The sequence below is a fragment of the Schistocerca serialis genome, chromosome 3 (assembly GCF_023864345.2).
Source record: "Schistocerca serialis cubense isolate TAMUIC-IGC-003099 chromosome 3, iqSchSeri2.2, whole genome shotgun sequence".
NCBI lineage: Eukaryota > Metazoa > Arthropoda > Insecta > Orthoptera > Acrididae > Schistocerca > Schistocerca serialis.
Window position 1 is genome coordinate 17,619,454 of NC_064640.1, and position 288,358 is coordinate 17,907,811.

The following is a 288,358-nucleotide window of genomic DNA, read 5'->3' on the forward strand; positions in this document are numbered from 1 at the left end:
GCATGTGGGCAGCATTTGGTTTACTGACGAAGCTTATTTTTACCTGGACAGCTTCGTCAATAAACAGAACTGGCGCATATGGGGAACCGAAAAGCCCCATGTTGCAGTCCCATCGTCCCTGCATCCTCAAAAAGTACTGGTCTGGGCCGCCATTTCTTCTAAAGGAATCATTGGCCCATTTTTCAGATCCCAAAAGATTACTGCATCACGCTATCTGGACATTATTCGTGAATTTGTGGCGGTACAAACTGCCTTAGACGACACTGCGAACACCTCGTGGTTTATGCAAGATGGTGCCCGGCCACATCGCACGGCCGACGGGTTAATTTCCTGAATGAATATTTCGATGATCGTGTGATTGCTTTGGGCTATCCGAAACATACAGGAGGCGGCGTGAATTGGCCTCCCTATTCGCCAGACATGAACCCCTGTGACTTCTTTCTGTGGGGACACTTGAAAGACCAGGTGTACCGCCAGAATCCAGAAACAATTGAACAGCTGAAGCAGTACATCTCATCTGCATGTGAAGCCATTCCGCCAGACACGTTGTCAAAGGTTTCTGGTAATTTCATTCAGAGACTACGCCATATTATTGCTATGCATAGTGGATATGTGGAAAATATTGTCCTATAGAGTGTTCCAGACCGCAGCGCCATCTGTTGTTGAAAATTGTAACTACTGTAATTTCTAAAGTTTGTCCGCCTGAAAATGTACTGTTGTCCCAAGCATATTGCAACAAACAGTGTATTTCTATCGCTGCTCGTTTAGTTTTTATTGCCGTTTCAAATATACCAGTCATTTTTGAAACACCCTGTAGTAGTAGTGGGGGGAGGTGGGGGGCGTGATATGTTCACATTTGAGCATCAGGCTTATAATGTATGTGTCTGTGTTCCGACATGTGTCGAGGAAATGACCACGTCCAGTCGTAAGGACGGTACAGATATTTCCATTTCCAGAGCCACAGCCTTCAGCAGGGTGTATGTTCGATGCTTCGCTCATAGTCGAATGCCGTTCAATTGAGACCACGATCGTGACAATTAGTTGTAAGTACAGTGATAGAATATATGTGACCGATTTCTTAGGAGGATTGATTCAACCTGCGCGTGCTCGGCCTGGAGCGTCAGTGACCTGTGCGGGAATGATTCCGGTTTCCTGTTAACGGCAGCAGCCGCTTGAATGCAGAGACCCGTTGGAGTGTAGGAATGTATCTGAGTTAACTTTACCATCCTCTAGAGGACCGAATAGCGAACTAATACTTAGTACGTGTTGAGCGGATTTCGTGATCAAGTGGAAATTTGAGAAGACTGTTTAAGGAGGTGCGTTTGCACTGGACCGTTATTCCCTCCTATGTAAATTGGTCGGTCGACTGCTTCTGAACATTTCGCGCCTTTATTTAGTTGAGAGAGGATCGATTTTGGGAAGTGCTCTAGCATGTGGAAGACACGTTTGCCGATTTTCTAGACATGAGAAACACCTTAGTTGACCATGCAAATTATAGGGATGATTTCGAATCTGGTACATCACTGAGATAAGTATTCACGGGTGGAAATATCATTTTTCGTCTGTTTGTTTCCAGTTACTCAGCAGTCTAGAGCACGCTCCATCTAGATAAAGTTTCGGGTTGGTACGGAAACAATTCCCAGTACGCATCTTCGGAATGATGCTGCATGGGCGATCGGTAGGATACTGCTGTCTGCAAACCGTGTGGAGCAGTCTTTGGACAACAGTTCTGAGAGTGACTTCGATCCACTGACGGCTTTCTGGTGTTAAACGGATGATTTTTTGTGGCGGAGGATATGAACTGTACGTTTACTACATTGACATGGTACGCGGAGATATAGTGGTGGGTTGGAGCATTGTAACTGAGTAACAGTCTTTCCGTATTTGACGATATGTATGGTTTAGTTGTTGGTGCAATATGGCGATCAGTGTAAAATAGATTTTTTGCCCCTGGAAGTCACGTCTGTAGAAAGAATGAAAAGGCGAATGGTGCTTCCCCAGGACCAAGGATAATCGTGACATATAGCCAGTGTGAGTGTAGGCATACCATAGTTTTTCGGGTCCTGTACAGATATAAAAGATAATTGCACTGTTTGTGGAAAATGTGTATATATCGTATTGTAAAGTTACTGTGTCTAATAATGTGTATCTATTACATTGTAAAGTTACTGTGGTTTATGTTGTGGCATGACAAGGAAAGATAAATGCGTGTGCTATTGTGAGGGACGTATAGTCAGCACATCAATAACCGCGAGTTTATGAGAGAGATTTTTTATGTGGAAAATTATGTGCGCTACAGAGAGTGAGATTCGTTCCACATGCACAGCCGTCGAGGAGGCATTACTTGTACATCGATCAGTGTCAGACTGTAGCAGCAACTTGTAGTTACAATGGGAAATATGTTCCTGGCTTCCAATATTCTTGTGAGTCTTATATGTATTTGATGATCCATAGACAAATTTGCGGGTTTAACTGTAAATGCAATTTAGCTATCTGTGCAAAATAATTTTACCGCTGAAAGTCTCGACTCCAGAAAGAAAGAAAGGTGGATGGTGCTTCGATACTAGCGGCATCAGTAATTCAGCAGGTAAATTCGATAAGAGCCAATCATAATTCTTGATTCATTCACATCCTTTGTGCTAGGATATAGGAGCCTCTACATAGCGAAGGGAATGTTTGTGTGTGTTGAAAGCATGAAGGGTAACACGTGATGTGCGGGCTGCGTGAGCACGCCTTGGAAATCTGTGACATCAGTATAACACGAGGAAGATTTCATTCTATGTTATTCTTCGTTATTTTCGTAAACAGGTTCTGTTAGGGTAAGAATTTTCGTGCATACAAGCTGAGACATCAAGAAAGTGAGCGTTAACTATTTCTGGAACACTATACAATTTCCATGAGGTCGACTCGGTTCTTATATTGTACATAGTCACATGACGTGAGTATAAGACTGAGAACGTTGTTAGATGTGTTTGCGAAGGTTTGTAGCTATTCTGTAATCAACGGTAAAGACAAGTGCTGCATGGAGGCGTTTCGCATATGGGGGCTACGTGAGCACGCCTTGGAAATCTGTGACATCAGTATAACAGTGACTGTATACTAGAAAATAGAGGCCACTTTCAGCTGCACCCGATGGCAGCTCGCGGCTGTGACTGTGCGCACATCCGGTCATGTCACTTTACAGGGAGTCCCATTAACCTCCTGTGCGGTCTAGTGGACAGGGGGTGGCGGAGGGTGCTCCTGTGTGTCTGTTGGATTATTTTGCGAGCAGGTCTGTAGGCTGTGCAATGCTTTATTTGGACAGTTAAGATTTCGTGTCTGCACAGCAGTATACTGAATTATTGAGGAGCGATGGAACAGTTTTTGTGTAGCACGATCTGTGACGTCCGCATGTGCGTCATAGGCGCACACACACACACACACACACACACACACACACGTCACGAGCGGTGGAACAGCGCGATCTGTGACGTCGGTATCTGCACGTCAGAGGTGTCCCGTTAGAATGACGATAGAGAGAAGGCGGTCGAGCTCTGGTGGTGGTGCTGTGCACTAGGTCAGTTGGGCTCCGGACCTCGTGGCGAACACACCAGATGGTGGTAGTGGCTCAAATTGTTTAAATAAAGACTGGTGCATGATTTCGACAGTTGGTGATTAGAAACCACGTTTGCAGAGTCTTTTAGTGGTTCGCATGTCTGTAGGCTGTGCGACGTGACCCCAAGCATGTCAGAGCGTGTGTTTTGTATCAGCGTAATAAATATAGTCCATCCCTAAGTATATTGTTCCAAAATAAATAAAGTAAACTCCTTCCTCTTTCCCCCAGCCCAGTGCAGGCTGAGTACTTCTCTCACGAATCCCAAGGGTGACTTAGGTTAGTGGAGGTAGTCCAAGTGTCCTTTCTTTCACACCATTTTCTTAGGGTAGCAGAGGTAGCCAAATTGATCCATCTTCTGCCAAAATTCAAACCTCTAGCCAGAGGTGTGTGGCACTTGCGTCATCAAGAGACGTCACAGCCACGATCTTGGATGACCTCATGTGCTGTGCACGTTAGTACACGTTAGTGCACGTTAGATGCGTTAGTGCACGTTAGTACACGTTAGCCCGACAACATGGGTTGGTAAGGGGACATGGCGGTTGGTTGAGGATTGTGGTGGAGACTTTAACTATATCCTTCTAAGTCCAGGTGGGCATTGCACTTGTGAAAATTCATTCCAAGTCCATGGTATCATTCTCTGGTGGTGTCAATATGTACTAGGCCTCGTGGTGAACACACTGTTTGCCACCATCTTGGATAATGGTACTTGTGTCATCACCCAACGTCATGGCCGCCATCTTGGACGACAGCGTCCTCTGGTGGTGGCGATGTGTACTAGGTCAGTTTGAGTCCGGACCTCATGGTGAACAGTGTTTCCCGCCATCTTGTATTACATCACAGATGAGAGTGCCCTCTGGTGGTGGTGCTGTGTACTAAGTCAGTTTGATTCCGGACCTCATGGTGAACACATTGGATGGCCATACTGCATGAAAGTGTTTAAATAAAGACTTATGTCCAAGTCCTTTTCCCACCAATCCTTAGGAGGAGGTAGAGGTCGGATGACTGATGTTAGTCCTAGTGTCCTTTCTTTGGTGCCATTTTCTCGCTTAGTAGAGATATGTGAATTGACCTTTCTTTACAGCCAAAATTCAAACTTGGCGCCAGTTCCTACGAAGAGGTGGCAGTCGGGTGACTTAGGTTAGTGGAGGTAGCCCAAGCGACCTATCTTCACGCGATTTTCTTAGGTTAGTATAGATAACTGTGGTGTGATGCATTATCCTGTTGGAATTTGAACTTCCCGCCATTTTTCTGGGGGAGGGGAGGGGAGGGGGATTAGGTAAGTAGAGGTAGCCCAGTTGATCTTCTTCCCACCAAAATTCAAACTTGCTGTCAAAATCCAACATTTTGAATGCCGTAATGGCCGACATCTTGGATTGTCATGCATTGTTGCCAAGTGTACACCCCGCCATCTTGGATGATGTCATCACCGCCATTATCGGTACATCGGGCAACAATCAGAGTGGCCCAGAACGAACTATGTTCCAATACTCCTATTAGCTTCGGTATTACGGGTCTGTACTTATGCCTTTGCATTTAGCCTACGGACTCTATTAGAGAATGCTTCCACAGACTCGCTGTGTTGCATTGACAACGTACTTAATCCTTAGAGTGCTGCAGACATGAAATCTCACTGCATTCCACCTTTCCGCCGCTGCAGAGGTGCTGCAGACAGCATTCACCCTCAGGGCCTGGGCTGTACCTGAGCCCTAATGGCGGCTTTTAGCGTCAGCCGGGTCCGTTGCCTGTGGTCCTGCCGAGGTCTACAACCACTAAGCGGTATTTTCGTCGGATTTCACAATTGCTGTTCGACAGTGATGCTAGCTGGTTCGTGTGATCATCTGCATTCTGCTTGTGTGATGTGGTTTAGCTTTCTGCCCATTCATCAGGATTTTTAGAGTGCTACCAGTTTGTAGTTCCACAAACAAATGGCACATCGGCGTGGTTGCACTGACGAAGGCATACAGGAGATAGACACAAGGAGTGAGTGACAGTGAGTGTGACATCTTCAATTACTGTAATGATAATGATGATTCTTCATAAAGTAATGAAGCCGCAATGTGTTGTCGACTACAATGCAAGTATGGGCGCAGTAGACCACTCTGACATGTTGTTAAGCTCAGTTGAATCTTTGGAAATTCTGTTAAATGGTACAACAAGTTTTTTTTCATGTTGTGGACCTTTGTGTTTTAAATGCTCACACTTTTCACAGATCGGTCACAGGGAGAAAAACATCAACAGGGGGTTTTCATTTATGTGTGATACGAGAACTTGTGGAAAAATTTGCTACATAACGGAGAAGAGATAGGAAAGGGAGACGCTCTGATGACGCGAATCCTCTGCACTTTACTGAAAGGCACTTTCCAAATGTCATTCCAAGTGACCAGTCGAAGAAACGCGGACAATGGCGTAGATGTGCAGCCTGCTCGATACATTATGTGTGCCGAGAAACGAAATATGAATGCAAAACATGCAACGTATCCTTGTGTGTTATGCCATATTTTGAAACATACCACACAAGGAAGAACTTTTTGCCAAGCTGCTACATCTGTAAGATGAAATTAAGCCCTTACTTCTGGAAAAATTATTTAGAAATTTAAAAAAAACGAAAAAATGAAAAATAAATACAAAAATTAAAAAAATTAACTTCGGCATTGCCGGACAAAAGCCAGGATGAGAAGACAGATGGGAAATATAACAGTGCAAAAAAAAAAAAAAAAATAATAATAAACCAAAGTAAAGGTAAATAAATAAAAACACAGAATTATCTGAGCTTGAAGAGCCTCTTCAGATGAATTATTTTGCAGAAAAACACCTTATGTATGAACATGTGAAACATCCAGTCTGTGCTGACAAACACAGACTGGATGCTTCAGTTCCAAGACCAAAATAAACAAAACAAAAAATACTTACTCATATCAATCGTTTCAACAGTGAATAATGAAAATAGTGAAACATCCCACTGAAAATAGTTCTTTTAGTACTTCCAGAATTTTCCAATTTTCTAGGCAACTTTTCCAAACCTTTCTTCCATACAGACTTTGTCATAACAATTCGGAATGCAACAAAAAAATAGTCATCCAAATCAGTTAAGCCATTTTTGAGACTAACGCACAGCAGCATATTTTTATATATAGAGATTTTACGTACAATATACTCCGAAGAGCCAAAGAAACTTGTTCACCTGCCTAATATCGTGTAGGGCCCACGCAAGCGCGCAGAAGTGCCGCAACACGACTTGGCTTGGACTCGACTAATGTCTGAAGTAGTGCTGGAGGGAATTTACACCATGAATCCTGCAGGGCTGTCAAGAAATCCGTAAGAGTACGAGGGGGTGAACATCTCTTCTGAACCACTTTTCAAAGCATCCCCTCAATAAGCTGATGTCTGGTGAGTTTGGTGGCCAGTAGAAGTGTTTGAACTCAGAAGAGTGTTTCTGGAGCCATTCTGTAGCAATTATGGATGTGTGGGGTGTCACATTGTGCTGTTGGAATTGCCCAAGTCCGTCGGAATACACAATAGACATGAATGGATACACGTGATCAGACAAGATGCTTACGTAGTGTCGCCTATCAGAGTTGCACCTAGACGTATCAGGGTCCCAGATCACTCCAACTGCACACGACCCACACCATTACAGAGCCTCCACCAGTTTGAACAGTCCCCTGCTGACATGCGGGGTCTATAGATTCATGAGGTACACGTTCATCCGCTCGATATAATTTTAAACGAGGCTCGTCCGACAACGCAACATGTTTCCCGTCATCAACAGTCCAACGTCGGTGTTGGTGGGCCAAGGTGAGGCGGAAAGCTTTGTGCCGTGCAGTCCTCAAGGATACACGAGCGGGCCTTCGGCTCCGAAAGCCCATATCGATGATGTTTCGTTGAATGGTTCGCACGCTGACACTTGTTGATGGCCCAGCATTGAAATCTGCAGCAATTTGGGGAAGGGTTGCACTTCTGTCACGTTGGACGATTCTCTTCAGTCGTCGTTGGTCCTGTTCTTGCAGGATATTTTTCCGGCCGCAGCGATATTGGAAGTTTGTTTTACCGGATTCCTGATATTCACGGTACACTCGTGAAAGGGTCGTACGGGAAAATTCCCACTTTATCTCTAGCTCGGAGATACTGTGTCCCATCGCTCGTGAGCCGAGTATATCACCACCCTCAAACTCACTTAAATCGTGATAATCTGCCACTGTAGCAGCAGCAACCGATCTAACAGCTGCGCCAGACACTTATTGTCCTATATAGGCGACGCCGACCGCAGTTCCGTATTCTCCCTTTTTACATATCTCTGTATTTGAACACGCATGCCTATACCAGTTTCTTTGGCATTACGTTCAATAAAATGAAGGTTAACTTCATTAGACGATGGTCAGTTGCACACATTCGCCCGTTTCTGTGGCACAAAAGGTCATTCTACATCTACATTTATACTCAGCAAGCCACCCAACTGTGTGTGGCGGAGGGCACTTTACGTGCCACTGTCATTACCTCCCTCTCCTATTCCAGTCGCGTATGGTTTGCGGGAAGAACGACTGCCGGAAAGCCTCCGTGCGCTCCCGAATCCCTCTAATTTTACATTCGTGATCTCCTCGGGAGGTATACGTAGGGGGAAGCAATATATTCGATACCTCATCCAGAAACGCAACCTCTCGAAACCTGAACAGCAAGCTACACTGCGATGCGGATCGCCTCTCTTGCAGAGTATGCCACTTGAGTTTGCTAAACATCTCCGTAACGCAATCACGCTTACCAACTAATCCTGTGACGAAACGCACCGCTCGTCTTTGAATCTTCAAATGGCTCTGAGCACTATGGGACTTAACATCTATGGTTATCAGCCCCCTAGAACTTAGAACTACTTAAACCTAACTAACCTAAGGACATCACACAACACCCAGCCATCACGAGGCAGAGAAAATCCCTGACCCCGCCGGGAATCAAACCCGGGAACCCGGGCGTGGGAAGCGAGAACGCTACCGCACGACCACGAGATGCGGGCTTTGGATCTTCTATATCTCCTCTGTCGACCCGACCTGGTACGGATCCCACACTGATGAGCGGTACTCAAGTATGGGTCGAACGAGTGTTTTGTAAGCATACTCCTTTGTTGATGGACTACATTTTCTAAGGACTCTCCCAATGAATCTCAACCTGGCACCTGCCTTACCAACAATTAATTTTATATGATCATTCCACTTCAAATCGTTCCGTACGCATACTCCCAGATATTTTACAGACGTAACTACTACCAGTGTTTGTTCCGTTATCATATAATCATACAATAAAGGATCCTTCTTTCTATGTATTCGCAATACATTACATTTGTCTACGTTAAGGGTCAGTTGCCACTCCCTGCACCAAATGCCTATCTGCTGCAGATCTTCCTGCATTTCGCAGCAGTTTTCTAATGCTGCAACTTCTCTGTATACTGCAGCATCACCCGCGAAAAGCCGCATGACCTCGCAAGTTGTTTGCTAGCTTATCGTGCTAGCACAGACGAACGTTACTTTTGATCGTTACGGATTCTCCAGAGTTTAAATCGTAAGTTACGTACAAAAACCTGACAATTAAATATCAGTATTTCAAATAAAATTCAGATATATACAGAGACCTTATGATGATTTGTAAGAACTAATTGCAAATGAAAGAAAGCTTTGATGAGGAGTTACATGTTAGGAGCATAAGCAGTTTCAGTGTACATTATGTCCGTCGAGCAATTCATCTTCAGTTTCAAAGCTATGGAGTAAGTATGCAGATACAGTGTGTTTATTTGTAACGTCGGTGATCACACTCAGACTGCCAGAGAATCGCAACCCCTCTGGCTCCAGAAATACTCAGCACAGGGCGAGGTCGGCCGAGCGAAAGCTCAGGTACAGACAGCAGCCCGCGGAGATGGCTATTAGCGCAGGTCAACTGCTTAAGCGACCTCCACGGCGCGCTCTACACTGCCAGCATTGCTCGCAGCAGCTGCAGCCGAAGGGTTAATTTCTCCCGAAAAAATCTCGCACTATTCTGCTTTTGGCACCTCTAGTGCAACCAGCGGTTCACTCCTGGAACATAAGTGCTTTACTCAATGTCTCGTAGTAGAAAACACATGCTTTGGTGTCCCCCACCAAACGCATATTAGCAAAATACAGGGTTACTTCATCTGACCACCCATGTGCTTCCACCGCTTCCCTAACGACCTTAACGAAAATTGTCACGTTCTCCGTTGCCTTGCTGGATATTTGTGACTAGACAGAGGGTTTCTTGGTAGGGCGGACGCAGCTTTTTATCTTTGGAAATTGGAGGATTCGTGGTAAGGTCCTATGGGGCCAAACTGCTAAGGTCACCAGGTCCCTAGGCTTACACACTACTTAATCTAACTTTAACTAACATAGGCTAAGGACAACACACACACCCATGCCCGAGGGAGGACTCGAAACTCCGACGGGAGTAGCCGCGCGAATTACGAAAGTAACTTCAAACGGGGCCCAGGGAAATGTGTTGAGACTCTTGATTTTCATGTTGTATACTAATGGCCTCGCGGACAGTTTTAACTGTAACCTCAGATTTTTCGCAGATGACACAGTTATCTATAAAGAAGTACTGTCTGGTTAAAGTTGCACAAATATTCACTCTAATCTTGATAGGATTTCAAAGTGATGCAAAGACTGGCCACTTCATCTAAATGTTCAGAAATGAAAAATTTTGCACTTCACAAGTCGAAAACATGTAGTATCCTACGTCTACAATATCAACGAGTCAGAACTGCAATCGATCACCAACTCACACAAATACCTGGATTTAGCAATACGTAGGGATAAGAAATCAAGCTATCACATAGGCTCAGTCGAAGGTAAGACAGGTGGTAAACTTCGTTTCACTGATACAGTATTACGGAAATTCAGTCAGTCTGAAAAAGAGACTACTCAAGCGACCGATCTGCTCAAGAGTGTGAGATATATAGAAAACAATACTGATGTGGGATATTGAATATGTGCAAAGAAGGTCAGCACCAATTATCACCGGTTTGTTTGATACTTGATAGTCATAGGATGCTGAACAAACTGAACTGACAGATCCCTGAAGATAGACGCAAACTATACGGATAATTTCTACACAAGTTTCTAGGACCATCTTTGAGTCAATAATCTACAAATATACTACAGTCCCCAACGCATCACTATTGTAGGGATCATGAGGATAAGATTACGTTAATTACTGTGGGCGCAGAGGGGTTTAAGCGATCAATCATCGAACAGACTGTTGGTTTCAACGCCAAAGGCGAGCATATATAGTGTCCTATAACATGGCATTAGTTATAAAGAAGACTATTACGAGTGCAATAAGTTTTCTGGTTTCAATTACGATGCTTTCACGTTATGTGGTCGCTTCCAGATCGGTTATATCCGCCGTTTAATAGCGGGATAATTGTACTACACTTCGACACCTACTGTACTTCAAAATGGCCTGTAAGTCCGAAACCGGCTAATCGTGGAAGAACAGCCGAGGTGAGAAACTTCAAAATGACCTTTAACAAATATGTGGCCTTGATATTCCACACGAAGAACACACAATTATTGTATTATTAATTATTATTTTGCAGATGAAAACATATATTCTTAATACTTGTGGGTACTATGAATGTTAATTTGATCTTTTACTAATTTGCTCCATATGTGACGCAGAATAAAAGTTAGTAGCTATTTTTTTTCGACACACAATTCATCACACAGGAAGCATGCAGTTTCATTGGTAAGAATGTTTAGATCACGCCGAAAAAATACTGAAGATGTGGCTTGTATGAGAACATTTAATGGAGTTTCTTTCATTTTTTGAGATTTCTTGTTTTTGCATTATGGATGCATGACAGAGGTTACAACTATTGCACATTAAAATAAACTCTTAGCCAGATATATGGAAACTTATTGTAAGTAATTTATATTTTGGATACCCTGATATTTCACAAATAACATAACAGTAACCATGAGCAATATTAAAAAGCAACTGACGAATTTAACAGAAACGAGCGTTAATGGTAATATTTGAAAACACACGCACACGCACACACACACACACACACACACACACACACACACACACACACACACACACATGCACGCACGCGCGCATACGTATGTATGAATGGACGCACATGACTTTAGAGTACCACAGACATACGGCCCTTCGCCACTGTAAAAAAGTGAATGCCAGTGCTTTAGAGTGTTTGAACGTCTTGTTTTAAACGAAACATATTTAGGGGCGTTCGCCAATGTGCATACGAGAATGCCGTTTCAAAGAGCCGCTCAGTGCGAACGTCTTCTCGCATACGCCACAAATGTAGGGTCTTTCTCCAGTGTGCACCCGCAAATGTTGTTTCAGGTGACTATTTAGCTTGAAAGTCTTTTTGCAAACACAACAGATGTAGGGGCGTTCGCCAGTGTGTAACAGTGAATGCCGCTTCAGGTTACTTTTCGTTCGGAATCTCTTGTTACAGAGGTCACATATGTACGGATATTCCTCAGTGTGCCACAGTGAATGCTCCTTCAGGTTTTTCTTGCATGCAAACGTTTTGTTGCAAATGAGACAGATGTACGGGCAGTCGCCAGTGTGCAACTGCGAATGCTGCTTCAGGTTAACGCTTTGCACGAACGTCTTGCTACAAACACCACAGGTGTATGGGCGTTCATTAGTGTGCAGGCGAAAGTGGTTCTTCAAACATGGACCACCTGTGACTGTTTTGTGACACACACTGAATGTGTGAGTGAATTCACATCCGTCCTTGTGCATGTGCTCCTTCAGGTCCTGCAACTGGGCAAACATTTCCTTGCAGAAGCCGCATCTGTGCCCCAGAATCCTTGTACCTATTTCATTCCCACAGGATGCTTCCCGCTTGGCGGTGCATTGCATCCTGTTGCTTGATCCTGCAGCCAGTCGGACGCTGGTCACAGAAGAGCCGCTGTCATCGTCTCTCTTGTCGTCTTCCATGCGAACAGGAATAGTACTGCAGAAAAATGAAGAAAACTGCGTCAGAAAGAATTATCGTATAATTCCAGCAAACAAAATGAAAAATTATAGTAACAATGGTTTCATTGCCAAATGTCTCGTAAGGTCCTCCAAACTAGATTATAAATTAGGGGCACACTCCCTCGAATTTACACAACTGTTGGACCACTTTCGAGGAGTAACAGAGAGAGCTGAGCTCAATTTGGAGATGACTTCTGGATCCAAAAGGTGTCAGAGGATATTTCACAGAAGTTAAATGTATGTGTGTGTGTGTGTGTGTGATATCTTATGGGACTTAACTACCAAGGTCATCAGCCCCTAAGCTTACACACTACTTAACCTAAATTATCCTAAGGACAAACACACACATCCATGCCCGAGGGAGGACTCGAACCTCCGCCGGGACCAGCCGCACAGTCCATGACTGCAGCGCCTTAGACCGCTCGGCTAATCCTGCGCGGCAGTTAAATGTAGGCGGCTTCACTGATGTGGGGTTATTGCAAAGCGAAATATCAGGTTAGCACGAAGCACAATCATTACCTCAGCACATGTAAGAAATTAACTGTTACGGTCCATAAAAGTGTAATACTGATTACGTGAACATCTAAATCAACATCTATACTCCGTAAGTCACGTATGTTGTGTGGCAGACACTTACGTTTAGCTCAGTCATATGTTGGAAATGTTATCGTCTATTTTCGTAGCTATCGTACCACCCAGAATCACTGATCACAAAAACGAATGGGCGACTTCACTTAGACTATCACAAACAATAGCATCTTAGACGTATTAAAGTGGATAAAAGCGTTTACAGAGCCATAGACCATGGGACAGAAGTAGCACTAAGAAAAGCCAGTGTAAGCGTTGTGGATTCCTGGGAAAATTTATTGTAATTATAACTGGTTCAAATGTGTTTGAATTCCTAAGGCACCAAACTGATAAGGTCATCGGTTCCTAGACTTACACACTAATTAAACTAACTTATGCTAACAACAACACACACACGCATGCACGAGAGAGGACTCGAACATACGATGGGAGGGAATTACAACTGGTGGTTAGCACAAGTACAATCTAAAGCTTCATTAAAATTCGCACAAGTATCAGTCTTCAAAAGAAAATTGACAGGCACAGTAGTCTTAGACTCAACACTCGACAGGTTATTACAAAATGGAGTCTTTTTTCGTTGAGTACAACTTAATTACAACTTATTGTTCGTCAGTACCTAATTGTAAATTAGGCATTACTACCACTATAAAACCGAGCGAGGTGTCGCAGTGGTTAGACACTGGACTCGCATTCGGGAGGACGGCGGTTCAATCCCGCGTCCGGCTATCCTGATTTAGTTTTTCCGTGATTTCCCTAAATCGCTCCAGGCAAATGCCGGGATGGTTCCTTTCAAAGGGCACGGCCGACTTCCTTCCCCGTCCTTCCCTAATCCGATGAGACCGATGACCTCGCTGTCTGGTCTCCTTCCCCAAACCAACCAACCAACCAACCAACCACTATAAAGTTCTAATTGTAGCATTAGAAGTACTGTCTCATCAATTTAAATGTAAGATGTTTACCAGAGTTTCCTATAGCCACGTAAACACATATAACATCGGTCACCACTCTGTTCAAAGGAAAAGAGCTTTGTTTCTCATGTTACTGCATTCTATGAAAACTAAATGAACTAATCTAAAATACATATCTTAATCAACAATTTAAAATAAGCATCTATCTGTCAATCACTACCAAATAGTTAACACAATGTAAGTTACATTGATTGTCAGACACTAATTTGCAATGTACCTGGCATAATATGTGGTTCTAATATGCGAGATTGGCATGTACACGATAGCCTCTTTGAACCTATTATTTTTTAAATTGTCCTGATATATATATATATATATATATATATATATATATATATATATATATATATATATATATAACGAGCGTATGAGGATTGTGATAGGGAAGGCGAATGGTCGACTTAGGTTTATTGGGAGAATTTTAGGGAAGTGTGGTTCTTCTGTAAAGTAGATCGCATATAGAATGCTAATGCAAGCTATTCTTGAGTACTGCTCGAGTGCTTGGGATTCACATCAGATAAGATTAAAGGGAGACATCGAAGCAGTTCCGCGGCAGGCTGCTAGATTTGTCACCGGTATGTTCGAATAAGCAAGTATTACACAGATACTTCAGGAACTCAAATGTGAATCCCTGGTGGGAATGCGACATTCTTTTCGAGAAACACTACTGAGAACATTTAGAGAACTGGCATTTGAAGCCGTCAACATACATTTCGAGTAAGGATCACGAAGATAACATACGAGAAATTAGGGCTCAGTCGTTTTTTGCTTGCTCTGTTTGCGAGTGGAACAGGTAAGGAAATGACTAGTAGCGGTATAGGGTACCCTCTACTATGCAACACTGAATTCGTGTTCAGGAGGAGGAAGGTTCAAACCCGCGTCTGGCCCACCTGATTTAGGTTTTCCTTGATTTTGTAGGCCGGCCGAAGTGGCCGTGCGGTTAAAGGCGTTGCAGTCTGAAACCGCAAGACCGCTACGGTCGCAGGTTCGAATCCTGCCTCGGACATGGATGTTTGTGATGTCCTTAGGTTAGTTAGGTTTAACTAGTTCTAAGTTCTAGGGGACTAATGACCTCAGCAGTTGAGTCCCATAGTGCTCAGAGCCATTTGAACCATTTTGAACCTTGATTTTGTAGCGGGCTGGGGTTTAGTGACACTAGATATTGAGCGTCAGTGTCAGAGGGGAGCAAAGGTCACAATTTTGTCAGGGATGGCGGGAAGGAAGCGACACTTTGTGGGCGGTGGAGTGGGCTCTTTCCTTGGCTCAGTGGGTGTGAGTGAAACATTGGTGGACCCACTAACAGTCATTTATTGAGACCTAATACTCTTTAAACAAACTAATACATTGTCTCTTAACTCGCTCAATTCCTCGCGGCTGCGGAGAGGCGGAGTCGTAGCGCGCAGATTCCGGTGACAGCTGGTGCAGCGGCGGCTCGTGTTGCAGCAGAGCGCCGACACCGTATTCTTCCCTCAGTACCGTGCCCGTCACACTCAGAGGCGGCGGCCCGGCCTGCTCCTTGTGAGTTCGCTCGTTGCGTATTAACAAGCGGCTACGGCGTGACGCTGAGTGCTCTGTCCCGGAATCGAACCAGCGACCCTCAGGTTCGGCATCTTTTGGCGGTGTTCATCAGCCTCTAAGTTCACAGGCTACCCATTTGGTGTGGCCGCAGTCCCTTCGTCCTCACCAGCAACCTGGATAAGTAACACATGAACTTCTTTCTGCTAACATCTGGGATGGCATCTTCTGCGTCGACCTATTGGCGCCGTACCGACAGCTTCTTCTGTCGAGCAGCAGAGTGGCTAAGTCATTGTAGCGAAGTGTGACGTCCACTGACTAACCATCTGCCCGTCCGTTCAGGCGACATTTCTTCGTGTCTCCCCTCGAAGAACCGTCCTAAGGACCAACTCAAAGGACAATCTCACGCCCGTCTGTCGGAAGTATTTATTCGGTATTTTTGCCAATGTCGCTAAGTTTCTAGGGCGGTGACTGACCCTTCGTTCGTTGATCTGTGCATCTCAAGTTGGGCTGAAACGCGACCAGTGTCGACACACGTGCCGGCTTTCCACTGTTTTGCCTCTAAGCTGGTGTGGTCGGCCATTGCGCTGTCAACCTCTTGTACACTGAGTGCCTCTCGGCCACTGATGTCCGAACTGCACTGGTCGTTGTTGTCCTTGCAAGCATTGCCCGTCTGCTCGGCCTTTGACCTGTTGACGTGCTGAATGCTGCTGGGCAAACTCCGCTGGTCATCGACCTTCTCACGTTGGGCAGAAACGTCACCAATGTCACACACGTGCCGGCCTTCCTTGTTCGACTGCTGCCGCTTCTGAATATTGTGGCTTGACGTGTCAAAGTCTCTAAAATGTTCACATAGCCTATAATAAGTCTTTACGTATATTTCTACTTTGCACAAGCATAAATGCACATAATTATTACACATAATTCTTATACACTCTACAATTTCGATTCAGGCAAATAGTGGGATGGTCCCTTTGAAAGGTCACAATCGATTTCCCTCCCCATCCTTCTCTAATCCGAGCTTGTGCTCTGTCTCTGATGACCTCGTTGTCGACGGGATGTTAAACACTAATATCCTCCTCCTCCTCCTCTGCTATGCGCCTTATGGTGGTTTGCGGAGTGTGTATGTAGGTTTAGATGTAGATGCATCACTATTTCACAGAATTCACAAAAAAACGCAAAAACATATTTATTTTGTTAAAAAATTTCCGCCATTTGACTGTTAATTGTTCATTTATTGTACACAATCATGATTTCGGCTTTGTAGCCATTCTCAAGTGCATGCTGAACTGCAAAATTAATAAAACATACATATCGTACAGTGGAGGGAATAGAAACAAGCTCTTGTTACATATTTGCAAATATTACTTACTTGTAAAATACCTCTGACCTGTCAGTGACATGTCATCATCGAAATTTTTTTTCCCTTATTGTAATCTCATTTCCCTGCCCCATATGGGCAGGGGAGGGCTGGCAGTGGCACAGTCCACCACTCTTCAGCCAAATGACTTTAACAGAAATACAAGGGAACTCTTACATAAAAACAGGGGAAAAAAGGGGACATTAAAATACAGTAAATGCAGATAATCGGAATTAAAATATACACTAATATGGGGACATTGGGGGACAATTAAAAAGTCGACATAAAGTTAAAAGAACACAGCTAGCAATTCTTTGCGCACTTAAAATCACTGGAGTCAAACACAAGTTAAAAGTCGGCCACAGTATAAAAACCACACAGAGCGAGACATTTAAAAAACAAAACCACTGGAAACTATGGAACACTCACACAGAATAAAAACCACTGGTAGGGACCTGCCGAAGGACTGGAGTTCGGAAAGGAGGAAGAAAGAGAGGAGGGGGATGGGGAGTGGGAGGAAGAGGAAAAGGGGCTACAGGGGGCGCACCAAGAGGCAGGGGACGGCCAGAGTGGAAGATGAAGAGGGAAGACAAGGCAGGAGGGAGTGCAGAGACACTGAAGGGGAGAACAGGAGAGGGACGGGGTATGGGAGGACGGGGGAAGCCACTCAGGAGAAGGGAGAGGGAGCCCTGAGGAGGAGGCAGGAGGAAGTTGGGGTTAGAGTTGGTAGGAAGGGTAGATGACAGGGCAAAGCTCATCATCTGGGAGGGGTAGATGCTGGAAGTTGTGGTGGGAAAGGAGGAGGAGGGTGTGGAGATGGAGAGAGGTTGGGACACAATGGTAAAGGTGCAGCAACAGATTGTGGGTGGAGAAGAAGACAGACACCAGGGGGTGAGGGGGATCAAGTCGGCGAACAATATATAGGGTGTGGATGTATTCAGGGAAAAGGAGAAGGTGGGGAAAGGGGATGAGGTCGTAGAGGATGCATGTGGCGGACAGGAGGCGCATGCGGAAGGCAAGGCGGAGAGCATGGGATCTGAGGATTTGGAGGTCTTTATAGGACCTAGGAGGGGGGGAAATCCAAGCAACACTGGCATAACAAAGGATGGGATGGATCAAGGATTTGTAGGTGTGAAGGATGGTGGAAGGATGCAGTCCCCATGTCCGGCCAGACAGGAGTTTCAGGAGGCGGAGTCTGTTGTGAGCTTTGTGCTGGATTGTAAGGAGAGGGGAGTCCAGGTGAGATGGCGGTTGAGGGTGAGGCCTAGGTATTTGAGGGTGGGAGTGAGGTGGATAGGACAGCCATAAATGGTGAGGTAGAAATCATGGAGACGGAAGGAGCGGATGGTGTGGCCTATGATGATCGTCTGTGGCTTGGAGGGGTTGATACGGAAGAACCACTGGCTGCACCAAGTGGTGAACTGGTCAAGGTGGGTTTGGAGTGTACATTGGGACCGTTGAAGGGTAGGATAAAGGACAAGGAAGATAGTGTCATCAGCAAATTGGAGAAGATGAACAGGCAGAGGAGGTTTGGCCATATCAGCAGTGTACAGGAGACAGAGGAGAGGTGAAAGGACGGAGCCTTGGGGCACGCCAGCAGAGGGATAGAAGGCACAGGAGTTGGAATTGTGGATAGTGACATAGGAGGGATGACGGAAGTGGAAGGAAGCAACGAGACGGACGAAATTGATAGGGAGATCATAGGTCTGGAGTTTGAAGAGGAGCTGGGGATGCCAGACATGGTCTTAGGCGTTCTGGAGGTCAAGTGAAACAAAGATATTTGAGCGACCGGAGTTAAGTTGGAGGGAAAGAAGATTGGTAAGGTTAAGAAGCTAGTCGTTGGCTGAGAAGGAAGAACAGAGCCACACTGGGTAAGGGGAAGGAGGTGAATGCAATGGGAGAGGATGGTCTTGAAGACCTTACTGAATATGGAGGTGAGGCAGATGGGACGATAGGAAGAGGTATCAGAGGGGGCTTGTTGGGTTTAGGAAACAGCAGGACATGGGAAGTCTTCCACAGGTCAGGGTAAAAGCCCATGGAAAGGAGGACATTGTACAGGGTAGCAAGGACAGCCAGGAAGGACGGGGGGGGGGGGGGGGGGGATTCCTTGAGGTGGCGGTAGGTGACACCATCATGACCAGGGGCAGTGTTGCGTTTGGAGCGGAGGACGAGTGTGATGTCGTGTGTGGTGATGGGAGTGTTGATGTCTGAGGGGGGGGGGGAGGGGGGGGGGGGACTGACCCAAGTACTGGAACTTGGGGCAAGTGGTGGGACAGAGGTATCAGTTCAGTCAAGGACGGTAGGGAACAGGGAGTAATCAAAATGGGGATCATCAGGAATGGAGAAGACCTCGGAGAGGTGGGGTCGAAAATAAATAATTCTGGTCATAAGAGACAAATTGTCATATTACAAGATAAGAGGACATATCAGAGATACAAAATAAAGTTGACATTGTGAACAATGAGAAACCATTAACATACAGTGCGGCGCATTTAGCAGCTAATATATTCCTGTGACCTGCATTCATCACTTCTTTTTATCAACTGACGTTGACATATGTCAAAACAGTGGCAGAGATCGTAAAAAGTGGCACCACTGTGTGAGACACATGATCTTTGCATTATCAGAGTTATTATCACGAAAGGGAGATGGATATTTATTTAGCTAAACGGTTAACATGTCCTAGTAATACTCGTTAATAGCAGCTTCTTACAGGTATATCTTCCAATAATTCAACTCAGTGTGTAAATGCAATTATTTCAGATGACAACAAAATTTTGATCTCCTAACCATCACATTGCTCTAATATTATAAAATCATACTTCACTTGTTGCTGGAGACTCACATAAAAGACGTCACACCTGTGCAACAACTTGCACGAACCACGTAAAGTGGCGGGACTGTCACAAAACTCAGAAATGAAAAATCCTATGACAGAAAGTCCCCACAATAGAACACGAATGTTGGGTAGAGGGAGAACGAAACGGGGGCGGGGGAGAGTGGCAAGGGGAGGGGCTGGTGAAAGAGTCTCAAAGTTGTGTGGCGAAGGAGGAAGAAGAGTACAGCTGAGAGCGAGCGGGAGGTGTGGGCGTAAGATCGAAATTTTTTGTGCATCTAAAATAATTATATTTACACTCTGAGTTGGGTTATTAGAAGGTATACCTGTAAGAAGCTGTTACGAACGTGTAGTACAAAGATATGTTCAGCATTTAGCTATTAAATATCCACTTCTCTTTGCTGGTAATACCTCTGGTAAAGAAAAGATCGTGTATCTCAAACAGTGGTGCCGCTTTGTTACGATCACTGCCACTGTTTCGACATATATCAACGTCTGTCGATGAATAGAAGTGATGAATGCAGATCACAGGAATATATTAGCTGCTAAATACGCCACACTGTATGTTAATAGTTTCCCATGGTGAATAATGTCAACTATAGTTTGTATCTTGGATATGTACTTGTATGTTATACCACGACATCTGGTCTATAAGACGAGAGATATGAATTTGCGACGATGACATGTCACAGACAGGTCAGACATAATTTACATGCAAGTAATATTTCAAATACGTAATAACTGCTTGTCTCTATTCCTTATATTGCATGATATGAACGCTTTATTAACTTCCAGTGCATGCGCTACAGAATACCTACAAGGCTGAAATCATGATTGTGTAAAATAAATGAACAATTAACAGTGAAATAGCGGAAATCTCTTTCTAAAAAATCTATATGACTGTGGCCCCCGCGAAGGAAAAATCATTAAAAATATCACCGTCCAGTGATGCAAAAACTTACGATCCCTGACGTGAAATTTGTGATAGATAACTGCATCACACTTCTTTATAGTATGCCTGTAGTTACTTCTGCAAATGCTGAAGGCTCTCCATTCAAAAAAAAAAAATTTGTTGCGTCCTTCCTACTATGAAATCCACAATCCGCTACAAGTTTCTGGTTAATATCCTGTAAACTCTGTTTACCCCGACTGCTTTGATACATGGGTTTCATGAACTTATGTGATAGTTGGGTTTCACATGATCAGCAATATTTACATCTACACTTAACATACATAATCCGCAAGCCACCATACGGTGCATGGCGGACAGTACCCTGTACCACCACCAGTCATTTCCTTTCCTGTTTCAGTCATAAATAGAGCAAGCGAAAAACGACTATCTATATGCCTCCATACGATCCCTTATTTCTCGTAACTTACCTTCATGGTCCTTACCCGCAGTATATGTTTACGGCAGTACAATCGCTCTGCATGCAGCTCCAAATGCTGGTTCTTTAAATTTTCTCGATAGTGTCCCTCGGAAAGAACTACGCTTTCCCTCCAGGGATTCCCATTTGAGTTCCCGAAGCATCTCCATAACACTTGCGCATTGTTCAAACCTACGGGTAGCAATTCTAGCAGCCCACCTCTGAATTGCTTCGCTGTCCTCCTTTAATACGACCTGGAACGGATCCCAAACACTCGTGTAGTACTCAAGAATGGGTCGCATTAGCGTCCTACATGCTGCATCCTTTACAGATGGACTACATTTCCCCAAAAATTCTCGATCATTCGCCATTCCTACCACAATCCTCACATGCTCATTTCATTTCATATCGCTTTGCGATGCTAAGCCCACATATTTAAACGACGTGACTTTGCGAAGCAGGACACCAATAATGCCATATCTGAACGTAACGGTTTTCTATCCCCTACTCATCCACATTAACTTACATTTTTCTACATTAAGAGCTAGCTGCCATTCATAACAACAACTAGAAATTTTGTGTAAGTCATCTTGTATCCTCCTACAGTCACTCAACGACAACACATTCCCATGCATCACAGCATCATCAGCAAACAACAGCAGATTGCTGCCTATTCTGTCCACCAGATCATTTATGTATATAGAAAAGGAAGCGGTCCCAGCACACTTCCCTGGGGCATCCCTGACCATATCCCTGTTTTCGAATCCTTGCTGGTTGACATGCAGAAATCCATTCTGTTCAAGATTTCACATTATGTTTGAGCTCAGAAGGTGTTCTACGATTTTACATCAGATATATGAAGGAAAAAGATACTGGACAGTAATTGTGTGGATCACTTCTGCTACCCTTTTTGTTGTTGGGCGAGACCCATACCGTCTTCCAACACATCTTACTATTCCACGAATCTGTGGGTTATTATGGTTTAATTATGGTCTACCTAACACACAAATTCTATATACAATCTGACAAGAAATGCATACGGCACTGAGACCGTGTTCAATTTTCGCCATTTCAGTCGTTCCTAAACACTGATGACACTAATATTTTTATCACTCATATGTGCAGTAATACGAGAATTAAAGTAACACAACACTTGTGGAATTTCCCTTGTAAATGAACATGTGAAAACGAAGTTTATCACTTCTGCTGCGTACTGCTAACTCAAAAGGGAACATTCCCAAGTGTCAATCACAGTCATTATGAAACTTGGTGGGTGTGTAGAGAGGGCAAAACAGTATAACAAGTATTTTCTTGTTTGGGCCCAATTTCACTTTTAAGGGGTAAGACGCACGCCGAAAGGTAATTTGGTATTTTAGGTTTCGAGGGAACATTTTAGAAACGATAGTGCATAAAAAATGTTTTGATATAAAAGTTTATATGTAATTAATGTTCTTGAAATGTGTATAATCAACTTTTGTAATAATGTGAAGTGTTTAAAATACCTCACTATAATTAATTAATTTTGGAAAATGAAAACTTTTGTTACAACGTAAATTAAAGAGGCTTTCAAGCCACATGCATCCCTGTGTAATAAATCTGTTTTCTGAAATACCATTTTTGAAAAATTAGCTGTACACAATGTGCTCCTGAATATTTTTAACATACTTAATTAAAATATCTAAACATGCATTACTCTTCTAATTATGTACTTTACTTATATTTGTTTTATGTTTTAAATTGTTATTTTAAGTTTTACATTTATGTTTATTTCGTTTTTTAGTTAACCATTTACATACATGTTTTTGTGAATTAAAAATAATATGTATCTCATTATAATGACAGAAAATAATTTACAATAATGATAATCTGTAAAGAAATGCTAAAAACGCAACCTTTTTTTTACGCCATGCACATATAATGAAGGAAATTTATTCACGTAATGTACACAATGGTGAAGACAATATAAAACAAAATTTAGCAGGATTTCACTTTGTCATGTTGATCCTCTAAACATTCTGATCAGTGTCAGGCATATTTCAGTACAATGGTAAACCTTGGTGATGAGAACTGATTATGTACTTATGGCTGCAGCTTGATTATATTGTTTTTCAAGCGCAGATTGACATAATCATTTAACAGAATTAGATCTCAGAGCCTTCTGACAAGGTTCTTCCAACATAGATAGCTACGTACACACCACTGCTGTACCTGGCCATCAAGCCTCTTTTGGATCACCAGATGAACAATTTCTTGTTCTCAGGTGCCATGCTCTAAACAGTTATTTCATACTGGCATCTGCAAGAATCTAACAATAATACAGATATTTCTCCCTCATTGGGACAGAAAACATCATTTAAATATCTTTTGACATAGTCAGACGTTTGTTTATCAGATTTCTATGCTGTCACAAGGACATTTGGGCTTCAAAAAGACATTCTCGAATTCCTGGTCTAAACTCACAGTAATTTGCTTTTACAACTATGAAAAGGCGGGTGGTCAGTGTGAAAAAAAGCCGTTTTGAGCGTCATAACAGAGGACAAGAAGTATCTGGCGAGCCCAAAGGGCCGATGGCACAGCTACAGCTGTGGAATGTATACAGCTTTAAGATATTGGAAGAACTTCGAGAGAAAATTTTCAGATCTACTTCTATTGAATGATTATGATGTCAATTTCCACTTGAGAAACAATAAAATCAAGCTGCAGTCACTAGTACATAATAAATTCTCTTCTTCAAGGCTTACCAATGTATTGAAATGTGCATGAAACAAATCAAAATACTTAGAGGAGCACCAGCGACAATTTGAAACCCAGCTGAATACTGATTTTATATTGTCTTCTCCGTTGTGTATATTACATTAAGAAATTTCGTTCATTTTATGTGCATCATGTAAAAAACGTTATGTTTAAGCATTTCCTTGCAAATTACCATTATTGTAATTATTTTCTATCATAATAAGAGTGAATGAAATAAAATGATCGTATGGCATTGATGGCAGGGATACCAGACCTGGGAAAGCTCGACTGCACAGTTGCAAGTCTTTCCAGGTGACGAGACATGCAAGTTGATGATGATGACATGGTGATGAGGACAACTCAATATCCACTCCCTGAGCAGAGAAAATCTCCGAGCGGCTGAGAATCGAACCTGGACTTGTTGCATAGCAGTGAGACGCGCTTACCAGTCAGCGAAGGCAGCTGACATCGTAATGAGTTCCTTCTTATTTTCAACTAACAGAAAACACGTTTGTGAAATGGCAAACTAAAAACCAAAAAACACCATGAATGTAAAATAACAATTTCAAACATAAAAATAATATAAGTAAAATAGATAGTTAGAATAGTAATGAATGTTTCGATATTTTAATTAGATATGTTGAAAATACTCCGACAGCACACTGCGTACAGCCATTTTCCAAAAATGGTATTTCAAAAACCAGCTTTATTACACATGGAGGTGTATGACTTCAAAGCTTCTTTAATTTAGGAGGGCTGTTCGGCAAGTAAGAAATGATCGGCCGCGAAATGGAAACCACAGTAAAAATCAAATGAACCTTTGCACGGATGTGTTGGGCAGTGTCTCTAGTATGCCTTTAGATGTCATCACATCGCTCTTATCAGATTTCAGTGCACAGTGAGCTCGCAAAGATGCCTAAAAAATAGTATCTCCCGTCATGTATAGGTACCTGCCGAAAGATTTCGCCTGATTTCATGCAACTCTACATAACATAACTGCATGCATTTCGTTCTTCATGGCAGTTCTCAGCCGCACAATGCAGGGGCAACGAGGATGCTACCGCAGCTTTTCGATGGGAACTGTTTATCAACCACCGAACAGCCTAGCACTGGCTCCCTCTGATTTTCATCTCTGCTCAGATGAGCCACTAGCTATGAAGACAACATTTTTGCATAGACAACGAACTGCAATACAGCGTAGAAAATTGGCGGAAAGCATGGGAGGTTGCCTTCTACGACGAGGACGCTGTAAAGTTGGTACAACGTTACGATAGTTATCGAAGATGGAGTGGCGACTATGTAGAAAAGTAGCTGGAAGCTAATTTCCAAAAATTTTAGAAAATATTATATACAGTCGTCTTCTAAACCATCTGACCACAAATAAAATATTATCCTAGTCACCATTCGTATTTCTGAAGTGTTCTGATGATGAGAAGGCTATCTACACATATAGTGAGAATGTATTAAATTCATTAGACAATAAATTGCCGGTCACTGGTATATTTCTTGAGCTGTCAGAGGCATCTGACTGTGTAAATCACAACATCCTTTTAAGAAAATTAGAATATTTCTGTGTAACAGGAAATGCTGCAAAATGGTTCAAATCCTACATGTCTTGACAGAAAACAAAGGGTGTAAATAGGAAAGAAATGTCTATCATCCAACTGGGAACCAATAACATGAGGTACCCCTAAGGTTCCATCTTAGGGCTCTCACTTTCTCTTGTCTATATCAATGATCTTTCATCACTAACATTACGAGAACAAAGTTTGTTTTGTTTGCAGATAACACAAACATTGGCATAAATAGTAAACCAAGTATAGCCTTAGAAAGGTCGGCCAGTTCTCTGTCACTCAACCTTGAAAAAATATACTAAATGCAGTTCAGAACTTGTAAAATGTTTCCTGCCAGTATATGCCTAAAAGACGACGACAAGCAGACAGAAGAAGATGACAGTGTTAAATTCTTGGGATTACAGCTTGATAATAAATTTAACTGATAGGAGCATACACAGAATTTTCTGAAGCGCCTAAACAAATCTCTATTTGGTATGCAAATGTTGTCAGAGATAGGTGATATAAAAACAAAAAAGCTAGCGTACTACGCTTACTTTCGTTCCACAATATTGTAGGGGATTATTTTCTGGGGTAACTCATCAAGCCAAGCTAAAGTTTTCCACGCTCAAAAACGTGCAATATGAATTATTTGTGGTGTGAAATCAGGAACGTCCTGCGGGGGGCTGTTTAAGGAATGGGGGATACTAACTACAGCTTCCCAATACACTTATTCCTTAATGAAATCTGTCATTAAAATACATCTTTCTTTCAAATCAACAGCTCAGTTCATGGAATCAATACTAGAAATAAAAATAATTTTCACAAAGATTTAAAATCACTTACTTTGGTTCAGAAAGGTGCCCACTATTCCGCAATACTCATTTCCAATAAGATGTCAGCAGCCATACAAGGTCTCACAAATAATGAAGTTCAGTTTAAGAAGGGTCTAAAGGATTTATTGGGGACCAACTCCTCACACTCCATTGATGAATTTCTTAGCAGAATCGATTGATGTGCGTATGTTATTAATAATATCATATAATGTGAATATTGTTTACAATCTGGCTTCTGTACAAATTTTATGCTGTAATGTGATCTCCGTAAATAAGTGCTGTAAAATATTTTTTTATTTTACTTGATTTGATTACGTGTGGTTAGAATATCTTAAGAATTATCATATGCACCTAACTGTATTTATCATTTAATGTTTGGTGACAAGTTTTCTACTCTTAAAAATGAAAAATATGCTTAAGAGTTTTTGAGTCATTCCACATCCAAAAAGGGAATTTCATTTGGGATCAGTGGAATGTACATTAGCATAACTGTTCTTATTTTGTACATACTGATTGTGTACTCGCATTTCCTGACATGTTCCACAACCCAGAGGATTTCCTCGCTATGGATCAGTTGGAACGAAAAGTACATGTAATCTAATCAAGAGAAAATATCTTTCCGTCCTAGGAATGAGGAGTTGGGATGAGAAAACGAAGAGAGTAAGAGAACTTGTGGAGAAGAAACTGTTAGAGTGGAAGAAACGAAATGATGATAAAATAAAAGCTGTTGATATTAAGGTGCGGATCTTATATTAATGGAGATGTACAAGAAATCGACAGAAATAAATAACGAAATACCAAAGCTTATCTGATGTGTACAAAGATCCATTTGAAATAGCCAGTTTATATCACCTAAAGGCATTCTTTCTGGTTTAGCCTTGAGCCACGTGTGGCTCGCGTTCATGCCGTTTTTTCTTTGGCATTTTGTCACATCGAGTGGCGTCTTGTTTCTTCCTTATTTAGTGGTGTAACGAAGTTGCTGGCTTGCCTCCTTGAGTGGCAGCAGCAACGCTTATCGATACTAGTACTGTCGTACTGTCTTTGATGTGACCACTAGTATTTCCGGGTGGTGGTGTTGTGTGTGGTGGTCAGTCGGTTGGGACGGAGCAGCGAGCAAGTCTCTGCGGCGCGCGGGACCGCTGGCACTGTGCACGCGCTGTCGGATCGTGAGGTGCTAGCTGTGAGGGTGACAAAGTTCGTTGCCCACCAAACCTGGACGCTCAAGTTGAGTTGTCAGTTAACCTGTTACGAAATCTCTAGCAGCAATGTATGTTGTGTTGGAGTCAGCGAAATCTTGCAGCCGTCTTCCTATATTGTGATTAATTATTAAAGTGACTGTTACTTGCCAGGGAAGTGCACCAGCGGTATTTTCTGCGCTGTGGCCGTTAACACCCCATTTACCTGCCCTGGTCGTTAGCGTAGTTTTCCGGCAGTGTGCCTTTTCTCGTCGTGTTGATGCTGTCTGGCACAGCATGTAGTTCAACAGCTTTTAAGTTGTCTGGTTCATATTTTGCTTAGAGTGGTTATTGTTCCCTTGACTGTTTTTAGACGCCAATTTCTGAAGACGTAGTGCTGTCCGTATCCTCTAAATTGTTGGTCAGTCCTTGGGCCATCCATAGTTTGGGTTGCCATCCAATTATTTAACTTCAACTCTTAGCTGTCTGTCTCACCTCACCTTACGTTTGAGCTACCTTCTCAGGCCGACCCTTAGAACACTTCTAAGCACCACTTGTTCTGTTTGTTTTAGGTTGTGATTTTCATTTCAGTTTGAAGTATTGTGCGAGACCTTCGGCCATGTATTAATTCAGTTCTTTTTATATTTTACATTAAGGCCTTCAGCCGTGTTAAATTAAAATTTTGAAGATTGATTTTATTTGAAAAAATATTTTTTTCTGAAAATTTGTTCTGTCTGAAATCGTTTGTAATCCAGACCCTAAGCCGTTAGTTGTTCGATGTGTTATGCATGGCCTTCAGCCGAGGATTTACATGAACCCCTTTTAATAAGGCCTTCAGCCATGTGTATTCTTTAAAGGCAAATTTTGTATAGGAAGCAAGGGGTTTATTTTAAATTTTTTGTCTGACTTGTTGTTCAGGCCTTCAGCTATTGTTTCAAATTTGTTTGTGGCCTTCAGCTGTGCAATAAGTTAATATTTCTATAATTAGGCTTTCGGCTGTTCTGTTGTAAGTTTAAAAAGAAATTCCTTGGTTAGAAAAATTGTTTATTAATGTGTTGTTGCCCTTCAGACGTGCAGTGTAGGTCTTCAGCCACTAATTGTTTTCAATTGCATGTTTTTTTTTAATTTACCCTCTATTTTTAATTGCTTTTTATTTATAAGCCAGGCCTTCTGCCGTTCTTGTTTTTGGTGTGGTTTTGGGCCTTCAGCCTAGAAAGCATCTCAAGTTTTCTTTAACTAGGCCTTCAGCCGTATTTTCTAATTCTGATCTTTTAAAGTAATGTGTAAATAAGTGGTTCCTAGGAAAATAAAGTTGTGTGTTTGATTGTACAGCTCACAGTAACTGTTTACTGTCCCATCCACATTCGTAACCTTATCCTGTGCGCTCTCTGAGTACCTACCAACCAGGTACCAGTTCCAAAACAGAGAAGAAATCTGCTGTTAAGGATGTGGTAGATTTGAAGCCGTACAAAGCAAGAATAGCACTAGAGAAAATTTTGAATGTTATGAGTGGAATGAATTTTCATTGTGGAATCTGGGATCCAGGAGGGATGGTGGAGAAGTGATCAGCTATGACATAGTAATCGTCAGGGGATTCACTATTCTTTAGTGACTGTGTGTGGTAGCGTGCATACAGACCCATGCTGTGGCAGTGCTGTTTCTTTCTTTAGTTTTCAGCAATGCTTCCTACTCTTCTGCTATCTTTTGTATCTGTCAAAACAACTCTTCAACTACCCAACTATCCAGATTAAGGATCAAGAAGATATAACCTGAAATCCCAGATCTGACAGAATGCTTAATGACGACGAAACGCTAAGTTAGTGATAGATGATTGGTTTGGCAAATAACAACACTATGATAATTATTTGTGAACAGCTTTATGTAGGAAAATTGAGAGTACTGAGAAAAGCAAGATTGGTATGGTAGTGTGACAATATAAGAACAGGTAAATTTGGTTTGGACTGTGTAACTTTAACAGAAATGACGAATTTGAGAATTTGGTTGCTGTGTAGGTATAATTACTGAATATATGAAGGAATTAAAGATGCATAATAGATGTATGGAGGAGAATAAGAAGTGAGATTTATTTGGTGTGTGTGTGTGTGTGTGTGTGTGTGTGTGTGTGTGTGTGTGTGAGAGAGAGAGAGAGAGAGAGAGAGAGAGAGAGAGAGAGAGAGAGTAAAAAGTGATTTAGTGATTGCTCAATGAAGTCAAATATTCTGATGGGCAATGGTAAGGACAAGTATTACATAATAAGTGATATGAAGAAAGGGTAGGCGAAAGAAAGAGTTAATGATGAAACAGAAAAAGTAAGCTGATAAATGTTGGCAGCAGGAGTGTAGGATAGAGAGAAATAGAGAAGAGAAAAAGATCATAAGTAGGAGTTGTTAGGGGCCTTGCCATAATGTAGTCAAGAGGGCTCAGTGGAATTCAGGATAGAAAAATGAAAGGAATATGAAATATGTTTTGTAGGATCAGTAAACAATCTGGAAAGTGATGCTTAATGTTGTATCGTGCAGTATGGGAAACTGAAGGACGGTTGGTTAAAACGAACATAAAAGTATGCACAACAATAATAAAATGTGATATAATAAAAACTTGAGAATCTAAATAAGCTGGGACTTTTTAGTTTTGCCCATAAATAGATTTATTTGCCCACTAATTGTCTCCAGAAGGAATGAGTTGAAGTAGAGTGTATAATTTTGCCTTTTACAGACAAAGAATATGAATCTGATATGAGGGTAGTTGTGGAATATAGTACTTTATTCCAGGTAGTGGATCCATTTCCAGTACTGACACTGGTCACTTAACTGAAGGAGATATTTAAGTATGAATATTCGTATATAGGATTTTGTAGCATAGTGGATTCACATATTGATTTTGTAACGAGTACGCTGGCACATAGTGTGAGATGATTGGTAACATGATGAGACATTTAATTAGTATAGGCCTACATGAAATGTATACACAGTTGCGAATAGGGACAACCATCAGCTGTGTAATGGAATAACGAAAATGAAAATTTTTGATGGACTGAGACTCGAACACATATTTCCCGCTTCTCACGAGTGGTCGCCTTACCATTACTATCTGGGCACAATTCACAGCCAGACCCAAAGTATTTTATGTTGTTAACCATGTGCCAACCATGTGTTGAGCATGCAGGCATGTCAAAAGGAACATTGCATCATTATTTGTAATAACACAGGCACTGCAAATGGATCAAATGGTTCAAATGGCTTTGAGCACTATGGGACTTAATATCTGAGGTCATCAGTCCCCTAGGACTTAGAACTACTCAAACCTAACTAACAAAAGGAGATCACATACATCCATGCCCGAGGCAGGATTCGAACCTGTGACCGTAGCGGCCGCGCGGTTCCAGACTGAAGTGCCTAGAACCGCTCGGCCACACAGGCCGGCACAGGCACTGCAATATCGCATTTAATTAGTTGCTTTGGTAATCAGGTTTGAGCAACTATTACAGCAGCCGGCCGTTGTGACCGAGCGGTTCAAGGCGCTCGGCCACATCGGCCGGCACAGGCACTGCAATATCGTATTTAATTAGTTGCTTTGGTAATCAGGTTTGAGTAACTGTTACAGCAGCCGGCCACTGTGACCGAGCGGTTCTATGCGCTTCAGTCCGGAACCACGCTGCTGCTACGGTCGCAGGTTCGAATCCTGCCTCGGGAAAGGATGTCTGTGATGTCCTTAGGTTAGTTAGGTTTAAGTAGTTCCAAGTCTAGGGGACTGATGACCTCAGATGTTAAGTCCCATAGTGCTTAGAGCCATTTGAACCATTCTGTTACAGCATACTAATGAGCAGTAATTTCCAGGCGATACTAAATAAAATAGGGAAGAAACATGCAGTGACAAACTGTAAGGGAATTTCTTGTTTTGGTGCATTAAAGTACAAAATAACTAAGACCAGAACTTAATAATTATAGAGCTATAAATGGGCAAGTTATACAGACGTGTGTGTGTGTGTGTGTGTGTGTGTGTGTGTGTGTGTGTGTGTGTGTGTGTGTGATGTTTACTTTAGGTGAGAAACAAATTAGATATGTCTTCACTGTTATGGTATAATTTACTGTAATTATCTGTTTTGCCTGATTTTCTAAATTGCAACAGATCAACATTTATTGCTAATTTTCAGAATATAAAATATGATTGCTTGCTTTATTAGCTGATTCTTGATAGCATTACTCTGTAAGATACCGTTATTTTATTATGTAAATTTTTGATAACTTATCTAGGGATGTAAAATGTCTGGCAGATATCAAAGTAAAATATGAAAATAAACTAAAAAAGTTTCTCCTTGACAGTTCCTTATATTCTGTAGAAGAAATTCTGTTATTGTAATGCATGAAAGATAGTGGGTACGAATTACTAACTCACATCTGCAGATACTGTAAAATAAATAACTTATACAGATGTTCAGCATATAACCATACTTAAAAATTAAAATATTAGATTGTGATGTGTATGTAAAGCAATTCGTTCCACATCATTACAATTTATCGTGAAAATGATCCATGGAAAATGAAACTAACTAACTAGCATATTAATCATGATATATTTGATGACTGATGTTTGTTGTTATGAATCCAGTTTTCAAAGTTTATAACTTTATAAAGTTAAAAACGTTTTATGTGGTCAGATGTCTCAAATGAGGAAGAAACATTTTATCTTGAGAGGTTATTGGGAACGTCTCAAGATAAAGTGGTAAGGGGGGGGGGCACATGTGAGCATACTGCTAATTATGAAAGATAATTTTTTTTCTCCTTGACCTTATTTAGCTTGCTTTTACTCTACACATAAATCTTTGATAGTTTAGAATAATGTTTGTTTCATTCAATAATATTAGATGTAACTGTTGTTGATTCATTTGTTTTAGTATAGAATCTCTTTTACTGAAGTATGCAAAGTTTCAACTTAAGTTTTGTTTTATTTGTAACGATCACTGTGTGAAACTAAATGCATAGCTGTTAAACTAACTGTGATGAGAGAGTGGTATCGACTGTGGTAATAAAACAGTGACTGACAGTTGTGTACACTGGCATGGCATGTTCGCATTTATGTTGTGTATTGCTGACGAGGATCACACGAAAATTTATGGCCGTGTCCATATGTTTCAGACACGGTAATACGAATGTTACAAAAGAAAATATTGGACTGTTTGAATATTGCGAGCTTCATGGAGTACTATAAACAGCAATAACAATGTACACGCAAATGGACAATGATTGTCATTGTCATACCTGGACTATATTGCATATAACTGAATTGCATAAACTAATATACTTTAAACTGATCATTTATTGGGAACTTAATGAGCTGCCGCACACTTTACTATATTAAGTGTCGCCGTGGAGCCTTGTACACTGTTTACTACGTGTGATACAGTTACCAACGGTACTGTGAATTTGCGATCGTGATACTCATGCTAAAAGCGGATGGACTGCAGTTTCGCGGTCGGCGTGTCAAAGTGAATCTCATACTGTTTTAAAACTGTGTACTGCGGATTGACAATGGAATCGTATGTGTAAGATACGTTGTCACCGCACAGATACGAAGTTGGATTTGTACAGCAATGATTACGCCTGACAGGCCTGTGACAAAAGGAATGTAACGAACACTAAAATAATCGCCTGGAGAATCATACCAAGTAAGAGATATTTGCTGTAATTACACGAGTGATGGAACCACTGCAATCACGCTGCCAACACGGACGAGCCGCCGTCGACGCCACAACGCACCGACTACAGACAGATCATATGACAAACAAACTATTTGTGCTATCAGCTGTACAATTGTCAGTTTATTCTCTACCGATTTCGATTGTTACAGTCATCTTCACACGAGAAAAACAGTGGATATCAATGGATGCAATACATATTTTAGTCATGTATGAGCCAACCAAATACAGAAAATATGTAATTGCCATAACAGTCTCTCTTAACCCAGACCACATAAAGGGGCATGTCCGAAAGAACAGACACCATATCCATATAAGTATATAGTTCTGGAAATACCGGCCATGACCTTCTTCTTCCGCGCGGATGCACACATATTACGCAAACTCTTACGGCACTTGGTAAGAATGTCTTCCACGAGTAATGAGTGTGTTGGGTAGGGACACTACGAATGTAGTGTGTGAACATATAAGGTGAGAATGTGGGTCTCGCGGGAGGCGTGCGTGAGATAGTCCCTGCAGTCGCACTGTCCTCTGTGTCCTCGGTGGCTCAGATGGATAGAGCGTCTGCCATGTAAGCAGGAGATCCCGGGTTCGAGTCCCGGTAGGGGCTGATATATATCAACGCCCGTCAGCAGCTGAAGGTATTAATATATAATTCTAATTTCGTTCTAGATAACTGCAGGTCATCAATGGTGTCTGTTCTTTCGGAGATGTCCAAAAGAGCAGACACCATATCCATATAAGTATATAATTCTTTCACGTTCTTCTTCAGGGTAATGAGATCCGAAGACTAGGTGGCCATGCAACTGGACCATCTTCTCTGCTCTAATGACTGGGGCATATATCGAGGTTAGAACGTTACACAGCTGTAGCTTGCGACACACAGTTTATTACAAAATACACACACCAAAAAAAGTTTTGCATCACCTTGGTTCCGAGAGTTCTAGAACCTGTACAGAAAACTGGAATAGAGATCAACATAAACATCATTTCCGCCATTTTTATTGCTCATGAAAACCACACATTGCATGTTTTACCATCATACAGCGAGACCTTCAGAGGTGGGGGTCCAGATTGCTGTACACGCCGATACCTCTAATACCCAGTAGCACGTCCTCTTGCATTGATGCATGCTGTATTCGTCGTGGCATACCGTCCACAAGTTCATCAAGGCACTGTTGGTCCAGATTGTCCCACCCCTCAACGGCGATTCGATGTAGATCCCTCAGAGTGGTTGGTGGGTCACGTCGTCCATAAACAGCCCTTTTCAATATATTCTAGGCATGAAACTTTCTGGCAGATTAAAACTGTGTGCCGGACCGAGACTCGGTCCGGCACACAGTTTTAATCGGCCAGAAAGTTTCATATCAGCGCACACTCCGCTGCAGAGTGAAAATCTCATTCTGAAAATATCCTAGGCATGTTCGATAGGGTTCTTGTCTGGAGAACATGCTGGCCACTCTAGTCGAACGATGTCGTTTTCCTGAAGGAAGTTATTCACAAGATGTGCACGATTGGGGCGCGAACTGTCTTCCATGAAGAAGAATGCATCGCCAATATGCTGCCGATATGGTTGCATTATTGGTCATAGGATGGCATTCACGTATCGTACAGCCATTACGGCGCCTTGTATGACCACCAGTGGCATATGTCGGCATCACATAATGCCAACCCCAAAACAGCAGGGAACCTCCACCTTGCTGCAGTCGCTGGACAGTGTGTCTAAGGCGTTCAGCCTGACCAGGCCGCCTCCAAACACGTCTCTGGCGAATGTCTGATTGAAGGCATATGCGACACTCATCGGTTAAGAGAACATGATGCCAGTACTGAGCGGTCCATTCGGCATGTTGTTGGCCTCATCTGTAGCGCGCTGCATGGTGTTGTGGTTGCAAAAATGGACCTCGCCATGGACGTCAGAAGTGAAGTTGCGCATCATGCAGCCTACTGAGCACAGTTCGAGTCGTAACACGACGTCCTGTAGCTGCACGAAAGGCATTATTCAAGATGGTGGGTTGCCGGCCGCGGTGGCCGTGCGGTTCTGGCGCTGCAGTTCGGAACCGCGGGACTGCTACGGTCGCAGGTTCGAATCCTGCCTCGGGCATGGGTGTGTGTGATGTCCTTAGGTTAGTTAGGTTTAAGTAGTTCTAAGTTCTAGGGACTTATGACCTAAGATGTTGAGTCCCATAGTGCTCAGAGCATGGTGGATTGTTGTCAGAGTTCCTCCGAGCCATCCACTGCCGTAGTAGCACTTGCGCGGCCTGAGCGAGGCATGTCATCAACAGTTCCTGTCTCTCTGTATCTCCTCCATGTCCGAACAACATAGCTTTGGTTCAGTCCGAGACGCCTGGACACTTCCCTTGTTGAGAGCCCTTCTAGCTCAAAGTAACAATGCGGAAGCGATCGAATAGCGGTAGTGACCGTCTAGGCATGGTTTAACTACAGACAAAACCAGCCATGTACCTCCTTCCTGGTGGAATGCCTGGAACTGATCGGCTGTCGGACCCTCTCCGTCTAATAGGCACGGCTCATGCATGGTTGTTTACATCTTTGGACAAGTTTAGTGACATCTCTGAAGAGTCACAGGGACTGTGTCTGTGATAGAACATCCACAGTCAACTTCTATCTCCAGGAGTTCTGGGAACCGGGGTGATGCAAAACCTTTATGATGTGTGTACGTTGTACATGAAACGCTAGTAAGCATCAGATAATATTCATCGAATGAGGTAGAAACACACTTCAACTAGGAAGAATGACGGTCTAAATGAAGATACTACTGCCAAAATTTATTTAAATGCAAAATTGAGCCGGCCGGGGTGGCCGGGCGGTTCTAGACTCTACTGTCTGGAACCGCGCGACCGCTACGGTCGCAGTTTCGAATCCTGCCTCGGGCATGGATGTGTGTGATGTCCTTAGGTTAGTTAGGTTTAAGTAGTTCTAAGTTCTAGGGGACTGATGACCTCAGAAGTTAAGTCCCATAGTGCTCAGAGCCATCTGAACCATCTGCAAAATTGACAATACATATTACAATACAGAAAGAATTATGTTTTCCGTAGCACCTCTCAGGTTAGAAAAATTCTCAAAAGAACACAATATGTCAGATACAAATTATGACGAAAATTGTGAAAATGTCTGAAGAAATGATACAAAATACACATGCAGTACAAGAATGTATAACTTCAAAGTAAATTCCTCTGAGACACATAGTGTCGTTTGCAGACAAAGTGAAATTGGTGCAACACTTTCGCATGAATCCTTCCATTTCAGGCACTTAGAAACGCAATTATTTAATTATTCTTTGGCTAATTATTATTTCACAATTCATTTGCTAATTATTATTTCACACGTGAAAGCACCTCTCTCTACACAACAGAAGACATAAGAAATTAATAGACAGGTACCATAAAACTGTAATGCACGCTACGTGGACATCTACCTCAACGTGTATACGTTGCTAGCCGACTATTGTATCTGACAGATACTAAACTTTAGATGTTCCTTTTGCTGTAGTTCACTGATATTTTGGGACAAGTGAAGACTTATGTCATAGCCATTCTACCATTCAGAGGTCACTGTTCTCAAGAATGATGATTGACTTGGCTTAGACTACTACTATAAACAATGCCAACTTGGTCTGGAAACAGTGGGTAGAAACTTTTACAGAGCAATGTACCACAGAACAGATGTTTCACTAAGAGAAGCTGTGTGAACCTTGTGGATGCCTGCATCTACATGGCAGTTGGTTAATCGAAACAGGTCAATCTAAGATTTTGTTTAAAACCGCATAGAATCGATAGCTACACTTGGCTTCTGGCCGTCACATCACTGCTTATAAAAAATTATAGGTTTCTTGTGTTGCATACATCCTAATTACTATTTTCAAATGCTGATGGACTGATAGATTTATTCATACATTATCGTCAGTTAATTTGAATAAAACGTGATTATTAGTTCTGCCAATTCCGAAAGCCAATTGGACACATATAACAATGGTTATCAATCTGTCCACAGGAAATATTTTCCTATTTGATGCTATTAACTTCTACGAAATCTAATCTCAACTGAAACAAATCTTAATATGTAACTTGAGTAAATCATCTAGCAAATGAATCACTACCAAATAATTAATAACTTTACAAAGTAAATTATAAGCAAAGGATGATTAAAGGCCACCTTAAGGCTTTAATCTCCACTCCAGGATGTCGAACACTATTTTATAGATGGTCTAATCTGTCCTTCGAATATCCGAGATTCATGCGTACAGGATAGTCACTTTGAACATATTACATTTTTAAGTAATGCTCATAATTGGTCCAGAAACTCCATTTTGCCTCATTTCTGCAGTATACCCAACACATTTCAGGTTTGTACTGCTGGCCTACACTCTGAGGCAAGTTGATTTACATAAAGAAATCAAATTGCTTTAAATCAGAAGTTTCTTCTGGTATCCACATTCAATGGCACACATAAACCTCTTCCCACTCTAACAAATGTAGGACCCATGACTAATAAGAAAGGATTACTCCCTTTGTAGGCTGGAAGATGGCTGTTTACCATATTGCTGTAACATTCGCTGACAAATGAAATGTGAATGAATTATGAAGGTCTTGACACTGCATTATATATGTCATTCCACATTTTATTTAGTATTTGTTGACCTAGCACAAATCTCACATATTCAGAAACATTCTGCTTTCAACAGTAACTTCTTTTTAATTATTAAGTTTACAACCTGTAGTCCCCTGTTAGATAAACTGGAACTGGAATAAACCCCAACATGTGGTAACACCCTAAGTTAGCCCTGCCATAGACTTCATAGTGGTTTGCAGAATACATGTGTAGATGTAGAAGTGGTGTTTCTCTGCATTGTCTTGATAGCAAATACAGGTCTCACAAAATTGAGTCTGGGATCCTGCACACTAGAGTTACAGCTGACTCACTGTGCAAGCAGACTTGTCTTGGTGATAGATGTAAATGTGTCTGGCCAATATTTAATCATTTATTAAATATTAATGTAGCTCTTCCACTTGATTTCTGAACATGGGATGCAAAAAGCATAGTGTAGGCTCATATTAATGTTTGCGGATGGGTTCATGTCTACTACCCTATTTATGATACAACTAATAGTCTTTTTATATGTGCGAGTACACAGCTCTTGTTACTTTCTTTTGGAAAGTCTTTTCCTGAGCAGGCTGTGTTATTTTCAGATAACAACTTCAGGCCATAATTTAACAATAAGCTAATCCTTCTCAATGGGAACATCCTAGATATTTGTAATGAATACAGTGCAAAAAGTTACAGGTGCCTCAAAAAGAAACAAGAAGTAAAATCAAAAATATAAATATAAAAATGCTTACATGACTCTCTTACTTACATCACAGTGAAAATTGTAATATATATAGCATGAAATATGTGACACATTCGTGTGGCAGAAGCAACAAGATATAGTGTCCCTACGCTTAATAAGGGTTTTGCTCAACCACATTCGTTATGGTCACAACCTGTATATACTTCATTATTTAACATAACTCGTGCTAAAATTGGAAATTACGAACTTTCTACGTTCTCTTCAGATGACTGTAACAACTTACTATTACAGATGTGAAATTCATTGTAGGTATTTGCATCATCTGCAATGTTCTGAGATTGCTATTAGTAGGTAGATAAGGAGAGAATGAATGCAAAATGTGTCACTGATGGCATCATCAATGAGTCAGGGGATTTCCACCCTTCCTCATCTGACAAAGGCCAACTGCCCTAGCCATAAAAAGGCGGGAAAATCTAATTTGGGATATTCCCGTACTAGTATGGAAGTAGGAGTGTTTTCCTAGGTATAAATCAGTGAGAAACCCAAAAATCCAAGGTGGCGATCTGATTGGGGGTTACCTGGGCATATGTGCACAGGTCTATGGTGTCATAATCCAAGACTGATCCAACATGGCGACCAAGGCATATGGGTTTAGCTCTATGATGTCACGGGTAACCTATTTCAGGCTGAGAAGAGAAGTAATTAGCCTGTAGAGACTTGCAAGGCAATTAAAATCAGTCAGTCCACCTACAGAATTCCTGAAAACTGTTTCTTAAGTTTCGACCTTTCCACTTTAACACCACACTGGGAGGGAATGTTCGTTCTGGACACAACACCATGCCATCACCTCCAACTTAGTCCCCTAAGTTAAAGTCCAAACTGTATGTTGTGTAGTGGGAACAATTATTTAAACAAATAACTTGCCAGGGAGAGCTCCTTTTCCATGGTCATAAAGTTCATGATCGCAAGACTGGATGAGAAGTCTGTTTCCACCTCATCCATGGTAGCTGTTAAGAACCTCATCACCTCACACCACTGTCACTTCATGCAAGTTGCCTAGGGCTGCCAGTTGCCAGGATCACAGTGCTGTGTGAGACATGAGTCAGCCCACTGTCAGTCGGTGACAGCTCTGTACACAGAGATGTATACTACCAATCCGATAACCTAACGTAGAGTACGGAAGTTATGATTCCCAATGCTAGCATGTTGTAGTGACAGCACTGCAGCTGCAGCCAAAGACCACATGACCTGCTTTAAAATGACATGAAACATGAAAACTGCAGGAAACACTTTTGTACTTAACACAAATGACAATGATCCAAAATTCAAATAACCTGTAACCCACAGATAAGTTCTGCATATAAGCTGAAAATCAAGTGATCCTTATTTATCTTTCTGATTCAGGATACTTGCACTGTGACTCTGAAACAAAAATAGGTTGAGATACTATTCATGTAGAAGTTCACAACAAAAATTTGTATGTCTGTAATGGACAGTGGCTGTTTCATTGGCAGTGACATAACCAACCATCGTAGATCCATCAAACTTGCGAACTTATACATACCAGGCATGAAGCAACAACATTTGAGAATGGACAGTGGCTGTTTCATTGGCAGTGACATAACCAACCATCATAGATCCATCAAACATGCGAACTTATACATACCAGGCATGTAGCAACAACATTTGAGAATGGAACAGACTTATACTTATTCACAAGTCGAATTACAGCTATAAAAATGCGGCAAATACATATGATGGGAAAGTGTGGTATTCTCTATGAGAATAGTGATTAATACCATACTTGTACACACAATTAAAGACCAAAAACTGATCTGCAATCACCATCAGAACTCTTCACCATGTGTCGGACGTAATATACAATCTAGAACCAGAAGCACTCTGTCTCAGTACGATGGAAAGTGGCACACCTCCAAAAATACACTACACTTATATGATTGACACAGCCTGATGGAGCTGTACCTGGAGCACTGTCAGCTCTCCAACGCTCACAGTGGAACCTTAACTGAGTCTGTCAGAAAGCAGTGATATATGATATTCTCAATGTGTACTCCATAAGGTGTTACAGAGTACAAATAGTCGCTTTTCTAAGGCTTGTAGGTTAGCAGAAGCAGTGTGAAAGTCTGTAGCTTGGATGAACATGATAATGTCATGTGTTCCTTCCTTTACAGGACTCATCTCATCCATAAACACATCTAGGAATGCAGCAGTCACCGCTCATCGCTCTCACAGGACGTGGCCACATGCCAACCGCAGGTGGCTTGCTTTCAGTCATATACATGATTGTATGCACCCTCCCCTAAGATGCCCAGACATCCTACATTAGTCATCTAGAATGCAATACTGTTAATATTCCAATGTGAAAAACATACTTCCAGCACCTGACATACATCCAGATAGCAAGTTCCACACACTATGGCCACAAACTTTAGACAGGTATCAGAACGATTCACATCTGCCATAAGAACCTCGGAGATTAGAGAAATCATGACTGGTATAGAGACATACATCCGTTTTCCCATTGCAAAGTATCGTTACTTGATGGTCTGATGTGTTTTTATTCAAAGTGTGGTGACCGACAATTATGTTAAACACTGACTATACTAACAGGAGGCACAAGACCTAAGATCATCTGTCTGTCTGTTGTAGGGCAAAAAAGAGCAGGCACATTAATTTAACTAAACACACAATGCATGTAAATATCGCTGCACCATCCACACCACCCACTGTAAAGCCCCAGATCACAGCTGAAGTTGCTGTACATGTGTGTCATACAAGTGGGTTAGGAACATTTATTTATACATATTTAAACAGCTGCAGGGGCGTCAGCAGTCTGCAACATTAATGATATGCAGACATAAGATTGCTATGATCACATGCTGAAGGCTTGTGATCACAGCAGAGCTCTCTTGGAGTACTTGCTGCTACCGGCTACACAACCCTCTGCTAGTGCACGAGACAAAGGCATGCGTCAAGAGTTGCATCAGATATTTCTGCACCAATGCAATCATCTTTGACAGAAGCAGACATCTCCAGGAGAGTGGCGTCTGTTGTCTGACCTTAAACAGTGTGCTGCGGTAAGAACAGAACAGAAGCGAACCCTAAGTAATCACAGTCTCTCTCTCTCTCTCTCTCTCTCTCTCTCTCTCTCTCTCTCTCTCTCTCTCTCTCTCTCTGTCTCTGTCTCTCTCTCTCTCTTTCACACACACACACACACACACACACACACACACACATGGAACAACCTCATCAAAACTATTAAGTGTTTTACATTGTACATAGGGCATCAAACATATGCAATGGATTTCTCATGGGAGTGTCTTCCAGGTGCGAGTGTGCTGATGATTTAACACCACCCAACAGTCGTTAGGTCCATATGTTAAAGCAAAAGCAATAGAGCAATACTGCATTGGTCTATAGGACACACAAGATTCCAGTCATCCCTCTTATATATCTGTCTGATATAGTTTTGCGTAGTAGAACATTCTGTGCAAGCAAACTGTGGCTGCATCACAATAGACATGCAGCGCTGACATGCTGATCACACATATATGGGACTATTATTAATATCCCCCGGCCACAGCAGTATAGGCAACTCCGTATTTCAACCCACACCAATCGTCAGGTTTTATATCTGTCACTTACCATGTCTTACAACTCTGCTGACGTTCCTTTGCCTAGAGCGATGGTAGTTAAACTGACCCCATTAGTTGGCATGCCAGCTTTCATGGTGGGCACTAGGCAGTAAGGGTTTTAAATACATTGTCATTAGATTTGCATACATTTTTGAGATAAAAGTATTTGGTAAATAATTATTATTATATGCTTTAACTTGTTGCAGCTCTACTCCATAAATTTTATAAAGTAACGTTACTCTCCTACTTAATAAATCACCATTACTGTGGAACTAGTTGGCAGTTAGAAAATTTAACTAATAACACAGGTACAAAAGTGGGCAGTAGGTAAAAGAGTTAGACTACCCCTGAAGTAGAGGAAAGCACTGCAGTATAAATTGTACTGTAATTCCACTTTTTCTTTAGGCAAGCACTTCATAACTTTGATAAATTGGTTATAGAGTCATAAATAGTGTTGTAGTCTGTGCAATTAAGTTCCATTTAGTCTACATGGAAGTCGACCACAATAGCAAACTAATTGTTGTTAAATCAAGTTATTCTACCACTTTTAAAACCTTGACAAACTGCTTCCAGCTTCTAGATGCACAATGTGGTCTTCTTATAGTCTAGTGGAGATGGTGCAGAACACTGCTAACACAGTTTACATCACACAGAAGCATGGTGCTTTATAAATTAATCTAATACAAACTGTGACGCCTAGACTGAAATAAGGCCACAATACAGATGTGGGACTGGATAGTGCTCCATTGTGCTGGAAAAAATATGATGTAACTGTTGTGAGAGCTGTTTCCAGCAATACACCTCTGACTAATACTATTTATAGTCCACAAACATTCCATTACCATGATGTCTGACCTACTTTCACATTTGGAATGCTACCTGGTATTAATTCTAACAACCCTTGCCATACATGTCAGTGAAGCAGAATCTCGCCGGATAAACATTACATAAGGCTGAGAAATCTTATGGTGTGGTCTGAAACACCCAAATGCTAATTTTCTATGGTGTGGAGCATATGAAAGGAGGGTCAGGCATTCAAAAACTATCCTATTTGAAACATTTTACATCTTTAGTCCAGGGATATTTTAATAGTAGAACACAGTGTGTTATACTGGTTGGCGAATTCACAAATCTCAGAATATATACACGAGATAGCAGACAATACTAATAGCACTAAAAGATTGCTTATGACATTGCTGCTGTGTAGAGGGAAGTGTAATCGTAGGAATATCGTAAGGAATTCCCGAAAATCAAGAATAAATTGTACTATAATCGTTCTAACATGACCCCACATGGAAGTGTGAGATACATGTTTGGGGGTTTTAAATGGAATTCCATGGAGGAACGACCATGTATCTCTCACAAAACCTTGCTGGGTAAAGGTATATGAATGTCAGAGTGGAATAAAGACACCACCAATACGAATTACTCCAACCATCCAAAACTAAAACCGAGCGAGGTGGTGCAGTGGTTAGCACACTGGACTCGGATTCGGGAGGACGACGGTTCAAACCCGCGTCCGGCTATCCTGATTTAGGTTTTCCGTGATTTCCCTAAATCGCTTCAGGCAAATGCTGGGGTGGTTCCTTTGAAAGGTCATAGCCGACTTCCTTCCCAGTCCCTCCCTAACCTGATGGGACCGATGACCTCACTATTTGGTCCCATCCTCAAATCAACCAACCAACCAAAACTAAACGTCTGTACGCAGTATAGTACATACAGTGAATTTTAAGATATTTTATTGTGTTTCACCTGTAATTGCAGTGGTATGAGTGTCAGGAGATGTGATGTGAAACGACCATGGATGTGCACTTGGAGAAATTCGTCAACACTGTGCAAGTGTACAGGATGTGATAGAGAAACATTGTAGTTCAGGCACCCCCATTCATTACTTCGTTTGGCAGATTCTAACTTCAAACAGGGACTAAAATCTGATTTTTCAATTTCATGTTGAAAATCAAGAAATTTATCGCTGAAAAAAGTTTTCTAGCTGTTTGCTTCAGCTGGGATACAATCACAGTCCAAATATTCGCTTTTCTGATGTCACCGTTTGTATCTTAGCAGAAGAAACGTGGAAGTCTCATAATTATATGATACAAATAGTTCTAGACGTGACAGGCAATTCTTTTTGAGATAAGTGTCATAAGTTTGTCATCGAAGAACTGGGCATATAACTGGAATTATATGTTCCGGACAGAATGGAATTAAAGTATGAGCAGGTGAATCACACTAGGTGTTTGTGGCAGGGAGCGAGACTATCAAGACGCACTCGAAACATTTACCTATGGGCAGGAGCATTTAGAAGAACTGTTAACTCTAGTTTAAGCAAATAGTTGTGCATACCAAATGTGTATGGGATGTGGCTACTGGAAATTAAGTATACACAGTGTAATGATACAGGGGAATGTAGGCTGCAAATAGCATGCTTCGTCAAAGCAAAGTCTGCAAGCAATTCTATGTGCCCTGTTACATTGTTTCGAATAGGATAATTTAGAATGTCTCAAACTCTTTCCACGTGCTGCACAAAAGCATTTGGGTATTGTAGATGGTACCCAAAGATGTCTTTGAGCCTCATGTATGATTTACACGGTTAAGATTTAACTCGACTGGCGTGTATGAGAACCGTTCTCGCGTCCAAAATACAGCTACGCCTTCCAGAGATAGAAGACATCTTCAACAGATTTTACCAGTATGGGTTGACTTTGCCATCTTACATCCTGCATCACTGCTTTTTATGGTCTCTTCTCGAGAAATATACATCTCTGTTGGTATGTGCTTCCAATCTGTATGCCTTCACCGATGACATACCTTCGACACATATCTCTATTCATCTAGTATGCAGCACAACATGAATTTCATCAATAAAATAAGACTCCTCTCTCATGTCTACAGCTGCTTGCAAAGCGTAAGTACGAGACCTTCATGGTCTTTCTACTAAGCAACAAATGGTGACCTTAGAAAGAGTACATGGACGGTGATTGTATCCCACCTAAAGCAAACAACTGGAAAACTTTTCTCAACGCTACATTCCTTCTTTCAACATGAAATAGAAAAGTCAAATCGTGCTCCCTATATGAAGTTAGAGCCTGCCAAGCAAAGAAACGAATGTGGGTGTGTGAACTATACTGTTTCTCTATTACCTCTGGTATACTTGCACAGTTTTGAGGAAATTCTCCAAGTCCATATGCGCGATCGTTTCACATCACGTCTCCTGACAAAAAAAAAAAAAATGGCTCTGAGCACTATGGGACTTAACTTCTGAGGCCATCAATCCCCTAGAACTTAGAACTACTTAAACCTAACTAACCTAATGACATTACACACATCCATGCCCGCGGCAGGATTCGAACCTGCGACCGTAGAGGTCGCGCGGTTCCAGACTGTAGCGCCTAGAACCGCTCGGCCACTCCGGCCGGCCGTCTCCTGACATTCATACCACTGTAATTTCATATGAAACACTATACAATGTCGTAAAATTCACTGTAAGTACTACACCGTGTACGGTAGTTTGGTTTTGGATGGATGGGGTGATTCTTAACGGCGATGTCTTTATTCCACCCTGACATTCATATCCCCTTACCCAACATGGTTCTGAGAGAACTGCATCACCGTTCCTCCATGGAATTCCATTTAAGTTCCCCAAGCGTATCTCTCACACCTCCTTTTGCATTATGAGATAACCATTAACAAAAAATTTATCCTTGGTTTACTGCAATTCATTACGGTATTCCTTCGATTACACTTCCCTCTACACAACAGCATTATCACTGAACAATCTTTTACTGCCATTGGTCCTATCTGCTATCTCGTGTATGTCTATTTAGATGTGTGACACTCACCATCTAGTATAATGCCTGTGTTCTATTTGCTACATATCCCTAGACTAAAAGACGTCAAATGTTTGAGATATGATGGTTTTAGAATGCCTCAGACTCCTTCAACATGCATCACACCAAAGGACATTTGCATTTAGGTATTTCAGAGCATACCATTTTTTTCAGCCTGATGTAATGTTTATCCGGTAAAGTTCTGTTTTACTGACATGTACAGCATGGGTTCTTAGTATTAACAACAAGTTGCGTTCTAAATGTGAAAGTAGGTCAGACAGTCATGGAAATGGAAAGTTCATGACCTATAATTAGTGTCAGTCAGATAGTAGTAGCACAAAGTAGGATCTGCACCACTTTATATCAAATTAATTAAATAATTGACCAATTCATTACTCCCTCCCCCTGATGACATCATGGGTTTTCCCAACTGGCACGTGGCCCCTCTGACCCTCCCCACACCCCCACCGATCCCACACCACTTTTTCAATTTCGTGCATTTTTGAATGAGAGTTCTGAACCACTTTCCTTTGTCATCCTCCCCTTTACGAAATCCTCACCTCTGCCCCTCCTCCTCCATTTAACCTATTGTTCAGGTCTATGCCACTTTCCCCATTCTCCCCACTCTATCAAATTGACTGACCGAGCGACGTGGCACAGTAGTTAGCACACTGTACTCACATTAGGGAGTACGACAGTTCACACCCGCATCCAACTGTCCTGATTTAGAGTTTTCGAGATTTTTCTAAAAGTTTATCGCACTATCGACTGTAATGTTTATTATAGTACACCAGTGCATATTGGTGATCGCTTTCTAACCCTTCCATCTGTGGGATCGCTGCTGATTGTCGCATAGTGCCGGACGCCTGTGCTCTGCAACACTTGTCTGAGAGTCTTTCGCTGGATGCAGCACTTTCGGAACTGCAGATTGAAAATACCTGCAGTCTATTGTCGAATTTGATTAGCTGGAATCTGATTAGCAGGAACACTTAAATATCAAACAATTTTCTAGAGCTGAGGAGAATAGAGACACCTAGCCAGTGTGAGAGTGGACATACCATAATTTCTTTGGACACTATACACATATAAATGACAATTGCACTGCAAGTCTGAAATGTGTATGTATTGGAGTGTAAAGTTACGGTGGTCAGTGTTCCAATACGTGTAAAGACGATTACTATGTCTGGTCGTAGAAGAGGTATCCTGTAAGGAGAATGAAATATATTATGTGGAAATAAGGATATACAGGATGCAGCACTTCAATCAGCACAAATTTCAATTTGAATTTCCTGCCATATCGTAACTCCACCGGACGTCGCGATCGGTGTTTCTGAAAGCCATAGGCATGTGTTAAACAGTCAAAATCTCAAAATGGCACAGATGTCACGGATAAGTGCAGAGTACAACCGATGACCCGCGATTATCGAAAGTCTTCGCTCTGGGCGTTCGCCCACTGAAATAGTTCGATTCTTCGGGTACCCAAGATCAACTGCTTACGATATTGTGGCCAAGTATAACGATTGGGAGAACTATGGGGATCACGTAGCAGGTGTTGTGTCCACATGATGGTGAGGGTGATATCGGGCCGCCGTATTTCTTTGAAAACGGCAAAAGTCACAAAAGAAGTTTAATTGCAAGTTTTGACGGATGTCGTGAAACCTTGGATGGTAACTGTGGCCTTGGGGAGACAATATGTCTTCCAAACCCAGCTCTCAGATAGTGCTGACACGTTGTGGTCAAAGGAATTCTGGCCCCCAAACAGCTCCAATTTGAACCCCCTCCACCAATATGTTTAGAGGGTAGTCAAAAGAGTTACCAATAAGAAAAGGCACCCTAATGTCGCATCTCTACCCACCGCTAAGGAGCATTTTCGAATATGAACAGCGCTGTTTTAAAGAGTGCGTGCGATTGCTTCAGGACAAGATTGGAGGCGGTCATTGTGGCTGAGGGGGGGTTACATCCAGTAATGTTACTCTTCAAAGATATCACTGTTTGTGTGAAAGGATTTTTATTTTCATTTGTATTTTGTTTTAATACACTCCTGGAAATTGAAATAAGAACACCGTGAATTCATTGTCCCAGGAAGGGGAAACTTTGTTGACACATTCCTGGGGTCAGATACATCACATGATCACACTGACAGAACCACAGGCACATAGACACAGGCAACAGAGCATGCACAATGTCGGCACTAGTACAGTGTATATCCACCTTTCGCAGCAATGCAGGCTGCTATTCTCCCATGGAGACGATCGTAGAGATGCTGGATGTAGTCCTGTGGAACGGCTTGCCATGCCATTTCCACCTGGCGCCTCAGTTGGACCAGCGTTCGTGCTGGACGTGCAGACCGCGTGAGACGACGCTTCATCCAGTCCCAAACATGCTCAATGGGGGACAGATCCGGAGATCTTGCTGACCAGGGTAGTTGACTTACACCTTCTAGAGCACGTTGGGTGGCACGGGATACATGCGGACGTGCATTGTCCTGTTGGAACAGCAAGTTCCCTTGCCGGTCTAGGAATGGTAGAACGATGGGTTCGATGACGGTTTGGATGTACTGTGCACTATTCAGTGTCCCCTCGACGATCACCAGTGGTGTACGGCCAGTGTAGGAGATCGCTCCCCACACCATGATGTCGGGTGTTGGCCGTGTGTGCCTCGGTCATATGCAGTCCTGATTGTGGCGCTCACCTGCACGGCGCCAAACACGCATACGACCATCATTGGCACCAAGGCAGAAGCGACTCTCATCGCTGAAGACGACACGTCTCCATTCGTCCCTCCATTCACGCCTGTCGCGACACCACTGGAGGCGGGCTGCACGATGTTGGGGCGTGAGCGGAAGACGGCCTAACGGTGTGCGGGACCGTGGCCCAGCTTCATGGAGACGGTTGCGAATGGTCCTCGCCGATACCCCAGGAGCAACAGTGTCCCTAATTCGCTGGGAAGTGGCGGTGCGGTCCCCTACGGCACTGTGTAGGATCCTACGGTCTTGGCGTGCATCTGTGCGTCGCTGCGGTCCGGTCCCAGGTCGACGGGCACGTGCACCTTCCGCCGACCACTGGCGACAACATCGATGTACTGTGGAGACCTCACGCCCCACGTGTTGAGCAATTCGGCGGTACGTCCACCCGGCCTCCCGCATGCCCACTATACGCCCTCGCTCAAAGTCCGTCAACTGCACATACGGTTCACGTCCACGCTGTCGCGGATTGCTACCAGTGTTAAAGACTGCGATGGAGCTCCGTATGCCACGGCAAACTGGCCGACACTGACGGCGGCGGTGCACAAATGCTGCGCAGCTAGCGCCATTCGACGGCCAACACCGCGGTTCCTGGTGTGTCCGCTGTGCCGTGCGTGTGATCATTGCTTGTACAGCCCTCTCGCAGTGTCCGGAGCAAGTATGGTGGGTCTGACACACCGGTGTCAATGTGTTCTTTTTTCCATTTCCAGGAGTGTAAATTTGCTTTTTAAAAAATATTCATTCTGTAGATTTAAGCGCCGCACCCTGTATATTTACATGGAAAGTGATATTTTCAAAGCCAAAGTCATCAGGAGGAGGCATTACCAATACTTTGCTCATTGTCAAATGTCACCAGATTGGCGCTATGATCGTTATGCTTCACTATATCTACATTGATAAATATATGTCTGGCTTTTATAGGGCAGCTCCACCTGGCTTGTGGGCGATTGGCAGAGGTAGCTAGTGACTGGAACGAAAGGACATTTCCGGCTTAAGGTGCAAGCCACCTCTGATCATGCCGAGCAATTTTGGTGGGGTACGGTAACGCATTTGACCTCAATGTGTCGCCATATGGGCCGGTGAATAGTATCCACCAATGAGAAGCAAGGAAAAACTGTCTCTCAAAGAGGGTATCGATGTAGTCAATCAATTTGATAGAATGAGTGTAGCGTGAATTGACTACATCTGCAGCTGGAGATTTACCGGGTAGCCACTACTCTGTCCAGGACAAAAGTGGGGTTAGTGCAGAACACTACAGACACTCACTGGGCAGTTAGTAGCTGCTTGTGAGAGGGGAGGGGAGGGGAGGGGAGGGGAGGGGAGGGGAGGGGAGGGGAGAGAGAGAGAGAGAGAGAGAGAGAGAGAGCGCATGTGTTTCGACAGGAATTTCCCACATATCAATAGCAGAGTATTGCTGGCACCTGTAAGAGTTGGCGCTACCTGATGCTTTTTCCGACAGGAAGCAACCCTACGGGTGAGGCGGAGTGGAGGAGGGGAGAAGGGGATTGGAGGGAGGAGGGGTGGGGAGGCTGCTTCTTCCAGTGTCCTCTGTTGGTGTGTATTATGAAGTAATTCAGTATCTGCACAGCTGGGCAAGCACATAGAGTAGTTGCTTTCACTGACCTGGTGTGGAAGGTGTGTGTTTGGGAGCGGATTATGCAGGTGCTGCAACACTTGAATGGGGTTGGTGCATGTGTGGACCTCCAGTCCTGCCCTGGCTGGCAGCAGTGGTGCATCGTGCAGTCATAGCAAAGCAGCCGGCACACAGGCACGTGAAGACGCAATGCTCCGGTCAGCGTAGCTCATAGCAACTTTGCCAGTTATTGGTGCGAAGACACGAACAGAAGATTTTTAACAGCATGATTATTTGCGATGAGTTATGCTGACGGCACTTTCATGACAGTATTCATTGCGCGATCGGAAGAAAGCGTACCAACTTGTGTATATATTCAACACACAGCCTTGTCACCCACAAATTGTTTAAATAAATAGTATTCAACACACTGAAATCAGTTTCCCGACGTATTCTTTAAATAAATAAATAAACTATGTTTTGTACACTGCTTGTAGCCCATAAATTGTTTAAATAAACAATATTCCACACATTGCCTTGTCTCCTAGAAATTGTTTAAATAATATTCCATACACTGCAATCTGTTTCCTGCAAAATAGCCAATCAATCAATCAATATTTACAGAATGGGTGAGCAGTATCCATCAATAGCATACAAGGAAACTGCCCCACACAAAAAGATATAGATTTAATTAATTAGTCAATCTATTTGATAGAGTGGACGGACGTGGGGGAAAGTGGCGTAGAACTGAGCAAGAGGTTAATGGGGCAGGGAAGTGGATGGGTGGAGATTTTGCAGAAGGGAGGGTGGCAAAGAAAATTGGCTCAGAACTCACATTCAGAAGTGTAAGAAATTCAAAAAGTGGCATAGAACCAGTGGGGGAAGGGGGAGGGGCGAGGTGCCAGCTGGCGAAAACCCATGAAAACATAAGGTGGATAGGGGTAATTAATTGATTAATTAATTAACATGATATCAATTTGATACAAAGTGACATAGAACCTGCTTTGCCCTATTACTTCAGAGGTGTATTGTTGGAAATAACTCCCATAACAGTTACATAGTATTCCTTCGAGCACAAAGGTGCGCTATCCAGTTCTGCATCTGTATTGTTATCTGACTTCAGTCTAGGCGTCATGGCCTACAGATGAATTTATAAAGTACCATGACTAAAGGAACGTATTATTAAGCTGCTATGTGCTGCTCCACGACGCTGCTAACCAGTAGTTACAATGTGTCCTTATGTCACCACAAACGTAGTAACAGTGTTCTACGAACTGTCCACTGGATTACAAGGACACCACATTGTGCACCTAGAAGCTGCGAAGCAGTTTGCCGACGTTTTAAAACTGGTGGAATAACCGTAGTTCACAACAATTCGTTTGCTACAGTGGTTAACTTACACGTGGACTATGTGGAACTCTATTACACACACTCCAACACTACTTATAACTCTATAGCCAACTTATCTAATTGATGAAGTGTCTGACTAAACGAGGAGATGGCATTAGTGTACGATTTATAACTGCAGTATTTTCCTCTACACAGACAAGGTTATAAGAAATGGTATGTGACAGATACATAGCCTATGAGTGACTGACCGGGGATCAAATACCGAGACTTTCCAGTCCACAGAGTGGCACTTTTTAATACAGTTGTCTGCACTGCTGTGGTCAAAGGAGGTATTAACAGTCCCATATCTGTGTGACCGGCATGTCAGTGTCATGGGTCTATTGCGATGTGACTGTGGTCTGCTAGCAGGGAATTCTCTACTGTGAAAGGCTACATCAAATGCCTATATATGAGGGATGACTGCAGTTTTGTGTGTCATGCAGACCAATGCAGTATTGCTCCATTTATTTTACTTTAGCATATGGGCCTAACGACTGTTGGATAATGTTAAATAACCATCAGCAAACTTTCACTTGGAGTACAGTCCCACAAGAAATCTGTTGTATGTGTCGGATGCCCTACATACAATGTCAAACATTTATTTTGGTGTGGTTGTGCCAGCTCTACATGTACGCTTCTCTAACTAATACCTTGAAAGTTATTTTGTGTGTGTGTGTGTGTGTGTGTGTGTGTGTGTGTAAGAGAGAGAGAGAGAGAGAGAGAGAGAGAGAGAGAGAGAGAGAGAGAGAGAGAGAGAGAGAGAGAGGAGGGGGGAGGGGGGAGGGGGGTGGGCAGCATACTGTTTAAGTTTGAATGCCAAACATCGCTGTCCTGCACACATCTATCTATCAAGGAATTCGCTTCAACTCCCTTGGTGTATAAGTACCTGATGCAATGACTGATGCCTGCCTGTGTTTTGTGCACTAGCGGAGAAGTCTAGCTGGCAGTGGCAATCACTCCAAGGCAGTTCGGGCGTGACCGCAAGCGTTCAGCACAAGATCGTGAGACATTGCATCTGCACATTTTGGGTGTTGTGGTGCGCCAACACCCCTACAGCTGTTTAAATGTGTATAAATAAATGTTCCTTCCTATCACACTAACATGACGAAACAACTTCACCTGTGATGCGGGGCTTAGCGGCGGTCGATATCGATGGTGTAGCAATCTCGACCCACAGTGTTTATCCAGATAAATAAATGTTCCTAACCTATGGTATCCTACAAGATGCAGACCTATGGTCTTACGTCTCATGCCTCCTTGTTAGTTACGTCTAACGTCTTTGTGCCATTACACTATGCGTATGAACATATCAGACCAATAGATAACGAAAATTTAGCGATGGGAAAAACGATGTATGTCTCTGTACGAATCATGACTTCTACTATCTTTGAGGTTCTTATGTCAGATGTGAACTGTTCTGATGCCTGTCTAAAGTTTGCGACCATAGAGAGTGAAACTTGCTAGTTGAATGTATTTCAGGTGCTAGAATGAAATTTCCTACATTGGAATGTTATGAGTATTGCATTCTAGATAACTAGTGTGGACATCTGGGATGCTTACGGAAGGGCGCATACGATCGTGTATATGACCGAGTGACATCCACCTGCAGTTGGCGGGCTGCACGGCCATGCGAGAGCTGTGAGCGACGACTGCTTCATACTCGGGACCTTTGCCTTTCGCGGGCAAGTGCTCTACCATCTGAGTTTGGAAAGTAGCAGACGAGATACTGGCAGAACTAAGGCTGTGAGGACGGGGCGTGAGTCGTGCTTGGGTAGCTCAGATGGTAGAGCACTTGCCCGCGAAAGGCAAAGGTCCCAAGTTCGAGTCTCGGTCCGGCACACAGCGCACACTCCGCTGCAGAGCGAAAATCTCATTCTGGAGACTGCTACATACCTGGAAGTGTTCACAAATGGGGTGGGTTCTGTAAAGAAAGGAACACGTGACATTATCGAGTTATTCCCAGCTACAAACTTTCATGCTGCTTCTGCTACGCTACAATACTTACAAAAGTGTCTATGTATAGTCTGAAAGCCTTTATGGAGCAAATACAGAGTATATCATATACCGCTGGTAGTTGGCAGACCTATTTAAGGTTCCACTGTCAGCTGTGGCGAACTGAAAAAGTGTGCGTCAAGCTGCGTGAATCATATAACTGCAGTGTATTTATGGAAATGCGCCATTTTCCCTCGTGCTGAGACAGTGTGATGTGGGCTCTAGACTGCAAATTACGTCCAACAGACGGCGAAAAATTCTAATGACGATGACAGTTCAGTTTTTCGTCCTGAAATGTGGTGTACAAGTATGGTATTGACCAAAGTTCTCCTAGAGAATAGCATAATTTGCCGTTATATCTATTTCTCGTTTTTGATGGCTACACTACGAGTATAAGCGTGTTTCATTCTCAAATGTTGTTGTTTCATGCCAGGTACATATAGGTTCGTGTGTTTGACAGCTCTGTGACCCTCCCCCTCCCAGATGACGAACTTCGCCGTGACATATACCCTTCCTTTCAACTATAACCCGGCCTTGTTCCCCCCCCCCCCCCCCTCCCCAGGGCCCCCTTCTCCTCTTTCCTCCTTCTCCCAGAGCGGATTTTCCTCCATCCCCCCCTCCCCTGAGACCCTGCACCCCATACTTGCCTCTCTCCTTCCCACATCCCTCCCTACCTGGCCCTCTTCCGAGCGCCCCCCATTCCCCTCCCCCATCTCTTCCCCTCCCTCCCTTCTTCAGGTCTCCCTCATCTCCTTGAACCTGGCAGATCCTCTGTATTGATCATCATCAGTGTGCCACGTCAGTGTTGTGTTTCGTGCTGTTTCTCGTGTGCGTCCAGAGGTGTGATTTTACTTGTGTACTGCCTTGAGGTTCGCCGTCAGTGTTACGTTGTGTGCTATGCCATCCGTCAACATCTTTATGCTCCAGTCATACTGTGCCTTGTGTTCTTTTAATCGTCGCAGTGTGTGGCTTTTTGTGTGTGCTGCTTTTAAACAGTTTTTTTTATCTCCATTTTACAGTCACCCCGTTTTTTGTATATTGCCTTCCATGATGTTCTCCCTTTTTTATATCTATGTTCGCCTTCTTCTCTCCTTTGCTGTTTTTAAATGTCTTCTATTGTTTTGTTCTATGTCTTTCGGCTGAAGAGCAGCGCATTTGCTGCTGCCAGCCCGCCCTGATGGGGAATTGAAATACAATAAAGGAAAAAAAAAAAAAAAAAAAAAAAAAAACAGCTCTGTGAGATCTCCGGCGGTACACCGAAAGGTTGCCGCCCTTCGATAGTGCAATTCCAGCGCTTATCGAAGTGCTAGGTGTTCCAGGTGCCAGCCAGCCAGCCAGCCAGCCCAGCAGAGCCGCCGCGATCCAGCAGCAGCAGCAGCAGCAGCAGCAGCAGCCGCCGCAGCGGTGGTCCCGTACCCGGTTCCGGCCTGCAGCAGCGGTCCCACCGGCAGCCAGCCAGCCAGCCAGCCAGCCAGCCAGCCAGCCAGCCTCCTGTGGCAGCAGCAGCAGCAGCAGCCGCAGCAGCAGCGGTCCAGCCAGCAGCAGCAGCAGCAGCAGCAGCCCCGGCCCCGTCCGCGGCAGCAGCAGCTGCGGCGTTCCTGCCGCCCGCCGTCGCCGTCGCCGTCGCCGTCGCCGTCCGACCCTGGTCTTCGTTCGTCTGCGTCTTCGTCTTCGTCTGTGTCTGCGTCTTCGTCTTCGTCTGTTCCCAGTTTGTGTCCTTTCCTTTTCGTGCTGTGCGTTTTTTCTCCCTGTCGTCATGTCCGCCCCCACCACCACCGCCACCACTACCACCACCGCCATCGTCTATACCTTCCACCACCCCCACTACTATAACTTGGTGGGCCCAGTCACACCCCCCTCCTTCCATCCCTTCTCTCCTCACTCTCCCTTCGCCCTCGCTGTTTGTCGCCCCCTCTCCCCCTTCTTCCTCTCGCTCCTCTCGTTCTGACCCTTTCCCCCCACTCCCCCAGCCTGTCACTGCAGCTCCGGCTAGGGTGGTGGCCCGTCGGGCCACTGTCCACGCCCAGCTCTCCCCGTCGCCTTCGCCATCACCGCCACCACCGTCATCATCGTCGCCGTCACCGTCACCGTCACCTTCGCCCTCGCCTTCACCGTCACCGACACCATCACCAACTCCGGCGCCGAGTGCTGCGTCCACGCCGGGACCTGTCCCTTCCCACCACCTCCCCATCGCTCCCGTCCCTCATGTCACCACCCGCCCTTCTGCCGCCGTCAAACGCCCTAGTGGCACCCCCACCTCCTCCGCTTCCAAAAAGGCCCCGCCCCGACCTCCATCCCCCCCCCCCAAGGGTGCCATGGATGTCTCCCCGCCTGGCCCTGCTCCCACCTCCTCCTCCTCCTCCTCCTCCCCCCCCCAGTTTATACAAGTATCTCCTGTCCCATCCCGATCCTTCCTTTCTCGAGGCCCGGAACCTCTCCCTCCTCCTCCGCCAACATTTCCCTGGTGCCCCCATCTCTCTTCTTACTCCCAGACAGGATTCGGTTCTCATTTCCTCCCCCAGCCCAACCCTCCATACTGACATCCTCTCCCGTTTCCCCATCACCCGTTTTGGTCCCAACGCCTCCCTTACCCCTGCTCCTTCTCCATCTCCTACCCGCCAACCCCAACTCCCGCGTCGCCCGCCGACCCTCACCGCCGTGATCACGCGGCTCAGTCCGTCGATCACGGAGGAGGAGGTGTTGGTGGAGCTCAAGACCCATCCCACGCTGGAGGTGCGGGCGGTCCGCCGCATTTTCAACTCGGCCGGCCCCACCCGCCTCATGTGGGTTTTCTCTGAGGACGCCCCCTCCATTGACCGTCTCCTGAAGGAGGGTGCCCTCCTCTTCCACCAGCGGTACAAGGTCGACCCCTCCCGTTCCCCTCCTCAATCCCTGCGCTGCCAGAGGTGTCTGCGCTATAATGCGCACCCCACAGCGGAGTGCCACGAGGCCCCCACCTGCCCGCATTGTCGGCAAGTGCACTTCCTCCGGCAGTGCCCTAACCTCCAATCCCCTCCCTCCTGTAATACCTGCAATCTCCCCCATCCCACCTACTCCCAAAAGTGTAAAGCCCGACCCCCTCCAACCACTCCTGAACTCACCGTACCTGCCCGTCCTCTGGACGCCCCCACCCCTCCTGGCAATTCCCTTCGTCCCCCCCCAACCGCTGAGGACATCATCAGGTTCCTCACCATCGTCCTCCAGAATGTTCATCCCTTTCAGCGCCCCCACACCCTCCAACAGATCTCCCTCGCCGCCCGTTCCATTTTTCACCTTAAAATGTACGCCACCTATTCCAACAACCAGGCCCATTTCACCTTCTCCCGTCTTGACACCCTCGTCTAAATCCCTGTCATGGCGCGACAGCACCGTATCCTTTTCAACAACATCCGCTCCCTTCCCGTCAAAAAGAACCTCTTCCTGCACACCCTTGCTACCCACCATGTGGATGCCTTCCTCCTCAATGAAACCTTCCTCCAACCCCACCACTCCATCCACACCTCCCCCTATCTCCTCCACCGCTCCGATAATCCCCTCCCAGTTGCGCGTGGCGGAGTTGCCATTGGTCACCACCGCCAGATCCCCATTCGGCTCCAACCTCTCCTTCCCGACCCCACTGAACACCTGATCCTTAGTCTCTTCTTCCCCGGCCTTACCATTACCTGTGCCACCATCTATGTCCGCCCCAACGCCCCTCTTCCTTTCGACTTCCTCTCCCACATCGATCGTACCTTCTCCTCCTACGTGATCGCCGCCAACCTCAACATCCATAGTCGCTCCGCTGCCCAGTTACGGTGGTGGCATCGGTTCCTCTCCTCCCTTCATGGCGACCTCATCCCCATCCCCCAGCACACCCGTCCCGAATCCAATTCCACTCCCGATGTTCTTCTCTCCTCCCCCAACCTCCTTGGTCGCATTACGGTGGATGTCCTGGAGCCTCTTGGTAGAGACCATCTCCCTGTCCTCCTCACCGTTTCAGACGGTCGTCGCCCCCGCCCTGACCCTCGTAATGACCCTCCCCCTAAGTACGTCCATGACTATTCCCGTGCCAACTGGAATGCCTACCGGGATACCCTCTCCACCCAGGTTGATAGCCACCCTCTCACCTCTCACCTATCGCCTTCCCGATGATGTCACCCATGCCGCCTCCTTTCTCCAGCAGACCTTGTCTGGGGCCGTGGAGGCCCACATCCCTACTGTTGCCATCCACCCCCACCGTCCTACCTTACCCCCACAGGCCGTCCTCTTCCTCCGTGGATCCCGTCGTCTCTACCGTGCCTTCCTCCGCACGCGTGACCCGGACATACTACGACGCCACCAGCAACTCCAGCGACACGTTCGTAATTTGCTCGCGGCTAAGAAACGCCGGGACTGGCGACAGACATGCACCCGTTTAAATGCTACCCTCCCTATACACTCGTCCAAGTTCTGGTCCGCCTTCCGTCGCCTTACCGGAACTAAGCCCTCCCCCTACTATCCTCTTCTTCATGATGATCACCCCTTCCCTGACGCCCTTAGTAAGGCTAACCACTTTGCCTCCTACCTGTCCGATGTGTTTTCCATCCCCGATGATCCCCAGTTCGACTACTCCCTCTTCCCGGATATCCGCGATCGAACTGACACCTCTGTCCCTCCCCTCACTCCTGGTTTCCAGTACTTGGACAACATTGCACACACGGACCTCAATACTCCAATCACTACACAGGATCTCATTGCTACACTCCGCACAAAACGCAACACCGCTCCTGGTCACGATCGTGTCACCTACCGTCACCTTCGTGAAGCTCCTGTCTCTTTTCTCTCCGCCCTGGCCAGGCTCTACAATGTAGTCCTGTCCACTGGTTACTCCCCTGACCTGTGGAAAACCTCCCGTATCCTCATGTTCCTTAAACCCGGCAAACCACCGTCCGCCGTCTCCTCCTACCGTCCCATCAGCCTTACATCGGTCTTCAGCAAGGTCCTGGAATCCATCCTCACCCAACGCATCCACCAGCATCTCCGCCAGCACCGCCTCCTTCCCGTTACCCAGTGTGGCTTTCGGCCGTCCTTCTCTTCCGACGATCTTCTCCTTCACCTCACTCATCTCCTTTCCGAACAGCTCAATTCCCGTCGCTCCGCAATCTTCCTCTCTCTTGACCTCGAACGCGCTTATGACCGCGTATGGCATTCCGGTCTCCTCTTCAAGCTCCAAACCTTCGCCCTTCCCATTAACTATGTCCGTCTGATCGGTTCCTTTCTCTCCCGCCGTCCTTCCTATGTCACCATCCATAACACAGATTCCTACACCTTTTTCCCCTCTGCCGGTGTGCCCAAAGGCTCCGTCCTCTCCCCCCTTCTGTACCTATTGTACATGGCGGACATGCCACCGCCGTCACCCCCAGTCCACCTTCTCCAGTTTGCCGATGACACGGCCTTCCTTGCCCTTGCCCCCACCCTGCAACGCTCCCAACGCCTTCTCCAATCCCATCTTGACCAGTTCACCGCTTGGTGCAACCAGTGGTTGCTCAAGGTCAATCCTTCCAAAACCCAGGCGATCATTGTAGGCAAAACCACCCCTTCCTTCCGCCTCCTTGATTTCTATCTCACCGTCTATGGCCGTCCCATCGCCCTCACTCCCACCCTTAAGTACCTTGGCGTCACCCTCGACCGTCGCCTCTCCTGGACTCCCCATCTCCAGACAATCCAAGCCAAGGCACGTTCCCACCTCCGTCTCCTCAAGCTCCTTTCCGGCCGCACGTGGGGTCTGGACCCCTCCACCATCCTCCACACCTATAAATCCCTCATACGCCCTATCCTTTGTTATGCCCATCCAGCATGGATCTCCGCTCCCCCTGCCTTTTATAAATCCCTCAAAATCCTGGAACGCCACGCTCTCCGCCTCGCCTATCGCAACCGTCTCCCCTCCCCCACACGGATCCTGTCTGATCTCATCCCCTTCCCCCACCTCCTCCTTTTCCTTGAAAGGATACGGATCCTGTACACCTCCCGTAAACTTGATCCTCCTCACCCACTCGTCTCCCCGATCCTCTCCCACCCCCGCCCGCTGCCGCGCCTGTTTTCCCACGTCCCGCCCGGTCTCCATCTCTCCACCCTCCTTACCCTCTCCCAAGGTGGCTTCCGCCAGCTCCCTCTCCCTGATGCTGCCCTCCTCCCCTCCATCTACCCCTCCTACCAACTTTGATCCTCCCGCCCTCCTCCTGTGCTTACTCCTCTGGGCACCCTCCCTCCCTTTCCCCTCCCTCCTCCTTTTCTCCCCCCTCGTCCCCCGGGCCTCCCCTCCCCTGTCCCTCACCTCCTGTCCCCGCCTCCTAAGCCATGGCATCCTCTTTTCCTCCCCTCTCCCCCACCTCACCCCTGTTCCCCTCTTGGCAGGTCCCCGGACTCGCACACGCTCAGTGGACATTCGCGCGCCGGAGATCACCGCCATCAGTGTATCGTGTGTGCCGTCATGTTTAGTGTTCAGTTTCGCCGTCACGCTCCATTGTTCACCAGTGCCATCGTCTTCTTGAGTGTTTGTGCGTCAGGTCTACAGTTCGTAGTGTGGATTGTCATCAAGTGTGAACGGCTTCTTGTGCTTTTATGTTCTTGTGTCTCCTGTTTTTACCCGCCGTTTTTCTAAGTGATGTCTCTTCTTTGTTTATCTCCTTGTACTCTCTTCGGCTGAAGAGCGGCGTATTGTGCTGCTGCCAGCCTACCTGATTGTTCAGGTGTCAAAATAACAATAAAGTAAAAAAAAAAAAAAACAGCTCTGTGACGGTTGGTTATGTTTCTGCTGATGAAATAGCTACTGCCCATTCCATACATACGAATCTTTATGGTGAACTGTTACAGGCATAGTACCTGAAACGTTTTTGTTCAGAGCTACCTGCAAGCGTCCATAATCAGCATGACAAATGTGCATCTCTTGGTTTTCAGTTTCCATGGAGAATGTGTCTGTGGGTTATAGGTCAGGTGAATTATAATAATTCTCATTTGGGTTAAAATACAAGTTTGCTTCCTGTAACTTTCATGTTTCATGTCATTTAAACTCAGGTCATGAGGCATTTGGCTATGGATGCAATGTCATCACTACACAATACTAGCATTCACAATCAAAACTTCTGTACTTCACATTAGATTATAGAATCCATGGTATATATGTCTCTTTGTGCAGAAATTCTGTACTACACATCAAGTTATTGAATCACAAGCGCAGAGCTTTCACCAGTGGACATGGCCTGACTCCCAGTGACTGGACTCTTTATGTGTTCCGCAGGCATGGCAACCCCCGTGGCTGAAAGTCCAGCCCAACCTTCCAGAGGTGGCAATGGTGCAAGGTGACTTCTCGACCTGTCAGGCAATCATGAACATTGTGACTGTGGAAAGGGAGCTCTCCCTGGCAACGTATCTGATTAAATAACGATGCAACTGTTCCTACAGCACAGTATACAGTTTGGAATTTAATTTAAGAGTCAGGGGTTGCAGCGTAGGCCTGTCCATAAGGCCCTTTCCCTCCCGGTGTCGTAAGTTCCAAACTTAGAGGACAAGTAGTATGCAGGGGGTCTGTACGTGTCCTGGCAGTTAAAAATAGCCCTACAGGTTACTACAGGTATGTTACTTCCCTTCTCAGCCTAAAGTATATCACCTATAATGTCATATAACTGTACCCATGTCGCCAAGCTGGATCGCTATCTTGTATTCTGGCGTCATTCAAAGGCTGCTCCAGTATCCCAGATCCAACATCTCGGATTCTTCGTAGTGACCATGTTGGATCACCATCTCGATTTTTTAAAATTTCCTGCTAATTTATACTTAGTACAACGGCTATACTTCCATGGGAACGGGGGAAAATCCCCGCCAAAATTCGAATTTCCTCGCCATATTATACATATACTGGCTGCCAGATCATTAATATGCAATACAAGACTTCCAGGGTCCTAACGCACACTTCCAAGGAGCACACCTCACGTTAAATGTACATCTGTTGTCAAGACTCCATTGAAGATAACACGTGGCTTCTTCCCTACTACAGAATCCTTAAGAGACTTCTCTATAGGACGTCTGCAGTTACTTCTACACTTTTTAGTAGCTCTCCATTCAAAAACAACATGCTGCATCTTACGTACCAAGAAATCTGTAACCCTCTACTATTTTCGGTTGATATCCCATATGATCGTACTTTCGTTACTAAACGTTGTTATTGTACTGAGCAAGTGTTTCTTGGGACATACCGCATTTACCTGATTGACTTGACCCGCGAGTTTCAGTAAGTCATTTGAGAGCTGGGTTTCACATGAGCAATGTTTAGAAATTCATGCTGGTTGACATGGAAGAAATAATTCTCTTCGATAATCCACAGTATTTTAAGCTCAGAGTGTCCTCTACACTTTTAAAACAGATGGATGAAAAAAAAAACATGGGGTCAGGTATATGATGGTGGCAGCGTAATAATCGCAGAGACATCTTTGAATACATGTTCTCTAAATTTACCCAACAGGCTTTCGGTAGAAATATGTCTTTCTTCCAAGGACTCCCACATAAATTGCCAGAGCATCGGTGTTACACTTTCGTATGGTCTTCGCCAATCTGTTATGACTGTAGGATCACATGTCTGAAGTCATTCAATGCCTTGTTAGGTCCTCTTGCTGGGGTGTATCAATGTAGTGTCTGTCCTTTCAGATGTCGCCAAAAGAACAGATACCACACACACTTGTGGACACGCACACGCGCGCGCACACACACACACACACACACACATATTTATATATATATATATATATATATATATATATATATATATATATATATATAAGGTGATGACGACCAAGAATCCATTCTTTCAGTGCGGATGCACGCCAAGCCCAGTCCCTTGTGCACATCCAAAATGACGAGTAATGGGTTTATGGGTAGGTGACGCTACAATAGTAGTGTGAAACAGGCTGGGAATTTGGGTCAAATGGGAAGTGTGCTTGGATGGCCGAGACAGTTAAAGCACTACTCCCATTAAGCGGGAGATCTGGGTTCAAGTCCCAGTCAGGCACAAATTTTCCTGTTACCACTGATTCATTTCAATGCCCTAGTGTGGCTAATGTCACTGAAAACCTTTACATAATTACTTGATAAGGTCTCCAAACACTGAAACAGTAGAACTGGTTACACTAGCGCCTTCTATCGATTTATTTCGGAGATGCATTGCACTTTCCCAGAACCCTTCCAACAAATCTAAGCCTTCCATTTGCTTGCCTAATACTGATTTTATGTGATCGTCCCATTTCACACCACTTATTAGTATTATCCTGGAAACCTTATACAATGGGATGTATTCAAGATGTACGCCTATGAGCCAAAAAATTATGAGCACATTTTTAATAGCGTGTTGTTCCACTTTTCAAACACAGCACACCAGAGATTCTGCTTGGCATGCACTTTACAAGTCCTTGACAGGCTTTCAGAAGTATATGGCACCAGATGTCTATGTACAGTTCACTCAATTCCCACCACCAATTACGGGATGGTGGTTTATGGGCATGCTGTGTTCCAACAGGTACAGATGAGGCACATTTGCTGGCCAAGACATCAATGTGACTTCACTATAATTCCCCTCAAACCAATGTAGTACGATTCTGACCTTGCAACACAGACAGTTATCCTGCTGAACGATGTCATCGCTATAGGAGGAGACTTCAAATGTTAAGCGATGCAAGTGGTCCGCAATAAATTTCACGTAGTTCACTGCTGTCACGATGCCTTCGATTACCACCACAGATCCCATGGAAGCCCAACTCAATCTACCCCATAGCATAATTCTCCTCTCATTGGCCTGCATCTGTGGCATGGTGCATGATTCGTGCAGCCATTTGCCTGGATGACGGTGTTGAAGGATCCAACCATCGACCTGGTGTAACAAGAAAAGGGATTTTTTCGACAGGCCACATGTTTTTATTGTCCCATGGTGAAACCTCTGTGATTAGTGATGCGCCCACTGCAATCATGACTGACAATGTTGTTGAGTCGACACAGGAACACGTAGGGGTTATGTGATGTGGAACTCCATGTCCAACAACGGCCTTTGAACAGTGTGTTCTGAAACACTTGTGCCTGCACTAGCATTGTACTCTGTCGTCAGATCTGCCACAGGTGGCTACTTATCCTGGACTACACAGTGGGACAGCCTACGTTTTGTGATGAGGCGTGGTTGTCCAGTATCATACAGCCTATTCGTCATTTCACCATCCTTCAACCACTTTACATAGGTGCTCACGACAGTAGTACCCCGACAGACGACAAGCTTCGCCATTTCAGAGATTCTCGTTTCCAGCCGCAGTGCCACAACAATGTGCGCTATGTGAAAACCGCTTATATCACCGGATTTCCACATTTGAGGCCCGTATCTTAGCTATAATGACTGCCCATTCGTCTCTCTTCTGCTTACATTCCTTCCTTATAGAGTCATGTACCTGCAAGACCACCAGGAGGCATTCATCTTCGCAGTGGCTAGTGGTCATAATGTTTTGGCTGATCAGTTTATGCCACTAATTTTGTAATCCGATACTATCGCACCTTTCCCTCCTTGTTGTAAGCATTATCTTACATTTTTTCATACTTAAACAGAGCTGCCACATATCACACACAAAGTGAAAATTTTGTCAAAGCCTATCTGCAGTTCCTTACGATCGTTCCACAACGATAATTTTTCCTGTACACAACGGCATCACTAGAGAACAATCTTGTAGTGCTGCTTATCCTGTCTGATAAATCGTTTATATACAGTGAAAATACAGTAAACGTCCTATTAAGCTTCCTTGGGGCAGTCCAGGTGCTACTTTTATTTCTGTGGAACATTCACCGTCTAGTCGCTGTAATTTTATTAGGGCATAAAAACGAGCTCTCGACACTGAGAAGAGACAGAAATATTCTGATTTATTTACAGTCTTATACGAGCGCTGGCACACCAGTACAGACAAGGACACAGTCTCTGGCAATCTGATGTAATGAGTGCATTTTCGAATACTATCTTCGATTTCATTACGATGCATACATGTTTTTTTTTTTTTTTAGTTTGTACTGCGTACCTTCACTTCAGCTGGAGAGCTGTTTTTACAATACTTGATTCTTTTTCCTGACAAATACCTGTAGTTACAGTTCTTCTTGTATCTGAAACTGTATATGGAAGTCTCCACTTGAGCCGTACAGCTTAAGTGAATTTTCCTATACTAGCCAGGATTTATCTAAGATAACAACAATAATATGAAAAGGATAGATCGCTACTCACCATATAGTAGAGATGATGAGTCGCAGACAGGCACAACAGGAAAACTTCTAAACACGTTAGCTTTCAGTCAACAAGCCTTCTTGTGAATTAGACAACGTACACCCACATTCAAATAAAAATAACTCACAGCACATAACAACTTTCTCTGGCTGCCGAGGCCAAGCTGATAGTAACAGGGCATGATGGGGGAAGCAATCTTGGTGGTGGGGGTTAGGAGGAGGCTGGGCCAGGGCGGGGGAGGGTTAGCAGGTTAGAGGACAGTAAAGTGCTGCTTGTGGGAGCATACAGGATGAGGTAGGGAGAGAGTGGGGAGCTAGGTGCAGTCACGAAGTTAGGTAGAGGGTGCAGGGGGGGGGGGGGGGGGAGGGGGAGGGGGTGGAAAAGGAGAGAAGCAAAAAGACAGAGTGTGTTGGTAGAACAGAAGTCTGTGTAGTGCTGGAGTGCGAACAGGGAAGGGGATGGTGGGTGAAGGACAGTGACTGACGAAGTTTGAAGCCAGGGGGATATATTGCAGCGAGAGTTCCCACTTCTGCATTTCAGAAACGCTGGTCACAAGCAGAACTTGACCATCCGGTACCCTGCTATTCCTCCTCCACCTCACCTCTGCCTCCTCCTAACCCCCACCACCCAGATTGCTTCTCACATCGTACGCTGTTGCTCAGAGTCTGGTCTTGGCAGCCAGAGACAGTGGTCATATGTGTGAGAGTTGTGTGTGTGAATGTGCATGTGTATGTTGCCTAATTCAGATGAAGGCCTTTTGACCGAAAGCTTATTTGTTCAGCAGTTTTTCTATTGTGCCTGTCTGCGACTCAGTATCTCCACTATATGGTGAGTAGCAATCTATTCTTTTCATAATATTGTCATTATTTCATCCTGTATTCTCTATTGCTTGATTTTATCTTTTTTTGCTGCTTTCAAATCATTCACGGTTTGTGAGTAATCACATTATTAACATTTCTGGTAAGTACACACTTTAGTAAATTTTTTACATTAGCTATAACACATTTTACATACCTAAAACGTCTGCGAAGTATATTTTCGACTATACTTTGCTCGAGCAACATTTCTCGAGCGTCCACTAGTACTCTGACAACGTATTTGAAGCCCATTTTCCTTGGTAACATTTTTCCCATTCAGTGATATCCTGGCTCAAATGCTCTGCATGTTCGTCGCTCACAGTGCCAAGATTCTCAGGGACGAAATCAAGCTGGGAGTTCAACATCAGTATTTTCAAAGACATACTACATCCCATGATTTTACAGGTCTCAATCAACTCACTGACTAGTTCTTTGTGCCGGCCGGTGTGGCCGAGCGATTCTAGGCGCTTCAGTCTGGAACCGCGCGACCCCTACGGTCGCAGGTGCGAATCCTGCCTCGGGCTTGGATGTGTGTGATGTTCTTAGGTTAGTTAGGTTTAAGTAGTTCTGAGTTCTAGAGAGTGATGACCTCAGATGTTAAGACCCATAGTGCTCAGAGCCATTTGAACCATTTTGAACTAGTTCTTTGTAATGTTCAGACCAGTGGCTTCCTTGAAAGTGCATGTCAATGTTTTTGTATGAGAACCATGCAGCTGATTCTCGGATACTTAACAAGCTTCGAAACTGCCAGTCTTCCATAAGTTCCCAAATTTAAGGGCAAAAAAATATTTCCTCTCTTAGTTTCACTTCACTGATCTGTGGGAACTTGGTTTTTACGAAGAGAAGTGCACTCCTGTCCCGATCAATTGATGTCACGCAATTCTTTATCAAACCTACCTTGATATGTAATGCAGGCAATATCATTTGTATCAGCGGTTTATGAACATTTGCCTGTCCTAGATAGAATGACTCTCTCTTTGATCAGCCTTTCATAATATAATGATTGCTTCTATCTCTGCTATCCCATATGCACAAGCAGCTGCCAAATTTTGTATACACAAGTTGTAATGCAAGTAGAATAGTTATCACTTTAAAATCTGCACTTACCTGCCACGAATAATCATCATATCAGATACTGGATAGCTAGAGATGCATATTCATGTAACTTTCCTTCATAACAACTGTGTAAGGTACAGGAATGGATGGAAGCTTATTTCCATTATGTATTTTCGAAGAGTCCATAAACAGACGCCGATCTTCATGTTTCTGTTCAATACCCAGCGACTCCATCAAAGAAGCGACATTATTACGGAAAACTACGTCCTCCTGCTTAGAAAATAACTACTCGAATTGCTGTTGGCTTTGACAGAAGCAACTTACTTCGGTGCCATCCTGCAGGAGGTGCCACCCTTTCAATTTTGAAGAAGGTAACCCTGCTTTACTTTCAGGTAGCCTGGATCACAAATCAAGTCATTTACATACTCCTATGTTAGAAACTGAGATTCAGTTGTAATATTTTCTTCCACAAAATCTGGGTCACTCTGATGTTGTAATTCACTAATGACGTAAACACTTCATATCTAGGAACTGTAAAAGGCATTTGACGGAACCCTTTCAACCATCCAGTTAATAATGTTACACATTTAACACAACAGAGTTATGGAGCCCACTGTCAAAGCGAAACTGGTACGCTCTTTTAATTCGAGAGTTGAATTTCGCATCTGCACTTTTAAAGTGAAGGCGTCAAAAACTTAACAAAAGCTGCTTTATTATTTAGACATTTGCAAGACATGTTCCTCCTCCTAACAGAAAATGCTTAAGAAAACAAAGTATTAGCTTCTATTATACTGGTCGGTTCACAGCTAAGAAACGGACAGGATTGGCTTCTTTCATTAAATAAAGCTTCTACTCCTCGGCAGCTAAGCAGGACACTTTCTATCTCTAGCAGATCTTCTTCCTTATCTGTTGTTGGAGCAAACTTTGGCCTGGGCGGGAATGCCACTGTTGTGAGAAAAAGTTCATTGCTGAACAATGCTGTCATTCCTGACGTCACAGACAACGATCACCTAGAGCAAATATCTCAGTTGTTGACCCAATTAAATAAAATGACATTATTTTAATCACCGTGTTTGTGACCCTGCACGAATAAACATAAAACAGTTATTTTTTAATTTTACAAAAAATCGGAGGGTGATTGAACATTTTTGATTTAATTTTTCGATTTGGCAGTTGCAAACACATGCGAATCAGCTCAAATTATTTATTTTACATTTTCACTATTGACCACTGTAACTCTTCAGTTTGCACTGTGATTATGCTGCCCACTACAGCTGAACAACTAGTTTTTACGATACTTACTTTTCTTTCCAAGAAATGTTCATCTTATTTATGTGTGACTGATCACAAAAGTTGGAATTTGAACTACTTTGTTGATGTAGTACATTCCTATCATCAAAAATATGTCGTTTATATCTCAAGATATTGTCACTGACATGATGCTATGGTTGCAATGTTGTTTATTTGGTTTGTTGCACTAGTGATGTTGACGATCCGCAGCTGTACGAAATACTTACAAACTTAGTCAACAAGTCGAATTCCTTGACATCGGCTGTATTATATATAGATTTATCACCCAGCAGTGACATATGAAAACTTGTGCCGGACTGGGACTTATCGCGAGCAGTCGCCTTAACCACTCTGACTATCCATGCGCGCTCTCCGGACCCTCCCAAACTTCCACATGTCACACTGTCTTCATTCTTATACCATAGTCCAACCTAACCTAACCTAATGCTCACAACTTTACTTGTATTCCCACATTAGGGAGAACGAGACAACGAGGAATCGAGATCGAAGTTGCTGTCGTTTTGTGTCCGCTTAGGTTGGTTGGTTGGTTGGTTGGTTGGTTGTTTTGGGAAAGGAGACCAGACAGCGAGGTCATCGGTCACATCGGATTAGGGAAGGACGGGGAAGGAAGTCGGCCGTGCTCTTTGAAAGGAACCATCCCGGCATTTTGCTAACTGCAAAATGCTTGGCAAATTTTTGCGTGAAGACAACAATACTAGGAAAACCTAAATCAGGATGGCCGGATGCGGGATTGAACCGTCGTCCTCCCCACTTTGGCTTGTAGTACTTATGTTGATGTCTGAAAGAACAGACACTGTTGGAAATCCTCAGTTGCATGAAATACTTTGAAACTTATTCGCTAACTGCAAAATGCTTGACAAATTTTTGCGTGAAGACAACAATACTAGGAAAACCTAAATCAGGATGGCCGGATGCGGGATTGAACCGTCGTCCTCCCCGCTTTGGCTTGTAGTACTTATGTTGATGTCTGAAAGAACAGACACTGTTGGAAATCCTCAGTTGCATGAAATACTTTGAAACTTATTCGCTAACTGCAAAATGCTTGACAAATTTTTGCGTGAAGACAACAATACTAGGAAAACCTAAATCAGGATGGCCGGATGCGGGATTGAACCGTCGTCCTCCCCGCTTAGGCTTGAAGTACTTATGTTTATGTCTGAAAGAACAGACACTGTTGGAAATCCTCAGTTGCATGAAATACTTTGAAACTTATTCGCTAACTGCAAAATGCTTGACAAATTTTTGCGTGAAGACAACAATACTAGGAAAACCTAAATCAGGATGGCCGGATGCGGGATTGAACCGTCGTCCTCCCCGCTTAGGCTTGAAGTACTTATGTTGATGTCTGAAAGAACAGACACTGTTGGAAATCCTCAGTTGCATGAAATACTTTGAAACTTATTCGCTAACTGCAAAATGCTTGACAAATTTTTGCGTGAAGACAACAATACTAGGAAAACCTAAATCAGGATGGCCGGATGCGGGATTGAACCGTCGTCCTCCCCGCTTTGGCTTGTAGTACTTATGTTGATGTCTGAAAGAACAGACACTGTTGGAAATCCTCAGTTGCATGAAATACTTTGAAACTTATTCGCTAACTGCAAAATGCTTGACAAATTTTTGCGTGAAGACAACAATACTAGGAATAAGGATGACGAAGTATTCCTGAACTTTGTGAATTTTAGGACTTCAATTCGTACAGGGAATGAAAGGTTGTTTGCAATTTGTACAGAAACCAGACTGCACTTGTAAGAATCAAAGGACATGAAAGGGAAGCAGTAGTTGAGAAGGGAGTGAGACAGGGTTGTAGCCTAACCCTGTTGTTATTCAATCTGTAAACTGAGCAAGCAGTGGAAGAAACATAGGAGAAAATGAACGATCAGGGACAAGAAATTAAAACTGCGAGGTCTGGCACAGACACGGCAAGTTTCTCTCAGAAAAGAAAGAATCCAGAATGAACACATGGTTTTGGGTTTAACTGGGCCAGTGATTACAGTGTGTATAACGAGGTTGTGAACGGCTTGGACAGACTTTCCAAGCCACATAAATAGTTGCTAGGCAACTCGTGAGTGTAGGTCTCCACCAAGTAACACTGAATAGAAAGCACTTAAAGAGTAAAATTTTAAGCAGTGTGCTTGCAAACCAGCTCAGAAAACCTTTGCGACGGTTCCTTATTACAGGACACGAAATTCCTGTATGTACATGGACCGAGGTATTTCCAGTTCGGAAAGCTGAAAGCGGTGCTATTGTACCATGCACACGCTGGTATGCCATTAGGACTGGTCACTATGCTTAACGGCTGGAGCAGGTATGGGGCTTAAGTAGAAGGCAGCAGTGCGTATAAGCACTGAACTCGAACTCACGTTGAAGGTTTCAGTTCAAGCATACAAACATTTGATCCACACACCATAACATGCAAAAGGTTGTTTTCTAGACTTTAGTATCAGTACTTAACATTAAAAAATTTGCACATTATTTATATCTTACGTTATAAACAAAATATTCATGTTAAACTATTTTATGAGTAGATATTAATTTTAATATCATTTTGATCAGCATTTAGCGTTATTTATTAGCTATCTCCAATTGATTCGAAATTTGTATAAAATTGTTATATAATGCATGTCACTAACGTGGAGTGGTGTGGTAGACAAGAGACTATAGCGGGAGCCAGTAGGAAGCAAGATAAAAAAAAGGTGTGGGCAAGGCGTAGTCAGCTGAAACTTGATTTTTTGTGTCGAAAGAGAGAGGAGCTCTGTCTCCAGGACACAAGTTTTGTTAAAGTTTGTGTGATGGTCTTTTGGGTGGCAAGTGGCCACCCAGTGAAAGTGTTGGAACTCGGATTTCTTCACGAATCAGTTCACATCGTGACTTAGAATTTTCCTTGGAGAGAGATCATAGAGCAACTTTTTCATTTTTTCATTAATTACGAGGAACACTTTGAGTCTGCTTTTTGTGCATTTGACTGCCAACTAGAGTTTATTGATATAGTCAGTACCACTACAACAGTTAGGTTTTACTCAACAGATTGTTGACTTTCAATTGAAATGTATGAAATCTTATGGGACTTAACTGCTAAGGTCATCTGTCCCTAAGCTTACACACTACTTAATCTAAATTATCCTAAGGAAAAACACACACATCCATGCCCGAAGGAGTACTCGAACCTCCGCCGGGATCAGCCGCACAGTCCATGACTGCAGCGCCCTTGACCGCGCGGCCAATGTTGACTTTCAAAGGCATTTTGTGTGTCACCTAGCTGAGATTATATAATCAGCTTCAGTTACATTCATTTAATTATGTAGTATTCTCTCTAGTGAGACTTGCTAAAGTGAGACACACACTTTGCATTAACTGTTCATTACAGGATCCGAACTAAATACAACTCCTGAGAATAATATCTACACAACTTGAGAACAGCAAAGTCTTGAGGAGCAGGGAAGAGGTTGGGGACTCGTATGCTGTCTCCTGGTGGTCAAAAAATGCTGAGACGCACGGTCCTATGAGGCTGGGGCTCGTACGCAGTCTACTGGTGAGAAGCGAGGTGCCATAACGACACGATTCCATGAGGCGATGGGTTCGTGGGCAGTGACTATGAATACTGTGAAGTAATATCCTTAGAGCAGCTGGCAATGGCGCAATATCGGACGTGGCTCAGGACTAGGGTTGAAAAGCATCCCGCTGTTGGTGGGATTGTCCCGAAGTTCCAGTTGAATACCCGACTCCCGATTAAACCTTGTTGGGATGGTAAAGATCCCAGTCACGCAAAAATGTACAATGTTTCGTAAAACATTACGGTCTCCACTTTACGTTGTTCATTATGAGTTTAAAACTGAGGCGCAATCTTATAAAAGTAACTCAAATTTAAAATTCTGCTTTTAGTTTTGGTCAGAGAGTTAAGCTGGCAAACTGACTCACCAGCAGTTGTTTTTGAGTAGCGAGTCAGAAGTCTATCATAACAGTACTTAGTCGTCCTCTGTGAGAACAAGCAAGTATTGTTGTGCAGTTTCCTGCGCGAAACATTTTTATAAATATGGACTCGTCTTCAGACGACGGAACTAAAGAAGTGTCAGCGCAGAGAAAGAAAAGTCGAAAACTAAGTTCAGTAGTTAATGCTATAAAGTTCATGGCTTCGAAAAGGCAAAGATGATCATAAGGCTCACTGTAGTGTGTGCTGCTCATATTTCAGTGTTTCTCATGGAGGCGAATATGACGTTTATAAACACGCAAACAATGTATCACACAGAATTTCTAACAGTCGGCCTCAAGAATGCAGATGAAAGCAAGTTCTGTTTTACTTCTTATGGAAGTGCAGAGCAAGAAAAAGTTATAGCTGCGGAATCATCCTTTGTATTTCACTCATTTAAACTAAGCCACAGTTACGTTTCTGTGGACTGCTCCAGCATTTTTTGCCGCAGTTGTTAATAGATTCAAATATATCGGAGAAATATTCATGAACACACACGAAGGCAACGAAACTGAATTCGTCTGTACTGGGTCCGTATTCAAAATAGCGAACAATTACATAGCTGGACAACTTTGTTTACTATTCTGTTTCTTCAGATGCACCCAACAAAGGACGCATTAAACATTAAAACCTTTCCATTGGTAGTACATTATTTTTCTCTTGAAGGTGTATCAACGAAACTTCTCTCATTTGATAGCAGTAATAGCGAAACATCTGATTCGGTTGCAGCAGGACTCAAAATTGAGCTTGCCAAAGCATTTTTACCGCTGAAGAATATCAGCAGTTTTCTGCTGACAACGCCTCTGTTAACTTCAGAAAGAATAAAAGTGTATGCGTCGAGCTACGCAAAGAAAATCCAGACTTCGCTGCGGTGGTATGTAACTGTCATCTTTTGAATAACGCTGAAAAGCCAGAAGGAAATGCACTTCAAGTTGATTTAGAAGGCACTATTACTGAGATATCTAATACGTTACATCGGTCTACATCTCGTACTGAAAAATTAAGGGAACTAAAGGATTTTTTCCTTGGATGGACATTAAATGGCAGGAAATTTTAAAACACGTACCAACACGCTGGCTCGCTCTCACTCCTGCCGTAGAGTTAATGGCGAAAAACTTTGAACCAATGAAATCGTCCTACCTCTCACAGGAGTACGCACCAAAGATGCTCAGAGACATTTTCGAAAATAAACTATCATTGGCATATCTGGTCTTTATAATGAACATTGATAGTTATTTTGCACCATTAAATGCAAAACTTCAATCTGATGATGCGCTTATAACAAATTTATTTGACATACTGAGCCATTTTAGAATCTCTCTGAAACAAAGAAAGGGAGATCAGCGTTATGGCTCTGTGGCATCCTCTTTTAGTCAGTAAATAATGATCGTGTCATAACACTCAAAAGAGTAGCGGCCGATTACATGCAGCATGGCATGGATTATCTTCACAAACGATGGGACTCGCAAAAGAGTGTGTACAAAGCTTTCAAACCATTTTCATTAACGAGGAAACACTGATCAGTATCAGAATTCATCGAAGTGTCTTCTCGCTGTGAACTTCGAATAATGCGTGCAATGAAACACGTTTCTCAAGGAAGGTAGCTCAAGCCTGATGATAGGTGGATGACATTTTTTCGTCGTTATGAAAACTGTGAAAACCTATTCAAAGCCGTTTTGCGTTTTCTATATTTCATTTCGATGCTGCTCAGGAAAGAATTTTCAGCTCCATCAGGAACACTTGGTGAGCTGACAGAAACCGTCTGTCAGTGACTACATTAGAAGCTGAATTACTGGTGAAGATGAATTACTCATTTATATGCCTGTAGTTTTGTCGTTTTCTCGAAGGGGAAGAAAGGAAGATCCTACAAAGGACATTGAAAACTGAGCAGAAATATCAATAAGGTAAAATGCAGCGCTTTGTTAGACTGTATTCTGAATTTTACGACTATGTGTGTTTTGCCGAGATTTCATAAAAAATATCGATTTTGTTCAGAAAAAACCCGGCAACTTGCTCAGGAAGAGAGCGGCACGGCAGCGAGCAGCAGGCGGAGTCTGTAGCGGTGACTTAAGGCGGCTGTTGGTGCTCGCAACGTAACTGGACCTCTCTGGACAGTGCGCTGACCCATGTAGATTCCTGCGGAACGATTCAGTGCGCAGTATCACTTGAACAACTGACTGCGCGGACGTAAATTAATTCTCATGACTGCAGTACTGTGTGCTGGGACCTACACCCCACGTAATGGCGAGTGATGTGGCAAATGATGGCGGCTTGATTGCACACAGTACCTTGCCTCTCCCGTGTACAAAGAACCTCCGTGGTGGGGCAGGGACCTAACCTGGCTTGCTAAACGTAGACATAAGTGTGTGGCCGAAATATTCAGGGACCACACCTGCATACATCGCAGTCACAAAGACGGTAAAGAACTAAACCTCTAATTTTATTAATAGCAACTGTTTTGCACCAGTGAGCGATCGGGTCTCTAGACTACAATAGAAGGGCCAAAATAAAGCGTTCTCGCTTCCCACGCCCGGGTTCCCGGGTTCGATTCCCGGCGGGGTCAGGGATTTTCTCTGCCTCGTGATGGCTGGGTGTTGTGTGATGTCCTTAGGTTAGTTAGGTTTAAGTAGTTCTAAGTTCTAGGGGACTGATGACCATAGATGTTAAGTCCCATAGTGCTCAGAGCCATTTGAACCATTTTTTTGTAAAAGCCTTGGAAGAGCAGTTAACCAAAATGGATAGGGTTCTGAAAAGATGTTACAAGTGGTTATCAACAAAAGTAAAACAAGGATAATGGAACGTTGTTGAATTAAATCAAGCAATGTTGAGAGAATTAGTTTAGGAAATGGGAGACGACAGACGGCAGATTCATTCTACTATTTGGGCAGCAAAATATCTTATGAAGGCCGAAGTAGAGATGATATAAAATTCGGAGTGGCAATAGCAAGAAAAACCTTTTCTGTCAACTCTGAATATCCATGAATCTGGAAGCGTTTTCTGAAGGCATTTGTACGGAGTTTAGTCTTAACAAATGTGAAATGTGGGTAATTACCAATTCAGCCAAGAAGAGAACAGAAGGCTTTGAAATGTTGCGCTGCTGGAGAATGCTGGAGAGTAAATTGACAGATCGAATAACGTCTGAGAAGGAACTGGAGATTAAGAAATTTATTTGACTAAAAGAAGGGATCAGGTGATACGACACAATCTGACTCATCAAAGACTCATCAGTTTGGTAATGGAGGGAAATACAGGCAGTAAAAACTGCAGAGGGAGAGCACAGTTTCAAATAAGTGTAGGTTTCGGAAGCTATGCAGAAATTAAGAGGCTAGCATAGAACAGACGAGTGTGGAGGGGCTGGATGAAACTTGTCTTCAGGTTGAAGACCACAACAAGAACATCAACTTCAACAATAACAATAACGACAATAACACACTGATTCGGAAAGGAGTTCCTAAAACATCAATAGGGAACAAAATGAGGTTGTAGACAGTCTTACAGTCTTAACTGATCTCATGAGCATGTTATCTGAGAACGAAGAAATACTTCGAAAAGATTTAGGAACGAAATGTATAGTTGGACGAGCCTATAAAAATAAAATCAATCATAGCGATAATTGTATGCAAGCTGCCAGTACAGAAGCAAGAAAAGTGGCTAGTGTAGAGAGCAGCTACGAAGGCGGGTGAGGGACGCGGCGTTCTGCGCAGAGAGAGTGAGAGAGGGGGGGGGGGGGGGGGGAGGGAAGATACGATTCGACGCTGCCAATTTCCTTCCGTCAGTTCGCGCACTGTGACAGCTGACGGCGCGAAAGCATAAACATCGTTCCACAGTGAACTTTAAAAACTGCATTCTTAGTAACGAGAATCCTTACTCGCATGCACACACACACAACCTTTCACATAGAATTAATTAGTATTGAACTCAATCACAACACTCCAAATCGTATAAAATATCGAAATAAATTATTTCTCTATATTACGTTCTGTATGGCTGAAGACGACGGACTCTGAAAGTAAAACAGCTGTAAAGAAAAACATAAAAAAAACAGGAAAACCACTGCATGTGGTAACAAGGTATACATGCAAAACTTCATGGTGTTTTCAGATTTGTAAGAACTTTCTTAAAAACTCTAATTTATATATATGTTAGTAATAACGAATATTTTTCCTACTGTATAATAGAGAGCAAAAGAAAGCCCAGCGATGATGCTGAAACCTCAACGAAACGTCTCTGGGTGATAGCACAAAAAAATTGAGTTTTGCCCAAGGCGGATCCCTTCGAAAAGTACAGTTTATTTGTAAAGCAAACACAGACGTAAGAGCTTCAATCTTTAAGGCGATGCACACACTATTTTGTCAGTAATCATGGTGTAGCTTAATTCTTTCTGCATTGGCTACATTAGGCAACCACTGTAATCGAATACGTTTAAAGCATTTTCAAGTTTTAATAATTTGTGACCATAAGGATATCAGAAGCAGATCGTTTAAAGTTTTAATAAAAGCTAATTTTCTTTCATTGTGCAACCTGCTACGGTGTTATAGTATGTGTACTTAATTGAACGAAATATGTTTTACGCAGAAAACGGTATCGTTACGAGGTCAAAGATGAAACTTGATCTACTAACAATTTTTTATGCTGCTGCAGGCACTGTCACACAAAGTCATAAGTAACAGTAATTGGTACTTACGTACTTCACAGCAATAAATCCACTCCATCGTCTTCGCTGTCCGACCTAGATGAATCAGATTCGGCAAGATTTATAACGAATGGTTCCATAACCATATCCCTGCCAATTTCCCTGTTGTAATCTTCATCTTTCGGTTTTTCTGCGTGTTTGACGCAAGGTGGCCATGCAGATGTTGAGATGCTGTCTATTGCCTCATGTGTAAGTCTATCAACGTCTGCAATTTTGAATGTATTGTTCTTTTCCGCAATATATGCTTTCATCTGAGCCCATACCACCTCGTCTGGGTTGTAATGGCAATGGTATGGTGGTAATCTAACGATACGGTGTCCATACTGCTTTGCAATTTCGTCTATCTCATAAAATCAGTATGTAGGCTTGTGCTGATTGACAAGAACCAGCAATTCTGCTTTGGTATGCAAAGAGCTATGAGGTATTCCTTTATATGAAAGCCATGCAATAATGTATACCTTGGAGTTCGTATTTGGAACTTTCTTCACTTGCACTGAGTGGATGCTCGCATTGTCCATAACTGAAGGCACAGGAATATGTGGCAATAATTGTTGCGTAAACCACCTTTTGAAGACGCTGTACGTCATTTCAGAGTGGCAATCTTCAGAATTCTCAGCTTTAGACGCCTTAAAAATCAGCTTACCCTGGAGGATAAAACCACTATCTGCTGATCCGACATGAAGCACTATAATTCTGTTACCCTTACCAATAGAAACTTTTAATCCACTGTACCCATTGCTCATTTTCCAGTACACAGCCCTTGCGTGGTTCTGATTAATGAAAGTTTCATCTGAGTAATAAATTCGAGATGTGCCAACTTCTCTGATCTCCTGCATTGTTCTCAAAAAACACAGTCGTTGCAGCTACAATACCACTTCGTTCCATTAATAATTTCCTACCATTGTTCGTTTTCTGATACCTGAACCCCACGTCTTTCAGTATCCTCAACATGGTCCATTTGCTTCCGTTAAAATTTTTAGCTTCTTTCATACGCGAAACTAGTTTCTGTGCTGTTGGATACTTGCCTTGAGCATACATGCTGAACACTATGCGCCGCAAAAAGTTTTTCGCAAAATCGTCTATCTCACCCACTTCTTTTCTGTGGTTGTGTTGCTTCCCTGGTGATTTGAAAAAAGCTGAGCCGCAGTCTTGGATACAGACGTCTTAGCTTCGCTGGTTCGCTGGATATTTTCTGAACGGTCCTCAAACCAGCACGACAAGCTTCAGCTGTCTGCTCCTGGCGTTTGGCAATGGCGCGACCCGCGCCTCGTGCCAGCGTGGATTCAGCGGTAGATTGTCTCTTAAAGTATTGTTATACACGGAACACCATTCCTCTTGCCTGTTTGTGAAGCACTTGGCGTGATTGCTTACCATCACTCATAATGAACACTATGAATGCAGTTAGCACTCAGCACGGAACACTATGACTCAAATAAGCAGTTAGAACTTCCGTACACAGCACGACCCACACAGAACGAAGACAAGGATGTCACCGGCGCCCGATTGGCTGTGAGTCACGTGGTACACTTCCGCATGCTTCTGCGCATCCCACCCTCACCCGCTTTCGTAGCTGCTCTCCACTCCAGCAATACCCAAGGGCCGCGTGGGATTAGCCGAGCGGTCGGAGGCGCTGCAGTCGTGGACTGTGCGGCTGGTCCTGGCGGAGGTTCGAGTCCTCCCTCGGGCATGGGTGTGTATGTTTGTCCTTAGGATAATTTAGGTTAAGTAGTGTGTAAGCTTAGGGACTGATGACCTTAGCAGTTAAGTCCCATAAGATTTCGCACACATTTTTGAATACCCAAGGACAATGTGCAGGCCATAATATCGATGTATCGGTGTTAGGGCAACTGTACATACTGAATGAACATTGTGGAAACAATAGAAAACACACATCAAACAAAGTTTTGAAACACCTTGGTTCTGAGAGTTCCGGAACCTGTAAAGAAAATTGGAATAGAGATCAATGTAAACATCATTTCCGACCTTCTTATTGCTCATGGAAACCACACATTGTATATTGTACCACCATACAGCGAGACCGTCAGAGGTGGTGGTCCAAAGTGCTGTACACACAGGTACCTCAAATACCCAGTAGCACGTCTTTTTGCACTGATGCATGCCTGTATTCGTCGTGGCATACTAGCCACAAGTTCATCAAGGCACTGTTAGTCCAGATGTCCCACTCCTCAACAGCGATTCGGCCTGGATCCCTCAGAAAGGTTGGTGGGTCACATCGTTCATAAACAGCCCTTATAAATCTATCCCAGGCATGTTCGATAGGGTTCATGTGTGGAGAACATGCTGGCCTCTCTAGTCGAGCGATATCATTATCCTGAAGTTATTCACACGATGTGCACATTGGGGGCGCGGATTGTCGTCCATGAAGACGAAAGCCTCGCCAATATGCTGCCAACATGGTTGCACTATCGGTTGGGGGATGGCATTCAAGTATCGTACAGTCGTTATGGCGCCTTCCATGGCCACCAGCAGTGCATGTCAGCCCCACATGATGCCACTCTAAAACAGCAGGGAACCTCCACCTTACCGAGCGAGGTGGCGCGGTGGTTAGACACTGTACTCGCATTCGGAAGGACGATGGTTCAATCCCGCGTCCGGCCATCCTGATTTAGGTTTTCCGTGATTTCCCTAAATCAATCCAGGCAAATGCCGGGATGGTTCCTCTGAAAGGGCACGGCCGACTTCCTTCCCCATCCTTCCCTAATCCGATGAGACCGATGACCACGCTGTCTGGTCTCCTTCCCCAAATCAACCAACCAACCAACCTCCACCTTGCTGCACTCGCTGGACAGTGTGTCTAAGGCGTTCAGCCTGACTGGGTTGTCTCCAAACACATCTCCAATGATTGTCTGGTTGAAGAGAACATGATTCCAATCCTCAGCGGTCCATTCAGCATATTGTTGGGCCCATGTGTACCACGCTGCATGATTAGTGAAACAAGTTGGGCATCACCCCAATGTACCGTTATCCAAGATGAGTGGCAATGACGTCATCCAAGATGGTGGCCTGTAGGCTTGGCAACAGTGCATGACATCATCCACGATGGCGGTCGTGGCGTCAGCTGATGTTGCAAGGTACTGTTATCCAAGATGGCGTCTGTTGGCGTGAAAGTGCCATGGCCCCTGCCACGCCCACCTGGTGGGTTGTTCAAATTCCATCAGGACAATGCAACACACAACAGCTACCTCCACTAAAATAAGAAAATGGCGGGAAAAAGGGCACTTTGGCTACCTCCACTAACCTAAGCCACCCTGCCACCACCTCTTCCTAGGAACTAGTGGGAAAGGGACTCGGCCTGTGCTGGTCATGTCTTTATTTTCAGTCTTTATTTAAACCATTAGAGGCAGTACCACCATCGAGTGTGTTCGCCATGGGGTCCAGAGTCCAACTTATCTACTACACAGTACTGCCACCAGAGGGTGCTGTCGTCCATTCCATGACATAATCCAAGATAGTGGTCTAGGGTGGAGGCAAATGGTGGGAAAGGGACTCAGCCTGTGCTGGACATATGGCTTCATTTAAACAATTTGAGGCAATACCTCCATCCAGTGTGTTCACCAAGGGGTCTGGATTCCAACTGACCTAGTACACAGGACTGCCACCACAGGTCACAGTCATCCCTCCCATGACGTAATCCAAGATGGCCGGATGGGGTGGGGGAAAATGGTGGCAAATGGATTAAACCTGTGCTGCACAAAAGAACTTAGTTTGCATGCATTCTTTATTTAAACAATTAGAGGCAGTACCACCAACAAGTGTGTTTGCCAGGAGTGCCAGATCCAACTGACCTAGTACACAGTACTGCCACCAGAGGGCGCTGTCATCCCTTCTGTGGCGTAATTCAAGATGGCGGGCTAGAGGGGGAAAATGACATGAAAATGGCTCAACCAGTGCTGGGCTGCTGGAGAGGGGAAGGAGTGTACTTGAATTATTTTTGGAACAATTTATTTAGCGACACATATCGCGTAGTTTATTTAGTACACAGATACAAAATACATGCTCTGAAATGCTTGGGGTCGCAGTCCACAGCCTACAGACCCGCAAATTACTCGTAAATTACCGAAATAACGCATGTTAAACGCTCTGCAGACATGCTCACTAATTCTAAACTGTCCAAATAATGCACCACACAGCACACTGACGTGCAAACTACTTGTAAATTATCAAAATAATGCACTACACTGAACTACAGACACGAAATCAACTCGTAAATTACCGAAAGAACGCATATATAATGCTCTGCCAATACGCTCACAACGCTTAAAAAGCCGAAAATAGTGCACTGCGAAGACACTCAGTGAACATAAAAAACGCTTTCTAACTATAGTTAATCGCCACATAGCACAGACTCCAACACTCGCTCATCTCGATGCCACCGCGAGTCACCGCCACTGCTGAGCCATGCACAGGTGTCTATTCGGGTTCCGCAAGCATGAGGCGACATCCCTTTCATACTTGACACGTGAGAAATTCCTGTCGAAAATACATGGTGTTGTGGTTGCAAAGATGGACCTCGCCATCGACATCGGGAAGCGACGTTACGAGTCATGCAGCCTACTCCGCACAATTTGAGTCTTAACACGACGTCCTGTGGCTGTACGAAAGTCATTATTCAACATGGTGGCGTTGCTATCAGGGTTCCTCCGAGCCATAATCCATAGGTAGCGGTCATCCACTGCATTAGTAGCCCTTGGGTGGCCTGAGCGAGGCATGTCATCGACAGTTCCTGTCTCTCTGTATCTCCTCCATATCCGAACAACATCACTTTGGTTTACTCCAAGACACCAGGACACTTCCCTTGTTGAGAGTCCTTCCTGGCACAAAGTAACAATGCGGACGCAATCGAACCGTAGTATTGACCATCTAGGCATGGTTGAACTAAAGACAACACAATCTGTGTACCTCCTTCCTGGTTGAATGACTGGAACTGATCGCCTGTTGGACACCCTCTGTCTAATAGGCGCTGCTCATGCATGGTTGTTTACATGTATGAGCAGTTTTAGTGACATCTCTCAACAGTCAAAGGAACTGTGTCTGTGATACAATATCCACAGTCAACATGTATCTTCAGAAGTTCTGGAAACCGTGGTGAAGCAGAACTGTGTGTTCGTAGTACCACAGTTTTCATCCACACTCAGATGGACTAGTCACAGACTGAAATTGACGACAACAAAGCAAATGGTGAACTCCATTATCAAATGTTACTTTACAAAGGAAAATCCAGGGCTATTGTCCCAGTTTAATTCTCGTAAAACCGCAGAGATGGGTGATATAGAGATTAGTGTCACTGGCGCTGAGAAACTGCTGAAATCCCTAAAACTGAATATAGTTCCACGCCTGGTGGAATCCCAGTCAGATTCTATACAGAGTTTATGGCTGAGTAAACACCTCTTTTAACTATAATATAACATAGATACCGTGAAGAAAAAAAACGTGCAAACAGTTGCTATACAGCATGTCTATTTGAATAGTAGCAAAAAATTATCCATAAAACTACCATCCAGTATCTGGGTCATCCATCTGTTGTAGAATTTTAAAACACATTCTGAGCTCAAATGTAATGAAGTATCTTGAACAGAATGACCTGCTTCATGCCAGCCAGCACAGCTTTTAAAACACTAATGATATGAAAGCTAACTCGCACATTTGCCATATGACAAATATAAATCAAATGATCGAGGCAGTAAAAAGATGCAGTACTTCACTACTTATGAAAAGGATTTGTGTTGCATCCGCCGTGTAGCCAATTCCACACACCAGGCAGGCTGTGTGGGCAGCCGCACAGCCAGGACTACGTGGCTCTCATCAGCACCGAGATATTTTCCTCGTATGGCCTGGGCTGTTTGCCATGGAATTATACATCACCTCCACAGTGTCTGGAGGCACCAACTTTGCTGACAGGCAGCGTGCATATCACAGCAGAGAGCGTTGTCGGCTGGGCAGTATTTTGCTACGCCAGGCCATGTGCCCTCGCAGTGGCCGCAGATATCAATCCGCGACCGATTATTTAGGCAAAAAAGAAAAAAATCAATTGCGACGAGGCTGTGTTCAGGTGTGCTGTAGTTGATTTCTCTCTCCTCGTCCGCCTTATAGTGCAGAGGTGACGAGAGAAAAGGTCTTCCTGTAGTAAGCTGTTAGTATGGGTTATGGGCTCGCTGTGTGTTGATTTGTTTGTCAGAGCAGCGTCCTGCTTTTCTCACTGGTTGAGAGGCTTTGCGGCGAAATTGTTTCCGCTTTTGTATGTTCATTTGTTTTGATGATACAGTGTATTTATGTTTTTAGTGTTGCCACAATCCGTGTTAGTTGCATTCTGCGAATCTTCCGACAGTATCTGTGAGTCAGTTTGTCCTCTTCCATTCATAGTCGCTGCTGTTTGGCTGTGTTGTTTTCAGTGGTTAGTAGGTCCCTTTTTTCGCATTTACTTGACAATTAGAGTCCCAAGGCTGCGGTATGTGATGGCTGACGTACTGCTGGTGAAGACAACGATGAACCGGGCTGGGTCTGCCGGCACGGAGCGCTGAGACGAAACTGTTGGTACTGAGAACTTGTAGTGCTAAGACTGAGCTGCTGATGCGGCCGGATGGAGCTGCTGCTACTGCCGACTAGAGGTGCAGGGCGTAACTCTTAGCACGGTCTGGCGGTGGCCTAAATAGGCGGGAGCAGATGGACATACACTTGGGAGAAAAATAGTGCACTGCAAATATCGATTTCTGCTGTGACACGCACGCTGCCTGTCGGCGAGATTGGCGCCCCCAGACGCTGTGGTGGCGACACGTAACTCCATGATAAATAGCCCAGGTCTAACAGGGAAAGTATCTCGGTTGTTGGGAGCAGTTTACGCACGTCCTCCTGGCGGAGCGGTTGCCTGCACGACCTGCCTGCTGTGCGGAGGAATTGACTACCAGGCGGATCGAACAATTTGACTCAGTACTACGCTCAAAATTGGAAGTACGATCGTAAGGGATATCACGTGAAATTTGCGACTGGAATGAGAATTTCTTAGTAGCAAGGATCCAGAATGTTGTCACGAATGGAGTGTCATCAGCAGAAGTATGAATAGCTTCTTTTGTGTCTAGTGGAACTTGTACATTAATAACCTCACAGACAATGTTGATAGTAACCTATGACTTTTCACAGATGTTATGGTTATCTGTAATGAAGCACCGACTGAAAAAAAGCTTCACAAATATTAAGTCGGACCTTGATATGATTTCTTACTGGTACATAGATTGGCAACTTGCTTTAAATACTCATAAATGTAAAATTGTGTACTTCACCAGACAAAGAAGTACTATCTTTTGACTACAGTATCAATTATTCGCTATTATAATTGGGCAACTCATACAAACATATTGATTTAACAGTATGTAGGGATATGAAATGGAACGATCAGATAGGCTCAGTCATAGGTAAAGCAGGTGGCAGACTTTGGTTCATTGGTAGAACGCTACATAAATGCAATCAATCTGCAAAGGATATTACTAATAAATCACTCGTGAAACCCATCCTAGAATATCACTCAAGTTTACGAGATCCTTACGAAAAAAAGCGTAAAGGGGATATTAATGGTTAAGGTAAAGGACAGCACGAATAGTCACTGCATTGTTTGAGCCATGGGACGGTGTGGTCGAAATGATGAGGATACTGAACCGGCAGACGTTTGATGGGAGAGACACGCTAACCCAAGACATTTGCAGAGTTTCAAGAACCAGCTTTAAGTGATGAAGCTGGGAATATACTACAATCCACGATGTATTGCTCCCGCAGGATTCACGGGGAGAAGCTTAGACTAATTACGTGGCGCACAGAGGCATTTAAGTAATCATTATTGCCGCTCTCTGTATAGGAATGGAACGGGAAGAAGCCGTAGTAACTAGTAGAATGGTATGCACTTCACACTGGTTTTGAGAGTATGTGTGTAGACGTAAATCTTTGACTGACAGTTTCGAAATATGAGCAGCTTAAATGACCTGCATCGAGTCCACAAATAATGACATTAGATTTCAGAGGAATCCTCGTAGTCACCGTGGTGGATGCTGTGGGCAGCATGTCGACTATACCAGCCACCAAGTGGAACAGACAACAACAATGCAGGAAGAGGAGCTGGTTGGAGGGCGACAAAATACAACAACCATGGCGTACTGTGACGCGACGCTAGTGAGGAAAACTAAACAGTGTTCCTGACGACGTTTGATAGGAGACTAACAGTACAGGTGTAATGGTGATGTCGACAGAAAGAGTGGACATAACTAAAAAGTCACTGAACGACCTGTTATGAGAAAATGAAGAATATTCTAGAGAGACAGTGACTGGTTGTGCAATTTCTTACGATTTTTGTGGCTTTTTTTTTTATCTTCATGGATGTGCATGAAGAGCTACAGTACAGTGGTGGTAGTTTTACAGGTATTTCTGCAACGAAAATCTGTCTATCTATGAAGCAGAAGTTGGATTGTTTGATAGTTTTTATGTGTACTTTAAAAAAAGTATTAATATGTTCACAGCAAAAAATCAAAAAAGCTAATCGCTGCACGCTGGCTGTTGTGTACATGGCATTTACGGGTGATTAGCAGATCCATTCCTGAGGCATGCAGCCAACTGTCATGGCACATGAAATGCAGCAAAGGGATGAGAGCTGTGCCACAGAAGCCACGATACATCTAGCCACTTCTGAACAAGAAAGGAAAAGCGACTATAATAAACCATTTTCAGTTAATACTGTACAGGAGTGAGATCGCTTTTGGTTTGTCAGGAGTTCACGACGAGACTTGGCATAAATCTGCCACTTTGACATGGATGACAGACTGCCATCGATTCATTTGTTTGAAAGTTGAGTTCAGAGATTGCAATTTTAACTAAAAATGAAATTGGTTGCTTGTTTAGGAAAGGTAGGCACTGAATTTAAAGTTAAGTGATTATTTCTGTTTACGTAGGATTCAGTTTACATAAAGCTAACATGAGAAGTAAGAAATAGGATTTTATTAAATTTAACTACAGACTACTGAATTTGCACTTTAAAAGTCTATCCTTTTTACCTCCAACAACTACAAAATCAAAAAGCGTAGAGCCTAATCCAGTTGCGAAAAAAATTAAGTTCAGCTAATCTTGTACTGTGGTCAGACAACAATAACTGTTGTGCTATAGAAAATAACCGAAGCAGAGTTTTTTATACTGAGAAGATGTCAAACAAACTTTCTTGTGGTTCAGATCACCACACAAGGATGAATCACCACAGAAATTATTTAGCTGTGAGACAGTAGCAGTCAAACAATATGTTTCAAAAGTCAGCATAACCTACACAACTGTGAGTCTACATCGATACTCCGCAGTCCACCTTATGGCAGGTGGCTGAGGGTAGCCCATACCACTACCAGTCATTTCCTTTACTGTTTCACTCGCAAACAGAACGAGGGAAAAACGACTGTCAGTCTGCCTCCGAATGAGACCTAATTTCTCGAACCTTATCTTCGCGGTCCTTACGCGAAGTGTATGTTGCAGGCAACAGAATCGTTCTACAGTCACCTTCTAATGCCTTTTTTCTAAATCTTCTCAAAAGTGTTCCTCGAACAGAATGTCACCTTCCCTCCTGGGATTCACATTTAAGTTTCCGAAGCATCTCCGTAACAATTGTGTGTCGTTCTAACCTCCCAGTAACAAATCTAGCAGCCCGCCTCTGAATTGCTTCGATGTTTTCCTTTAATCTGGCATCGTACTGATCCCAAACACTCGAGCAGCACTCAAGAATAGGTCGCACTAGCGTTCTACACGCGGTCTCCTTTAAGATGAACAACACTTCTCAAGAATTCTCCTAATAAACCGAAGTCGACCATCCCCTTGTCCTGCCACAACCCTAACATGCTCGTTCCATTTCATATCTATCTGCAACGTTACGTCCAGATATTTAAACGATGTGATTGTGTCAAGCAGGACACTACTAATGCTGAATCCATACATCAAGGGTTTTCTTTTCCTGGTTGGTTGGTTGTTTCGGGGAAGGAGACCAGACAGCGAGGTCATCGGTCTCATCGGATTAGGGAAGCACGGGGAAGGAAGTCGGCCGTGCCCTTTGAAAGGAACCATCCCGGCATTTGCCTGGAGCGATTTAGGGAAATCACGGAAAACCTAAATCAGGATGGCCGGACGCGGGATTGAACCGTCGTCCTCCCGAATGCGAGTCCAGTGTCTAACCACTGCGCCACCTCGCTCGGTTTTCTTTTCCTACTCATCCGCATTAACTTACATTTTTCTTCATTCAGAGCTAGCTGCAATTCTTCACACCAACTAGAAATTTTATCTAAGTCATCTTGTACCCTCCTAAAGTCATTCAATTTCGGCGCCTTGCCGTACACCATAGTATCATCAGCAAACAACCGCAGACTGCTGCCCACCCTGTCCGCCAAATCATTTATGTATATACAGAGTAATTGCGGTCTTATCACACTTTCCTGTGGCACTCCTGAAGTTACCCCAGTCTCCGAAGAACACACCATCGGCGACAACATACTGGGTCCCATTACTTAAGAAGTCTGCGAGCTTTAACATACCTGGGAGCCTATTCCTTACGCACGTACCTTCATTAACGGTCTGCAGCGGGGTACAGTGTCGAATGCTTTTCGAAAATCTAGAAATATGGAATCTGCCTGTTGTTCTTCACCGTAGATTGCGGTATATCATGTGAGAAAAGGACAAGCTGAACTTCGCACGAGTGATGTTTTCTAGAATCATGTTGATTCGTGGACATTAGCTTCTTGGTTTCAACAAAATTCATTATATTCTAACTGAGAATATGGTCAAGGATTCTGCAGCAAACCGATGTTAGAAATATTGGTCTGTAATTTTGCGGGCCCGTTCTTTTGGCCTTCTTACACGGAAGAGTCACCTGCGCGTTTCCCCAGTAGCTTGGGCGAGAGATTTGCGACAAATGCAAGCTCAGTAAGGGGGTAATGCCGTAGAGTACTCTTTGAAAAACCGAATTTGGATTCTATCTGGGCCTGGTGACTTATTTGCTTTCAACTACTTCAGTTGTTTCTCTACGCCAGGGCTGCTTATTACTACGTCGTCCCCACGGGAGTCTGTTAGATGGTCAAACAACGGTATGGGTGTACGATTCTACTGCGTGAACGTTTTCTTGAACTTGAAATTTAAAACTTCGGCTTTCGTTTTTCTATTTTCAACTGACACACTACACTGGTCAACAAGTGGCTGGATGGAAGCCTTAGACCCATTTAACGATTTTACATAGGACCAGAATTTTCTCGGGTTCTCTGCCAGACCTTTTGCTGCGGTATGACAGTGGTGGTAGTTATATGCTTCGCGCATAGATCTTTTCAGAGACAGACGGGTCTCTACCAACCTTTGCTTGTCGTCATTTGCGCTCTCTTTCGAACCGAGAATGCAACAGCCTCTGCTTCCTCAGCAGTTTCCGAGTGTCGTTATTAAATCATGATGGGTCTTTTTCGCCTTTAATCCACTTATTAGGCACGTAATTCTCCGGACCACGATTTACAATCAGCTAAAACTTTGCCAATAGTTTTTCCACGTCCATCTTCCTGGACCTACTAGAAGTCAGTTCACTGTCTAAGTGAGATGATAACTGCTTATATTCTCTTTCTAGCAGAAACACTCAACTACCCTTCTTAACTGATGTACTAACTTTCGTAAACACAGTTGCTACAATGACATCACGATCTCTGACGCCGTTTCTGTACTGGCGTTGTCGATAATGTCCGGCCTATTTGTAGCTACAAGATCTAAGATATTTCCATTGCGTGTGGGCTGTCAAACCAGCTGCTCAAGATAGTTTTCAGAAAACGTATTAAAAAGAACTTCACAATACTGTCCGTCTGTACCCCATGCAAACAATCCATAGACATCCCAGTCTAAATTCGGTAGTTTAAAGTCGCCTCCAAGTAGTAATGCATGATCTCGGCATTTACGCGCTACTGACCATAGTAATTGAATGAATCTAGAGCAGTCACAGCAGAATCGAGAGGCCGGTAAAAATACCCAACAATTAACTTGTTTTTACCTAGACCTGTTATACGCGACCAGATAACTTCACTGTCACACTCAACTTCGACCTCACTAGAGACAATATTTTTGTCAACTGCAATGAACACTCCCCCTCCTATAGCCTCTAATCTGTATTCCCGATATACACTCCATGACTCGCTAAATACCTCAGAGCTTTGCATTTCGGATTTCATCCAGCTCTCGGTCCCGAAAATAATTTGAGCGAGAAAACTTTCCTGGAGGGTAATAAATTCGAGAAATTTTTTACGAACACTTCGACAATTCACTGATAAAATTTTGACGTCCAAGTGTGTTTACTCTCAACGCGTTCTGATTTCTCTTGCTGTGTATCGACCGGCGAATGCTCATCAGAGAACCACAAACTACCGTCTAGCCTAAAAAAAAAACCTCACGTGCACTCCATAAGTACTCTGCTACCCGAGTAGCTGCTTCCTTTGTGTAGCGCACCCCTGGCCTATCGAGGAGAGTCCTACAAATCCCCAGTCGATAACGCAGGTTTAGGAATCTGCAGCCAAGATCATCACATAGTCCACAAACCCTTTGGTTGGGGCCCTCCACTCGGGTCCAAACGCTGGGAACGATGATGCGAATTGCAAGCTCTGGTTGCAACCCATGCATGAGGCCAGTAGCTTTCATCACTTCCGCCAGCTACCTGTATGAACTCAGGTTGGGCTCAGGACTCATGCGGAAGACGTCGTTGGTGCCGACGTGAGTCACAGCTTGTAGACGACTGCACGCTGCATGCTCGATAGCCGCAGGCAAGGCCACCTCTACACCTCGGATGAGCCCCCCCCCCCCCCCCCCGGCAGACATACCGACTGCACATTAGCTTTCTTTCCAGCCCTGAACGCTCTCTGCCTACAACGCGCCTTACGTTGGAACTCCCGATAAATAGTTAACCCCTTCCCCATGTGCCTCCTTGGACCCTCTACTGTGTGAGTGGCCATCTATCTACTCACCAGATGAATGGGCAGGGCCAGACAACCTACCTCTACACTGGCCGTCCGCCTCGAATGGCGCGAATGCATTACCACCTGCCACTCACTCTGCTGTGAGGGTGGATCCATTGTGTCAGGTAGACTAGCAGGTGCCTCGGTAGAAGAGCGCGTGAGAAAAGCAAACAAAACCTGAGGTGTCCCATGCAACGCGCCAGATTCTCCGCCAGTGTTACATCCCGAGGCAGCAGCCAGAAGGAGACTGAACATAGCCAAAAATAGATTTCGCTTTTCACAAACTGCGGCCAATTCCTCCTGTGTCCACACGGAGCATGCACACATGCTACCCATCCTAGCTGGACTAACTCAAGAAGTAAACTATAAAAGTAGACAAAACCTAGGTATGCAACTTGCTACCCTCCTGATGTGTTACCAATGGACGCTGATGCCCCAATGAGCTATGTAGCAGGCTGTTCAGAAGAAATGGAAATTGCGCTACAATGGTTCAAATGGCTCTGAGCACTATGTGACTTAACTTCTGAGGTCATCAGTCGCCTAGAACTTAGAACTACATAAACCTAACTAACCTAAGGACATCACACACATCCATGCCCGAGGCAGGATTCGAACCTGCGACCGTAGCGGTCGCTCGGTTCCAGACTGTAGCGCCTAGAACCGCACGGCCACGCCAGCCGGCTAAAATTGCGCTACAGACTACCAGAATTTGCACTTACAAAATGCGAACTTACACCTCTACAAGTATACTACGAGGAAATGACAGCGAACGTTGAACACTTAATTTGCCACTTTGTAGACTTCTGTAAAGTTTGGAAGGTAGGAGACGAGGTACTGGCAGAAGTAAAGCTGTGAGTACCGGGCGTGAGTCGTGCTTCGGTAGCTCAGATGGTAGAGCACTTGCCCGCGAAAGGCAAAGGTCCCGAGTTCGAGTCTCGGTCGGGCACACAGTTTTAATCTGCCAGGAAGTTTCATATCAGCGCACACTCCGCTGCAGAGTGAAAATCTCATTCTGGAAACATGAAACCTATCTAAGTAAGTGGACTGCTTGTTTAATGGATAGTGTGAGACCAACCCGCCCCGCCGCAATTTGTAGTTCAATTAATGCAATTCTGCATTATGTAACAAATGGATGGAATGTCGCATGGACATATCAACCTTTCTAGTAAATGGCATTCGTATTTTGGGTGTTGTAGGTGCTGCAAGAAGCTAAATCATCACGGAGCAGACCTTAGAAGTAGTGAGGAAGAATGGGGAGGACAAAAATATCTCAGCACTAGTGGTAGCAGGTCTAATGCGCCCTTGTCAGGGCCATGTTTCGAGCAGGCTATCTAGGCTGCAGCGTAGGAAAAAGTATTTCTTTTAATATTGTGCTGCAGACCTCAGAATCGCAAAAGATAGAGAAATAATTACACTGGTGCACACAACCTAAGGACGAAAGTCACCTTCGCTTGATGTGTCACTTCCAAGTAACATAGCTCGATAAAACTTGGACTGTACACAGAAAGAACTGCTACTTTAAATACAAAAGGTAACTGAAAGAAATACGCAATGAGATGAACAGAAATTACACGTTTGTCCAATGACAATAATTACACTAAAGTCACCGCAATTTATGATGGTCCCCCGCCCCCTGGACAATACGAAAGGTGGGCCACGGTTCTTAATAGGCTGTGTGACACCACGGATGGTAAGGCACACTCGGCAACATTCTCCATGGTGGTCACAAGGTTGGTATGGAGTTCTTGTGGTAGAGCATTCTGTTCCTCCACCAGAGTGCTTCACAACTGCTGGATGGTCGTTGGTATATGTGGACACGCTACAATGTGTCTCCCCAATGCATCTTACAGTGATCAATGCGATTTAAGTCGGAGGAATGGGCAGACCAGTCCGTTCCCTCAATATCTTCTCAGTCCAAGAGCTGCTACTGTTTGATGCAGCTGTACACTGTTATCCACAAAAATGAAGTCACGGTTGAATGCAGCCCTGAAAAGATATAAATGGAGAAGGAGTACTACAGATTTGGAGGTCCGTATACCCAACAATATAACACCCTGACCACCAAAACAAACCAAGTTAGGTGGCGCAGTGGTTAGCACACTGGACTCAGATTCGGCAAGACGGCGGTTCAATCCCGCATCCGGCCATCCTGATTTAGGTTTTCTGTGAGTTCCCTAAATCGCTCCAGGTAAATGTCGGGATGGCTCCTTTGAAAGGGCACAGCCGACTTCCTTCCCCATGCTTCCGTAATCCGCTGAGACTGATGACCTCGCTCTTTGGTCTCCTCCCCCAAACAACCCGAACCAACCAAGACAACCATGTTCGACAATGTTATTGAGGGCATAACATGTTCCCACCTTTCGCTGTATGGGGGTACATTCAGAATCTCTACTCAGATGACTGAATCAGCTCTCATCCCAGAAGAGCACATGACACCATTGCTCGATGGTCCAGTCACTACACTCTTGGCACTATCGCAAACAGTGTGGCTGAACTGCAGGTGTCAACTGAACACAGTGTACTGGCCAATGGGCGAAGAGGCCACCCCCATTCACTCACTGTGCCACTGTGAAGCTTGAGACTAGGTACCTTAAAGTCTAGTTAAAAATGGTTGCAATTGCACCCACTATTTAATGTGCGTCCCATCTTGCCTATTGCACAATGTAGTGGTCATCTGCTGCTGTAGTTGACTATGGCTGATCACCTCCATTCCTTCAGACAGCAGTACCTGTGGTTTGCAAGGTTCCTTGCACATATGAAAGTATGCTGTCAGCAATACCAAACTCTTGGGCTACACTCGTCACACTTCTTCCAGTTTCCCAATGATTCTTCCCCATTTGATACCAACCAAATGTTTTTCTTGGGGCATATTGTAATGAAAAACACCACCATAGTGCACTGTAACTGCCCATTGATTGATACACACCATCTTTTTCCTGTTCCTTCAACTGCCTCAGGTTGGCGCTATAGTCATGCTGACATCATGGCATATGATTTCCAGCTTTCTGTGCACAACTGGAAGACCTCTGGCAACATGCTCTCGCACTATCGTTCGTTTCCACCAAATAGTAAATATGTTATGGTACTATCACGTCCTTAAGTTTTTCAGAGCAGTGTATTTTGTATGGGCTTATTCGACTGACTTCTTCATGTTATTAATTAAGTCAGCAGTCACCTCTCAAACTTGTGCTCCATCACATCAGTAACCAATGGTGGCCTGTTACAATCAAGGCACTTTGGTTGGAAAAATTTTGAATACTTTTAAAAGAATGTTTAATGGAATTGTGGCAGTTTTAAATGAGTTTGGTATTGTGGGAAGCCTATTTCTCCCAACCGAGACCAACAAAAATTTGTAATTGCTTTCACCAGATGCGGGTCCTGGAGCTCTTGAAACTGGGGAAAACTATTTTCTGTTACCGAAACATTATTCATTAATAAAACATTCTTGAAATGTACAAGGTGTCTTAAGATCCATAGCATTTGACAGATAACTTACTGATTTGTGACATCATAGCAAGGTCATGCAACCGCCGTATTTTAGAAGGAAATTAGGCAGTCAGAGAAATTTTCTTTTCTTTTAATATGAATGTGTATTTATAAAACATATTTGTACTACTAGCAATAGGAACCAACATCAAAGCATTTTCTACGTCCCCTATTAAAGCACTATGACTGTTCACCGCTACTGCAATACCCACATTTGCATGAGAGCTGTACCCATCATAGTACGTGACTAACAATGTAGCAGCATAGTAAAGATACCACTGTAAAAGTCTTGGTTTATAGTTTTAGAGTTTTTATGGGCTGCCATAAACTGCAAACCACTGTCATAAACTCGCACAACGACGAATTTCAAAGCACATGTATCAAATTGAAAATAGCAGAAGAAAACAATAAGAAGAATGAAGGAGTTAAAGCTATCTAAAGTCATCTTCAGAGCTTTGGAGACAGCAAAGTGGTAAGTTCTACATCTACATGATTACTCTGCAATTCACACGTAAGTGCCTGGCAGAGGGTTCATCGAACCATTTTCATACTTCATCTCTACCATTCCACTCTCCAATGGCGCGTGGGAAAAAGGAACACCTATATCTTTCCGTTCTCTTATTTTATTATGATGAGCATTTCTCCCTATGTAGGTGGGTATCAACAAAATATTTTCGCATTCGGAAGAGAAAGTTGGCGACTGATATTTTGTAAATAGATCTCGCCGCAAAGAAAACCGCCTTTGTTTCAGTGACTGCCACCCCAACTCGTATCATGTCAGAGACACTCTCACCCCTATTGCGCGATAACATGGAGCGAGCTGCCCTTCTTTGCGCTCTCTCTATGTCCTCCGTCAATACTACCTGGTAAGGAGCCCATACCGTGCAGCAATATTCCAGCAGAGGACGGGCAAGTGTAATGTAGAATGAAATTTTCACTCTACAGCGGAGTGTGCGCTGATATGAAACTTCCTAGCAGATCAAAACTTGCCTTTCGCGGGCAAGTGCTCTACCGACTGAGCTACCCAAGCACGACTCACGCCCCGTCTTCACAGCTTTAATTCCGCCAGTACCTCGTCTCCTACCTTCCAAACTTCCTAGAGCACTTGCCCGCGAAAGGCAAAGGTCCCGAGTTCGAGTCTCGGCCCGGCACACAGTTTTGATCTGCCAGGAAGTTTCAGGTGTAATGTAGGCTGTCTCTTCAGTGGGTTTGTCGCATTTTCTAAGTGTTCTGTCAACAAAGCGCAGTCTTTGTTTCGCCTTCCCCACAATATTATGTATGTGGTCTTTCCAATTTAAGTTGCTCGTAATTGTAATTCCTAGGTATTTAGTCGAATTGACAGCCCTTACATTTGTGTGATTTATCGTATACCCAAAATTTATCGGATTTCTTTTAGTACCCATGTGGATGACCTCGCACTTTCCTTTGTTTAGTGCCAATTGCCACTTTTCGTACCATACAGAAATCCTCTCTAGATCATTTTGTAACTAGAATTGATCGTCTGATGATTTTACTAGGCGGTAAATTACACCGTCATCTGCAAACGATCTAAGAAGACTGCTCAGATTACCATCTAGATCATTTATGTAAATCAGGAACAGCAGAGGGCCTATGAAACTACCTTGCGGAACGCCAGATATCACTTCTACTCGATGATTTACCGCCTATCACTCCGAACTGTGACCCCTCTGAGAGGAAATCATGAATCCAGTCACACAACTGAGATGATACTCCATATGCATGCAATTTGATTAATAGTCGCTTGTGAGGAACGGCATCAAAAGCCTTCTGGAAATCTATGGAATCGATCTGAGATCCCTTGTCGACAGCACTCATTACTTCATGGGAATAAAGAGATAGCTGTGTTGCACAAGAACGATATTTTCTGAATCCGTGTTTGTTATGTATCTACACATAAACTGATGAGCCAAAACAGTATGACCACTGCACTGCCTCACCGAAGCAGGCTGGTGGCGGAAATATTAAGCTATGGGGGAACATTCACCTGGGCTGTCATCCGATATCTGGTGGTAATTGAAGGTATTGCGACAGCTGTCAACTATGTGAACATTATTGTGGATCACATGCATCCCTTCTAGCTCATTGTCTTCAGTTTTGATAAACAAGGTACTTAACTGTGAACTGTAGTCGTGCACATTTAAATGTAGATACAAAGTCTTGTGGATCTTCCATGGCAGATATACATTATCTTCAAAAACTTTTATGAGGTGTTTGAGTTCTTCCTGTAGACAATTCTCATTAGCAATCATATGTGCCTCATGAACAAGTATACTGGGAAACAACTGGTCTACACAGGATGATGACAGCTATTTGCTTGCAGGTAAAGATCTCTAACCATCATCTTGTGGGAAGACACTGTATCCCAGAAAGCTGTCAGTTCTATAGCGAACCGCAACATTGAAGGAAGAGAGGCATCTGCCCATTTTGAGCCTCATTGTAAATTTTATGTTCTCACAAATGGAGTTCAGATGGTCCATGAATTGATGAAGTTACTCCTTGCCAACGAGCCACTCTCTATGGAGATTCACTATTTTACCCCAGATTCATATGAGAAATTTCAAAGCATGCATGTTCCCCTACCTTAAAAATAATAATTAACTACAGGAATGCTTGCTGTTCCTGGAATAGGAGTATACAGCTGGCTGTGTTGCAGTAGATCAATTGTGTAAATGGTACAGGCACCACGCAGCAGCATTCAGTATTCTGTGTATACATGTGTATAGTCTTGTTTTCTACTGTATGAAGCTGCAGAACCACCCATGCACAAAATGAAAATGAAGAGATACAAAAAGACCGTACAGTACCTTTCTGGTTCACTGGCACTGCTTGCAAACACCAATTCTTGTGTGAGCACCTGAAACAGTGGTTAACAGCATGTAATAATAATAATAATAATAATAATAATAATAATATGAAGAAGAAGAAGAAGAAGAAGGAGAAGAACTGATCTAGCACTACTGTAAGGTGCTGAAACTTGGTCCATTTGCAAAGCTATTGAGAACAGTGTTCCTACAGCTGAAAGAAGATTTCTACTGAATATCAAAGGATGTCGTCTCTTACTTTATTCCTAGATAACAACATATGGAAATAACTAAATGCAAAGCCAGTGGCATGAGATGTCTCATTTGATTAGTCAGAATGGCTTCATTGTGTAAAATAGTGGTTGAAAGAAGATTGGTAATGTGAAAATATACAAGTCGTGTGGGAAAAGCCATGTACATTGACTTTGAAAGTGTGGAGTGACTCATAAAAAATGAACATGCTTCAGGCTTGATCGTGAATAGATGATAATCATTAATCATAATAAAATTACAGTTCGAACTGAAAAAAGGAACACTTTTTCACAGGCACCTTCTGATGGGTTTGATGCACCCTGTTGCAGTTTCCTCTTCTCTGTCAACCTCTTCATCTCAGAACAGCACCTACACCCAACCTCCACAACTGTTGCTCTGTATGCCTCCCTCTGGTATCATGGAAGTTATTCCTTGCTGTCTTAATGTATATGCTGCAATTCTATCACTTCCTACAGTAATCGTTTTTCATTCATTCCTGTCCTCAACAATCCTGCAGAGAATTTCGCCATTTCTTATCAGTCCACAAAATTTTCAGCAGCCTTATATACACCACATTTCAGGCACTTTGTTTTGTGTCATCTCTTCTTTTCTGATTTTTTAGTCCATGATTCAATAAATACAGTGATGTACTCAAGACACACAATCTGTAAAATTTCTTCCTGAAATTAAGCCAGTTGACACTAGTAGGATTCTTTTGGTGAGTAATACCCTCTTTTTCTGTGCTAGACTGCTTGTTACATCTTTCTTGATTCCTTAAGCATGTGTTACTTTGCTTCCTAAGTAGCAGGATTCAGTCACACTGTCTACCAGGCAGTCATCAGTTTTGGTACCAAGTGCATCACTAATCTCATTTCTGTCACTCCTCAATATTCAAATAACTGTAACTGATGCCCAAACAACAGGGTTTTACGTGCACTGACAACAGAAAATAGTGCATTGAGAAATGCTTGCTACTAGCCGAAATCTGGATTTGCATAATAAAATCTAAAAAAGGATGACTGATTGCTGCACTCTATTATTTATAAGTCACATAACAGTTGCTGAGTGCTCCCAGTTTCCGAATGGAAGCTAACCTGATCCTCAGTATTTTTTTTTTCTTCTTCTATGGTTTGCCTTCAGTCCATATCCTGTACTCAGTATACTCTACATCCCAGTTGACAGGTCCTGTTATTCCTCCTCACTTCCACTGAGGACAGCACTGTCCTCAATAAATCCCATCATTAATAGCCTTTCAGTCTTGATTTTGATCCCACCTCTGAATCTTCCACATTCTTCAATGCTGCTTTGATATACAGGCTTGAAATGTTAAAAGGTTGAATTAGCACACTTTAATACTTAAGTAGGTTTCTGTCATTGTATAAAGTGTGGTGTAACTCGGTTAATTTTACAGCTCCTTCTTTAAAAATATTCCTTGTGATTCTTTTCTTTACAATGTCAGGCAATTTTTGATATAGCAACTAAGAAATGATTTATGCACAGTAGACAAATTAACCTTAATGCATAAATTACAATTTTATATCATTATGTAACACAGTCTTGAAACAATAAAATCTGTTAAAACATTGCCTCTCCCACGGCTACCACCACTGGTGCTTCTATAAAGTTACAAAAATGAAATTCATTCAAATATATGATTTGCTAGGTTGTTACAAATTACAGTTATAGTTTTACAATTGTGGATAGTTGAATAGTAAATGTAGATGCATTTTTGTATGAACTTGTGTGAATGTACAGGGAGGTGACATCAATAGTGACGAGTAGGGCACCATGTGGTACAGGGACAGGAACTGCGGAGAGTCGGTCGAGGAAATGGTTGGTATCTTTTATATGGGAGGATAGGTTCCAGGTAATAGGTTAAAGGTGTTGGTCTACGAGAGCAGAGATTCTCTCAGTGGGGACACAGTAACCGGCCACAATGGGGCATCCTGGGTAGTTGGGTTTATGGACTTTAGGAAGCATGCAGAAGGAGGGAGTACGGGGAGTGGTAGGGGTAAGTAGAGAGATGGACTCTGGCGAGAGGTTCTGGGATGGGCCTAAGGATTTGAGTAGTGACTCGAGATCCTGTTGGATTACTGGAATGGGATCACTGTGGAATGGTTTGTAGGTGGAAGTACCTGACAGCTGACGGAATCCTTCTGCCACATAATCCTTGCGGTTAAAAACAACGGTGGTGGAGCCTTTGTCTGCAGGTAGGACTATAAGGTTGGGATCAGTTTTTAGATGGTGGACTGCGGTTCTTTCTGCGGATGTAAGGTTAGTTTGCATGTTGAGGGATTTGGGGAATGATGGTGAGGCAAGGTTCGAGGTTAAGAAATTCTGGAAAGTTAACAGGGGGTGGTTTGGAGACAGTGGGGGTGGATCGCAGTTGGACAGAGGAGTGAACTGAGTTAGGCAAGGTTCAATATTGGTCTTTGGTTCAGTCTGATTGGTCAGGCTGGTGGCGAAAAGTGTTTCCACTGTTCCTGTCCCTTTACCACACGGTGCCCTGCTCGTCACTATTGATGCCACCTCCCTGTACACTAACATTCCTAATGCCCATGGCCTTACTGCTATCAAAAACTACCTTTCCAGATGCCCTATGGATTCCTGACCAACAACCTCCTTCCTAGTCTCCATGACCAACTATATCCTCACCCACAATTGCTTCTCGTTTGAAGGCATTACCTACAAACAAATCTGTGGTATGGCTATGGGCACCCGCATGGCACCATCCTATGCTAACCTGTTCATAGGCCATCTAGAGGAATCCTTCCCAAAAACCCCGAATCCTAAACCCCTCACCTGGTCCATATTCATTGATGACAACTTTGCTATCTGGATAGAAGTTGAGGACACCTTATTCACATTCCTCCAGAACCTCAACAACTTCTTCCCCACTTGCTTCACCTGGTCCAACTCAACCCAACAAGTCACCTTCCTAGATGTTGACCTCCACCTCAGAGATGTCTACATCAGTACCTCTGTCCACATCAAACCTACTAACCACCAGCAATACCTCCACTTCGACAGCTGCCACCCATTCCATACCAAGAAGTCCCTTCCATACAGCCTAGCTACCCGTGGTTGTCGCATCTGCAGTGACGAGCAGTCCCTCTCAAAATATACCGAGGGCCTCACTGAAGCCTTCACTGACCCTAGTTACCCTCCCATCCTTGTACAAAAACAAATCCCCCATGTCTTATCTTTCCAGTTCCCACCACTTTCCAAAATCCTACATTCTGGCCACAGAGGAGCATTCCCCTCGTAACTCAGTATCATCCGGGACTGGAGCAACTGAATTACATTCTCCGTCAGGGTTTTGATTACCTCTCGTCATGCCCTGAAATGAGAAATTTCCTGTCCACTATCCTTCCCACCCCTCCTACAGTGGTTTTCTGCCATCCACCGAACCTACACAATATACTCGTCCGTCCTTACACAACCCCTGCTCCCAATCCCTTACCTCATGGCTCATACCCCTGTAATACATCCTCCTACCACCATCTACTCCAGGCCGGTCACTAACATCACCTATCCCATCAAAGGCAGGGCTACCTGTGGAACCAGTCACATGATTTACAAGCTAAGCTGCAACCACTGTGCTGCATTCTATGTACGCATGACAACCAACAAGCTGTTTGTCCATGTGAATGGCCACCGACAAACTGTGGCCAAAAAACAAGAGGACCACCCTGTTGCGGAACACGCTGCCAAACATGATATTCCACATCTCAATGACTGCTTCACAGCCTGTGCCATATGGATCCTTCCCACCAACACCAGCTTTTCTGAATTGCGCAGGTGGGAACTTTCCCTGCAATACATCCTACATTCCTGTAACCCTCTTGGCCTCAACCTTCATTAGTTACTGTCCTCACCCATCCAGCCCCCTCTCTGTTCCCATTCCAGCACTACACAGCTGTCATTTTACTGCCACACCCAGTCTTTTAATTTCTTTTTATTTCTCTCCTTTCCGCTACTTGCCCCCACCCCCCTCCACACATTCTCTCCTGCCCTCCGTCTAAACTGCAACACTTCACTGTCCCCTACTCCCACCATACTATCCCTCCACCTCTCCGCCCCAGCCTCCTCCTTACACCCACCCAGTCGCCACTCCCATCGTGCACTGGTGCTGCTACTTGCAGTGTGGTTTCAGCTCTCTGAGAGTGCAGACGTGTGTGCAAGTTGTGTGTGTGTGTGTGTGTGTGTGTGTGTGTGTGTGTGTGTGTGTGTGTGTGTGTGTGTGTGTCTACTGCTGACAAAGGCCTTTATGACCAAAAGCTACAATTGTGTGAATCTTTTTGTTGTGCCTATTGCGACTCACCATCTCTGCTATATGGTGAGTAGCAACTTCCCTTCTCTGGTATTGTCACATTTCATCCTGGATTTTCCATTGTTTGAAGGCTATAGTATGCTTGATTCTTTGTTTTCATGAACTTGAAATACATAATTATGTCCAACAATGTTTTAACACATTTGTAAGGGTTGTGGACAATGCATCAAAAACAAAATGCATCAGTGTTGTGCAGTGATCGAAAATGAAGCTCGAGAAGGGATGTCGCATGCCAAGGTACACGAGCTGTCGGCAGAAGGGTGATCTGGAGGAAGACACTACCTGAGCGGCCAACTGATGAGCAGCACAATACCAGATGAATTCCGCGAGCAGTCACTGTGACATAATCCCTGTCCCCAAAAACTTTCACTCTCAGTGAGAAGGCATGGTGGACAGGTGCAAAAGACCGCTCACAGATACAGGTCACACCAGACACGACAGTGCCACGGGCCACCATGGAAGGCTGGCACATGCCAGCGCTATGAGACAACTGTTCTCCCCAGGAAAGGCAGACAAGAAGGGTCGACATGACATGTGACACACCCAATTGTAAGCCTGCTGTAGCAGCTGATGTGCCTCACCCATCCATTGACACACTGGTATGGGGACAGGGTGCACAGCACAACCCATGCACCTGCTGGCATCTGGCTCATGGACGAGGACTGAATTGAAGCAACGAACACCCACACAGCAGAGCCAACCAAGGTATACCTCACTACTGAATTCATGCTCAAGGCTAATACCACGCCACAGGGAGAATGAACACATCATCATGTAGCGCAGATGACAACAGTCAACACAGTAGTCAGCCACCTGTTCTGCAGTGTCTTGCTGTCAGCACTCCAGAATGCTATCCAGTTCGAGTTACATTCGACGGCATGCCATCTCCAATTTCCTCACCATCTCCCGCCATGCCCTCGACTTGACCCTGCCCACCTTTTACCCGTACAAACCATGTTACAGTCAGGACATTGTGTGTGACAAATGTTGTGTGTTGAGATAGGTGTGTGGAACTTTCTTTACGTTACAGTCATTGTGGTAGGCTTTTGACTGGTGTGATGGCTAAAACACAACCCAATTCCAACTCATACAGGGTGTCCAGAAAAGGGCTCCCTGATTTCAAAATTAAATATCTCGAAAACAAAGATCGATAGAGGAATGCAGTAAACGGTATGTTTATTGTGAAAGCTGTAAGAAGTTTATACAGCAGTTTGAAATAATAGTTACAAAAGCTGCTAACAGATGGCGCTGTACACTGTACAGTTCGTATCAGCATATATAAGTGAAATAATCGTATGAAAACAATCTTTGCAAACAATCACATCACAATGTTTTCAAAATGTTCACCATTGGCACTACAGAGGTGGCGCAAACGAAGAATGAAATTTGCCATCACATTTCGTAGTGTCTCAATCGAAATGGATTCACATGCCACAAAGATCGCCGATTCAAGCTCGTCCAGCGTGGCGGTATGCTTCGTGTAGACCATGTCTTTCACTGTGCCCCACAAAAAAAAGTCACAGGGAGTCAAATCCGGCGAATATGGAGGCCAATCCATGCCTGCACCAGTAAATTTGGGATATTCCAAAGCAATGACTCGATTCCCTAAGTATTCCTCAAGAAAGCGAAACACTTGTTCGGCCCGATGTGGTCGGGCTCCATCTTGCATAAACCATTCAGTACCTGGTCGATCCTCTAACGCTTGCTGTGTGGTGACAAATTGTTCCAAAATTGCAACGTAACGTGCACCAGTGACAGTTTCTCGAGTGTAAAAAGGGCCAGTAATGCCTCTGCTGCATACTGCATCCCACACAGTAACTTTAGGAGAATACGGGGGTTTCACCTCACACCAACATGGCTTTTCGGAACCCCAAAATCGTCAGTTCTGCTTATTCACGTATCCATTCAGGTGGAAGTGTGCTTCATCTGTAAACCAGATGCAGCCAACATCAAATCCTTCACTATCAATCATTATGAGCATCTGATTAGCAAAGGCAACCCTTTGTTGCACAGCTTATACGGGTATGGCCTGGTGCGTTTGAATTTTGAATGGAAACATGTGTAGGCTCTTTCTCAGTATTTTCTGCATGCTGGAACGTTTCAAACCAGTCTCAGATGCAATTCTACGGATGGACGACATTGGATTTCGCTGAATAATTCCAGAAACTGTGGCGATTTTTCAGGCGTAACGGCGGTTTGCTTGCGGCCAACATGCCCCACTAGATCATCAGTTACGCTGCCTGTTCGTTGAAATTTTGCAAAGAGCGTACGACTGGTTTTCGCATCGGGTCCTTTTGGAACATTAAATCGTGCTTGAAAACTTTGCCTTGTTGCGTAGGACTCTCTTCTAACCTGTGGTACTCTAGCACCAGAAAAACGCGTTGTTCAATGGAGTACATGGTTTTAATGTCTTCCTTCGGTACGCTAACCTCCTTTCACGTTTCAATAGTGGAACTGATCGCTCTGGGCTTCGTATCACTATTTATACTAGGCATTACATATGGCGATTACAGCGCCATCTGTTAGCAGCTTTTGTAACTATTATTTCAAACTGCTGTATAAACTTCTTACAGCTTTCACAATAAACATACCGTTTACTGCATTCCTCTATCGATCTTTGTTTTCGAGATATTTAATTTTGAAATCAGGGAGTCCTTTTCTGGACACCCTGTATGTACTTGTACTTATTTGTACATACTCTAATGACACATTTTTATTGTGTTATGTTTTCTACTACTTCTTTCACTAATTAGTTCACATTTCATTTTTTCATTGTATGTTTAAATGTCTTTTCTTTGTGCATATTCTCCATGAAATATACTGATATTCAATGTTTTTTGCCAATATGATAACTTTCGCTCTAATTAATATATAATCTTATAGATGTCAACTCTATCATACAATACATTAATTTTTGTGATAATCTACGAGGGCGGTTCAGAAAGGAACCTCCAATTGGTCACAGTGCGGGTTGTGGGAGGAGTAGCGACGCCATCTGTGCGTTCATGCACTCAACAGGTCAGTCGGCATCAAGCTGTGGTCGAGTGAACGTCGTACCTGCGCTAGTTTAGTTTTTGTGGCAGTTTGAAATGTGTGCTGCAATAGAAAACCCCGCCAAATGTGAAGTGCATGCTGTCATAAGGTTTTTTACAGCCAAAGGATATTCTGCAGCAGCTATTCATTGTGAGCTTTGTGCCGTGTACGGACCAAGAGTTATGAGTGAAGGAGTTGTCCGTGAATGGGTACGTTTATTTAAAAGTGGACGAGAAAACGTTCATGATGAAGAGAGGAGTGGTAGACCATCATTGGTGACTGACGAACTCGTTCAGACAGTTGATGCAAAAGTTCGTGAAAATCGACGTTTCTCAATGTCGGATTTGTCTACTGGTTTTCCACAGATTTCTAAGACTCTCTTGTACGAGATAGTGACAGCAAGATTTGGTTACCGTAAGTTCTGTGCACGATGGGTGCCCAAAATTCTTACCGACCACCACAAAACTCAAAGAATGGCCTCTGCATTAGACTTTCTGTCACGTTATGAGGACGAAGGAGAACCATTGTTAAACAGAATCGTGACCGGTGACGAAACCTGGATTAAGTACGTGAACCCTGAGACAAAAGAACAATCAAAGATGTGGGCACATTCAAATTCGCCTACCAAACCAAGAAAAGCCTCGCAAGATTTTTCTGCCAGAAAACTGATGGCAACGGTGTTTTGGGATGCCAAAGGGGTGTTGTTGGTTGAATTCATGGAACGTGGTACGACCATTAATCAAGACGTGTACTGTGAAACAATTAAAAAGTTACGACGGGCTATACAGAACAGACGCCGTGGTATGCTGACTTCCGGTATCGTTTTTTTGCACGATAACGCCCGTCCTCACTCTGCTCGCAGAACAACGGCCCTTCTTGAGTCCTTCAAGTGGGACGTTATCAACCATCCACCTTACAGCCCAGACCTGGCGCCAAGTGATTATCACCTCTTCATGCATTTGAAGAAATGGCTCGGGTCACAGCGGTTTGATGACGACGAAGAGCTCAAAGATGCGGTCACAGGCTGGCTCCTGGCACAAGCGTGTGATTTTTATGCAGAAGGAATTTCAAAGCTTGTGAAGAGATACGATAAGTGCCTCAATCGCTATGGAGACTATGTAGAAAAATAGTGCAAAGATGTAGTTGTAAGATGTATATATTAAAATATTTTTATTTAACTTGGTGTATTTTTTTAAATCAACCGGATGTGTCTTTCTGAACGGCCCTCGTATATGCCTATGTACATCATCCTATATTGACTTTGTGCTAGGATGCTTTCCACCATTATACATTTTATTATGCTACATTGTTCAACTTCTATGGCGTGTATGTCCGGAGTTGGACTCTTGCTCTACACGTTTTTCAATTGAATGAAAATGATAGGACATTAGGTCAATTTGAACTGATTATGAACTAAATTTTTGCAATGGCAGGGGGCACTTTTTTCATAAAAGCCTCATGCAGGAAAGCGCAAGCTCAACATGAGTGCTGTGCTATTGTTTGGGATATTTCAGAGAAATGGTTGTCGAGCACAGATTAGGTGACAGAACAGTGCCACATGCAGCATCCCAATTATCATATTCCATACACAACCCTCATCACAGTTTCTTGTGCAAAGTCCTGGCAGAAGGTGTGATACGCTCATTGACTGTTATGTCAGCACAAGTTTGCAGTCATCACCAGGAACTGGTAGGAAGGAATGGTATTGGCACCTTGGTTGACGGACTATGGTTGGAATTTGTTGAAAAGCCATACATGGAAAAGTTTTGTTTATAGTTGATGACTGCCCAAGTTCTGGCACAGAGTAGAAGTTGCTCTCTGAGCACACAAAGGAAGAGAATTTGATGGCGTTGGTACCTGGCCACTTCAAGAACTGGTCACATACTTTGGTGACCTTGCTGCACAGTAATTTCTTTTGCAATTTCACTTATCTGACCACCTGGACAAATACTTAGTCTTTTTGTGTTTGTGTGCTGATCAGTCTCCATGCCGTGCCCATCTCCATGCAGCAGAGCTGACCACAAGTAGCACCTGGCACCAGCACATCGCTCTGCACCATACTGCAAGATGTGCAGCTTCACCCTGTAGGGTTTTAGCTGACTTTTCAGCCACCCAAAATTTGAATTGAGATTTCTCAGCCATTGCATCCATAGAGCCACTTTGCTTTCTTAGGTGATATCGCAGTACTGTTAACCACTTGTTTATTGACATTATACATTTCACCTGTTCTCTTTGGTCCCTCTTCTCGTAGTAGATAAGCACACTAGATTCCATTCTGTGTCATTTGTACTAGGTTCTTGCTAACACCTCTACCAGATGAGGACTATTCACAAATTGGTTTATGTTCATATACATGATTGTTCCTTGCACACATTCATGATAAATTTTCTGTTCCATTTGTAGAAAAATAAATGTAATTATAATTGTAATTTTTAGGGTGGCATTTATCTGTTAAACAGTCACACTCACTAGAATTCTTTCCCACCATGATTTTTGGAGGGGAACATTGATCAGTTAACATAATGAATAAATAATATGAGAGACTAGCCACCCCACATAGGATTTATATCAGGGCCACTATAAGATTACGTCACACACCTTGTGCAGATTCAATATACACCCACTTGGGTGTGATTTGCATAACACCATGATTCTGCCCCGTAGCTTGCATATCAGTTAAGATTCCCACAACAGCAAACACACAGCTAGTTTCTACCATTCTTGTTGTTCCTTCCACATTGTCACACATACTGTATACTATCTGTCTTTTCGCACAGCATATCTTGTATTTGGATTGACTAAAATTAAGTAATTTTTTACATATTATTCTATCATTTGTCAAATCACAAACTACCAAATCATATATCATTTCTTCTCGTGCTTTTCTCAGTGTCATACAATACATTTTGTAGTACAACATTTTGGCATTTGACTGTTAACATTATGCAAAACTTACAATACATATTTATATATGCCATAGAATGCTTAAAATTTCTTACATGTACTTAGACATGAACTCTTCCACTTGAAAATTACCATGTAATTGATACACAACTTTTCAACAATGAAGAGTAAAAACAATAGAAATCAAATATAATGAAAAAGAAGGTGGAATTTTAGGACAAGTCTTAGCATTAGTGTTCAAAATATTGTACTGTCAGCTACAGTTCCAGATGGACTCCTCTGCTGCTTGTTCCATACGAGCCCCAACTTCACAAAAATTATTTCAGCTTGTACAAAACTAGCCACAGTTTACACATTTGTTAGCAGCAATGCACTGGAATATCTACTTTCTATTTTCCCCTATTAGAGGATCCATGGAATGAAGTACAAGGAACTTGTTGCGCCACACACAAGAGAAAACAATTGAAAGATATGGATACCATAATGGAGAAATTTTTATTAGTTAATACTAGCAGTATCAGAATGTGAAATACAATGAAACTGGAATGGAACTGTTAATTTTCTATAAAATATGAATTATATACATTGTATATTCAGTAAATAATTCATAAATTTATCATTGACACTACCTGTGAGTATATATTTTACTACATAAAACAATAACACAAGTTAAAGAACGACATTGCAGATTGAATTGTGACTGCCACAGCTGAACATTACTGAGCTATACAATACTTTGTACATATGGGGTGTTAGTGAGAACAGCATACTGAACAACAATACATAAGTATTTAGTTCATTTGCAGACTAAGAATTATAGCTACTACGAGTATTACGTTTTCAGGTTGATTAGTACCTGGAAGTATATGTGGCACAGGCAAGTGATTAAGGCTTTTTTAACCCTGTGCGGCATGTCAGTTGCTGAAGTGTGGACACAAAAGGGTTAGTCTATACTGACAGGCATAGTGCACTTAGCAGCGCAGTAATAACCACACAAAAAACATCAGATAGTAAATTATGGAACATGTCTGTGGAAAGACTGTTAGATGCAGCGAAAAAAAAACATTGAGACACTGAAGTGGGTACAAATTGAAGTAGCAATGATCACAATATCTACAGTTAAAACCCTAACACACTGTGTGTGTGATGTCTGTTCTTTAGGAGACATTCTTGATGCCACTGCCATACATATACATGAAGAAATGAAACGGAAATTATGAAATTGGCCACAGTTGGGCATTGAAGTGAGTTCAATGGCGACAAGAGAAATTTTTTTCTGGACTGAGACTCAATCCCGAATTTGCCACTTTACACGAGCAGTCACCTGAACAACTTTGGCTATTTGAGCATGCTTCCTGGCCAACCGAAATTCCGAATTTGTCACACACATCTTACAAAACACCTCCCATCCACCATAATCATTTCTTGCAGCCTCACACTAATTTTTATATATATATGCTGTCTGTTCTTCTGGACATGTCTAAAACAACAGAAACAATTCTTTTAGCATATAACAGCCTTGGATGCAAAAATATTGCTTTAATGAAGCGTTTTGCCTCTGTAGGGCATTATCAGACTGTCACGGGTTGAGGACATTAATATAACTATTATGATGCGTAATAAGCTTACATCCAGATCAAGCTAACTGGGGCATTCATTTCTGATACAGTCATGATGGCAGGTGCCGTGGTGCAGCAAAAGGGCACTCAGAATGACCTATCACAGTAGTAGACATTGAGCACGTATACAATTGAGCATTAAGAGCCATCATGACTGTATCGGATGCACAAGGCTTGATCTGGAAAATATGCTTACTTTACAGCGCAATAGTCCTATGAATATCTCTCAGTCCAAATAATCTGATGATGCCCTATACTGAAAACACATGCCATTAAAGCAACATTTTTGCAAACAAGACTGTTTTACTCCAAAATAATTTTTATAAGTTTGCTTGCCAGTTGGTCAGATGGAGTGACTGTGGTTTATTTTGTTTATCTAATATTATTTATGAACGTTTAGGTAGACGAAGATTATTAATTAACAAGCCATTACAAAGTCAAGTAAGCCATGGATTATTACAGGAATTAAGATGTCGTGTAAGAGGAAGAGGGAAATATATGGACAGGACAGAATAAGTCAAGTTCCGACGTTACTTGCTTACTACAAAAGATACCGTAATATTCTAAGGAAAGTCATTAAGAAGTCAAGAAGCTTGTGTGTTCTGACAGAAATTAATAATGTGGATAATAAGATTTAAACTATATGGAATATTCTGAAGTGGGAGATGGGGCGGCCTGACAGTGCACAGCATACCATAGCAATAAAGCTAAATTATGATGTTCTGAGTGATAATTCACAAGTTGCAAATATTTTTTACAATCACTTTCTGAATGTAGCAGCAAAAATATGGTTAAAGGGTTCAGCTGAAGAAGCAAAAAAATATGTTAAAAATGTCATTCCCCAGGAATTTAGGCCTTTAGAAATAGCACCAACATCACCCACTGAAATTAAAGGAATTATAAATATACTGAGAAACTAGAGCTCATGTGGTGTGATGGAGTCTCTAACATAATTTTGAAGTGTTGTTCAATTTAATAAGTGGAGTCCTTAGTGATATGTGTAATGCATCACTGGCACAAGGAATTTTTCCAGACAGATTGAAATACACAATTGTCGAACCTCTTCATAAGAAAGGTGACAAGAGTGACTTAAATAATTATAGACCAGTCTCATTGCTGACTTCATTTTCTAAAATATTCGAGAAAGTTATGTATTCAAGAGCAGTCTCACATTTAAGTGAAAATAATTTACTCAGCATGTCACAGTTGATTTCCAGAAGGGTTACTTGACTGACAATGCTATCTACACATTTACCCAACAAATAGTACAAGCCCTAAATAACAAATTATGGCACTTGGTATTTTCTGTGATCTCTCCAAGGCATTTGACTGTGTGGATCATCTCACACACTTAGAACACTCAGGTATTTGGAATTGAAGGCAGCTGGTTTGAACCATACTTAATGAACAGAAAGCAAGAAGTTGTGTTGAGTAGCACAAATAATGTTGTGTGGGTAGAAAATTCTAGTGAATGGGGAGTTATCACAAAGGGAGTCCCACAGGGTTCAATTTTATGTCCTCTGCTGTTCCTTATTCATGTGAATGACCTACTACTCAACGTTCAGCAAGCACAACTAGTACTTTTTGCAGATGGCACGAGTGTTTATAATAAATCCCATTTCAGAAAAAGCACCTGAAGATATTGTTAAGGATGTCTTTCAAAGAATTATAAAGTGGTTCTCAGAAAGTACACTCTCTCTTAATTTTGAAAAAAACTCACTATATCCAGTTCTGTACACTGAATAGTCATATCGACAATTGATGTAGCATATGAACAGGGCTCAGTTAACAGGATAGATTTCTCCAATTTTTGGGTTTTCACATTGATGACAACTTGAAATGGAAGAAGCATATTACTGAGCTTCTCAAACAACCAAGTTCAGCTTATTTTGCTCTTCATATAATCGCTAGTCTTGGTAATAACAGATCAGCCTCCTAACTTACTTTGCATATTTCCACTCAATAATGTCTTATGGAATAGTTTTCTGGAGCAACATACCACTTAGACATAAAGTACTGACTGCACAAAAGAGAGCAGCGAGAATAATTTGTGGTGTTCACCCAAGGGCGTCATGTAGTTAACTTTTCAAGGAGCTAGATATTTTAACTGCACCATCAGACTACATATATTCACTAATGAAATTCATTACAAATAATCCATCTCAATTCGTGGAGAACAGTGATGTTCATACGTACAACACTAGAGGGAAAAATGACCTTTCCTATCCGTTATTGAAGCTGTCAGTTGCTCAAACAGGAGTAAATTATTCAGCAACAAAAAACTTTCATTATTTGCCCAACAACATAAAGCGTCTGGCAGGTAGCAGACCGAGTTTTAATTCTATCTTCAAATGATTTCTTTTGGACAACTCCTTCTACTCCATGTATGTGTGTCTGTTTCAGAAATGGTAAAGAAAAAAGTAACTCTAAATGTAGTTGCATGTGTAGAACTAAAACTTCCAGTAATATTAATATTAGCACTATTCATGTGTGTGTATGTATCTCGTAATCTGACTTGTTCCACATCATATTGATAAAATAATCGTGAAAACGATCTACGGAACATGACATAACTAAACTAAACTAAACTAAAACTAAACTTTTATGAGATACCATTCTTGATCCCATAGCCGAACATAAACATGATGAAACAACATAGAAATTCTTACATGTCAAACAGAACAGACATCATACATATACATAAATATATACGCCTTGATGGCCATTAAGATCCTTTCTGTGTGGATGCAATTTCACAAAATCTTGCAGAAATAAGCATGAGGGCACGAGCAATGGGCATAGTGGATTTAGGGCACTACTTACATAATGTGTAACAAATTGGGATTTAGGGTTGGACGAGAAGCATGCTTGAATAGCCAGAGCAGTTAAGGTACTCATGTAAACCAGGAAATCTGGGTTCAAGTCGCAGTCTGGTACGTATTTTCAATTTTTGCCACTGAATTCATTTCAGTGCCTGATTGTGGCCATTGTCAGAATTTCTATTTCATTCCATCATGTACATGACTCCTTGAATTAGTTTAGCATGTGATACATGCATAGTTATCAATTCATAGTTTTTCTTTTCAGGATTTCGGCACTATAATACTGTTTTGAACAGACAACAGACTATTCTGGTTGCTAATTACAGTATTTTGTTACTGGAAAAGTTAAGAATGTCTGGTAAAGATATGCACATACGACACATTTCTACCTCTTCTTCTCCTTCTTCTTCTATGAGGACCATGTTAATTAGTGTCATCTTCATTTCTTCTGGTTTTTATTATTGTCCAATACTATTTCATTCTCATACTTTGCAAACTTCTGTGCTCTTCCATCCATGGTGAGTTTTCCCTGGGTCTAGTTCTGTCCTGGACATCTGTGCCAGGTTGAATTTTTATTTTAAAGTCACTCTGCAGTAAATCTTTGTTTCTTGTTTTCCTATTTCTTCCCTATCACTTTGTACTTTTATGATCTACTGTACTTTGGTCCTCTTATTCAAACAAAATAGTACTATCTGATGTGCTGACCTTCCCTGTTCCATTCCAAGGATGCTTCTTTAGAACATACTCATTCTTTATTCCTTTCCTGATGATGTCCCAGATTCTACTGATCTGGGTACACATTCCTGGTTAACCCATCTTCTACACTGACGTTCTCCTGTTCTTCAAGGTCCAAATTCCTTGTGAGAATCCGTGTTCCATTTCATTATTTACATAGTGTAAATTCTAAAATTTTACATAAAGTTTGCCTCTTTGTATAAAAATTAAAACTGATTCTGAATTTAGCATCATATTAAGTTATAATATGTATGTGGGAAAATATTAAATTTGTTAAACAAGTATAAAAATTATGATATTGCACTTAACAAAAGTTATGAAAAACACATATTTATGATAGTAAATATATGTTCAAAAATGTCTTGATTGTAAAGACTTCAGACTGAGATATTAAATAATTTATCACAAGGAATCTCTTATGAAATTATACACTGAAGGTTTTCACAACCATTTGTCATATTTGCTGGTGAATCTTCCAGGTTGTATGGTTGTGGTCTATGAAACATTTTTGTTCCTGAAATTCCATTCAGAGCTGTGTTGGACACTTTCAGAGGCACTCCTAGTTCTTCTGAGTCTCACCAACAAATGGATCGTCCATCAGAGTGTGACATAAATACTGTGAAAAGGCAACGTGGTCAAAACATTTCAAGGTATTTATGCGACTCTCTGACATACAACCCATCTGTCGGCAACACTCAGTGGAACCAGGACCATATCACAAAAGTGTTTGTATATGATAAAATCAATTGCGACTGATAGTGTTACAAAGAAATGGAGAATAAGAACTTCTGATGGGATATAAATATGTAGGTGGAAGAGGTCACAAAGTAATTTGTAGTGAGTTGTTGGTTGCTGCCTTATTTAATGTTTTAGTCTGATTTGCTGCAGCCTGCCTGGCTGGTATAATTTTTGCCTTGCACATTATAGAGTAATTTGTGAGAAGAACCAACTCACCTAACTACCAAAGCTAAGTATAGTAATTTAATTTTAACATTTGCTACCTCCATCACCGGCGTATGGATTTAAAAAATATTTTGTTGTGTCATTACATTTACCCACTAAAAATTTAAGTAAAATTATTATTTTTGAATATATTTTGATGGAGTAGTGATGTTACAACAAAAACTGTATGAGAATTGTTATTGCAAGGTATTTCGAATACAATACAATTTTTTTGCTCTGTCTTTTGGGGAAAAGATTTAATTTATTTCCTACCATGATCCATAAAATTGTCTAATGTTGAGCAGAATAATAGCTGATTGTTGTGGTCAGTTCCAGCATCTCATGTGCTGCTTGTACACAAGGGAAACGCAATTGTTCAAGTACCACATGTTACTGTGCCTGGCTCTGCAGCAGCACATAGGAAAAGCTTGGAATTGTTTAACTGCAGATGTCATATGGCTAACACCAGTTGCAGCAGCAATGTTAAGCACAGCCAAATGCATGGTTGTGATACGCAGTCCTACACAACAGCCAATGGACACCAATAATTCACAGAAGATTGAAAGGAACCTGCTAATTCACAGCCTTGTATTTGCAACCAATGTAAAAGATTGAGGCAAGGCAAATGAAAGGTGGTGGTTGGTTTTATTGCTGCTGTGGTTGTTACTGTTGTGATCCCTTTTTCAGCATTCATTCATAGCACCACATTTCAAAGGCTTCTACTCTCTTCTGAAGTGCTTGTCATCAATACTAGGCCACACTTTAGACCAATACCTTCAGAGAAAGATTTCCTAACACTTAAAATTATACATTGACGGAAAAAAAATCACAACACCAATGACTAGTTGTGCAACACAAATTAAAGTTGGTAGCTGTGTTTCTACATGTGAAAGATGATGTCTATTCAGATTTCACAGTAGTCACATAAGAGTGGCATTAGTAGCACCACTATCAGGATGCAAAGCAGGTTTGCTTTAAATACATGGTGTAACAGTTGTGAGTGTTAGTTACCTTTGAGACTGGATGTGATGAGTTGATGGTAGTCAAGAATGCCTTTGATGTGACAAAGATGATGATATCAGCACCTCACTGAGTTTGAATGAGGTCATATAATAGGGCTACGAGATGCTGGATGTTCCTTCTGTGATATTGCAGAAAGACTTAGCAGGCATGTAGCCACTGTATAAGACTGCTGGCAGCAGTGGTCACAAGAATGTACAGTCACAAGAAGACAGTCTGTACATTGAGTCCTTTGACACATAACTGCAGCCAATTGTAAATAACCTTTCACTCCTTGTATCTTATCCATGCTACCTTCAGAATTTCAATGAGTGTATTCCACTCAATAGTGTCAAAAGTATCCTCTAAGTCTATAAATGACCCTTCTTCAACCTATCCTCTCTGAGTCTGGCTTTCATTGGTTTTTTCTTTCTTCTGTCAATATTTTTTTCAGTATTTTGTAAGCATGATGGTTCTGTAATATTCACACCTATCAACCGCCTTCTTTAGAACTGGAATTACTACAGTCTTCTTGCAGTCTGAGCGTATTTCATCTGTCTCAGAATAAATAGTTTAGTGATGACTGCCTCTCCCTAGGATTTCAGTTATTTTGAGAGTATCATTTTCTCCAGGGGACTTGTTTGCACTTAGGTCTTTCAGTCCTCATCAAATTATCATCGCAGTACCTTATCTCCCACCTCATTTACATCTACTTCCCGTTCCCTTTCTATTGTCTTCAACTTCATTTCCTTTGTATACCCCTTAATATCTTCCTTTAACTGTTTAGCTTTCACTTCTTTGCTTAGTACTGGCTTGCCATATGACCCTGAAGTTCATACAGTCCCCCTTCCCTTTTCAAAAGGGCTCTCTAATTTTCCCACAGGCAGCCTCTACTTCTCCCCTATTTATGCCTGCATCTACAGCCTTTGTGCTTTACACTTTCTGTCAATCTAGTTTATTACACATCTGTATTCCCTTTCGCCTTCTTCATTTGCTGGATTTTTATATTTTCTCCTTTCATCAGTTAAATTTAATAACTCCAATGTTATCTAAGGACTTCTACAAACCCTTGGCTTGTTACTATGTTGCCTTCCATATTTCTTCTCTCAAAACTAACCAATTGTCTTCTATTGTATTCCTTTTCTACACTTCTCAAAACAAAATGTTTACAGTTATGCAAACTTTCTCTTTTTTAAATATTTGTAGACCACTGAAAATCCCTACCAGAACTAAGAGAAACAGGATTTGCTGCAGAAATAATTAAAACATGAATGAGATTTTCACTCTGCAGCGGAGTGTGCGCTGATATGAAACTTCCTGGCAGATTAAAACTGTGTGCCCGACCAAGACTCGAACTCGGGACCTTTGCCTTTCGCGGGCAAGTGCTCTACCATCTGAGCTACCGAAGCACGACTCACGCCCGGTACTCACAGCTTTACTTCTGCCAGTACCTCGTCTCCTACCTTCCAAACTTTACAGAAGCTCTCCTGCGAAACTTGCAGAACTAGCACTCCTGAAAGAAAGGATATTGCGGAGACATGGCTTAGCCACAGCCTGGGGGATGTTTCCAGAATGAGATTTTCACTCTGCAGCGGAGTGTGCGCTGATATGAAACTTCCTGGCAGATTAAAACTGTGTGCCCGACCGAGACTCGAACTCGGGACCTTTGCCATTCGCGGGCAAGTGCTCTACCATCTGAGCTACCGAAGCACGACTCACGCCCGGTACTCACAGCTTTACTTCTGCCAGTACCTCGTCTCCTACCTTCCAAACTTTACAGAAGCTCTCCTGCGAAACTTGCAGAACTAGCACTCCTGAAAGAAAGGATATTGCGGAGACATGGCTTAGCCACAGCCTGGGGGATGTTTCCAGAATGAGATTTTCACTCTGCAGCGGAGTGTGCGCTGATATGAAACTTCCTGGCAGATTAAAACTGTGTGCCCAACCGAGACTCGAACTCGGGACCTTTGCCTTTCGCGGGCAAGTGCTCTACCATCTGAGCTACCGAAGCACGACTCACGCCCGGTACTCACAGCTTTACTTCTGCCAGTACCTCGTCTCCTACCTTCCAAACTTTACAGAAGCTCTCCTGTGAAACTTGCAGAACTAGCACTCCTGAAAGAAAGGATATTGCGGAGACATGGCTTAGCCACAGCCTGGGGCATGTTTCCAGAATGAGATTTTCACTCTGCAGCGGAGTGTGCGGTGATATGAAACTTCCTGGCAGATTAAAACTGTGTGCCCGACCGAGACTCGAACTCGGGACCTTTGCCTTTCGCGGGCAAGTGCTCTACCATCTGAGCTACCGAAGCACGACTCACGCCCGGTACTCACAGCTTTACTTCTGCCAGTACCTCGTCTCCTACCTTCCAAACTTTACAGAAGCTCTCCTGCGAAACTTGCAGAACTAGCACTCCTGAAAGAAAGGATATTGCGGAGACATGGCTTAGCCACAGCCTGGGGGATGTTTCCAGAATGAGATTTTCACTCTGCAGCGGAGTGTGCGCTGATATGAAACTTGGAAGGTAGGAGACGAGGTACTGGCAGAAGTAAAGCTGTGAGTACCGGGCGTGAGTCGTGCTTCGGTAGCTCAGATGGTAGAGCACTTGCCCGCGAAAGGCAAAGGTCCCGAGTTCGAGTCTCGGTCGGGCACACAGTTTTAATCTGCCAGGAAGTTTCATATCAGCGCACACTCCGCTGCAGAGTGAAAATCTCATTCTGGAAACATCCCCCAGGCTGTGGCTAAGCCATGTCTCCGCAATATCCTTTCTTTCAGGAGTGCTAGTTCTGCAAGTTTCGCAGGAGAGCTTCTGTAAAGTTTGGAAGGTAGGAGACGAGGTACTGACAGAAGTAAAGCTGTGAGTACCGGGCGTGAGTCGTGCTTCGGTAGCTCAGATGGTAGAGCACTTGCCCGCGAAAGGCAAAGGTCCCGAGTTCGAGTCTCGGTCGGGCACACAGTTTTAATCTGCCAGGAAGTTTCATATCAGCGCACACTCCGCTGCAGAGTGAAAATCTCATTCTGGAAACATCCCCCAGGCTGTGGCTAAGCCATGTCTCCGCAATATCCTTTCTTTCAGGAGTGCTAGTTCTGCAAGTTTCGCAGGAGAGCTTCTGTAAAGTTTGGAAGGTAGGAGACGAGGTACTGGCAGAAGTAAAGCTGTGAGTACCGGGCGTGAGTCGTGCTTCGGTAGCTCAGATGGTAGAGCACTTGCCCGTGAAAGGCAAAGGTCCCGAGTTCGAGTCTCGGTCGGGCACACAGTTTTAATCTGCCAGGAAGTTTCATATCAGCGCACACTCCGCTGCAGAGTGAAAATCTCATTCTGGAAACATCCCCCAGGCTGTGGCTAAGCCATGTCTCCGCAATATCCTTTCTTTCAGGAGTGCTAGTTCTGCAAGTTTCACAGGAGAGCTTCTGTAAAGTTTGGAAGGTAGGAGACGAGGTACTGGCAGAAGTAAAGCTGTGAGTACCGGGCGTGAGTCGTGCTTCGGTAGCTCAGATGGTAGAGCACTTGCCCGCGAAAGGCAAAGGTCCCGAGTTCGAGTCTCGGTCGGGCACACAGTTTTAATCTGCCAGGAAGTTTCAATTAAAACATGGTTGAAAAAGGGTAATAGTTATCCTACTTTGCAAGACAAACCGCATTCCCCAATGGTGCAGGTAATTTGTGATACAAGACACCTGTTAATTTGTCTGGCATAGTGCATGATCCTATAAGTTTATTATCCACAATTTCTGCCACAAATGGGTACTAAAGCAGACCTAATACCTTGTTTTCATCATTGCTGAAAGACTTGCATACATAGCTATAATGACAACTTATTATCTTTTTTTCAACACAGGATTATATGGCCAGCTGGTTGCAGCTAACTGGTAGGTATGTTAAACTAGGTTTCAACACCTACTAGGGGTGTCTTCATCAGAATGAAATTTTGATAAAGCAAAAAATTATATTGCTAAGAGGCAATCGTCAGAATTTAGAGCAGCTATGTTCAAGTCATAAGGGAAATGAAATGTTCCAACCTTTGCTACCTGTGCCCGACTGGGAAAAACATAAGATATTGCTCTAAATTCTGACCATTGCTTCTTAGCAATGTAATCTTATGCTTTATAAAAATTTCATTCTGATGAAGACACCTCTAGTAGGTGCCGAAATCTTTAACGTACCTACCAGTTCGTTGCAACCAGTTGGATGTATAATCCTATGCTGAAACTCGTGTATGATTGCTAAATAACAGCCTGTTCAACTGTACGTTAATTTATTATCTCACTCAGTGTTACATAATAACAAACCACCACCATGTATCTCCAGTTCGAACAAAATGTTATTCTTATCAGAACACAGCGTCTTACACTCATCCCACTAACCAATAAATTTGAGGTGCTATCTTCTACTGAAACTGAAATTGAGCCACTGAGACTCACTTCAACTGCTGGTAATATTTACCTCTTAACAGAAACATACAGAAGAACTGCTACTCAAGTTTAAAATAGTTGGCCATGCAACTTGATCGATTTGTAGTTAATAGAACAGTTCACGAGAGAGGGTCACTCTGTGGTACACATTCACTGTAAAGAAACAATGCTAAATAAAATGCATTTGGCTGTCGAAAGAGCAATGTGTGAAGCCTTCAGTGGCTGCTCTTTTCAAGCTCAGTGCAAATAGATTACTTTCCTATAACAGCACGACACAATTCTCAAACAAACATGAAAAAAACTTTCTCTGGAAACTAGAAAATTCTGGGCACTGTTAATAACAAAACATATCTGATGTGTTGACATAGTCATTGGTAACCGAGCACATATCATGAAATTCTAGTAATCAAAGCTGCTGGATCAGATCTCATTATCTGCAATATTCTTTTTACTTTTCCATAAATTCCAGCCTTATTTACAAATAAAAACATTAATAAACAACTAATGAATCACATTTTTAAATGCAAGTATATCTTTATTTTTCATTACTAATGGCGTGACAATGCCAGTACCGACAATGAATTGAAATTTAGTGAAAATTCTAAAGGAAATACTTTTTTCTTCATGCAGATTGAAATATATTTTTTTCATTTAACAATAAGCCATTTCACATGACAATATTAAATTGTAATTCATTTTCACAAGACCAGTAATTAAAAATGACTAGATATTATATTTGTTAAAAATATGATTCATTATTTCCTAATTAATATTTATATTTAATAATAACTATAGAATTTAAATAAAAATATTTTTAAAAATTTGCATCTAGTGAAACTTGAACCAGCAACTTTACAACTGCTACAATTCTCAATAGTTATGTTACTTGATTATAAATGTTTTGTATTCAAAAGTTTTCAGAAATCTTCTAATATTCAAAGATGATTTTATTGAGTTGTTTTTTCCTTTTTCTTAATTATTGTGTCATAATGCTTTACGAAACTGATGTACAGATAAAAACAATCTTAAAACTGTACAAGCATGAAGAAAATCAAAGAAGGTGTCGAATTAACACGATTCACGTTGTCCGTCGCACTTCACATAGTTTAGACCGGGAAACGTCTGCTAGGCATGCCCGATGTGTAACTGACTGGACACGGCCCATGCTGCCTGGGTAGTTCTTGTTCCACCGGCAGAGGGCGCGGCCGAATTCTCGCGTTCCCTCTGGTAGACAGGACTTTACTTGCGGCAACTACTGTCCAGGGCGCGCCATGCCAATGTGTGCCTCCCGTGATCTTTCTGGTGGCTACTGCACTCCGCCTCCTTCGGGGGGGGGGGGGGTGAAGCCACTGTGATCCACTGCTTCGGAAGGTGGAGAGTCGTGCAGGAGCGATGACCTCCACGCCAGTTGGAATGCTGGAGTCAAGGGGATCTGCTAACCCTCGAACCGGAACCTTCGAATATGGTTGGAAGTGACCCACACGAAGAGGCCCCCGTCATCCCACCACCGGAGCCCAGGACAGAACGGGTGACAAGCTGTCGAAATCCGGATCCCATTCCAACTAGGGAGGGGCAAGACCCAGTGGCGTGCACAATGGGGAAGGCACGACCACAGGTGAACCAGCCTCCTGAGAAACCGAGCCTGCGAGGGGGTCCGGCTTTCGCCGGGGCATCTCTAATGATGGCGATGCCAGTGCTAAAGCTACTGGAGGCCGCCAAGGCTGAGAAGCATCGCAGTGTGGCGGAGTCACAGGTGGGAGGGATGGTAGCGTCCCCTGAGAAACCAACACAGGTGCCGGCAATGGGGAAGTCGGCACCTGAGGGGTCGGAGGGTGGGTGCCCAAACGTGGACATAGCTGATTTTGGTAATGACGTACCTCCCGGTCCCCCACCTGCAAGGTATAGAGCCGGCAGTCATTGCGGCTCAGGACCACCGCCGGTATCCAACGTGCATTGCGACCAAACCCACGTGCCAAGACTGACATACCCGGTGGAAGCCAGGTACCCCATTTTGCGAAGAATGGCGAAGACCAGGCCGGAGGAGGTGCAGCAGAGTCCTAGGTGGGCCACTGTGGATGAGCTCTGTGGGGCTGCGTTCTCCCATTAGTGTGGTCTGGTATGCTGTCAGGAAAAACGTCAACGCCTCCCCTGCAGGAAATCCATGCACATACTTTTTCATCTGCATCTTAAATGTGCACACCGTACGCTCAGCTTCCCCATTCGATTTTGGATGAAAGGGGGGAGAGCAAACGCGCCGTATACCAAAGCGCCTACAAAAACCCTGGAAGGTCTGTGAAAGAAACTGAGGTCCATTGTCCTATACCAGGGTGACTGGCAGACCCTCCACAAAAAAGATTTTTGCGAGTGCCTAGATTCCAACTTCTGAAGTGGTTGAGGAGCAGCAAACCACATATGGTAATCGAAAATAACCATCAATGACAATGAGCCAAAAGCCATTGAGAAACGGGCCCACAAAATCTATGTGAACACATTCCCATGCCTGGGTTGCAAGCATGCCATGAATAGAATGCTGACCTGGAAGACGCCTGTTGGTTCGCACGCTGGGAACAGGCGGCCACCAGTGGCTCAATTTCTCTGTCAATACCGGGCCAGTATACATGTCTGCGAGTCAAGGTTTTAGTACAGGAAACACCCCAGTGCCCCTCATGTAATAACGTGAGGACCTCCCTTCGCAAACTTGCAGGAACAACCACATGAGAAGCTGTATCATCAGTAGCCAGAAAGAACTCCTTCCAAGACTGGGAAGCGGTCTCGTAGAACCAAATAATTACAAAGAGGGTCCGAGGCCGGCCTGGAGGTCGGGACGACCACCCCTGCTGAACGAGGTGAACTACTTGCTGGAGAACCGGGTCAGCTGCCGTTTCCCTGGCGACTCGAACTAGTGATCGGGAAGCCATCAACTGCTTGGTGGCACACCACATCCAACAAGGTGAACGCTCACTTGCATGCAGGGGACCAATCAAAAGGAATATCCTTGCGCAGAAGGCAGTACAGGGCGCACGCTATGGTGGATGCCCTGGGAATGAACCAGTGGTAATAGGCAATCTTGCCTAAAAAAGCTCGTAACCCCTTCAGCAAAGCGGGCCGTGGAAGGTCGACGATACCTCGGACCAAACTTCCTAGTGTCTGGATGCCGTGCCGAGAGATGGTGTAGCCCACATGCTCAATGGACAGTTGGAAGAAGTTTGACTTACACACGTTGCAACGCAAACCCACGGACCTGAATTTGAGAAAGAGGGTGGGAAGGTTGTGCAAGTGTTCCTTCACGCTGCGGCCTGTGACAATTATGTCATCCAGGTAATTTATACAATGAGGGATTGTCAACGTGACGTGCTCAACATAACGCTGGAATATCGCCGGGGCACTGGATATTCCGAAGGCCAACCGCTGGCATTGGTAAAGGCCAAACGGGGTGTTGACAACCGCCAGCCGTTTGGTGTCCTCATCCAGTGGTATCCGACGATAAGCCTCCGAAAGATCGATTTTCGAAAAATATTGGCCTCCTGCCACAGCGGAGAACAATTCATCAGCACGAGGCAAAGGATAGGTGTCCACCACCAATTGGGAATTAATGGTGGCCTTGAAATCGCCACAACGACGTAATTTTCCCGAGGGTTTCCTGACAATAACTAGAAGAAATGGGAAGAACGACCCCTAGGGCTGTCAGCCGGTCTAGCTCTTCTTTTACCTGAGAGCGGAGAGCCAAGGGGATCTGCCTCGCGCGTAGAAAACGCGGGCGAGCCGATGCCTTCAACGTTAAGTGAGCTTCAAAGTCTGAAACACGCCCCAGGCCCTCCTCAAAGATATCCGGAAAGTCAGAGATCAAAGATTCCAATGATCGATAGGGAACGTCTTCGGAGACTAACTGTACGTTGTCAGCGATAGAAAACCGAAAGCTTGAAAGGCATCCAAGCCAAAAAGGTTAGCGGACCTCGCATCACTGACAACAATACAAGTAATAGGCCGAGTGATTGATTTGTAAGTCACGTTGGTAGTGAATTGACCCAGTAGGGGAATGAACTGTTTACCATAACCGCGTAGATGCCGATAAACTGGCGCCAACGGGGGTGACCCCAGGTCGGAGTAAGTTTGTGCATTCAACAAAGAAACTGCCGCGCTCGTATCTACTTGCAGTTGTAATCGGGCCGACCGAACAGACACCTCGATAAAGAGTTTGTGTGCCGATGCATCGGGAGCCTGGCCTGATTAAACTTCCTGAATGTCAGCGTCCACGTCCTCTGTACCTGCTTCCTTCGATTCTTTTGAGGCTGAGCGGCAAACTTTAGCAATGTGTCTTTTTTATTACATTTGCGACAAACGGCCCAACGCTGGGGGCACTCTGACCGATTATGATGTATATAGCACAACGCACAGGACGGTAACAGGGGCCGGCGACCGGAACTCTGTTTACTCGCCGTGCGGGAGCGGCCATAACGGCCGGATTGTACCGCTCGCACGTCGTCCACCCCGGACGCAGTGGACGCGGCCGCGCCGCCCTGAACAGTCGCGACGTCGCTCCACGCTTCTAACTGTTGACCTGCGGCGTGAGAGACTTCATACGATAAAGCAATGGACAGGACATCCTCGAGGGAAGGGTCTTCTAACTGCCGGACCTCCCGATCAGGGGCCAAACGAACAATGACGTCCCGCACCATAACGTGGGCATACGACTCTCACGACTGCTCCGTGACAAAATGACACTTGCGACTAAGACCGTGCAGGGTAGCAGCCCACGCCCGGTAAGACTGATGGGGCTGTTTCTTGCATTGATAAAACTCGACCCTAGCCACCACAACATGCGTGCAGCGGCGATAATATGAAAACAGCAATGAATACAATGCGTCAAAAGACAAGGACGAGGCTTCCTGCAACGGCGCTAGATGCCGCAAAACGTGATACAGCGAGGGACATATCCAAGACGAGAAAAGAGCACGACATACCTCCGCATCGGCAATACGAAACGCCTGAAAATGCTGCCGTATGCGATGTTCATACGCGTCACAATCCTCCGCCGTCTCGTCATACGGGAGAAAGAGAGGAGGGAACGGCGCTGGAGCACACTGCGTGGAGAGCAACGCCGGAAGTACTTGTATCGTGGTGGCCGTGAGCTCCGTCTGCCGCTCGACCAAAACCCGCACTAACTCCTCAATGCCGTGGATAAGCTGCGAAATCGGAACAACGACGCAACTCGCGAAAGAACGACCCTACTCTTCGCCAATTGTGTAGTAACACAGTTCACGTTTTCCGTCGCACTTCACACAGCGTAGACCGGGAACTGTCTCCTAGGCATGCCCGATGTGAACTGACTGGACACGGCCCGTGCCGTCTGAGTTGTTGTTATTGTTGTTCCGCCGGCAGATGTCGCGGCCGAATTCTCGTGTGCCCTCTGGTGGGGCAACTACCGACCGTGACGCGCCGTGCCGATGTGCGCCTTCCGCGATCTTTCTGGTGGCTACTGCACAAACCTTTTCACATAAATCATCTGAGTACAAATGACAGCTCCACCAATGTACTACCCTTTTATACTTTGTGTACACAATCCTATTGCAATCTGTATTTGTGTTTATTGGTATCCCATGACTTTTTACCACCTCAGTTTATATGGCTGTCGGCAACACACCAATTGTAGACAGGCCACAGGGAGCAAGACTCACCTCCAAGTCAGTCTCACTCACTGCCTCCTCATCCTCCGTCTTCTCTATACTCAATACGCTAGGTCCGAGAGTAACTTCTGAAGATGAAAATGCCTGGAACAGTTTCAAAAAAATGCTTCATAGGACAACCAAAGTAAAACAAACATTGCAATGCAGCTGAATAAAATCAGGTGATGAAGGAATTAGGGCTGGAAATGAGACACATAAGTGAGTTTTGTTATTTGCACTACAAAATATCTGATGAAGGCTGAAAATGTAGACTAGCTATAGCAAGAAAATAATTTCTGTTAAAGAGAGCACACATCCTGAAGCATCAAGGAATTGCCATTGTGCTAATGGAAGGAAATGCCAGGGGTAAAAGCTGTGGAAGGACAGCAAGACATGAATACAATAAGCAGATTGAAACGGATGTGAGTTGCAGTAGTTATGCAGAGATGAATATGCTCATGCAAGATAGACTGATATGGATAGCTGCATCAATCCATACTTCAGAATGATGGTCACCACAATACACCTTCAGGCAAAAGATGGGCTACAACAAAACTTCTGGTGAAATTCCAGAGAAATGTTCAGAACATTTTTCCTGTTTTTATACATTTTCATGCTTTGACCAACCTTTTAACACCATTTTGTTACATCAACTAAGATGGTGTTTCTGCCAACATTGTATTTAAGTTCAGTTTCTTTAGTATGGAAGATCTGAGAATGGTTGCTAGTCACCAGAAACCAGTAAACATCAATAAGCAATTGTATTTTATTGAGATTGCAACTGTTAAAAATTTTTAATGAATCACATTTAATTTGTTATCCATATCCCAATGCCTTAAAAATGATACTGCATGTGTTCATCTTTCCCAAAGCCATTCAGTTAACTTCACAACATCCCATTTCCAAATAACACCCAATTACACGTATTACTTCTCAGGTGGTGATGCAGCCCAGTGTAAAATGTGGAAAAATTATGGAAACGTCACTTTCACCAGAGTAATTTCAATGTCTGTGCAGAGTGGCATTTCTCTGTCACATCACATGGGAAAGAAGCAAGTGATGTTATCACTGATGCCATCACGAAACTTGTCAATCTGTAGTGCATCTACAACTCTCAGGTAATGACACCTACACAGGTGTTTCAATGGTGTTCCAGGAACATAACAGATTTGGTTGCTTGGTTAAGAGACCAAACAGTGAGGTCACAATTGCCTCGGCCAAGGAGTAGTTCATCTGGAGTTGGAGACATCAGCCAGAAATTTGATCAAATTATGGAAGTATGTAGGAGTGGTAAAACTGATGTACTGAAATAAATATTGATGCAATAGCAGAGAAATAATTTAAGGTGAATTAAAAGTATATTTTTCAGTGCAGTATGTACGTCAGAGCAGACATGGGATCCCCAAGAGCTCTTCTGTGGTGAGAGAAACTCCACATGCCTCTGACCCTTGCCTATCTGATTAAGGGCAAAGACAGAGTAAAGAATGCTCTCTAGTTGCGAGATCCATAATAGTAAAGGCAAGAAAGCTAAAAATGTAATGGACATCAATTGGACTGACAATAATAAAACAAGATCAGACAAATAATACATTGTGCTGCTTTCATTATAAAACTAAAAGTTGGTATGAACAAGGAACTCTCCTTCCACAGTGGTTTTCCCATATTTGCACAATTGTAGGCACTCAGGAGTTACACTTTGTTACTCCTAGTGGCTACAATAACTCCCATAAGAAAGTTTTGTCCAGTTCACCAGACACCAGAAATGAAACTCTAACAAGGACCCAGGAACACTCATACCCTGGAGATATCACACGATTCATTCCATGCATGGTGGATTTCATGTGTCTGAATGTTAATGAAGATGTCAGTGAGGGTACAGTTAGCTTCCTACATCCTCAAAACCCTTCACATACATGTATACAGTCTGAGAAGCCTGATATCATTACTGTGGACAAGATGGACATTTTAACAAAGGCTGATGTGAGAATAGTAACAGATCAAACATATGTTCTTTTAAAAAAAGGTGCACAAATAGTGGTGTGGTATGTCCTGATGATTGGGTTTCTTTTTGTAAATCTGAACCCCTACACCATGCCTTCCACACATGTGTCTGGGATGATTAGATCATGTTTTGCATCACTGAAGTTCAGAGGTCATAGTCTGTTAACTTGCATATTACAAATGCTACCTATTGCACTGTTCATGTAACTACCTTACTGTCAAATTTCTAACGCACCACACTTTAAACAGTTAAAATATTTTTCTGTACTTTATGTCATGTTATTGTAGTCTGCATACAATTTGTATTGTTTTATTGCATCACATAGCTGTAGATATTAATTTACATCTCTTAATTCAAATGTTAAACCAACTTGATTTTGTATTATGTTGTATAGTGTAACATGAAGATGCAAACATATTTTTCATCAATTTTGAAGGTGACATGTTTTGAGATGTTACTGGTCAAAGGTAAAGGTCACTGACCTTACTTCTCTACATTGTTTGAAAATTGTCACAATGCATATCATTTGAAAGCATGTCCCCAGACCTTTCCAAAATTACCACTTTCACAGCTCTACCACTCCTGGAAATGAATTACACTCATTTTTTTCTGTAACATTTGTCAAACTCTTTGTAAATTTTCAGAATTCTGGGCAGCTATTTGTTTTGTAATACTTCAGCTACTGTTCTTTAATTTGGCACTTTTCATTCCATAATTATGTCCAATACACATGCCAAATTTTATAAAAAATAGAAGAAAGTAAGATTGGCACCTCTGATGATTTAACATTGAATGACCCCTATCCCAAGTTTAAAGTTGAAGGAAAGGTTCATTATTGTATGAAAATATATTTTTGAGAGTGACACCAGCAAGCTTCTACAAAACCATGAAGAGAGCAATATTTCACCGCAGGTGAAGGAAACTCTGAAAGACAATAGGTTGCATGTTCAAACTAGGTTGCTAACTCTTATGGCCATACATCCATGCAGGTCCATGTTCACAGCTGTACATTCTTGTTTCAATGCTAGGATGATGGTAATGTACTCTAGTAACTGTGACATTGCAAAGAGTCTGTTATGTATACATGGAATGGCAGGTTTCAGCAACATAGATATTCTGTACAAGTAGAAACCCCTTCAGAACTGAGTGGAAAAGCAACTTTGCAAGTCAGCAGCAAATGTGGTAAATTTTTCGTTTTGGCCGTGACTTTTTCTTTCATATTATTTTAAAAAATTGAAGCTAGTATATCTGACAATGCATGAAATTCTAAAAAAATCAGTTTCTACCAGACAAATATGATGCACATGCCTCATTTTAAACTTAAGGTCCAACTAGAAGCTTCATATGGCCAAATGCATCACTTTTGATCCACACTGATGTATCTGAGGAAGACATTAGTATAGGCATATAAAAACTCCAACTACCTGTTATAAAATTCCTTCAATTACAAACTAATAAAAAACTTACATTCCTTCATGTTGGTGCACTGCAAAAAACTGTCCTTGCACATGAGGCTCTGAGGACAGATTTGCATTTGAGTAACAAGTTTGATAGCATGTTTTCATCTGCCTGCTTTGGACAGTTTCCGGTAACAGCTGTTACAATGTCATCTCACTGCAGTTGCAACCAGTTCGTGATTCCCATTCACTGGTGTCTCATGAACATCATTAATCCTGAATAGCTCATTTGCACAAGCCATACAGTAAGCAACCGCTTTTTCATTGTTTTCCACAACTGCCATTTCACTGTTCTTCAAGAGTTTTTTGGGATAATAGGTTTTGGATACCATATCCTTTTTTGAGGAGTGTTCCCACCAGATGAGTTTGCTTTTCTAGAAGAATGAGTGCTAAGTCCATAGAAGCGTAGAAGTTATCTATAAAGTGTGTCCTTCCAGAATTCAAATGTGTTTCATTAACTCCAAAATAGTTGTTGTTTTTAGATCTATAGCATTAACTTCTTTCCACAATACACTTTAACATTCCAACTACAGCAATCTACAGCACAAATTCTGTATAATTCCACTCCATATTTAAAACATTTTCCAAAAACATGCTGACAAAAGCAACCTTACACTAAATGGAACCATTGTTTCATCGATACGAACAGCTTTACCTGCAGTGAAAGCTTCCTGGAATTTTGTGTTCAAAATTTCCTGGAATTTTGTGTTCAGATGATTCATAGGCTTCCTAATTTTGAACACCTTGTCACGCTCATCTATGTTTTCATTGTCACAAAAATATATGCAACATAGCAGTAAATCAAACATATTTCAGGACATAGTAGAAGACACCTGGTTCTCGTAAAGTGGATTTTGCTAAAATAATTCTTCATTCCAGGCTTATGATCAAGCCCCATCCACAGCAAAAGTCCCATAAATCTCCTCAAATCATCAATGCTTGTATCACTCCATAAAGTCTGTCTTGATGACAGTAATACTATCTCTGCAGTTATTCCACTAACAACATCATAACAGTTTGTTTCCTTTATTGTGAAATCATACATTTAGTCATCAACAAAAAAATTGTAAATATCAATGACCTAAATATTTGTAAGTAGATTGTCCAAAAGCACATTGTCTACTCAACAATTAACAGAAAAAAAAAACTGTTTAAATTCTTTTCATCACACAGCCACAAAGTGTTAATGAAAGCAAGCACTACACACTGTCACATATGAAAAAATTTATAAATATACCAGCAAGGAACATGTACCAACACTATACCATAATAAGGTAACAACTGCCAGTCATCCAGTGCTGCCACTACAGAACTAACATCACAGAACTTTTGGCAATGGCCAGCAGAGTGTGGTGCCCATTTGTTTTCAACACAGCTGTGCTCATATACACATCACAAGCAAATATGGCACCTCGTGTGATTGAATATGATGCACTCAGCAAAAACGGAAATACTGATGTGTGTTATATATAATGCACATGGCAGTGAAAGTGTTAAGTTATGACAATGTTTTGGAGCACATCTGTGTGACAGAGGGTGGTGGGGGATGGTTGGGGGGAGGGGGGGGCAGAAAAGAATAGGAGAAGAATAAGAGTAAAGGGAAGAGAAAAGGCAATATTGGGGATGCTAAACGAAGAAGTACATGTAGAAAGAGGAGGTAAAAGATTGGAGGGCACTACAATGGAAAGGGTGACAGATGGAAGAAAGGGAATGATGAGGATGTTTGGATTGAACTGTGTTAAGCAATACTTCCATAAGAAACATTTTTCACTGGTACATATTGTGTTGTTTTGTATTGTATTCTTTACCAGTCCTTCTCATCATTTTTGTACAGCAAGTACATTATGATATTCGATACATCAGATTTTTATGACATTCTAAACATTCAAAAGCAATCACATACACTTAAACCTTAACATTTTCATCATAGCAGAAAGCAGTAAACACGCAGCTGTTCTACCAGCTCATTTACGATGAATGCAACTGTTTCACACCCTGAAAAACCTTTACAAACTCTCTGCTATTAACATATCTTTTTATATTAATAATGTACACATTTAGGTTTTAGTGTCCTAGATACTGAGTTATACAACAATCAGTTTGGATTTCAGAAAGGTTTGTCAACAGAAGATGCAATATTTGCATTTACTGGCGAACTCTTGGAATCTATCAACAAAAAACTGAAAGTGATTGGCATATTTTGTGACCTAACAAAAGCATTTGACTGTGTAAATCACCAAATTCTTTTACAAAAAGCTGCACATCTCGGTATAAGTGGTGCAGCAGGGAAATGGCTCGACTCATATCTGTCAAACAGAAAACAAAAAGTTGTAGTAGATAGTCAAGTTGGTGTCCCAGTATCTTCAGAATGGGGTACCATTACATGTGAAGTGCCGCAGGGCTCAGTTCTGGGCCCCCTACTTTTTATTATATTCATAAATGATCTTCCTCGCTCTACGGAATATTGTAAATTCACCATTTCCGCGGATGGCACTACACTACTTATTGATAATTCGGAAGATAACTGGTTCAACATTAATGGTCTTATTTTAAATTATTGTAAAACAAACTACATTCAGTTCGACAAAACATCCAAAGATGAGGAAATATTTGTAAAGGTAGGTGAGCAGACGATAACCAGGGTAGATTCCTCAAAATATCTAGGCTTGCATATTGATAGCAAACTGAATTGGTCCAACCACATCGTGGATCTGTGCAAAAGACTAAGTTCAGCAACATATGCATTGCGCATTGTTTCTTCTTATAGAAATATGGAAACCATGAAGTCAGCGTATTATGGTTACTTTCATGCAATTATGGCATTTGGAATTATATTTTGAGGAAATAAGCCACTGGCTAAAAAAGTACTGTGTGTACAAAACAGAGCCATAAGTATCATGTGTGGAGTCCATCCTAGAGCCACATGCAGGAATCTTTTTAAGAAGCTTGAAATACTTACATTCACTGCGCAATATATATTCTCATTCATGTGCTTCATAAGGAAAGAAAAATCCATCTTTAAGCTGAATAGTGCATATCACAGTCACAATACTAGAAGGAAACATGATATCCACTATGAACAGCCAAATCTAAGTATGGTCCAGAAAGGAGTCCATTTCAGTGGCTGTAAGATTTTTAATGCCCTCCCTTCAAGAATTAAGTGTTTGGTAGATGATGATCTCCTGTTTAAAAAAAAACCTTACGGCAATTCCTATTGCAAGGATCATTTTATACATTAGAAGAGTTCCTGAACTACAGTGTTTAACATCTCTTGTATTGTAAATTCCAAATGTATGCCCAAATTTGTATTTGTAATACCGAATATTTTTATTGTAAACATATATTTTGCAATATTTATTTCTCTGTAACACTTATTATTTTGTAATCTTTATCTCTCTCTAAAATGCATTTTTGTAGTGGGACCTAACTTACTGTTTACTGTTTTTTGTTTTGTAATCTCTATCTATTTCTAAAATGTATTTTTTTGTGGAGGGACCTAAGTTACTGTTTATTGTTTTTGTTTTGTTTTATGTATTACCATAAATTCTGGCCAAAAGGTTGTAAAATTGACACATTCCATATCCTGTGATACTATCACAAAATGGATCACCGGAACAAGAGATATATAAATAAATAAATAAATAAATAAATAAATAAAATCACTCTTCTGAAGTAGGTAGGCTCTAAAAGATGTTTTAAATGGTGACATATTAAATAATAAGTGGAAGAAAAAAATATAAATTTACAAGAAAAATTTCTCTCACAGATCTCAAGTTAAATGGTCCTGATGAATGTGGAATGAGTCAGCTAATCTTAAACAGATTTTCATTAAAGAAGTAATAACAAACTTGTCAAAACATGTAAACATACAATACTCTGAGCTGCATATGAAAATTCTTAGGTCATTGTAGCCACACAGCAGCAAACAGAAAATCAGGCTACTGCACTTATTTACATTGATCACATTGCTGCACTGAAGATATCCACAGGTTTTATATAACACTCAAATTATTTGATATTCTTAATAATATATATACATCAATCACTTCTACTAATAAATTCATGAATGGAGTAGAAGGAATTGTCTTTACATAAATCACTTGGCTCCTCTTAAACTCAACTTTATTAGTAGTCAAGTTTTCCTACGGCTAGTGGCAACTTAGAATATGTCTGATCCTGAAAAATTGATGTCTTGCTGGACCATAGCTAGTGACTTTAATTATTTATAAACAATATGCTTATTTCTAGTATTGATTTCCAGAACTGAGCTATTGGTTTGGAAAATATGAGATAAATTATTTATGCATAAATTAATAAGCAGCAACGGACTTATTTGATATCTTGGCAATAGACTTCAACCCTACTTACAGGGGTCATAATTAATTAGGAGACTGAGGAAACTGACAAGGGTTCAACACAAATAAAAAGAGGTTAAAGTTTAACAGTGAGATGTATTCTACCAGATTTAAAAAACACAAAGGCAAGAATATCCACCATCTGATGACCTAATACTACTTGCATAGGAGGAAGACAGTGACAGCGACATCAACCAGTCACTACGGAAATTAATACTTGAAACTACAGAATACCTTAAATGCCACCTAAACTACTAATGTGCTGGAAAGACTTGTATGCACATGGGAATTTCTAACACACTATAGACAGAGCTGTATCCACAAGATAATAATTGAGTGGACTTCTTACCACATGCCTGAAGATATCATCTCACAGCAACTGCATGACGTAGTAGTGTTGACAAGCAAGTGCCTTAGTTAAATAACAATAGTAATGAGTTGCTCTGCTCTTCCATCCAGATCCAAGATCAAGCATGTTCTTTTGGCTGACAGAGTTATGCCATGTATAACAATAAATTTTGATATTGCTATAATTATGTAATTTGTGAGTATAATGGCTTAGGAATATGTAGAAGTAAGTCAATCTGTGTCTGAGCATCATCAGATAAATATTTTCCCCAAAAATTGCTATTTTACAAAATTTTACATCCAGCAGTATTCAAAAATACACACCTGTAATTTTGATAATATGTGTAATTTGATGAAAAAATCTGATGTACAAATCTGCTTTAATCTTAGATTTTTTAAACAAAATATAAATTTTAGACTAAAAGTAACAAAACAACACTGGATTATCCACTATTTAGGTATAAGCTACAATACAAAAATTACAGCACCATATTTTATTCATTTATTTATTTACACGTCAAATTCCATAAGACCAAATTGAGGATCTAATCTCCAAGGTCATGGAACATGTCAGGACATGACATTACAACATTAAAGTAGTAACGTTTAAAAATAACATGTTTATGAACCCAAAAAATGTCAAGCCATAAGTTTCAGTAAACACAGTCAACAATATAACATAAGAATCAGCTTAATTTTTCAAGGAACTCCTCAATAGAATAGGAGTGACCCATGAGGAAACTCTTCAGTTTTGATTTGAAAGCGCATGGATTACCGCCAGGATTTTTGAATTCTTGTGGTAGCTTACTGAAAATGGATGTAGCAGTATACCGCACACCTTTCTGCACTAGAGTTAAGGAAGTCCGATCCAAATGCAGGTTTTGATTGCGACCGAGTATTAACTGAGTGAAGGCTCCTAATTCCTGGGAATAAGCTGATATTGTTAACAAGAAATGACAGTAAAAAATGTATACATTGAGAGGCCAATGTCAAAATACCCAGACTAGTGAACAGGGGCCAACAAGAGGTTCACAACCTTACACCACTTATTGCCTGAACCGCCCATTTCTGAGCCCCAAATATCCTTTTAGAATGGGAAGAGTTACCCAAAAATATAATACCATGAGACAAAAGAGAATGTAAATAAGCAAAGTAGACTAATTGTCGTGTGGAACGATCACTTACTTCAGATACCATTCGAATAGTAAAAATGGCAGCATTAACTCTTTGAACAAGGTCCTGAATGTGAGCTTTCCTCAACAGTTTACTATCTCTCTCAATACCTAGAAATCTGAACTGTTCAGTTTCACTAATCATATGACCATTCTGTGAAATTAAAATGGTGGGTTTTGTTGAATTATGTGACAGAAACTGTAAGAACTGAGTCTTACTGTGATTTAGCATTAGTTTATCTTCCACAAGTCATGAACTTATGTCGTGAACTGCACTGATTGAAACTGAGCCAATGTTGCACACAACATCCTTTGCTACCAAGCTAGTGTCATCACCAAACAGAAATATTTTAGAGTTACCCGTAATACTAGAGGGCTGTCTGCTGTTAAAGTAAGAGGTGAACCAATTGTTAGCTATTCCCGTATTCTGCAATGGTCCAATTTCTGGAGAAACATTTTGTAATCAACACAATCAAACACCTTAGTTAAATCAAAAAATATGTCTAGCGTTCAAAACCTTCTGTTTATCAATCCAGTACCTGACAGAGAAAAGAAAATATAGCACTTTCAGTTGTTAAATGACTTCTAAAGCGGACCTGTACATTTGATAGCAAGTTTGCTTGCCAGTTGGTCAGATGGTGTCACTGATGTTAAAAAGCCGTTACAAAGTCAAGTAAGCCATGGATTATTAATGGAATTAAGATATCGTGTAAGAGGAAGAGGGAAATATATGGACAGGCCAGAATAAGTCAGGATCTGACATTACTTGCATACTACAAAAGATACTGTAATATTTTACAGGAAAGTCATTAAGAAGTCAAGAAGCTTATGTGTTCTGACAGAAATTAATAATGCGGATAATAAGATTAGAACTATATGGAATATTGTCAAGCGGAAGACGGAGCGGCCTGACAGTGCACAGCATACCATAGCAATAAAGCTAAATGATGATGTTGTGAGTAATAATTCACAAGTTGCAAATATTTTTAAAAGTCACTCTCTGAATGTAGCAGCAAAAATATGGTTAAAGGGTTCAGCTGAAGAAGCACAAAAATATGTTAAAAATGTCTTCCCCGGGACTTTAGGCCTTTATAAATAGCAGCAACATCACCCACTGAAATTAAGGGAATTATAAATATACCGAAAAACAAGAGCTCATGTGGTGTGATGGAGTCTCTAACAGAATTTTGAAGTGTTCTTCAATTTAATAAGTGGTGTCCTTAGTGATGTATGTAATGCATCACTGGCACAAGGAATTTTTCCAGACATTGAAATACACAATTGTCGAACCTCTTCATAAGAAAGGTGACAAGAGTGACTTAAATAATTATAGACCAATCTCGTTGCTGACTTCATTTTCTAAAATATTTGAGAAAGTTATGTATTCAAGAGCAGTCTCACATTTAAGTGAAAATAATTTACTCAGCATGTCACAGTTGAATTCCAGAAGGGTTACTTGACTGAGAATGCTATCTACACATTTACCCAACAAATAGTACAAGCCCTAAATAACAAATCATGGCAGTTGGTATTTTCTGTGATCTCTCCAAGGCATTTGACTGTGTGGAAAACTCAGGTATTTGGAATTGAAGGCTATACACACAGCTGGTTTGAATCATACTTAATGAACAGAATGCAAAAAGTTGTGCTGAATAGCACAAATAATGTTGGGTGGGTGGTAAATTCTAGTGAATGGGGAGTTATCACAAAAGGGAGTCCCACAGGGTTCAATTTTGTGTCCTCTGCTGTTCCTTATTCATGTGAATGACCTCCTACTCAACATTCAGCAATCGAAACTAGTACTTTTTGCAGATGGCACGAGTGTTTATAATAAATCCCATTCCAGAAAAAGCACCTGAAGATATTGTTAAGGACGTCTTACAAAGAATTATTAAGTGGTTCTCAGAAAGTAGACTCTCTCTTAATTTTGAAAAAACTCACTATATCCAGTGCTGTACACTGAATAGAGTCATATCGACAATTGATGTAGCATATGAACAGGGCTCAGTTAACAGGATAGATTTCTCCAATTTTTGGGTTTTCACATTGATGACAACTTGAAATGGAAGAAGCATATTACTGAGCTTCTCAAACAACTAAGTTCAGCTTCTTTCGCTCTTCGTATAATTGCTAGTCTTGCTTATAACAGATCAGTCTCCTAACGTACTTTGCACATTTCCACTCAATAATGTCTTATGGAATAGTTTTCTGGAGCAACATACCACTTAGACATAAAGTACTGATTGCATGAAAGAGAGCAGCGAGAATAATTTGTGGTGTTCACCCAAGGACGTCATGTAGTCTACTTTTCAAGGAATTAGATATTTTAATTACACCATCAGACTACATATATTCACTAATGAAATTCATTATGTGGCGTAGAGTGCCATAAATATTGATATTTGTTCTGTGCGTAAGTGTGCTATCTTTGAGGAGAGGGCTTTGGGTAGGATGTTGGACGATAACGGCAGTTAGCCTCCGGACTTGTATCTTCTAATCAAGTCAACAATTCTGTACTGGATAGTAATTACTCCGACATCTACAACCAGCCCCACCACTCGTGGTCGAGTGAATACTGTGTGCATAACGGACATTCACCGGCGTATTTAAGCACTTGTGGCTTCTCTCCGAGCTACCACATCAATGAGAATGAACATTTTGACTATGATCCTCACACCGTTCGAGCGTCCGTCGCTTCTCAGCCGCCCCCCCCCCCCCCCCCCCCCCCCGGCGTCAAGTGAGTTACGCGATTCCCGCGTTACGGGACGCCAATAATTCGGACTCGCTATCTTCTACATGCTCTACTTCCGTCCGAAGTAATAGGCGCACCTCTGCAGTGACTGCAGTGCCGAATCTGCCGAAATTACCAGACTTCATACCCCCTCACCCGGAGTTATGGTTTAACCTGGTTGAGCAAACATTCAATGTCTGTGCTTTGGACGACGACGCACGCTTCGCCTGCCTCATGAACCATCTTCACGACCGCGTAGATTTAATTTACGATCTGGTCAAAGCACCCCCCCCCCCCCCCAGCAGGGAAGTATGCTGTGGTGAAACAGACGATACTGGAGCACGTCTCTAAAACCAGGAGAGAAAAGTTGCGACAGCTCATCTACGAAGAGCGTCTCGGCGACAGGTCTCCGTCCCAGCTGTGGCGGTGCATCCATCTTCTTGTCGATGAGCAAGTTATGCCTGATGACACACTCGCAGAAATCTGGACTGAAAAGCTGCCTTTGCCTGTCCAGACTGCAATCTCTGCGTATGAAGATAGGCCAGTAAATGAACGTTTACGCGCCGCCGACAGAGCATACTCCGCCAGGCAACGTGAGCTCCGTGCACTGCATTCTGGATGCGACCGCACTAAGACGCTTTCTGATGACACGCCCTTGTCTGGTGCTGCTAATAACAAGTTTGTTAAACTAGCCGCCCTGCCTGCACCTTCAACTCCCCGCAATGACAGTGCATCGGCCTCTGTGGAAGACTCTGGGGCACATACTCTGTCACCTAGAAACTACCCACAGGAGCACAGGCCCGCCCAACCTTACTGTTTCTTCCACGCGAGATTCGGGGAGCAAGCTCGCAAATGCCAGTCACCGTGTTCTAACCCAAACTTCAACCGCAGGTAGGCTACAGTGCCACCTCCTGCGATGTAAACAACGGGCACCATCCCACGTTGCACTCCATTTCGGACAATAACAGTAAGTGTGGTCGAGTCTATGTTCGCGATTTACGATCAGGTGTATATTTTCTGGTAGACACTGGCACAGACGTCTCTTTGCTGCCGGTTCGCCTAGCAACCAATAAAGTGCAACCACACAAAACAGTACTTTGAGCAGTGAACTTGTCTACCCTACAGTGTTTGGGTTCCTCTTTGTATACAGTGAAACTTTCGCCTGAGTGCAAGCTGGAGTGGACGTTTCTAGTGTCAACAATTGAAGAACCTATTCTCGGAATTGATTTCCTCAAGCACTAGCAGTTGTCACTAGATTTTGTGCAAAATACTGTGTTTTACCCCCCCCCCCTCCTCTTAACAAACATATTCCTTTCGCTTCGCTGAGTGACAGTTCGGCTAACACCAAACATGTGTGCTGTGCTAAGAAGTGTGTAAACCTATCCTTGGAGCTGCAATCTCGGACAAACATGTGGCTAGTGGAGTGTGCCAAGTCTTCGAAGTGGCGGATGGAACATACGGAAATGCTGCTGCATCTCCGCGACGTACACCACGAGTTGGCCTCCACACAACAACGCCTCGCGGCACTACAAGCAGACAGCTCGTCGGCTACAGACAAGGTCAGTCCATGCCCATCTGGTGTTCCCATGCCCGCGCACGTTAACGACAATGTTGTGAACTCTGTAAACTGTGTCAGCACCTCCTTTTGTAATGATAGTGTATGCCCGAGTGCTCATGCTCCTTGTGTTCTGAATGGACAATTAACTTGCCAAGCTCGTGGCAATGAACTACGGCCATCAGCTGTTCGGCCACGCCCACTCGTGCCTACAGCACTCGTAGCGGCACGGCCTGCTACCAAGAACCAGTGTACCAACCTCGCCCATGTTAAGAAGTGTGCGGCCTTTACGCAGCCTACGAGCAGTTGGCACACCTGTACTTCCATGCCCTCAGCACCACAGCTTTGCCCATCCGCCACTGCCTGTTCCACTTCACGGACATCTGACTGTTGTGCTGCGCCACGTATTGCAGTAGTCACTAATGGCACAGTTCATCGGTTACGTCTAACCGATGGGCCGCCCATATCGCAACGCCCACGCCACCTCAAGCCAGAATTTATGAAAATTGCAAAACAACAATTGGATGATCTGTTACAAAAGGGAATAATTGAACCTTCTTCCAGTTGCTGGGCTAGTCCTATCCGGTTTGACCAAAAGAAAGATGGTACTTGGCGTACGGTCGGAGACTATAGGCGTTTAAATGGCCTCACCATCATTGATAAATATCCGGTCCCACACATTGCAGACTTCAATCATGCGCTCGCAGGTGCAAAGTACTTCTCTGTTTTGAACTGTAAGCATGCATTTCATCAGATTCCTATGGCTCCGGAGGATATTGAAAAGACTGCCATAACCACTCCCTTCGGGCTGTTCCAACACAAATTTATGCCGTTTGGGTTGAAAAACGCCCACCAAACGTGGCAGTGTTTCATCAATCAAACTTTATCCCATCTAGACTCTTGTTTCGTATACATAGACGACATATTGGTTTTTGCTTCTACTTTGGAACAGAGTGAGGAGCGTGTTCAAGTTGTGACAGATATTTTAGCAACCGCTGGTATTGAACTGAACAATAAAAAGACTCAATTGCACCAGTCATCCGTCACATTCCTAAGTTATGTTGTGTCATCGGACGGTCTGACACCACCACAGGACAAGATCAAGCCTGTTCTCGAGATGCTACGCCCTCAGACCTATAGGGAATTACGCAGGTTCATCGGAACAGTTAATTATTACTGGAAACATTTGCCAGCCACTTCTGCGGTGCAGGCCCCTCTCACAGATGCTCTCGCTGGCCCACAAACATCTGGCACCCGCCAGGTACCATGGACATCAGACATGGACAAGGCATTTAACGAACTCAAACAGCTGTTGGCCTCCGCTGTCACTATTGCTCACCCATGTGTGGACGCCACAATGTTTATCACTACTGACGCTAGTGACAATGCTATCAGCACAGTACTGAGTCAGACATACAACGATGATACGACCCCCCTGCAGTTTTTCTCAAAAAAGCTAAACAACGCGCAGAAGAAATACTCAGCATTTGACAGAGAATTACTTGCAGTTTACGAGGCCATAAGACACTTCAGAACTGATGTTCAGGGATGGGATTTCTATGTGCTCACTGATCACAAGCCGTTGGTTCCTGCCATAAAAAATCCTGCGGCTGATCCGCCCCCACGACGCTTTCGTCACATCGATTACATCTTGCAATTTACAAATGACATTCGCTACATCCGAGGAGCGGACAATGTGGTCACTGATTTTCTCTCGCATGTTGGTGCTGTCACAACCTTAATTGACTTAACGGACCTACCTCGGTTGCAATCGGCAGACCCCGATACCATGCAGTTAATTTCAGACCACAGCTCCTCTCTCCAACCGGTACACTCTACTTTCCCTGGCATATCTGACTTAGTGTGGTGTGATGAATCGACTGGTACGTTGCGGCCATTCATTCCTAAGCCCCTTCAACGCCAGGTCTTTGACAAACTACACACATTAGCACACCCCGGTGTCAAAGCTTCCACCCGTCTGGTAGCTGAACGGTATGTCTGGAGAGACATGCACCGTGACTGTCAGTCTTGGGCAAGGGCATGCATGGTGTGTCAACAGAACAAAGTTTCCAGGCACACTTCTCCACCCCTTGGCTGTTTTGTCCAACCGCCAGGCCGGTTTCACCATGTTCATGTCAACCTCATAGGCCCTTTGCCCCCCTCCGAGGGTTTCCATTACTTGTTTACAGCTATTGACAGGATGACTCGGTGGGCTGAGGCTGTGCCTATTCCGAACGTTACCTCTGAGACAGTAAGTCGAGCATTCTTAGATTTGTGGATCTCTAGATTTGGCTCACCTGTTTACCTCACCACTGACCAGGGGCGACAATTCGAGTCTTCAGTTTTCTCTGACTTATTTAAAATGCGTGGTATTGTCAAAATTCATACTTCTGCATACCACCCCAAAAGCAATGGGCTTGTCGAGCGATGGCATCGCACCTTAAAGTCTGCCCTGCGTTGGCATGACTCACTATGGACAGAGGCACTGCCCTTCGTGCTTCTTGGCCTTCGTGCGACTTTCAAGGAAGACCTCAAGGGTTCCGTAGCCGAGTTTGTGTATGGCCAACCTCTGGTTTTGCCTGGAGAATTAGTCACTCCCACCCCACTTCCACGGCCCTCTGAACTCCCTTCACTTCTCGAGCGGGTGCGCTTGCACTGCAGCAAAATTCAGCCGCCACCCCCAGCTGCTCATACACCTCCGCGCGTGTACGTACCGCGCATGCTAGACTCTTGTGAGTAAGTGTTTCTCAGAGATGACTCAGTCAAAGCTCCGCTTCAGTCGCCCTACAAAGGTCCTTACAAGGTCGTCAATCGCTCTGAGGATAACATGGATCTCCTCATAAAAGACTCTGTAACCACGGTCTCACTCAACCGAGTGAAACCAGCTTTCATTGAGCCTCAGGTGAACCTCCCTGATTCTGTCCCTATTTCTCCCACTCCTGCTTCGAGCGGCCATCAATCTTCCCACACCATGCATTCAAGTATTGATTTTCCGCAGCGTGCTTCTCTGCCGAGCACTACTGCTTCTCCGCATTCATCTAATTCGAGTGGCCAATCTTTTCGCGGCTTCACTCCTCACAGCCCTCGCAGTCAAACTGCCAACCACTCGGATTCTACCATTGTGTTACCATCTTTGTGTGACAGCTCTTTGTCACGCCGTTCAACCCACGCTGGCTCCTCGTTGCCTTCAGTCACCCTCCCTCGTCTGTCAGCTGATCACCCGAGGTTGTCTCCTGCGCAGTCCAGTGCACCTGCCACCCCCCTCTCAGCAGATGCTACCCCCTGCCATGGATTTCCCACACCTCCCTGCCTCCCTACCATTGCTCGTACAGGTGCCATCCAAGAATTCACAACACATGTGCACCCTGATGACATACATAAATTATCTGTTGTCGTAGATGGCGATACGGTGTGTGTGGTACTCGCATGTGACAATATTGAGGGAGGAAGTGCAGAATCTCGTGTAGTGCGCCGCTTTAAATTGAGCAGAAGTGCTGCGTGTGGCAATTTGTGTGCCTTTGTTAGGCCTTCTGGCAAGGTGATTCTCCACCTGCCGGTTGACGAAGTGCTACACCTTCATGTTGTCTTCAGCCGCCGGTGACGCTTGCTGACTTCACCGTTGACGTACCAGGTTTCAACCCCCCGGTCTCCTACCAGTCGACCGCTTCAGCCTGACGCAGAAGAACTGTACGTTACTACGTTACCTTCCTAACTTATCACCCCCCCCCCCCCCATTCACAGGGATGTACTCCATACGGTGGGGGGAGGGGGGGGGGCTATGTGGTGTAGAGCACCATAAATATCGATATTTGATCTGTGCATAAGTGTGCTATCTTTGAGGAGACGGCTTTGGGCAGGATGTTGGACGCTAACGGCAGTTAGCCTCCGGACTTGTATCTGTGTAGAAGCTAAGTGTGAATAAATCTGTATCTGAGAGAATTCTAGTGGTTTACCTACAACTATTCAATATTCCCTCAATTACAAATAAACCATCTTAATTCGCGAAGAACAGTGATGTTCATATGTACAACACTAGAGAAAAAAATGGCCTTTCCTATCCGTTATTGAAGCTGTCAGTTGCTCAAAAAGAAGTACATTATTCAGCAACAAAAATCTTTCATCATTTGCCCAACAACATAACGTGTCTGGCAGGTAGCAGACCAAGTTTTAAATCTAGCTTCAAATGATTTCTTTTGGACAACTCCTTCTACTCCATGTATGAGTGTCTGTTTCAGAAATGGTAAAGAAAAAAGTACCTCTAAATGTTGTTGCATGTGTAGAACTAAAACTTCCAGTAATATTAATATTAGCACTATTCATGTTTGTGTATGTATCTTGTCATCTGACTTGTTCCACATCATATCGATAAAATAATCGTGAAAATAATCTACAGAACATGACATAACTAAACTAAACTAAAACTAAACTTTCATGACATACCATTCTTGATCCCATAGCCGAACATAAACATGATGAAACAACATAGAAATTCTTACGTGTGAAACACAACAGACATCATACATATACATAAATGTATACACCTTGATGGCCATTAAGATCCTTTCTGTGTGGATGCAATTTCACAAAGTCTTGCAGAAATAAGCATGAGGGCATGAGCAATGAGCATAGTGGATTTAGGGCACTACTTACATAATGTGTAACAAATTGGGATTTAGGGTTGGACGAAAAGAATGCTTGAATAGCCACAGCAGTTAAGGTACTCAAAAGCAGGAAATCTGGGTTCACGTCGCAGTCTGGCATGAATTTTCAATTTTTACCACTGAATTCATTTCAGTGCCTGATTGTGGCCGTCGTCAGAATTTCTATTTCATTCCATCATATACATGACTCTTTGAATTAGTTTAGAATTTGATATATGCATAGTTATCAATTCACAGTTTGTCTTTTCAGGATTTCGGCACTGTAATACTGTTTTGAACAGACAACAGACTATTCTGGTTGCTAATTATAGTATTTTCTTACTCGAAAATTTAGGAATGTCTGGCAAAGATATGCATGTATGACACATTTCTTCTTCTTCTTCTTCTTCTTCTTCTTCTCATCCTTCATCTTCTCTGAGGACCATGTTAATTTGAGTCAGCTTCATTTCTTCTGGTTTTTATTATTGTCCAATACTATTTCATTTTCATACTTTTGCAGACTTCTGTGCTCTTCCATCCATGGTGAGTTTTCCCTGGGTCTAATTCTGTCCTGGACATCTGTGCCAGGTTGAATTTTTATTTGAAAGTCACTCTGCAGTAAATCTTTGTTTCTTGTTTTCCTATTTCTACCACATCACTTTGTACTTTTATGATCTACTCTACTTTGGTCTACTTATTCAAACAAAATAGTACTATCTGATGTGCTGACCTTCCCTGATCCATTCCAAGGATGCCTCCTTAGAACATGCTCATTCTTTATTCTTTTCCTGATGATGTCCCAGATTCTCCTGACGTGGGCACACATTCCTGGTTCACCCATCTTCTACACTGACATTCTCCTGTTCTTCAATGTCCGAATTCCTTGTGAGAATCCGTTGTTCCATTTCATTATTTACATAGTGTAAATTCTAAAATTTTACATAAAGTTTGCATCTTTGTATAAAAATTAAAACTGATTTTGAATTTAGCATCATATTAAGTTACCATACGTTTGTGGGAAAATTTTAAATTTGTTTAACAAGTATAAAAATTATTATATTGAACTTAACAAAAGTAATGAAAAAACACATATTGATGATAGTAAAAGATATGTTCAAAAATGTTTTGATTGTAAGGACTTCAGACTGAAATATTAAATAATTTATCGCAAGGAATCTGTTTTGAAATTATACACTGAAGGTTTTCACAACCATTTGTCATATTTGCTGGTGAATCTTCCTGGTTGTATGGTTGTGGTCCATGAAACACTTTTTTTTCCTAAAATTCAATTCAGAGCTGCGTTGGACACTTTCAGAGGCACTCCTAGTTCTTCTGAGTTTCACCAACAAATGGATCGTCCATCAGAGTGTGACGTGAAAAGGCGATGTGGTCAAAACATTTCAAGGTATTTATGCGACTCTCTGACATACAACCCATCAGTCGGCAACACTCAGTGGAACCAGGACCATATCACAAAAGTGTTTGTATATGATAATATCAATTGTGACTGATAGTGTTACAAAGAAATCGAGAATAAGAACTTCTGTTGGGATATAAATATGTAGGTGGAAGAGGTCACAAGGTAGTTTGTATTGAGTTGTTGGTTGCTGGCTTATTTAATGTTTTAGTTTGATTTGCTGCAGTCTGCCTGGATGGTATAATTTTTGCCTTGCACATTATAGAGTAATCTGTGAGAAGAACCAACTCACCTAACTACCAAAGCTAAGTATAGTAATTTAATTTTAACATTTGCTACCTCCATCACTGGCATGTGGATTTCAAAAATATTTTTTTGTGTAATTATATTTACTCACTAAAAATTTAAGTAAAATTATTATTTTTGAATATATTTTGATGGAGTAGTGATGTTAAAACAAAAACTGTATGACAATTGTGCTGCTTGTACACAAGGGAAATGTCACGTAATTGTTCAAGTAGCACATATTACTGTGTCTGGCTCTGCAGCAGCACATAGGAAAAGCTCTGAGTTGTTTAACTGCAGATGTTATATGGCTAACACCAGTTACAGCAGCAATGTTAAGCACAGCCAAATGCATGGTTGTGATGCGCAGTCCTACACAACAGCCAATGGACACCAATAATTCACAGAAGATTGAAAGGAACCTGCTAATTCACAGCCTTGTATTTGCAACCAATGTAAAAGATTGAGGCAAGGAAAAGTGCTGTCATGAAAGGTGGTGGTTGGTTTTGTTGCTGCTGTGGTTGTTACTGTTGTGATCCCTTTTTCAGCATTCATTCATAGCACCACATTTCAAAAGCTTCTACTCTCTTCTGAAGTGCTTGTCATCAATACTAGGCCACACTTTAGACCAATACCTTCAGAGAAAGATTTCCTAACACTTAAAATTATACATTGACGGAAAAAAAATCACAACACCAATGACTAGTTGTGAAACACAAATTAAAGTTGGTAGCTGTGTTTCTACATGTGAAAGATGATATCTATTCAGATTTCACAGCAGTCACATAAGAGTGGCATTAGTAGCACCACTATCACGATGCAAATCAGGTTTGCTTTAAATACATGCTGTAACAGTTGTAAGTGTTAGTTACCTTTGAGAATGGATGTGAAGAATGCCTTTGATGTGGCAAAGATGATGATATCAGCACCTCACTGAGTTTGACGAGGTCATGTAATAGGGCTACCAGAGGCTGTATGTTCCTTCTGTGATATTGCAGAAAGACTTAGCAGGCATGTAGCCACTGTATAAGACTCCTGGCAGCAATGGTCACAAGAATGTACAGTCACAAGAAGACAGTCTGTTCATTGAGTCCTTTGACACATAACTGCAGCCAACTGAAAATAACCTTTCACTCCTTGTATCTTATCCATGCTACCTTCAGAATTTCAATGAGTGTCTTCCAGTCAACTGTGTCAAAAGTATCCTCTAAGTCTATAAATGACCCTTCTTCAACCTATCCACTCTGAGCCTGGCTTTTATGAGTTTTTTCTTTCTTCTGTCAATATTTTTTTCAGTATTTTGTAGGCATGATGGTTCTGTAATATTCACACCTATCATCAACTGCCATCTTTAGAACTGAAATTACTACAGTCTTCTTGCAGTCTGAGCATATTTCATCTGTCTCAGAAAGAATAGTTTAGTCATTACTGGCTCTCCCAAGGATTTCAGTTATTTTGAGAGTATCATTTACTCCAGGGGACTTGTTTGCACTTAGGTATTCCAATCCTCATCAAATTATTATCGCAGTACCTTATCTCCCACCTCATTTACATCTACTTCCCGTTCCCTTTCTATTGTCTTCAACTTCATTTCCTTTATATACCCCTTAATATCTTCCTTTCACTGTTTAGCTTTCCCTTCTTTGCTTAGTACTGGCTTGCCATATGACCCTGAAGTTCATACAGTCCCCCTTTCCTTTTCAAAAGGGCTCTCTAATTTTCCCCACAGGCAGCCTCTACTTCTCCCCTATTTATGCCTGCATCTACAGCCTTTGTGCTTTACACTTTCTGTCAATCTAGTTTATTACACATCTGTATTCCCTTTCGCCTTCTTCATTTGCTGGATTTTTATATTTTCTCCATTCATCAGTTAAATTTAATAACTCCCATGTTATCTAAGGACTTTTACTAACCCTAGGCTTGTTACTATGTTGCCTTCCATATTTCTTCTCTCAAAGCTAACTATTTGTCTTCTATTATATTCCTTTTCTACACATCTCAAAACAATATGTTTACAGTTATGCAAACTTTCTCTTTTTTAAATATTTGTAGGCCACTGGAATTCCCTACCAGAACTAAGAGAAACAGGATTTGCTGCAGAAATAACAAAAACATGGTTGAAAAAGGGTAATAGTTATCCTACTTTGCAAGACAAACCGCATTCCCCAATGGTGCAGGTAATTTGTGATACAAAACACCTGTTAATTTGTTTGGCATAGTGCATGATCCTGTAAGTTTATTATCCACAATTTCTGCCACAAATGGGTACTAAAGCAGACCTAATACCTTGTTTTCATCATTGCTTAAAGACTTGCATACTTAGCTATAATGACAATTTATTATCTTTTTTTCAACACAGGATTATATGGCCAGCTGGTTGCAACTAACTGGTAGGTACATTAAACTAGGTTTCAACACCTACTAGGGGTGTCTTCATCAGAATGAAATTTTGATAAAGCAAAAAATTATATTGCTAAGAAGCAATGGTCAGAATTTAGAGCAGCTATGTTCAAGTCATAAGGGAAATAAAATGTTCCAACCTTTGCTACCTGTGCCCGACTGGGAAAAACATAAGATATTGCTCTAAATTCCGACCATTGCTTCTTAGCAATGTAATCTTATGCTTTATAAAAATTTCATTCTGATGAAGACACCTCTACTAGGTGTTGAAATCTTTAATGTACCTACCAGTTAGTTGGAACCAGTTGGATGTATAATCCTATGCTGCAACTCGTATATGATTGCTGAATAACAGCCTGTTCAACTGTACGTTAATTTATTATCTCACTCAGTGTTACATAATAACAAACCACCACCATGTATCTCCAGTTCGAACAAAGTGTCATTCTTATCAGAACACAGCGTCTTACACTCATCCCACTAACCAATAAATTTGAGGTGCTATCTTCTACTGAAACTGAAATTGAAGCCACTGAGACTCACTTCAACTGCTGGTAATATTTACCTCTTAACAGAAACATGCAGAAGAACTGCTACTTAAGTATAAAATAGTTGGCGATGCAACTTGATCGATTTGTAGTTAATAGAACAGTTCACGACAGAGGGACCCTCTGTGGTACACATTCACTGTAAAGAAACAGAGACTATTGTGTAACGGGTGTAAGACAAAGCATACAGTTACAGATAGTAAGATTATAAATAAAATGCATTTGGCTGTCGAAAGAGCAATGTGTGAAGCCTTCAGTGGCTGCTCTTGAAGAATATTGTAATAGGATCTTTCTCGAAACCCAAAGAAGTTCTGGTTGAATGCAAAGATATTAACTGTGCCAAAGTTAGTGTCCAATCACACACAGATGAGGCACGAACTGAAATTGAGAGTAGCAAAGCAAATGCACAAATGCTTAACTCTGTTTTCAAATGTCCCCTTACAACAGAAAACCCAAGAGTATCGTCCAATTAAATTTTTACACCACTGCAAACATGAGTGAAATACATATTGTGCCAGTGGCATGGAGAAGTGGCTGAAATCACTCAACAAAGATCTGGGCCCCATTGGAATCCCTATCAGATTCACACTTACTCTGCAACTGAGATAGACTGTCTTTCAACCATAATATACCATAGAGTCCCCAAAGGAAGAACTGTTCCAAAAACCACTGCCCAGTCTCATTGACATGCATTTGTTGCAGAATCTTAGGACATATTCTTATTTCAAATGTAGTGAGGTATATCAAACAGGATGGCCTCCTCCACTCCAAATGGAATGCATTCGGAAAACATTAATCATGTGAAAAACCAAACTCACACTTTTCTTAAGACATCCTGAAACTGAGCATCAAAACAGTGAGATAGTTGCAGTATTTACTGACTTCTGAAAACCATCTGACTCAGTACCGCATCTAGAGCTGTTAATGAAAGTAAGTTCATACAGGGTATCAAGCAACATTTTTAACAGGATTGAGGATTTCTTTGATGGGTGGATGCAGCATGTTACATTGGATGGATGGTCATCGACAGATGCAAATATAACTTCTGGTGTGCCCCAGGGAAGTATGTTGGGGCCATTGCAGTTCATGCTGTATATTTATGCCAGGCGACATCAGTAGTAATCTTGGACTTTTTGCAGATGATGCAGTTATAATGAAGTACTGTCTTAGAAAAGCTGCCCAGTATTCAGTCACACCTTAATAAGATGGCATAGTAGTACAACAATTGCCAACTTGCTTTAAGTGTTCAGAAATGTAAAATTGTGTAATCTGGCATGATGGTATCATGGCTTTAGAGCTTTCGTGTACCACTCACACACAACTGAGCATGCAAGAGCATGGTAGGTGCCTTCAGAAGCTCCAGTCCTTCATACTTTTGTCTCAGGGTTATCATCTTCTCCTAATAACACTCACTCATCCGTATCTGGCATGCAAACTGTGGGAAGTCTACTGCAATCCCTTATTTGTGTTGAAAATATCATGTGCCTGTACATTCTTGGAAGATGCTGCTGAATGTTTTTTCAGGTGGAACGTGGTGTTGAAGATGTCACTCATTGTACACAAAATATGCCTGTTTGTAAAGGCAATTAAATAATCCATAAGAGAATACCATGTCTGCCATTGCCCGTGTGGAATAATAGGGCTCCATTTCCCATTTACACTGTTCACACTCCACTGACTCACTAACCTTATTCTGATGTCTACAGATCCTGATTTATGAGGTGGTTGTACGTGCAACTGTCTGACAACAGCATGACAGAGGACTAATAAGGAGACTTTATGGGCTGGCTCTCTTTCATTTTCTTCATATTTATAGGCTTTTCAAGCTCAGTGCAAATAGATTACTTTCCTATAACAGCATGACCCAATTCTCAAACAAACATGAAAAAAACTCTCTCTGGAAACTAGAAAATTCTGGGCACTGTTAATAACAAAACATATCTGATGTGTTGACATAGTCATTGGTAACCGAGCACATATCATGAAATTCTAGTAATCAAAGCTGCTGGATCAGATCTCATTATCTGCAATATTCTTTTTACTTTTCCATAAATTCCAGCCTTATTTACAAATAAAAACATTAATAAACAACTAATGAATCACATTTTTAAATGCAAGTATATCTTTATTTTTCATTACTAATGGCGTGACAATGCCAGTACCGACAATGAATTGAAATTTAGTGAAAATTCTAAAGGAAATACTTTTTTCTTCATGCAGATTGAAATATATTTTTTTCATTTAACAATAAGCCATTTCACATGACAATATTAAATTTTAATTCGTTTTCACAAGACCAGTAATTAAAAATGACTAGATATTATATTTGTTAAAAATATGATTCATTATTTCCTAATTAATATTTATATTTAATAATAACTATAGAATTTAAATAAAAATATTTTTAAAAATTTGCATCTAGTGAAACTTGAACCAGCAACTTTACAACTGCTACAATTCTCAATAGTTATGTTACTTGATTATAAATGTTTTGTATTCAAAAGTTTTCAGAAATCTTCTAATATTCAAAGATGATTTTATTGAGTTGTTTTTTTTTCTTTTTCTTAAATATTGTGTCATAATGCTTTAGGAAACTGACGTACAGATAAAAACAACCTTAAAATCGTACAAGCATGAAGAAAATCAAAGAAGGTGTTGTATTAACACGATTTACGTAGTCTGTCGCACTTCACATAGTGTAGAACGGGAACTGTCTGCTAGGCATGCCCGATGTAAAACTGACTGGGCACGGCCCATGCTGCCTGAGTAGTTGTAGTTCCGTCGGTAGAGGGCGCGGCCGAATTCTCGCGTGCCCTCTGGTAGACAGGACTTCACTTGCGGCAACTACTGTCCGGGGCACGCCGTGCCAATGTGCGCCTCCCGTGATCTTTCTTGTGGCTACTGCACTCCTCCTCCTTCGGGGGGTGAAGCCACTGTGATCCACTGCTTTGGAAGGTGGAGAGTCGTGCAGGAGCTATGACCACCACGTCCGTTGGAATGCTGGTGTCGAGGGGATCTGCCAACCCTCGAGCCGGAACCTTCAAATATGGTTGGAAGTGACCCACACGAAGAGGCCCCCGTCGTCCCACCACCGGAGCCCAGGACAGAACGGGTGACAAGCTGTCGAACTCCGGATCCCATTCCAACTCGGGAGGGGCAAGACCCAGTAGTGTGGACAATGGGGTAGGCATGACCACAGGTGAACCAGCCTGCTGAGAATCCGAGCCTGCGAGGGGGGCCTGCTCTCGCCGGGGCATCTTTAACGATGGCGATGCCAGTGCTAGAGATACTGGAGGCCACCAAGGCTGAGAACCATCGCAGTGTGGCGGAGTTACAGGTGGGAGGGGTGGTAGCGTCCCCTGAGAAACCAACACAGGTGCCGGCAATGGGGAAATCGGTGCCTGAGGGGTCGGAGGGTGGGTGCCCAAACATGGACGTAGCTGATTTTGGTAATGACGTACCTCCTGGTCCCCCACCTGCAAGGTATAGAGCCGGCAGCCATTGCGGCTCAGGACCACCACCGGTATCCAACATGGATTGCGACCAAACCCACGTGCCAAGACTGACATACCCGGTGGAAGCCAGGTACCCCATTTTGCAAAGACTGGCGAATACCAGGCCGGAGGAGGTGCAGCAGAGTCCTAGGTGGGCCCCTGTGGAGGAGCTCTGCGGGACTGTGTTCTCCCATCGGTGTGGTCCGGTATGCCGTCAGGAAAAACGTCAACGCCTCCTCTGCAGGAAATCCATGCACATACTTTTTCATCTGCGTCTTAAATGTGCGCACCGTATGCTCTGGTTCCCCATTCGATTTTGGATGAAAGGGGGCAGACCAAATGTGCCGTATACCGAAGTGCCTACAAAAACCCTGGAAGGTGTGCGAAAGAAACTGAGGTCCATTGTCCTATACCAGGGTGACTGGCAGACCTTCCACAGAAAAGATTTTTGCGAGTGCCTGGATTCCAACTTCTGAAGTGGTTGAGGAGCAGCGAACCACATATGGGAATTGAGAATAACCATCAATGACAACGAGCCAAAAGCCATTGAGAAACGGGCCCACAAAATCTATGTGAACACGTTCCCATGCCTGTGTTGCAGGCAGCCATGAGAAGAACGCTGACCTGGAAGACGCCTGTTGGCTCGCACACTGGGAACAGGCAGCCACCAGTGGCTCAATTCCTCTGTCAATACCGGGCCAGTATACATGTCTGCGAGCCAAAGTTTTAGTACAGGAATCACTCCAGTGCCCTTCATGTAATAACGTGAGGACCTCCCTTCGCAAACTTGCAGGAACAATCACATGAGGAGCTGTATCATCGGTAGCCAGAAGGAGAACTCCTTCCAAGACTGGGAGGCGGTCTCATAGAACAAAATAATTACAAAGAGGGTCCGAGGCCCGGCCTGGAGGTCGGGACAACCACCCCTGCTGAATGAGGTGAACTACTTGCTGTAGAACCGGATCAGCTGCCATTTACCTGGCGACTCTAGAACTAGTGATTGGGAAGCCATCAACCGCTTGGCGGGACACCGCATCTAAATAGAGACACATAATCTCCTCCCAATCGGCCTTAGGATCCGGGCCCACTTGAAGACAGGAAAGAGCGTCTGCATTGGCATGCTGTCCGGTAGGGCAAAAATGAATGTCATAATGGTACTTAGAGAGGAACAAGGCCCAGAGCTGCAGTCTGTGGGCCGTCCTATCCAGAATCTGAGAGGTGGGGCCAAATAACGGTATTAATGGCTTATGGTCAGTGATTAACAAACTTCATGCCATACAAGAAAGAGTGAAACTTGGAAACAGCGTAGACAATGGCGAAAGCCTCTTCTTCCACCTGGGAGTAATGGGTCTGCGCAGGAGTAAGAGCTTTAGATGAAAACGCCAGTGACTGCTCGGAGCCATCCGCGTCGCGATGGGCCAGGACCGCCCCCACCCCACAATGCGAAGCATCTGTAGTCAGGACCAATGGCTTATTGGGGTCAAAATTAGCTAACAAGGCGCTTACATGGCGATGCCCTTCAACAAGGTGAACGCTCGCTCGCATGCAGGCGACCAATCAAAAGGAACATCCTTGTGCAGAAGGCAGTACAGGAGGCAGGCTATGGTGGAAGCCCTGGGAATGAAGCAGTGGTATTAGGCAATCTTGCGTAAAAAAACTCTTAACTCCTTCAGTGAAGCGGGCAGTGGAAAGTCGGCGATACCTCGGACCAAACTTCCTAGCGGCTGGACGCTGTGCCGCGAGATGGTGTAGCCCACATACTCAATAGACGGTTGGAAGAAGTTTGACTTATGCAGGTTGCAACGCAAACCCACGGACCTGAATTTGAGAAAGAGAGTGCGAAGGTTCTGCAAGTGTTCCTTCGCGCTGAAGCCTGTGACAATTATGTCGGCCAGGTAATTAATGCAATGAGGGATTGTAGACGTGACGTGCTCAACATAACGCTGAAATATTGCCAGGGCACTGAATATTCTGAAGGCCAACCGCTGGTATTGGTAAACGCCAAACGGGGTGTTGACGACTGCCAGCCGTTTGGAATCCTCATCAAGTGGTATCTGATGATAAGCCTCCGAAAGATCGATTTTCGAGAAATATTGGCCTCCCGCCACGGCAGACAACAATTCATCAGCATGAGGCAAAGGATAGGTGTCCACCACCAATTGGGAATTAATAGTGGCCTTGAAATCGGCACAAAGACGTAATTTTCCCGAGGGTTTCCTGACAATAACGAGGGGCGAAGCCCACTCACTAGCAGAAATGGAAAGAACGACCCCTAGGGCTGTCAGCCGGTCTAGCTCTTCTTTTACATGAGAGCGGAGAGCCAAGGGGATCTGCCTCGCGCATAGAAAACGCAGGCGAGCCGACGCCTTCAACATTAAGTGAGCTTCAAAGTCTGAAACACACCCCAGGCCTTCCTCAAAGATATCCGGAAAGTCAGAGATCAAAGATCCCAATGATCGATAAGGAACGTCTTCGGAGACTAACTGTACGGTGTCAGCGATAGAAAAACCGAAAGCTTGAAAGGCATCCAAGTCAAAAAGGTTAGCGGAGCTCGCATCACTGACAACAATAAAAGTAATAGGCCGAGTGACTGATTTGTAAGTCACGTCGGTAGTGAATTGACCCAGTATGGGAAGGAACTGTTTACCATAACCGTGTAGACGCCAGTAAACTGGCGCCAACGGGGGTGACCCGAGGTCAGAGTAAGTTTGTGCATTCAACAAAGAAACTGCCGCGCCCGTATCTACTTGCAGTTGTAATCGGTACGACCGAACCGACACCTCGATAAAGAGTTTGTGTGCCGATGCGTCGGGAGCCTGGCCCGATTAAACTTCCTGAATGTAAACGTCCACGTCCTCTGTACCTGCTTCCTTCGATTCTTTTGAGGCTGAGAGGCAAACTTTAGCAATGTGTCCTTTTTTTTATTTCATTTGCGACAAACGCCCCAACGCTGGGGGCCCTCTGACCGATCGTGATGTATATCGCACGACGCACAGGACGGTAACAGGGGCCGGCGGCCAGAACTCTGTTTACACGCCGTGCGGGAGCGGCCATAACGGCCGGATTGTACCACTCGCACGTCGTCCACCCCGGACGCAGTGGACGCGGCCGTGCCACCCTGAACCGCCACGAAATGCTGCCGACGGCGATGTTCATACGCGTCCCAATCCTCCGCCGTCTCGTCATACGGAGGAAAGAGAGGAGGGAACAGCGCTGGAGCACACTGCGTGGAGAGCAACACCGGAAGCACTTGTTTCGTGGTGGCCATGAGCTCCCTCTGCTGCTCGACCAAAACCCGCACTAACTCCTCCATGCCGTGGATAAGCTGCGAAATCGGAACAACGACACAACACGCGAAAGAACGACCCTACTCGTCGCCATTTGTGTAGTAACACGGTTCATGTTTTCCATCGCACTTCACATAGCATGGACCGGGATGTGTCTACTAGGCATGCCCGATGTGAACTGACTGGACACAGCCCGTGCCATCTTAGTTGTTGTTGTTGTTGTTGTTGTTGTTGTTGTTCCGCTGGCAGAGGTCACGGCCGAATTCTCGTGTGCCCTCTGGTGGACGGGCCTCTACTTGCGGCAACTACCGACCATGATGCGCCACGCCGATGTGCGCCTCCCACGATCTTTCTGGTAGCTACTGCACAAACCTTTTCACATAAATCATCTGAGTACAAATGACAACTCCACCAATGTACTACCCTTTTGTACTTTGTGTACACAATCCTATTGCAATCTGTATTTGTGTTTATTGGTATCCCATGACTTTTTACCACCTCAGTTTATATGGCTGTCAGCAACACACCAATTGTAGACAGGCCACAGGGAGCATGACTCACCTCCAAGTCAGTCTCACTCACTGCCTCCTCATCCTCCGTCTTCTCTATACTCAATACGCTAGGTCCGAGAGTAATTTCTGAAGATGAAAATGCCTGGAACAGTTTCAAAAAAATGCTTCATAAGACAACAAAAGTAAAACAAACATTGCAATGCAGCTGAATAAAATCAGGTGATGAAGGAAATAGAGCTGGAAATGAGACTAATAGTGAGTTTTGTTATTTGCACTACAAAATATCTGATGAAGGCTGAAAATGTAGACTAGCTACAGCAAGAAAATAATTTCTGTTAAAGAGGAATTTATTGACATCTAATATAAATTTAAATGTTACAATGTCTTTTCTGAAGGTGTTTTACTGGAATGTAGCCTTGTAAGGAAATGAAATGTGGACACAAATCAGTGCAAGCAAAATGCTGTTGACGTGTGATGCTACAGAAGAATGCTGAAAATTAGGTGGGTAGGTTAAACAGGAGGCAATGATTCAAATTAGGGAATAAAGAAATTTATGGCACAACTTGACAAGAAGAAGGCATCAGTTGATAGCACACATCCTGAAGCATCAAGGAATTGCCATTGTGCTAATGGAAGGAAATGCCAGGGGTAAAAGCTGTGGAAGGAGAGCAAGACATGAATACAATAAGCAGATTGAAATGGATGTGGGTTGCAGTAGTTATGCAGAGATGAAGACGCTCATGTAAGATAGACTGATATGGAGAGCTGCATCAATCCACACTTCAGAATGATGATCACCACAAAACACCTTCAGGCAAAAGATGGGCTACAACAAAACTTCAGGTGAAATCCCAGAGAAATGTTCAGAACATTTTTCCTGTTTTTATACATTTTCATGCTGTGACCAACCTTTTAACACCAATTTGTTACACCAACTAAGATGGTGTTGCTGCCAACATTGTATTTAAGTTCAGGTTCTTTAGTATGGAGGATCTGAGAATGGTTGCTAGTCACCAGAAACCAGTAAACATCAATAAGCAATTGTATTTTATTGAGATTGCAACCGTTAAAAATTTGTAACAAATCACATTTAATTTGTTATCCATATCCCAATGCCTTAAAAATGATACTGCACGTGTTCATCTTTTCCAAAGCCATTCAGTTAACTTCACAACATCCCATTTCCAAATAACACCCAAGTACATGTACTACTTCTCAGGTGGTGAGGCAGCCCAGTGTAAAATGTGGAAAAATTATGGAAACGTCACTTTCACCAGAGTAATTTCAATGTCGGTGCAGAGTGGCATTCCTCTGTCACATCACATGGGAAAGAAGCAAGTGATGTTATCACTGATTCCATCAAGAAACTTGTCAATCTATAGTGCATCTACAACTCTCAGGTAATGACACCTACACAGGTGTTTCAATGGTGTTTAAAGAACACAACCGATTTGGTTGCTTGGCTAAGAGACGAAACAGTGAGGTCACAATTGCCTCGGCCAAGGAGTAGTTCATCTGGAGTTGGAGACATCAGCCAGAAATTTGATCAAATTATGAAAGTATGTAGGAGTGGTAAAACTTAAGTACTGAAATAAATATTGAGGCAATAGTAGAGAAATAATTTAAGGAGAATTAAAAGTATAATTTAAGGAGAATTAAAAGTATATTTTTCAGAGCAGTATCAACGTCAGAGCAGACATGGGATCTCCAAGAGCTCTTCTGTGGTGAGGGAAACTCCACATGCCTCTGACCCTTGCCTATCTGATTAAGGGCAAAGACAGAGTAAAGAATGCTCTCTAGTTGCGAGATCCATAATAGTAAAGGTAAGAAAGCTAAAAATGTAATGGACATCAATTGGACTGACAATAATAAAACAAGATCAGACAAATAATCAGATCAGTGTGTGGGTGGGGCCCAATAATATATTGTGTTGCTTTCATTATAAAACTAAAAGTTGTTGTCAAGAAGGATCTCTCCTTCCAGAGTGGTTTTGCCAGATTTGCACAATTGCAGGCACTCAGGGGTTACACTTTGTTATTCCTAGTGGCTACAATAACTCCCATAAGAAAGTTTTGTCCAGTTCACCAGACACCAGATATGAAACTAACAAGGACCCAGGAACACAAATACCCTGGAGATATCACACGATTCATTCCATGCATGGTGGATTTCATGTGTCTGAATGTTAATGAAGATATCAGTGAGGTTACAGTTAGCTTCCTACATCCTCAAAACCCTTCACTTTCATGTATACAGTCTGAGAAGCCTGATATCATTACTGTGGACAAGATGGACATTTTAACATAGGCTGATGTGAGAATAGTAACAGATCAAACATATGTTCTTTTAACAAAAGGCGCACAAATAGTGGTGTGGTATGCCCTGATGATTGTGTTTCTTTTTGTAAATCTGAACCCCTCCACCATGCCTTCCACACATGTGTCTGGGATGATTAGATCATGTTTTGCATCACTGAAGTTCAGAGGTCATAGTCTGTTAACTTGCATACTACAAACGCTGCCCATTGCACTGTTCATGTAACTACCTTACTGTCGAATTTCTAACGCACCACACTTTAAACTGTTAAAATATTTTTCTGTACTTTATGTCATGTTATTATAGTCTGCATACAATCTGTATTGTTTAATTGCATCACATAGCTGTAGATATTAATTTACATCTCTTAATTCAAATGTTAAACCAACTTGATTTTGTATTATGTTGTATAGTGTAACATGAAGATGCAAACATATTTTTCATCAATTTTGAAGGTGACATGTTTTGAGAGATTACTGGTCAAAGGTAAAGGTCACTGACCTTACTTCTCTACATTGTTTGAAAATGGCCACAATGCATATCATTTGAAAGCATGTCCCCAGACCTTTCCAAAATTACCACTTTCACAGTTCTACCACTCCTGGAACTGAATTATACACCCATTTTTTTCTGTAACATTTGTCAAATGGTTTGCAAATTTTCAGAATTCTGGGCAGCTATTTGTTTGTAATACTTCAGCTACTGTTCTTTAATTTGGCACTTTTCATTCCACAATTATGTCCAATACACACACCAAATTTTATAAAAAACAGAAGAAAGTAAGATTGGCACCTCTGATGAATTAACATTGAATGACCCCTATCCAAAGTTTAATGTTGTAGGAAAGGTTCATTATTGTATGAAAATATATTTTTGAGAGTGACACCAGCAAGCTTCTACAAAACCATGAAGAGAGCAATATTTCACCGCAGGTGAAGGAAACTCTGAAAGACAATTGGTTGCATGTTCAAACTAGGTTGCTAACTCTTATGGCCATACATCCATGCAGGTCCATGTTCACAGCTGTACAGTCTTGTTTCAATGCTAGGATGATGATAATGTACTCTAGTAATGGTGACATTGCAAAAAGTCTGTTATGTATGCATGGAATGGCAGGTTTCAGCAACATAGATATTCTGTACAGGTAGAAACCCCTTCAGAACTGAGTGGAAAAGCAACTTTGCAAGTCAGCAGCAAATGTGGTAAATTTTTCATTTTGGTCGTGACTTTTTCCTTCATATTATTTTAAAAAATTGAAGCTAGTATATCTGACAATACATTAAATTGTAAAAAATCAGTTTCAACCAGACAAACATGATGCACATGCCTCATTTTAAACTTAAGATCCAACTAGAAGCTTCATATGGCCAAATGCATCACTTTTGATCCACACTGATGTATCTGAGGAAGACATTAGTATAGGCATATAAAAACTCCAACTACCTGTTATAAAATTCCTTCAATTTCAAACTAATGAAGAACTTACATTCCTTCATGTTGGTGCACTGAAAAAAAAACAGTCCTTGCACATGAAGCACTGAGGACAGATTTGCATTTGAGTAACATGTTTGATAGCATGTTTTCATCTGCCTGCTTTGGACAGTTTCTGGTAACAGCTGTTACAATGTCATCTCACTGCAGTTGCAACCAGTTCGTGATTCCCATTCATTGGTGTCTCGTGAACATCATTAATCCTGAATACCTCATTTGCACAAGCCATACAGAAAGCAGTGATACCCATTTTTTGTTTTGTAACTCGTACATACACAGTATGAGCATTTACAATAGTAGTACTGAACAGTAATTCAAAGGCCACTTTGTGGTATCAGTTCACTGACTTCTTCAAGCAGAAGCCATAAGTATTCGTTTGATCTGAAAGATCAATGACAGGTTAGGCTGCATTGTAATCAACAGTTGCATTAGGTGTTTCACTTCACCTCTCTTTGTTTTCACTGCCACAAGCTCTTTGCTTCATTGTCAAAAAATGATGTCCCTCTTGTCATGTCACTTTCTGTCAACCACTTTTTCATTGTTTCCCACAACTGCCATTTCACTGTTCTTCAAGAGTTTTTTGGGATAATAGGTTTTGGATACCGTATCCTTTTTTGAGGAGTGTTCCCACCAGATGAGTTTGCTTTTCTAGAAGAATGTGTGCCAAGTTCATAGAAGCATAGAAGTTATCTATAAAGAGTGTCCTTCCAGAATTCAAATGTGTTTCATGAACTCCAAAACAGTTGTTGTTTTTAGATCTATAGCGTTAACTTCTTTCCACAATACACTTTAACATTCCAACTATATCAACCTACAGCACAAATTCTGTGTAATTCCACTCCATATTTAAAACATTTTCCAAAAAAATGCTGACAAAAGCATAACCTTACACAAAACGGAACCATTGTTTCATCGATACAGACAGCTTTACCTAGAGTGAAAGCTTCCTGGAATTTTGTGTTTAAAATTTCCTGGAATTTTGTGTTCAGATGAATCATAAGCTTCCTAATTTTGAACACCTCGTCACGTTCATCTATGTTTTCATTGTCACAAAAATATATGCAACATAGCAGTAAATCAAACATATTTCAGGACATAGTAGAAGACACCTGGTTCTCGTAAAGTGGATTTTGCTAAAATAATTCTTCATTCTTGGCTTATGATCAAGCCCCATCCACAGCAAAATTCAGATACATTTTCTCAAATCATCAATGCTTATATCACTCCATAAAGTCAGTCTTGATAACAGTAATACTATCTCTGCAGTTATTCCACTAACAACATCATAACAATTTGTTTCCTTTACTGTGAAATCATACATTTAGTCATCAACAAAAAAATTGTAAATATCAATGAGATAAATATTTGTAATTAGATTGTCCAAAAGCACATTGTCTACTCCACAATTACCAGAAAAAAAACTGTTTAAATTCTTTTCATCACACAGCCACAAAGTGTTAATGAAAACAAGCACTACACAATGCCACACATGAAAAAAAAATTTATAAATATATGGCCAGTACCAGCAAGGAACATGTACCAACACTATACCATAATAAGGTAACAACTGCCAGTCATCCAGTGCTGCCACTACAGAACTGATATCACAGAACTTTTGGCAATGGCCAGCAGAGTGTGGTGCCCATTTCCTTTCAACACAGTTGTGCTCATATATGCATCACAAGCAAATATGGCACCTCGTGTGATTGAATATGATGCACTCAGCAAAAACGGAAATACTGATGTGCGTTATATATAATGCACATGGCAGTGAAAGTGTAAAGTTATGACAATGTTTTGGGGCACATCTGTGTGACAGACGGGGGTGGGGGATGGTGGGAGGGGGGGAGGGCAGAAAAGAATAGGAGAATAAGAGTAAAGGGAAGAGAAAAGGCAATATGGGGGATGCTAAACGATGAAGTACATGTAGAAAGAGGAAGCAAAAGACTGGAAGGCACTACAATGAAAATGGTGCCAGATGGAAGAAAGGGAATGATGAAGATGTTTGGATTGAACTGTGTTGAGCAATACTTCCATAAGAAACATTTTTCACTGGTACATATTGTGTTGTTTTGTATTGTATTCTTTACCAGTCCTTCTCATCATTTTTGTACAGCAAGTACATTATGATATTCGATACATCAGATTTTTTGACATTCTAAACATTCAAAAGCAATCACATACACTTAAACCTTAACATTTTCATCATAGCAGAAAGTAGTAAACACGCAGCTGATCTGCCAGCTCATTTACGATGAATGCAACTATTTCACACACTGAAAATTTTTTACAAACTATCTGCTACTAACATATATTTTTACATTAATAATGTACACATTTAGGTTTTAGTGTCCTCGATTCTGAGTTATACAACAATCACTCTTCTGAAGTAGGTAGGCTCAAAAAGATGTTTTAAATGGTGACATATTAAGTAATAAGTGGAAGAAAAAATATAAATTTACAAGAAAAATTTCTCTCACAGATCTCAAGTTAAATGGTCCTGATAAATGTGGAATGAGTCAGCTAATCTTAAACAGATTTTCATTAAAGAAGTAATAACAAACTTGTCAAAACATGTAAACATACAATACTCTGAGCTGCATATGAAAATCCTTAGGTCATTGTAGCCACACAGCATCAAACAGAAAATCAGGCTACTGCACTTATTTACATTGATCACATTGCTGCACTGAAGATATCCACAGGTTTTATATAACACTCAAATTATTTGACATTCTTAATAATATACATACATCAATCACTTCTACTAATAAATTCATGAATGGAGTAGAAGGAATTGTCTTTACATAAATCACTTGGCTCCTCTTAAACTCAACTTTATTAGTAGTCAAGTTTTCTTACAGCTAGTGGCAACTTAGAAAATGTCTGATCCTGAAAAATTGATGCCTTTCTGGACCATAGCTAGTGACTTTAATTATTTATAAACAATATGCTTATTTCTAGTATTGATTTCCAGAACTGAGCTATTGGTTTGGAAAATATGAGATAAATTATTTATGCATAAATTAATAAGCAGCAACGGACTTATTTGATATCTTGGCAATAGACTTCAACCCTACTTACAGGGGTCATAATTAATTAGGAGACTGAGGAAACTGACAGGGGTTCAACACAAATAAAAAGAGGTTAAAGATTAACAGTGAGATGTATTCTACAAGATTTAAAAAACACAGAGGCAAGAATATGCACCATCTGATGACCTAATACTACTTACATGGGAGGAAGTCAGTGACAGCGACATCAACCAATTACTACGGAAATTAATACATGAAACTATAAAATACCTTAAATGCCACCTAAACTACTAATGTGCTGGAAAAACTTGTGTGCACATGGGAATTTCTAACACACTATAGACAGAGCTGTATCCACAAGATAATAATTGAGGGGACGTCTTACCACATGCCTGAAGATATCATCTCACAGCAACTGCATGACGTAGTAGTGTTGACAAGCAAGTGCCTTAGTTAAATAACAACAGTAATGAGTTGCTCTGCTCTTCCATCCAGATCCAAGATCAAGCATGTTTTGTGGCTGACAGAGTTAACATTAAATTTTTATATTGCTATAATCAAGTAATTTGTGAGAAATACACAATTGTCGAACATCTTCATAAGAAAGGTGACAAGAGTGACTTAAATAATTATAAACCAATCTCATTGCTGACTTCATTTTCTAAAATATTCAAAAAGGTAATGTATTCAAGAGCAGTCTCACATTTAAGTGAAAATAATTTACTCAGCATGTCACAGTTGAATTCCAGAAGGGTTACTTGACTGAGAATGCTATCTACACATTTACCCAACAAATAGTACAAGCCCTAAATAACAAATCATGGCAGTTGGTATTTTCTGTGATCTCTCCAAGGCATTTGACTGTGTGGAAAACTCAGGTATTTGGAATTGAAGGCTATACACACAGCTGGTTTGAATCATACTTAATGAACAGAATGCAAAAAGTTGTGCTGAATAGCACAAATAATGTTGGGTGGGTGGTAAATTCTAGTGAATGGGGAGTTATCACAAAAGGGAGTCCCACAGGGTTCAATTTTGTGTCCTCTGCTGTTCCTTATTCATGTGAATGAGCTCCTACTCAACGCTCAGCAAGCGAAACTAGTACTTTTTGCAGATGGCACGAGTGTTTATAATAAATCCCAATCCAGAAAAACCACCTGAAGATATTGTTAAGGATGTCTTACAAAGAATTATTAAGTGGTTCTCAGAAAGTACACTCTCCTTTAATTTTGAAAAAAAACTCACTATATCCAGTACTGTACACTGAATAGAGTCATATGGACAATTGATGTAGCATATGAACAGGGCTCAGTTAACAGGATAGATTCCTCCAAATTTTTGGGTGTTCACATTGATGACAACTTGAAACAGAAGAAGCATATTACTGAGCTTCTCAAACAACTAAGTTCGGCTTCTTTCGCTCTTCGCATAATTGCTAGTCTTGCTTATAACAGATCAGTCTCCTAACGTACTTTGCACATTTCCACTCAATAATGTCTTATGGAATAGTTTTCTGGAGCAACATACCACTTAGACATAAAGTACTGATTGCATGAAAGAGAGCAGCGAGAATAATTTGTGGTGTTCACCCAAGGACATCATGTAGTCAACGTTTCAAGGAGTTAGATATTTTAACTGCACCATCAGACTACATATATTCACTAATGAAATTCATTACAAATAATCCATGTCAATTCGCGAAGAGCAGTGATGTTCATACGTACAACACTAGAGGAAAAAATGGCCTTTCCTATCCGTTATTGAAGCTGTCAGTTGCTCAAAAAGGAGTACATTATTCAGCAACAAAAATCTTTCATCATTTGCCCAACAACAAAGTGTCTGGCAGGTAGCAGACCAAGTTTTAAATCTAGCTTCAAATGATTTCTTTTGGACAACTCCTTCTGCTCCATGTATGAGTGTCTGTTTCAGAAATGGTAAAGAAAAAAGTACCTCTAAATGTAGTTGCATGTGTAGAACTAAAACTTCCAGTAATATTAATATTAGCACTATTCATGTGTGTGTATGTATCTTGTCATCTGACTTGTTCCACATCATATCGATAAAATAATCGTGAAAATAATCTACGGAACATGACATAACTAAACTAAACTAAAACTAAACTTTCATGAGATACCATTCTTGATCCCATAGTCGAACATAAACATGATGAAACAACATAGAAATTCTTACGTGTCAAACAGAACAGACATCATACATATACATAAATGTATACACCTTGATGGCCATTAAGATCCTTTCTGTGTGGATGCAATTTCTCAAAATCTTGCAGAAATAAGCATGAGGGCATGAGCAATGAGCATAGTGGATTTAGGGCACTACTTACATAATGTGTAACAAATTGGGATTTAGGGTTGGACGAGAAGCATGCTTGAATAGCCACAGCAGTTAAGGTACTCAAAAGCAGGAAATCTGGGTTCAAGTCGCAGTCTGGCACGAATTTTCAATTTTTACCACTGAATTCATTTCAGTGCCTGATTGCGGCCGTCGTCAGAATTTCTATTTCATTCCATCATGTACATGACTCTTTGAATTGGTTTAGAATTTGATATATGCATAGTTATCAATTCACAGTTTGTCTTTTCAGGATTTCGGCACTGTAATACTGTTTTGAACAGACAACAGACTATTCTGGTTGCTAATTATAGTATTTTGTTACTCGAAAAGTTAAGAATGTCTGGCAAAGACATGCATGTATGACACACTTCTTCTTCTTCTTCTTCTTCTTCTTCTCAACCTTCTTCTTCTCTGAGGACCATGTTAATTTGGATCAGCTTCATTTCTTCTGGTTTTTATTATTGTCCAATACTATTTCATTCTCATACTTTTGCAAACTTCTGTGCTCTTCCATCCATGGTGAGTTTTCCCTGGGTCTAATTCTGTCCTGGACATCTGTGCCAGGTTGAATTTTTATTTGAAAGTCACTCTGCAGTAAATCTTTGTTTCTTGTGTTCCTATTTCTTCCACATCACTTTGTACTTTTATGATCTACTCTACTTTGGTCTACTTATTCAAACAAAATAGTACTATCTGATGTGCTGACCTTCCCTGTTCCATTCCAAGGATGCCTCCTTAGAACATGCTCATTCTTTATTCTTTTCCTGATGATGTCCCAGATTCTCCTGATGTGGGCACACATTCCTGGTTCACCCATCTTCTACACTGACATTCTCCTGTTCTTCAATGTCCGAATTCCTTGTGAGAATCTGTTGTTCCATTTCATTATTTACATCTACATCTACATCTACATTGATACTCCGCAAGCCACCCAACGGTGTGTGGCGGAGGGCACTTTACGTGCCACTGTCATTACCTCCCTTTCCTGTTCCAGTCGCGTATGGTTCGCAGGAAGAACGACTGTCTGAAAGCCTCCGTGCGCGCTCTAATCTCTCTAATTTTACATTCGTGATCTCCTCGGGAAGTATAAGTAGTGTAAATTCTAAAATTTTACATAAAGTTTGCCTCTTTGTATAAAAATTAAAACTGATTTTGAATTTAGCATCATATTAAGTTACCATATGTATGTGGGAAAATATTAAATTTGTTAAACAAGTATAGAAATTATTATATTGAACTTAACAAAAGTAATGAAAAAACATATATTGATGATAGTAAAAGATAGGTTCAAAAATGTTTTGATTGTAAGGACTTCAGACTGAAATATTAAATAATTTATCGCAAGGAATCTTTTATGAAATTATACACTGAAGGTTTTCACAACCATTTGTCATATTTGCTGGTGAATCTTCCAGGTTGTATGGTTGTGGTCCATGAAACATTTTTTTTTCCTAAAATTCCATTCAGAGCTGTGTTGGACACTTTCAGAGGCACTGCTAGTTCTTCTGAGTTTCACCAACAAATGGATCGTCCATCAGAGTGTGACATAAATACTGTGAAAAGGCGATGTGGTCAAAACATGTCAAGGTACTTATGCGACACTCTGACATACGACCCATCAGTCGGCAACACTCAGTGGAACCAGGACCATATCACAAAAGTCTTTGTATATGATAAAATCAATTGTGACTGATAGTGTTACAAAGAAATCGAGAATAAGAACTTCTGATGGGATATATATATGTAGGTGGAAGAGGTCACAAGGTAATTTGTAGTGAGTTGTTGGTTGCTGGCTTATTTAATGTTTTAGTTTGATTTGCTGCAGTCTGCCTGGATGGTATAATTTTTGCCTTGCACATTATAGAGTAATTTGTGAGAAGAACCAACTCACCTAACTACCAAAGCTAAGTATAGTAATTTAATTTTAACATTTGCTACCTCCATCACCGGCATGTGGATTTCAAAAATTTTTTTTTGTGTAATTATATTTACTCACTAAAAATTTAAGTAAAATTATTATTTTTGAATATATTTTGATGGAGTAATGATGTTAAAACAAAAACTGTATGACAATTGTGCTGCTTGTACACAAGGGAAATGTCACGTAATTGTTCAAGTAGCACATGTTACTGTGTCTGGCTCTGCAGCAGCACATAGGAAAGGCTCTGAATTGTTTAACTGCAGATGTCATATGGCTAACACCAGTTACAGCAGCAATGTTAAGCACAGCCAAATGCATGGTTGTGATGCGCAGTCCTACGCAACAGCCAATGGACACCAATAATTCACAGAAGATTGAAAGGAAACTGCTAATTCACAACCTTGTATTTGCAACCAATGTAAAAGATTGAGGCGCGGAAAAGTGCTGTCATGAAAGGTGGTGGTTGGTTTTGTTGCTGCTGTGGTCGTTACTGTTGTGATCCATTTTTCAGGATTCATTCATAGCACCACATTTCAAAAGCTTCTACTCTCTTCTGAAGTGCTTGTCACCAAAACTTCAGTTCAATACTAGGCCACACTTTAGACCAATAACTTCAGAGAAAGATTTCCTAACACTTAAAATTATACATTGACAGAAAAAAAATCACAACACCAATGACTAGTTGTGCAACACAAATTAAAGTTGGTAGCTGTGTTTCTACATGTGAGAGATAATGTCTATTCAGATTTCACAGCAGTCACATAAGAGTGGCATTAGTAGCACCACTATCATGATGCAAATCAGGTTTGCTTTAAATACATGCTGTAACAGTTGTAAGTGTTAGTTGCCTTTGAGAATGGATGTGAAGAATGCCTTTGATGTGGCAAAGATGATGATATCAGCACCTCACTGAGTTTGACGAGGTCATGTAATAGGGCTACCAGAGGCTGTATGTTCCTTCTGTGATATTGCAGAAAGACTTAGCAGGCATGTAGCCACTGTATAAGACTCCTGGCAGCAATGGTCACAAGAATGTACAGTCACAAGAAGACAGTCTGTTCATTGAGTCCTTTGACACATAACTGCAGCCAACTGAAAATAACCTTTCACTCCTTGTATCTTATCCATGCTACCTTCAGAATTTCAATGAGTGTCTTCCAGTCAACTGTGTCAAAAGTATCCTCTAAGTCTATAAATGACCCTTCCTCAACCTATCCTCTCTGAGCCTGGCTTTTATTAGTTTTTTCTTTCTTCTGTCAATATTTTTTTCAGTATTTTGTAGGCATGATGGTTCTGTAATATTCACACCTATCATCAACTGCCATCTTTAGAACTGAAATTACTACAGTCTTCCTGAAGTCTGAGCATATTTCATCTGTCTCAGAATAAATAGTTTAGTCATGACAGGCTCTCCCAAGGATTTCAGTTATTTTGAGAGTATCATTTACTCCAGGGGACTTGTTTGCACTTAGGTCTTTCAGTCCTCATCAAATTATCATCGCAGTACCTTATCTCCCACCTCATTTACATCTATTTCCCGTTCCCTTTCTATTGTCTTCAACTTCATTTCCTTTGTATACCCCTTAATATCTTCCTTTAACTGTTTAGCTTTCACTTCTTTGCTTAGTACTGGCTTGCCATATGACCCTGAAGTTTATACAGTCCCCTTTCCTTTTCAAAAGGGCTCTCTAATTTTCCCCACAGGCAGCCTCTACTTCTCCCCTATTTATGCCTGCATCTACAGCCTTTGCATTTTGCACTTCCTGTCAATCTAGTTTATTACACATCTGTATTCCCTTTCGCCTTCTTCATTTGCTGGATTTTTATATTTTCTCCTTTCATCAGTTAAATTTAATAACTCCAATGTTATCTAAGGACTTCTACAAACCCTTGGCTTGTTACTATGTTGCCTTCCATATTTCTTCTCTCAAAGCTAACTATTTGTCTTCTATTATATTCCTTTTCTACACATCTCAAAACAATATGTTTACAGTTATGCAAACTTTCTCTTTTTTAAATATTTGTAGGCCACTGGAATTCACTACCAGAACTAAGAGAAACAGGATTTGCTGCAGAAATAATAAAAACTTGGTTGAAAAAGGGTACTAGTTATCCTACTTTGCAAGACAAACCGCATTCCCCAATGCTGCAGGTAATTTGTGATACAAAACACCTGCATTCCCCAATGCTGCAGGTAATTTGTGATACAAAACACCTGTTAATTTTTCTGGCATAGTGCATGATCTTTTAAGTTTATTATCCACAATTTCTGCCACAAATGGGTACTAAAGCAGACCTAATACCTTGTTTTCATCATTGCTGAAAGACTTGCGTACATAGCTATAATGACAATTTATTATCTTTTTTTCAACACAGTATTACATGGCCAGCTGGTTGCAACTAACTGGTAGGTACGTTAAACTAGCTTTCAACACCTACTAGGGGTGTCTTCATCAGAATGAAATTTTGATAAAGCAAAGAATTATATTGCTAAGAAGCAATGGTCAGAATTTAGAGCAGCTATGTTCAAGTCATAAGGGAAATGAAATGTTCCAACTTTTGCGACCTGTGCCCGGCTGGGAAAAACATAAGATATTGCTCTAAATTCCGACCATTGCTTCTTAACAATGTAATCTTATGCTTTATAAAAATTTCATTCTGATGAAAACACCTCTACTAGGTGTCGAAATCTTTAATGTACCTACCAGTTAGTTGCAACCAGTTGGATGTATAATCCTATGCTGAAACTCGTATATGATTGCTGAATAACAGCCTGTTCAACTGTACATTAATTTATTATCTCACTCAGTGTTACATAATAACAAACCACCACCACGTATCTCCAGTTTGAACAAAATGTCATTCTTATCAGAACACAGCGTCTTACACTCATCCCACTAACCAATAAATTTGAGGTGCTGTCTTCTACTGAAACTGAAACTGAGCCACTGAGACTCACTTCAACTGCTGGTAATATTTACCTCTTAACAGAAACATGCAGAAGAACTGCTACTTAAGTATAAAATAGTTGGCGATGCAACTTGATCGATTTGTAGTTAATAGAACAGTTCACGACAGAGGGACCCTCTGTGGTACACATTCACCATAAAGAAACAGAGACAAAGCACACAGTTACAGATAGTGAGATGCTAAATAAAATGCATTTGGCTGTCGAAAGAGCAATGTGTGAAGCCTTCAGTGGCGGCTCTAGAAGAATATTGTAATAGGATCTTTCTCGAAACCCAAAGAAGTTCTGGTTGAATGCAAAGATATTAACTGTGCCAAAGTTAGTGTCCAATCACACACAGATGAGGCACGAACTGAAATTGAGAGTAGCTAAGCAAATGCACAAATGCTTAACTCTGTTTTCAAATGTCCCCTTACAACAGAAAACCCAAGAGTAGTGTCCCAATTAAATTTTTTCACCACTGCAAACATGAGTGAAATACATATTGTGCCAGTGGCACTGAGAAGTGGCTGAAATCACTCAAATTAAACAAAGATTTGGGCCCCATTGGAATCCCTATCAGATTCACACTTACTCTGCAACTGAGATAGCCTGTCTTTCAACCATAATATACCACAGAGTCCTCAAAGGATGAATTGTTCCAAAAAACCACTGCCCAGTCTCATTGACATGCATTTGTTGCAGAATCTTCGGGCATATTCATATTTCAAATGTAGTGAGGTATATCAAACAGGATGGCCTCCTCCACTCCAAACGGAATGCATTCGGAAAACATTAATCATGTGAAAAACCAAACTCACACTTTTCTTAAGACATCCTGAAAGCTGAGCATCAAAACAGTGAGATAGTTGCAGTATTTACTGACTTCTGAAAACCATCTGACTCAGTACCGCATCTAGAGCTGTTAATGAAAGTAAGTTCATACAGGGTATCAAGCAACATTTTTAACAGGGTTGAGGATTTCTTTGATGGGTGGATGCAGCATGTTACATTGGATGGATGGTCATCGACAGATGCAAATATAACTTCTGGTGTGCCCCAGGGAAATATGTTGGGGCCATTGCAGTTCGTGCTGTATATTTATGGCAGACAACATCAGTAGTAATCTTGGACTTTCTGCAGATGATGCAGTTATAATTAAGTACTGTCTCAGAAAAGGTGCCCAGTATTCAGTCACACCTTGATAAGATGGAATAGTAGTACAACAATTGCCAACTTGCTTTAAGTGTTCAGAAATGTAAAATTGTGTAATCTGGCATGATGGTATCATGGCCTTAGAGCTTTCGTGTACCACTCACACACAACTGAGCATGCAAGAGCATGGTAGGTGCCTTCAGAAGCTCCAGTCCTTCACACATTTGTCTCAGGGTTATCATCTCCTCATAATAACACTCACTCATCCGTACCTGGCATGCAAACTGTGGGAAGTCTACTGCAATCCCTTATTTGTTTTGAAAATGATCATGTACCTGTACATTCCTGGAAGATGCTGCTGAATGTTTTTTCAGGTGGAACATGGTGTTGAAGATGTCACTCATTGTACATAAAATATGCCTGTTTGTAAAGGCAATTAAATAATCCATAAGAGAATACCATGTCTGCCATTGCCCGCGTGGAATAATAGGGCTACATTTCCCCATTTACACTGTTCACACTCCACTGAATCACTAACCTTATTCTGATGTCTACAGACCCTGATTTACGAGGTGGTTGTACATGCAACTGTCTGACAACAGCATGACAGAGGACTAATAAGGAGACTTTATGGGCTGGCTCTCTTTCATTTTCTTCATATTTATAGGTTTTTCAAGCTCAGTGCAAATAGATTACTTTCCTATAACAGCACGACACAATTCTCAAACAACCATGAAAAAAGCTTTCTCTGGAAACTAGAAAATTCTGGGCACTATTAATAACAAAACATATCTGATGTGTTGACATAGTCATTGGTAACCGAGCACATATCATGAAATTCTAGTAATCAAAGCTGCTGGATCAGATCACATTATCTGCAATATTCTTTTTACTTTTCCATAAATTCCAGCCTTATTTACAAATAAAAACATTAATAAACAACTAATGAATCACATTTTTAAATGCAAGTATATCTTTATTTTTCATTACTAATGGCGTGACAATGCCAGTACCGACAATGAATTGAAATTTAGTGAAAATTCTAAAGGAAATACTTTTTTCTTCATGCAGATTGAAATATATTTTTTTCATTTAACAATAAGCCATTTCACATGACAATATTAAATTTTAATTCATTTTCACAAGACCAGTAATTAAAAATGACTAGATATTATATTTGTTAAAAATATGATTCATTATTTCCTAATTAATATTTATATTTAATAATAACTATAGAATTTAAATAAAAATATTTTTAAAAATTTGCATCTAGTGAAACTTGAACCAGCAACTTTACAACTGCTACAATTCTCAATAGTTATGTTACTTGATTATAAATGTTTTGTATTCAAAAGTTTTCAGAAATCTTCTAATATTCAAAGATGATTTTATTGAGTTGTTTTTTTTCTTTTTCTTAAATATTGTGTCATAATGCTTTAGGAAACTGATGTACAGATAAACACCATCTTAAAATCGTACAAGCATGAAGAAAATCAAATAAGGTGTTGTATTAACACGATTCATGTTGTCTGTCGCACTTCACATAGTGTAGACCGGGAAATGTCTGCTAGGCATGCCCGATGAAAAACTGACTGGGCATGGCCCGTGCTGCCTGAGTAGCTGTGACGCGCCGTGCCGATGTGCGCCTCCCGCGATCTTTCTGGTGGCTACTGCACAAACCTTTTCACATAAATCATCTGAGTACAAATGACAGCTCCACCAATGTACTACCCTTTTATACCTTGTGTACACAATACTATTGCCATCTGTATTTGTGTTTATTGATATCCCATGACTTTTTACCACCTCAGTTTATATGGCTGTCAGCAACACACCAATTGTAGACAGGCCACAGGGAGCATGACTCACCTCCAAGTCAGTCTCACTCACTGCCTCCTCATCCTCCGTCTTCTCTATACTCAATACGCTAGGTCCGAGAGTAACTTCTGAAGATGAAAATGCCTGGAACAGTTTCAAAAAAATGCTTCATAAGACAACAAAAGTAAAACAAACATTGCAATGCAGCTGAATAAAATCAGGTGATGAAGGAATTACAGCTGGAAATGAGACACATAAGTGAGTTTTGTTATTTGCACTACAAAATATCTGATGAAGGCTGAAAATGTAGATCAGCTACAGCAAGAAAATAATTTCTGTTAAAGAGGAATTTTTTGACATCTAATATAGGTCAGGAGTCCACAACACGTAGCAAGCGGCTACACGGGTAGCAGGGGTTGTGTGGCGTGGACTGGGCGGTTTTTTAGTTTAGATGGGCTCGGGCAAGTACAGAAAGGGCAACAGCCTCAAAGGGTGTGGGGCAAAGTCAGGACGTCTGGGGACCGAGCACCAATCGGTATTGTAATTGTAAACTGTCGAAGTTGCATTGGTAAAATACCGGAACTTCAAGGGCTGATAGAAAGCACCGAAGCTGAAATCGTTATAGGTACAGAAAGCTGGCTGAAGTCAGAGATAAATTCTGCCAAAATTTTTACAAAGGCACAGACGGTGTTTAGAAAGGATAGATTGCATGCAACTGGTGGTGGCATGTTTGTCGCTGTTAGTAGTAGTTTATCCTGTAGTGAAGTAGAAGTGGATAGTTCCTGTGAATTATTATGGGTGGAGGTTACACTCAACAACCGAGCTAGGTTAATAATTGGCTCCTTTTACCGACCTCCCGACTCAGCAGCATTAGTGGCAGAACAACTGAGAGAAAATTTGGAATACGTTTCACATAAATTTTCTCAGCATGTTATAGTCTTAGGTGGAGATTTCAATTTACCAGATATAGACTGGGACACTCAGATGTTTAGGACGGGTGGTAGGGACAGAGCATCGAGTGAAATTATACTGAGTGCACTATCCGAAAATTACCTCGAGCAATTAAACAGAGAACCGACTCGTGGAGATAACATCTTGGACCTACTGATAACAAACAGATCCGAACTTTTCGACTCTGTAAGTGCAGAACAGGGAATCAGTGATCACAAGGCCATTGCAGCATCCCTGAATATGGAAGTTAATAGGAATATAAAAAAAGGGAGGAAGGTTTATCTGTTTAGCAAGAGTAATAGAAGGCAGATTTCAGACTACCTAACAAATCAAAACGAAAATTTCTGTTCCGACACTGACAATGTTGAGTGTTTATGGAAAAAGTTCAAGATAATCGTAAAATGCGTTTTAGACAGGTACGTGCAGAGTAAAACCGTGAGGGACGGGAAAATCCCACCGCGGTTCAACAACAAAGTTAGGAAATTACTGCGAAAGCAAAGAGAGCTTCACTCCAAGTTTAAACGCAGCCAAAACCTCTCAGACAAACAGAAGCTAAACGATGTCAAAGCTAGCGTAAGGAGGGCTATGCGTGATGCATTCAGTGAATTCGAAAGTAAAATTGTATGAACCGACTTGACAGAAAATCCTAGGAATTTCTGGTCTTACGTTAAATCAGTAAGTGGCTCGAAACAGCATATCTAGACACTCCGGGATGATGATGGCATTGAAACAGAGGATGAAACACGTAAAGCTGAAATACTAAACACTTATTTCCAAAGATGTTCCACAGAGGAAGACCGCACAGCAGTTCCTTCTCTAAATTCTCGCACAAACGAAAAAATGGCTGACATCGAAATAAGTGACCAAGGAATAGAAAAGTAACTGGAATCACTCAACAGAGGAAAGTCCACTGGACCTGACAGGATACCAGTTCGATTCTACACAGAGTATGCGAAAGAACTTGCCCCCCTTCTAACAGCCGTGTACCCCAAGTCTCTAGAGGAACGGAAGGTTCCAAATGATTGGAAAAGAGCACAGGTAGTCCCAGTCTTCAAGAAGGGTCGTCAAGCAGATGCACAAAACTATAGACCTATATCTCTGATGTCGATCTGTTGCAGAATTTTAGAACATGTTTTTTGCTCGAGTATCATGTCGCTTTTGGAAACCCAGAATCTACTCTGTAGGAATCAACATGAATTCCGGAAACAGCGATCGTGTGAGACCCAACTCGCTTTATTTGTTCATGAGACCCAGAAAATATTAGATACAGGCTCCCAGGTAGATGCTATTTTTCTTGACTTCTGGAAGGCGTTCGATACAGCTCCACACTGTCCCCTGATAAACAAAGTAAGAGCCTACGGAATATCAGACCAGCTGTGTGGCTGGATTGAAGAATTTTTAGCAAACAGAACACAGCATGTTGTTATCAATAAAGAGACGTCTACAGACGTTAAAGTAACCTCTGGCGTGCCACAGGGGAGTGTTATGGGACCATTGCTTTTCACAATATATATAAATGACCTAGTAGACAGTGTCATAAGTTCCATGCGGCTTCTCGCGGATGATGCTGTAGTATATAGAGAAGTTGCAGCATTAGAAAATTGTAGCGAAATGCAGGAAGATCTGCAGGGGATAGGCACTTGGTGCAGGGAGTGGCAACTGACCCTTAACATAGACAAACGTAATGTATTGCGAATACATAGAAACAAGGATCCTTTATTGTATGATTATATGATAGCGGAACAAACACTGGCAGCAGTTACTTCTGTAAAATATCTGGGAATATGCGTACGAAACAATTCGAAGTGGAATGATCATATAAAATTAATTGTACCAGGTTGAGATTCATTGGGAGAGTCATTAGAAAATATAGTCCATCAACAAAGGAGGTGGCTTACAAAACACTCATTCGACCTATACTTCAGTACTGCTCATCAGTGTGGGATCTGTACTAGATCGGGTTGACACAGGAGATAGAGAAGAGCCAAAGAAGAGGGGCGCGTTTCGTCACAGGGTTATTTGGTAACCGTGATAGCGTTACGGAGATGTTTAACAAACTCAAGTGGCAGACTCTGCAAGAGAGTCACTATGCATCGCGGTGTAGCTTGCTCAACAGGTTTCGAGAGGGTGCGTTTCTGGGTGAGGTATCGAATTTATTGCTTCCACCTACTTATACCTCCCGAGGAGATCACGAATGTAAAATTAGAAAGATTCGAGCACGACGGAGGCTTTCAGATATTCATTCTCCCCGCGAATCATACGCGACTGGAACGGAAAAGGGAGGTAATGACAGTGGCACGTAAAGTGCCCTCCGCCACACACCTTTGGGTGGCTTGCGGGGTATAAATGAGATGTAGATAAATTTGAATGTTACAATGTCTTTTCTGAAGGTGATTTACTGGAATGTAGCCTTGTAAGGAAATGAAATGTGGACACAAATCAGTGCAAGCAAAATGCTGTTGACGTGTGATGCTACAGAAGAATGCTGAAGATTAGGTGGGTAGATTAAACAGGAGGCAATGATTCAAATTAGGGAATAAAGAAATTTATGGCACAACTTGACAAGAAGAAGGCATCAGTTGATAGCACACATCCTGAAGCATCAAGGAATTGCCATTGTGCTAATGGAAGGAAATGCCAGGGGTAAAAGCTGTGGAAGGAGAGCAAGACATGAATACAATAAGCAGATTGAAATGGATGTGGGTTGCAGTAGTTATGCAAAGATGAAGATGCTCATGCAAGATAGACTGATATGGAGAGCTGCATCAATCCACACTTCAGAATGATGATCACCACAATACACCTTCAGGCAAAAGATGGGCAACAACAAAACTTCTGGTGAAATCCCAGAGAAATGTTCAGAACATTTTTCCTGTTTTTATACATTTTTATGCTGTGACCAACCTTTTAACACCAATTTGTTACACCAACTAAGATGGTGTTGCTGCCAACATTGTATTTAAGTTCAGGTTCTTTAGTATGGAGGATCTGAGAATGGTTGCTAGTCACCAGAAACCAGTAAACGTCAATAAGCAATTGTATTTTATTGAGATTGCAACCCTTAAAAATTTGTAACAAATCACATTTAATTTGTTATCCATTTCCCAATGCCTTAAAAATGATACTGCACGTGTTCATCTTTTCCAAAGCCATTCAGTTAACTTCACAACATCCCATTTCCAAATAACACCTAAGTACACGTACTTCTTCTCAGATGGTGAAGCAACCCAGTGTAAAATGTGGAAAAATTTAGGAAACATCACTTTCACCAGAGTAATTTCAATGTCGGTGCAGAGTGGCATTTCTCTGTCACATCACATGGGAAAGAAGCAAGTGATGTTATCACTGATGCCATCAAGAAACTTGTCAATTTATAGTGCACCTACAACTCTCAGGTAATGACACCTACACAGTTGTTTCAATGGTGTTCAAAGAACATAACAGATTTGGTTGCTTGGTTAAGAGACTAAACAGTAAGGTCATGATTCGCTCGGCCAAGGAGTATTTCAGCTGGAGTTGGAGACATCTGCCAGAAATTTGATCAAATTATGGAAGTATGTAGGAGTGGTAAAACTGATGTACTGAAATAAATATTGATGCAATAGCAGAGAAATAATTTAAGGAGAATTAAAAGTATATTTTTCAGTGCAGTATGTACGTCAGAGCAGACATGGGATCTCCAAGAGCTCTTCTGTGGCGAGAGAAACTCCACATGCCTCTGACCCTTGCCGATATGATTAAGGGCAAAGACAGAGTAAAGAATGCTCTCTAGTTGTGAGATCCATAATAGTAAAGGTAAGAAAGCTAAAAATGTAATGGACATCAATTGGACTGACAATAATAAAACAAGATCAGACAAATAATCAGATCAGTGTGTGGGTGGGGCCCAATAATATATTGTGTTGCTTTCATTATAAAACTAAAAGTTGGTGTGAAGAAGGATCTCTCCTTCCAGAGTGGTTTTGCCAGATTTGCACAATTGCAGGCACTCAGGAGTTACACTTTGTTATTCCTAGTGGCTACAATAACTCCCATAAGAAAGTTTTGTCCAGTTCACCAGACACCAGAAATGAAACTAACAAGGACCCAGGAACACAAATACCCTGGAGATATCACACGATTCATTCCATGCATGGTGGATTTCATGTGTCTGAATGTTAATGAAGATATCAGTGAGGTTACAGTTAGCTTCCTACATCCTCAAAACCCTTCACTTTCATGTATACAGTCTGAGAAGCCTGATATCATTACTGTGGACAAGATGGACATTTTAACAAAGGCTGATGTGAGAATAGTAACAGATCAAACATATGTTCTTTTAACAAAAGGCGCACAAATAGTGGTGTGGTATGCCCTGATGATTGTGTTTCTTTTTGTAAATCTGAACCCCTCCACCATGCCTTCCACACATGTGTCTGGGATGATTAGATCATGTTTTGCATCACTGAAGTTCAGAGGTCATAGTCTGTTAACTTGCATACTACAAACGCTGCCCATTGCACTGTTCATGTAACTACCTTACTGTCGAATTTCTAATGCACCACACTTTAAACAGTTAAAATATTTTTCAGTACTTTATGTCATGTTGTTGTAGTCTGCATACAATTTCTATTGTTTTATTGCATCACATAGCTGTACATATTAATTTACATCTCTTAATTCAAATGTTAAACCAACTTGATTTTGTATTATGTTGTATAGTGTAACATGAAGATGCAAACATATTTTTCATCAATTTTGAAGGTGACATGTTTTGAGATGTTACCGGTCAAAGGTAAAGGTTACTGGCCTTACTTCTGTACATTGTTTGAAAATGGCCACAATGCATATCATTTGAAAGCATGTTCCCAGACCTTTCCAAAATTACCACTTTCACAATTCTACCACTCCTGGAACTGAATTACACCCATTTTTTCTGTAACATTTGTCAAATTCTTTGGAAATTTTCAGAATTCTTGGCAGCTATTTGTTTTGTAATACTTCAGCTACTGTTCTTTAATTTGGCACTTTTCATTCCCCAATTATGTCCAATACACACACCAAATTTTATAAAAAACAGAAGAAGGTAAGATTGGCACCTCTGATGATTTAACATTGAATGACCCCTATCCAAAGTTTAATGTTGGAGGAAAGGTTCATTATTGTATAAAATATATTTTTGAGAGTGACACCAGCAAGCTTCGGCAAAACCATGAAGACAGCAATATTTCACCGCAGGTGAAGGAAACTCTGAAAGACAATTGGTTGCATGTTCAAACTCGGTTGCTAACTTTTTATGGCCATACATCCACGCAGCTGTACATTCTTGTTTCAATGCTAGAATGATGATAATGTACTCTAGTAATGGTGACATTGCAAAGAGTCAGTTATGTATACATGGAATGACAGGTTTCAGCAACATAGATATTCTGTACAGGTAGAAACCCCTTCAGAACTGAGTGGAAAAGCAACTTTGCAAGTCAGCAGCAAATGTGGTAAATTTTTCATTTTGGCCGTGACTTTTTCCTTCATATTATTTTAAAAAATTGAAGCTAGTATATTTGACAATACATGAAATTGTAAAAAATCAGTTTCTACCAGACAAACATGATGCACATGCCTCACTTTAAACTTAAGGTCCAACTAGAAGCTTCATATGGCCAAATGCATCACTTTTGATCCATACCGATATATCAGAGGAAGACATTAGTATAGGCATATAAAAACTCCAACTACCTATTATAAAACTGCTTCAATTACAAACTAATAAAAAACTTACATTCCTTCACGTTGGTGCACTGAAAAAAAAACAGTCCTTGCACACGAAGCTCTGAAGACAGATTTGCATTTGAGTGACAAGAGCTTGCTATGTTTGATAGCATGTTTTCATCTGCCTGCTTTGGACAGTTTCTGGAAACAGCTGTTACAATGTCATCGCACTGCAGTCGCAACCAGTTCATGATTCCCATTCATTGGTGTCTCCTGAACATCATCAATCCTGAATACCTCATTTGCACGAGCCTCACAGAAAGCAGTGATACCCATTTTTTGTTTTGTAACTTGTACATACACAATATGAGCATTTACAATAGTAGTACTGAACAGTAATCCAAAGGCCACTTTGTGGTATCAGTTCACTGACTTCCTCAAGCATAAGCCGTAAGTTTTTGTTTGATCTGAAAGATCAATGACAGGTTTGGCTGCATTGTAATCCACAACTGCATTAGGTGTTTCACTTCACCTCTCTTTGTTTTCACTGCCACAAGCTCTTTGTTTCATTGTCAAAAAATGAAGTCCCTCTTGTCATGTCACTTTCTGTCAACTGCCTTCTCATTGTTTTCCACAACTGCCATTTTGCCCTTCTTGAAGATTTTTTTGGGATAATAGATTTTGGATACCATATCCTTTTTTGAGGAGTGTTCCCACCAGATGAGTTTGCTTTTCTAGAAGAATGTGTGCCAAGTTCATAGAAGCATAGAAGTTATCTATAAAGAGTGTCCTTCCAGAATTCAAATGTGTTGCATTAACTCCAAAACAGTTGTTGTTTTTAGATCTATAGCATTAACTTCTTTGCACAATACACTTGTGGCGACTATCAACCAAGTCGCGTGTAATATCTTTGTTTTTTGGCAAGCTCTTTGCCCGGTTCTGTGGTCGCGCGTGAAAGGTACGGACGTGTACCGAGAATTCAGAATGTAAACAACTGTATATGTGTGCTTACGAGAAATAAAAATAGTGTTTATTACATGTGGTGTAGCGTGCATCATTGGATTCGGCAACCCTACAACGCTATACCCATACTGGCGACCCCGAATTTTGTTCGCGAGTGCTACAACGAAATCTTATACCGTCGAGCAGTACACAATGGATCGCTTGCCGCCTGCTACACCGAACACGTGCCAACTAAGTGTTCCAACGGACGCTTCGGCATGGTTTTACAATTATCCACCGGGCGTCCACAATAGTTCTACGCAGTTTCCGAACACATCGACTAGCTGTACTCAACAGGACAGTGTTTATACAATTCCACAGCCACGTGTGCTGGCATCAGATACGAACAATAACTTTCCGTTACCGTACATGAGTCAGCCGTCGTGTGACAGTGTTCCGTACCATCAGAACGTTTTCCGCGCACAAAACTTTGAATATGAACGTATTATGTCCAATACGAACTTTCCACGTGTTCCAAGTGCTCAACAGCCGACACAATGTGCTCAAACCCCAGTGACTATGTTACAGGTTTCCCAAGTGCAAGTGTGAATTTTCCACCCGAATCAGTGACTGTACAAATCGAGCCGGACGCTCAAGACAGGAGAGTTCATATTTCTGCCGGGACTCCGGATTTTGCACCAACCCCCCCTACACCACCAGCGTCCACTTTACGAGTGTTTCCGACGGCACACGCCGTTCCTGCCGCGTGTGTTCCACAAACATTAGGTGATTTTAACTATTTTAATGCACCTGTAGGGGAGGGGCCCGGAAACTGTATTCCGTCGTTCGCCGCACATCGGTCGACTACGGTCGATTCTACCGCGCCGGTCCATTCTACGCCCGTCAGACCAAGGTCGAGCCAGCCGCGCCTACCGTGCCGCGTGCCTCTGACAGTGGCGGAAGCTGGTGCACCGCTACTGCACCCGAGACAATTACGTTGCAGAACTATGGACAGGGAGAGACAGTTTCTGATAAACATTTATGTCAAGACTTTCCCACCCGTTGGCCGAAGCTACCACCCCTTCGCAAGGATCACCCACGCACATGGTTTGCCTTGGTCGAACACGTCCTGCAGCTACACGGTGTCGCCGACGACAATTCGAAGTTCCTATGCTTACTGTGTCACCTCCATGACGAACTGGATCTGATCTGCGACATTGTGGCTTCGCCCCCCGCTAGGGACAAATATGCGTTTGCCCGACACACCATCCTCGAGCGACTCTCCACATCGACAGAGGAAGCTATCCGCCTCATCAGTCAGGAATCGCTGGGATCCAGGTCCCCGTCGCAACTCTGGCGTCATCTCCGCGCTATGATTGACACGCATCACATGCCGGACATTACACTTTGGACCATCTGGTTGCTGAAACTTCCCCCGCAAGTTCAACTTCACCTTCTACATGTAACTTCGGCCCCACTAGATGCCAAACTGAAGATCGCAGACCAGGTTTACAACATTCTGCCCCCCCCCCCCCCGCATACCCCCCCAGGGTGCCCTCAGGCCTCAGGGGTTGGCACACCTGCGCGGCAGTTCCCATCCTGCAGTACAGAGTGCGCACGACACGCTCCACGCATCTGCGCGGAGCCAACGCCGCCTGGCAACCGCCGCAGTAACTCCTCTCCTACCAGCACTACTGCAGCGTCGCCATCGGAGGGAACTACAAACAAGTCCCCCTCCACTGCCACTTTGACCTCAACCAGCGCGACGGGCGACGCCACGCGCCGCCCCGCTTGGTGTTATTTCCACTCCCACTTTGGCGACGCGGCTAAGAAATGTCGTTCTCCATGCGCGTTCCCAAACTAATAACGCGACCCAATTCAGGCGCTACGGGCCGCGTTGCACCGCACAGACGCCTATCACTAAACACTTCTTCTCCTCACGCGCCAGGACGCTTGTACGTGAAAGATGCAGTGTCTTGCCTTTCATTTCTAGTCGACACGGGGGCCGAGGTTAGTGTGATACCTTTGCCCGCAGGTATTAAATTCGAGCTTCAGCCTTGCCCCCCGCTTCGAGCCGCCAATAATTCCCTGATCCGCTCTCATGGAATAACGAATTTAAGCCTTAAACTGCAGGACATTAATACGCCCTTACAGTGGACTTTCGTTATCGCGGATGTGGATGAACCCGTGCTTGGGGTAGATTTTCTCTTAGCCCACGCACTGTCACCCAACCTACAACGAGGTACACTAACCTTTAACTCGGGAGACCGTACCACCGGTTCAGATATCTTACCCCTCTCATCCGAAAGCCCCATTCTGCTGTGTGAGCTAGCGGAAACTGCTGTTGCAGTGCTTTCTCTTAGATCACACAACGACGAACTTCGGGACAGCAATGGGGCCCTCCGCTTACGCATCGCCGCCGTGCAAGCCAAGCTCACGGACGCGCGTAAGCAGACCGCCCAGCTGTCGCACACGGCCAAGCCCCCAACCGCCGCACCACTTCCTCGCACCTGCAGCCGACGCCGCGTGACATTTCTACTGCCGGACGGAAGCTGTACCCGCGACGCTACCAGGTACCCCACCGAGCTCTTCGACAAGGACTACCAGTGGATCACCGCCACTGCTGCTGAACTGCCGGCCTTGGACACACACACATGTGCATTACAGGTTAGTCACAGTGCAACGGGTGCTGGTCCAGCATCCCCATCAGTGTTCGCGATCAATAACGGTACTGTCCACAGAATAAATACCACAGAAGGCCCACCGGTACGTGCAAAGGCTAGGCGTTTAAATCCGGAAAAACTTAAACACGCTAAAGCTATTGTTCAGGAACTTTTAGATAATAAGACTATCCGCCCTTCTTCTAGTTGTTGGTCGTCACCCATTCATTTGGTGCCCAAGAAAGATGACACTTTCCGCCTCTGCGGTGACTATCGGGCGCTTAACGCCAGAACAATTTTAGATAATTATCCTGTCCCAAATATTCAAGACTTTGCTTCCCAGCTGCATGGGGCACAAATTTTCAGTGTAGTCGATTGTCATAAGGCGTACCACCAATTGCCAATGGCACCTGAGGACGTTGAAAAGACCGCTGTCATCACCCCGTTCGGGTTGTTCGAGTATTTGTTTATGCCATTCAGCCTTAAAAATGCTGCACAGACGTGGCAACGGTTCATCGACTCGCTGGTTGGAAAACTGGACTTTGCATATGCGTACCTGGACGACTTGTTAATTTTTTCTTCCTCCCTCGAGGAACATGAACAACATTTAAATACAGTGTTCCAACTGTTAAAAGCAAACGGTATCGCAGTGAACAATACTAAGTCACAACTCCGCCGCACCAGTGTCACTTTTCTGGGCCACAGAGTTTCTGGCGACGGCATCCGCCCCCTAACTGAACGGGTGGAGGCCATTAGTACGGTGCCTTTGCCCAAAGATTTTCAGGGCCTCCGCCGCTTCCTTGGAACGGTAAATTACTACCGTAAACATATTCCCCGCGCCGCCGACATACAAGCCCCACTGACGGATGCCCTCGCAGGAAAAAACACATCAGGGTCTCGGGCGGTCACGTGGACTCCAGATATGCGTCGCGCATTTGATAATCTAAAGTCAGCCTTACAGACAGCTGTTACGCTTGCTCACCCCATTCCTGATGCTCCCATCTCGCTTACTACAGACGCAAGTGATACAGCAGTGGGGGCAGTACTTCAGCAATCCGTGGGTTCTGTTGTACAGCCGCTCAGATTTTTCTCCCACAAACTGACCGCTTCCCAACGTAAATGGTCGACCTTCGACCGGGAACTGTTTGCTATTTACGCTGCTATCAAATATTTCCAAGACGATATCGAAGGTCGCCATCTCGTGGTATTTACCGACCACGAGCCATTGGTTTACGCTTTCCGTAACCCAGGTAAGGACTCATCCCCGAGATGTTTTAGGCATATGGACCTTATATGTCAGTTTATGAATGACATACGTTACGTCAGACGCGCAGACAATGTCGTCGCTGATTTTCTGTCTCGGGTGTCGGTTTTATCTTCACAACTGGACCTCAGTGAGCTCCCTAAATTGCAGACAGAGGATACTGAACTCGCAGCATTGCGTTCCGATATCAAAACAGGACTCAAACTAGAATTACGGACACTTCCTGGGTTTTCATCACCCATCTGGTGCGACATTTCAAAAGGACGCATACGCCCGGTGATTCCTGCACCTCTCCGCCGGGACATATTTAATAGTATCCACGACTTGGCACACCCTGGCATTCGCGCCTCCGCACGTCTGGTATCTGAACGTTTTGTTTGGCCCGGGGTGATTAAACAGTGTCGCAGTTGGGCACGAGCATGTGTGGCTTGTCAGCGCGCAAAAGTAGGACGTCATGCACAGCCCCCCATGGGTACGTTCGATGTGGCAAAAAGAAGATTCCAGCACATACACATCGATATCGTCGGGCCCTTACCCCCCTCAGGCCCCTTCCGTTACATACTGTCCGCAATTGACAGGTTTACCCGCTGGGTAGAGGTAATTCCTCTCACTACTATCACAGCCGATGCAGTGGCCCGAGCCCTGCTGTTAATGTGGATCTCGCGCTTCGGCTGCCCAGTCTCTGTCACCACCGACCAGGGCCGCCAGTTCGAGTCTGCCCTCTTCCGACAGCTTTGTGAACTGTGTGGGGTGAAACGATTTAGGACTACAGCATACCACCCCCAGAGCAATGGGCTTGTGGAACGCTGGCACCGAACGCTTATAGCTTCCCTGATGTGCCACGGAGGTGAGTGGGCCGATGCCTTACCATGGGTAATGTTAGGCGTTCGGGCCGCGTACAAAGAGGACCTTGGCGCATCCCTGGCAGAGGTACTGTATGGAGAACCCCTCACACTCCCAGCAGAGTTAGTCGAGCCTTCACTTCCTCCAGATCAAATCTGCGACTCGACATTCGTCGGGCAGGTCAAGGAGCTAATTGCTAACATCCGCGTGCCGCCTCCTCGACCACACACGCCCCCTCCCGTATTTCTGCATAAGGACTTGGCGTCGTGCACTCATGTCATGGTGCGTGATGACACCATCCGACCGGCACTCAGACCTCCATATACGGGCCCGCACAGAGTCATATCACGGCGTACCAACACGTTCGAAGTGTTCATTAACAGCACGCCTCAAACGGTATCCGTCTGCCGCCTCAAACCTGCATGGACTCTGGGAGAACTGCCCGATACCCCACCCAGTCAGACCCCATCCCCTGCTGCACCCACCTCGCATGAGGCATCTACCGACAGTCCATGGATGAGCGACGCCCATTCCCACACGTGTGACATTCCCCACTCCCAGTCGTGTGACAGTGCTACAGGTGCGTGTGACATTCCTATGCAGAGTGATGCGTGTGATGACTTACCCTCCTACAGGCAGCCCCTCGCCTCTCCCCTGTTAGGATTCAGTGATGTATCAGGGACCAGCCTCAGAGCGTGTGATGTCACCGATGACGACTCGTGTGGAGATTCTGTCAACCCGTATAAGGAAGTGGTAGTGAATGTCAACACAGATCTTATTTGCAGCTCTAATGTGTTTTTTGTTATGCAGCCGGGTAATGTGTACATCTTCTACGAACAAGCCAGCTTCCCCAGTGACAACTTAACTCACATTCATCTCCTCCAGTCTGTCCCCTTGCCTGTTGGTACTGACCCATCAACGGTCAAAGTCCTACGTACCGCCACAGGCATTCAGATCCGCTATCCTGGCCCCTCACAACCCACCATTCCCTCCCCAGATCCCTCAACTGCTGTACGAGGATTCACCCGATCAGGCAGGACCATCTGCCCCCCTCGCTGGCTCGAAGACTTCAATTACTAATGTAATGTAATGTAAGGTATGGTTTCTGATTAAACACCCTCTCCCTCCCCCCTGGGTGTTCCCTTTACATGTATGCCCCAATATTTATGTTTGTGCTCCACACTCTAGGGGGGGGGCTAATGTGGCGACTATCGACCAAGTCGCGTGTAATATCTTTGTTTTTTGGCAAGCTCTTTGCCCGGTTCTGTGGTCGCGCGTGAAAGGTACGGACGTGTACCGAGAATTCAGAATGTAAACAACTGTATATGTGTGCTTACGAGAAATAAAAATAGTGTTTATTACATGTGGTGTAGTGTGCATCATTGGATTCGGCAACCATACAATGCTATACCCATACACTTTAACATTCCAACTATATCAACCTACAGTACAAATTCTGTATAATTCCACTCCATATTTAAAACATTTTCCAAAAACATACTGACAAAAGCATAACCTTACACAAAATGGAACCATTGTTTCATCGATACAAACAGCTTTACCTGGAGTGAAAGCTTCTTGGAATTTTGTGTTCAAAATTTCCTGGAATTTTGTGTTCAGATGATTCATAAGCTTCCTAATTTTGAACACCTTGTCATGTTCATCCATGTTTTCATTGTCACAAAAATATATGCAACATAGCAGTAAATCAAACATATTTCAGGACATAGTAGAAGACACCTGGTTCTCGTAAAGTGGATTTTGCTAAAATAATTCTTCATTCTTGGCTTATGATCAAGCCCCATCCACAGCAAAATTCAGATACATTTTCTCAAATCATCAATGCTTATATTACTCCATAAAGTCAGTCTTGATGACAGTAATACTATCTCTGCAGTTATTCCACTAACAACATCATAACAGTTTGTTTCCTTTACTGTGAAATCATACATTTAGTCGTATACAAAAAAAATTGTAAATATCAATGACAAATATTTGTAAGTAGATCGCCCAAAAGCGCATTGTCTACTCCTCAATTACCAGAAAAAAACTGTTTAAATTCTTTTCATCAAACAGCCACAAAGTCTTAATGAAAGCAAGCACTACACAATGCCACATATGAACAAAATGTATATATATGGCCAGTACCAGCAAGGAACATGTACCAACACTATACCATACTAAGGTAACAACTGCCAGTCATCCAGTGCTGCCACTACAGAACTAACACCAAAGAACTTTTGGCAATGGCCAGCAGAGTGTGGTGCCCATTTGTTTTCAACACAGCTGTGCTCATATATGCATCACAAGCAAATATGACACCTTGTGTGATTGAATATGATGCACACAGAAAAAACAGAAAAACTGATGTGCGTTATATATAATGCACATGGCAGTGAAAGTGTTAAGTTATGACAATGTTTTGGGGCACATCTGTGTGACGGACGGGGGTGGGGGATGGCGAGTGGGAAGGAGGTGGGGGGGTGGGGGGGGCAGAAAAGAATAGGAGAAGAATAAGAGTAAAGGGAAGAGAAAAGGCAATATGGGTGATGCTAAACGAAGCAGTACATGTAGAAAGAGGAGGTAAAAGATTGGAGGGCACTACAATCGAAAGGATGCCAAATGGAAGAAAGGGAATGATGAGGATGTTTGGTTTGAACTGTGTTGAGCAATACTTCCATAAGAAACGTTTTTCACTGGTACATATTGTATTGTTTTGTATTGTATTCTTTACCAGTCCTTCTCATCATTTTTGTACAGCAGGTACATTATGATATTCGATACATCAGATTTTTATGACATTCTAAACATTCAAAAGCAATCACATACACTTAAACCTTAACATTTTCATCATAGCAGAAAGCAGTAAACATGCAGCTGTTCTACCAGCTCATTTACGATGAATGCAACTATTTCACACACTGAAAATTTTTTACAAACTATCTGCTACTAACATATATTTTTACATTAATAATGTACACATTTAGGTTTTAGTGTCCTCGATTCTGAGTTATACAACAATCACTCTTCTGAAGTAGGTAGGCTCAAAAAGATGTTTTAAATGGTGACATATTAAGTAATAAGTGGAAGAAAAAATATAAATTTACAAGAAAAATTTCTCTCACAGATCTCAAGTTAAATGGTCCTGATAAATGTGGAATGAGTCAGCTAATCTTAAACAGATTTTCATTAAAGAAGTAATAACAAACTTGTCAAAACATGTAAACATACAATACTCTGAGCTGCATATGAAAATCCTTAGGTCATTGTAGCCACACAGCATCAAACAGAAAATCAGGCTACTGCACTTATTTACATTGATCACATTGCTGCACTGAAGATATCCACAGGTTTTATATAACACTCAAATTATTTGACATTCTTAATAATATATATACGTCAATCACTTCTACTAATAAATTCATGAATGGAGTAGAAGGAATTGTCTTTACATAAATCACTTGGCTCCTCTTAAACTCAACTTTATTAGTAGTCAAGTTTTCTTACAGCTAGTGGCAACTTAGAAAATGTCTGATCCTGAAAAATTGATGTCTTTCTGGACCATAGCTAGTGACTTTAATTATTTATAAACAATATGCTTATTTCTAATATAGATTTCCAGAACTGAGCTATTGGTTTGGAAAATATGAGATAAATTATTTATGCATAAATTAATAAGCAGCAACGGACTTATTTGATATCTTGGCAATAGACTTCAACCCTACTTACAGGGGTCATAATTAATTAGGAGACTGAGGAAACTGACAGGGGTTCAACACAAATAAAAAGAGGTTAAAGATTAACAGTGAGATGTATTCTACAAGATTTAAAAAACACAGAGGCAAGAATATCCACCATCTTATGACCTAATACTACTTACATAGGAGGAAGACAGTGACAGCGACATCAACCAGTCACTACCGAAATTAATATTTTAAACTACAAAATACCTTAAATGCCACCTAAACTACTAATGTGCTGGAAAGACTTGTATGCACATGGGAATTTCTAACACACTATAGACAAAGCTGTATCCACAAGATAATAATTGAGGGGACGTCTTACCACATGCCTGAAGATATCTTCTCATAGCAACTGCATGATGTAGTAGTGTTGACAAGCAAGTGCCTTAGCTAAATAACAACAGTAATTAGTTGCTCTGCTCTTCCATCCAGAACCATCCAAGATCAAGCATGTTCTTGTGGCTGACAGAGTTATGCCATGTATAACAATAAATTTTGATATTGCTATAATTATGTAATTTGTGAGTATAATGGCTTAGGAGTATGTGGAAGTAAGTCATTCTGTGTCTGAGCATCATCAGATAAATATTTTCTCCAAAAATTGCTATTTTACAAAATTTTACATCCAGCAGTATTCAAAAATACACACCTGAAATTTTGATAATATGTGAAATTTGATGAAAAAATCTTATGTACAAATCTGCTTTAATCTTAGATTTTTTAAACAAAATATAAATTTTAGACTAAAAGTGACAAAACATACTGGATTATCCACTATTTAGGTATAAGCTACAATACAAAAATTACAGCACTATATTTTATTTATCTATCTATTTATTTATTTACACATCAAGTTCCATAAGACCAAATTTACGATCTAATCTCCAAGGTCATGGAACTTGTCGGGACACGAAATTACAACATAAAAGTAGTAACATTTAAAAATAACATGTTTATGAACCAAAGAAAAAGTCAAGCCGTAAGTTTCAGTAAATGCAGTCAACTATGTAACATAAGAATCAGCTTAATTTTTCAAGGAACTCCTGAATATAATAGGAGTGACCCATGAGGAAACTCTTCAGTTTTGATTTGAAAGCACGTGGATTACAGCCAAGATTTTTGAATACTTGTGGTAGCTTACTGAAAATGGATGTAGCAGTATACCGCACACCTTTCTCCACTAGAGTTAAGGAAGTCCGATCCAAATGCAGGTTTTGATTGCGACCGAGTATTAACTGACTGAAGGCTCCTAATTCCTGGGAATATGCAGACAGTGTTAACAAGAAATGACAGTAAAGAATATATACATTGAGAGGCCAATGTCAAAATACCCAGACTAGTGAACAGGGGCCAACAACAGTTTCGCAACCTTACACCACTTATTGCCTGAACCACCCATTTCTAAGCCAAAAATATCCTTTTAGAATGGGAAGAGTTACCCAAAAATATAATACCTTATAACATAAGAGAATGTAAATAAGCAAAGTAGACTAATTTTCATGTTGAACAATCACTTACTTCAGATACCACTCGAATAGTAAAAATGGCAGCATTAACTCTTTGAACAAGGTCCTGAATGTGAGCTTTCCACAACAGTTTACTATCTATCTCAATACCTAGAAATTTGAACTGTTTAGTTTCACTTAATCATATGACCATTCTGTGAAATTAAAATGTTGTTTTTGTTGAATTATGTGTCAGAAACTGTAAGAACTGAGTCTTACTGTGATTTAGCATTAGTTTATTTTCCACAAGCCATGAACTTAGGTCGTGAAGTGCACTGATTGAAACTGAGCCAATGTTGCACACAACATCCTTTGCTACCAAGCTAGTGTCATCATCAAACAGAAATATTTTAGAGTTACGCGTAATACTAGAGGGCATGTCATTTATATCAATAAGGAACAGGAGTGGCCCCAACACTGATCCCTGGGGCACCCCCCCCCCCCCCCCCCCATTTGACTGTACCCCACTCAGAACCCCACATCACAGCCATTCTCAACACCATGAATAATGACCTTTTGCTGTCTGTTGTTAAAGTAAGAGGTGAACCAATTGTGAGCTATTCCCCGTATTCCGTAATGGTCCAATTTCTGGAGAAACATTTTGTAATCAACACAATCAAACACCTTAGTTAAATCAAAAAATATTTCTAGTGTTCAAAACCTTTTGTTTATCCAATCAGTACCTTACATAGAAAAGAAAATATAGCACTTTCAGTTGTTACATGACTTCTAAAGCGGACCTGTACATTTGATAGCAAGTTTGCTTGCCAGTTGGTCAGATGGAAAGATTGATGTTAAAAAGCCATTACAAAGTCAAGTAAGCCATGGATTATTAAGAGAATTAAGATATCGTGTATGAGGAAGAGGGAAATATATGGACAGGCCAGAATAAGTCAGGGAGTCCCACAGGGTCCAATTTTATGTCCTCTGCTGTTCCGCATTCTTGTGAATGACCTCCTACTCAACGTTCAGCAAGCGAAACTAGTACTTTTTGCAGATGGCATGAGTGTTTATAATAAATCCCATTCCAGAAAAACCACCTGAAGATATTGTTAAGGATGTCTTTCAAAGAATTATTAGGAGGTTCTCAGAAAGTGGACTCTCCCTTAATTTTGAAAAAACTCACTGTATCCAGTTCTGTACACTGAATAGAGTCATATCGACAATTGATGTAGCATATGAACAGGGCTCAGTTAACAGGTTAGATTTCTCCAAATTTTTGGGTGTTCACATTGATGACAACTTGAAATAGAAGAAGCATATTACTGAGCTTCTCAAACAACTAAGTTCTGCTTATTTTGCTGTTTATTTAATCGCTAGTCTTGGTAATAACAAATCAGCCTCCTAACATACTTTACACATTTCCACTCAATAATGTCTTATGGAATAGTTTTCTGAAGCAACACACCACTTAGACATAAAGTACTGATTGCATGAAAGATAGCAGCGAGAATAATTTGTGGTGTTCACCCAAGGACATCATGTAGTCAACTTTTCAAGGAGTTAGATATTTTAACTGCACCATCGGACTACATATATTCACTAATGAAATTCATTACAAATAATCCATCTCAATTCACAAAGAACAGTCATGTTCATAAGTACAACACTAGAGGGAAAAATGACCTTTCCTATCCGTTATTGAAGCTGTCAGTTGCTCAAAAAGGAGTACATTATTCAGCAACAAAAATCTTTCATCATTTGCCCAACAACAAAGTGTCTGGCAGGTAGCAGACCAAGTTTTAAATCTAGCTTCAAATGATTTCTTTTGGACAACTCCTTCTACTCCATGTATGAGTGTCTGTTTCAGAAATGGTAAAGAAAAAAGTACCTCTAAATGTAGTTGCATGTGTAGAACTAAAACTTCCAGTAATATTAATATTAGCACTATTCATGTGTGTGTATGTATCTTGTCATCTGACTTGTTCCACATCATATCGATAAAATAATCGTGAAAATAATCTACGGAACATGACATAACTAAACTAAACTAAAACTAAACTTTCATGAGATACTATTCTTGATCCCATAGCCGAACATAAACATGATGAAACAACATAGAAATTCTTACGTGTCAAACAGAACAGACATCATACATATACAAAAATGTATACACCTTGATGGCCATTAAGATCCTTTCTGTGTGGATGCAATTTTACAAAATCTTGCAGAAATAAGCATGAGGGCATGAGCAATGAGCATAGTGGATTTAGGGCACTACTTACATAATGTGTAACAAATTGGGATTTAGGGTTGGACGAGAAGCATGCTTGAATAGCCAGAGCAGTTAAGGTACTCAAAAGCAGGAAATCTGGGTTCAAGTCGCAGTCTGGCACGAATTTTCAATTTTTACCACTGAATTCATTTCAGTGCCTGATTGCGGCCGTTGTCAGAATTTCTATTTCATTCCATCATGTACATGACTCTTTGAATTGGTTTAGAATTTGATATATGCATAGTTATCAATTCATAGTTTGTCTTTTCAGGATTTCGGCACTGTAATACTGTTTTGAACAGACAACAGACTATTCTGGTTGCTAATTATAGTATTTTGTTACTCGAAAAAGCTAAGAATATCTGGGAAAGATATGCACGTATGACACATTTCTTCTTCTTCTTCTTCTTCTTCTTCTTCTTCTTCTCAACCTTCTTCTTCTCTGAGGACCATGTTAATTTGTGTCGTCTTCATTTCTTCTGGTTTTTATTACTGTCCAATACTATTTCATTCTCATACTTTGCAAACTTCTGTGCTCTTCCATCCATGGTGAGTTTTCCCTGGGTCTAATTCTGTCCTGGACATCTGTGCCAGGCTGAATTTTTATTTGAAAGTCACTCTGCAGTAAATCTTTGTTTCTTGTTTTCCTATTTCTTCCACATCACTTTGTACTTTTATGATTTACTCTACTTTGGTCTTCTTATTCAAACAAAATAGTACTATCTGATGTGCTGACCTTCCCTGTTCCATTCGAAGAATGCTTCCTTAGAACATGCTCATTCTTTATTCTTTTCCTGATGATGTCCCAGATTCTACTGATCTGGGTACACATTCTTGGTTTTCCCATCTTCTACACTGACGTCCTCCTGTTCTTTAATGTCCGAATTCCTTGTGAGAATCCGTTGTTCCATTTCATTATTTACATAGTGTAAATTCTAAAATTTTACATAAAGTTTGCATCTTTGTATAAAAATTAAAACTGATTTTGAATTTAGCATCATATTAAGTTACCATATGTATGTGGGAAAATATTAAATTTGTTAAACAAGTATAAAAATTATTATATTGAACTTAACAAAAGTAATGAAAAAACACATATTGATGATAGTAAAAGATATGTTCAAAAATGTTTTGACTGTAAAGACTTCAGACTGAAATATTAAATAATTTATCGCAAGGAATCTGTTTTGAAATTATACACTGAAGGTTTTCACAACCATTTGTCATATTTGCTGGTGAATCTTCCTGGTTGTATGGTTGTGGTCCATGAAACATTTTTTTTCCTAAAATTCCATTCAGAGCTGCGTTGGACACTTTCAGAGGCACTCTTAGTTCTTCTGAGTTTCACCAACAAATGGATCGTCCATCAGAGTGTGACGTGAAAAGGCGATGTGGTCAAAACATTTTAAGGTATTTATGCGACTCTCTGACATACAACCCATCAGTCGGCAACACTCAGTGGAACCAGGACCATATCACAAAAGTGTTTGTATATGATAATATCAATTGTGACTGATAGTGTTACAAAGAAATCGAGAATAAGAACTTCTGATGGGATATAAATATGAAGGTGGAAGAGGTCCCAAGTTAGTTTGTAGTGAGTTGTTGGTTGCTGGCTTATTTAATGTGTTGGTTTGATTTGCTGCAGCCTGCCTGGATGGTATAATTTTTGCCTTGCACTTTATAGAGTAATTCGTGAGAAGAACCAGCTCACCTAACTACCAAAGCTAAGTATTATAATTTAATTTTAACATTTGCTACCTCCATCACTGGCATGTGGATTTAAAAAATTTTTTTTGTGTCATTATATTTACTTACTAAAATTTTAAGTAAAATTATTATCTTTGAATATATTTTGATGGAGTAGTGATGTTAAAACAAACACTGAATGGCAATTGTTGCTGCAAGGTATTTCGAGTACAACACAATTTTTTGCTGTGTCTTTTGGGGGATAGATTTAATTTCTTTCCTAGCATGATCCACAAAATTTTCTAATGTTGAGCACAATGATAGCTGGTTGTTGTGGCCAGTTCTCAGCATCTCATGTGCTGCTTGTACACAAGGGAAATGTCACGTAATTGTTCAAGTAGCACATGTTACTGTGTCTGGCTCTGCAGCATCACATAGGAAAAGCTTGGAATTGTTTAACTGCAGATGTTATATGGCTAACACCAGTTACAGCAGCAATGTTAAGCACAGCCAAAGGCATGGTTGTGATGCGCAGTCCTACACAACAGCCAATGGACATCAATAATGCACAGAAGATACAAAGGAAACTGCTAATTCACAACCTTGTATTTGCAACCAATGTAAAAGATTGAGGCAAGGAAAAGTGCTGTCATGAAAGGGGGTGGCTGGTTTTGTTGCTGCTGTGGTTGTTACTGTTGTGATCCATTTTTCAGGATTCATTCATAGCACCACATTTCAAAAGCTTCTACTCTCTTCTGAAGTGCTTGTCATCAATACTAGGCCACACTTTAGACCAATACCTTCAGAGAAAGATTTTCTAACACTTAAAATTATACATTGACGGAAAAAAGATCATAACACCAATGACTAGCTGTGCAACACAAATTAAAGTTGGTAGCTGTGTTTCTACATGTGAAAGATGATGTCTATTCAGATTTCACAGTAGTCACATAAGAGTGGCATTAGTAGCACCACTATCACGATGCAAATCAGGTTTGCTTTAAATACATGCTGTAACAGTTGTGAGTGTTAGTTACCTTTGAGACTGGATGTGATGAGTTGATGGTAGTCAAGAATGCCTTTGATGTGACAAAGATGATATTATCAGCACCTCACTGAGTTTGAACGAGGTCATGTAATAGGGCTACGAGAGGCTGGATGTTCCTTCTGTGATATTGCAGAAAGACTTAGCAGGCATGTAGCCACTGTATAAGACTGCTAGCAGCAGTGGTCACAAGAATGTACGGTCGAAAGAAGACAGTCTGTACATTGAGTCCTTTGACACATAACTGCAGCCAATTGTAAATAACCATTCACTCCTTGTATCTTATCCATGCTACCTTCAGAATTTCAATGAATGTATTCCAGTCAACAGTGTCAAAAGTATCCTCTAAGTCTATAAATGACCCTTCTTCAACCTATCCTCTCTGAGCCTGGCTTTTACTAGTTTTTTCTTTCTTCTGTTAATATTTTTTTCAGTATTTTGTAGGCATGATGGTTCTGTAATATTCACACCTACCATCAACTGTCTTCTTTAGAAGTGGAATTACTACAGTCTTCTTGCAGTCTGAGCATATTTCACCTGTCTCATACGCCTATTTTCCAGATGGAATAGTTTAGTCATGACTGCCTCTCCCAAGGATCTCTGTTATTTTGAGAGTGTCATTTACTCCAGGGATCTTGTTTGCACTTAGGTATTCCAATCCTCATCAAATTATTATCGCAGTACCTTATCTCCCACCTCATTTTCATCTACTTCCCGTTCCCTTTCTATTGTCTTCAACTTCATTTCCTTTGTATACCCCTTAATATATTCCTTTCACTGTTTAGCTTTCCCTTCTTTGCTTAGTAGTGGCTTGCCATATGACCCTGATGTTCATACAGTCCCCCTTTCCCTTTCAAAAGGGCTTCCTAATTTTCCCACAGGCAGCCTCTATCTCTCCCCTATTTATGCCTGCATCTACAGCCTTTGCATTTTGCACTTTCTGTCAATCTACTTTATTACACATCTGTATTCCCGTTCACCTTCTTCATTTGCTGCATTTTTATATTTTCTCCTTTCATTAGTTAAATTTAATAACTCCAATGTTATCTAAGGATTTCTACTAACCCTTGGCTTGTTACTATGTTGCCTTCCATATTTCTTCTCTCAAAGCTAACTATTTGTCTTCTATTGTATTCCTTTTCTACACATCTAAAAACAATATGTTTACAGTTATGCAAACTTTCTCTTTTTTAAATATTTGTAGACCACTGGAAATCCCTACCAGAACTAAGAGAAACTGGATTTGCTGCAGAAATAATAAAAAATTGGTTGAAAAAGGGTAATAGTTATCCTACTTTACAAGACAAACCACATTCCCCAATGGTGCAGGTAATTTGTTGCACAGAAATTTGTGATACAAAACACCTGTTAATTTGTCTGGCATAGTGCATGATCCTGTAAGTTTATTATCCACAATTTCTGCCACAAATGGGTACTAAAGCAGACCTAATACCTTGTTTTCATCATTGCTGAAAGACTTGCATACATAGCTATAATGACAATTTATTATCTTTTTTCAACACAGGATTATATGGCCAGCTGGTTGCAACTAACTGGTAGGTACGTTGAACTAGGTTTCAACACCTACTAGGATTGTCTTCATCAGAATGAAATTTTGATAAAGCAAAAAACTATATTGCTAAGAAGCAATGGTCAGAATTTAGAGCAGCTATGTTCAAGCCATAAGTGAAATGAAATGTTCCAGCCCTTGCCACCTGTGCCCAGCTGGGAAAAACATAAGATATTGCTCTAAATTCTGACCATTGCTTCTTAGCAATGTAATCTTATGCTTTATAAAAATTTCATTCTGATGAAGACACCTCTACTAGGTGTCAAAATCTTTAACGTAACTACCAGTTAGTTGCAACCAGTTGGATGTATAATCCTATGCTGAAACTCGTATATGATTGCTGAATAACAGCCTGTTCAACTGTACATTAATTTATTATCTCACTCAGTGTTACATAATAACAAACCACCACCATGTATCTCCAGTTTGAACAAAATGTCATTCTTATAAGAACACAGTGTCTTACACTCATCCCACTACCCAATAAATTTGAGGTGCTGTCTTCTACTGAAACTGAAACTGAGCCACTGAGACTCACTTCAACTGCTGGTAATATTTATCTCTTAACAGAAACATGCAGAAGAACTGCTACTCAAGTTTAAAATAGTTGGCCATGCAACTTGATCGATTTGTAGTTAATAGAACAGTTCACGAGGGGGGGACACTCTGTGGTACACATTCACTGTAAAGAAACAATGCTAAATAAAATGCATTTGGCTGTTGAAAGAGCAATGTGTGAAGCCTTCAGTGGCGGCTCTTGAAGAATATTGTAATAGGATCTTTCTCGAAACCCAAAGAAGTTCTGGTTGTATGCAAAGATATTAACTGTGCCAAAGTTAGTGTCCAATCACACACAGATGAGGCAGGAACTGAAACAGAGTAGCAAAGCAAATGCAGAAATGCTTAACTCTGTTTTCAAATGTCCCCTTACAACAGAAAACCCAAGATTATTGTCCCAATTAAATGTTTGAACCACTGCAAACATGAGTGAAATACATATTGTGCCAGTGGCACTGAGAAGTGGCTGAAATCACTCAAATTAAACAAAGATCTGGGCCCCATTGGAATCCCTATCAGATTCACACTTACTCAGCAACTGAGATAGCCCGTCTTTCAACCATAATATACCATAGAGTCATCAAAGGAAAAACCATACCCACTGGTTGAAAAATAAACAGATCACGCCTGTTTCCCAGAATGGCAGAAGAACTGTTCCAAAAAACCACTACCCAGTCTCATTGACATGCATTTGTTGCAGAATCTTAGGGCATATTCATATTTCAAATGTAGTGAGGTATATCAAACAGGATGGCCTCCTCCACTCCAAACGAAATGCATTTGGAAAACATTAATCATGTAAAAAACCAAACTCACACTTCTCTTAAGACATCCTGAAAGCTGAGCATCAAAACAGTGAGATAGTTGCAGTATTTACTGACTTCTGAAAACCATCTGACTCAGTACCACATCTACAGCTGTTAATGAAAGTAAGATCATACAGGGTATCAAGCGAGATTTGTGACAGGAATGAGGATTTCTTTGATGGGTGGATGCAGCATGTTATATTGGATGGATGTTCATCGACAGATGCAAATATAACTTCTGGTGTGCCCCAGGGACGTATGTTGGGGCCATTGCAGTTCATGCTGTATATTTATGGCAGACAACATTAGTAGTAATCTTGGACTTTTTGCAGATGATGCAGTTATAATGAAGTACTGTCTTAGAAAAGCTGCCCAGTATTCAGTCACACCTTGATAAGATGGCATAGCAGTACAACAATTGCGAACTTGCTTTAAGTGTTCAGAAATGTAAAATTGTGTAATCTGGCATGGTGGTACCATGACTTTAGAGCTTGCGTGTACCTCTCACACACAACTGAGCATTCAAGAGCATGATAGGTGCCTTCAGAAGCTCCAGTCCTTCATACATTTGTCTCAGGGTTATCATCTTCTCCTGATAACACTCACTCATCAGTATCTGGCATGCAAACTGTCGGAAGTCTACTGCAATCCCTTATTTGTTTTGAAAATGATCATGTACCTGTACATTCCTGGAAGATGCTGCTGAATGTTTTTTCAGGTGGAATGTGGTGTTGACGATGTCACTCATTGTACATAAAATATGCCTGTTTGTAAAGGCAATTAAATAATCCATAAGAGAATACCATGTCTGCCATTGCCCGCGTGGAATAATAGGGCTCCATTTCCCATTTACACTGTTCACACTCCACTGAATCACTAACCTTATTCTGATGTCTACAGATCCTGATTTATGAGGTGGTTGTACGTGCAACTGTCTGACAACAGCATGACAGAGGACTAATAAGGAGACTTTATGGGCTGGCTCTCTTTCATTTTCTTCATATTTATAGGCTTTTCAAGCTCAGTGCAAATAGATTACTTTCCTATAACAGCATGACAATTCTCAAACAAACATGAAAAAAACTTTCTCTGGAAACTAGAAAATTCTGGGCACTGTTAATAACAAAACATATCTGATGTGTTGACATAGTCATTGGTAACCAAGCACATATCATGAAATTCTAGTAATCATAAAGCTGCTGCATCAGATCTCATTATCTGCAATATTCTTTTTACTTTTCCATAAATTCCAGCCTTATTTACAAATAAAAACATTAATAAACAACTAATGAATCACATTTTTAAATGCAAATATATCTTTATTTTTCATTACTAATGGTGTGACAATGCCAGTACTGACAATGAATTGAAATTTAGTGAAAATTCTAAAGGAAATACTTTTTTCTTCATGCAGATTGAAATATATTTTTTTCATTTAACAATAAGCCATTTCACATGACAATATTAAATTTTAATTCATTTTCACAAGACCAGTAATTAAAAATAACTAGATATTATATTTGTTAAAAATATGATTCATTATTTCCTAATTAATATTTATATTTAATAATAACCATAGAATTTAAATAAAAATATTTTTAAAAATTTGCATCTAGTGAAACTTGAACCAGCAACTTTACAACTGCTAGACTTCTCAATAGTTATGTTACTTGATTATAAATGTTTTGTATTTAAAAGTTTTCAGAAATCTTCTAATATTTAAAGATGATTTTATTGTGTTGTTTTTTTTTTCTTTTTCTTAAATATTGTATCATAATGCTTTAACAAACTGATGTGCTGTTAAAATAACCTTAAAATCCTACAAGCATGAAGAAAATCAAAGAAGGTGTGGTGTTACATACCTCTCTAAAGGAGTGCTGTGTATCCCAGTGTGTTCTCACTCACAAATAATACAAATGAAGAACATTAAATGAGTCAACATAGAGGAAAGTACAAATATTGTGTGATTCTGTTACTGTATCTACAAGTAGAGAGCCATGTCAAGGGATGATACACATCTTCAAGATGAGATAGTGATGGCAGTAACTTCGCATGGAAGGGAATGTAGAACCTCTTAGCATTGGCAGCCTACTCTGAAGAAGTGTGAAGTCCTCAGGAAATACATACAGGGTGTCCATAATTAAAGTACCAATTTCAAAATACTGTAGAAAGAGAACCACTGCTCTGAATTACATCTAATTTGAACAGCCTATGATTGATGCAGGGGGAAACATCAAGAAATAAAAGTAATTTTGCCAATACATGGTGCTGTAAGTCTGTTACTGTAAATGAAGTCAGCTACAAATGGCAAATTAATTGCGAAATCATGGCTATGATTTGACTCGCACATTACTGTTCAATGTGCATGACTGCACAAGTTCGGTAGTCAACAATTGTGGCACTGTTACTTAGGTAAGCCCATCCATGACAGAAAGGTTGTACCGCATCGGATGGGAAAAATCAGTTTTTAATTGTCCCAAGGCCAAAAAGCAAATAAAAAGCAAAAATACATCTGTTTATCATTGTTCCAAGTAACAATACTAAGCAAAATGACATCAGTTTCTAATTGTCATGAGATTGGTGGAAGACATGTTCAATATGTTGTCCACCATTTTCTGCCACAAGTTGAAATCGAGAAACAGCATGTTCCACAACAGATCAAAGTGCCTTAGGGGTTACATTCAGAATGTGTTACACAATGAGTGCCTTTGATTCAGCTACATTTTTAACTGGAGCACTGAACATAATATCTCTCAGATAACTCCACAGATTATGATCAGGTGATATGGATGGCCAGGCTTTAGAAAAATGGTGTCTGATAATTCTAGCATTTCTGAAAGCCTCTGCAGCAGCTGCTTCACTGGCTGTGCTATCTGCAGAGGAGCACCATCTTGCATAAAAATGATCGTACCCACACATGCACACTGTTGAAGTGTTGGAATGACACTGGTGCACAAAAGTCTCTCATAGCATTTACCAGTGACAATACAAGTAACAGAACCCACAGGACTCATCTCCTCAAAAATATATGGCCCTACGATACACAATGCTGTCAACCTGCACCACACAGTCACTTTATAGAATTAAGTGGTACTGGCTGATTTGTGTGCAGATTTTCTGTTGCCCATATTCTGCAAGTCTGCATTTTGACATGTCCTTGGAGATGGAAATGGATTTTGTCTGTCCACAGAATGTTCCATGGGCATTCATTGCCCACTCCTTTTGACCAAGAATTTCCAGACCAAAAGTCTGTCTCGCTGGCAGGTCTGCAGGAAGCAGCCCCCAAACATAGGTAATTTTTTACAGATGGCAATGCAGGATGTTTTGCAGAATTTTATGCACCGAGCTCATGGGCATGTCCAACATTTAGACAATTCCCCATGCACTGCGGGTTTGCACATCACCACTTGATCCCTTTTGCAATGCTATGGCTACATATTTGACAAATGTCAGATCAATTGCTTTCTTGCCTCTGCAAAATTTCACTTCAAATGAATATTTTGCATTTTTTCATACCCTTCACTGTACTGTAAAAGAGCTTTACCAGCAGCACATAATCCTTCATGGAGACAGTCATGTTGGGCATCTCAAACACAACCTGAGGAACAGTTGTGCACTGCACATCTGGAAGTGCACATATTCTGACACAGTGAATGAAATTTTTGTTAAACTTTTTTTGTCCCATGACATTCACTTTATAGGACTCTATATTCGAGAAGAATCAGCATTTTTTAAAGATGTAGTTCGTTTTCACTTCATTTATATAACCTACAACAAATTTCACAGGTATTCACCAAAATTCCAAATTTCATATAAGCTATGGAAAATCATAATTTATTATTTATCACACAAATTGTCTTCAGCGTATTCAAACAATGTTATTAACCTCTCTTAATGGAAACTTTTTATATTACAAAATGTAAACAAATGTCTAACAATATGTGGTGACAGTCGACCGCCAGTAACTTCACCAGAAAAGTGCAGAATAAATGGTCTTTGGAGACTTGAGATTCTTTGGAGGTTCCGTCTACTATTTGACTGAGTGATATGCGTGTTGTGAATTTCTGCATTGCTTTTCTTGTGTCTTACCGTAATAAGTTGGAGTTTTCTGTGCGTGGTCCGTCGCTATAGCCAAAAAACCCACATTGGTGACCCCGAGTCGCGAAAATACGTTGCATTTGCTCGTTGTGTATCACCAGTTTCGCGCCAATAGACAATGTCGCAGCCTCCAGTTTTTCTGGCAGTGCAGGACGCCGCGACCGCAGAATGGACAATCAACTGTCAAGCGCAACGCTATACCACATGTACTACTAATACACTGGGAATGTTCATGTCCGGTGTTTGCCTCGCCTGCCGGACAACTCTAACCTCTGCCAGCATACCACACCAGGCGATGTACACATCGTCGCAGATACCTTCTACGGCGTTCTACGCTCAACAGAATGCTCCTCCAGCACAAGATCCTGGAAACCCCTCGCCCGAGTTTCTACTGCACAACACAGACCACGCGGCAGTCCAGTTTCGGGGTCCACACGCACGGCCACCCTCTCCTCAGAGCAGCCCACCATTTAACATGTCCCCACCACACCGGTCGAAGGGACACTCACGCCGACTGCGTCGGACAGCACATGGAACAGCAGCCATCTAGCGGCCAAGACCTGGAACCACCAGCGGGTCGGCAACAGCCTCTCCCCAGCCCAACCGGGCTAGTGCCTGCCCACCCCGCCTTCCCCTCGCCTGACACTTCGGCTGGCGGGAGGAGTACAGCTGATTCACGTACATGCTGGTTCCACTCCACTTTCAGGGATGCCGCTCGCAACTGCTGTCTGCCCTGCACGTTCCCAAGCGCCGCACGTGGGCGACAGTAGGCGCCACGGCCCGCGGATACATGCAGGGGCTGTCCCAAAGACGTTGCATTCTGTCAGATCCCCCACCTCACGAGGATGTCTGTACGCCTTGGATTTAAGTTCGCGCCGGTATTTTCTCGTCGATACGGAGCAGACATTAGTGTCATACCTTCCACATTTTCTGTAAAGGACACGACACCAACCAAACTGTCCCTTCGAGCAGCAAATAAGTCTCCACTTCGTGTCGATGGTTTGGCCAAGTTACCTATTGAACTCATACCTGGCAAACAGTTCACTTGGTCCTTCTAATGTGGCTGACGGCGAAGATCCAGTATTAGGCATTGACTTCCTTTTCCACTTCGGACTGTCTCCAGATCTTCAGTCGGCCACATTATTGCACCACGCCTCATCCACTTATATTGCATGTTCAGTCCCCTCTTCGGCCACCCCCCTTCCCCCTCAGCTTCCGGACAACTTCGACATAGCTCCCATCGAGTGCTCTTCACTGGCGGACAGCCTCACAAATTCCATTGGCCAGCTCCAGCCCAAACGCCTTGCAGTCGACGATCCCCGTGCTCACAACGCCGAACTGAACCATACCATATTGTCAGCTATGCAAGCCCTCATCGAGGCACGATGCCTCGTACAACGCCTGTCAATGCCACCACCATCCGACACCGGAGATGCACCTCGTGGAACTTTGTCATCACCGACACAGACAGCTTCCCCGGCACATCAGGTTAGTGACTCTTGTGTGACACCGAATCCCATCCACGATGGCCCCCGAGCGAGTTCGCCAACCGAGCTGAGCGCTATCAAGAATGGCACAACACACAAAATTGTCACGACAGATGGGCCACCAGTGCGTGATAAAGCACGCTGACTGCCACCACATAAACTACGCCTTGCTAAAGCTGCAGTGGAGGAACGTCTACGGGCACATATTGTTTGCCCATCGGACAGTAACTGGTCCTCACCCATACATTTAGTCCCCAAAAAGGACGGCACAGTGCGCCTCTGCGGCGACTATCATCGCCTGAATGCGCGGACGGTGTTAGACAATTATCCAATACCTCACATACAAGAATTTGTGCAAGTACTTAGCAGAGCACGCATCTTCAGTGTCTTGGACTGCCGCAAGGCATATTTGCAGATACCAATAGAACAGAGTGACATACCAAAGACAGCAGTGCTCACACCTTTTGGCCTGTACGAATTTTGTTACATGCCTTATGGTCTCAAAAACGCGGCCCAAACTTGGCAGCGTTTTATAGACTCACTTCTGTCTAACTATACATATTGCTACGCATACCTCGATGACATACTAATTGTTCCCCCCTCTGACAGGGAACATGAACTCCACCTGGCCACGATACAGGACTTATTGACATGTAATGGAGTCGAGATCAATAATGACAAGTCACAACTCCACTGCACCGCTGTCACTTTTCTGGGGTACACCGTCTCCTCGGATGGAATATGCCCCCCGCAGGTGCGGGTTGACTGCATTCGGGATCTACCTCTCCCAGTGTCGTTTCGTGAATTACAATGGTTTTTAGGAACTGCCAATTTCTACCGTCGTAACCTGCTGATGGCGGCAGCCATTCAAGCCCCTTTCACTGACGCATTGGCCAGCAAACAAATCTCAGGCAGTCGCCGAGTACAGTGGTCTGACAACGTAGTGAAAGCTTTTGAAGACCTCAAATCAGCGTTAGAACGTGGTGTCACTCTTGCTCACCCTTTGCCAGATGCCTGCATCCCTATTACAGCGGATGCAAGTGATTTTGCAATCAGTGCAGTCCTCCAACAGCATGTCAATGACACGACACAACCATTCCGGTTTTTTTCCAAAAAACTATCTACAGCTCAATGTAAATGGTCAGCATTTGACAGAGAATTGCTAGCAGTTTATGAAGCTGTAAAATATTTCTGCACAGACATCGAAGGAAGGAATATAACAATTTTCACAGACCATCGCCTCCTCACAGAGGCTATCCGTAACCCCGCTGCTGACCTTCCCCCACGTAGGTTTCGGCAAATGGACTTAATTTGCCAATACACAATAGACATCCACCACATTCGAGGGCCGGCCGGAATGGCCGAGCGGTTCTAGGCGCTACAGTCTGGAACCGCGCTACTGCTACGGTCGCAGGTTCGAATCCTGCCTTGGGTACGGATGTGTGTGATGTTTTTAGGTTAGTTAGGTTTAAGTAGTTCTAAGTTCTGGGGGACTGATGACCTTAGCAGTTAAGTCCCATAGTGCTCAGGGCCATTTGAACCACGTTCGAGGTTCAGAAAATGTGGTGGCTGACTACCTATAATGTATCACTGCAATTTCGTCCCCCATTAATTTCTACGAATTGGCCCACTTACAGGACAGTGAATTGCACAACCCCCGACAGGTCCCAGATACTTCCCTTCAGATAGTTTCGTGCAACCTACTGGGCTCAGCCAGGCCACTGCGGTGCGATACATCCACGGGCACCGCCCGGCCTATTTTTCCCCCTGCGCTGCATCGCCAAGTGTTTACTATGTTACATTACCTGGCACATCCTGGTGCTAAGGCTACTACGCACCTGGTTACAGAACACTTTGTGTGGCAGAGGGATTGTCGTACTTGGGCTCGTGCTTGTTTACAGTGCCAGCGCAGCAAAGTCGGCAGGTGCACACAACCCAGTCTAGGTAAATTCGACATCCTGAAAGGCCGCTTCCAACATGTACATGTGGACCTCGTAGGACCGTTACCTGTGTCTGATGGTTTCAGGTGTATCCGGTCCGTCATTGACCGCATTCCACATTGGGTGGAGGCAATACCCCTGCAGGACATCACAGCAGATTCCATAGCACACGCATTCGTATCCTCCTGGATAGCTCCATTTGGCTGCCCTACATCCATCACCACCAACCAGGGAAGACAGTTTGAATCCTTGCTGTTTAAAAAACTCTGCGTCATCTGTGGGGTGGATAGATTCCGCACTACGGCTTACCACCCTCAGAGCAATGGACTGGTTGAGCGGTGGCACAGGACTCTGAAAGCGGCACTCATGTATCCCAGTGGTGAGTGGTGCGATGCCCTTCCCTGGGTTATGCTAGGAATACGCACTGCTTACAGACCTCCAGGCTTCACTCGCAGACCTCCTGCATGACGAGACCCTAGTTCTCCCCACAGAGTTTGTCAATGACGAAGCAATCGCCAACCTATCCGACCTCCCCATGCTAGTTCAGCGTGTCCGGACATACATAGCTGCGATCCGCACACCTCCTCCATGACCACATACCCATCCTCGGGTATTCCTGCATTCGCCACTGGACTCTCGCGAGTTCGTAATGTTACGTGATGACACAGTCAAACCGGCATTACAGCCACCTTACTCTGGCCCACATCGAGTAGTGACTCGCACAGACAATACTATGGACATTCTCGTCAGTGGCCGCCGGCAGACAGATTCCCTCCAATGCGCAAAACCAGCCTGGACAGTCGAGGAATCTGTACCACCCCCTTCCCTCCCCTCCCCTCCCCTCCCCCCCCCCCCCCCCCGAGTCGAGAGTTCTTCCATCAGATGACGACACTGATCTCACACAGACCATCCACTCCCCTGCGCCCCACCATGATCGTATGTGCACCGAGCCTACACCTGTGGGCAACTTAGTGGTTGCGTTTGACGATACTCCACCCTCGTTTCACACAGGCACAGCGTGTGACAATCCACAACCTCAGGCTCAACCACATGTTGCGTGTGACATTACAATGTCCCAAGTGTTGGCACCCAATACCACCACAAAGTGTTCCAGTGTTTCTCCTGAACTATGTTACTATGTTACTTCCCCCACCCCTCCCCCCTATTGCCCCCTACATCCACTGTCAACGAAATTTCCATCTCAATCAATGACTCTGAGTACCCACACGACAAGCTTTCCTTGCAGCTCCATGAGGGATCCATGTTCGTCCTCCGCATAGGGGACACTTCATGTGGGTCCACACCCACGTCACATATCATCATCCTGCACACAGTCCCTATCCCAAATGGGTTGGGTACGGCTGCCATAGCTGCAACGTTCAGCACTGATGGGATGCTCAAGATTCGCCTCTCCCACTCCGCCTGTACTGTACTGCAACGATGACATCTTCACATCTTCGGTGCCAGTCCAGTTCACGCGTGGTGCAGGTTGACCAGTCCGCCCCCCCCCCCCCCCCCCCCTATGGATGGCGGCGGTGGCGGACTATACAAGCGGTAGTCCACCCTGCACAGACAGTATGGACTCATAGCACACACTGCTATCAATCAGCAAGCATCCCACAACGCCACTACACAGGAAGACACCCACATCCTTCCCCCAGTGCTCCGCAACAAGGGGGGGGGGGGGCAGGGAGGGGGGGCTCTGTGGTCGACCGCCAGTAGCTTCACCAGTGAAGTGCAGAGTAAATGGTCTTTGGAGACTTGAGAATCTTTGGAGGTTCCGTCTACTACTTGACTGAGTGATACGCATGTCGTGAATTTCTGCATTGTTTTTCTTGTATTTTCTGTAATTATACGAACCTTAATAAAAGTGTCTTATCGTAATAAGTTGGAGTTTTCTGTGCGTGGTCCATCGCTATAGCCAAAAAGCCCACAAATGCATATTTTGAAATTTTTCAAACTTTCTTTCAGCACTATATAAATATCTTTTGATAATATTTTGATTCTCAGATTTTTGCAAAAAGATAAAATTTTGCTCTGATTTTTCATTGTTATAACAACCAGATGTCATTATAATATTTAATTTGAGAGTGTAACTTCTAGAATGTTCTGGATATTGACTTAGGTTATAAATACAACCAAATGTGTCCCAAACAGTCAGCCAATTAGTTAGTCTACAGGTAGTATTTGTCTCAGCTCTTTTCAAGCACTGATAGGTGACACACCACATGTAGTTCATCTTTTATTGTGAAAAACTGTGCACAAACAGTTCTCTTTTGTGTTAAAAACTGTATGTTGTATTTTACAATGTGTAACATGCCAAATATGGAATAAATCAGGAAGAAATAGTGTCATTACTGGCAAGTGAACAACCTGTGGATCTATTCATCCCCTAATTAGATGACAAGCACCACATTCCCAACAAAGAAAAGATGAGTATCTTTTAATTTCAGAATTCACTAAATTTAACTCTGAATGACTTTTCTTTAGTTGATTTCCAAATGTGCTAAACTAGTATACAGAGAGGCTAGACGAATATGCAGAACTGCTGAAAATTGGCAGAGCTGTACAAAGTTTTGGAAAGAGGGTCATTTCAATGTTCTGATTCAAAATTTTTTTTTTTTTTTTTATGTACATACAAAAGCTGTTCATACGTTTAGTGAGCAGCACTATTATATTTTGTTACGGCGATAACAACAAAAGGAGAAGATTAAGTGTGTTATATTTGTGTACAAGGCCATGGTTGAGCAACCACAAAGTAAAGAAGAGAGAATATTAAATCTTCATTGAATAAACCACTTCTAACACCAAAGCTAAACACTGCAAGGGGCAGGCTGTAAGATCCCATTGTAACTACAGAGCTAAACACAACCAATAAGGATGTGCAATGAATATCAGCAGGAAGACAGCCTGCATCACAGAGTACTGCTCCAGAGACAAGTAAAACAGTTATACTTCAACAAGGTGTTTTTTCAGACATATATGTATGAGCCCTTTCTTTTTTTAAGTTCTGAGGAGTATTATCTATTGTAATAATGTGGCAATTTTTTTTCTTAACCTTGCAATATACCTCTACATAAAAAGTATACTGTACTAGGTGGTGTATTTTTTTGTTACTAAAAGCTCCCACTACCCTAAACCGGATGTTTACAAGCAAATCTACAGGCAACTACTTAATATAAAGCTTGACCTTCCTCATTTTATACAGAGGTGACAAAAGTCATGGGATACCTCCTAATATTATGTCGGACCTCCTCTTGGCCAGTGGGGCAGCAACTCGATGTGGCAGGAACAAAAAAAGGTGTTGGAAGTCCCCTGCAGAATCATTGTTTGGTAACATGAAGTACATGAATGTCTGCAAATGTTCTCCGAGTAGCCAAACATACAATTTCCAGTAAATGAGGATCCAGTCCATTCTACGTAAACACAGCTCACACCATTATGAACCAACAACAGCTTATTGATGACCTGGGTCAATGATTTTGTGGGGTCCACCCCACACTTGACCTCTACCATCAGTTCTTCCTAACTGAAACCTGGACTCATCTCACCAGGCCATGATTTTTCAGTCATCTGGGCTCCGACCAATACAGTTACGATCTCAGGAGAGGTGTTGCAGGTGATGTCGTGCTGTTAGCAAAGACACATCAGTCAGTCGTCTGTTGCCATTGTCCACACTGATCTCTGTGGTTATTTCAGGCAGTGTTATTCGTCTGTTAGCACTGACAACTCTAGAAATACGCTGCTGCTCTTGGTCATTAAGTGAAGGCCATCAGCTACTGCATTATCCGTGGTGAGAGGCAATGCCTGAAATCTGGAATTCTCAGCACACTATTGACACGGTGGACCTCATAATATTGAATTCCCTACTGATTTCCAAACTGGAATATCCCAGGTGTCTAGATGCAGCTACCATTTCATGTTCAAAGTCTGTTGATTCCCATCAGGCAGTGATAATTACATTGCAAACCTTTTCACATAAATCATCTAAGTACAAATGACAGCTCCACCAATGTACTACCCTTTTATACCTTGTGTACACAATACTACTGCCATCTGTATTTGCGTTTATTGGTATCCCATGACTTTTTACCACCTCAGTTTGTATGGCTGTCAGCAACACACCAATCGTAGACAGGCCACAGGGAGCATGACTCACCTCCAAGTCACTCTCACTCACTGCCTCCTCATTCTCCATCTTCTCCATACTCAATATGCTAGGCCTGAGAAGAACTTCTAAAGATGAAAATGCCTGGAACAGTTTCAAATAAATGCTTCATAAGACAACCAAAGTAAAACAAACATTGCAATGTAGCTGAATAAAATCAGGTGATGAAGGAATTAGAGCTGGAAATGGGAAACATAAGTGAGTTTTGTTATTTACACTACAAAATATCTGATGAAGGCTGAAAATGTAGACTAGCTACAGCAAGAAAATAATTTCTGTTGAAGAGGAATTTTTTGACATCTAATATAAATTTAAATGTTACAATATCTTTTTTGAAGGTGTTTTACTGGAATGTAGCCTTGTAAAGAAATGAAATGTGGACACAAACAGTGCAAGCAAAATGCTGTTGACGTGTGATGCTACAGAAGAATGCTGAAGATTAGGTGGGTAGATTAAACAGGAGGCAATGATTCAAATTAGGGAATAAAGAAATTTATGGCACAACTTGACAAAAAGAAGGTATCAGTTGATAGCACACATCCTGAAGCATCAAGGAATTGCCGTTGTGCTAATGGAAGGAAATGCCAGGGGTAAAAGCTGTGGAAGGAGAGCAAGACATGAATACAATAAGCAGATTGAAACGGATGTGGGTTGCAGTAGTTATGCAGAGATGAAGATGCTCATGCAAGATAGACTGATATGGAGAGCTGCATCAATCCACACTTCAGAATGATGATCACCACAATACACCTTCAGGCAAAAGATGGGCAACAACAAAACTTCAGGTGAAATCCCAGAGAAATGTTCAGAACATTTTTCCTGTTTTTATACATTTTTATGCTGTGACCAACCTTTTAACACCAATTTGTTACACCAACTAAGATGGTGTTGCTGCCAACATTGTATTTAAGTTCAGGTTCTTTAGTATGGAGGATCTGAGAATGGTTGCTAGTCACCAGAAACCAGTAAACGTCAATAAGCAATTGTATTTTATTGAGATTGCAACCGTTAAAATTTTTTAACAAATCACATTTAATTTGTTATCCATTTCCCAATGCCTTAAAAATGATACTGCATGTGTTCATCTTTTCCAAAGCCATTCAGTTAACTTCACAACATACCATTTCCAAATAACACCTAAGTACACGTACTACTTCTCAGGTGGTGAGGCAGCCCAGTGTAAAATGTGGAAAAATTATGGAAACGTCACTTTCACCAGAGTAATTTCAATGTCTGTGCAGAGTGGCATTTCTCTGTCACATCACATGGGAAAGAAGCAAGTGATGTTATCACTGATGCCATCAAGAAACTTGTCAATCTATAGTGCATCTACAACTCTTAGGTAATGACACCTACACAGTTGTTTCAATGGTGTTCCAAGAACATAACAGATTTGGTTGCTTGGTTAAGAGACTAAACAGTAAGGTCATGATTCGCTCGGCCAAGGAGTAGTTCATCTGGAGTTGGAGACATCAGCCAGAAATTTGATCAAATTATGGAAGTATGTAGGAGTGGTAAAACTGAAGTACTGAAATAAATAGTGATGCAATAGCAGAGAAATAATTAAAGGAGAATTTTTCAGAGCAGTATGTACGTCAGAGCAGACATGGGATCTCCAAGAGCTCTTCTGTGGTGAGAGAAACTCCACATGCCTCTGACCCTTGCCTATCTGATTAAGGGCAAAGACAGAGTAAAGAATGCTCTCTAGTTGTGAGATCCATAATAGTAAAGGCAAGAAAGCTAAAGATGTAATGGACATCAATTGGACTGACAATAATGAAACAAGGTCAGAGAAATAATCATATCAGTGTGTGGGTGGGGCTCAATAATACATTGCGTTGCTTTCATTATAAAACTAAAAGTTGGTATGAAGAAGGAACTCTCCTTCCAGAGTGGTTTTCCCAGATTTGCACAATTGTAGGCACTCAGGAGTTACTCTTTGTTATTTCTAGTGGCTACAATAACTCCCCTAAGACCTATATCTCTGACGTCGATCTGTTGTAGAATTTTAGAACATGTTTTTTGCTCGAGTATCATGTCGTTTTTGGAAACCCAGAATCTACTATGTAGGAATCAACATGGATTCCGGAAACAGCGATCGTGTGAGACCCAACTCGCTTTATTTGTTCATGAGACCCAGAAAATATTAGATACAGGCTCCCAGGTAGATGCTATTTTTCTTGACTTCCGGAAGGCGTTCGATACAGTTCCACACTGTCCCCTGATAAACAAAGTAAGAGCCTACGGAATATCAGACCAGCTGTGTGGCTGGATTGAAGAATTTTTAGCAAACAGAACACAGCATGTTGTTATCAATAAAGAGACGTCTACAGACGTTAAAGTAACCTCTGGCGTGCCACAGGGGAGTGTTATGGGACCATTGCTTTTCACAATATATATAAATGACCTAGTAGACAGTGTCATAAGTTCCATGCGGCTTCTCGCGGATGATGCTGTAGTATATAGAGAAGTTGCAGCATTAGAAAATTGTAGCGAAATGCAGGAAGATCTGCAGGGGATAGGCACTTGGTGCAGGGAGTGGCAACTGACCCTGAACATAGACAAACGTAATGTATTGCGAATACATAGAAACAAGGATCCTTTATTGTATGATTATATGCTAGCAGAACAAACACTGGTAGCAGTTACTTGTGTAAAATATCTGGGAGTATGCGTGCGGAACGATTTGAAGTGGAATGATCATATAAAATTAATTGTTGGTAAGGCGGGTAAGAGGTTGAGATTCATTTGGAGAGTCCTTAGAAAATGTAGTCCATCAACAAAGGAGGTGGCTTACAAAACACTCGTTTGACCTATACTTGAGTATTGCTCATCAGTGTGGGATCCGTACCAGATCGGGTTGACGGAGGAGATAGAGAAGATTCAAAGAATAGCGGCGCGTTTCGTCACAGGGTTATTTGGTAACCGTGATAGCGTTACGGAGATGTTTAACAAACTCAAGTGGCAGACTCTGCAAGAGAGGCGCTCTGCATCGCGGTGTAGCTTGCTCGCCAGGTTTCGAGAGAGTGCATTTCTGGATGAGGTATTGAATATGTAACTTCCCCCTACTTCTACCTCCCGAGGAGATCACAAATGTAAAATTAGAGAGATTAGAGCGCGCACGGAGGCATTCAGACAGTCGTTCTTCCCGCAAGCCATACGCGACTGGAACAGGAAAGGGAGGTAATGACAGTGGCACGTAAAGTGCCCTCCGCCACACACTGTTGGGTGGCTTGCGGAGTATAAATGTAGATGCAGATGTAGATGTAGAAGAAAGTTTCGTCCAGTTCACCAGACACCAGAAATGAAACTCTAACAAGGACCCAGGAACACTCATACCCTGGAGATATCACACAATTCATTCCATGCATGGTGGATTTCATATGTTTGAATGTTAATGAAGATATCAGTGAGGTTACAGTTAGCTTCCTACATCCTCAAAACCCTTCACTTTCATGTATACAGTCTGAGAAGCCTGATATCTTTACTGTGGACAAGATGGACATTTTAACAAAGGCTGATGTGAGAATAGTAACAGATCAAACATATGTTCTTTTAACAAAAGGTGCACAAATAGTGGTGTGGTATGTCCTGATGATTGTGTTTCTTTTTGTAAATCTGAACCCCTCCACCATGCCTTCCACACATGTGTCTGGGATGGTTAGATCATGTTTTGCATCACTGAAGTTCAGAGGTCATAGTCTGTTAACTTGCATACTACAAACGCTGCCCATTGCACTATTCATGTAACTACCTTACTGTCGAATTTCTAACGCACCACACTTTCAACAGTTAAAATATTTTTCTGTACTTTATGTCATGTTATTATAGTCTGCATACAATTTGTATTGTTTAATTGCATCACATAGCTGTACATATTAATTTACATCTCTTAATTCAAATGTTAAACCAACTTGATTTTGTATTATGTTGTATAGTGTAACATGAAGATGCAAACATATTTTTCATCAATTTTGAAGGTGACATGTTTTGAGATATTACTGGTCAAAGGTAAAGGTCACTGACCTTACTTCTCTACATTGTTTGAAAATGGCCACAATGCATATCATTTGAAAGCATGTCCCCAGACCTTTCCAAAATTACCACTTTCACAGTTCTACCACTCCTGGAACTGAATTATACACCCATTTTTTTCTGTAACATTTGTCAAATGCTTTGCAAATTTTCAGAATTCTGGGCAGCTATTTGTTTTGTAATACTTCAGCTACTGTTCTTTAATTTGGCACTTTTCATTCCCCAATTATGTCCAATACACACACAAAATTTTATAAAAAACAGAAGAAGGTAAGATTGGCACCTCTGATGATTTAATATTGAATGACCCCTATCCCAAGTTTAAAGTTGAAGGAAAGGTTCATTATTGTATGAAAATATATTTTTGAGAGTGACACCAGCAAGCTTCGGCAAAACCATGAAGAGAGCAATATTTCACCGCAGGTGAAGGAAACTCTGAAAGACAATTGGTTGCATGTTCAAACTCGGTTGCTAACTCTTATGGCCATACATCCACGCAGCTGTACATTCTTGTTTCAATGCTAGGGTGATGGTAATGTACTCTAGTAACTGTGACATTGCAAAGAGTCTGTTATGTATACATGGAATGGCAGGTTTCAGCAACATAGATATTCTGTACAGGTAGAAACCCCTTCAGAACTGAGTGGAAAAGCAACTTTGCAAGTCAGCAGCAAATGTGGTAAATTTTTCATTTTGGCCGTGACTTTTTCCTTCATGTTATTTTAAAAAATTGAAGCTAGTATATCTGACAATACATTAAATTGTAAAAAATCAGTTTCAACCAGACAAACATGATGCACATGCCTCATTTTAAACTTAAGATCCAACTAGAAGCTTCATATGGCCAAATGCATCACTTTTGATCCACACTGATGTATCTGAGGAAGACATTAGTATAGGCATATAAAAACTCCAACTACCTGTTATAAAATTCCTTCAATTACAAACTAATAAAAAACTTACATTCCTTCATGTTGGTGCACTGCAAAAAACAGTCCTTGCACATGAAGCTCTAAGGCCAGATTTGCATTTGAGTAACAAGTTTGATAGCACGTTTCCATCTGCCTGCTTTGGACAGTTTCTGGTAACAGCTGTTACAATGTCATCTCACTGCAGTTGCAACCATTTCGTGATTCCCATTCATTGGTGTCTCCTGAACATCATCAATCCTGAATACCTCATTTGCACGAGCCTCACAGAAAGCAGTGATACCCATTTTTTGTTTTGTAACTTGTACATACACAGTATGAGCATTTACAATAGTAGTACTGAACAGTAATTCAAAGGCCACTTTGTGGTATCAGTTCACTGACTTCCTCAAGCACAAGCCGTAAGTTTTTGTTTGATCTGAAAGATCAATGACAGGTTTGGCTGCATTGTAATCCACAACTGCATTAGGTGTTTCACTTCACCTCTCTTTGTTTTCACTGCCACAAGCTCTTTGTTACATTGTCAAAAAATGATGTCCCTCTTGTCATGTCACTTTCTGTCAACCGCCTTTTCATTGTTTTCCACAACTGCCATTTCGCCCTTCTTCAAGATTTTTTTTGGGATAGTAGATTTTGGATACCATATCCTTTTTTGAGGAGTGTTCCCATCAGATGAGTTTGCTTTTCTAGTATAATGTTTGCCAAGTTCATAGAAGCGTTGAAGTTATCTATAAAGAGTGTCCTTCCAGAATTCAAATGTTGTTGTTTTTAGATCTATAGCATTAACTTCTTTCCACAATACACTTTAATATTCCAACTATATCAACCTACAGCACAAATTCTGTACAATTCCACTCCATATTTAAAACATTTTCCAAAAACATACTGACAAAAGCATAACCTTACACAAAATGGAACCATTGTTTCATCGATACAAACAGCTTTACCTGGAGTGAAAGCTTCCTGGAATTTTGTGTTCAGATGATTCATAAGCTTCCTAATTTTGAACACCTTGTCACATTCACCCATGTTTTCATTGTCACAAAAATAAATGCAACATAGCAGTAAATCAAACATATTTCAGGACATAGTAGAAGACACCTGGTTCTCGTAAAGTGGATTTTGCTAAAATAATTCTTCATTCTTGGCTTATGATCAAGCCCCATCCACAGCAAAAGTCCCATACATCTCCTCAAGTCATCAATGCTTGTATCACACCATGAAGTCAGTCTTGATGACAGTAATAATGTCTCAGCAATTATTCCACTATCAACACCATAACAGTTTGCTTCCTTTACTGTGAAATCATACATTTCTTCATCAACAAAAAAATTGTAAATATCAGTGAGATAAATATTTGTAAGTAGATTGTCCAAAAGTGCATTGCCTACTCCTCAATTACCAGAAAAAAACTGTTAAAATTCTTTTCATCAAACAGCCACAAAGTCTAAATGAAAACAAACACTACACAATGCCACATATGAAAAAAATGTATATATATGGCCAGTACCAGCAAGGAACATGTACCAACACTATACCATACTAAGGTAACAACTGCCAGTAATCCAGTGCTGCCACTACAGAACTAACATCACAGAACTTTTGGCACTGGCCAGCAGAGTGTGGTGCCCATTTGTTTTCAACACAGCTGTGCTCATATATGCATCACAAGCAAATATGACACCTCGTGTGATTGAATATGATGCACACAGAAAAAACGGAAAAACTGATGTGCGTTATATATAATGCACATGGCAGTGAAAGTGTTAAGTTATGACAATGTTTTGGGGCACATCTATGTGACAGAGGGTGGTGGGGGATGGTGGGGGTGGAGGGAGGGGACAGAAAAGAATAGGAGAAGAATAAGAGTAAAGGGAAGAGAAAAGGCAATATGGGTGATGCTAAACGAAGCAGTACATGTGGAAAGAGGAGGTAAAAGATTGGAGGGCACTACAATCGAAAGGATGCCAAATGGAAGAAAGGGAATGATGAGGATGTTTGGTTTGAACTGTGTTGAGCAATACTTCCATAAGAAACGTTTTTCACTGGTACATATTGTATTGTTTTGTATTGTATTCTTTACCAGTCCTTCTCATCATTTTTGTACAGCAGGTACATTATGATATTCGATACATCAGATTTTTATGACATTCTAAACATTCAAAAGCAATCACATACACTTAAACCTTAACATTTTCATCATAGCAGAAAGCAGTAAACATGCAGCTGTTCTACCAGCTCATTTACGATGAATGCAACTATTTCACACACTGAAAATTTTTTACAAACTATCTGCTACTAACATATATTTTTACATTAATAATGTACACATTTAGGTTTTAGTGTCCTCGATTCTGAGTTATACAACAATCACTCTTCTGAAGTAGGTAGGCTCAAAAAGATGTTTTAAATGGTGACATATTAAGTAATAAGTGGAAGAAAAAATATAAATTTACAAGAAAAATTTCTCTCACAGATCTCAAGTTAAATGGTCCTGATAAATGTGGAATGAGTCAGCTAATCTTAAACAGATTTTCATTAAAGAAGTAATAACAAACTTGTCAAAACATGTAAACATACAATACTCTGAGCTGCATATGAAAATCCTTAGGTCATTGTAGCCACACAGCATCGAACAGAAAATCAGGCTACTGCACTTATTTACATTGATCACATTGCTGCACTGAAGATATCCACAGGTTTTATATAACACTCAAATTATTTGACATTCTTAATAATATATATACATCAATCACTTCTACTAATAAATTCATGAATGGAGTAGAAGGAATTGTCTTTACATAAATCACTTGGCTCCTCTTAAACTCAACTTTATTAGTAGTCAAGTTTTCTTACAGCTAGTGGCAACTTAGAAAATGTCTGATCCTGAAAAATTGATGTCTTTCTGGACCATAGCTAGTGACTTTAATTATTTATAAACAATATGCTTATTTCTAGTATTGATTTCCAGAACTGAGCTATTGGTTTGGAAAATATGAGATAAATTATTTATGCATAAATTAATAAGCAGCAACGGACTTATTTGATATCTTGGCAATAGACTTCAACCCTACTTACAGGGGTCATAATTAATTAGGAGACTGAGGAAACTGACAGGGGGTTCAACACAAATAAAAAAAGGTTAAAGATTAACAGTGAGATGTATTCTACCAGATTTAAAAAACACAGAGGCAAGAATATGCACCATCTGATGACCTAATACTACTTACATAGGAGGAAGACAGTGACAGCGACATCAACCAGTCACTATGGAAATTAATACTTGAAACTATAAAATACCTTAAATGCCACCTAAACTACTAATGTGCTGGAAAAACTTGTATGCATGTGGGAATTTCTAACACACTATAGACAGGGCTGTATCCACAAGATAATAATTGAGGGGACGTCTTACCACATGCCTGAAGATATCATCTCACAGCAACTGCATGACGTAGTAGTGTTGACAAGCAAGTGCCTTAGTTAAATAACAACAGTAATGAGTTGCTCTGCTCTTCCATCCAGATCCAAGATCAAGCATGTTTTGTGGCTGACAGAGTTAACATTAAATTTTTATATTGCTATAATCAAGTAATTTGTGAGTGTAATGGCTTAGGAGTATGTAGAAGTAAGTCATTCTGTGTCTGAGCATCATCAGATAAATATTATCCCCAAAAATGGCTATTTTACAAAATTTTACATCCAGCAGTATTCAAAAATACACACTTGAAATTTTGATAATATGTGTAAATTGATGTAAAAATCTGATGTACAAATCTCCTTTAATCTTACCTCTGTCCCTTTTTCCCCCTAAGGTAAGTCTTTCTGCTCCCGGGATTGGAATGACTCCTTACCCTCTCCCTTAAAACCCACATCCTTTCGTCTTTCCCTCTCCTTCCCTCTTTCCTGATGAAGCAACCGTGGGTTGCGAAAGCTTGAATTTTGTGTGTGTGTTTGTTTTTGTTAGTGTCTCTATGAACATACCAACGCTTTCGTTTGGTAAGTTACATCATCTTTGTTTTTAGATACATTTTTCCCATGTAGAATGTTTCCCTCTATTATATTCAATAATTTTAGATTTTTTTAAACAAAATATAAATTTTAGACTAAAAGTAACAAAACATACTGGATTATCCACTATTTAGGTATAAGCTACAATACAAAAAATACAGCACCATATTTTATATATATCTCTCTCTCTCTCTCTCTCTCTCTCTCTCTCTCTCTCTCTCTCTCTCTATCTATCTATCTATCTATCTATCTAACTATCTATCTACTACCTACCTACCTACCTACCTACTTATCTATTTATTTATTTATTTATTTATTTATTTACACATCAAGTTCCATAAGACCAAATTGAGGGTCTAATCTCCAAGGTCATGGATCGTGTCAGGACATGAAATTACAACATAAAAGTAGTAATGTTTAAAAATAAAATGTTTATGAACCCAAAAAAAGTCAAGCCAAAAGTTTCAGTAAACACAGTCAACAATATAACATAAGAATCAGCTTAATTTTTCAAGGAACTCCTCAACAGAATAGGAGCGACCCATGAGGAAACTCTTCAGTTTTGATTTGAAAGCGCGTGGATTACTGCTAAGATTTCTGAATTTTTGTGATAGCTTATTGAAAATGGATGCAGCAGTATACCGCCGCACACCTTTCTGCACAAGAGTTAAGGAAGTCCGATCCAAATGCAGGTTTTGATTTCGACCGAGTATTAACTGAGTGAAGGCTCCTAATTCTTGGGAATAAGCTGATATTGTTAACAAGAAATGACAGTGAAGAACATATACATTGAGATGCCAATGTCAAAATACTCAGACTAGTGAACAGGGGCCATCAACAGGTTCGCAACCTTACACCACTTATTGCCTGAACCGCCCATTTCTGAGCCAAAAATATCCTTTTAGAATGGGAAGAGTTACCCAAAAATATAATACCATGAGACAAAAGAGAATGTAAATAAGCAAAGTAGACTAATTGTCGTGTGGAACGATCACTTACTTCAGATACCATTCGAATAGTAAAAATGGCAGCATTAAGTCTTTGAACAAGGTCCTGAATGTGAGCTTTCCACAACAGTTTACTAACTATCTCAATATCTAGAAATCTGAACTGTTCAGTTTCACTAATCATATGACCATTCTTTGAAATTAAAATGTTGTTTTTGTTGAATTATGTGTCAGAAACTGTAAGAACTGAGTCTTACTGTGATTTAGCATTAGTTTATTTTCCACAAGCCATGAACTTAGGTCGTGAAGTGCACTAATTGAAACTGAGCCAATGTTGCACACAACATTCTTTGCTACCAAGCTAGTGTCATCATCAAACAGAAATATTTTAGAGTTACCCGTAATACTAGAGGGCATGTCATTTGTATAAATAAGGAACAGGAGTGGCCCCAACACTGATCCCTGGGGCACCCCCCCCCCCCCCCCCCATTTGACTGTACCCCACTCAGACCCCATATCACAGCCATTCTCAGCACCATGAATAATGACCTTTTGCTGTCTGTTGTTAAAGTAAGAGGTGAACCAATTGTGAGCTATTCCCCGTATTCCGTAATGGTCCAATTTCTGGAGAAACATTTTGTAATCAACACAATCAAACACCTTAGTCAAATCAAAAAATATGTCTAGTGTTCAAAACCTTTTGTTTATCCATCCAGTACCTCACATAGAAAAGAAAATACAGCACTTTCAGTTGTTAAGTGACTTCTAAAGTGGACCTGTACATTTGATAGCAAATCGTGTGATATAAAATTATCCTTACATACACAGCCTTTTCAATAACTTTAGCAAACACTGATGGCATAGAAATAAGTCTAAAGTTCTCCACATTATCCCTTTCTCCCTTTTTATAGAGCGGCTTTACTACTCAGTACTTTAATCGTTCAGGAAACTGACCATTCCTAAAGGAAAAATTACAATGGCTTAAGTACAGGGTGAACATGTGCAGCACAGTACTTTAATATTCTGCTAGGCACTCCATCACAACCATGAGAATCCTTAGTCTTAAGTGATTTAATTATTGACTCAATCTCCCCCTTGTCTGCATCACAGAGGAGTATTTCAGACATCAATCTTGGACAGGCATTTGCCAAGAGAGTTACACGATTCCCTGTAGAAACTAAATTTGTATTTAATTCACCAGCAATGCTCAGAAAATGATTGTTAAATACTGTACATATATCTGATTTATCAGTAACAGAAATATTTTTACTACAAACTGACTTTATATTGTCGACCTTGCGCTGCTGACCAGACACTGACCATATGGTTTTAATTTTATCCCAGGAATTAGCTATTCTATTTGTGTACTACATATACTCTTTGCCTTCCTACCAACATTTTTAAGCACCTTACAGCACTGTTTGTATTAGGCTACTGTAGCTTGATTGTGACCACTTCTAACTTTTGATATAATTCCTGCTTTGTTCTACATGATACCTTTATCCCACTAGTCAGCCACCCAGGCTGCCTATTACTGCTAGCACCCCCTTTAGAACGTCCTAATGGAAATCAACTCTCAAAGAACATGAGAAATGTGTTAAGGAAAGCATTATATTTGTCATCTATGTTATTGGCACTATAAAAATCCTACCATTCTTGTTCCTTAACGAGGTTTAAGAAACTCTCTATTGCTGTTGGATTAACTTTCCTACATAGTTTGCAATTATATGTGACATTTGTTTGAGTACAAAAGCCTTTTAGTGTTAAAATTTGTGTATTGTGGTCTGAAAGGCCCTTCACCCTTTCACTAATAGAATGCCCATCTAGTAATGAAGAATGAATAACAATATTGTTTATGGCTGTGATCATATGAATTTAGGAGATCTACCAACTTCCTTTTTCTTGCATTATCATATACAAAATTAATATTGAAGTCACCACATATAACTAATTTCTGGTACTTCCTATAAAGTGAACCGAGAACCCCCTCTAGCTTGAGCAGAAATGCTCTGAAGTCAGATTTAGGGGGCCTATAAACAACAATAATTAGAAGTTTAGTTTCACTGAATTCAACTGCCCCTGCACAACATTCAAATATCTGTTTAGTGCAGTGCCACGATACGTCTATGGACCCAAATGGAATACTGTTTTTTATGTACATAGCCACCCTCCACCCCACAAGGAACTCCTTGAAAAACAGGCAGCTAATCTTTATTCTGGTAAAGAAAGCCTCAGAATTGTCAAATTATTTAAAGGTGCTCTGATATATCAATAATTTCAGAGTCACTAACTTTATCTCTAATACCGCTAACATTCCGATGAAATATGCTAATCCCTTCTCTACTTGGAAACATGATGTCCTCTGAAGGTGAGCTTTTAGTTAGAGGGACTTCCTTTAAGCAGGTATACCAATCAGCTGACTTCAATCTAAAAAAAAGGTGCAGCTCTAACTAGAACTACTGCAGGAATTTTCCCATGAGTGATTCTATCACCACCCACTACACTGTCACCTATAAACTGTGCCAGCCTCCCCTTCCCATACCTATGGAAGTGCAGGCCATGCCTAGTGAAACGCGATCTACTGATAAACTGCCATCAGCACCCTCTCTAGCCCCATGTTCACGTGCCTAACAGCCGCATTAAGATGAGGCCAATCATGACACTGAAACAGTTGCACGAAATGTACATTAGTGCCACCAGTTTGAGTAGCTATCCTTACCAGGTCACCACCTACATCATATTCCCCGTCTCTATCAAGACTGTTCCCTGCTCCACCCACTATCACTACCTGGTCCTCCTTCATAGTTTTGTTTAATTTAGTTATGTCATGTTATGTAGATCATTTTCATATTCATTATTATTTTAACGGTACGATGTAGAACAAGCCAGATTACAAGATGTAAATATACACACATGAATAGTGCTAATTTTAATATTACTGAAAGTTTTAGTTCTACACATACAACTACATTTAGAGGTACAATTTTATTTATTTATTTATTTTTAATAAGCTCTGAAACAGAAACTCGTCCATGGAATAGAAGGAGTTGTCAAAACAAATGATTTTAATCTAGATTTAAAACTTGATCTGCTACCTGCCAGACACTTTACGTTGTTGGGCAAAGGATCAAAGATTTTTCTTGCTGAATAATGTACTCCTTTTTGAGCAACTGACAGCTTCAATAATGGACAGGAAAGGTCATTTTTCCGTGTAGTGTTGTATGTATGAACATCAGTGTTCTTTGCGAAATGAGATGGATTATTTATTACAAATTTCATTAGCAAACATATGAACTCTGATGGAGCAGTTAAAATACCTAACTCCTTGAACAGGTTCCTACATGATGTCCTTGGGTGAACACTACTAACTATTCTCACTGCTCTCTTTTGTGCAATCAATACTTTATGTCTAAGTGGTGATAACTCGCCAGAAAACTACTCCATAAGATATTATTGAGTGGAAATATGTAAAGTGTGTTAGGAGACTGATCTGTTTATTACCAAGACCAGTGATTATATGAAGAGCGAAAGAAGCTGAACTTAATTGTTTGAGAAGCTCAGTAATACGCTTCTTCCAGTTCAAGTTGTCATCAATGTGAACACCCAAAAATGTGGAGAAATCTATCCTGTTAACTGAGCCCTGTTCATATGCTACATCAATTGTCGGTATGATTCTATCAGAACTGGATATAGTGAGTTTTTTCAAAATTAAGGGAGAGTCCATTTTCTGAGAACCACTTAATAATTCTTTGAAACATATCCTTAACAATGTCTTCAGGTGCTTTTTCTGGAATGGGATTTATTATAACACTTGTGTCATCTGCAAAAAGTACTGGTTCTGCTTGCTGAATGGTAAGTGAGAGGTCATTCACATGAATAAGGAACAGCAGAGGACCCAAACTTGAACCCTGTGGGACTCCCTTTGTGATAACTCCCCATTCACTAGAATGTACCACCCTCCCAACATTATTTGTGTTATTCAGCACAACTTTTTGCTTTCTGTTCATTAAGTACGATTCAAACCAGCTGTGTGTATAGCCTTCAATTCCATAAAACCTGAGTTTTTCTAAGAGTGTGACATGATCCACACAGTCAAATGCCTTGGAGAGATCACAAAAAATACCAACTGGTGACAATTTATTACTTACGGCTTGCACTATTTGATGGGTAAATGTGTAGATAGCATTCTTAGTCAAGTAACCCTTATATAATTCAACTGTGACATGCTGAGTAAATTATTTTCTTTTAAATGTGAGACTACTCTTGAATACATAACTTTTTCGAATATTTTAGAAAATGAAGTCACCAATGAGATTCGTCTATAATTATTTAAGTCACTCTTGCTCCCTTTCTTATGAAGAGGTTTGACAATTGTGTATTTCAATCTGTCTGGAAAAATTCCTTGTGACAGCGAAGCATTACATATATTGCTAAGGATTTCACTTATTAAATTAGAACAACACTTCAAAATTCTGTTAGAGACTCCATCACACCACATGAGCTCTTGTTTTGCTATTTCTAAAGGCCCTGTGGATTGACACTTTTAACATATTTTTTTGCTTTTTCAACTGAACTCTTTAACACTATTTTTGCTGCTACATTCAGAAAGTGATTGTTAAAAATACTTGCAACTTGTGACTTATCACTCACAACATTATCGTTTAGCTTTATTGCTATGGTATGGTGTGCACTGTCAGGCTGCCCTGTCTCCCGTTTGACAATATTCCATATGGTTTTAATCTTATTATGCACATTTCTGTCAGAGCACAAAAGCTTCTTGACTTCTTAATGACTTTCCTTAAAATATTCCTTAAAAAATTCCTACATATCTCCCCTAAGCTGTCAGTCACCTGAGCCAACCCTGCACTAGGCTTCACAATGTTGGTGACCTGGTACTCATTCCCAACACTTCCTGCAACTGCTGCCCACACCTCTACCGTGCAAACTACCTAGCAGCCAAACCTTCTTCTTTCTGTTAGACTTTACAACTGACCTACGCCTCCTAACTGCTAAGGACTGCTGCATGTTCACTGCATCTACAGCTACAAGAGGCTCCTCTCCACCAAAGTCTGACAGTTGTCAAATCTACTGCATATACGCAAAGTACAACTGTCTGAATACCTCCTCCTCCTAGCTGCCTTCTTGCCAACTGCCAGTTCCCATTCCCCGTCACCCTTCACCCTCCTCAACCTATCGAGTTCCTCCTTTGTGATGTGTAACTGCACCAGAAGGGTACAGATATTACACTCCTTCTCCTCTATCAACTTATTCCTACTACAGATTCTGCATTCCCAGGAGAGGATCTCGCTAGAATGCCCACTGGCTTCCCCACTGCATTCCCCCCAATGAAAATACTATTAACAAATTCCACACCGTAACCCACTACTCACAAACCTGCAACAGAGTCCACACTTCTTGCTCATCCTAAAATTTTACAGTTACTGAAAAAAAAACTATGCATCTAAGTTACCTAAGTTCAGTTACAGCAGCAGAACTATTTGTGGAACTAACAATAGCAGTCTCAGAATTCTCTGTCTACCAAGAAAGCAACTACTTGTATTAATACTACTACACCACAGCTAATACCAATGCCAACTAAACTTTACAAAATTATTAGCTAAAACCAAAAATTCAAGTGGCCACTGGAATGATCAACTACATTAAAACACAGAATGAAAATTTTACTGAAATATTTCACTAGAAACAATAAGCACGAAATTTACTACAGGACTTTAACGCACAGAAAACTCTAAAGAAACACAGCGAGTGAAAGTTACCAAAAGTTTATTAAATCGTTATTTCACCACAAACAGCAAGAAACACCACTGAAAACCATTAAATTTAATAACTGTATAACAGTGCACAAATAACTTTGCCAGTACTTAGCTTTATAACCGCTATGGTTGCAACTGCACACTGCAAAATGTAAACACACTACTGACGTGTGAGGCTTGGACGAACGACGTAAGCACACTCATAACAGACCACTCGAGTCAATAACACAAGAAGAAAGGCTGAGATTAATGAAAACCCAATAACAAGTTACTTTTACAGCAAATATTAACACAAATAAAGTATAAAATAAGTAAGTGAAGACTAAAACTTTATAAAATATTGATGAGCAATTTCAACAGCAGTCCAGCCCACATGACGTCAAACCAAAGATGTCACCCAGGTACAGCAATGACAGAAAGGACAGTTCAGTTCCATTTAAAAAGTTGTACCAACTATATTCATTAAGAAAGTTATATGATTCCCTGTAGGAACTAAATTTCTATTTAATTCACAAGCAATACACAGAAAATGAATGTTAAATACTGTACATATATCTGATTTATCACTAACAGAAATATTTTTACTAGAAACTGATTTTATATCATTGACCTTGTGCTGCTGACCAGATGCTTCCTTCACAACTGACCATGTGGTTTTAATTTTATCCTGCGAGTTAGCTATTCTATTTGTGTACCACATACTCTTTGTCTTCCTACTAACATTTTTAAGCACCTTATAATACTGTCTGTAATGGAAAACTGTAGCTTGATTGTGACTACTTCTAAGATTTTGATGTAACTCCTGCTTTGTTCTACATGATATCCTTATCCCACTAGTCAGCGAACCAGGCTGTCTTTTACTGCTAGTACCCCATTTAGAGCATTCTAATGGAAAGCAACTCTCAAAGAAGATGAGAAATGTGTTAAGGAAAGCATTATATTTGTCATCAATGTCATCGGCACTGTGGTGCCGATGAGGTCGACACCAGCATCGATCCGAGTATCGTCTTTGAACTAAGTTAAGATCATCTTTGTGCAGTTCCGCCATGTCAGATCTTTGTAAGCCTTTTATGTGTTTAGGTGAATAAATGAACTACTGCTGAAAAGGGGGTTGTTTGGTGTAACTAACCCAAATATTCCCCTGACTGGTGACTCCGAGTTGTAATGTCTTGCGTTTTTGCCGTTTTACTGTGTACACGACCTCCGCATCAGTTATTTTCGCATGTATTACATCGACACGGCATTCAAACAATGACTTCGGCCCAAGCCTAACGCCGGATTTTGTGATCGACATGCATCATGTTGCGGGCGATGTATGCCCGCCAGGACTGCAACATGATGCCTCTCACTCGACGATTACCCGGATGTTTTCGAGCCTGCAACAATAAGTGAGGTTGGGAGTGCACATGACTCCAGCTATCAAACCCCTTTGTTCCCGCCACATGTGCCCTCCCTCATTGACTGTGCAGTTACCCCTTACGGATCTCCGTGCAGTGCGAGACCAATGCCGATTTCTGCAAATGCTACGTTGGACAACCTACCACCGCGAGGACAACGATTTGCCATGCAACAATCCATGCAGTACCACGAGGTTACATGCCACGTGGCCGCAACTGCTTCGTTCACAGGTCAACCTACTCAGCATCCGACTACACCCGTACCTGCCTCGGTTCAGCATCAGCACTTGCCTTCCTACTTCGATACCTCGGCCTGCAACAGGAACAATAACTTGTTATCTGTGCCTGAACTCCACCTCCGTCCCACTGCTATGCCTCAGTGTTTTGTGCCATGACATTCACCTTATCGGCACACCGTTTTGAGTGGAGTGACTACGAGCAGTGAACTTTCACACATTCTGCCCCACGTTCGACATCATTTCCCACAGTGTGCTTCTGGACAGCATGCACCTCCGCAGCCTTCCTGCAACACATGTGGCCCCGGCTCTGATCATACGTCGAGCTTTCCCCGGACTAACACGCGTTCTCAAACATTGAACTTTTTCTCACCTGTCACCCAGGTGCCGGCTCCAGTCAAGCTTCCGCTACCGTTCTCGGCACATCTCGGTGCCTCATCCACGTCAGTCTTTTGCGACGCGTCAATCTGAACACACCCGCAACGTGTTGAACTTCTGCAACTGCAATCGACACATTATGGTGTCTCACCTGCGTCGGCCTTCTGCACTCAACCACAACGTGTCACCTTCACGCTGCACACTCTCCTGGAATACTACAGCAACAGCAGCTCGTTTCGGGCAGTGCCCTGATGAACTCAACTCAACCTGTTCTTCCGAACATTCTACAACACTTACCGATGCTGCCGCCGTTTAATCCTGACAGAGCTACAACCTGGTTCAAAATTGCGGACGAAGTGTTCGACCATGACAAACTCGAGGAGTCAACCAGGTTTCTGTGCCTCATCACCCACCTGCATGACCAGGAGTACTTGATTGCTGACCTGGTTGATGCCCCGGACTCAGCTACACGGTACACTCCAGCCAAAACAACAGTTCTATGTCAGCTTGCACGCTCAACTGAAGCGGCAATACGGCAAGTGCTCCACATCAAGCAACTAGGCAACGACAAACCTTCCCAGCTCTGGAGACTGCTACGTGCCCTGGTCAGCACCGGTCTATTCTCTGACACAGCACTCCTCACCATCTGGTCAGATAAACTATCTCCTCACATCCGCTTTGCTCTGGCTCAAAGGCCTCCTGAACCTGTTGAGCAAAGAGCAAAGAGCAAAGAGCAAGTCTCAGGGTCAGGCTCATCACCCGGTGGCTGGACACGGCCGGGGCCATACTGTGCCGACAGTTCCGCTCACTCTGGGAAGCAGTAAACAAGCACTGGGACGTCACCGGCTCTTCCCGCGGTCACGCCCCCTCCTGCAACTGAACCTGCTGCGGCCACCGAACCTCAGCCACTGCCACTGGCAACGAACTTTCTGCAGTAAATGCAACCGCACTACCTGTACTGTTACTTCCACACACGAGTTGGTGAGGTGGCACGGAACTGCAACGCCAATCGCAGGTAGGTTCAGATGCCACCTCCTGCGCACTACATTATAGGCACCCCCCAGTGCTCCATGCTGTCCGGGAACGACCGGATAATTGTGGACGACTTTACATTAAAAACATTTTTTCGGGATACCTTTTCCTAGTGGACACAGGCCCCGATGTTTCACTGTTGCCCACGTCCTTAGCATCGTTGAACATCTACCCTCATCATACTTTACTGCAAGCCATGAATTCAACTAAACTACAATGCTCGGATTCAACTTCACACGTCATTTCAATCTCCGCGAACTGCAAAGTCAAGTGGACTTCTTTAGTGGTCGAAATTGACGAACCTATACTAGGCATTGACATCTTGCGACACCACAAACTTTCATGGGACCTAGTGTGAAACCCCCCCCCATGAACCATGGACCTTGCCGTTGGTGGGGAGGCTTGCGTGCCTCAGCGATACAGATAGCCGTACCGTAGGTACAACCACAACGGAGGGGTATCTGTTGAGAGGCCAGACAAACGTGTGGTTCCTGAAAAGGGGCAGCAGCCTTTTCAGTAGTTGCAAGGGCAACAGTCTGGATGATTGACTGATCTGGCCTTGTAACAATAACCAAAACGGCCTTGCTGTGCTGGTACTGCGAATGGCTGAAAGCAAGGGGAAACTACGGCCGTAATTTTTCCCGAGGGCATGCAGCTTTACTGTATGATTAAATGATGATGGCGTCCTCTTGGGTAAAATATTCCGGAGGTAAAATAGTCCCCCATTCGGATCTCCGGGTGGGAACTACTCAAGAGGATGTTGTTATCAGGAGAAAGAAAACTGGCGTTCTACGGATCGGAGCGTGGAATGTCAGATCCCTTAATCGGGCAGGTAGGTTAGAAAATTTAAAAAGGGAAATGGATAGGTTAAAGTTAGATATTGTGGGAATTAGTGAAGTTCGTTGGCAGGAGGAACAAGACTTCTGGTCAGGTGACTACAGGGTTATAAACAAAGTCAAATAGGGGTAATGCAGGAGTAGGTTTAATAATGAATAGGAAAATAGGAATGCGGGTAAGCTACTACAAACAGCATAGTGAACGCATTATTGTGGCCAAGATAGATACGAAGCCCACACCTACTACATTAGTACAAGTTTATATGCCAACTAGCTCTGCAGATGACGAAGAAATTGAAGAAATGTATGATGAAATAAAAGAAATTATTCAGATAGTGAAGGGAGACGAAAATTTAATAGTCATGGGTGACTGGAATTCGATAGTAGGAAAAGGAAGAGAAGGAAAAGTAGTAGGTGAATATGGATTGGGGCTAAGAAATGAAAGAGGAAGCCGCACGATAGAGTTTTGCACAGAGCACAACTTAATCATAGCTAACACTTGGTTTAAGAATCATGATAGAAGGTTGTATACATGGAAGAACCCTGGAGATACTAAAAGGTATCAGATAGATTACATAATGGTAAGACAGAGATTTAGGAACCAGGTTTTAAATTGTAAGACATTTCCAGGGGCAGATGTGGACTCTGACCACAATCTATTGGTTATGACCTGTAGATTAAAACTGAAGAAACTGCAAAAAGGTGGGAATTTAAGGAGATGGGACCTGGATAAACTGAAAGAACCAGAGGTTGTACAGAGTTTCAGGGAGAGCATAAGGGAACAATTGAAAGGGATGGGGGAAAGAAATACAGTAGAAGAAGAATGGGTAGCTTTGAGGGATGAAGTAGTGAAGGCAGCAGACGATCAAGTAGGTAAAAAGAAGAAGGTTAGTAGAAATCCTTGGGTAACAGAAGAAATATTGAATTTAATTGATGAAAGGAGAAAATATAAAAATGCAGTAAATGAAGCAGGCAAAAAGGAATACAAACGTCTCAAAAATGAGATCGACAGGAAGTGCAAAATGGCTAAGCAGGGATGGCTAGAGGACAAATGTAAGGATGTAGAGGCTTATCTCACTAGGGGTAAGATAGATGCTGCCTACAGGAAAATTAAAGAGACCTTTGGAGATAAGAGAACCACATGTATGAACATCAAGAGCTCAGATGGAAACCCAGTTCTAAGCAAAGAAGGGAAAGCAGAAAGGTGGAAGGAGTATATAGAGGGTCTATACAAGGGCGATGCACTTGAGGACAATATTATGGAAATGGAAGAGGATGTAGATGAAGATGAAATGGGAGATACGATACTGCGTGAAGAGTTTGACAGAGCACTGAAGGACCTGAGTCGAAACAAGGCCCCGGGAGTAGACAACATTCCATTGGAACTACTGACGGCCTTGGGAGAGCCAGTCCTGACAAAACTCTACCATCTGGTGAGCAAGATGTATGAAACAGGCGAAATACCCTCAGACTTCAAGAAGAATATAATAATTCCAATCCCAAAGAAAGCAGGTGTTGACAGATGTGAAAATTACTGAACAATCAGTTTAATAAGCCACAGCTGCAAAGTACTAACACGAATTCTTTACAGACGAATGGAAAAACTAGTAGAAGCCGACCTCGGGGAAGATCAGTTTGGATTCCGTAGAAACACTGGAACACGTGAGGCAATACTGACCTTACGACTTATCTTAGAAGAAAGGTTAAGGAAAGGCAAACCTACGTTTCTAGCATTTGTAGACTTAGAGAAAGCTTTTGACAATGTTGACTGGAATACTCTCTTTCAAATTCTAAAGGTGGCAGGGGTAAAATACAGGGAGCGAAAGGCTATTTACAACTTGTACAGAAACCAGATGGCAGTTATAAGAGTTGAGGGACATGAAAGGGAAGCAGTGGTTGGGAAGGGAGTAAGACAGGGTTGTAGCCTCTCCCCGATGTTATTCAATCTCTATATTGAGCAAGCAGTAAAGGAAACAAAAGAAAAATTTGGAGTAGGTGTTAAAATCCATGGAGAAGAAATAAAAACTCTGAGGTTCGCCGATGACATTGTAATTCTGTCAGAGACAGCACAGGACTTGGAAGAGCAGTTGAACGGAATGGATGGTGTCTTGAAGGGAGGATATAAGATGAACATCAACAAAAGCAAAACGAGGATAATGGAATGTAGTCGAGTTAAGTCGGGTGATGCTGAGGGTATTAGATTAGGAAATGAGACACTTAAAGTAGTAAAGGAGTTTTGCTATTTGGGGAGCAAAATAACTGATGATGGACGAAGTAGAGAGGATATAAAATGTAGACCGGCAATGGCAAGGAAAGCGTTTCTGAAGAAGAGAAATTTGTTAACATCGAGTATAGATTTAAGTGTCAGGAAGTTATTTCTGAAAGTATTTGTATGGAGTGTAGCCATGCATGGAAGTGAAATATGGACGGTAAATAGTTTGGACAAGAAGAGAATAGAAGCTTTTGAAATGTGGTGCTACAGAAGAATGCTGAAGATTAGATGGGTAGATCACATAACTAATGAGGAAGTATTGAATAGGATTGGGGAGAAGAGAAGTTTGTGGCACAACTTGACCAGAATAAGGGATCGGTTGGTAGGACATGTTCTGAGGCATCAAGGGATCACCAATTTAGTATTGGAGGGCAGCGTGGAGGGTAAAAATCATAGGGGGAGACCAAGAGATGAATACACTAAGCAGATTCAGAAGGATGTAGGTTGCAGTAGGTACTGGGAGATGAAGAAGCTTGCACAGGATAGAGTAGCATGGAGACCTACATCAAACCAGTCTCAGGACTGAAGACCACAACAACAACAACAACAACAACAACAGTGTGAAACTCCGTGTTTCACCATCCGTCCAAGACTCACTTCTCCTGTGCTCCGTCGAGCAGCCCCTCCGCGACACATCAGCCCAGTCTCATCTTATCCATACATGCTCGTCTCTGTCGACGACGTTACAAGAAACCACGCATAAGATCTTTGTCGAGCTTTAACACGTTGCTCGCTTACGCAAGGAAAACTTCGAACTCTCCCTCCGGCTCCACGAAACACAGCTCCAGCTCTCCGATGCAGCAAAGGAATTACAAACACTACAGCAAGACCAAAGCAAGGCCAGTAAGTGCGACGAATCTGCTTGCAATCCCAGCAATCAAGCCTCCGTGCGTTTACCTCCCGCTACCCCTTGCAACTGTGCTATCAAGACTGCCATTACATATACTGACATTTCCACAGGGCCACACCCTCCTAACATGGCAGGGTTTGACACTCGGATGGACACCAGGGCGCAAGCGCGATGAGCGTCACATGTTCCCGAACTGACAGCTCCTACCCCACCCCTCGCGGACAGCACCTCAAACGATGCAACTTCGGCTCCTGCTGCCGCCATGCAACCACCACTGACAACACAAACCGTGCACTCGCGCCAAGCGTTTCGCCCACGACCGTGCTGCCACAGGCCGTGCCCTCGAACAATGGACTCACTAACGGTTCACGAGCTCTACCGAGCTCACCCGACCACGGTGCCACTGCTTTGGGCTGGCTGCCAGCTTGTCACGTTGACTCCTGGGACACTTCACCGCCTTGGCACAGCTTTTCATCACCACAGACACGAGCGTTACTGCCAATGGCACTGTCCTTAGCCTGACAATCGACGGCCAAACTTCACCTCTGCAGTTCTTCTCGCACAAGCTCACCAATGCGCAACGGAAATATTCTACGTTTGACAGGGAATTGCTCGCGGTCTACGAAGCGATCAAGCATTTTAAGACTGACGTTGAGGGATGCCATTTCTATGTATTAACAGACCACAAACGCCTGGCTGTGGCCATTACAAACCCGCCAGCTGACCCGCCTCCTCACTGCTTCAGATACATGGACTTCATATCTCAGTTCACCACCGATGTCAGACACATAAAGGGTGCTGACAATATACTTGCTGATTTCCTTTCATGAGTCGACGCCGTCCATTCACTGTTAGACCTCTCTGAACTGCCTATCCTCCAACCCACCGACAAGGAAACACAAAACCTGATTTCAGACTCTAGTTCTTCACTACACTTTGTTCGCACCACCTTCCCTAGCATTTCTGGTGAGATCTGGTGCGATGACAGTACGGGCACGTTATGCCCCCTCATCCCAACCATGCTCCGTCCAGCTGTCTTCAACGCATTGCATAGATTAGTCCACCCCAGTGTTTGTGTGTCCACCCACCTCATAGTGGAGTGCTTTGTGTGGAGAAATGTCAACAAGGACTGATAGCAATGGCCACTCTCCTGCGTCGCGTACCAATGCTGCGAAGTACACAAGCACACTTCACCCCCCCTCGGCGCCTTTTCAATCCCTCCTGGGCGTTTCCAGCATATTCATATTGACATTGTTGGCCCTCTCTCCCCCTCTAACAGCTTTCGTTATGTTCTCTCGTCTATCGACCGAACAACTCGCTGGGTTGAGGCTGTCCCCCTCCCCAATATTACGGCAGAAACTGTTGCTCGAGCTTTCATCGAGTCATGGGTATCACGTTTCAGATGTCCAGCTATCATCACGACTGACCAGGGCAGACAATTGGAGTCAGCCCTGTTCAACGAGATTAGTAACATTTGCGGAATTCAGCACATCCATACCACAGCATATTACCGGCAAAGTAACGGGCTAGTTGAGGGCTGGCACCGCACTTTCAAGGCAGCTCTTCGATGCCACAACTCTCTATGGATGGAGGCCCTTCCCCTTGTGCTACTCACCATTCGTGCGATGGTGAAATGTGTTCCCCTCTCGCCCAACGTCGACCTGGACATGCTTCGTGCGTTCGCCATGCCCACCAGAGACATCATCATCGTACTCCGTTCCACCCGGTAACTGCCGGCCTACCTGTCGCCGCACGACCAGCACGCCCAGTACGAAGCCTGGCTCACTTCAACAACTTCCAGGTTCGGTGGCCGAACCTTCCTTCACGACACCTACCCACACAGCTCACCAACGACGGGAGGGGGGAGGGGGGGGTGGGCTATGTGGCGCCGATGAGGTCGACACCAGCATCGATCTGAGTATCGTCTTTGAACTAAGCTAAGATTATCTTTGTGCAGTTCCGCCATGTCAGTTCTTTGTAAGCCTTTGATGTGTTTAGGTGAATAAACGAACTACTGCTGAAATGGGGGTTGTTTGGTGTAACTAACCCAAATATTCCCCTCAGCACTATAAACATCCTGGCACTCTTGTGCCTTGATGCATTCTAAAATACTCCCTATTGCCATTGGATTAACTTTTCTACATAGTAATTCTATGTGACAATTTTTGAGTACAAAAGCCTTTTACTGTAAATTCTTGTGCATCATGTTCTGAAAGGCCATTCACCCTTTTACTAACAGAATGCCCATGTAGTAATGAAGAAAGAATGAAAATATTGGCTATTCTGTAAGGAAAATGATTACATGTACCAAATTTCAGAAAAACTGAAGTTATTTAACACAGGTACAGCAATGACAGAAAGGACAATTCAGTTCCATTTAAAAAGTTGTTCCAACTATATTTATTAAGATACAGAAATAAAATGTTCTAAAAAACATAGAGCTAAGGTAGGAAAAATTAGTCAAACGATATAATCACAGTTGGGTACGTTATTACCAATGTAGTATGCTGAGAGGGTGCTTTTAGAGCACCGAGTCAGTTCTGTGGGCTATTTTAGATGTGGTAGCTCTGTTTTGCAGTCCACCCCCATTTGCACTGCGAGTGTATATAGGAACTCCAGACACCTTGTGGGTTCATTTGCTCAGTGTGTGTGCTCCTGTCAGGCAGCAAGTCAGTGCTGAGCTTCAAGATGGAGTGCATCATCCTGTTAGCTACAACCAGCAATGCAAGTCTTGGATGGCTATGTACACACACCCTCTGAGTGACTGCAGAAGACATTTATACAATGAAGGGCCAAAGAAACTGGTACACCTGCCTAATATCGTGTAGGGCCCCACGAGCATGCAGAAGTGCCGCAACATGCCATGGCATGGACTCCTAGCTGAAGTAGTGCTGGAGGGAAATGACACCATGAATCCTGCAATGCTGTCCATAAATCCGTAAGAGTACAAAGGGGGTGGAGATTTCTTCTGAACAGCATGTTGCACGGCATCCCAGATATGCTCAATAATGTTCATGTCTGGGGAGTTTGGTGGCCAGTGGAAGTGTTTAAACCCAGAAGAGTGCTCCTGGAGACAATCTGTAGCAATTCTGGATGTGTGAGGTGTTGCATCATCCAGCTGGAATTGCACAAGTCCATTGGAATGAACAATGAACATGAATGGATGCAGGTGATCAGACAGGATGCTTACATACTTGTCACCTGTCAGAATCATATCTAGACATTTCAGGGGCCCCATATCGCTCGCACTGCACATGCCGCACACCATTACACAGCCTCTACCAGCTTGAACAGTCCCTTGCTAACATGCAGGGTCCATGGATTCATGAGGCTGTCTCCATACGCATACACATCCATCAGCTCAATACAATTTGAAATGAGACTCGTCCGACCAGGCAACATGCTTCCAGTTATCAACAGTCCAATGTCAGTGTTGATGGGCCCAGGCGAGATGTAAAGTTTTATGTCGTGCAGTCATCAAGGGCACATGAGTGGGCTTTCAGCTCTGAAAGTCCATACTGACGATGTTTCGTTGAATGGTTCACATGCTGACACTTTATGGCCCAGCATTGAAACCTACAGTAATTTGTGGAAGGGTTGCACTTCTGTCACAATGAACAATTCTCTTCAGTTGTTGTTGGTCCTGTTCTTTTTCTGGCCACAGTGATGTCAGAGATTTGATGTTTTACCAGATTCCTGATATTCAGGGTTCACTCGATAAATGGTCATACGAGAAAATCACCACTTCGCCTCTACCTCGGAGATGCTGTGTTCCATCACTCATGTGCTGACTATAACACCATGTTCAAACTCACCTAAATCTGGATAGCCTGCGGTTGTAGCAGCAGTAACCGATCTAACAACTGCGCCAGACACTTATGGTCTTACATAGGCATTGCCGACCCCAGTGCTGTGTTCTGCCAGTTTACATATCTCTGTATTTGAATATACATGCCTCTACCAGTTTCTTTGGCACTTCAGTGTATAACTATTAGAAACCAAACCTTCACATGAGCAGCAGATAATTAAATGCCTCTCTCTTTTGATCTAGCCTGCTTTGTGCACCATCTATATTCTAAATCTGTGAGCCATGTGGAGTATTAAAACCTATTATTATAGGGAAGTTAAAGTGTGCTTTAAATTATTTGAACAATTTGTCGCAGCAAAGGAATTTATAGATAAAAGAGCTTTGAGGATATTTAGATTCTGAACAGTGTCAAGGGCTGATGAGAGCAGTAGAAATTATGAACATACTGTGTGTGTGAAAATAAAGATTTTTTTTAATATACACAATTACTTCACACAGTAAACTTTCAATTTTTTGTCATCAGAAAGCTGACACACAAGTAAAAATTAATGCCCGTCAACCCACAGTAGTACATGCCAAGTAACAATGGTAATGTTAAATATTTGGGTTTCTTTCTTAAAGGTCTTCCACAAATGCACATGTATGTATCCCAACACATGGAGTGCCTAGTTGTGGTAGTCGTGTTATAGGAGAACGTGACTCGACTCTCCATTGTCCTCAGTCACTGCCTTCACCTCATCTTCCTCCGCCTCTGTTTTCTTGATACTGAATATGATAGGAGTGGGAAAATCTTCTGAAGATGAACATTCTGAATTGAAATAAAATGCCACCTAAAGCAACAGATAGGCTATGACAAATTTTCAATCAAAGTTACAGGGAACAGAAAATTTTCAAGCCTTAGTGCCCGGAGACAGAGACCACGTGTGAGAGTTGTTCTTGAATGAAAGCATATAATTATTTCTGAGGAAGGACTTTGTCCAAAATATTAAGTATTTCAGTATTCTTTTTCATTGTGCCTGGCTGCAACTCAATACCTCCTCTATGTTGTTAATATGATACATATCTTATACACTTTATCTTTATATGCTAATTGTCTAAGTGTGATATTCAATAAGTCCTGTCATTATCTTAGCAGTGATCTTCCTGCAAGTCATAACAAAACTTCTGACTGACAAGGGGATCATACAAACTTCCCTTCAGTGATTTGATTTATACTGACAGGATGTATAGCACACCTAGGACTTCAAAATACATAAATAGACAGACGCAACTCGCAAACTTTTTAGAAAAAAATTGAGTTTTAAAATCTTAGGCATGCTTATTAGCCTACTAGAATACAAGAAGTAACCAGCCAAGAAAGCAAGCATCTAGTTTCATAAATGTAAGGTCTCTGGATTGAATCTGGCTGACAGTATTCTCCTATTTACCAATATTTATTTATTTCACCACATGATTACAAACCTGAAGAGAAGCAGGCAAAAATGGACTTACCTTCCACTGGATTACAAGATTAGGGTCATCAATCTAGTGAGAGAGAGCATCCTGGATGAAGTATCGCTACTCTTCATAGAAGGGGAGCAACAGATGAAAGATTTCAAAAGATGAGAAGAACATATAAAACAAGGTGGAACGATGAACGAACAGCTCCAAATAATTGATTTGTATTCTATGCTCATTTCACAGAACCTTGGTAATGTAATCAGCTGCTGATGATGATGATGATAATAAGCTTGCAGCAATGGGCTCTTGCTGCTGCTACCCAATTTCTTGATTTGATGTTTCAAGCTTCTGACTCTTGGATCGTGCTCTTCCGATGAAGGCATCAGATCTGTCAGAGGAAAATCTCAAGATTTGTGTCTGAAAATGAAAGTGCTTCACAGCAGAAAATCCTTGATGCAGCAGCAAATTTCTGAATCCAGACTCGAGCCCTCAAACCAAAATACAGCAAGGAGTTTGTGCCACTGATCAAACAGGTATTACAGAGAAAAGTATCAATTGAAATAATATTTTTACAGATCACATGATAGTGTGCCAATGGCTGAACTTTTGTTTAACAAGGAACAGAGGTGTTTCTTGTGCAGCAGAAGGATATGCAGCAGGTGACGTATTCGTATACTGCACAATATGCTGTCGCCTTAAAGTGGAAAAGTACTACCAATTGTCTTCATTTAGTTGCAAGCCACCTCTGATGCATTTGGGCCAAGGGTAAAAAAAAAAAAAAATCAATCGATTAGTATGAACAAGAATTAAAAAAAAAAAAAATTACGATGACATCTTCAAGTCCAGCAAACATGCAGCACCATTATACATGAACTTCCCAGCCAAAATCTTGAAGCCACATGTGAGAGAAGAAAAATTTCTTTTGCTTCTTGATTCATGGTGAGGACAAGCAATAAAGATAAAATAAAAGTACTGTCAGTGAGATTTCATCCAGATACATCACTCTTATGAAATTAGGAGCTTACTCACTTGGCTGTGAGGTCCTTGAATATTAGTGACAAAACAAGTTGGCTATATAAGCGTGCCTAAGATTTTCAAACTCAATTTTCTCAAAATCAGTTGAGAGCTGAGTCTTCCTGTCTACATATGTTGAAGTCCTAGTTGTTCCCTACACGTACTGTCAATATGAATCAAATCAGTGATAGGAAGTTAATACAGTCCCATTATGAGCCACTGTTCATGTTTCTGAATACTCATTTTACAGGCAAAAAGATTCAAAAAGTCAATACACAAAAGGGCTTGCCAATCCTAATTCTCAATATGTCTTCATCAGTCTTCATTCTGAGGTCTCTTCAGTAACTTTTAAATTATCCTTTCTACAGAAAGGAAGAAGATTATTAAAGAGCCACATCATGTGGAATGCAAAATACTGACGCTAAAATCTGCTTGTGCACCAAGTATCACTATGTCAGGTAGCATCCTTTAAATTTAATCTTAAGCTTTTCAACTAGCCAAAAATGACTGAATAGTGATAATAGATGACACATCTGCTTTCCTTTGTCCAATGTTAGACGGACATTTGTTACATGGGAACATCACGTTAATCTTTTATGCCAAACATTAAGAAATCAGTTTATGCAATGTGAACAATGTCACAAGGTTTTAATTATGATCAAAAGCAAATGGCATATTTTGCGCTAGTGTCTCAATAACTAAAAGAGTAGGGTGGTGCAACCAAAGAACTGGAGGAGAATGCAAGATGTAATTTACTGTACAATAGAATAAAAGCTGCAACATGCAACCAAAACAGACCAGGAAGTGCTTCTATGGAAATTCTCAGTGAAGATAAAAATGCAGTGTACAAAGATCATGAAGACATCCTCCAGAGATTAGAAGACTATTTAAAACAGGTATATGACATAGATCACAAGCCAACAATTCTGGAACTTGAATACTTGAACAGTGCCGATGATGATGATAAAGGACCAACAATCAGAATGGAAGAAGTAAAGTGTGCAATGGCTGCAACGAAAAATGGGAAAGCAGAAGGTACAGATACAAAACCAGGAGAAATTATAAAATGTTTCACCAGGAAGGAGTAAAAGAAATAGTGAGGTTTTGTAGGAAAATATGTGACAATGGTGAATGGCCAAAGGACTTTCTGACAACAGTAATGATTCCAGTAAAAAAATTAAAAAAAGAGCACAATCATTAATAAAAGACTGGAAAAAGTAATTAAGGAGAACTTGGCTGAGGAGTAAGTTGATTTTTGATAGAATACAACCACAAGATATCCAATAAGACTCTTGAAAAATTTGAGAGAGAGATTTATTGAAAAGGAACAAGACTTATATATGTGTTTTATAGACCTGGAAAAAGAATTTGCTAATGTGGCACCAAGTAAGCTTGCAACTATAATGAGGGAAAAAGAGAGTGGTCTTGGAAACCATATTACTTATAAACACGCTACATTAAAAAATGGCGGTGAAACTGAGGGGAGAAAGTACCAACTGGACAGAACTAGGAAATGGATTAACACAAGGCTGCTGTCTGTCTCCTGTCCTTTTCAATCTGTACTTAGAAAATATGATTGACCACTGCCCATTGGATGGATAGGGAGTAAAAATTGGAGGAAGAAGTCTACCATGTCTGACATTTACAGATAACTTGGTCCTGTAATGGGTTGGGTTGGCTTGGGTTGGGTTTTTTTGAGGGAGGAGTCCAGACAGTGAGGTCATCGGTCTCATCCGATTAGGGAAGGACAGGGAAGGAAGACGACCATGCCCTTTCAAAGGAACCATCCTGGCATTTGCCTGGAGCGATTTAGGGAAATCACGGAAAACCTAAATCAGGATGGCTGGACGCTGGATTAAACCATCGTCCTCCCGAATGCGAGTCCAATGTGCTACGCACTGCACCACCTCACTCATTCGGTCCTGTAATGGCACTAGGAGGAAACAAAAGGGTAAAAATAATGCTGAATGGAGAAATATTTGAACATGTGCAAAGCTTTAAATGCATAGGAAGCAGGAAGGGCAGCACAGAAATTAAAACCAGGATAGCAATGATGAATGAGCCATTTTGTACAAACAGGAGATTTTTCTCAGCAATGTGGACAAAGATTTGAGAAAAAGACTAATAAAATGACTTGCATCGAGTGTCTCCTTGCACAGTACTGAAACATGGACATTGAGGAAGTAAGACAGATCAAGGCTGGAGGCTTTTGAGTTATGGACACGGCACAGGATGGAAAGAATAAGTTGAATGGATAGAGTGAAAACTGAACGAGTAATCAGAAGAATGGGAGAGAAAAGACAATTAGTGAATGTAATAAAATGGAGGAAAAGATACTAGGTAGGCATTTACTATGATAAAAGGAGGGGCTTATGGAAACAGTCTTAAAGGAGTATGTGGAAGGAAAGAGGAGGTGAGGAAGAAGATCCCAGACAATGAGCTGGATAGTACCACGCGCACCAACATTATGAAGGGAGCAACAGATCACAGGAAATGGAAATGCAGAGGATCTGCTAACATAGTACACAACTGATGGTGTAGTGGTGATGATGATGATCAATACCTCACATATGCAACTGAAGTATGGGGGTATGCAGCAGCCAAGCATACAAACAAGAGTATTCATACCCTTTTAAAAAAAAAAAAAAAAAAAAAAAAAAAGCAGTTTTGATTATGTGAGGTCCCAGTTATAATGATACATGTACAAGGGCGTTCAAGAGTAAAAAATGATTTATGCTATCAGCAATATATACATATTCATGACACCTAGAAAAATTTTGTTAATCGACTGGCTTGGCATCACGCAAAAGGTGCAAACAACAGCCCCTAAGAGTTGGGGGATCAAACTGTTTAACAAGCATCCAACATACCGAAAGGGAAGTTGCTCTGTAGGGGTTTGTTACTAACAAGCCTTTTATAGTATTTAATAATGCCACCATATTATTCGTTAGTAAGTGAAAGACTGTGTTCTTGCGATTGTTTCCACCTCTCTATGAGATATTCTATGGAGAATAAATAAATAAATTATTATTCCATGGTATGCACTGCTGTTATCCACAGAAACATAAGAAGGATACAAAAGCAAAAATGCACTCACCTCTTTAATTGTGTTTAGTGTACTTGACAATGACTTTCCAAAGAAACTTAAAGACTATCTCATTGAAAAAGAGTTTTACTGTGTTGCAGAATACTTATGCCATTAAATTTGTATATATTGTTATTCATTATCAATTATGTAAAAATGTAAGCTAAAGGGGTAGAAAAATAAGTGATAATGAATTATACTACTTTGACATGTCCTATATTACATGTACATTTACTGTACACAATGTAATCTCACAGGATCAAATAAAATTCAATTCAATTTAATACTACTGTGGACATCTAGCAGCTCCCACTCATGAAGACACTGGAAAGGAGTACACCTAGTTACTCTTGTGTGAGCTACAATCTCCATATACATGCGTAAGTGATATCATGATCACCACACAACTTCTTTCTCCTTCTACAATGGACAGCAAATGACATATGCAGAACCAGCTCTACATAATTTTGTGCCCTTTGCACTCAGTAACTCTTTAGGTACAGTTGGGGACAACCAAATGGAAGTTTTAATGTTATATTCTTTATTGAACACAAACAAAACAAAAAGAAGGCACTTCAGTACAAAAAGAAAAAGAAAATCTGTCGCATTAAGCATAGATGATAAAGATATAGATTGCAGCACAAACAAAGTATTTATGTACAAACACAGATTGACAGCTAATGTGGAATGAACACATGAAGATACTGGCAAAAAGAAAAGCAACAGTTTGTAACAGCTACTGTCTTGTGGTGACATACTATTCATATGTACACTAAGTTTTTAGCAATGAGTGTCTTTTCTGTTGAACAAAGGCACAATTTCAAACTGCAGAAAAGGACCATAAGAATAATAACTAAACATAGTTATCATGCTCACTGTAAAGAACTATTTAAAAACCTGGATACATAGTCACAGAACAAGAGCCAGCTTGGACTTCCATTATTTCTTCTTCTTCTTCTTCTTCTTCTTCTTCTTCCTCCTCCTCGTCGTCCTAATACAGTGCTACAGCCCTAGGTGAGCCATGGCTTCTTCAAATATTTTCTTCTTGCTTCTTGGTGTTTTGCAGCTCTTTTCCACCTCTGGACTCCCAAATTGGTGAGATCATCTATTACATCATAAGTCCACTTCCTTCTAGGTCTCTCTCTCTTCGTCTAGTAGCAAGAATAACATGGTCCATGATTTTCTTCTGTATTCTGTCATTCTCTCCACATGTCTTAGCCATCATCATTGAGATTTGAGAAATTTTACTATATCTCTTCCTTGTATTAATGCACGTAGCCCAGTGTTCTAGCATATCCTCCAGGCTTTTTCCTCCCTTATGGGGCCATAAATTTTGCATAGTACTTTTTGCTCAATGGTTCTTGAAGCATTTTTATCATCCTTTGTCTGTGTTCACACCTCTGACCCTCATGTGACAACTGGGTGTGGAGAGTTACATACTAAGAGTTTTATTCTTGTAACAGACTCTTTCTGAAGAACTGTAGATTGGCAAAGTAAGTTAGTGTCCTTCTTGTAGCCTTTAAAACACTTATTTCTTTTATATCAAGGCTGCCAGGTAATTGAAAGAGGACACTTCTTTGAGACATTTCGCATTTATATTTAGATATTTAAGAGATCTTCTGGCATCAGAGTGTGCATTGACACATATTTTCTTTCATTTTGATTTAAACTGAGACTGTCCATTGCCCAGTACATTTATTTAAGTGTGTTTACATTTGTTCCTACTGTTGCAGTGTCATCAGCAAACACATGTCTGCTTAGCTTTTGTAAACATGATGCCTCTTTCATTCATTTTGTTTACTACACGGTGCAGAGCTATACTGAATAAGACAGTGGAGAAGCTATCACTGTGTTTCATTCCTTTATTAAAGACAAAACTTTCACTTGTCCTCCAGGGTATTTTTACTTTTGCTCTTGTCTCTATCATTGTCATTCTGATTAAACAATGTAAACGCCAGCTAGGAATATCAACAATATTAAGAAAAACATAGACTGCTACTCATCATAAAGATGACACACAGAGTTGCAGTCAGGCACAACTAAAACACTGTTAGATATTTAGCTTTTTGGCCAAAGCATTCTTCAGAAAAACACACACACACACACACACACACACACACACACACACACACTGTATTTATATAATAGAGGGAAACATTCCATGTGGGAAAAATATATCTAAAAACAAAGATGCTGTAACTTACCAAACGAAAGTGTTGGTATGTTGATAGTATCTGTGTGTGTGTGTGTGTGTGTATGTGTGTGTGTGTGTGTGTGTGTGTTTGTTTATTGTCTCTATCAACATACCAACGCTTTCGTTTGGTAAGTTACAGCATCTTTGTTTATCCACTTTTTGTGAAATTAATAAGAAGTGGTGAAGTAGTGTAATTGCAGCCACAGGCTAGTAGCCGCAGTGTGGAGCATGTGAGTCAAAATATCATGTACACAGAAGGATTGCAATATGGGCTAGCCGTACTCAGCAGAAAACTGCACTGCACAGCAACAATAGCCATAGCAGGCAGATTAATGTCACCACACTATGTGACTGGGTGCCAAGTTTCGGTGTAACAAATGCATGCCAGAGCTGTATAAATAGGTCTGACTTTAGAAGCAGAGACACTTCAGAGTCCTGAACCACCACCACAATGCCAGGACCACGCCTGATGATGAGATGACTACACACCATCAGCAGCAGCTTTGGGTTCAAGGTCGGGCCAGGCCAGTCGCCACCAGCAACGAGTTCCTTGCAAGGCTCAGTGCTTCGGTACCACTGACCTGTCAACTGAGCTGAACACCATCTAACTCCTGCCAGAGGGCAGAGGGTAACATCCTGCACACACGGTAACCACGAACTACCGAGGTAACTGTGTGCGGGGCCGGATCGCGAGGAGGGGCCGTTCCCCTAGAGAAATACCGTCGCAGCACAACGTGCGGTGTCGACATCACGGCTGTGGCCTACCGAGGCTGCCAGCCGTCCTCTGGCCTATTGTGACCATTGCAGGATGCCTACGTGAGCATCTCCTGACAGGATGGAAGCAGCCGGCCACAAGCCAATGCTGCAGGGTCAATGGAGTGTGGCATTTTTGCTTCAATGAGCTAATGAAGCTCAATAAAAACTTTATTTTGGTCAGCAATGTATGTACTGGGCCTCCCAACCCAACCTTCTGAGAGCAACCACACTCTTCAGCATAATTCTTTCTGAATTATGACGACAAACGCTTGTTTGAAATCAATGAACAGGAAGTGCATGTCAATATTATTATTTTTGTCATCATTTCTCTGATTACAAACATCGGTCAAAAATCACACTGATGTGCACTGAATATGTGTTCTGCACACTTTTGCATTTTTCATTTGGTACATTTGTTAAGATCTTATAAGCCGTGCTTAGTAGTGTTATATCCTTGTAGTTTTCACATCCTGTTCTATATCCTTTCTTATAAAAGGGGATGATTACTTCAGTTCTCCAGTTATCCAGCATGGTTTACATTTCCAACATGTGTGATATTAGTGTGTGCAGTTCCTTCATTACACCAAATCTAACACTTCTCAGCAATTCAGAGATCATGCAGCGTTCACCAGGAGCTCAATTTTTTTCCATCTTGTGGACAGCTTGACAAACCTCTTGCACCACTACCTACTTCCAGCTACCCTCTTTCTTCCTGTGGGGCTCTCTGTGCTGCTTCTAGGCTGTTATTTAGTGGGCCTTTGAAGTATTCTGCCCATCTGCCCACCATCTGTTCTTCCCTCCCTTATCATTTTGCCATGTCTACTCCAGCATGACTTCATTTTTGGCTGGAATCTACTACTTATTTTGCCTATAACATTGCACAATTTTCTTATTTCATTCTGTTACTTTAACTCTTCTAGTTCTTGAAACTTTCTCTCAGTCCATGCCCTTTTTTCTTTCTTGTACGGTCTATTAGCTCTTCCTCTTTCCTCTCTATATTGTTCCACCTTATTTCCAGTTTCTCTTTGTAACAGTCTCATTCTTGCTCTATTCTTTTCCCCTACTGCTAACCTGCAATCTTCATCAAACCATTCTTGGATTCTTCTGCTGATGCTCATGCCTATTATTTCTTCTGTAGCATCCTTAATGATTTTTTTCAACCCTGATCCACCTATGTGGACTTATGTTTACCAAGGAAAACAAAACAACAAATTCAAAACAGCATTTTCTATCTGAGAATAAAACTGTATAATGAACTATCACAGGTGATGAAAAAAATGACTAAAATTCATCTGTTTAAAAAGACAGCTAAGACATACAAGTAATTAAATATTATTTAGAGGGCGTGGAGTGGAGGTTAATAATGAAAGGGGACAATTACGACACCTTCTAACATTCCAGTACATAATCACAATGTAATGCTCTTACAAGAAAATCATGTGCCAAGATCTGTAGTTCTGATAATTTATTTTCATTCTTCTGAGCTCCAAATATCACTTAACATGAATGGATGCACTGAAGGGAGGAAATGGAGACTTTCATTTGCATAGTAGCATGTGTATGGGTGTTCATTCAGTTTTTCAGACAGACCTCATATTTGGGATGAGGGAGTTTGCTATGTCCAGCCATCCTCATTTTGGTTTTCCCTGATTTTCCTAAATCATTTCACACAAAGGCCAGGATGATTATTTCAGTAAGGTTGCAACCAACCACTTGTCCTATTCCCATAAAACAAACTTACATATTCTGTGTGTACATATATTTGAGTTATATCCATTGCATTATAATGACAAATCCTATACACCTTGTGACACGATCATGGCATGAATTAATAAACAAACAAATATAGGAAGAACCAAAGGAGAAGACAGGAACAATACAGTGTGAAGAGAGAAAGGAAGCCCAGAAGAACAGAATGAAAGAAATTCAGGCACAAAGGAAAGCAAATGCCCAGCTCAAAGTACATCACAGTCTAATGCCCTAATTCTCAAGTAATAATAAATACAGGTAATATAATCCTCTCTGTCTAAACCGAATATCAAACTGCAGCTATCTGCAGTGCCTATTACATTAGATGTTCCAGGTTTCTGAACATAAACAAAATTAATTATTTTTATAACTAGTGTGAAAAACCAGTGACAGGTTGAACATAAAAATGATTATACTTTATTTTCAATAATACTTTGCTGATTTATTCCATTGTCACGCAAAAACACTGCCACAGGAAGCAGCAGTAATCAATAAATTAAGAACCATAGTAACCAAATTTTTAAGTATGAGTAATCTGTAAAACAAAGTTTCCCAAACAATGCAAAAACTTGTTTAACTATGGTGACACTGTTTGCTCAGACATGTCATTACTGATGATGAATATTACAAATAAACCATACAAGGCAGTGTGAGTGGCATGTCAATGGTAGAGTTAACCATTACGTACAGGGGAGACAGGAAGAACTTGTGATTTAAAACAATTTACTGACAGGCACAGTCACACTAAATTCAAAATGAAATGACAATGTGGTTTTGGCAGTGGTGGGATTGAATAACAGCATCTGTTTTATGACCTGACGATGGCTGGTGACGGCCAATGTCAGTAATTTCATTTTGAAATTTGTGTGGTTGTGCTAGATATTAAATTATTTTAATAACAAATCACCATCGTGTATCTCCAGTTCGTCCGCCCCAGTAGCTGAGTGGTCAGCGTGACGGATTGCCGTCCTCTGGGCCCGGGTTCGATTCCCGGCTGGGTCGGAGATTTTCTCCGCTCAGGGACTGGGTGTTGTGTTGTGTTCATCATCATTTCATCCCCATCCGGTGTGCAGGTCGCCCAATGTGGCGCCGAATGTAATAAGACCTGCGATATGGTGGCCGGACCTGCCCCGCGAGGGGCCTCCCGGCCAATGACGCCAAACGCTCATCATCATCATCTCCAGTTCGAACAAAATGTCATTCTTATCAGAAGAACATAGGGTCTTATATTCATCCCACAAACCAACAAATCTGAAGTGCTGTCTTCAACTGAAACTGAGCCATTGACACTGACTTCAACTGTTGGTAAATCTGCTGCATACTGCGTCAATAGTATGCTAACACAGAACAGTAGGGTCTATTAATTGTTTGCAATTCAAATGTATGGTGAATAATGGTACCCCTTCAGGAAATGGCAGCAATTTATGGGAAGGAACACCAGATTCACTCAATGTGCATGTCAGAGCCTCATTCAACAGGTTTAATAGGCTGTTCTGGCAGCTACTGATCGGGCATTGGGCAACCAACTGCACACTGTGGCACACGTTACAATGACTTATCGTGTGGGTTCTGAGATCGTGCTTGGATCATTCCAGCAATTGACAGAAGACTGAGAAGACCAGAATTGCCCACATAGTCTCAACAAACCTCACAATCTGAAACATTGACCCCAGAACTGAACGCGGCCCTCTGGTTCCAGGCCAAGAGAAACACTTGAATCAGAGGCTTCAAAAGTGCTGAGAGAAGTGTCTTCCGACTTCCTGTACCTGTGCCATAGTGTTTGGAAATGTAGGGTCCTCCATTTACCAGTTAGGTGTGCAATGCACGTCATAGGCTGGTGCCCAAATAGCTGACTGTGTGTGGAATACATATATGGTTTGTTTTTGATTGGGCAACTATCCATCCATTTCAGATAATGATACCCGTACGAGATTCAGAAGTACCACTGTACGATCCAATGAAGTGTCATCTACACACAAGAGTGTTAAAATCATAGTGATTACATGCCAAAGCATTTGCAACAAAGTTCCAGAGTTTGAAGTGGTCCAAAAAGTAGTGGAGATCACATAATACTAGGTACATAAACATGGTTCAAACTAAAAATTGAGACAGTGAGGTTTTTAGGGAAAATTTATGAGTATATTGGAAGTATAGACTAATGGGAAATGGGTGGCGTATTGGTCACAGTAAACAAGAAACTCAAATCCGACAAGATAGAAACTGAAGCCACATATGAGATTGTCTGGGTGAGACTGAGTATCAATGGTGGTCATAAACAACTGGATTTTTTTATCAACTACCAGATTCAATCACACATATGACTGAAACCTTTGGAGAACTTCATAAGTTCTTTAATTACACTGTCAGCTGGAGAGGATGTGTTAAAACCTTATCAAGAAACAGTAAGTATAAGAGGACACTTGTCCTTACTACATAACACCTATAAATAAAACTGAAAATTTAAGTTACCACACTAATCTTCCTGATACTGGCACATAACATAACATGTTAACATATTATCTTGGCAACCTCAACCAAAGAACACTAACAAGATGAGTGTAAAAACATTAGGTGTTAGACAGGAGTACATCTACTAATGAGCAAGAAAATAGGAATATGGGTGAACTACTGTAAACAGCACAGCGAACCAATTATCAAAGGCAAGATACACAGAAAACTACAATCCACTAAAGTGGTACAAGTATAAAAGACTGCCAGATCTGCAGATTGTGGGGAGATCGACAAATAAATATGATGAGATAAAACAAGGAATTCATTACATTTAAGAAAGATGAAAACTTAACTGTACTGGGGGACTGTAGTATAATAATGCAAGATAGAAAAAACAGTATGAGAAATAGTAGGAGAAATGAATGAAAGAGAAAGCCACTGCTACAATTCTGTACAGAGCTCAGTTTAACCATTGCAGATAACCAATGTAAGAATAATTAAATATTGTTTTATGCATGGAAAAGACATGAAGACACTGGAAGATTTCAAACAGCAGAGCTTTTACAGCAACTGATGTGAACTCTGCTCATAATATATTGCTTATAAAATAATGACTAAAGCCGCATAAATTGGGGAAAAAAAAAAAGGTAGAAAATTAAGAATATTGGATCTGGACAAGTTGAAACAGTTCAAGATAACTAAGACTGGAAAAGAGAAAATTAGGAGATGAGTGACAGAAATAGGGGAAACGGATAAAATAGAAAAGTAATGGGTAGCTTGACAAGTGAAATAATGAGGATAACATGGGCTCAAATAGGTCCTAAGTCAAAGAGAAAATATAAAATTGCAACAAATGAAACTGGCAAAATGCAGTATAGACATCTAAAAAAAATGAGTTGACAAGAACTTCAAGCAGCAAGTGCCAGAGGAAGTATGCAGTGGTGAGGAGGCATGCATGACTATAGAAAAGATTAAAATTTACCGCAAATGCAAACCAAGGACACTTACATTACACCACAGCTAAGATAGATGCCATATATAAGAATATTAAAAAAGGTTCCAGAGAAAAAGAGAGGCAACTGTATGACTATCATGAGCTCAGATGGCATACCAGTACTCAGACTGAGAGGTGAAGATTTATATACACTGAGGGGCTACACAATGGAAACCAACTTGACGACAATAATACATGAGGGGAAACAGGTAGCAGAGAAGGTGAAATGCAAGATGTGATACTGCAAGAAGAATTTGACAGAGCACTGAAAGACCCCAAATGAAACAAGACCCCTATAGCAGACAGCATCCCCTTAGAATTATTGGGATCTGTGGGAGAACAAACAATGAAGAAATTAGCCCACCTGGTATGCGAGATCTATGACAGATGTGAATGACCTTCAGACTTAAAAAATGTAATAATCCCAATTACAGAGAAGACAGGGGCCGACAATTGTGAGTATCATGCAAACATCAGTTTAGTACCTCATTATTGCATAGTACTAACACGAATTATCCGCAGAAAGATGGAACAACTCACAGAGGCGACATGGGAATTAAACATTTTGGGTTCTGGAGAAATATAGGAATATGTAAAGCAATATTGGCCCTACAATTTATCTTTGAAGATATGGTGGTGACAGGTACACCCACCTTCGTTGTTTCTGTAGACTTAGAACAAGAGTTTGACAATACTGACTGGAGTACACACTGTGTAATTCTGAAGTTTCAGGCATAAAAATAAGGAGATAAAGATGTTACCCACAACTTGCATAGAAAGCAGGCTGCAGTCCTAGGAGTCAAAGGACATGAAAAAGAGGAAGAAATGGGAAGAGGATGAGTGCAGGTAGTAACTTCTAACCTGTATTATATAAGCAGTAATGGAACCAAGGAGAAATTTTGGAAATGAATTAAAGTATAGGGAGGAGGCATAAAAATATTTATCGTCTGTTGGAGATTTTGAAATTCTGTCACACAGAAAAGGACTCAGAAGATCAGTTGAATGGAATGGATAGTGTCTTGAAAAGAGGCTATGATATAAACTGAAATAAGTGTGTCCTTCTTCACCCATATCCACTATTCTGTTACATTCTTGGTTCAATAGCAGCAAGGCCATGACACGACTGATGCTGGTGTATATGGGAGGGGTGTCAACAGCGAAAATTAGGGGTCAAGGTGGTAATGGGGTGGGGACAGTCAAGAGTCAGATGGTCAATTCACCCACCCAGCATTTCATACTCCAGTCCCGTCACTGACTTATCCTGTATCACCAGAGGCAGAGCCACACGTGAGAGTAGCCACATCATATACCAGCTAAGCTGCAATTTCTGCACAGCATTTTATTTGGGTACGACAACCAACCAGCTGCTGACCAAAATGAATGGCCATCACCAAACTGTGGCTGAGAACAGAAGTGCCCATCCAGTGGCGGAAAATGCTGCTGAACACGATATGCTCAAGTTCAATGGTTGCTTAACAGCCCATGACATCTAGATCCTTCCCTCCAGCACCAACTTTCCTGAACTATGCAAATGGGACTCAATATCGCAATAGCTCCCTTGCTCCCACAATTCTTCTTGAATCAGTCTCCACTAACCCATAATCCATTGCACGCATACCCTCCGCCCAACAGTCTCCACCTCATATGTCCTAATATGCCTTCCCAACCCACATCTCCACATCCACGTCACAATCATCTTGTGTTGCACGAACTCACTGGCCTTGGTTCCCAAGTGTCATATTTCTTATTCCATGCATTTGCTGCCTCCTCTTTCCGCATTTCTGTCCCACACCTCTGCCACCTCCTTCTGAGCTGCCAGTCATACTTCCCCAACTCCTTCTTCCTTTACTCGCCCCATGCGACACAATCACTCACCAAGTCCACATGCCAAACTGCAATCCCAGCATTGTGCATTCGATTCATCCAAAAGCTAGCGAAGTTTCCATTGTTTTTGTGTGCCTGTCAACAACTCAGCGCTTCTTATATTATTTCAGCCATTGTGCTTTGAGAACACCACAGCTGTTTCTCTAAACTGTGAAATACTGTGACCAGACACAAGTTTTTAGAAATGATTTTATTGTACCTTTACTAGTTTCAGGCCTGAGCATCACAACTAATCTAGTACACATAAAAATGCTATTCCACCACCAATGAAAACTACAACTATGTAATTAGATGTTAAATCTAAAGCCTCTGAACTCTATGAGAATACCGTTGTATTCTAAATTTTTGAGAGAGAGTTGCACAGACATAAACAGCATAATTTAAAAATAATTTCTTTTGTATGTACATATTGTATATACATTTTTGAAAAATTGTGTGTGTATCACATAATTTAGAAATAATTAACACAATTAACAGTTTGAATAGATTAGCAATAGTCTTAATTTATTGTCGGTGTACTTTACATAAGCTGCTAGCAGTGCCTGTTTATTTATAACTTCACTGATTCTTCATCCCTGAACACTCCCCTTCATTTTGGTACCTACAGGACACAATGTGTGAATCAAAGAATAAGTGAAAAGTCACTGTTTCTCTTAGACATGGAGGGCCCTTGCCATCATGACTACATACATGTCCATCCAGTGTTTGGTCAACTATTCCTCTAAATTTGACTCACAGTTTCATTAAACACTCCTGCCTCAGAAGTAAATGTTTCACATTCCTACATGAGATATAATACTACTGCATCCTTGTTTAGTTTACTAAACATGTAAATCCACCGATGTCTTTATGTTGCACTATGCACTTTGATTATCATTGTTGTTACAAGGGTTGCTCAGAAAGTAATGCATTGCATTTTTTTCTCAGCCAAAAATAATGCTACGAATGTGAAATGTGATGTGTGGTGTCACCGCCAGACACCACACTTGCTAGGTGGTAGCATTTAAATCGGCTGCGGTCCGTTAGTATAAGTTGGACCCGCGTGTCGCCACTATCAGTGATTGCAGACCGAGCGCCGCCACATGGCAGGTCTAGTCTAGAGAGACTCCCTAGCACTCGCCCCAGTTGTACAGCCGACTTTGCTAGCGATGGTTCACTGTCTACATATGCTCTCATTTGCAGAGACGACAGTTCAGAATAGCCTTCAGCTACGTCATTTGCTACGACCTAGCAAGGCGCCATATTCAGTTACTATTCTGAACAGATAATATTGTGGCTCATGTACCGTCAAGAGCCACGTTCATCATTAATGGATTAAAATTAAGTATGAAACTAATTACGTCCACTTTTTGAATTCTAATTCCTTGTCATGTTCCAGACCTTACGTCAGTATAGTTCTTCCCTCCTCAGCCCGCCTGCGTGAGCTAAAATGCGTGCATTTCGGCCTCCGGTTGTAACACGGTGTTGGCTCTTCTGCCAACACTACATTATGTATGTATTATTTGAAGTCTCCTGAGTGAGTGCACCAAGTTTTTCTCACTTCTGACAGGTGGCGTACTGCAGAACAGTTTCAAAATGGCGTCTATACATGATGTACATTACAAGCAACATACTGTCATTGACTTTCTCTCTGCAGAGAAAGAACCTGTGAAAATATTCACAGACGCTTGTGCAAAGTCCATGGAGCATCTGCTGTCGAAAGAAGTACAGTTAGTCAGTGGGCATGGAGGGTGAGGTCATCAGAAGGCGGTTCAGCGGAACTCCACAATTTGCAGCAGTTGGGGAGACCATCCATGGCTGTCACATGTGACACACCTGACCTAGCCCCCTCAGACTTCCACTTCTTTGGTCCAATTAAAGGATGCCATTCATGGAAGGCATTTTGAGAATGATGAGGTGGTGATTCACACAGTGAAGCTCTGGCTTCACCACCAGGACAAGGATTGGTACTGACAGGGCATACACGCCCTTGTTTCATGCTGGAGAAAGGCCATAGAATGGGGTGGAGATTACATGAAAAAATATAGTGTGTAGATGAAACACCATTATTTCAGATGTTTAATTCTCATTATGTCCAACAAAAAACTGTTGAAGAAAACAATGCAATGCATTACTTTCTGGGCAACCCTCGTTCAGTTGCCTCATGGTCACTTATACCAATCTCAATGTGAACATGCTGAAAGCTGTCACACATTAGTCACCATTAGTTCTTATGACAAACTAGTATTGTTATCAGTGCCTTTCTGAACTATCTACTGTATGTAGTTTACACAGACCACTTATTAGTTCCCAATATGTCTTGATCAGTCCAACACTTACACGACTGAATTATCCCAATCAATTTTTGGATAATCAGTCTTCTCCAACGCTAACAGTATGATTGGGGAACACTTAAAATAGCTAGCTGAGGTTTTCCCTAAAATTTTTGGTTGCATCTGGGGATGAGTTCATGATCGACAGAATGATTCAATTACAAGTACCTGCTCATCCTTGTTAGTGAGTATGGCCCAATTAATATTGCATGAAGTTTCAATTTCAGTATCAATGTACTTAATTTCCGTTCTGCTTCATTTCTCACAAGCCTATCTTTTTGTTATACACTTGCACTTATCCCATAAATCTCACTGCTGTCAATTTTGAGTTTTAACAAGCTTTCTCTATCTGGTATAATGTGAGAGCCATTACTTTTTACTACTTCTTCAAGTTCTAGCACTTCATCATGAATACTTCAGTAGCTGATCACCAAGATTTTAGTCACCTCACCTGTGGTGGTGATATCTTTGAGTCTTAAATGAATACTTTACAGTCTCCTGAAACTATCATTATCTGGACTGGATGGAGAATCACCTCATCCTGAAAAAATCCTTGTGTGTACATCACATGCAGTCCTCCTTATGGGTAGGAGCCTCTGTTGCATAGTGCACACCCGTCCTATTTAGGGAGTCCCTACAGTTCTCAACCCTATGGCTTTAGTCCTGGATCCCACAGTAGCTTGTAACAAAAACTTCAAAGACTATGGTTTAAGCCTTCTACCCAATTAAGAATCAGGCAGACACAATCAGTTCTGAGGACAATGGCACAGATTATGGGCATCACTGGAACTCCATGACCAAGCCTGTCCTCCACCTTCTCTGCCAGTAGCTGGAATGATCCAAGCAGGACCTAGCAGCCCAGATGATGAATTTAATTTGTTGTGCCATAATGTGCAGAAAATCAGCTTTGATTGCACACTGCTTGTGCAATGTGGCATGGAACAGCTGCTCCAACATGTTGAAAGAGGCCACCATGAGGCATACAGTCTGGATGCACATGGTAATCCTTCACATCCCCCCCACATTTCCCTCAGGATAGCATTACTCACAGCACATTTCAAATGTCTATGATTAACAGGTTTCCACTCATTTGCTCACGCTTTTCCTGACACAGCAGGCTTCCTAACAGGTGAAGTTTGCCACAGCAGCTCAGTTTCAGTAGGATTATAGGTGTAGCAGATCTGTCCTGGCTTGCCTGGTCCCTGACTTACCAGACAGTAATTTCAGTGAATACTGACAGGTAATATATATCCTGGAAAAAGAGAGAGTATCTATGGAAGATGACAGTACTTTAAGTACTTTTGTTATCTCTTTGATAGTTCAGCAAACACACCCATTTGCAGCAACTTCCAATCACTTGATAGTAGTCCAAACAATTCCAGCTCCTTACAAACAACAATTAACTTATCTAATGCCCAAAACAGCATTCACAGGAGGGCTATATTGTTTATTCAATGTTTGTTCATTGTCATGTACACTAATTTTGGAATGAAGATTATAATGACCTAGAATGAACAGCAGTATAGCCTGAGGCTTGGGTTAGAATGAGAAGTAATGTTATTATAAGTTCACCAAGTCAGAAAATGTGACATGGTAATAACACAGCTAATCTACTCTGCTAAATCGAGTTTACATGTGCTTCTTGAGGGGCTTTATTCTTACAGAAGTTCACTATCAGAATCCATATTTCCTTCTGTAGTAAATGATGTTGTGGTCTTCAGTCCAAAGACTGGTTTGCTGCAGCTCTCCATGCTACTCTATCCTGTGCAAGCCTCTTCACTCCAAGTAACTACTGCAACCTACATCCTTCTGAATCTGCTTACTGTATTAATCTCTGGATCTCCCTCTATGATGTTTATCCTCCACACTTCGCCCCAGCACTAAACTGGTGTTCCCTTGCTGCCTCTGAATGTGTCCTAATCAATCAGGTTGTACTACAAGTTTCTCTTCTCCCCAATTCTGTTCAGTACCTCCTTATTAGTTACATGATCTACCCATCTAATATTCAGCACTATTCTGTAGTACCACATTTCAAAAGCTTCTATTCTCTACTTGTCTAAACTATTTATCATCCATGTTTCACTTTATACATGGCTACACTCCATACAAATAGTTTCAGAACACTGACACTTATACCTATAATCAATGTTAACAAATTTCTCTTCTTCAGAAATGCTCTTTTTGCCATTGCCAGTCTACATTTTGCATCCCCTCACTTTGACCATCATCAGCTATCTTAGTTTCCAAATAGCAAAACTAATGTAATCTTCTCAGAATCGTCTGATTTAATCTGACTACATTCCATTGTCATTGTTTTGCTTTTGTTGGTGTTCATCATATAGCCTCCTTTCAAGACACTGTCCCTTCCATTCAGCTGCTCTTCCAGGTCCTTTGCTGTCTCTGACAGAATTACAATATCGTCGGCAAACTTCGAAGTTTTAATTTCTTCTCCATAGATTTTAATTCCTACTCCAAATTTTTCTTTTGTTTCCTTTACTCCTTGCTCAATATACAGTTTGAATAACATCAGAGATAAGCTACAACCCTGTCTCACTCCTTTCTCAACCACTGCTTCCCTTTCGTGCCCCTCTACTCTTATAACTGCCTTCTGGTTTCTGTACCAATAGTAAATAGCCTTTCACTCCCTGTATTTTACTCCTGCCACCTTCAGAATTTGAAAGAGAGTATTCCAGTCAACACTGTCAAAAGCTTTCTCTAAGTACACAAATCCTACAAACATAGGTTTGCCCTTCTTTAACCTATCTTCTATGAGAAGTCATAGGGTTAGTGTTACCTTGTGTGTTCCTACACTCTCTAGAATCCAAACTGATCTTCTCTGAGGTTGGTTTTTACCACTTTTTCCTTTCTTCTGTAAAGGATTTATGTTAGTATTTTGTAACCATAAGTTATTAAACTGATAGTTCGGTAATTTTCACACCTGTCAGTGCCTCCTTTCTTTGGGATTGAAATTATTACATTCTTCTTGAAGCCTGAGGGTATTTCACCTGCCCCATACATCTTGCTCACCAGATGGAAGAATTTTTTCATGGCTGGCTCTCTCAAGGCTATCAGTAACTCTAATGGACTTTTGTCTACTCCTGGGGCCCTGTTTCGACTTAAGTCTTTCAGTGCTTTGTCAAATTCTTCACGCAGTGTCATATCTCCCTTGTCATCTTCATCTATGTCCTCTTCTATTTCCATAATATTGCCCTCAAGTACATCTCCCTTGTATAGACCCTCTACATACTCCTTCCACCTTTCTGCTTTCCTTTCTTTGCTTGGGACTGCTTTTCCATCCAAGCTCTTGATATTCATATAGGTGGTTCTATTCTCTCCAAAGCTCTCTTTAATTTACCTGTAGGCAACATCTATCTTACCTCTAGTGATATATTCTTCTACATCCTTATATTTGTCCTCTATCCAATCCTGCTTAGCGATTTTGCACTTCCTAGCAATCTCATTTTTTAGACATTTTTATTCCCTTTCACCTGCTTCGTTTATTGCATTTTTATATTTTCTCCTTTCGTCACTTAAATTCAATACCTCTTGTGTTACCCACAGATTTCTACCAGCTCTCATCTTTTTACCTACTTGATCCTCTGCTGTTTTCACTATTTCATCTCTCAAAGCTACCCATTATTCTTCTACTATATTCCTTTCCCCTGTTCTTGTCAATCATTCCCTAATGCTCCCTCTGAAACACTCTACAATCTCTGGTTCTTTCAGTTTAACCAGGACCCATCTCCTTAATTTCCTCACTTTTTTCAGTTTCTTCTGTTTTAATCTACAATTTGTAACCAACAAATTGCGGTCAGAGGCCACATCTGCCCCTGAAAATACCTTACACTCTAAAACTGGGCTCCCAAATCTCTCTCTTACCATTATATAATCAATCTGAAACCTTCTGGTGTCTCCAGGTCTCTTCCACATACACAACGTTATTTCACAATTCTTAAACCAAGTGTTAGCTATGATTAAATTATGTCCTGTGCAAAATTCTACCAGGTGGCTTCCTTTTTCATTCCTTACCCCCATTCCATATTCACCTACTGCTTTTCCTTCTCTTCCTTTCCCTACTATCGAATTCCAGTCCCTCATAACTATTATTTTCGTCTCCCTTCACTATCTGAAGAACTCTTTTCATCTCATTATACAGTTCTTTAATCTTTTCATTTTCTGCAGAACTAGTTGGCGTATAAACTTTTACTACCGTCGTAGGTGTAGGCCTCTTGTCTGTCTTGGCTACAATAATGCGTTCACTATGTAGTAGCTTACCTGCTTCTGGTTTTTTCTTCTCCTTCATTATTAAGCCCACTCCTGCATTACCCCTATTTGATTTTGTATTTATAACCCTGTATTCACCTGACCTGAAGTCCTGTTTCTCCTGCCACCAAACTTCACTAATTCTGAATGGGGCATATCTTTCCCAAGAGGATGCCATCATCATTTAACCATACAGTAGAGCTGCATGCCCTCAGGAAAAATTATGGCTATAGCTTCCCCTTGCTTTCAGCCATTTTCATAGTACCAGCACAGCAAGGCCAGTTTGGTTGATGTTACAAGGTCAGATCAGTCAGTCATCCAGACTGTTGCCCCTGCAACTACTAAAAAGGCTGCTGCCCCTCTTCAGGTACCACACATTTGTCTGGTCCCTCAACAGATACCCCTCTGTTGTGATTGGACCTACAGTACGGCTATCTGTATTGCTGAGGCATGCACACCTCCCCACCAACAACATGGTCCATGGTTCCGGGAGGGGGGGGGGGGGGGGGGTAGTTAATATGTTTTGAGTATTCTGCCATAAGCAATGTACAGAATGTACAGTCATAAGTGGAGAAGTGCATGCTTCAAATATAGTTCACTGAAGAAGACAGTCAGTGACATGAACAACAGTATGTGCTGTTAACTAAAATAAATGTAAACCCACTGGTGATGCTGCAGCTTCACCTAAACATGTGTGTCTGCAGATACAATAAACAAAAATTGTGTTTTTATCAACACAGGGTCTTCCTAACATATCTGAAGTTTGTACAACCAGGGTAAAACAAGATATCTTATTTTAGATAGCTTACAGAGGTGCATTTTTTTTATACTTGTAGGAGTTTACTACAAATGCCGTACAATTAGTGTAGCATTGATGTACTGTTTAATGACTTCTTCTTTTCTAATACAAAATTACGTGAAATTCTATACGTGACTCATTTCTCGCTTTATTATTTGTAACACGTCTCTACACCTACATCATACTCCGCAAGCCACCTAGTGGTGTGTGGCGGAGGGTACTTTCCGTACCACTATCTGATCCCTCCAACCCTGTTCCACTCACGAATAGTGCGTGGGAAGAATGATTGTCAGTAAGCCTCTGTATTGGCTCCAATTTCTTGAATTTTCTCCTCGTGGTCAATACGCGAGATGTATGTAGGGGGCAAGTAATATGTTTCCGACTCCTCCTGAAAAGTGTTAACCCGAAATTTCAATAGTAAATCTCTCCATGATGCACAACGTCTCTCTTGTAACGTCTGCCAGTGGAGGTTGTTTAGCATCTCCATAACACTCTCTCAACAGCTAAACGATCCCATGATGAAATGCACCACTCTTTGTTGGATATTCTCTATTTCCTCTATCAGTCCTACCTGATAGGGATCCGAGATATATGAACAATACTCAAGAATCGGTCGAACAAGCGCCTTAGAAGCCACTTCTTTCATGGAAGAGTTACATTTCCTTAAGATTCGTCTGATGAATATGAGTCTGGTGTCTACTTTTCCCACTATCTATCTTATATGATCATTGCACTTAAGGTCACTCTGGATAATTACGCCTAGATATTTTATGGCAGATGTTGTCTCCAGCTGTTTGTCATCAATAGTGTAGCTGTACAGTAGTAGATTTATTTTCCTATGTATGCACAATATGTTACATTTATTTTCATTCAAGGTCAACTGCTAGAGTCTGCACCATTCATCAATTCTCTGCAGGTCGTTCTGCAAATTCTTACTATCTTCTGGCATTGCTACTTTGGTATAAACAACTGTATCATCTGTGAATAGCCTTAAAGAGCATCTGACACTTTCCACTACATCATTTATATATATTGTGAACAGCAACGGTCCTATCATACTTCCCTATGGTACTCCCGATATTACCCTTACATCTGTTGATTTAGTTAAATTAAGAGCGACATGTTGGATTCCATCTGCAAGAAAGTCTTGCATCCAATCACAGGTCTGCTCCAATACTCCGTAAGCTCTTTTTTTTTTTTTTTTTTCATTAAACGGCAATGCGAGACGGTGTCAAATGCCTTACTGAAATCAGGGAACACGGCATCAACCTGAGCCCCGTTGTCCACTGCGCTGTGGACCTCGTGGAGGAACAGAGCAAGCCAAGTTTTGTAGGATCTCTGTTTGCGGAATCCATGTTGATTTTTATAGAGGAGCTGTTCATTTTCCAAGAACATCATAATTCTTGAACATAAAACGTTCCATAATTCTACAACAGACTGACGTCAATGATATAGATCTATAATTGTGTGAATCTGTCTCACGGCCTCTCTTAAAAATGGGAATGACCTGCACTTTTTACCAGCCATTAGGTACATTTCATTGCTCAAGCAATCTACAATAAACTACTGCTAGAAGGGGGACAGGTTCTTTCCAATAATCTTATAAGTATCTCATCTGGTCCTGAAGCCTTTCCACTACTAAGTGATTGTAGCTGCTTTCCAATTCCATGATTGGCTATCTCAGTATCTGCCATTTTGACGTTCGCATGACAATTGATAGGAAGGATAGAGTTACGATCTTCCACAGTGAAACAACTTTGGAAGACCAAATTCAGTATTTCAGCCTTCTCTCTGTTATCTTCCATTTCGGTGCTGGTGTGGTCGCTGAGAGAATGAATAGATTATTTTGACCCACTTACTAATTTTGCATATAACCAAAATCTCTTAGGGTTTTCACTCAGGTCGGTTGACAACGTCTTACTTTCAAAATCATTGAACGCTTCTATCACTGCTCTCCATACGCTCATTTTTGAATCTTTCAGCTTTTGTTTGCCATCTAGGATTTTACTTCTATTGAATCTGAGATGAAGTGCTCTTTGTTTACGTAGCGCTTTTCTAACACGGATATTAAACCATGGTGGGTCTTTCATCACTCAGACCTTACTCAGAACATACTTGTCTAGGGCATATTGAACAATGCCTTTGAATTTTTTCCATTTATTCTCCACGTCTTCGACCTCATCACCGAATATTTGATGCCGACAGCTGAGATATTCTGAAATTCGTATCCTGTCACCCTTGCTGAGTAAATATATCTTCCTACCTTTCTTAACATTCCTTGAAGGACCCGTCGTCATAGATGCTATCACAGCCTTATGATCACCGATACCTTCCTCTATGTTAACTGATTCAATAAGTTCAGGTCTGTTTGTTACCAGGAGGTCTAAGACGTTACCCTCCCGAGTTGGTTCTCTAACTATCTGCTCAAGGTAATTTTCAGACAAGACATCCAGAACAATGCCACACCAGTCCCTGTGTCTGGCACCAGTTTTGATGGCGTAACACTCCCAATCTACACCTGCCCAATTGAAGTCACCCCCTATTACAATGGCATGACCAGGAAAATTACTAATGATATTATGCAAGCTCTATCTGAAGCGCTTTTACAACTACTGATCCTGACCCAGGTGGTCTCTAAAAGCATCCAATCACAATTTTTGACAGTTCATTGAACTCAATTTCACCCAGATTAATTCACATACGGAATCCGTGATAACCTTCCTAGATTTTATGGAAATTTTAACTGCAATAAACACGCTGCCACCATTGGTGACTAACCTATCCTTACGATAAATATTCCATTCTGAACTTAGGATTTTGTTGTCATTGATGTCTGGCTTCAACCAGCTTTCTGTTCCCAATACTACCTGTGCATTATAACCTTCAATAAGCGATACTAATTCTGGGACCTTTCCTTGAATGCTCCTGCAGTTTACTAAAATCTATTCATCTTTTCTATCTCTGATCTGCCAGGACCCATATTCTCTGAGGACGCTGTGGCTGATTTAAGAGGCAAATCATGTTTGCTCCCAACGGAGGGGTCCTCTAACCTAAAAAAAGCCCCATGTGCACGCCACACATACTCCGCTACCCTAGTAGCTGTTTCCCGAGTGTAGTGCACACATGACCTACTAAGGGGAACCCTACAATTCTGCACCCGATAGCGAAGGTCAAGAAATTTGCATCCGATACCGTCGCAGAGCCGTCTGAGCCTCTGGTTTAGACGTTCCACTCTGCTCCAAACCAGAGGACTGCAATCAACCCTTGGTACAACGCTACAAATAGAAACCTTAGATTGCACTCCGCATGCATTGCTAGTTGCCTTCACCAAATCAGCCAGCTGCCGAAAGGAGCTGAGGATGGCCTCAGAACAGAAGCAGCAGGCATAATTTGTGCCAACATGTGCCACTACATGCAGCCTATTGCACCCTGTGTGCTCAATAGCCACCAGCAGGGCCTCCTCCACATCACGGTTGAAATCCCCTGGCAAACATACTGAATGCACACTGGAATTCTTTTCTGTCTTGCATGCTATCTCCCTGAGGGGCTCCATCACCTGCCCAACATTGGAGCTCCCAATGACTAGCATACCCACCCTCTGTATTTGTCTGGACTGGGCAGGAAAATCCACCACTGGCCCAACAGGAGAGGTATCATCAAGACTGGGAAGCACTTCGTACCTGTTGCTAAGACGTAGGGAGCCAGTTGCACAGCCTGCTCCCTCTTTTGCCTTCTGCCCAGTGACATTCGAACCCACCACTGTCTGCCACCCACTCTGGAGTGAGGGCGTACCGGTCAGATGTTGCGTATCAGAAGCTGCAGTGACGTCCGGGCCACCAGGGGATTTCAGTGGCACCAAAGGTGTCGCAGGTCTCATCACTGGCACCCCGATGTCACCGCAACTTTGAGCATTAGCTAGAAACTTGTCAACAGTAGCCAACAAAGCTTCCAGCTGTTTACGGACAGCAGCCAACTCTCCTTGTGTCCGCTCACAACAAGCACAGTCCCTAGCCATATCGTACAGTGTATAAAGCAGATATATGGTCTCAAATGGCGCTGCTGAGTTTGAAAATATACCAAAGGAGAATAAAGTAACACTAAAAGCTGGTGTGCACATTTTACACTGAACTCTGAGACCGCAAGCTATTAAACCGAAATAAATTTCTCTACACAGAAAATTTATAATAGGAAGCCGCCCTACACAAGGATATTAACAAGACTTACGCTAAAACAAAAACTATGATTAATTTTCTAACCACTAGTCTACACAGTAAAATACACATGTACAGTTCCCTTCTTTGCAGAATTACGTGAACAAAAAACAAACAAAGGCTAAATTAATTTATAGTTTATCACAGAAGTGCTACTGCTGCTCGCCCTCGCCACTCGGCGGCTGCCACTAGGCTCATGGAGAGCGAAAATTAGAGAACTTAATGGGTGGTTAAATGCATGCTATACATACATACGACCTCACCTAGAGTATTGAGTTATATTATGCAGTAATTCTTTATCTGATCTTAGCACTCTTAGAATCAAGAGGCACAGTGGTTAGCACACTGGACTCTTATTTGGGAGGACGATGGTTCAATCCTGCGTCCGACCATCCTGATTTAGGTTTTCCGTGATTTCCCTAAATCGCTCCAGGCAAATGCTGGGATGGTTCCTTTGAAAGGGCACAGCGGACTTCCTTCCCCATCCTTCCCTAATCCGATGACCTTACTGCTTGGACTCTTCCCCCCAAAACGACCCAACCCCAATCAAGAGGAGAGCCACAAGGATTACTTATGGAAGCAAAATTACAGAATTCTGCAAAACCCATTTTCAGAAAGCTGGTGATCCTAACACTGCGTTGCTTATATACAGGGTGGTCAGAAAATGTTTGAAACCCTTGTCGTGATGTTGTAGGCCAGATTGTACTGAGACATATATGTTAAGAAAAAAAAAAATGCGATACGTTGCGCCGTTTCCGAGTTATTTAGCATTGAAGTTAGCGCGCGCGAATTCAAGTTTCTGCTAACCAAACAAAGCACTCGTTAGGTAACACCGCCCCCGGCAGGCCGCTTGAATGTGAGCGCGCGACGCCCCGATTGGCTAACTTCAATGCGAAATAACTCGGAAGCGGCGCAACGTATCGCATTTTTTTCTTAACATTTATGTCTCAGTACAATCTGCCCTACAACATCACGACAAGCGTTTCAGACATTTTCTGACCACGCTTTATATATATTCGAGATTGTAAAATTCCAAAAAATGCCATACAATACAACGAGTGCAGCAAAACAGTGAAATTCAAAAACATTACAACAGAATAAATTCAAACTTGCATGTGTTACACGCTAATACAGAATTTTGTCAAAAAGGAGCATTCCAAATGGGACTTCACATGTTCAAGTTATCCACAAGTACAGTATCAAGTCTAGCGAAAACAATCACAATTTTGTGAAGACATGAAGTCTGTTTATACTCAATACTTGGTACAGTAAATGTGCTGGTTATGATTAAGTGCAACACATTAAATTTCAGTAAAGCAAATTTTATATAAACAAGTAGCAATGTATTCTACATAACAAGGTAACAAATGTAAATGTTAGCAAATTCTGTCCAACCTTTATAGCATACTGTACAATATCAGATAACATGAATCAAATAAATAAATAAGGATATTCAACGGTTTACTGGTATGATAAAACTAACCGTTTGCAGCGTGAATATTTCGAGACACTGCTCTGGTTATTTCTTCTCAACAAGTCACCTGTCGTTCAGAAATGTCTTGCCGAAACTGATCGACAAATCTGGCTCGCGCTTTTATTGGTATCGTAACATACGCGCTTTTCGTTGCAATTAATCGATTAATCGAGTAGTCGTAATCATTCTGGTAATCGTTTATGGGTTTACAATTATTTCTTGTACGTCAAGTGAATTTTACACAATCGATTATCCTTACGTTTAAGTTCTCCAGTTTTTCTTTTTTTTCATGTAACAAGTGTGTTTGTACATAAATGTTTCTATGATGTGCTTGCAGCAAACCTCGTTGCTTCTGTCACGCGTTATACTACAGCTACTGATGACAAACATTTGAAAGTCAAGACTCTGCAGTCGCTGTATTACCACGTGATCTGAAAGTAACTTTTCACAAGGTGGCAGCCATGCCGAGAAATGCATGGAACCATGGAGGTAAGAATATAGGGAGACGCCGTGACGTCACAGCTGTGACGCTATGTGAAGCCGAGGGTAGCCATCTCAATCCGACCAAAACATTGCTGCTGTAAGCTTGTGTGCATAGGCTTGTTGCTCGCTTTTGGAAGGATTTTGCGCTATTATGGTGACTTGTGTGGTGTTTGGATGTACGAATCGTTCTGATTGTGATGCGAAATCGAAGGGAATAACATTTCGTGTGTAAGTTGTCTCGTTAAGTGAGATTTTACAGCTTCATTGTGAACGAACGTGTGCTACATCGGTACTTGTACTATAGCGTGTTTTTCTCCTGTATGATTTTAGATTTCCTAAAAATGAAAGTCGGAAAGCTCTGTGGGAGAATGCCGCGAGGAGGAAGAATTGGCGTGCGTCTAAATGGAGCACTATATGTTCTCAGCATTTCCGAGAAGAGGACATAGACCGAACTTCCCTTTCAACAGTAAGGCTGCATGAAAATGCTGTACCATCAGTTTTCCCTACACACCCAAACCATCTGCAAAAGGTATGTTAGTTCAAAGAATTAAATTCTTAGTTTTCAAGTTCACGTTTCAGTATAATACATACGTATCGTCGATAATCCAAGTGTTGAGTAACTCACTTTGTCTTCATCATGTACCAAATTAAAAAGCTAACACTACATTAACTGGAGTAAAGTATAGGCCTAAACAGGACACTGTGTAGATTTGCCATTCTATGTACCGTATTTCAGTAAATATTGGTGGTAATGAACAGTGTTTCCCAGTAGTGTAACGTAACTGAAATGTCCCAGTACGTATTACAAACAAGATGTATTTATGAGGCTTTGGAGGGAGGGTATAGCTAACTTAGTTTTCAGTTTCTATTATTTAGTTTGTGATACACGTTTATTACTGAATTAACAAAATTGTATCGTTTACATTGAAGACTAGCTATTCGTAATATTACATTAAAAACTATTTTTAATCAGAAGAAACGCGGAATTTCGCCTTTACGAGATTTTATTTTAAACAAAAACTTTCTAAACAACCAATCTGATGACGTTAGATGCGTATATGGTGCAATTAGTGACTGTAATACACGCAGCACTATAGCACACTGGCAATGTTTTGGTCAGAGTGTCATGGCAGCGAGCCACGCCCCCATGGCTTCAAAACGTAGTACGGCTGGGATACGTAGCGCCATCTCCCCTTGTTCTTACCTCCATGCATGGAACGCCAGAGCCGTGGTTACAGCCATGGAGGTAAGAATAGAGGGAGACGCCGTGACGTCACAGCTGCGAAGCTATGTGAAGCCGAGGGTAGCCATCTCAGTCCGACCAAAACATTGCTGCTGTAAGCTTGTGTGCATAGGCTTGTCGCTCGCTTTTGGAAGGATTTTGCGCTATTATGGTGACTTGTGTGGTGTTTGGATGTACGAATCGTTCTGATTGTGATGCGAAATCTAAGGGAATAACATTTCATGTGTAAGTTGTCTCGTTAAGTGTGATTTTACAACTTCATTGTGAATGAACGTGTGCTACATCGGTACTTGTACTACAGCGTGTTTTTCTCCTGTATGATTTTAGATTTCCTAAAAATGAAAGTCGGAAAGCTCTGTGGGAGAATGCCGTGAGGAGGAAGAATTGGCATGCGTCTAAATGGAGCATTATATGTTCTCAGCATTTCCGAGAAGAGGACATAGACCGAACTTCCCTTTCAACAGTAAGGCTCCGAGGAAATGCTGTACCATCAGTTTTCCCTACACACCCGAAACATTTGCAAAAGGTATGTTAACTCAAAGAACTAAATTCTTAGTTTTCAGGTTCACGTTTCAGTATAATAGGTACGTATCGTCGGTAATCGAAGTCTTGAGTAACTCACTTTGTCTTCATCATGTACCAAATTAAAAGCTGACACTACATTAACTGGCGTAAAGTATAGGCCTAAACAGGACACTGTGTAGATTTGCCATTCTATGTACCATATTTCAGTAAATATTGGTGGTAATGAACAGTGTTTCCCAGTAGTGTAACTTAACTGAAATGTCCCAGTATGTATTACAAACAAGATGTATTTATGGGGCTTTGGAGGGAGGGTATAGCTAACTTAGTTTTCAGTTTCTATTATTTAGCTCCAACTCCGAAAGTAATGGAATACATGTGTGAAGTAAATTATATCAGTTATGTGAATATGTAAGGCAGTAGTCTGTGAACGTCTCACTTTGTCTGGTCTACTGTGTTGTACAACATTTTTATTGCACTGTCTTTGCTAGTTAATGGCAGTTATGTTTTAGGAGTAATTGATACAGCTCTAGTTTTACTTATATATGTTGATTCTGGGAGGATTCCTTCAGGTCATTTGAATACATTAATTTCACTTTCCACCTGATTAGGTCCTTACACATAGCTTTTGCCTAGCAATGATTCCATGCTGTATATAGAATTTAAGAGGGGAGGTGCTGGAACACTCAAGTGTTTCTGCAGCTACACAGTATGTTATAGAGAGATAATCTGGTTCTCCACATTGTCATGTAGAAACAAATTTATGAAACTCCTTTTTGATGAGCATCAGCCTCTGCACACAAGAGAATATTTGAGAAGAAAATTCAGGTTCGCTGTTTAGATTATGAGACTACTGAAGCTAACAAGTTTGTCTGGTATAATTATTTTGTGAAGTCACAGAAATTAACACTTGGGCTGTCTTAAATATAACTCTGTATTTGGGTTAAGCACAGCAAATGAACATTTCTTTTGTTTGATGCACTATTCATTGACATTCTCCATTGAAAGATATCATTGATTAAAAAGCTTTGGCAGTACCTTCTTGTTAACATTATCCACTACTGTGGAACATTGAATATGCACCAACCACTAATGCGAAATTAGATATAACACACAATTTTATATCATTAACTGTTGGACCAGTTGTATTGAGAACTTGTTAACTGACAGCACCCATAGCGATACAGTGTGATAGTTAAACAAGACACCCCAGCAGAAATATTTTACATGTTCAAAGTTTATATTTTTAGTTGTCTGCTGAACACAACAACGGTTTTTGTTAGAGTAATGAGTATTTTATGAACAAGATAAATAGTTGCTGGAAAAATAGAATTTGTATTTCTGGAAAGGACTAAGAATGGGAGTAATTTAGTGGGCTGTAACATGCTGTTCATGATAGACTGTAACACCTTCAACCATCTGTTAAAAACGGTTCTTAATGTTTTCCATCCGTTTATTTCATTTAGGGAGACAAGAAGAGAGAGCCACCATTACGGAAGGAGAGCTCTTCCTTTCCATCTTCAGTTTTGGCTGCCGTCAGCAGAGTGCAGGATTAAGTAGTTCCTGCTCTTGTTCCTGAGTACACTGCAGGACCACCAGAACGTAGTCAGACATCCTCTGAAAGTGAAGAACTGAAGACGAAGTGTGAACACCTCGTAAGAAAATCTGATCAGTACAAAAAACAAATTAAAACTCTTCAGCAGTCTAAGCGACGACTTAAGAAGAAAGTGGCTTCTTTGAGTGCTATCATTAAGGTACTGAAGGACAAGCATCTTGTGGATGAAAGTTCACTAAATATACTAGAAAGCATACCTGGAATGCAGAGAGACTTGCTGCAGCGACAAACTGCGAAAGCTGGGGCACAGGCTGTACCTAGGTCATACAGCCCAGAACTGCGCTCCTTTGCCTTAACACTGCATTTTTATTCCCACGGGGCGTATAATTATGTTAGGCGCTGTTTTAATACATGTTTGCCACACCCCAGGACATTAACAAAGTGGTACCAGTGTGTGGGTGGAGCACCTGGCTTCACATCCGAGGCGTTTAAGGTAATTATGGCAGAAGCTTGTCACTGTGAAACAAAGTTTCCAACCATATGTAGCTTGGTAGTTGATAAAATTGCCATCAGGCAACATGTAGAATTTGATGGTACATGCTATTACGGTTATGTTGACATGGGGTCATCTGTAGACACAGATAATTCGCCCATTGCCAAAGAAGCATTTGTGCTCATGCTTGTGGCTATTAATGCTTCTTGGAAGCTCCCGGTTGGGTATTTCCTGACTGCTGGTATAACTGGTGAGCAAAAAGCAGAGATAGTGAAACAGTGCATTGACCTTGCCAATTCAAGTGGTGTGAAAGTTGTTACGCTCACATGTGATGGTTCAGCTAGCAATTTGTCAATGGCTAGATGTTTAGGCTGCAATTTCAATTGTGAAACTTTGAAAAGTACTTTTTCAGTTGAAGGGAATGATCATGAAATGTCATTTTTCCTAGACCCTCCACATATGTTGAAACTTGCGCGCAATGCTTTAGGAGATACAAAATTTCTTTGGGATGAGCAAGGTGGTGTCATTTCTTGGCACTTTTTGGAACTGTTACATAAATTACAGGTCAAGGAAGGGCTCCACATAGGCAACAAGATCACTGCCAGTCACCTTAATTTTTTTTAAAATAAAATGAAGGTGAAACTGGCTACTCAGCTGCTTAGCAATTCTGTGGCAGATGCCATACAGTACTGTTGTGATATGAAACTCCCAGGTTTTGAACAGGCATCTGCAACAGTGAAGTTTATACGCATTTTCAACTGTCTCTTTGATGTCTGCAATTACAGAACACTTTTACAAAGTGGTTTCAAGCAGGCATTAAATACATCAAATTTTAGTGCTGTAGAGGTATTTCTTTTAAAGGCACAGAGGTACATCTAGGAACTCAGTGTTGGTCAAAATCCTCAAGCAATGAGAGTTGTTGACTCGAATAGAAAGACAGGGTTTATTGGATTCCTGGTGTGTATATCCAGTGTTTTACACATGTATAGCAAATTAGTGGGGACACAAACTCGTGCTCCTCTATTGAGGTTTCTGCCTCTTTACAAATGTTCTCAGGACCACTTGGAAATGTTTTTTAGTGCCATCCGAAGTCGTGATGGTTGGAATAACAACCCCACTGCTCGCCAGTTTGTTGCAGCATACAAGAGGCTACTAATTCATAGTGAGATCTGTTGGATCAGAAAGAGGGAATTGTATAACTTTGGAAGATATTCTCATTCTTACTTTCAGCAGTCCCAATGTTGAAGATCACATAAATAACACTTTGGAACGGTGGCAGTTACTAAGCACGGAAAATAGTGCAGTGACAACGACCACGATTACTTTGCTACTGGAATTTATCTCTCTGAAGTGGCAGTCCATATTGTAGTATATATAGCTGGATTTGTGGTGCATCACTTAGAGAAAACGTTAAAATGTGAACCATGTTTATCCGTGTTGAGAGGGGATGGTAGCCATGTTGCTTATTCTCTCATTCATAGAAAGAGTAGGGGATGGTTGGTTTTACCATCGAATTGTGTTGTTCACATCTGTGTGTGTGCAGAAAAAGTGTTCAGGTGCTATACTACAGGTAATTCTAAAGTTCCTTTCAAAACTCAGTTTTCCAAATGTGTGTCTGAGGTGCTTAGTGAATTCATATTCAAGCCAGTGTTTAAGGAGTTAGCAGACCACATGAAAAATCAGCATCCCTTGGACAATCATATGATACTGCTGATTAAAGCAATTGCCACACGATACCTCCTGACATGGCAAAAACCTGCAGCCAAGAGAATAAGTGATGCGTTGCATGAAAATAAAATCCGGACAACCTATACAAAACTGGTACTCTTTAAAGGTCAGTAACTGATATTTGTACACAGAGGTCTAGTGTGTGAGGCATCTTGTATAAAGCACTCATTATATTGAGGCAAACTGGGAATGTAACCTTATTGTAATTAATAAATGATGCACATTCTTCCTTTTCTGTTATGTCTATGTTGTTATAACCAGCTACAAAATGTTTGTGATGTCTGTATCTTAAAACTATTAGTACTAGCATATTCAGCGTATCTCTGAAAATTTTTTCCTGGTGTGTGATGGAGTCAGACAATTATAACTTTATGTGTGTGTGTAATATCTTTCAAATATATCTTCCTCAAACCAACATTTGGAACTACATTATATGTAGAGTGTTTCCAAGTGATTGATACTCCACCATACCAGTATGCAGTACTGGTTCTGCAATAGCCTGTGATCTGTGTGCTTCCAAATGGGACACACATTTCTTTTTGAAATATTTAGCCATTGTTTGGCAGAGTATGCTGTAGTATGTTCTAGCCAGTGTTGTTAATTAAGTTTCCACGAGTGACAACATATTAATGAGAAATAGAATTGCCTCATTTTTGGCACATTGAAATACATTCCCATCATTGTGTGGTATGTTCTGGTTTTTGCTTGTGTGTCTTTACAAATTATATTTTTTTGTGATCTAGTCCAACAGTGGTTTAGTCTCAAAAAATGAGAGATAGCAGTGTTCACAGGTGGGCGTTATTGGTTTTTCACTACTTCATTGGGCACTAAATTTTCTAGCAGTCTCTCCCCTAATCCATTGAAATGTAACCCATGTGTTGTACAGAAACTACAGCCCCCAACGTTTATATCTGTAGTAAGACATATTTTATAAATGATTGCATATTTTCTTATGTTTGTTTGCTTGACTACTTTCCTGGTTTATGCAAGACCACTGTGATAAATCATATGTATGTGGAATGGTAAATAGTATTACATTTGTATCAGTCAGGAGACTGAGACATTTCTTTCATTCTCAACAAGCAATGATGTGGACCCTGTTACAATTTCATATAATATTTTTTTTTACATAGAACTGTGTTATTTTTAAATTCCACAATCTTGTGAAAAAGGCAGTTAACTGAAAAGTCACATTGTAATAATTTTTCTGTATACCTGTAACAAGCGGTTCAACAAAGTGGATAACAACAGATCAAGAAAAGCTTTTTTGCTGGAATAAAATTCTGAATATAGTACCTAATATTTATGCTTTATTTCATTCCCAGTTCCCATACTTTTTATGAATGAATAAGGAATATATAGCCTATATTTTTATTAGGACAATGATTTCAAAAGCAAATCCTAGTTTCAATGTTAGTAAAACTTTGTCATTGCCAAGCAATGAAGCTTCTGCTTATCGATTGAGACATTCCACACTTCTCAAACTATGATGTAAAGTTTTGCTCCATGATGTGTCTCAATCCCTTCATCATTTCATTTTGTACCACTGTAAATGCCTGTCAGCTTGACAAGAAAGGCTTGCATTTAAAAGAATGAAAGTTATAAAATAGGGAATGACATAAACAAAGCTCAATGAAGAATGGTTTATGCCTAAGCTACCTAAAAACACTGGGACATTGTTGCCCTGTTAAGGAATCTCTTCCATACCAAAATAAGAAATTGGAACCTAAAGTAAGTAAGCAATAAGTAGAACTCCTTACTAATATTAAAATGAGTCCTATAGCAGATGAAAATTGGAACACTGCTATACTGCCTTGGCTAACAGACATGTCATATAAGTGCTGCTGCTGCTGCAGTTGATTTATTAGTTACTAAAAAAAGTGCCCTAGTCTCATATTAGAGCTGCTGCATATCACTTAAGAGAAGAAATGTGGGTATGTATTGAAGTGTGTATGAACTGTATGGCAAAGAGTTTTGTTTTCTTCCTCAGGGTCAATGTTATGCAAACTGAAAGTACCTGTTTTGTGTATAACAAACACCTAATTTATATTTCTTGGGATTCTCCGCAGTTATATTCCACTTGACAACAGAATGAAGTTGTGCACAATGTGACAGGTTGTTGGCTAAACATTAACTTTCATTGATTTATTTTATCAGACTTACTTATCTGCTGCTTCATTGTTTAAATAATTAACAAAAAAGACAGATTATTTGGTTACCTCTTCAGATATAGGTGGTGGTCAGAACCTAAATCAGTCTGTTACACATTAGTAAATAGCTGCTACAATACATCATTCTGAACTCGAACAACTGAAAAGTTTTGGTTTGTATGTCACGAAAATCGGAAAAGACGTCGTCACTTTTCATAAATCTGGCATTGCTTCGTCCAATCAGATGATCGTAAGAATAAGTAAAGAAAGAACCCTAGTTTGTGATACACGTTGATTACTGAATTAACAAAATTGTATCGTTTACATTGAAGACTAGCTATTCGTATTATTACATTAAAAACTATTTTTAATCAGAAGAAACGCAGAATTTCGCCTTTACGAGATTTTATTTTAAACAAAAACTTTGAAACAACTAATCTGATGACGTTACATGCGTATATGGTGCAATTAGCGACTTTAATACACGCAGCGCTATAGCACACTGGCAATGTTTTGGTCAGAGTGTCATGGCAGCGAGCCACGCCCCCATGGCTTCAAAACGTAGTACGGCTGGGATACGTAGCGCCATCTCCCCTTATTCTTACCTCCATGGTTACAGCCAGTACAAGATAATGGTTCCGTGCAATTGCCGGCATACCTGGATATTTACCTTCAGTCCAAATTTTGGCAATGGTGCGAAGCGCTTGGTCACGCAGGAAAGAAAGCAGAGGCCAGAGCGAAATGAACAAGGCAACTATGTTACTCTTCTCCAGAAGTCTGATTCTGCCTGCCGTAGTCCATGTGCATCGAGTTTAACATGAGCTCCCCACAATGCGTACTAGATTAGTCATATCCTCAATTTTTTTTTGTTCGATTCCTGTCATCGTGACCACGAAGTACACAGTACTCGGCGTGTTGGGGAGACTTATCAGTTTTGTGCACTCTCGCAGCCACTGTTTTCTCGCAGTTATGCGATCACACAACATGCTCATCACTGAAGTGTATACCCCTTTTTGGAACATTGTTCAATCAGTACTCTTTTGCAGTGCCTGTTACTGCTGTCACATAGTTGCGAGATGCAGACTTTTGCTATAAAAATATTTTTAGGTAGTAGTGTATTCCTTTATGACTAATGAATGTATCGTTTGGCGGACATGTGCCCTGTCAGTTACCGCCACCACCATCTACACCCTGAGCACAGTTCGTGGGTGTGTCAATAAAGCCAGCCCACTGCAACACTATCTTGCAAGCAGCAATCCTACACAATCCTTCTTTACTAGTGACATCAATGTGATTGGTAGGCTAACCATGTGATAAACTGTGATAGGTATGTGTAATGCAGAAGTGGGAGTGGAGTGATGCCGACTTCCTCACATGCGAACAGTATTTTGTTAGCGAATGAAAAATTCTGGCCGAGCAGTCATGTGTGAGAAATAAAGTGACGGAGAAACGACTATCTAAATGCCTCTGTACGATACCTAATCTCTCTAATCTTATCTTCATTGTCCTTACGCAAAATGTACATTGGCAGAAGTAGAATCGTTCTGCAGTCAGCCTTGAGCGCCAGTTTTCTAAATTTTCTTGATAGTGTTCTTTGAAAAGAATGTTGCCTTCCATCCAGTGATTCCCATTTGAGTTCCCAAAGCATCTCTCTAACATTTACATGTTATATGAACCTACCGGTAACAAACCTAGCAGCCCACCTTTGAATTGCTTGGATGTCTTCCTTTAACCTGTCCTTGTGCCGATCCCAAACACCAAAACAGAGCTCAACATGGGATGTACTGGTATCCTATATGCAGTCTCCTTTACAGGTGAAACAAACTTTCCTAAAATTCTCCCAGTAAACCAAAGTCGATCATTTGTCTTCCTTACTACAGCCCTTAGATGGTCATTCCACTTCACATTGCTTTGCAACATTATGCATAGATATTTAATTGATATGACTGCATCAGGCAGCACGCTACTAATACTGTATTCGGACATAATTGGTTGTTTTTCCATATTCATCTGTATTAACTTACATTTTTATACATTTATAACAAGCTGCCATTCATCACACCAACTACAATTTTTGTCTAACTGAACATGTATCCTTTTACAGTGACTCAATGATGACACCTTCCCATACGTCACTGGATCATTTGCAAACAGCCACAGATTGTTGCTTATCCTGTCCACCAGATCATTTATGCATATAGAAAATAACAACAGTCCTATCACACTTCCCTGTGGCACTCCTGACCAAACCCTTGTCTTTGATGAACACTCGCCATCTAGGACAACATACTGGGTTCTGTTACTTTATAAGTGTTTGAGCCACTCACATACCTAGGAACCTGTTCTGTATGCTTCTACCTCTGTTAACAGTTGGCAGCGTAGCACCATGACTAATGATTATCTAAATCTTGAAATATGGTCTCTTTCTCTTGCCTGTCATCCATGGTTTGCAGGGTCTCGTGTGGGAAAAGGGCAAGCTGAGTTTTGCACCAAGGATGTGCTGATCTATGTACAGAAACAGAGCAAATCTATTGTACTCGAACTGAGATTATGTTAAAGGATTCTGCACCTAACCGGAGTTAAGGATATTGGTCTGTACTTTCGTGGGTACGTTCTTTTACCATCCTTATACACAGGAGTCACCTGAGCTTTTTTCCAGTTGCCTGGTACTTTGCACTGTGACTGAGATTCGCGAAAAATGCAAGCTAAAATAAGGGGCCAATGCTGTAGAGTACTCTTTGTAAAACCGAATCCGGTTTCCATCATGATCTGGCAACTTAGTTGCTTTCAACTCTTTCACTCGTTTCTCTATGCCAGTGTTGCCCATTATTATGTACTCCATATAGGGCTCTATGAAATGGTCAAACGATGGTATGTTTGTACGATTCTTCTGCGTGACCGATTTCTTAAATGCGAAATTTAAAAATTCAGCTTTTCTTTTGCTTTCTTCTATTGCCACACCACACTGGTAAATGAATGAATGGCGCCAATGAAATCGACACCAACATCGATATGCATTCATCTTTGGACTCTAAGCATTATCTTTGGCTCTTCTGCTATGGTGAGTTCAGATCTTTGTGATCCTTGTATATGTTAAGGTTAATAAATGAACTATTGCTGAAGGGGTGTGAGTATTGGTGCAACCAACTCGAACACACTCCTCACTGGTGACCCCGAGTTGTAACGTCTTCCGTTTTCGCCGTTTTACTGTGTCCATGACCTCCGCGTCGGTTATTTTCGCATGTATTACATCGACACAGCATCCAAACAATGACTTTGGCCCAGAGCCTAACGCCAGATTTTGTGATCAACATGCATGGTGTTGTGGGCGATGTACACCCGCCAGGACTGCAACACGATGCTTCTCACACTATGATTCCGCAGATTTCGCCGGAGGTTTTCGAGCTTGCAACAATAAGTGACGTTACGAGTGCGCATGACTCCAGCTATCAAACGCCTTTGTTCCTGCCACATGTGCCCTTCCTCATCGACTGTGCAGTTACCTCTTACGGATCTCCGTGCAGTGCAGGACCAATGTCGACTTCTGCAAATGCTTCGTTGGGCAACCTACTACCTTCAGGACAACGGTTTGCCACGCCAAAATCTATGCAGTACCACGTGGATACCTGCCATGTGGCTGGAACTGCTTCGTTCACAGGTCAACCTCCTCAGCATCTGACCACTCCCGCACCTGCTTTGGTTCAGCATCAGCATATGCCTTCCTACTTTGATACCCTGGCCTGCAACAGGAAAAATAATTTTATATGTGCCTGACCTCCACCTCCGTCCCACTGCTATGCCTCAGTGTTTTGTGCCATGACATTCACCTTATCCGCACACCGTTTTGAGTGGAGTGACTATGAACAGTGAACATTCACACATTCCATCCCACGTTCAACATCATTTCCCACACTGTGCTTCTGAACAGCCCGCACTTCCACAGCCTCCCTGCAACACATATGGACTCGGCTCTGATCAGACGTCGACCTTTCCTTGGACTAACATGTGTTCTCAGACTTTGAACTTTTTCTCACCTGTCGCCCTCGCGCCAGCTCCAGTCGAGCTTCCGCTACCATTCTTGGCACATCTCGGTGCCTCACCCGCGTTGGCCTTCCATGTCGTCATGGATTGCGCTCAACCACAATGTGTCACGTTCACGCTGCCACCAAAACAGCCATCGTTGCCACATTCCCTGGAGGCACACTCTCCTGGAATACTACAGCAACAACAGCTCAATTCAGGCAGTGCGCCAACAAACTCAACTCAACCTGTTCTTCCGTCATTCTAAAATGCTTACCGACGCTGCCGCCATTTAATCCCGACAGAGCTACAACCTGGTTCAAAGTTGTGGACGAAGTGTTCAACCATTACAAACTCGAAGAATCAACCAGGTTTCTGTGCCTCATCACCCACCTGCACGACCAGGAGGACTCGATTGCTAACCTGGTCGACGGCCCGGACTCATCTACCCAGTACACTCTAGCCAAAAAGACAGTTCTACGTCGGCTTGCACGCTCATCTGAGGCAGCAATATGGCAAGCGCTCCATGCCAAGCAACTAGGTAACAACAAACCTTCCCAGCTCTGGAGACGGCTACGTGCCCTGGTCAGTGCCGATCTATTCTCTGACACAGCTCTCCTCGCCATCTGGTCAGATAAACTATCTCCTCACATCCGCTTTTCTCTGGCTCAGAAGTCTCCCGAACCTGTCGAGCAAAGAATGACAATTGCTGACAAGCTATAGAATGCATCACTGCCCTATTTCGCCAGCCACTGCCTACCTGACAAGTCTCAGGTTCAGGCTCATCGTCCTGCGGCCAGACACGGCAGGGGAAGCAGTAAACAAGCAACTGGGACATCACCAGCTCCGCCCACGGTGACGCCCCTCCTACAACTGAACCTACTGCGGCCACCAAACCTCGGCCACCGCTGCTGGCAACGAACATTCGACAGGAAATGCAACTGCACTACCCGTACTGTTACTTCCACACACGGTTTGGCGAGGCGGCATGGAACTGCAGACCACCCCGTACTTCCCAAACGCCAATCGCAGGTAGGTCCAGGTGCCGCCTCCTGTGCACAACATGACAGGAACCCCCCAGTGCTCCATTCTGTCTGGGAACAACTCGATAATTGCGGACGACTTTACATTAAAGACATTTTGTCAGGGTACCTTTTCCTAGTGGATGCAGGCGCCAATGTTCCGCTGCTGCCTATGTCCTTAGTGTCGTCGAACATCCGCCCTCATCATACTTCACTCCAAGTCGTGAATTCAACTAAACTACAATGCTCAAGTTCAACTTCCCACGTCGTCTAACTCTCCGAAAACTGCAAACTCGAGTGGACTTTTTTCGTGTGTGAAATTGATGAACCTATACTAGGCATTGACTTCTTGTGACAACAAACTTTCACCCCACCTAGTGCGAAACACTGTGTTTCATCATCTGTCCAAGAAGAATCACTTCCCCTGTGCTCCGTTGAGCAAACACCCCCCCCCCCGTGACACATTGGTCCGGGCTCATCTTATCCGAAAATGCTCGTCTCTGTCGATGACGTTACAAGAAACAACGCTCAAGTGCCTTGTGGAGCTTGAACATGTCGCTCGCCTACGCAAGGAAAACTTCGATCTCTTCCTCCGGTTCCATGAATCACGGCTTCAGCTATCCGATGCAGCAAAGGAATTACAGACTCTACAGCAAGGACAAAGTAAGGTCACTAAGTGCGCCGGACCTGATTGCAGTCCCAGCAATCGAACCTCCGTGTGTTCACCTTCCACTACCCCTCACAACTGTGCTATTAAGACTGCCATAACATGTATTGACAGTTCTGCAGCCAGCGTTTGACACTCGGCCAGACCCAAGTGCGCATGCGCGACGAGCATCACGTGTTCCCGAACTGACGGCTCCTACCCCAGCCCTCGTGGACAGTACCGCAAACTAAGCAACTTCAGCTCCTGTGCGCCGCTGTGCGACCGCCGCTGACAATACAAACAGTGCACTCAAGCCAAGCATTTCACCTGCGACCATGCTGCCACAGGCTGCGCCCTCAGAAAGTGGACTCACTGACGGCTCACTAGCTCTACGGAGCTCACCCGATCACCGTGCCACTGCTTTGGGCCGGAAGCCATCTTGTTGCGTTGACTCCTGGGACACTTTGCCACCTCGGCTCCCGTCGGATCCGCCAAGTGGCTCTGAACACCACAACCACACCTCGCCTGCCCCGCTTGCCACACATTGTAAACAAACCGCCTCCCGTGGCGCTGGCAACATTTCTGTCGTCACCAACAGCACGGTTCACAAGCTTCGCCTCATGCCAGGTCCCCTGATCTCCAGTAAACCACGTCGACTTTGTCCCAAGTGCCTCTCCCACCTTAAAACTTAGATTTCTAAGAACTACTAAGCTCCAGCGTCATTGAACCCACTGCCAGTAGCTGGTCTACACCCATACATATGACACCCAAGAAAGACGGGTCCTGTGCATGTGCGGAGACTACCCTCGACCAAATGCATGAACAATTATGGACACCTACCACATACCCAACATTGCCGACTTTACCAGTTCCCTCGCAGGTGCGACCACGTTATCTGTCATTGATTGCAAATGGGCCTACCACCAGATCCCCATGGCACCTGAAGACATTGAGAAGACAGCAATCGCCACCCCGATCAGGTTATTTCAGTTTCGATTCATGCCCTTCGGTCTGAAAAACGCAACCCAGACCTGGCAACGCTTCATCAACGAAGTGCTATTCGACCTAAAATCTACTTTGCATATCTTGATGACATTCTTGTGTTCAGCTCCTGCATCAAGGACAACATTCGACATGTGCAAACTGTTACGACCACTCTCGCGGCAGCAGGCATCGAGACGAACCAGGACAAGTTGCAGCTACATCAACTAGCTGTCACTTTTCTTGGTTTTCAGGTCTCTGCCGACGGCATTTCACCACCCCCTTAGAAAGTTCAAACAATACTAAACCTACCCAGACCTTAGTCATTCAAAGAGCTCCAGCCCTTTCTGTGGACGGTTAATTATTATCGCCAACATCTACATCGGGCTGTGGAGATTCAGGTTCCACTGACAGGCGCCTTGGCAGGTACCTACACTTCTGGATCTCGGCCCGTTCCATGGACCCCTGCTATGACTGACTCTTTCACTGCCCTAAAAAATCTTCTTGCCGAGGCCTGCACCATCGCGCATCTTCATCCCAATGCGCAGCTTTCCATCACCACCCGACGCGAGTGATACTGCCATCGGCGCTGTCCTCAGCCAGACAACCAACGGCCAAACTTCGCCTCTGCAGTTCTTCTCGAGCAAGCTCACCAACACACAACAGAAATATTCCACGTTTGACATGGAGTTGCTCGCGGTCTACAAAGTGATCAAGCATTTTAAGCCTAACCTTAAGGGACACACTTTCTATGTTTCAATGGACCACAAACCCCTGGCTGCGGCCATTACAAATCCGCCAGCTGACCCGCCTCCTCGTCGCTTCAGATACATGGACTTCATATCCGAGTTCACCACCGATGTCAGACACATAAAGGGTGCTGACAATATACTTGCTGATTTCCTTTCACGAGTCGACGCCGTCCATTCACTGTTAGACCTCTCTGAACTGCCTATCCTCCAACCCACCGACAAGGAAACACAAAACCTGATTTCAGACTCTAGTTCTTCACTACACTTTGTTCGCACCACCTTCCCTAGCATTTCTGGTGAGATCTGGTGCGATGACAGTACGGGCACGTTACGCCCCCTCATCCCAACCACGCTCCGTCCAGCTGTCTTCAACGCATTGCATAAATTAGTCCACCCCAGTGTTTGTGTGTCCGCCCACCTCGTAGCGGAGTGCTTTGTGTGGAGAAATGTCAAAAAGGACTGATAGCAATGGCCACTCTCCTGCATCGCGTACCAATGCTGCAAAGTACACAAGAACACTTCACCCCCCCTCGGCGCCTTTTCGATCCCTCCTGGGCATTTCTAGCATATTCATATTGACATTGTTGGCCCTCTCTCCCCCTCTAACGGCTTTCGTTATGTTCTCTCGTCTATCGACCGAACAACTCGCTGGGTTGAGGCTGTCCCCCTCCCCAATATTATGGCAGAAACTGTTGCTCGAGCTTTCATCAAGTCATGGGTATCGCGTTTCTGATGTCCAGCTATCATCACAACTGACCAGGGCAGACAATTTGAGTCGGCCCTGTTCAACGGGATTTGTAACATTTGTGGCATCCGGCGCATCCATACCACAGCATATCACCCACAAAGTAACGGGCTAGTCGAGCACTGGCACCGCACTGTCAAGACAGCTCTTCGATGCCACGACTCTATGGATGTAGGCCCTTCCCCTTGTGCTACTCGGCATTCGTGCGACCTATAAGGAAGACCTCAAAGGCACAATAGCCGAGTTCGTATACAGCCAGAACATTGTTCTCCCTGGCGAACTTGTGAGCCCTTCCGCTTCTCTCCCTCAGTCTGACTTACCTTTCTTTGTGGACCATGTCAGATGCCACTTCATCAACCTCCATATCCATCCGTCCGCCAGCAATTCCCGCCCTAAGGTTCGTGTCTCAAAATCTCTGGACAGTTGCGAGTACATCATCTCTAACAATTACAACACTCATCGGTGAAGAGAACATAATGCCAATCCTGAACGGTCCATTCGGCATCTTGTTGCACACATCTGTACTGCGCTGCATAGTATTGTGGTTGCAAAGATGGACCTCGCCATGGACGTCGGGAGTGAAGTTGCATACCATGCAGCCTATTGCACACAGTCCGTGTTGTAACACAATGTTCTGTGGCTGCACGAAAAGCATTATTCAACATGGTGGCGTTGCTGTCAGGGTTCCTCCGAGCCATAATCCGTAGGTAATGGTTATCCACTGCAGTAGTACCCCTGGGGTGGCCTGAGCGAGGCATATCATCAACAGTTCCTGTCTCTCTGTGTCTCCTCCATGTCCGAATAACATCACTTCGGTTCACTCCAAGATGTCTGGACACTTCTCTTGTTGAGAGCCCTTCCTGGCACCAAGTAACAATGTGGATGTGATCGAACCGCGGTATTGACCATCTAGCCATGAATGGACTACAGACAACTCGAGCCATGTACCTCCTTCCTGGTGGAATGACTGGAACTGATCACCTGTCGGATCCCCTCCATCCAATAGGCGCTGCTCATGCATGGTTGTTTACATCTTTGGGTGGGTTTAGTGACATCTCTGAGCAGTCAAAGGGCCTGTGTCTCTGATACAATATCCACAGTAAACGTCTATCTTTAGGAGTTCTGGGAACTGGGGTGATGCAAAACTTTTTTGGTGTGTGTATGTTCCACAAATTGCTTAATATCTGAGAGCTTCTTATTATGGGTTTCGGCTAGCTCTGGATCCCAAGAATAATTCAAGTGCGACAAGTTTCCTGGAAGGCAGTAAATTCGTGAACTTTGGAACAAATACTTCGACAATTCACTTATAAAATTTTTTGCATTCGAAGTGTCTGAACTCTGAACGTGGTCTGATTTTGATATGTGTGGGTCGTCTGATGAGGTTCAGTCAAAGAACTTCATCCTACTGCTAACCCAACAAACTCTCATTGTGCACTCCACAAGTATTCTGCTTCACTACTGCTGCTTCCTTAGTGTACTGCCCCTTTGATCTGCTGAGGGGAAATCTTGGGGTCCCCACCTGGTAATGCAGGTCCATATACCTGCAACCAAGACTCTCACAGAGTCGACAAAGCCTATGTTTGTGACCCTCTGCATGGCTCCGAACTAGAGGACCCCGATTGACCCTGGCTACAATACTGCAAATTGTGAGTTCCCCTTGCACCCCATGTTGAAGGCAAACAGCCCTCACCACCTACGCCATCCGGCCATATGAGTAGTGGAACAAAGCAGGCCTCAATCCATCTGCATTGTTACCAGATTTATTCAAGATAGCGGATCCAAGATGGCGGTCATAGATGTGGCAATGTCACAGTGATGTCATGGAAGGAAGTTCAAATTTTGGCGGGAAGAAAGGTCAAATGAGTTACTTCGACTAACCTAAGCCCTCCCCTTCCCCCTCCCGTCCCCCCCCCCCATCTGGTAAAGCTCTATCGTTATAGCATGTTTTAAGTGTAGAGCAATGTACCCTTAGAAATGCATGTGTTTACGTTCTATATTACCAACAGCTCCTTGAAACTGACCTCAGACACTAGAACAATACTTCTGAATTGTTAGAGCAGTTGATTCACGTAAAATCCTTCAAACCATGTCCGTCTGGAGCTCTATCATGCATAAACAACTCGTTTCTTCTGCTTCTTAACCATCTGTTATATCATCACAACACTGTCATATGTACTATACACCGATAGGGGATGCTATCCTCCTCTGTTCCTTCATGAGAGGTGGAATGTAGCAGTTTACTTTTGATCAGCTGCTAATTAAACCAGCGACTATCCGAAGAATGTGAGGATGCTCTGTGACTGAGAATTAACAGTGAATGGATGTACTGCACATTAATCTGTATACATGTGCAATCTAGTATATGGTACTCGCAGAGTAGTGGAGGGCTGGTTTAGCAATGATGCATAATCTCTTAAGCATGCTGCTGTGTCACTGATCGGCATTGAAAAACTGGTAAAATGACTAAAACTGATCACACCATCAACTGTAATGCTTATTACGGTACACTGATGGTGTCTTTTCCATGCTATCCACACACTTGTAGACTGTTGATTACCACATAATAATTGACTGACACTACTTGTTTGAGATGGGGAAAGAGTGTTGGTGGAGGGGCAACATCATCTGGCGATGGCTAGCGGCGAAATAGTGATCGTGTACATGACCACAAGATGAGGAATCAGTCAAAATGGAACACCGAGTCATGTGCTAAAGTGTCATGTGAAAGATGAGTTTAAATGTAGAGGTCATCAGTCACCTTCAGACAGCTGTTTGGAGATGCTACACAGTGCTGGAAAACACTTCTAGTTTCCTTATGTTGTGACTGTCTTTTATTTCAATCATCCAGTGTGTGTGTGTGTGTGTGTGTGTGTGTGTGTGTGTGTGTCGAGAAAGCAGCAGCTACATGATTTACACTGTGTTATGTCTAGTTTTCTGTGCAAGCCCATGGCTCGAAACATGTTAATATCGGTTTAGAACCAGACACAGGACTTGAAGTCATTCTGGAAAAAATAAAAAAGGTGTGGCTATGTACAAAGCTGCAACCGATAGTGTGTGGAATATGGTCCTTCTACAGTAAGGGTGATGAAACGTAACAGTGGTCTGTACAAGCGACTTCAATCACTGATTGCATCAATACATGTATATGTTCAATGCCAGCAGACAGATGGTATTTGTTTTCGATGTATATATCTAGTTCTCTGTCGGACGAAGTTAGCACAGCTATTATAGTTCATAGTTTCTTATTCTCTGTTGGGTGGTGCATGATAGAGAGAACGTTTGAGTGGATGCGCCCTGAGACACACAGATCTCCTTTGGACTGTAGTACCTGTATGTAGTTTGGAAACGCATTGCAATGTAGTAGCATAATGCTCATATACTGTATGTGATCATTCTCAATCAATCATTGCTTATAACCCAGTGGATATGTCACAGAATGGTATGAGACGGCATTGAGATAGAATGTGTCACAAATACTGGAGAAATATCTAGCAGCGTCATGAGGGAGTTGCAAATATCAGCTTCATACCACATTCCTTAACCGAATAACTTTCTAAATTCGGTGCTTTTATTATGAGCTTACACCACTGGTGACGTGCACCCACACTTTTGGTCTGTTAATACACACCCTGTGATCTCCATCTGCATTCAATGTAGCAGTATTTGTGTGGAAGACTACTTCATTCAGAAGCAATACCATACCTTGATTTATAAAGCCTGTATAGTTTTTAACAAGGATATCCTTGCGATACTTGTCTGCACCGGTAGAACCAAGGCCTCTTGTGGCAGTAACACAGCCATTGTCATCGTGTTTTCTTAATAGCTCGTCGCTTATAAGACGATTACGTCTATCTTCCTAAATCACGCTGGTACCACTCGCAAGGAAAGCAAATGAGACATGTCCATCCATAGCGGATTTTCACTAAGAATTGTTTGGTGTCATCAGCATTAATTTATTGTGGCCGTATTATATTTAGCAGTATGGGATGAGTGATAACTTCGCTATGATCAGCAGGTTTATAAAGTATGTGTGTGTTCCAACATGTGCAAAGAAGATGGCTTTGTCCTGTCATAATGGGAGGTATGTATTTAATGTGGAAAATTGTGATAGCCGTAATTGGAATCAAAGATTTTTTCACGTGGAAAATTATGTCTAGTCAGGAGAGGGATATACAGGGTGCTACAAAAAGGTACGGCCGAACTTTCAGGAAACATTCCTCACACAGAAAGAAAGAAAATATGTTATGTGGACATGTGTCTGGGAACACTTACATTCCATTTTATTACTTCTCTTCAAATCACATTAATTATGGAATGGAAACACACAGCAACAGAACGTACCAGCGTGACTTCAAACACTTTGTTACAGGAAATGTTCAAAATGTCTTCTGTTGGCGAGGATACATGCATCCACCCTCTGTCGCATGGAATCCCTGATGCGCTGATGCAGCCCTGGAGAATGGCGTATTGTATCACAGCCGTCCACAATACGAGCATGAAGAGTCTCTACATTTGGTACCGGGGTTGCGTAGACAACAGCTTTCAAATGCCCCCATAAATGAAAGTCAAGAGGGTTAAGGTCAGGAGAGCGTGGAGGCCATGGAATTGGTCCACCTCTACCAATCCATCGGTCACCGAATCTGTTGTTGAGAAGCGTACGAACACTTCGACTGAGATGGGCAGGAGCTCCATCGTGCATGAACCACATGTTGTGTCGTACTTGTAGAGGCACATGTTCTAGCAGCACAGGTAGAGTATCCCGTATGAAATCATGATAACGTGCTCCATTGAGCGTAGGTGGAAGAATGAAACTAAAATGAGCTCTAACATGGAAATTAAGTGTTTCTGGACACATGTCCACATAACATATTTTCTTTATTTGTGTGTGAGGAATGTTTCCTGAAAGTTTGGCCGTACCTTTTTCTAACACCCTGTAGATATTTATATTTCCAGAACCACAGCTGTCAGGTGGGGGCATTTCCGATACTTCACTCATTGCCAAATGTCATCAGATTGAGACTGCAATCATAATACACTCCTGGAAATGGAAAAAAGAACACATTGACACCGGTGTGTCAGACCCACCATACTTGCTCCGGACACTGCGAGAGGGCTGTACAAGCAATGATCACACGCACGGCACAGCGGACACACCAGGAACCGCGGTGTTGGCCGTCGAATGGCGCTAGCTGCGCAGCATTTGTGCACCGCCGCCGTCAGTGTCAGCCAGTTTGCCGTGGCATACGGAGCTCCATCGCAGTCTTTAACACTGGTAGCATGCCGCGACAGCGTGGACATGAACTGTATGTGCAGTTGACGGACTTTGAGCGAGGGCGTATAGTGGGCATGCGGGAGGCCGGGTGGACGTACCGCCGAATTGCTCAACACGTGGGGCGTGAGGTCTCCACAGTACATCGATGTTGTCGCCAGTGGTCGGCGGAAGGTGCACGTGCCCGTCGACCTGGGACCGGACCGCAGCGACGCACGGATGCACGCCAAGACCGTAGGATCCTACGCAGTGCCGTAGGGGACCGCACCGCCACTTCCCAGCAAATTAGGGACACTGTTGCTCCTGGGGTATTGGCGAGGACCATTCGCAACCGTCTCCGTGAAGCTGGGCTACGGTCCTGCACACCGTTAGGCCGTCTTCCGCTCACGCCCCAACATCGTGCAGCCCGCCTCCAGTGGTGTCGCGACAGGCGTGAATGGAGGGACGAATGGAGATGTGTCGTCTTCAGCGATGAGAGTCGCTTCTGCCTTGGTGCCAATGATGGTCGTATGCGTGTTTGGCGCCGTGCAGGTGAGTGCCACAATCAGGACTGCATACGACCGAGGCACACAGGGCCAGCACCCGGCATCATGGTGTGGGGAGCGATCTCCTACACTGGCCGTACACCACTGGTGATCGTCGAGGGGACACTGAATAGTGCACGGTACATCCAAACTGTCATCGAACCCATCGTTCTACCATTCCTAGACCGGCAAGGGAACTTGCTGTTCCAACAGGACAATGCACGTCCGCATGTATCCCGTACCACCCAACTTGCTCTAGAAGGTGTAAGTCAACTACCCTGGCCAGCAAGATCTCCGGATCTGTCCCCCATTGAGCATGTTTGGGACTGGATGAAGCGTCATCTCACGCGGTCTGCACGACCAGCACGAACGCTGGTCCAACTGAGGCGCCAGGTGGAAATGGCATGGCAAGCCGTTCCACAGGACTACATCCAGCATCTCTACGATCGTCTCCATGGGAGAATAGCAGCCTGCATTGCTGCGAAAGGTGGATATACACTGTACTAGTGCCGACATTGTGCATGCTCTGTTGCCTGTGTCTATGTGCCTGTGGTTCTGTCAGTGTGATCATGTGATGTATCTGACCCCAGGAATGTGTCAATAAAGTTTCCCCTTCCTGGGACAATGAATTCACGGTGTTCTTATTTCAATTTCCAGGAGTGTATTTAATTGTAAGTACCGTGATAAAACATATGTTCCTAAGACGATTCTGCCTGGCGTGCAGGAGCGCATGTGTTATGGCAGTAGACTGTGGTGGGAACCATTAACACTTCTGGCTTACGGCGGGAATTGTCCAGACTGGAGAGCCCAGCAGGAGTACAGGAATGCACGTGTTTGCTCTGAACCATTATTCTCTTCCATGTAAAATGTCTGGTTGACTGCTCCTACATATTTCCCGTTTTTATTTGGTTGAGAGAACATCGATTGTAGTGCATGGTGTGTGCATCTAGATGATGAAAGACGGGTGGAAGACACCTTTGCGGGTTCTCTAGACATAAGAAACACCTTGGTTGACTTTGTAAATCACGAGGATGAATTGGAATCTGTTATATCATTGATATCAAATTCGCGCGTGGAGCTACCAGTTTTCTCTATATTTTCGAGTTTTCATATAAAAATCTTCACAGACGAGATACGTTTCTAGTTACTCAGTGGTTTGCAGCATGTCCCACCTTGCTGCACCTCGCTAAAGTTTCCGGTTTCTAGAGATACAATTTTCACTACTTATCTTCGGAATTACACTCTGCAAGCGATCAGTAGCTAACCGCTATGTGACTAATAACGATAAATATCGCGTAAGTGCTATGATGATCTGGCAAACAATATGAAAATACATATGTTCTTGTAATCCCAGAGTCTGGAGATGGCTGCAGAAAGCATGGCAGAAAGCAAGCAGGTTGGGGTTGGAAACAGTAACACCTTTGTACCTGGGGGGGAGTCAACTCAGCCTTTGTACGCCAGTTTGGAGAGTGACCACAGTCTGCTGCGGGCACTCTGGTCGTGCATTGGGCAACCATGTGTGCAGGAGCAGTTGACTCGTGACATGTGGCTGTGGTGAATGACTGCCTCACCTTGCAGGAAATATCTAGTACTGCAACTATATGTATGGTGTATGTGATTATGTTTTTTGGGGTCTGCTTGTCTTCATAGTACACATATGAAAGTCTGGTGGTTGGCGGCTATATGCAGGATATGGAAGTGATGATTTTGTATAGTGGAGGATATGAAATGTCTGTGCTTACTACATTGATATCGTATGTGGTGATATAGCCTAGCTGGATATGGGTTTCACACTGAAAAAAATTCAAGCTTTCGTTGACAGTAGTTGAGCAGTGTAATTAAGGAAGTGTCTTTCCGTATTTCATGAGCTGTAGATCACTTTTGCAGGGTTTAACTCTTAGTGGAATATGACTGCTGTATCTTTTTTTCGATCTGTGCAAAATAGTTTTGTCGCTGAAAGTCTGGTATGCAGAAAATGGCGGACAGTGCTCCCACACCAGCAGCAACAGCAGTTTGGAGTGTTTCACATCGAAAAATTCAAGCTTTCCTCGACAGTAGCAGACCAGTGTAATTGAGGAAGTGTCTTTGGCGGTATTTTCACATTTCAAGATCTGTAGACCATTTCTGCAGCGTTTAACTGTCAGTACAATATGACATCTGTACGTTTTTTTCTCCTTTCTGTCCAAAGAGTGTTGCTGCTGAAAGTTTCGTCTACAGTAAATGGTGGACAGTGCTCCCACACTGGCAGCAGCAGCTGTTTGGCGGGTGCATTCAGTAAGAACCAATCAGAATGCTCCATTCACAATACATCTTTTGTGTGGGGATAGGAGCCTCTACAGACTGGTTCGAACAAGATGTGGGAAGGTCTCTATGGAAAGTTCTGTGACATCTGAGAACAAAATGATGTCTTTTTGTTCGAGTGTCCAGAGACACGCCCAAGCAGACCATTCATCTCTGGTGAGGTGCTGTCCCTCATCCGCCATTGTGGCTTTAGAGTATCTCCAGACCAGCAGCTGTAGGACATCGAAAATTCACCGCAAATTCCAGCAATTTTTCTCGTCTGTAGGACTGTGCTTCGAATTCTGTTTGAGTAATTGTTCTGATTTTCCTGTCTGTGTTTAGACATCAGTGTGAGCTTCGAGGAGAGAGGAAAAATAATATTCCTGACACCAGCAGCGGCAAATATAAAACTACGCCCAGTCACCGTTTCAGAAAAGTGATGAACACCACAGTAGCTGTAGGACTCAGAAATTTTTCTCTGTCTCTGGCAGTGCCTTCAAACCAGCCGCTAAGACTCTAAAAGTGG

General features: G+C 42.1%; 1 protein-coding gene across 1 annotated transcript; it reads right to left on the bottom strand.

The window, feature by feature from the left end:
• Nucleotides 1–9,518: 9,518 nt before the first annotated feature.
• LOC126469646 (uncharacterized) lies at nucleotides 9,519–208,327 on the bottom strand. The gene is made up of 7 exons (XM_050096771.1): nucleotides 208,280–208,327; nucleotides 171,168–171,260; nucleotides 154,128–154,220; nucleotides 123,888–123,980; nucleotides 96,166–96,215; nucleotides 12,358–12,587; nucleotides 9,519–9,568 (listed from the first exon to the last, which is right to left on the bottom strand). The coding sequence occupies exons 1-7, from the start codon at nucleotides 208,325–208,327 to the stop codon at nucleotides 9,519–9,521; spliced, it is 657 nt and encodes a 218-aa protein (XP_049952728.1).
• Between the last annotated feature and the right edge of the window lie 80,031 nt (nucleotides 208,328–288,358).

Excerpts from the sequence above, each read along its gene's own strand:
- LOC126469646 (XM_050096771.1), bottom strand. The coding sequence starts at position 208,327 with ATGGAGAAGATGGAGAATGAGGAGGCAGTGAGTGAGAGTGACTTGGAG. Across the intron at positions 154,221-171,167 it reads TGAGTGAGACTGACTTGGAG|GCATTTTCATCTTCAGAAAT; the intron begins GTGAGTCATGCT and ends AAACTGTTCCAG. Across the intron at positions 9,569-12,357 it reads GCACATGCACAAGGACGGAT|CTGCTGCGAGCAATGCTGGC; the intron begins GTGAATTCACTC and ends CTTCGGCTGCAG.